The following is a 288,358-nucleotide window of genomic DNA, read 5'->3' on the forward strand; positions in this document are numbered from 1 at the left end:
TTGGATATCATTGAATAACTGCAAATAGTGCTCCTATGGATAGTACAGAGTTGAACTGAGATACTATATACTATGTATAGTGGATTACAATATCAAGAGATGAATTTAATAGCAATAGACCGGTTAATCCCCCAATTCTAAATAAAAAATAAATCCTAGAGCTCTTAACAGTGGTGGGTTGAACTTAAATTTAGTTCTGTATAATGTAGCTAATCATCTGAATGGCTTAATACCTGTTAGTATGGCAATAATTATTGCTGCTGATGTGAAGTATAATCGTGTATCAACATCCATTCCTACTGTAAATATATGATGTGCTCATACAATAAATTATTCCAATTGATAGTATGGCATAAATTATAACTAATGATCCAAATATTCCAGTTTTTCCTCTTTCTTGACACACAACGTGTGAGATAATACCAAGTCTTGGTAGAATTAAAATGTAAACCTCTGGGTGTCCAAAGACTCAAAATAAGTGTTGATATAAAATCGGATTTCCTCCTCCTGCAGGGTCAAAGCTTGATGTGTTTAGGTTTCGGTCTGTAAATAATATGGTAATATCTGCTGCTAAAATGGGCAGTGAAAGAAGAAGAAGAAGAAGAAGAAGAAGGGCTGTAATGGCAACAGATCAAACGAATAAAGGTGTCTGGTTTAGAATTATACTTTTTGATCGTATGTTAATTGCTGTCATAATAAAATTTGCTGCACCAAGAATAGATGAAACACATGCTAAGTGTAATGAGAAAATAGCTGGGTATATTGATGCACCCCCATGAGCAATATCTCCTGCTAGTGGGGGGCAAACTATCCACCCTGTACCAGCACCGTTATCTACTACAGAAGGTGTAAGAAGAAGGGTTAATGAAGGGGGTAATGATAAAAAACTTACATTATTTATTCGGAAAATGCTATATCTCGTGCTCCAGTTACTAATGGCACAAGTCAATTACCAAATCCACCAATTATAATGGGAATTAGTGTAAAGAAAATTATTATAAATGTGTAGGCTGTAACAATAACATTATAAATTTGGTCGTCCCCAATTAGTGATCCTGGTTGACATAGTTCAGCATGAATAAGTATTGTTATTGATGTCCCTACTATTCCTGCTCATGCTCCAAACAGGAAATATCAAGTTCCAATGTCCTTATGGTTTGTTGAAAATAATAATTTCCGTCGTAAGATGGTTAAAGTTCTAGGTGGCAGACTGTAAATCTACCTATGAGATATTTTCTCTATTACCTTAGACCTAAAATGCTGCTTTCTAAGCTGAATCATTACTAAATAACTCGCAAAAACCGCTGTGTGTTATCAGTTTGTTCCATGGACCATCAATAATATATCCTCAGATGAAATAACAACACTCTTATATGTATTATCGACATGTGCACCATATGAACATTTGGAAAGCATCATAGAATACTTTAGATAAGAGAATATTGAATCTAAGGGTGCTCTGTGTCCTACATCATGTTCAGGCCTAAAATGAAATTAATTACTGTCTTCCAGTATATGGTGGTAATTCAGGTTGCATATTTGCTTGTGTGCCTGCCTGCCCAGTATAGCATTTCGGCCAACATGTCTTTCCTGAAGTTATATTCTTTATCGCCTTAGTTTTACTACACTGCCTGGAAGAGGCCTAAACGTGAAGCTTACATGCCTGTTTAGAATTTCCATTTCTAGCTGTGTGTGTTAACGCATGAAAATACCACTGGGGCATTTAATTTGAGAAATCTCAGTGGCGGTAGGGGGTTAGGTTTGGAGCAGTAAGGTGTTGTTACCTAAACAAAAATAGTCCAAGAGTAACAATAAATTTATTAACAGTTTCATAAAAAAAGGAATCCTTTCCAGAGGTCCACGAATTTGTGATCACAAATTTTTAACAAAAAAAAAAAATTATCACCCAGAATAAAACTTAGTTTAAGTTACCTTGTCCACATTTCACCAAATTTTGTGATAATTTGGTTCAAATAAAAAATTTCAAATGGTTAAGCGACACTACAATAATTAATGGCAGCCTAAATTTACACATAACTACCAAACAACACAACCCAAACAACAAAAACTACCATAGACATCACAATAAAAAGAAGGCTTTATAATTGTGGCTCAGGGAGTCTAACACAAGTTTCACTTGTTCCTAATCTGAAATACAAATCAACAAGTGTAACCAACAAATTACCTCAGGTTGGTGATAGCTTAACTCCTAACCAGTATGGATTATGACTTCCTATATTTGACACTCGTGCGAGAGCATTTGACAAGAATTTTAGTAAGACGAACTTTACATTAATTATCTGACTAGAACAAGCCTCGAGCCAACATAACTCACGGTCCAGTTTCCATTAGCGAAGGTGCTTTTAAGAAACTGCTCTTGATCATACACGTAAAGAGACTTTTGATACGTCACACTATATAGGATTTCAGAGACAAGAAAATGCGAGACTAGATGCGAGACTAGACTAATACCTAGCAGTAAGATGACCCAAAAAAACACCCTTTAGAACGCAAACCAAGAACTAAACATCAATGCACTTAAACAGAACATTTCAGCACGCGCTAAATCCGGCCTAACCCAAAATACGAATAAACATGCGTCCACAAGCTTAACATGGTTTCGTTAAAGCACCTAAAAATAGTTAGCAGGTTAAGGTAAGCACTCTAGTGGCAAACCAATATCTAGCCAGAGTGACATACTAATCCTCTTACAGCAAATCCTGTTAAGAAACAGAGCAAGCCCAAGTGTGACACAAAGTTAACTCACTCGACAACTTGAACAGAGAACACAATATAGTTTCTCTTGCCGCAGGCGTTTCCACTCTGGTGTGAACCCCAGCTGTTTACAAACTCATTCAGTTCCCAGTGCCATAACTTGCTTACGAACAAGCCACAGCAAGGCTCCAAACTTAGTAACATGGTTACACATACAACTGAAGAAACTCAAACATAAACAAAATCAAGTTACACAATGGTAAATCACAACATACAACACAAATTTGCTGAAACAAGTAGTAAGTTGCGCTTAGACTCTAGTGGCCATCTAATACACAACAGGATCAGCAATATAATTTCGAACAGAAGATTCCTAGTCCACAGTGGACATCCGTACTCGCCACAGTTGCTCAAAATTCTGTATCCAGTAAAGTTCGTTGGCAGCGCCATTTAAACAGAAGACGCCAACCTCACACCCACAAGAGCTTTCTGTCAATAATAGAGTACAACCACAGCAACACTTATGAAATCCGGTTTCGTAGGACAGAGCGGATCAGGTTGTGGATAGGGGCCAAAGTCAATTACTGTTAGTTTTACAAGAGTAGACACAACTTTATTGCTCAAACCAATGCACAGTTTTCTCTCTAAAACAACGAAGATCAATTCACGGCTGAGGGCCCAAGTGACTTCCCCAGAATAAGTTTAAATGATTGCTTTTAAAACACCAGGATTTAGAGTAACGGCTGAAGGCCTTACTTAAGTAAAATTACAATATCTTCTCGGCTATAGGCTGAAATAATATTTCAGATTGATAAGGAAATTCTTTAAAAGCCAAGAATTTACAAATTCCGGCTAAAGGCCATATCAAGGAAAATTCAAGTTAATTCTTCGGCTGAAAGCCCAATTAAAAAGTTTCTTTACACAATAAAAGAGAGACTTTAAAGATTAGCCTATACACAGTACAACATAAAAACATCTTAAGAAAACTTGAAGTATCTTGTCGGCTGAAGGCCCAAGTAATTTCTCAAGAATAATTATAGAGGAACTTAAGATAACCATTTACAGAACACGGCTGAAGGCGTTTAAAGAATTCGAAATAATTAAGGAGAAACCTTACACAATAGGATTTACATGTGATTCTTCAGTTTTCTCCCTGCGTATTTCTTGCTCTAACAGTCCACAGGTATACTACCAGTCCATAGTGTCCAACGGGCACAATATTTCGGCGATCAAACATGTCACCATCGTCAGGTGCGCTTACGAACTGAGCTCCTCAGGGTAGGCGGCGGTCTTAAATCCCTTCCCCTCGCGAGGCGTTCTCTCCACGGTCCGCGCCCGGGCGTCAGCGGTCGGTGAGACGCTGGTTCAAATGGTTTAAATGGCTCTGAGCACTATGGGACTTAACTTCTAAGGTTATCAGTCCCCTAGAACTTAGAACTACTTAAACCTAACTAACCTAAGGACATCACACACATCCATGCCCGTAGCGGTCGCGCGGTTCCAGACTGTAGCGCCTAGAACAGCTCGGCCACACCGGCCGTCTGAGACGCTGGTGTGGGCGTCTGTGGTGACGTCGGTGTAATTCCTCGTCCGCCCTAGTCGCCCGTTCGTTTCCTTTGCTGAGTGTATTTTTAATTAGTTTCAGTGCTGGTTCCCATGCCCTGCTGAGGTTGTAGCCGCAATCTCGGTTGATGAGTCCGTCCCTGGTACGAATTTCAATAGCCTCTCTAACGACGCTGTCCCAGTATTTAGATGTCTGTGCCATGACCCTAGTACGTTGGTAGTCCATTTCGTAATTTTCGGACAAACAGTGCTACGCGACCGCCGACTTGTTGGGGTGGCCAAGTGTACCTCTGATGTTCCCGGCAACGATCTTCGGTGGTGCGCACTGTCTGTCTAATATAAGTCTTCCCATATTGACATGGAATCTGGTACATGACGGCCTTCCTCAAACCGTGATCGCCTTTGACACTTCCCAGTAATGCTCGCGTTTTATTTCGTGGGCAAACGACAGTTCCTACTGAGTGCTTCCCCAATATTTGTCCTATTTCCACTGATAGTGCGCCAGTATACGGTATACAGGCTGTGGCTATCTCTTTCTCCGTGACTTCTTCAGTCTCCTCATGCTGTTCTGCAGAGATGGGGCGGAGATCGCGTCTGATCCGCCATTGCGAGTACCCGTTTTTCTGGAATACAGCTTTGAGGTGTTCCAGCTATTGGGGCAGACTCTCTGCGTCAGAGATGGTGCACGCCCAGTGCACCAGCGTTTTTAGCACCCCATTTCTCTACACATCGTGGTGGCAGCCATCCGCTCGCAAATACAGGTCGGTGTGCGTTTCGTCCGTTATTTCCCGTGGCCCAGGGTGCCATCCGCTCTTCTTTTGACCATGACGTCCAGGAATGGTAATCTTCCTTCGCTTCGGTCTCCATAGTGAATTTCATGTTCGGATGTAAGGAGTAATGAGTTCAGGTGTGTAAGGAAGTCTAGGAACTTGTCCCTTCCATGGGGCCAGATCACGAACGTGTCATCCACATAACGTAGAAAACAAGTCGCTTTCCAAAAGGATGATGCCAAAGCTTACTCCCGAAGTACTCTATATAGAAATTTGCGACCACTGGCGTGAGAAGGCTCCCCATTGCGACTCCTCCTGTTTCTTCATAGTATTCTCCATTAAAGAGAAAATACGTGGAGGTCAGAACGTGCTTGAGAAGGTCGGTATTCTTCTCATCAATGTTCTGTGCAATAAACTCAGCTGAATCTCGATGAGGCAGCCTTGTGAATAATGAATTAACGTCAAAACTCACCAGGATATCTGAGCCTTTCAGCTTGAAGTTGTCGAGAAGTTTTACGAAATCCCCAGAATTATGAACGTGATGAGGTCATTTGCCCACTTAGTAATTCTACGAGGTATTTGGCCAACAAATATGTAGGTGCCCTAATGATGCTAACGATTGGGCGTAACGGCACCCCTTCTTTGTGGACTTTAGGGAGTCCATAAAGTCTAGGCGGTACAGGTCCTTGAGGTGTCAATTTCTTGGCGACACCCCCTGCTAAATCTGCGTCCTTGAGAAGAGCTCTGGTCTTGTTCTTCCTTCCGCCGGAAAGTACGTGTGTGTCGGCAGCGGTCGGCGAGTACTGGCTGGCTGGCGCTCCATTCCCTACTCAACTCCGTGTCCGACTTACTTCCAGACACAGAACGACCCAGAAATACTATTGGTCGCTCCAGAGATAGTACGACAGAGCACGTATCGATAAGCGCTGCTGCTGCCACTCACGGGCAGGTAAGGCAGGAAGTTAGTTAAGGCAGTAAATGGTACAAGAAAACGAGCCGGCAATACGGTAAGAGAAGATGACAAACAATAAACGGAATGAACACGAGCCACGCACGGCTCAACGTATACAAAACCCAATTAATAAACAAGATAAACACATAACTCAGTCACTACAGAAGAATGCTGAAGATTAGATGGGTATATCACATAACTAATGAGGAGGTATTGAATAGAATTGGGAAGAAGAGGAGCTTGTGGCACAACTTGACTAGAAGAAGGGATCGGTTGGTAGAACATGTTCTGAGGCATCAAGGGATCACCAATTTAGTACTGGAGGGCAGCGTGGAGGGTAAAAATCGTAGATGGAGACCAAGAGATGAATACACTGATTCAGAAGGATGTAGGCTGCAGTATGTACTGGGAGATGAAGAAGCTTGCACAGGATAAAGTAGCATGGAGAGCTGCATCAAACCAGTCTCTGGACTGAAGACCACAACAACAACAACAGTCACTTGCTGATCTCCTCAAAACACTCAGCAAAGTAAAGGAATTACAACTGCCTCCTGACTTGGCAAACCATCTACCGAGTCATATGACCGCAGGAAACTTTAAATAACATGCTCACTCGAGGTACAGTAGAATCACATGCAGAATCTGCAAAGTACAAGAAAATAATTACATAGCCACTAGCCGTTTAACTCAGAACACTCATAGGAACGCGGGAGGTACCCCAGATGGCCGCATAACTTGCCAAACAAATTGCTCAAGGCACATGACCATGAAAAGATACGAATAAGGAACAGGAAAAATACCAATTAAACAGAAATATGGTATTGACAAGCTAGTTCTAAAAGTACGTTTAGCACAACAGAGTAAGCACAGATTCAAGAAATGACGAGGTTAGCAATTCGTAACCAAAGGCCAAAGTCATCAACGAAAATTAAGTGGTTAGGCTATTAGTAATGTAATAAATCTAGCTCTTCCTGATAAATCCGGTGCATGTAGCCACACGCCATAGCTCCTTCGATGACCAACAGCTCCTGCTTCCAATGGTAACTGCCAATGGCAATGTTCAAGCTTCCGTACCAGGGTGAACCTTGCCCATTGATAACAGGCACATACAGGTGTCCTCGTGGCGTTAACACTTGGCTCACTTGGGCACAAGTCCCCCACTCCAGCGCACTCACGTCTTAGACATACTTTCTCATTGGCTTTCTTGCATTCAGCAGGTGCCACGGCTCGCCAGAGATAAGCTCATGATCAAACAGGAGTCGACAATATGCCACACACTAGCTGCATTGGCATCATGTTTTAGAAACCAGTTTTGACAGTCACAAACGTGTGAACTCTAGATGTCTGATGTGAATGCTGAACCTGCTGTGAATTTTGCACAGTCAGATATTAATCATAGATTTGTGTGCATGCCATATGATGGCGGATTACACATTAGTGTATTTCAAGATTTAAATTATTTATTAGGTAAGATATCAGAAACTGCAGAACATGGAAAATGCACTGAATGAATGGGGGATGCATGACTCCTCATAGTAGCAACTCTGACTAGCTTTGCACTTAGATGACCTTGAAAAGTGCAAGTGGACTAGAATGATCATAGCTGCGCTACCAATTATGTCACAGGCCCTTCTGAAGGTGGTAGGCCTACTTCTGGCAGTGTTCCTTCTACTTGGGGCAAGTGGATCTGGCCATATCAGCAAAATTTCATCCAGTAGAGGCTTTTCCAGTTAATACTCAACGGGTGGGGGTATCACATCTGATGCTAGCACTGGTTGTGAGAGATTGTTAAAGAGCGGTACTTCAAATAGTAACTGTCCAAAGTCCTACACGGAATATTGAAATCCAAGGAAGTTTTTCTGACAATGCACCTCTCCATGACTGCCACTATAGCGACATTTATTATTTCTGTACAAGTCTCTGCCGGTCTTCTTTTTATAATTGTGAACAATTTTGAATCTGTAACAAAACATTTTAGAATTAATTGGTCCACATACAGGGAGTTCCAAAACTGTTCGTTCATATTAACATAGGACGTACAGAATATCAAAGCAAATATATTTATTGTGGTATGCCTTATGGCAGCTTCTGATGTTAGGGACAATTTACACTGAAGGTAGTTCACATGCTAACTGCAACAGTGGTGTTCACAGGAACTGCTCGAAAAGCGACAACTGGCCAGTATGCGCACAGTACGTTTGAAGATTCACCGCATGTTCACAATGGCACCAACAGCGATGAGGTCTTCTTCTGTTGCTACAATGGTATCAATCACCAGTTGCTTCACATGTCTCCGAAGGAGGAAATCCAGACACGTGGGGTCACAGGACCACCTTGTGCGATGATGGAATCCCGAAGGTGGCTCAGACGATTCCTCACAGCAATGCTGAAATGGGGTAGTGTCCCATCACGCTCAAATACATCATTGTGTAACCATGAGAGGTACATCCTATAGCAGTTCAGGCAACACATATTCCACGATGACGTGATATCTTCATCTGTTTAGGCAGAAGGGAAGAATGTAAGGTCCAGTCAATCTTCACTGAGAAAGCTGGCCAGTCATTAACACCGATTCGCTGTTGGTGAGTATGAGGTCGAGTGCCTTATGGATTCACAGGTGCTGAAACATGGAAATTTTCGATAATTAAGCAGCCTTCACAGGTGAATAAAACCTCTTCTGTGTACAGGACCACGGCTAAAAATAAAGGGTGCAGGGCAGCCTGTTGTAAAAACAATTGTGTAAACTGCACACAATGGAGAAAATCTTCAGATGGTAGTGCTGCCAAGCGCTGAAGAGGGAAAGGATGGATCTACTGGACATATGACACATTCCAGGCTACATCTGACACAAAAGATGTGTACAATAGTTTACCTGGAGTGTCTTCATTTTGTCGTAAAATTATATCTTCTACTTCGGGAGTTTGGGCTGTTGGCCTCCGGTATGTATCACGCATACTTGCACGAAAAGTGCCCGTTTCACTTAACTGGCGATGCAGGTACCAGAATGTCGATACTCTCTGGCTGCAGCTCGTCCATTTCCATTCACACACCCTTATATCAGATGCATATCAACCAATTAAGATATATAAACTGTTCCATGTGCACTGTTGTCGTCACACAGCGGTAATGACTGTGATTGAATTGGTGTGTTTACAAGTATGCATGTGAGCTAGCTTACTGATCTGCATCTGCCTGTTAGAGTGCCCTCGTGATTGGTTTGTTCAGTCCACCAATAATACACTCCTGGAAATTGAAATAAGAACACCGTGAATTCATTGTCCCAGGAAGGGGAAACTTTATTGACACATTCCTGGGGTCAGATACATCACATGATCACACTGACAGAACCACAGGCACATAGACACAGGCAACAGAGCATGCACAATGTCGGCACCAGTACAGTGTATATCCACCATTCGCAGCAATGCAGGCTGCTATTCTCCCATGGAGACGATCGTAGAGATGCTGGATGTAGTCCTGTGGAACGGCTTGCCATGCCATTTCCACCTGGCGCCTCAGTTGGACCAGCGTTCGTGCTGGACGTGCAGACCGCGTGAGACGACGCTTCATCCAGTCCCAAACATGCTCAATGGGGGACAGATCCGGAGATCTTGCTGGACAGGGTAGTTGACTTACACCTTCTAGAGCACGTTGGGTGGCACGGGATACATGCGGACGTGCATTGTCCTGTTGGAACAGCAAGTTCCCTTGCCGGTCTAGGAATGGTAGAACGATGGGTTCGATGACGGTTTCGATGTATCGTGCACTATTCAGTGTCCCCTCGACGATCACCAGTGGTGTACGGCCAGTGTAGGAGATCGCTCCCCACACCATGATGCCGGGTGTTGGCCCTGTGTGCCTCAGTCGTATGCAGTCCTGATTGTGGCGCTCACCTGCACGGCGCCAAACACGCATACGACCATCATTGGCACCAAGGCAGAAGCGACTCTCATCGCTGAAGACGACACGTCTCCATTCGTCCCTCCATTCACGCCTGTCGCGACACCACTGGAGGCGGGCTGCACGATGTTGGGGCGTGAGCGGAAGAAGGCCTAACGGTGTACGGGACCGTAGCCCAGCTTCATGGAGACGGTTGCGAATGGTCCTCGCCGATACCCCAGGAGCAACAGTGTCCCTAATTTGCTGGGAAGTGGCGGTGCGGTCCCCTACGGCACTGCGTAGGATCCTACGGTCTTGGCGTGCATCCGTGCGTCGCTGCGGTCCGGTCCCAGGTCGACGGGCACGTGCACCTTCCGCCGACCACTGGCGACAACACCGATGTACTGTGGAGACCTCACGCCCCACGTGTTGAGCAATTCGGCGGTACGTCCACCCGGCCTCCCGCATGCCCACTATACGCCCTCGCTCAAAGTCCGTCAACTGCACATACGATTCACGTCCACGCTGTCGCGGCATGCTACCAGTGTTAAAGACTGCGATGGAGCTCCGTATGCCACGCAAACTGGCTGACACTGACGGCGGCGGTGCACAAATGCTGCGCAGCTAGCGCCATTCGACGGCCAACACCGCGGTTCCTGGTGTGTCCGCTGTGCCGTGCATGTGATCATTGCTTGTACAGCCCTCTCGCAGTGTCCGGAGCAAGTATGGTGGGTCTGACACACCGGTGTCAATGAGTTCTTTTTTCCATTTCCAGGAGTGTACATCAAATTTAATGAAGTCTTCAACTAAGCTTTTAATGTAAATTTAGAGTTATTGAAATCATAACTGGGAAAATATCTCCGTGGATAAAATCATCAATATATCTGGAACTCTGCATAAACATTTCAACAGTTAATATAAGTAATGGAAGTAGAGCCCTTGGCGCAAATGGTAATAGATGAATAACATGCTTCCGACACTCTGTCACGATCTTGCCTGCTCCCTATCATGCTCCAGCATGATAATGATAGAACGTGTGCTGGAATGGCCATAAATTCCAAATAGTGAAACACAACAGTGAACTACTGAATAACAGCTTAGATTAAGAAACAAACCTTGGAAGTAAACAGTGCTTAAGAAATTGTCAACCAACAAGCCGTCAACACCAGTAGCACAGACCCGTAATGCTAAAAAATACTGATGCAGAACAGATCATTTTCCAGAGGCTATATACAGGGTGTCCTAGGAGGAATGGTCAATATTCGGGGATATGACAGCGATGTTCCTTCGAAGCAAAACAGTCTGCAAAAAGTGGACTCGAAAGTGCTTACCTTAAGAGCTATGAGTACTTTTTGGCCAGGAGAAATGTGCTTCACAGTAGCGAAGATGAAGAAGTGCTCACAGCCTTAAAGTATGTATTTAGAGCCCATGTTTCGTGGATAGTTTTGCTTCTAATGGTCATTCCTGTCATATACCTGGATATTTACCATGCCTTGTGGGACATTCTGTATGGGCTGACACTGAACATTAACATAATCAATTCAAAAGATAAGCACACTATGCAAAAAAGAACTAACTAACCATTTTTTCGTAAGGGAGGTTGACCTGAATCTGTGAGGTTTAAGTTGGAGTAATAAAGAAATAGATCAGGAAAACATCCTGAAACCCAAAAAGTAATACGCAGACATAACTAAAATTAAATACAGAACTTAATGTACCAAAGACGACGAATAGTAGGCGTTAAATGGTCCAAATCTACTGCAACCTGCCACCCCTCTAAGAGGTGTAATGAGGTTTAAAAGAACTGTAAGTGGTTACTAACTGATCATCAGTTCCTTCATAAATGGGAGTACTTTGTTTCGGAAATTCCTGGCAGAATAACAGTGTGATACACCGGATCTCGAAGTCGGAAAGTTGCTCTTAGCAAGCAAGGCTGTAAGCGACGACTATGCACGCACGAGTCAGGACTTCCGCTCGCAGCTTCAAAAGTGGCACTGCATCTCGCCAAACTTCGACCTACACAGAAAGTCTCCTGCGTACCTCACACACCGATAACTTTTGAAAGGATACCAAGGAGAAATGTACTGTGTGATGAACAGTATCCGGACACCCCCATAAACATACGATTCTCACATTAGGAGCATTCTGATGCCACCTACTGCCAGGTACTCCATATCAGCGACCTCAATAGTCATTAGACATTATGAGGAACCAGAATGGGGCGCTCCGCGAACTGACGAACTTCGAACATCGCCAGGTGATTGGGTGTCACTTGTGTCGTACGTCTGTACTCCTAAACATCCATAGGTCACTGTTTACGATGTGATAGTGAAGTGGAAACGTGAAGGAACACGTACAGCACAAAAGCTTGCAGGCCAACCTCGTTTCTTGACTGACAGAGACCGTTGACATTTGAAGAGGGTCGTAATGTGTAATTAGCCGACATCTATCAAGACCACCACACAGGAATTCCAAACTGCCTCACGATCCACTGCAAGTACTATGACAGTTAGGCGGGAGGCGAAAAATTGGATTTCATGGTCGAGCGGCTGCTCATAAGCCATGCACCACGCCCGTAAATGCCAAACGACGACTCGCCTGGCGTAAGGAGCGTAAACATTACAAGATTTTACAGTGAAAAAATGTTGTGTGGAGTGACGAATCACGGTACACTATATGGCGATCCGATGGCAGGGTGTGAGTACGGCGAATGCCCGGTGAACGTCTTTTGTGCCAACAGTAATATTCGGAGGCGGTGGTGTTATGGTGTGGTCGTGTTTTCCATGGGGGGGGGGGGGGGCTTGCATCCTTTCTTGTTTGGTGTGGCACTATCACAGCACACGCCTACATTTGATGTTTTAAGCACCTCCTTCCTTCCTACTGTTGAAGAGCAATTTGGGGATGGCGATTGCATCTTTCAAAACGATCGAGCACTTATTCATAATGCACGGCCTGTGGCGGAGTGGTTACACGACAATAACAATCCTGTAATGGACTACCCTGCACAGAGTCCTGACCTGAATCCTATAAAACGCCATTGGGATGTTTCCAGAATGAGATTTTCACTCTGCAGCGGAGTGTGCGCTGATATGAAACTTCCTGGCAGATTAAAACTGTGTGCCCGACCGAGACTCGAACTCGGGACCTTTGCCTTTCGCGGGCAAGTGCTCTACCAACTGAGCTACCGAAGCACGACTCACGCCCGGTACTCACAGCTTTACTTCTGCCAGTACCTCGTCTCCTGCCTTCCAAACTTTACAGAAGCTCTCCTGCGAACCTTGCAGAACTAGCACTCCTGAAAGAAAGGATATTGCGGAGACATGGCTTAGCCACAGCCTGGGGGATGTTTCCAGAATGAGATTTTCACTCTGCAGCGGAGTGTGCGCTGATATGAAACTTCCTGGCAGATTAAAACTGTGTGCCCGACCGAGACTCGAACTCGGGACCTTTGCCTTTCGCGGGCAAGTGCTCTACCAACTGAGCTACCGAAGCACGACTCACGCCCTTTACTTCTGCCAGTACCTCGTCTCCTGCCTTCCAAACTTTACAGCTCTCCTGCAAGGTTCGCAGGAGAGCTTCTGTAAAGTTTGGAAGGCAGTAGACGAGGTACTGGCAGAAGTAAAGCTGTGAGTACCGGGCGTGAGTCGTCCTTCGGTAGCTCAGTTGGTAGAGCACTTGCCCGCGAAAGGCAAAGGTCCCGAGTTCGAGTCTCGGTCGGGCACACAGTTTTAATCTGCCAGGAAGTTTCAGGATTGGGATGTTTTGGAACGCGGACTTCGTGCCAGGATTCATCGACCGACATCATACCTCTCCTCAGTGCAGCACTCCTTGAAAACTGGGCTGCCATTCCCCAAGAAACCTCCAGCACCTGATTGCACGTATGCCTGCGAGTGTGGAAGCTGTCATCGAGGCTAAGGGTGGGCCAACTCCATATAGAATTCTAGCATTACTGATGGTGGGAGCCACGAACTTTTAAGTCATTTTCAGGTAGGTGTCCGGACACGTTTGATCACATTGTGTAGCAAAGGGACAGTCCACAACGAATCATCCAACCGGCAGTGGAGTGTGTCCTAGGATGAAGTCTTCCTTGGGGATAAGAATAGTGCGCTCAGCTGGTATTTGAAGCCAGAACCTCGCCTTTTGCAAACAAAGTTCTTACCGAGTGAGCTACCGTACATGGCTCTTTACCTGTCCCCATAGCTAAGTTCTGGTAATTCCTTTACCCCAGTTACATAACTTCATAGAATTTTTTCTGTATAGTCTACTTTCCTGGGCTATGTTTCTAGAAGGAGAAATGCAAGAGAGAAAAGCAGAGCTGAAGCACTGGCAGTGGGAAAGGATTATGATAATAAGAGCAAGGGTCATGGTTCGAGCCTCGGCAGGCAATCGCATTTACAATTATCCTATGTGCAAAAAGTGGTAATTTTTACGTGGTTGGTGGGCATCTGCATTCTCTGCCGTAACTTACCACTTAAAGCAAAACCGAGAAGCACACTTGCACTATACCGATCGTTCACCTTCATGTATCAATCGTCTCCAAATATGTCAGCTAAGAAAACGAGCAATAGTGGGAATACCAATAAAACTCCCCGACTGAAGTTCTAAGGTCGCTCAGTGATATTTTCTGAGCATTTTCGTGTACACCGAGGTGACAAAAACAATGGGATAGCGGTATGCACATGTACAGATGGTGGTGTTTTGGCGTACTGAAGCTGTACATTGGCAGCGCACTGGCGAAGCTATCGTTTGTTCTTATATGATTATGGCCACACGACGAGAATTAACACGGTTTCAGCGTGTAGTTGTAGTTGGGGCTAAACACATGGGCCATTCCAGTTTCAAAATCTTAAGGGAATTGAGTACAGATAAATAGTTTCAAGAGTGTGCTGAGAATACCAAACTTCTAGCGGTACCTCTCACCACGGACAACCTTATGGCAGACAGCCTTCACTTAACGACCGAGAGCAGCGGCATTTGCTTAGTCAGTGCTAACAGACAAGCAACACAGCGTGAAATAGCTGCAGAAATCAATGTGGGGCATACGACGAACTTATCCGTTATGACAGTGCGCCGAATTTCGACGTTGATGAGCTATGGCAGTAGACGGCCGAAGCGAGTGCCTTCGCTAACAGCACCACATCGGCTACACAACTACTCCTGGGTTCGTGACCGTATCGGTTGGGCTCTAGCAGACTGGAAATCCATGGCCTGGTCAGATGGTTCGCGACTTTCGTTGGTAAGAGCCGATGGTATGTTTCGAATGAAGCGCGGACCTCACAAAGCCATGGAACCAAGTTGTCAACAAGACATTATGACAGGAGGTGGTGGCTCCATACTGATGTGGGCAGTGCTTACATGGAATGGACTGGGTCCTCTGGTCCAACTGAATCGATCATTTAATGAAAATGGTTACGTACCACTACTTGGAGACTATTTGCAGCAATTAATGGACTTCATGTTCCAAAACAAGGATGGAATTTTTGTAGACGACAATGAGGCATGTCACTGGTCCTCAGCTGTTCGCGATTGGTCTGAAGAACGCTCTGGGCATTTTGACCAAATAATTTGGGCACGCAAACCACCCGACATGAATCCTAACGAACACGTGTGGAACATAAGCCAGAGGTCATTTCCTGCGCAAAATACTGCACTTACAACACTATCGCTACTATGCACCGCTATAGAGGGAACATGGCTGACGATATCTGCAGAGGCTTCCAACGACTTCTTGCGTCCATGTCACGTCGAGTTGCTGCACTACGTCGAGCAAAGGAAAGTCCAACACGATATCAGAAGGTAGCCCATGAATTTTGTCACCTTAGTGTAAGTGAGCCATGGTCCTCAGTGCCTTGTTACAGGGAAATAATGTGATTACGTTTCATTCGGTTTGTTACCCAAAATACCAATGCACAGCGAAAACAGTGAAAACAGATTCTTGTTAGAGAAACAGACACAAAAGTACTGTGACGTGATTGCCGTTGCTGCGGGAGCAACTCAGCATACCGTTGTTGTTCCCTTCTTTCATTGCATCACTGAACCCATTCTCAATGTGAATATTAGCCAATGCTTCATCAATAAACGTATTCATATTGTTTTGTATCGCTTCTACGTAACAGCCGAAGAAACTAATCTGAGACATGACCGGAAAGTACTGAATAGAAGCTGGGGAGCGAGGAGTAATCCGGGCGTTACTGTTGTTAAGGGAGGATACCGTGACCACTGAATGGAGAAAGGTACTCTGTAAACAAGACGCATAGCAGATACCTTCAACATTTGCCCTGTTCTGTCGATACTTTCAGTGCAATAAAGATACAGAGGTTAATAGGAGTGAGCAACTGCAATTACTCTGCAATGAGCCGCCAGAGGGCAACATTTCCTTCTATCCATACTGTCTGAAAATATGTCTCAACAACCTCTGATACATTGCCTGTATAGCAAGCGGAAGTTGAAAACGTTACACAACGTAGTACGCTATTAAAGAAACAATATAAAAAGACTATTTTCAGTTAAGGAAACATACATATTCCCTTACAATGTTGGATTACTTTTTCAACTAGCGCTAAGTAGCTGAGAGCGGTGCACGTTTACGCACGGAGCACGTTTACGCAGAGCACTTTTCTCAGGAAACATTCTTGCCAGAAAGCTACCGACAATGTGAGATTAGTACTGCTATCTACCGCAGGCCCCCATCAACTTCACGGCACCAGCCGAGTGAACATCTAAAACCTGTCCGAAAGAACAGATACCATCGCTCACCAGGCAGCTCTCTTAAAATGAAATGATAATTAAATCAAGACCCTAAGCTGTCGACAGGCGTTGGTATACATCAACGGGGACAGTTGGAAATATGTGCCCTGACCGGGACTCGAACCCACGATCTCCTGCTTCCATGGCAGACGCTCTATCCATGTATTTTTTTTTATTTTGTAATTTCATTTTGTCCTTTATCGTTCGTTCCATTTGTTCGGTGCGGACGTCCCATGACACCCGTCGCAATTCGTCGTTGACTCAGTCACTCAGTTTTTTACTACAGAGGGTAGCTAACCCTCTGACAGAAAGCGCTGAGCTACCGCGCTGGGATCGAGCTGAGCTACCGAGGGCACAGACGATAGTGCGACTGCAAGGATTTATCCCTTGCACAATCCCCGTGAGACCCACATTCCCAGCTTAATGTCCACACACTACATTCGTACTGCCCCTGCCCATTACACTCATTACTCGCGGCAAACAATGTTACCGAGTTCCGTACGAGTTCGGGCAATGCATGTGCATACAGCACAGAAGAAGAAGGTCAATGACCGGTTAGCCTTAACTATATGAAGATGGTACCTGTTCTTTCGGACATTAAGTTGGGAATGTGGGTCTCACGGGGAGCGTGCAAGGGATAAATCGTTGCAGTCGCAATATCCCCTATTTGTTCGGTGGCCCAGTTGGATAGAGCGTCTGCGGTGTAACCAGGAGATTCCGGGTTCGAGTCCCGGTCGGGGCACAGATTTTCCACTGTCCCCGTTGACATGTGTCAACGCCTGTCGACAGCTTAGGGTCTTGATTTAATTACCATTTCATTTTAATAATGGTTGTTGGCTGCTAAGATTAAAAATAATTTTTATTACTTAACTCCTTTCTGACCATGATCTTCCAAGTCAAGAATGTAGGGAGGAAGTCAAATCAAACTATGACAAAGAAGATTTATAAATTTCTACCGTTCCAGCCCCAAATCTAATGAATTCTTTTATTTTCACCTTCTCTTTCCTGCAGATTGTTCGAAATGAGTTGATCTTTTTGATGACCGACTCTTTTATTGCATCTCCTCGTACTTGCAAACCAGAGTGGCGCATGCGTTGTTTTCCTTGTCTCGACTGCTGTAATCCTTTGAGTATACTTGCTAGAGGTAAGGAAAAGTTTGGTACAGCTGTATGCAGTCCGTCCAGTGTCGCAAGTCTCCCATTTTCTTTCGCCACTACACGCATAAAATGACAGCCGGAAGTTCTGGTCTCACAGAGAGTAGGCTGGCAACAGAGCTAGGTTTGAGCGATAAGACTGACGGGCGTCTACATGCACAGACTGGTCGACTGTCTTTGCACGTACACAAAGCTAGAGCCCATCACTCTTTTGCGACTTTGCCAGACGCCGGCCGCGGTGGTCTCGTGGTTCTAGGCGCGCAGTCCGGAACCGCGCGACTGCTACGGTCGCAGGTTCGAATCCTGCCTCGGGCATGGATGTGTGTGATGTCCTTAGGTTAGTTAGGTTGAAGTAGTTCTAAGTTCTAGGGGACTGATGACCACAGCTGTTAAGTCCCATAGTGCTCAGAGCCATTTGAACCATTTTTGAACTTTGCCAAACTTCGTTCAGTTCAAGCAATACAGTCAAACTTCCTTCCACACAGAACGTTGTATTTGAAAAATCTGGAATTATCATGCAAGACCGACGACGAAACGTTGCAAGTAGCCTGTGCTAAAGGGTAAAGAAATATATTTGTGTTCTTTTGCAAGCCAGATAAACTTTGTTACAGAAAGATAGAAGTTCCTATGGAGCATAATCTGTACATTTTTGAACTGTAATAGGATAAACATGTGTTCAATTACTGGAAACTATTCTACTTTACGAGGTACATTCGTATAATTATAAAGTTTGACAGTTATACAGCAGTTTAGAAACTGATTCAGACATAGCGAGGGGGGCAAGTTTACGCCGATCTGTTGGGGTACGTTTACCACTGTTTTGCATTGCCATCCCAGCTGACGCCCCAGCCGAGGAAATTTTAACACAGCAGCAGTTGGAAACACAGTCAGGAAAAATGAAGGCCCACGAGAACAAAAAGCAGAAATTGCCAAAAAAGGTATTTGAACGTAATGGATCTCTAACACAATTAATTCTATGAAAGCAAGGACTGCTAATCGGTCTCGCAAAGTGACATTCTGCCAGGAGAGCGGCGTGCTGACCATACCCGCATCCGGTGACGCCTGTGGTCTGAGGATGACACAGCGGCCAGTCGGTACCGTTGGGCCTTCTTGGCCTCTTCGAGCGCAGTTTAGTGTGCCATAATGGCGAGAAAATGATAAAAGCAAGGGAAATGAAATACGTGGAAGAGTAGTACTTCTGATGTTATCATTAGTGGTCTGCTCAAAGGCAGGTTTTTCACTTGATAATTGTCCATGCTCTCCTGTTTCGAGCCATGCTCTTCAGATCCACGTAAGTCCCTCTTCTCTTTATGCCGACTCAACTTTTATCTCTTCCTTCTTCCTACCTGTCAACCTCTTCTCACAGACTAGTGTTGAGAAACCGTGAGTGTGAGGACAGCGCTCTCTAGAAGGAGCCACCGGCGGAGTGGGGAGAGGGGGTGGGGGGGAACGAGAAGCGAGCACAAATGGCCCACAGCACGATGCATAATACCGCACGAAGCAATTAGTTGTGACTCACAGGACCTGTGAAGGATCGCGCTGGAAGGAATTGTTGTGAAAGACGTTCTATTATTCGGCGCAATTGCCCCTAAGATAAAATCCTGTGTTCGATCATTATTAATTGAGAGTTTGCGATACCTGACTGTTCGGTTCTTGTAGCTACACTATGTGATCAAAATTATCCGGACACCTGGATGAAAATGGCTTACAAGTTCGTGGCGCCCCCCATCGGTAATGCTAGTATTCAGTATGGTTTTGGCCCACCCCTAGCCTTAACGACAGCTTACACTCTCGCAGGCAAACGTTTAGTTAGGTGCTGGAAGGTTTCTTGGGGAATGGAGGCCCATTCTTCACGGAGTGCAGCACTGAGGAGAAGTGTCGACGTCGGTCGGTGAGGCCTGGCACGAAATCGCTGTTCCAAAACATCTCAAAAGTGTTCTGTAGAATTCAGGTCAGGACTCTGTGCAGGCCAGTCCTTTACAGGGATGTTATTGTCGTGTAACCACTCCGCCACTTTTTTTTGATAAAGGATGGGGCCCCTCCATGCCCACACCAACGTGGTGACCAAACCAAAAGTTCTACTGTCACCTCCGTAAACATGTTAGTTTTTGAATCAGGCGTCACAGCATGCAGGCTGTGATGTTACCCATGCGTCTGGGTAAGATTACTCATTAACATGGTCAATCAGGAGATAGAAGTAGTCGGAAACGATTGAAGAGTAGCGGTTGTAAGGGCAGAGGAAAAAAAGTGCCAAGGCCAGCGCCAAGGGAAAAAAATCTCTGCGACAGTAGGACGGGTAGTAAGGGCAGTAGCGGCTTGCTAGCTGCGACAGAGCATGCAAGGTGAGGCAAGGTTAACGTGAGGTACCGTGCATCGTTACCTGTGTGCTGCGTGTTCGTTAGCTGGCTCAGTCCGGGTGCTGCGGCTGGGCTCGCTTGTAGTCTCCTGGGCCGGCCGCAGTGGCTTCCTCCCTGTAACATAAGAGTTCGGCGCGGCAACGCATGCGTTGCTGTTAGGCCCTCTGCTGCGCCTTGTCGTCAGTGACTTGGTGCAGCTTCATCAGGCTGGTGCAGAACGGCGGCGATCGGCTACCGTTCAGCGTCCTCCTCTACTGCACGGCGCAGACCTTCTGCAGTGTAGCTTAGAGCAGCTCCGTTTGTTCAGAGAGCTGCGCCGCTTCAGCGTCGGAGAAATGCAGGCCGTTCGCTCGCGCTCGTGCGATGAAGGCTGCCTTTTTGTCTTCTCGGTCCCTTGGAGGGGTCCACTCCCGCAGCGGTCGACGTCGCCACCGGTTCCGCTGAGGCGACGGTTTTCTTCTTTGCACCTTTCACCTGCGGTGCTACTGGGACAGCCGCTGGGATAGGCGCGCGAACGTCCTTCTGCGAGGTCGCAGGAGTGTTCGCAGGTACGACTGCGCTGAGGCCTTGGGCGAAGACTGCTCGCAGTTGCCTCAAGGCCTCTTCCTTCTCTGCAGCCACGGCGGTTGCGAAGGCAGCCCTCTCTGCCGCCATGACGACTTTGAGGGCTGCAGTGGCCTCTTTCACGGCGGTGCCGAGTTCGAGGTCACATTTCTTCTCGGGAGCGCGAGCTGCGTCCTGGCTGCCCGTTTCCGAGCGGTCGTCCCTGCCCCTGGCAGGTGGATCTGCTACTGCGACGTCCCTCAGCTGCACCGGGCTGTTCTGCGCCCTACGCCGTTTCCGACGTCGTCTTCGCTTCTGCCGCTGCGTCGGTGCGGCCGCGGACGCCTCGCCGCCCCCGGCACGGCTGCGGCTTGAGAAAGCTGCACAACCGCGCCAACTGGCGACGTGCGGGCCGCCACACCGGACACAAGTCGGCAGAGCGTTGCTGCCGCGGTCGCAGGCGCGGCTGTCGTGCTCGCTTCAGCACTTGACGCACCGCGCCGCGTTGCGGCAATACTTCGCAACATGGCCCTCGCCCTGGCACCTGAAGCACTGGGGCTGAGGGTCCGTGGCGGTCGTAACCGGGAAGCCCAGCAACCTCCGCAAGTCGAAGATGTCGCTCCCGCCGTCGGCCGTTTGCACGGTCACGGCATAGAGCGGCGCCCTCTTCCGGTTGGTCCGGTTGTGCAACCTTGCGGTTGTATTACCAAACCCGGCTCGCAGCACCCCTTCCCGAACCGCTGCCTCATCACAGCACCAAGGTAACCCCCCGAGGAGTGCCTCGGTCGTCTTCATCCTTCCTACGGAAGGTGCCTTCTCACGCGCCGAGGGCGCGTCGACGATGTGGTCGGCCACTGCGACCTCGATCGCCCTGTGGTCGGCCACGTTTGCGGCTCGAACGCAGATCGGCGAGTCTGTATCGACAGACTCGTAGACCACGTCGTTCCGAGCGCAGTTCGTAATGGTATCGAACAGCGCTGTCCACCCGCCTTTGCACTTGGCGTACAAAGGGGGGACAGGCCGCGACTCGTCTTCTCGGGAGTTCCTTGCTTGGTCGGCAGACTCAGTGAGTTGCACAACCGAAGGACCCTTCGTAGCGGCAGGTTTCCTCTGCGCACCCTTCTTTCCCATGCTGCGAGGCGCGGAACACGACAATCTGCACGCGTTATGAAAACAACGCACGACAATCTGCTCTCCGCGGCGCCCACAGCACAGAAAACCTCTTCTCGAGCTCTCAACGGCCGAGTAAGCGAAGCGCGCAACGGCAGCGATGCGCTCGCCTCGCCAGCTCAGGCCGCTCTCCGCCACAGGTCGTGCATTATGAATAGGTGCTCGATCGTGCTGAAGATGCAATCGCCATCCGCGAATTGCTTTTCAACAGTTGAAGCAAGAAGGTGCTTAAAACATCAATGTACGCCTTTGCTGCGATAGTTTACTGTTGGCACTACACACGCTGGCAGATGACGTTCACTGTGCATTCTGCATACCCACACGCTGCCATCGGCTCGCCACATTGTGTACCGTGATTCGTCACTCCACACAACGCTTTCCCACTGTAGAGTCGTCCAATGTTTACGCTCCTTACGGCAATTACCGGCGTGATGTTTGGCTTGTGAGGAGCCGCTCGACCATGAAATCAAAGTTTTCTCACCTCCCGCCTAACTGTCATAGTACTTGCAGTGGATCCTGACGCAGTTTGGAATTCCTGTGTGATGGACTTAATAGATGTCTACCTATTACACATTACGACCTTCTTCAACTGTCGGTGGCCTCTTGTCCGTCAACAGACGTGTCCCTTCATGTTTCCACTTCACTATCACATCGGAAACAATGGACCTAGGGACGTTTAGGAGTGTGGAAATCTCACGTACAGACGTATGACACAAGTGGCACCCAATCACCTGACCACGTTCAAAGTCCGTGGGTTCCGCGGGACGCCCCATTTCGCTCTCTCACGATGTCTAATGACTACTGAGGTCGCTGATATGGAGTACCTTCCAGTAGGTGGCAGCAAAATGAACTTAATATGAAAAACGTATGTTTTTGGAGTTGTCCGGATGCTTTTGATCACATAGTGTATGTCGGAAAGAGTAAATGCTGTTTGAGGAGTATTATTACTCTTGGCCTTCCGGCTGTTCCAACAGCCCCATTCTGGTTGAGCCAGGCCCTGTTCTTGTTCAGCGCTTCTGTCTGTACACAGCAGTACCAAGTGATACATCGGTTTTCCTTTCTTTATGAGTCCTCATTATGCAAGTTTTTTTGCTCCCTCTTGTCTTTAAAACGCGTATTTCATATAGTTACTCTGGTTTTTTTTTCTCTATCTCTTACTTATTTAATTTTGTTATCTTACACTGGTTCCTTATGTTGTAATGTTTGTTGGCTGTTAAATACGCTGTGGTACTTTGATGCAGACAGCAGGCGTCGTTATGACGTCAGACGCTACCACCTCCCTCCCCTCCCTTCTTTGTTTTTGGACGACTCCTATCAGGGTCGATAATTATGGCAGTGCACTTGTGGTAGTTACAAACTACGTGAATATTTTTTTCAGTAAAATACACCAAGCACTCTCTTTTTAAGGTGAAACTGATTCAAATTTCTTTTGGGCTTCTAGCCGTTTTATAACGATTAATAGTCTACGTACTAGTTAATGGTTTGGAAATCATGTCAGATCGAATAAGGCGTAGCGCCCACCTTACGTTTTCTATATTGAAATTCGTTTAACATTTGAAACAGCTTGCCAGCAAATATTTTCTTACTTTTTTGCGTTAATTGTTTATAATAATTTGTCATTTAAACTGGCCAGTACTCGACTTCCATTTGCTGACATTTGTATTAACTGTTTTTTATCAACCGTGATTTAAAGAGGCTAGTACCCACTTATTTCTTCTATATTGAATTTTATCCGCCCGGAATTTATTTGCTGATTTTTCTGCATTAACTGTTTTTAATCACTAATCATGCGAAGGGGCTAGTGCCCACTTATTTTTTTAATTGAAGTTTGTTTAACATTTGAAGGGGCTAGTGCCCGACACCTATTTGCTGATTTTGTACTGATTATTTTCAGACACTAATCGTTGAAAGGGTCCAGTTCCGCTTTATCTATTATGTAGTGAAAATTATTTAATATTTGAAGGGACTAGGGTCCGACGTCTATATTTAAATTTTCGTAACATCTTGCAGGGACTAGTGTCTGTTCACTTTGCCACATCCAAATCATTTTGACATTTTCAAGGGCTAATTTCTGACCTTTATTATTACAGTTTCTGTTATGGATTTCAATGTGAGGAAGGGTTTATTGTCGTAACTTGTCTTAGGTAATCTTACTGTAATCGCGTGTGTCAATTCAGTAAATAAACAAGATGAGACTTTGGGAATTAACTCTCAGTATTGTAAATAGTTTAAGTGGAAAGAGTTGTTTGCCAGTTGCTAAAGCTGTATATTGGTCAAGTAGTCATGTACATTGTTGTTGTTGTTTAGTAATTGTGTTTAAATATTAAAAATTAGTTCATCGTCCATCCGCTTGCCACACCAGGATCCATATATCCTAGCTATCAAGCTAAAAAAGAGGGTGCATGTAAGCGTATCAATCAAAAAGCAGTCAAGAATGGTTCCGGTGCCTTAGATGTAAAAGGTGGGCTCACGACGATTGTGACACAGGAAACACCATTTTTTTTGGCACAAAATGCAGCACTGTCAACGATGATCATTCAATATTCTGTGTAGGCCATATTATGTAAACAGGTGAAATTTGTTTAATGTAGGTAAGAAATTTGCATTTTACCACGTAAATTGTTGCAAGTAAACCTGCAATTTTGTTTACTACAAATGGTTCCATTTCTTAAAAAAATTTTATTAGTGTGTTTTGTTTCGTCATTTTTGTGTTCTGTGATATGCATAAACTTGCCTCATACCTGGGACATGTTTACGCACTCGACTTAAGCCTAAACAAAATTATTTTGATCTCTCAAATGCAATCTTCAATTAGAAGCGTATACACCAAGTTTACTTGTTTCGAACATTTTTATGATAAAAGTTTTATCTCCATTTACAAGTAGTGAGTCATCTCGCAATTTTTTTATTAAACTCGAGGAAAATTCTCAAAGTAGAAATTCATACAAAGAAGAAGTAATTTGGCCAAAGAAGAAGTAATTTGGCCAATAGCTGTTACGTATCTACAAAGGGTCGTCGACAACAGCGCACATAAAATATCGCTTTCGTACTGTATTACGGTAGCCTTTTGACGCAACGCTATTGAGTTCACACCGGCCCCTGCGGCTTGTAATAGTGGGTCACGTCATCCTAGCATCAAAGCGATATTACTGCTGCTCTGGGCGTATATTATCCTGCTTGAGCATAACAAGCAGACAGGCTGAAACGGAGAGAGGATTAATCCTGGCAGTAAGCGGCCAGCGTGGCCCACACGCCAGAGGCCCACCCGACAGCATACGTAATTAGCACAACCGCTGTGCATTTAGATACTGCTTAGCCAGGGCAAGGGAATACCACTGTGCGTGCAGATACTGTGGACATGAGTAAAGACTACAGGGGGAAAGGGGTGCGTCCGTGGTCGTCCACTTTGAAGCAATGATGTCCGTATATGGAAAGTAAAGTGTCAATTATCACTTCGACAACCTCGTTGTTGTGATCTTCAGTCCGAAGACGGGTTCATGCAGCTCTCCTCGTTGGTCTGTCCCGCCAAAGTCTCTTCATAATTACTACAAACTACGTCCTTTTGAGCCTACTTTATGTATTCGCGTCTTGGTATCCCTATACATGTCTTACCAGCCACACTCTCTCCAATTAACAGACTGATGAGTTCTTCAGGCCTCAGGTTGTATTCTGCCGACCAAATCCTTCTTTTAGTCAGGTTGAGGCATAAATTGGTTTATTCTCCAATTCGATTCAGTACCTCCTTATTAGTTACTCGATCTACTTATCTTCAACATTCCTCCGTAGCATCATGTTTCAAACTCTTTTATTCTCTTCTCAGTTGAGTTTAGCAGGGGAGAGTGCTGTACCTAGAGTACAGTACACCAACGAACGCTTCAGTATAGTGATTGGTTTTAGAACCATATGAAATAATGCGCACTACAGACCGGTATAAGTATTTTACGCCATTTTTATACAGTTTTATTGTTGTACGTCGTAAGGTTGTGTATTTCTAAAAATTTCTATTCTTACACATGTAAGTGCCATGTAACGTGTTATTTTCGATATATTGTCCATTCTTCAGGTACAGAGTTTTATGCTGAATAAAATGCTAGATGTTTGTAGAACCATTCGTGTAACATGTTGGTAGTTAAGCCATACTTCTTCGGTCGTTCATCATCTTCTACCTTCAAACAGAAGAAGTCCTTTTCTCAAGTAACGTGTGAGACTTGCAAATGAAGAAGGTTTCTTTAATATTGTAACAGATTTACCTTTCTCGGAAACGGAAATTGGTTTTAGTTTCCAAAGCTTCTTTTTCATAACGCAAATAAGTTGTAACTGGTTTCTTATAATACTTCTGCTGAATTTGATTTCAATTACTGATTGTTCGTATCTAGAAGAATAACAGTGTATCAGATGCTTAAAGACAATATCAACAAGATTATCTCGACTGTAACAGAATTTTTCTTAGTTATACAATAATGCAGTACCTTGCAACAATTTTTTTACATTGGGAAAAATCTTTAATTTTCCTGAGAAATTTTTGTAATTTCTGAACAAGCTGAACCACAAATGTCATCGTTTGAAAGCTGGATAAGAAAATATATTAAACTCCTATTAGAGTGCTCGCTAGAGGAGAAAGTCTGAATGGTGACCAAGATACAACCCCAACTCCCCAACTGGAATAAATTTTTTGCTTGTTTGTTTTCGCCATCCTCGCACACCATGAAATTCCAGTATCAGAATATCTTTGTACGCTGGTGCAGAAGACAAAACAAAATACCAGAGCCTACGGATGAAATGGAGCACGTGCGTAAGTTAGTTTCTCCATTTTAAGTATAATAATGTCAGCAAATATTCGTTCTAAAGTGGTAGAAGTATAGGGAACAATGTATTATATATAACGGTGGTTAGGAGTTCTACACGCTTCTTGTGTGTTCGAAAAATCAGAATAACAAATACTGACGTGGCAGAAAGCAGAATCATGGTGTTGGGAGTATATGTGCAAATATTTCCATTGATGACTAAGGACTGTGTACTAAGTACCATTACAACAGTATTTACTTTATTTGCAGATTAATAATTATAGCTATTTCGACTAGTAGGTTTTTACGTAACCACAAGCGCTGGAACGAAGACGAAGAACGCAAGACCTAGGAAAACGGTGAAACAATATCGGCCAACGGTGCGCTGACTAGGACCGCGCCACGATAGGAGCGACACCTGCAACAAGTGAATATAAGCGCCGCTCCTGCCAGCCGCTCAGATAGGCTCAGTGTACTGCCATTAGTGGAACGTGATCGCGGAGTATTAGCACTGCCGAGCAGAGAGTGCTACGCTGTCAGATAGTAGTGATCCATACCCGTTGCTTAGTTGAACAACGTGTATAGCAACAAATTTACTGTTTGCACGTCGCCTATCGCTTGCGACATATTTTGTAAATACAAGTTAAGTATTGTCAGTCTGTTTTATTGAAATAAAACTACTTATGTTATTTGCTTGACTTGTTATATAGCATTCCGAGAACGTAGCATCTCTTAGACACCCTATACGAGACCAGTGGGCAAGACCCAACAACTGGCGACGAGAATCCGACGACCACGGAAAATTGTGTGTTTTTTGTTGCTGGCGACTTAATTTTCGTTTGTCTTTACTTTGCAGGGGCGCTCGCTTTGCTTTAGCTGTTTCTTGTCGTTTTTGATAATCAGTGTTTTCAGGTGGCTGTTGTTGTTGTTGTTGTTGTTGTTGTCTTCAGTCCTGAGACTGGTTTGATGCAGCTCTCCATGCTTCTCTATTCTGTGCAAGCTGCTTCATCTCCCAGTACCTACTGCAACCTACATCCTTCTGAATCTGCTTAGTGTATTCATCTCTTGGTCTCCCTCTACGATTTTTACCCTCCACGCTGCCCTCCAATACTAAATTAGTGATCCCTTGATGCCTCAGAACATGTCCTACCAACCGATACCTTCTACTAGTCAAGTTGTCCCACAAATTTCTCTTCTCCCCAATCCTATTCAATACCTCCTCATTAGTTATGTGATCTACCCATCTAATCTTCAGCATTCTTCTGTAGCACCACATTTAAAAAGCTTCTATTCTCTTCTTGTCCAAACTATTTATCGTCCATGTTTCACTTCCATACATGGCTACACTCCATACAAATACCTTCAGAACCAACTTCCTGACATTTAAATCTATACTCGACGTTAACAAATTTCTATCCTTCAGAAACGCTTTCCTTGCCATTGCCAGTCTACATTTTATATCCTCTCTACTTCGACCATCATCAGTTATTTTGCTCCCCAAATAGCAAAACTCCTTTACTACTTTAAGTGTCTCATTTCCTAATCTAATTCCCTCAGCATCACCCGACTTTATTCGACTACATTCCATTATCCTCGTTTTACTTTTGTTGATGTTCATCTTATATCCTCCTTTCAAGACACTGTCCATTCCGTTCAACTGCTCTTCCAAGTCCATTTCTGTCTCTGACAGAATTACAATGTCATCGGCGAACCTCAATGTTTTTATTTCTTCTCCATGGATTTTAATACCTACTCCGAATTTTTCTTTTGTTTCCTTCACTGCTTGCTCAATATACAGATTGAATAACATCGGGGACAGGCTACAACCCTGTCTCACTTCCTTCCCAACCACTGCTTCCCTTTCATGTCCTTCGACTCTTATAACTGCCATGTGGTTTCTGTAAAAGTTGTAAATAGCCTTTCGATCCCTGTATTTTACCCCTACCACCTTTAGAATTTGAAAGAGAGTATTCCAGTCAACATTGTCAAAAGCTTTCTCTAAGTCTACAAATGCTAGAAACGTAGGTTTGCCTTTCCTTAATCTAGCTTCTAAGATAAGTCGTAGGGTCAATATTGCCTCACGTTTTCCTATATTTCTACGGAAGCCAAACTGATCTTCCCCGAGGTCGGATTCTACTAGTTTTTCCATTCGTCTGTAAAGAATTCGTGTTAGTATTTTGCAGCCGTGACTTATTAAACTGATAGTTCAGTAATTTTCACATCTGTCAACACCTGCTTTCTTTGGGATTGGAATTATTATATTCTTCTTGAAGTCTGAGGGTATTTCGCCTGTCTCATATAACTTTCTCACCAGATGGTAGAGTTTTGTCAGGACTGGCTTTCCCAAGGCTGTCAGTAGTTCTAATGGAATGTTGTCTACTCCCGGGGCCTTGTTTCGACTCAGGTCTCTCAGTGCTCTGTCAAACTCTTCACGCAGTATCATATGTCCCATTTCATCTTCATCTACATCCTCTTCATTTTCCATAATATTGTCCTCAAGTACATCGCCCTTGTATAGACCCTCTATATACTCCTTCCACCTTTCTGATTTCCCTTCTTTGCTTAGAACTGGGTTTCCATCTGAGCTCTTGATATTCATACAAGTCGTTCTCTTTTCTCCAAAGGTCTCTTTAATTTTCCTGTAGGCAGTATCTATCTTACCCCTGGTGAGACAAGCCTCTACATCCTTACATTTGTCCCCTAGCCATCCCTGTTTAGCCATTTTGCGCTTCCTGTCGATCTCATTTTTGAGACGTTTGTATTCCTTTTTGCCTGCTTCATTTACTGCATTTTTATATTTTCTACTTTGATCAATTAAGTTCAATATTTCTTCTGTTACCCAAGGAGTTCTACTAGCCCTCGTCTTTTTACCTATTTGATCCTCTGCTGCCTTCACTACTTCATCCCTCAAAGCTACCCATTCTTCTTCTACTGTATTTATTTCCCACATTCCTGTCAATTGTTCCCTTATGCTCTCCTTGAAACTCTGTACAAGCTCTGGTTCTTTCAGTTTATCCAGGTCCCATCTCCTTAAATTCCCACCTTTTTGCAGTTTCTTCAGTTTTAATCTACAGTTCATAACCAATAGATTGTGGTCAGAGTCCACATCTGCCCCTGGAAACGTCTTACAATTTAAAACCTGGTTCCTAAATCTCTGTCTTACCATTATATAATCTATCTGAAACCTGTCAGTATCTCCAGGCTTCTTCCATGTATACAACCTTCTTTTATGATTCTTGAACCAAGTGTTAGCTATCATTAAGTTGTGCTCTGTGCAAAATTCTACCAGACGGCTTCCTCTTTCATTTCTTCCCCCCAATCCATATTCACCTACTACGTTTCCTTCTCTTCCTTTTCCTACTACCGAATTCCAGTCACCCATGACTATTAAATTTTCGTCTCCCTTCTCTATCTGAATAATTTCTTTTATTTCATAATGCATTTCTTCAATTTCTTCGTCATCTGCAGAGCTAGTTGGCGTGGGCTTCGTGTCTATCTTGGCCACAATAATGCGTTCACTATGCTGTTTGTAGTAGCTTACCCGCACTCCTATTTTTTTATTCATTATTAAACCTACTCCAGCATTCCCCCGTTTTGATTTCGTATTTATAACCCTGTATTCGCCTGACCAAAAGTCTTGTTCCTGCTGCCACCTAACTTCACTAATTCCCACTATATCTAACTTTAACCTATCCATTTCCCTTTTAAAATTTTCTAACCTACCTGCCCGATTAAGGGATCTGACATTCCACGCTCCGATCCGTAGAACGCTAGTTTTCTTTCTCCTGATAACGACGTCCTCCTGAGTAGTCCCCGCCCGGAGATCCGAATGGGGGACTATTTTACCTCCGGAATATTTTACCCAAGAGGACGCCATCATCATTTAACCATACAGTAAAGCTGCATGCCCTCGGGAAAAATTACGGCTGTAGTTTCCCCTTGCTTTCAGCCGTTCGCAGTACCAGCACAGCAAGGCCGTTTTGGTTAGTGTTACAAGGCCAGATCAGTCAATCATCCAGACTGTTGCCCCTGCAACTACTGAAAAGGCTGCTGCCCCTCTTCAGGAACCACACGTTTGTCTGGCCTCTCAACAGATACCCCTCCGTTGTGGTCGCACCTACGGTACGGCTATCTGTATCGCTGAGGCACGAAAGCCTCCCCACCAACGGCAAGGTCCATGGTTCATGGGGGGGGGGGGGGGTATTGCTGAAAATTTCTATGATTCTGTCTTTATTTACATTGCTTGCCTTGTCTACTTTTTGCATTTGTGTCTTCCCACAAATCCTGTTCCGCCACCTACTCAGACGCCATAGCTGCAAGCGTTAGATGCCACACAGCTAATGCAGATGTTTCAGTTTCAGACGCAGCAAATTTCTGCACTACTCAACGTCATGCAGCAGCTACTGGCCAACGCTGCGCGCCCGACAGAATAAGCACCGCCTGGTACAGCTGCTATACCACTTTTTCGAAAGTTTTGTCTCCAAGAAGACAAATGGTTCAAGGGTTTAGCAAGGTTCGAATCACATCTCATCGCCCGCAAGGTACCATGTACTGTGAAACTTCCGTATCTATTGGCTCTGAACACTAGAACTACTTAAACCTAACTAACCTAATCACATCACACACTCCCATGCCCGAGGCAGGACCGTAGCGGTCGCGCGGTTCCGGACTGTAGCGCCTAGAATCTCTCGGCCACCCCGTCCGGTTCCGAATCTATTATCAACGGTAGGAAGAGCAGCGTCTAGATTAATTCTAAACTCTTTCATAACACCACTTCTGGTGAACTTGCGTATGACAGTGTTATTTCTTCGCTGATTGACTACTATGTCAAACAAGTGAATGTGGTAGCAGCTAGTGGTCAATTCTTTAATAGCAAAAGATGGTCAGAACAAACTTACTGGATATGACAAGGAAATGCAAATTCAAATGTGCCTGCGTAACTATATTCAGATGTGCGTTGCGTTATGCGATCGTGTACAATGTTCCTGATGTCAAACTCGGAACAAATTTAGAAACGGTCCAGTTCATCATTTCAGCTGATAGTGCAAATACTAGATCAGTACGATTCCGGTGCCTTGTCCGCTCATACATCTGAGCAGCGAACTATTTGTCAGGTTCAGTCCCTCAGTTGCGATTGCCCCATTCCGCACCGGCGGCGTGCGCTAGGCACGTGGAGTAAGCAACGTTCCATGCCGCAGAAGGAGTTCGCTAAACAGGAGTCTGCACAAGTGAATAGAATTCTTTCTTGTCCTAGGTGTTCCACATGGCACAAACGCCAAGACTGCCTCTCCCGACTAGGTCAGTGTTATGCTTAAGGTAGGAAAGGACATGTGCAATCCGTATGTTTGAAACTGAACAAATATAAGAATTCGGCCCAATCACAAAAATCTAGTCACAAGCTCCATGTAACTACTGCAGTTTATTACAGGTCTGCAGCAGGCAGTAGCAGACCTAACAAGTGTGAAGTTTCTTCAGTGGTACACCACTTTTGTTCATTTACTTATCTGTGGAAAACGTGTGAAATTTCAGTTGGACACTGGTGCCTCTGCCACACATATGAACACTTAGCTCCCCACGTCAGTCTAAAACTAGCACGCAACTTACGGTTTATAATGGACAAGGCATTGCCGTTCTCGGAACATGTATTTTACCTGCTTTGTACCGCCCGCATACACGAACAGTGACTTTTTCAGTGCTAAAATCACACGATTGTGAGAACATATTTGGTCTTGACTCTTTTGATTTGTTTGGCTTTAACATTCAGGACAATGCGTTGTCAGTGTCTGCATTCAATGCAAAAGATAATGTAGCTACACTAGGTGATCAAAAGTATCCGGACACCTGGCTGAAAACGACGCACAAATTCGTGGCGGCCGCCATCGGTAATGTTGGAATTCAGTGTGGCGTTGGACCACCCTTAGCCTTACGACAGCTTCCACTCTCGCAGGCGTACGTTCAGTAACGTGCTGAAAGGTTTCTTGAAGAATGGCGGCCCATTTTTCACGGAGTCCTGAACTGAGGTGTATCGATGCCAGTCGGTGAGGTCTGGCACGAACTCGGCTTTCCAAAACATCCCTAAGGAGTTCTGTACGATTCAGGTCAGGACTCTGCAGGCCAGTCCATTACAGGGATGTTATTGTCGTGTAGCCACTCCGCCACAGGCCGTGCACTATTAACAGGTGCTCGATCACATTGAAAGATGCAGACGCCATCCCTGAATTGCTCTTAAACAATTGGGAAGCAAGATGGTGCTTAAAACATCAACGTAGGCCTCTGCTGTGATAGTGCCACGCTAAACAACGAGTGCAAGCCTTCTTCATGAAAAACACGAGCAAATTACAGCCTCCGAATTTTACTGTTGGCACTACACACGCTGGCAGATGACGTTCACCGGGCATTCGCCATACCCACACGCTGCCATCGGATCGCCACAATGTGAACCGTGATTCGTCACTCCACACAACATTTTTCCAATTTGCAATCGTCCAATATTTACGCTTCTTACACCAAGCGAGGTGTCGTTTGGTATTTACCGGTGTGTTGTGTGGCTTATGAGCAGCCGATCGAACATAAAATCCAAGTTTTCTCACCTCCCGCCTAACTGCCATAGTACTGGCAGTGGATCCTGATGCGGTTTGGAATTCCTGTGTGATGGTCTGGATAGATGTCTGCGTACTACACTCTACGACCTCAACTGACGGCAGTCTCTGTCAGTCAAGAGAGAGGTCAGCCTGTACGATTATGTGCTGTACGTGTCAGTTCACATTTTTACTTCAGTATTAATCGGAAAACGGTGGACTTTGGGATGCTTAGGAGCGTGGAAATCACTCGTACAGACGTGTGAAACTAGTGGCAGCCAATCACCTGACCACGTTCGAAGTCCGTGAGTTCCGCGGAGCGCCCCATTCTGCTCTCACGATGTGCAATGACTGCTGAGGTCGCTGATACGGAGTACCTGGCAGTAGGTGGCAGCAAAATGCAGCTAATATGAAAAACATTTTTTTTTTTTTGGGTGTCCGGATATTTTGATCACATAGTGTAGCTTGCGAAAAGGATTCCCGGAAATATTTGTTGAAGATTTACTAAACGCTAACAATTTTCTTGCACATATTACACTGAAAGCCAAATTTTGCCGGGCCAGAGCTGTTTCCATTGCATTACAGGTCTAAGTTGATGAACTTAAAGAATAGCAAGACAGCGGAGTTATTGCCCCCATACCAGCTATTCATTGGGCAAGTCCATGGTTTTCTCCCCAAACCTTCAAGTCGCAATCGCCTCTGTGTTGATTTTAAGTCTACAGTCAGCCCACAAACTGTCATTAATACTTATCAAGTGCCACACCCAGAGAATCTCATGGACAAATTAGGCGCTGGACGCTACTTTTCAGAAATTGATTTGCAGGAGACGTATCTTCAAATACCGCTGAATGAAGAATCTGAAATAGTGTGTGTAGTACATACTCATTCTGGCTTGTCTAAATATTTGCGTTTGCCTTTTGGAAGTGCTTCCGGACCCGCCATTTTCCAACGGTATTTGAAACAGCTGACTGTGCAAGTGCCAAACTGTTCAAATTATTTGGACGATGTTGTAGTAGCAGGTCATACACCTGAAGAGCATACTCCAAATTTACCTGCTTTGTTTCGTGTGTTGCCTGATGAAGGACTAAAGTGCGGACTGGACATGTGTGATTTTTTTTTTTTTTTTTAACTTGAGTAGCAGTATCTGGTCATGTCATAAACATCCTATTCACTCACATTTGTTAGCCATACGAGATTTGCCAGTTCCTCGCATTGTCACTGAATTGCAGTCAGTTTTAGGGAAAATGAACTATTATATTCGGTTCATACCGAATGCTGCACAAATCGTAGCTCCATTGCATCGCTTGCGTCGCAAGAATATCCGCTTTGTTGGGACAGATGAGTGTCAAGTAGCTTCTCTTAAACTTAGAGGTATTGCTCAGTCATCGATGTTTAGTTCACTTTGATCCCGACGAACCAGTAGTATTGCAAGTTGACGCTTCCTCTTACGGAGTCGGTGCCGAGCTTTCACACAGAATTGGTGATAAAGACAGAGCTCTTGCTTTCGCATCAAAAGTGTTGTCCAAATCCCAATGTAACTATTCACAAACTGAAAAAGAGGCATTGGCTACTGTGCATGGTGTCACCAAATTCCACAATTATTTGTATGGCAGAAAATTCTACTTAGTAATGGATCACCAGCCTTTGCAGTCCATGTTTCATCCGACTAAACTGATTCCGGTAAGAACTGCCCAAAAACTGCGAAGATGGGCTTTGCTTTTGTCTCAATACCAGTATGAGATCGTGTATCGTCCGGCAGCTCAACATGGTAATGCGGATGCACATTGTCTTCCGACTGGCCCTGATACAGACTGACGCTTCTGCTGCATTCTGTTGTCACATCGATGCTCAGGACTCTGAATTGCTTCAGTCTTTTCCGCTGAACTATCTGCAAAATTGCACAGGCTACGGAAACTGATTCGGATTGAACATTTTGCTGGAATACATTCGAACATCTTGGCCTCACTCATTGAATAGCAAACAGAACTCGTCAGTGCGCCGATACATAGCACTTCGGCATAGCCTCGCTGACCAGAAAGGCGTAAATCTTCTTCAAAATTATAGTAGACAGCCACGTGTGTTGATCCCTGGAGCTTTGCGAAAGCAGGTGTTCACCAAGGACACGGGTATTGTGCGTACGAAACAGTTAGCGCGTCGACACCGTACGTGGCAGGGTATGGACACCCAAATAGAACAGATGACGTCATAGTACGCTTCGCCACAAAAATTCTCTGCTTGGCCTAAGTCACAATCGCCACGGCAACGTGTACACACAGAATTTGCGGGACCTTTTTTGGAACACTCGCTGGTTGATTGTGGTTGACTCGTATAGCAAGTTCACTTTTGCTGTGCCAATGAACTCGACAACGTTTCGTAGCACGATTCAGGTGTTGTCATCAATTTTTTGGCTATAAGGTTTACCTGAAGTAAAAGTGTCGGCAACGGACCTCAGTTCACGACAAACGAATTTGAAACATTCTGTGAACGCAGTGGCATACAGCATCTAAGTAGTGCACCGATCCGCCCACAGTCAAACGGCGAAGAGGAACGTTTTGTCAGAACCTTCAAGCAGCAGATCGCCAAATTTCGCTCTGCACACACCAGGGATCAAGCACTGCAACTGTTTCTCGGCTCATATAGCTCGCATCCACGTAGATGGACCATCGCCGGGGAATTGCTTCACGACCGCTGCCATCAGACACTGCTCCACCTCATTCACCCTCCTCAGCAACCGGCGCCGAAGGAGAGCCATTCATGTGTCCAGAGGACAGCGTGGCCGCAGCAGCCATCAAAGGGTATCATCACAACACCGAGGGACGACCCCATGGAGTCAGAGACTTCACCTCCCCGTTACCTCTGGAGCTGGACCCGCACACACCGCAGCAGTCGCCACCTTCGCCAACGTAATCAGGTGGTAGGGTGTCACTTGTGTCATACGTCTGTACGCGAGATTTCCAGGCTCCTAAACACCCCTAGGCCCACTGCTTCCGATGTGATAGTGAAGTGGAAACGTGAAGGGAACGGTAGAGCACAAAAGCGTACAGGCCGACCTCGCCTGTTGACTGACAGAGACTGCTGTCAGTTGAATAGGGTCGTAATGTGTAATAGGCAGACATCTATCCAGACCATCACACAGGAATTGCAAACTGCATCAGGATCCACGGCAAATACTATGCCAGTTAGGCGGCAGTTGAGAAAACTTAGAGTTCATGGTCGAGCGGCTGCCACACATCACGCCGGTGAATGCCAAACGACGCCTCGTTTGGTGTAAGGAGCGTAAACATTGAACGATTGAACAGTGGAAAAAACGTTGCGTGGAGTGACGAATCACGGTTCACAATGTGGCGATCCGATGGCAGGTGTGGGTATGGCGAATGCCCGGTGAACGTCATCTGCCATCGTGTGTAGTGCCAACAATAAAATTCGGAGGCGGTGATGTTATGGTGTGGTCGTATTTTTCATGGAGGGAACTTGCACCCTTTGTTTTTTTGCGTGGCACCATCACAGCACAGGCCTACACTGATGTTTTATCAACCTTCTTACTTCCCACTATTGAAGAGCAATTCGGGGATGGCGATCGCATCTTCCAACACTATCGAGCACCTGTTCATAATGCACGGCCTGTGGCGGAGTGGTTACACGCACTCCGTGAAGAATGGGCTGCCATTCCCCAAGAAACCTTTCGGCACCTGATTGAACGTATGCCTGGAGAGTGGAAGCTGTCTTCAAGGCTAAGGGTGGTCCAACACCATATTGAATTCCAGTGTTACCAATGGAGGACTCCACGAACTTGTAAGTTATTTTCAGCGAGGTGTCAGGATACTTTTGATCACATAGTGTATGTGCTAATCTTGTGTACTCAGTACTGTAATCGTTCCATTCAACAGGTCCTGTAGCTCCTCCACACTTTCATTGAGGATAGCAGTGCCATTAGTTAATCTTACTCGTATATCAGTTCAACTTTTCCGGATAATTTTCTTTTTAATTTCTTCATTTTTTCTTCAGGTTAAAGAGTAGAAACGAAAATCTAAAACAACACGTCACACTTTTCTCAATCCAAGCATATCACGCTTGCTCTTCCAGTCTTGCAGTTTACTCCTGGTTTTTACACGTACGCACCATATACTTTTCCTGCAGCGTATTCTTAATGCCTCACGATTTCAAATACATTGCCCCACTTTACGTTACGTATGCTTTTTACAGGTTAATAGACCAAACGCAGGTGTCTTGATTTGTCTTACAATACATAGCTTGAATCTTACATAGAAGATCACGGCAACCAGGTACCTTTTAAATAGCTATTTATGTATCTAAACAGCGCCATTGCCGGTTTCGACCCGACAAGTTTATCTTCAGACAGCTAGTTCACGTCTTACATTAGCTTTCGCCTTTTGTTTGCCCAGGTGACGAAATTTCCTTGGCATGGTGACGCCCTACAACCAAAACAAGATGTGAGACAATATCTTTTTGACTGTAATTGTGCCTCACAACGATTTTAAGTGATGCAAACAAATTATTAAAGGTAAGATGTTTCGCTTACTTACCATTAAGAATTCGCGCCATTATATTACAGTGCAGGTTCCTTATGATCTTTTTTTTTATGTATATGTAAAAACATAATGTAAAGCACCACTCACACACTAAGACGTTTCGACATATGGACGTATGTATACAAAGATGACGACGTAAATCTGCCCTGCTTAATACCAACAATACCTTTGAAAAAAAAATTCTCCACTAAGAATACATATGAATGCACTGACAAAATTGAAGATGTTTTCAATCCACCGACAGCTAGATTTGCGACACTTGACATAGCAAACCGTACTACTAACATCCCTAGAGAGGACACCATAAACATGATCAAAAACAATCTGCTCAAACATAAGAAACTAAGCATGGCAGCGAGCTGTGAGTTCATTGAGTTACTCACTTTTTTATTGTAATACAATTACTTCAGTTTTAATAACAAAATATACAAAAAGAAAGATGGATTCAGAATGGGTAGCAGCCTACCTGGAATGTTAGCTGATATTTACATAAATCACTTAGTACAGACGTTTTTTGAAGCCACAATCACACCAACAGCAAATTCATAAACTACAAAAGATATGCTGATGACACAATTATACTTTTTGATGAGACCAGTGAGGAAATAGTCACATTAGAATGAAATCTGAGTAGCATGCACAAAAACATTAAATTCATGAACATGAGACCAACAACAGCTCAGTTTCCTAGATGTAAGAATCACCACCGAATACCATAAACATCATTTTGATATTTATAGAAAACCAACATCCACCGTTGTATCTATCAGTAGCTCATTTTGTCATCCAGGCCAGCATAAGGTGGCATATTTTAAATCCTTGTTAAATCGCATACACGAAATTCCACTTCAACAAGTTCAAAAAGAAAAAGAAATCAGGGTCATGAAGACCATAGCTTTAAACAATGGACACAGCCCTCTCATGATAGACAAACTAACACAAAAAACCCAATAACCATCAGCCATCAAAGTTGCACAGCAGACAACCACGCAGCATACACAAGACAGAGTAGAAAACAGCATAAAATGTATAGCATTACCTTTCTTAGGGAGCATATCCTATAAAATAAGCAATCTATTTAAAAACACATACATTAAAATAAACTTCCACGCAAACAACAAACTCCAGCAGTTACCAGTTCAAGACTTAAATGATATAAACCCCATACAAAAAAACTGGCATATACAAACTCAGCTGTCAAAGTTGCCTCCCTTACTATATAGGACAAACTGGAAGAAGCATGCACATCCATCCCAAACCATTTGCTGTGCTTTCAGTGTATGCTGTCGTTTGTCCACAGCTGCAATATTGTCACGTAGGAGAAGGTGTAATTAGCGGAATGACGAACACTAACTTCACTTAACGAAGGTTTATTCAGCACTTGCACATACAAGAGCGCTGAATGAAATGTCTCCGGCCAGACCATATGCAGTATATATACAGCTACAAAACATTCTGGTACAATGGTTCTTGACATTTGTGGATACTTCTAGAATGTACTAGAATCGAATATAGCAATTAAAATTGCACAATCTAGGGGAGTATTGAACTCACGACTCTCCATGCAACAGTTTTGTATCATAACCACTACACCACGGTTCTGCTCAGCTTTTTCTGCCACATTGCTCCCTCCTTAAGGGAGCAGCGTCTCGGCGTTCCGACTTCCTAGTCCGGGAGCGAGTCATCGGTCCTGCATACTCCGACTCCCTATGACTGATGCTCGCACTGGCGGTGATCTTCTTAGAACTTCTTTGCAGCTACGCTCTTCGTCACCTTTCCTCTTGTTGCCTGTCGCTGGAGCTTGGAACGTACCCTGGGTTGCGGGATCCTTGTAGGGCTTTATTCGAAGGACATGGACTGTATCTCTGATCTTTCGTCGTCTTGTGTCGGGGTCGAAATCTTCAACTTCATAAGTAACGACAGACAACTGTCTTATAACCTTAAAGGGTCCAAAGTAGCGCCTGAGGAGCTTTTCAGAGAGACCAACCTTCCGAACAGAAGTGAAGATCCAGACGTGGCAACCAGACTTGTAGAAAACAGGGCGGTGGCTCGCGCCATACCTTCTGCGATCGTTTTCTTGAGCCAGTAACGTGCGGAGTCGAACTAACTGCCGAGTTTCCTCAGCTCTGGTTAACACCTGGACGATGTAGTCGCCGTCCACGTCATCAGGATGTAACGGAATCACATTGTACATCGTCGTAGTCGCCTCACGCCCATGCACCAGGAAAAATGGCGTTAATTCTGTGGTGTTTTATTTGGCGGTGTTGTAGGCAAACGTCACGAAAGGTAGCACCTCATCCCCGTTGCTCTGCACAACACTGAAGAACACTGATAGCATGTCGCCCAAGGTCTTATTAAGGCGCTCAGTAAGCCCGTTACTTTGCGGATGGTAGGCAGTCGTCATGTGATGAATAATGTTGCACCGACGGTTTATCGCTGTCACAAGATTGTATTGAAAAATTTTCCCTCGATCCGTAATTAACGACCTTGGGGCACAGTGTTTTAATCCAATGCCTTCCACGATGAATTTGGCTACTTCGGGTGCTTCGGCTGTTTTCACGGCTTTTGTAATGACATAGCGTGTCAGATAATCAGTGCTAACAATAATCCACCTATTGCCACTAGCAGACGTTGGAAATCGTCCGAGAAGGTCAATCCCAACACGCTGGAAAGGCGTTTCGGCTGGTGGAATTGGTATGAGTCGGCCAGGTGCTTTCTGAGGAACTGGCACTCTCGACAGGGCAACACATAGTGGCGGACACTCCTAAATAAACCTGGCCAGAAAAATCTCTTGCCGATTCTATCGTATGTCTTAATAAACCCTAAATGTCCGGCTTCAGGTGTGTCATGGAATTTCTGTAGAACATATAAGCGCATGTGTTCAGGAATCACTGGTAGCCACCTCTTCCCAAACGGATCAAAGTGTTTCTTGCAAAGTAATGCATTAACTTACCTTAAATTGTCCTTTCACATCCTCTGACCGATTTAAGGCAAGCATAATTTGAGATATGTTGGCGTCCTTCTTCTGCTCAGCAGAGAGATCCCGGTCTCCAGCGAGACAGTCACTATCTTCATCAATGTCTTGATGGGCTTGCACAGGGCTTTTTGAGAGACAGTCGGCATTTACGTGTTTTCTTCCACTGTTGTACACTGTGGTAATGCCATAGTCTTGAAGACGTAGTGCCTATCTGGTGAGTCGCCCTGTTGGATCCTTAAGACATGTCAACCAACAATGTGAATGATGGTCTGTGACAACTGTGAAAGGCCTTCCATGGGGATACTGTCGAAATATGCACATGGCCCAGATCACAGAAAGATATTCTCTTTCTGTAGTTGAGTAGTTTCTCTCGGCTTTCGTAAGTGTCCTGGAAGCATAGGCTATAACCTTCTCTTTTCCATCCGAAATCTGCACCAGAACAGCACCGATCAGACAGGGCAAGTACAAGGTACGTTGTCAGAGCTTTTCGCAGCACATCGAAAGAAACTTGTTCAGCACCACCCCAGATAAATGTCGCATCAGCTTTTAACAACTCTTGAAGTGGCCTGGCTTTGGTACTAGAGTCTTTGATAAAACGACGGTAATAAGGACATAATCCGAGGAAGCCTCTCACATCTCTAATACTTTAAGGAAGAGGAAATTCCGTTATAGCTCTCACCTTTTTGAGTCTGGCCGCACACTTTCGTGTGACACAAGGTGTCCAAGTATTTTGATTCATTTTGCTTCAAAGAGACACTTTCTTGGATTAAGCTTCAGTCCAGCTTGTTGGAGACACTTAAGAACGGCCCTCAGTCTTTTTGTGTGTTCGTCAAATGTCTCTGAGAACACTATAATGTGATCTAAATAAAAAAGACACATCGTCCACTTCAGGTGCCTTAGAAGATTATCCACCATTCGTTCAAAAGTTACTGGTGCATTACACCAACCCAACGGCATTACCTTAAACTCATAGAGGCCCTCAGGGGTGATAAATGAAGTTTTCTCAAGATCAGCCTCATCTCCATCTATTTGCCAGTATCTCGAGTACATGTTCATGGTTGAGAAAAACTTATCCCCTTCAGACAATCTAGTGTATCGTCAATTCGTGGAAGAGGGTGAACGTACTTTTTAGTTATCTTATTAAGCTTTCTATAATCGACACACAAGCGCCACCTGTCATCCTGACGAGGACCTCTGGTAACAACCATGAGCTCTGCGAAGGCTAAATGTTAACATTTTTCATCATTTTCTCTACCTCGTCGCGAATTATTCGACGTTCCGTTGCTGACACACGGTATGCTCTCTGGCTTACTGGTTGATGGTCTCCCGTGATAATCCTGTGTTCAGTCTGGAACCGTGCGACCGCTACGGTCGCAGGTTCGAATCCTGCCTCGGGCATGAATGTGTGTGATGTCCATAGGTTAGTTAGGTTTAAGTAGTTCTAAGTTCTAGGGGACTGATGATCTCAGATGTTACGTCCCATAGTGTTCAGACCCATTTGAACCATTTTTAATCCTGCGCTTCACCGTCGATTTGTCTAATTTTCACTTCACCTGTGGATTAAAGCATTCAGAGAACTCTTGAAGAATGTTATGTAGCTTCTTCTGTTGTTCCTTAGTGAGAGTTGGTGATAGTAGAACTAGAAGATCTTGTCTCGTAGTGGTAGCGCTAATCTCGCCCAAAGACTCTGCATGGGGGGTTTCTGTGACGCTCAGCCGTTCTGCGGCTCTCGGCGACAGTTAACTATATACAATTCACCGAATCCGTTCTTAAACGAGACGACAGAGGCTGGGATGACCAAATTATTCTCCAGTGATATGCTTCTCCTATATTCCACAACAAGATCCAGGGTTGATGAATGCCGTGCGGGATTAGCCGAGCAGTCTCAGGCGCTGCCGTCATGGACTGTGCGGCTGATCCCGGCGGAGGTTCGAGTCCTCCCTCGGACATGGGTGCGTGTGTTTGTCCTTAGGATAATTTAGGTTAAGTAGTGCGTAAGCTTAGGGAATGATGACCTTAGCAGTTAAGTCCCATAAGACGGTTCTGGCGCTGCAGTCCGGAACCGCGGGACTGCTACGGTCGCAGGTTCGAGTCCTGTCTCGGGCATGGGTGTGTGTGATGTCCTTAGGTTAGTTAGGTTTAAGTAGTTCTAAGTTCTAGGGGACTGATGACATCAGATGTTAAGTCCCATAGTGCTCAGAGCCATTTGAACCATTTTCCCGTAAGATTTCACACACATTTGAACATTTTGTTGATGCATGGCATGACACATGACAGTTACCTTTCTAGCGCTGACCGCAGGAATGATCACTTCATCCAGCACATATAGTCTCCACACACTCGGATGCGCATCTACCTGCCCACAGCATCTCATCTCGTCTAGCATAAACTTCGAGTGACAACAATCTATAATTGCCTGAGAAGCTTTCAGAAAGTCCCATCCGAGAATGACGTCATGACTACACTCTTGTAAGACAGTTAATTCTAAGGGCCGTGTATAGCCACTTACACCCGTACGAATAGTACAGCTTCCCGTACGTTTTACACATTTCCCATTAGCCATCTTTGACAGAGATGTTTTGCTGTCGACGAATACGGTTTTCTGCAACTGGCGACGGTACTTGTACGAAATGACTGAATATGATGCTCCAGAGTCCACAAGAGCTTGGGCTGGTCGGCCATACACGAGGATATCGACGTAGTTTCCTTTCACTTTTGTATTGGTCGACGGCGAGAGAGTTTTCTCTTCGGCGACCTCACCTCCAAGGAAGGCCGCCCCTTTAGCTTTCCAGGTTGTGGTGGCTAGGTGATCGGCTGGAGTTTCTAAACGGCTATGTAGACCTCGATCGGCGTGTTGGGGAGCGTCCTCTCCAGCAGCCAGCTTGCGGCGATGGTGACCTGCGTCGTCCTGCACCAACATCATCTTGTTCATCTTCGTCGTCCCGGAGTTGGCGTCGGCTAAGATCGGTCTGCTGTCCTCTGGCTCATCAAATATCCGCCGCCTTTCTCGACAATAGCGCACCACATGCCCCGGTCGTCCACAGTGGAAACATACTGGTTGGTTATCCTGGACGCTCCAGACATCAGTCTTCCTTGGTGCCCAAACAGGTTCCTCATGCAGCATTGTGGGAACGTAACTCCGCCTGGGTCTCGAATATTTCACCGTCTTAAAGGGAAATGAAGGACGAGAGATGGGGTTCGATGTCTGTTCCACTTTCTCCATTATGATCTCTTGAAGCGTCTCGGTTTCTTGCTCGCCGTGCAATTCCAGTGCCTTCTGAAGTTCCTCTCTCACTATCTGACGAAGCACACTTGTGAAATCAATAGCTTGCTCCATCACAGACATCGATACATTCGGAAGCCATTCAAACTTGTTGCGTGTAATACTTTTTTGATGTATTGTCTCGATACACTGGCACCATTTTATGAAGTCGTGTGCTGTCGAAACCACCTTCAGGAGTAGGGAGGGCTTGATACATGTCCTCAGCAACACCCTTCATGAGATGTGCAACCTTATCTTCCTCCTTCATTCGGGGATGCACTATCCTACACACATGTCTTGAATGTAGGATGCTGTAGTTTCTCCTGGGCGCTGTGCCTTGCACTTTAATTTATCTTCTGCTTTGCACTTCTGTAGTTGTGTAGCGCCGAAATACTTGCGCAGTTCTGCCTAGAATACTTCCCTGTTTGTGAACTTCTCCTCGTTGTTCTCATAACATTGCTTGGCAGTGCCGTCCAAGTAGAAAAATACGTTACCCAAACGCACGGTTCCATCCCATTTTTAAATTTGGCTACGCCCTCATATACTTTCAGCCACCTGTTTGGATCTTGGCCATCGTCACCAGAGAGCCCGGAAGGACGTCTCATGTGGTGGCACACAGTTGCTATCAACGTAACGTCCTCTTCTGCTTCTGTCTCCCGTAGATTGCGATCTGTTGAATATGGCTCGAACTCGGGTTTCTTTCTAGGTAAACGACGGCTCTGTCGTGGTCTGATGGGAGCCACTGTGTCGTCGATAATCCGCGGCATCACAAGTTCCAACACCCAACGTCGCCCCCAGAATAATGTCACGTAGAGGAAGGTGTAAGTAGATGAATGACGAACAGTCACTTCACTTAACAAAGGTTTATTCAGCACTTGCCCATACAAGAGCGCGAAGTGCACTGACTCCGGCCAGAACACACACAGTATATATACAGCTACAGAACATTCCAGTACAATGGTTCTTGACATTTGGGATTACTTCTAGAATGTACTAGAACCGATTCTAGAAATTAAAATTGCTGAATCCTGGTGAATTTTGAACTCAGGACCCTCCATGCTACAGTTTAGTATCATAACCACAACACCACGGTTCTATTCAACTTCTTCTGCGTCAATATTTACTTATGTACATCTGGCCCTTATCATTTACTTTGGTTCCAATGTACACCATATGGTTTACGTAATAACACTGCAGCAACACTTTATAACTGACTGCTTTATTTTTTATCTTCATTTTAATCAATTCTCTTTCAATGTAAATAGTAAGTAATGTAAAATAAGCGATTTATAAATTTCTAATGTCAAATACATGTACATTGCGAAATATCTCTGAGAGGTGAAGTCTTTGGTATTGTTATGGTCGTAATGTCGCCAACTTTGTATACATACTCCATATGTTGAAACCTCTTAGTCTTTGAATGGTGCTCATAAAAACATAAAAAATATCATAAGCAGTCTGCACTGGAACATAATGGTGCGAATTCTTCATAGCAAGTAAGCGAAACATCTTCCCTTTAATAATTTTTTTTATATCACTTAATATCGGTGCAAGGCAGGATTATAGTCAAAAAGACATTGTCTCACACCTTTTTTTGGTTGCAGGGTATCACTACCCCTAGGAAAGTTCGTCACTTGGGCAAACAAAATGCGAAAGCTAATGTAAGGCGTGAACTAACCCTCTGAAGATGAATCTATCGGGCCGAAGCCGGTAATGGCGCTGTTTAGATACATAAATAGCAATTTAAAAAGTGGCTGGTTGCTGTAATCTTCTATGTAAGAGTCAACCTATATTTTGTACAGATCCACAGGCTCAAAATGTTAGTTTTTGACTAAATGGTATTTTTCATACAACTTGTATCGATTATACAGGGTGTTCCTTTTGGTATAACTAAATAACTCGAATATATGCATCCTTTGAAAAAATGTTACAGATAAAAAGTTAATATTTTAAAAGTGAACATCTGTCTATGATAAATCTGGCTACATCCTAAGTGTCCTCCCTCAACTGGAGGTCAGCTTCTTATTTTAAAGTGAGCACTTCTCTTCTTTATTGCAGATTAGGATTCTACGTCAAGAAATATCTATGGATGATCGATAACACTTTATCAAATCGTGCTAAATGACACTGCAATCGACAAAATTCCATTTTTTCATGTTTTTGCAATTAGGAATCAACAAAACGGATTGTACATTACGTTTACGAAAAACACAGTAACTCTGTTTTTCTTAATAGCTGATATTATTGTTAAAATTTTAGTTTAGTTTTGCAAATTTGGTTGCAACGTTAGACTTTTGTGTTTAGACGTTTAAAAGCCGGGAAAATACCCATTTCCCGTCAGTAACCTGTGATGTATTAGATGTCAAGCTGACAGGCCGATAGTGGTCACATTTGTATGCTTTAGGTATTTTAGGGATTTATGGATGAGACTCTTCCGAAAGTCTGATGATATGTCTCTGGTGTTACAAATTCTACACACTAACTTGAATAATCGGTTGATTGCCACTTCTTCCATTCATTTTACAAATTCCGAATATTAGCGATGTTCTTTTTCCTACTTTTGATCATAAGTCTTCCAGAGATTTGTCAAAAAGTGACTCAAACACATGATCTCCTATTTGTATAAAGTGACACTCATTTCTTCTTCTATCACATCATTAAACAGTTCCGCCACTTCATACAAGTTACTATAGTCTAAGTCCCCATATTCTGTATCACATCCACGGAGGTATGTACGTGCACTGTATTAATTCTACATCTGCCCATACCTTCTACGTGGATAGCTGTTTATGAGCGAATGTATTTTCTGTCCGATTGCTGCGTGCAATTACTAGTTCACATCGACCCGTTTTTCACTTTTTATATGAAAATGGGTCCAGCATTTAAAATAAATTTATGTGAAGCATGCTCCAAAAACCTAGAAAACTGTGTATTACAAGTAGCACCACAGAAACAAACCCAATCGGGTATATCAAGATAGTACTGTGAAATTAAAATATTTCAAAATTTGTATCTTTATTCTAATACACTTTGTGACAACACGGTATAACGCTGTAACTGTTTTTAGATCTTTCCTTTTTAAATTTTTCAACATAAAAGAGGCAACATAGCATTTAAAAACAATACTTTCATTGAGTGAACGTGAGAAAAATTTGTAGCTCCAGGAGTCGCTAATGCAGACCTAACTAAGTTCCTCTGTAGTTGACATTTTATTTACTGTAAAATCTATATTAATATTTTTCAGATATTTTGAATTTTCTGTATTATGTTTGTATCACACTTCTCTTATGATAGTGTAGCATGTAGAGCTGTAACCAGAATTCGTAATTTAGGGGTTCTGTAATTACGAAATATTTCTATAAGTTTGTGTATGAAAGATGTAAAACTATAATGCAATACTTAGTATTTGGTAGTAACTGAACTCTGTTTAACTACTGAATACCTCTACTCAAACATCAACTTCGGCCACTCCAAAGCTACTTAACATTTCTCTCAGCAACTGACAGTCAGAAGGCACATAGGAAAATGACGTTTCCTGGAACTAGTATTGTACAAAACACAAAACAGATTCAGCATACTTTTTATCATTAACATGTATAATAGGTAATCACAAAAATTTAACTTCTCACACTTTATAGGAAAGAAAAGGTGAAATGTGATCTTATTTCCACAAATTCATTTTTACAGAAAGAAAAAGGAATGCATTTATTATTCTTATGTTAGTTATTGTGTATTCATTTATTGTTGTTTATTCCTCATCGAAGATATTTCAGTAAATTCTAAATTATTAATCTGGGAATTTCAAATTAATATAACACAGTTTCCTTACTTAGACTAGTCACACTATATTCAGAAATTTTACAATTAAACTACAAAAAGTGGGAGGGCTATCTCATATAACAGTAACGCTAAACTTTTTCCTGTTGGAATTATTTAAAATTCATTTCCCATAATTTGTAAAGCAAATATAATTACACCTTCCTACACTCATATCTCACATATAGAAACCATACTTCATATCAGTTTATGAACAATAATGTTAATTGATTACATTTTTATTCGTCATCTCTTTTCTCACCCTATCTACTTGGCTCAGCCCCTTTGACTTCTTCATGTAGAGTCGACTGCCAGTTCTTTTTTCTGAAGCCACCATCAACCGTCGATCGCTTGAAATCCCCCAACTAGTCGAACTCATCCTTCAGCTGCTGCTGACCATCACTAACTTCTAGAGAACTTAGTGTTCCCTGTCAGTGCGTTTCACGAAGGACATATTTAAGTAGTTGTCAGAAACTTTATTAAAAGTTTATTACTTTCGTTATATACATGAGCCATATTCTATCGCTGGTCAAAGAAATTTGTTGTGGTATTTTGACTTCTGATTCATTACATATAGCTGCTGTAATATTAAGTCAGTTAGGAAAACATTATTGTTGCTAGCAATAAAATACAGATGCATCCATGTATCAAAAGTGAATGACTTGTAACAAGACTGATGCTTGCCTATTTAACTTAATATTAAGGTAACTATAAGTTATGAATCACAATGTTGAATCATAAAACGAATTTTGGGACCAGTGACAAAGTATGGCCCTTGTAACGAAGTTAATAGCTTCCTAATAAAGTGGTTAACAGCAGGTCACGCTGTAGCTATTTAAAAATATCTCTCATCTGTAATTTCATTTACAGGAAGTTACGCCAAGCTTATGTTGGCACCATGCATTTTTTGCAACAGCTTAAGGACGAAAAAAGTCTTTTATAGCGAGTGGATAATAGACTTCGTTGGTGTGGCAGAGACTGTGGTTGTGACTGAGAGTGGGTGTCCTGCAAGATCGATCCTGAACGTGATGTTTTGCGTTCGGATTAAACGAATGTCTCAGAACGTCTAGTTTCACTTGTTCCATGTATCACGGATGCTATTTGTCACTGACAACGAACTACTCCTATAGCAGATATATAACTATGCAGAACTTAGATTGTATGCAGACACCGTTTCAATGTCTATAACATCTTGTATCTAGAGTACAGTGATTGAAACTTTATTCCAAATTTATGTATTCTGCTTTACTGAAATGAGTGCGTGTAAAATCTTATCCAGCAGTCATTACCCGTTTGATAATAGTTAATAAAGACCCCAGTTTGGAATAAGAGAAGATCGTCTTGCTAAACGAAGATAAAGCTAGTTAAAATGCTCATTCAAATGTAATGTGCTATAGAAGTAGAACCCCAAATCGTGAAAGCAGAGGGTGCTGCAAGATCAGTTCCTTCAAATGAATGTAGACTGTTGTGTTATAAAAATGTAATTTCTCAGGTAGTATCTAAAACAGTAATGGTACGTCAATGTTTATGGAGAGATCTGATTAGAATTTATCAGTTCATTCTGCTATGTAATTACAGTTTCGTAGTTCAATAGACTATCATGGCTTTACTTATTGACAGTTAATGAATGTTAAATTACTAAAGCTTTTGTTGCTACTAAATACATATTTTGTGGGACGATTTCTGGTCAAAGAAATGACTAACATTAATGGATGTCACAAAGCCATGATATTATTTACATGCTGTTAAACTTTGTTTTTGTACGTCCTCTGTTGACTGTTATAAAACATGGTTTTCTATGTCGTCTGTTTTCTGCTGTTAAACTTAGTTTTCATGTCCTATCTGGTGTGTGCTTCTATGAGTGTGAATGTTGTAGCAAATGTTCTCAGTACAGTGACGATACGCTCTCGTACGTCACCTACAGCACTAGTGTATTTCATATGTAACTAATTTATTCCATTTAATTAAACACTAATTCCCTGTACAAAATGAAATACGTAAGTTATTATTTAATAAGCTTTTATTGTCGGAACAGTAGCGAGGCTTTACATATACATCACGCAAATGTCAACTCTTTAGATGGCAGTGATGGATATATCGTTCTTTAGCTTGCAGGTTCTCATTTAGTTCAACCTATACATCTTTCCACCACATTCTGTAACCTGTATCAAACGAATGACGAGTTTTCAGTTCGGCAGGTGTACAATTCCCTTAGTGAAGCGGGGATGTAATGGATATTTCTCCGAAGAATCGATTTAAAAATAAATCATTTTCTTGATCTACAGAGTGTAAGATACGTTGCCTGTGAATTTTATCGTTGTAGCAGATTTAGAAATGCCTTTAAATAAGTTATGCTGATTAGCTTTGTACTGGTGGGCACTCCCATCTTTCACGACATGTGGGAAACTGTTTGTTTCAGCGAAATTATTGTCAGGGTGAAGGCTATTTTCTTTCGATATGTTTGGCTGACATTTATATCTCTGGCTGACATCTATACCTTCGCCTGAAAACTTTCTTGCATGTGGTTTATTTACGTTTTGACAATACTAACACATATTACTAGGTGGAAGGTTGAATTCGCAAACCTTTACCTGGAAGTCAAGATTTATGCATAATGGGTGGTGTAAAAACTGTGTTTCGGAAACAGATGTTTCATGGAAGTCCGTTTACCAACAAAAAAGAGGAGGCAGCTCGAAATGAAGAACATAAGCTCTCAGCTTCAGTATGGAAACTTGGGACAGGAGAATTGTACTCGTGCGTCAATGATGTTGACATGGATTCCACTGGATTCAGACCTATTGATTTAGAGCTTCTCTGCCAGGCTATAAAGTTTTCATGTTCATGTGTTAGCTGTAAAAATAGGGAAAGCATGATTTTTGTTGAAGAAAGAAGAGTGGGAATAGCTTGTGATTTTAAATTAATTTGTATTTCATGTGGCTATGAATTTTCATTTTCCTCCAACAAGAAAACTGACACTGGTAGCTATGAAAGCAATTTTAGGTTAGCATATGCTCTGAGATGCCTTGGACATGGCAGGGAAGGAGGTAATTTACTGTGTGGTTCCTTGATCGTGCCTCCACCATGTGCAAGTTTTGCAAAAAATATCTGATGCTGTATGCAATGCTGCCAAAGTTTCTATGAAGAAAGCAGTGGAGGAATTGGTGGAAATAAATTAAAACGAAATAGATCCTGGGGTAGATATTCATGAGAGTGAATCTCCTACAAATGTTACTGACCTGTATGGGTCTCTAATAGGGACCTGGATGAAAAGGGGTCACACATCTCTATATGGAATTGCATCTGTTATTGGTGTTGACACAGGTAAAATTTTAGATGTAGAAATAGTGTTTAAATACTACCACCAGTGTGCAACAATGAAAATATCCAACAATGAAGACAGTGAGAAACTGTGGCCAGAAAAGCATGCAGTAGCACTCTCTAAAAATTATAGTGGATCAGGTGGGGGCTTGGAGGCTGCCGCAGGTGTGAGGATGTTCTCCAGATCTGAGATGGAGGTGCTAGATATACTAAATACTTTGGTAATGGGGACTCCCCTTCGTTCAAAGCTGTAACAGATAAAAATCCGTACACTACAACAATAGAAAAGCTGGAATGTGTTGGTCACATCCAAAAGAGGCTTGATGGTAGGCTTAATCGCTTGCTGAAAGAGAAGAAAGGTGAAGTGCTTGAGAATGGAAATCCACTAGGAGGAAAAGGTAGGCTTACTCTGAAAGAAACTGATTCTCTTTATTTATTTTATGGGAGAGCTATCAGGAAAAACACACAGAATTTAGGGGCAATGAGGGGTGCTGTGTGGGAAATTTTTTTCCACGAACTATCCACTGACCAATCACCAGTGCACAATCTGCGTCCGAAAGACGATTGGTGTAAGTCCAACAACAGAAATGAGACATATTCACATTAACAAGCAGACTAGCACAGGCAAAAATGGTATTTCTGGGCAAGAGAAGCCTACTGCTATGAAAAACAGAAAAAAATTTCTGAGAATGTACGTTTGGAGCATAGCATTGAATGTTACTGAAAAATGGACTGTTGATAAACCAGAGCAGATGAGACAGGTAGTATTTGAGATGCAGTCCTATAGAAAAATGTTGAAAATTACATGGACTAATAAGGTAAATAACGAGGGTTTTCCCAGAGAATCGGCGACGAAAAGAATATATGGCAAACACTGCCAAGAAGAATGGACAGGAGGTAGGGAATCTGTGAAGACGTTGGGGAACGCCTTCCTTGGTACCAGAGGAAGCTGCAGACGGCAAGAAATGTAAGCACAGGTAATGGAATGCATCCAGAAAATAACTGAGACCATAGATTGAAAAAAAAAAGAGGAAACTATGATAGCAGCACTCTCTCCATAAAACATTGGTAATAAGCATCTTTCAGTTCATCCCTCTCACTTTATTTCTTCCCCCATCTCTCTCTCTCTCTTCACCCCTCTCAAACTTCATCTTTCCATCTGCCCCTCGCTTCTCTCTGTCCATCTCTTTCTCCCTTCCTCTCTGCTCATCTTCTCCTCCTCCTCCTCCTCTTCCTCCTCCATATCTCTCAGTCCATCTCCTCCATCTTCCTCTATATTTCAGTCACTTCCTTCCTCCTTCCATCTATTTGTCTATCTCCTCCTGGCCCTATCCCTTTCCATCTCTTAGTCTCTCCCCTGTTTTTCCATCTCCTCCCCTCCCCCCCCTCTCTGTCTATCTACTCCTCTCCATTCTATCTCTGTCCAACACCTACTCCTTTCTGTGTCTCTTCTGTCCCTCTGTCTGTCCATCTCCTCCTCCCCAATTCTCTGTCCATCACCCCCCCCCCTTTACCTCTCTTTCTGTCTCACCATGCCACCTCTCTCTCTCTCTCTCTCTCTCTCTCCATCTCCTTCTCTCCACCTCCTTCTCCCCCTCTCTGTCTCACCATCTGCTTCTAGCCTTTGTGACAGTCTCCACCACCCCCTTTCTCGGCTGTCTCCTCCTCGCCCCTTTATCTGTCCATCTTCCTTCCCATCTTTCTCTGCTCAGTCATATGCATGTGCGCTTGTAGCTATTGGAATGTATTCTGATACTACCAGCACCATATAGCAGTCATGTAGCAGCCTAAATTTCAGTCATTTCCAGTTCTATTTCACCCCCATCCCCACACAAATCAGATTTAGGTGGTACTACTGCCAAAGTATTTTTTTCTAGACAGTAAGCAGTACTGAAGGGTGGCAAGTACTTTGAGCTCACCTGTCTTTCATCTTCTTAACCACAATTACAGACCCTAAGCAAACTGAGGCATACATATCTCATTAAGGAGGAACATTGACCATACCGAAGATTAGTATAGACGATTAACAGTGATTGGGCTCAGTGTTGATTTTAAAGTAATGTAATGTAGCAGCACGCTGAAGTGAAGGAATTGTGCTCATGTTGGGAGTGTTTCTTCCTCATGGACAGCTAGGGCTGCTCTTGCGCAAGGTGACAGTCCCTGGCATAGTTAGCAAAACTGCCATTTTATTGCAGGCAATTTAGAGAGTGCGAAGGACTGAGCTTAGATATATGGGGTGAAGGACCAGGAGTCTTGGTCGCCGCTTCGTCGTTGCATGAGAAGCGGTGGCGGACGGAGTCTTAAAGCAGCAGGGTTTTGCCAGCGACCCTCAAGCTCGCACATTTAACAGGACATTGGGCCTGAGCTTCCGCTGCCAAATCGCTGTGGAAAGGTACGTTAGTAATTAATCCCTGCACCTGCCTGGTTAATCATGCTTTCTAGCGCACTGCTTTTCGCGCAGGAAAGTGTGCCGGTTCCCGGCACGAGTACCCGCGGCAGTTTACTGTCGAGGTCCCGTGTGCCGGCCAGTCTGTGGATGGTTTCTAACGCGGTTGTCCATCTGCCTCGGCGAATGCGGGCTGGTTTCCCTTACTCCGCCTCAGTTACATTACGTCGGCGATTGCTGCGTAAACACTGTCTCCACGTACCCGTACACCATAATTACTCTACCACGCAAACATTTGGGATTACACTCGTCTGGTGTGAGACGTTCCCGGCCGGTCCACTGGGGGCCGAACCGCGCAATAACCCTGGATTCAATGTGGGGCGGCGGTGGGGTGAGTGGACTGCTGTAGCCTGTTGTTGGGTTCTGTGTACCACTGAGGGCTACGGCAGGGACGAAGCCTCTCCCTCGTTTCTAGATCCCCAGTTACATACAATACAGTTAATCTCTGCAGATGATAGAGCGTGACTCGGCTTTCCTGAGAACACCGTACCGGCATGTAAAGAAACGTTTCATTTCGGTCGCCGTAAAAGTTCGCGGCTCATTTGCGTTCTTAGAACCGTCACATTCTTTATGGGTCACATCGGCTTCCGCACCTTGTTCTTGCACGTGTTCTCGCACAAATGATGAATCAATATCTTGATTTGTGAGCTGACTGTGATCTAAGTGCGTAATGGAGAGCGCCTTTTTGATGCCACTGTGGAGAGGCCATTGGTGGAAAACTATCTAACCTTCGGTTGAAAGGATGCAGCACCTTGCACTAAAAAATCTCCGACTGGAAAAAAGCACAACTCACGCTCTGCCATTGGTGGATTGTGCTTTATGAAGGAACTTCACATGAAGTGTTGGTGTTCTGAAAGCGCAGTGAGTCGATGGAGAACGGAGAGGGGAGATGGTCGTGACCAGACTGGCGGAGTTAGAGTCGTTATCAAGCGGCCGTGTAAGTGTTGTGTGGTAGTCGCAAGGCCCATCATACATTTTGTGTTAGGTACCAGGGCATTGTGTACGATTTTCCGTTTCTTCCTGCAATGCAAATCTGAGCGAAATTTCTTCCTGTTGTAAGTAAGCCGTTTATGTTTTTATGCTGGTAATGCCATGTAGCGCTCTATATGAAAATCACTGGTTGTGCTTTGTGAAGTCTGTGGCTGGTTTGCATTGTTGGAATTTGCTATTGTGGTGTTGGGCCGTTGGATGTGAGCAGCGCATAGCGTTGCGCAGTTGGAGGTGAGCCACCAGCAGTGGTGAATGAGGGAAGAGAGATGGCGGAGTTTTGAGAGCGGATGATCTGGATGTGTGTCCATCAGAGACAGTAAATTTGTAAGACTGGATGTCATGAACTGATATATATATATTATGACTTTTGAACACTATTAAGGTAAATACATTGTTTGTTCACTATCAAAAACTTTCATTTGCTAACTATGCCTATCAGTAGTTAGTGCTTTCAGTAGTTAGAATATTTTATTTAGCTGGCAGTATTGGCGCACGCTGTATTGCAGTAGTTTGAGTAACGAAGATTTTTGTGAGGTAAGTGATTCATGAAAGGTATAGGTTATTGTTAGTCAGGGCCATTCTTTTGCAGGGATTTTTGAAAGTCAGACTGCGTTGCGCTAAAAATATTTTGTGTCAGCTTAAGCACAGTCGATTATAATTTTTCTAAGGGGACGTTCCACTGTGTCCGGTTTGAAGACACAGTTGCGGACCCTGTATCGAGGAGTGGAGGTTGTGATACTTCCGTCGAGTCACTGCACCGGCGCTCAGTTCAACGAATTGCAGACTTCCGGTGGTACACGGAAGCACTCTATTCTCCGGCTTAACACAGATGATGTACGTGAATTTGTAGCCATGTATGGTGATCAGCTCTTCAGACAACTGCACTTGTAGCGCAACATGTTACGGCCCACTGGCGCGTATTTTGCCTTTTGCAGTCTCTGTCAGTTCAGTCAGTTGTAGTCAGCTGTTCACATTCTAAGACGAACCTCGTTGTAAGGACGCCAACCTTTATCGACTGCACTGTATTATTGTATAACAATAAATCTCCAATAACGCTGATCATCTACCATTTGAATAGAGATCAGTCCCTACGAACACTGTAAATTAAATTAAATTTCGAATATGGATCATCATTAGAATATAAAGGTTTTTACGTACATCTAAATGAAACGTAGAATCAGATGCGTTGGTTCTTAATTGTAAAAACAGGCACACTTTATATTTGTCAATTACAGCGCCATCTACCATGAATGGGGAACAATACTTTGAGTAAACGTAGTCGGCCACTGTGGCCGAGCGGTTCTAGGCGCTTCAGTCCGAAACCGCGCTGCTGCTACGGTCGCAGGTCGAATCCTACCTCGGGCATGGATGTGTGTGATGTCCTTAGGTTACCTAGGTTTAAGTAGTTATAAGTCTAGGGACTGATGCCCCCAGATGTTAAGTCGCATAGTGATTACAGTCATTTGAACCACTTTAAAGTAAAGGTATCTTTCTTTTTTTTTTGTATGTGCGTAGAATCTGAATTCGCAATAAAAAGGGGGAGGAGGGGCTCATATTTGCAAATATAAAGCTGGCCTCGTCCATGTAGGACGGGTGCTTAGCAATTGACCAATTTGAGCACAAATAGATGTCCGCTCTACTGATATTATCTTTTCACCTAGATGATTTTCTTTTTTGTTGTACGATGTATAGTTTTCGAGATACTGAGTTGCATCAGTTTAAAACAAACATCCTGTATGTTACGACCGTCAATAATTTATGCAAATAAATACCAAAAAAATATCTCCTGCCACTGACAACGTAACATGTAGGCAACCCAAGATATCGATCGTAGACAAGGAGGAAGACCACTCACTGTAACAGATTTTGTCTCTGGGCATTCACTGCATTCCTCCTATGATACTTCTCGTCAGTCGAGCTAACGTATTCTCGATCAGTTACTACATTTGTGACCAGGACTTCTCATTTTCAATAAGATGTCTCTTTCCGAAATAGTCTTCTATGCTGCTTTCGTGTTCATCGCGAGAGCAATTTGTCATTGACAATGCACTACAGTTATTGCAGATAATATATTACAATGGTAAAAACAGAAATTATGGCAGTCAGTATCCTGACGAGAAATTAATTTATCAAATTGTTCTGGTGCTTGCTTACGGTGTGTTTGGTTACGGTTATCCTGGCAAACCATCAAAAGAATAAATACGTAAATGCGTACAGAAACATGCAGATGTTGACGAAATGGAAGACACTAGAGACGCCATGGTGGTCAGCACGTTCCATGGCAATATATTTCTAACATAAATGCAAGGAACGTCATCGTGCTAAATCCAAGTGTTTTCAGGGATTACAAGGAGTATATGGAGACAAGGATAGAAGAAATTCCAAGTTGCAAAACTACCATTTCGTCAGGAGCAGACAGAAGAAAAATATTACCAAACGAGTTTTGGATATATATTGTTTCAATGTGCTTCATTGTACACGCTCTGTACAAAAAGGTGGCAAAGGAAAAATTAGATCTGATTCGCTCTTCGTCTCGGGGAACAGTGGTGGTATCCTCTGCACAACGAGGAGTATGAGCTGGACACGCATCTCGAATACCCGTTACGTCTGTTAGTAGATATTTACGTAAAAGCTCGCCATTTAGTGCATTAGTGACAATAATGGGGAGTCGTATTCGTCTAACACAGTTACAGAGGATTTGTTTCCTTCTTTGTGAAGCTGGCCAAACTGTCAACATCGTCTGAAGTATATAATCTCCTTCAGCTTGTTAACTCCTTCATGTGCGCTGTATTGTACACATACGTATTTGTCACTGATATATTGTGCATGAAGATGCTATTGAATTCAGCGTTATAGTGACGTCTTATTTGACTGTTACATTAATTGTTTGGTGACTTGGTAACATAATACTTAGCAGTGAAATGGTCAAACGTAAATCTAGCTATACAGCACAGCTGGTGTAGCTGTACGGCACAGCTGGTGAAGAAACTGTTTCTGATAGAATCACCAGACAACGATAGCTGCAGAGTGTAATTGTAGATTTATTGATTGGCAACTCCATAGAGTGCTGTGTGCGCAACGACCACTCGTATACGTGAAATTAGAAGGAGGGTCAGCGTTGGCCGTAATACTGATGGTTTATTGACAGCAAAATCGATTTTCAATCACATAGTGATCATCTTGAGTTATTGTGATAGTTTCATAGCTTTGGTTACTGATAATAACTTGACACCAGTGCCTATGAGTTTATTTTGTACACCACAGCACTGAAGATGATCACTATGTGACTGAAAATCGATTTGCTGTCAATAAACCATCAATATTACGGCCAACGGTGGCCCTCCTTCTAATTTAAGGAACTGTATATGTTCGCCCAGCAGCTGGCTGGCGGGCCAGAGGACGACTGTGCAACCGGGCTCTCCTCGCTATATCTGTCGATGGTGCAGCCAGCTGTGGCAACCATCGCCATCAATCTGGTCACACTCGTCCAGTCTGGGCTGCCGGATACCAGCACGAAATCGAACTGTCGGTGACGAAGTTACTACTTCGAAGGTACACACAACAGAGGAAGTTGTAACAAGAGTGTCACCTTCCGTGAATTTTCAATTCATCTAATGGTTAATTAACCCTTAAGTATATATACCTACACAAACATACAATATTTTCACTTTCGTTATTTGACATTTTCTTCTTTTGTAATAAACTGTATTTCCACCAGAAAGTTTGATACACTGATTTCTGTGTTCTCCTAGGTGAATTAATTATACTGAGACTTAATAGTTGTTCACGATTCTAAAAATAAATTAGCGCAATAAACTATAAGGCAGGTTAATGTATCTGGCTAGAGCTTTGAGAAAACATTTAACTATTTTATATTAAAGTAACCCTGGAACTGCGATAATGGCAAAAATTAAATTCATGTACAGATCTGTAGCGACTTATGGGGAAAGAAACTCAATGCTCGAAATATCATCTCAGATGCTAGAACTTCAACATGGGTGTGTCGTCAGTTACTGGTCAGCTAGTGTTAAGATATAATTTCACAATCTAAGTTGAGTGGTCAATAAATTTCACATACTCTCACATCTTCATGCACCAGTGAGAATTCAAAGTAAGCGCAGTATATGTAAAGTAATATTATCACTGAAACACGTAGGAGACATCTGTAACAGCAACGCAGAAATTTTCTACATTGACAGCAAGGGTCGATGGCTTTTTAATACACCTTACTGCAATCACTCGTCAGTCTGACCCTCTGTGATTTGATTTATTTTCTTCCTCGTTAGAGACGCTGTTCTTTAGCGTTTTATTTTCCCAGTTAAAGTTACGTTGTGCAAGACGCGACAGTTGGCTGCGACTGCGACGCTGCCCCCTCCTCTTTTCCCACCCTGGCAGACGGCGACGCGGCCGCAACACGACTGGAGTCGTCGCCGTTTCCCAAGCTCCGGTCGGCGGCGGCGGATTCAAGTACATAAGAAAAATAAGAATTCCGATTTTCTTGCTGTAAAAAATACTGTATGTTAATGCAACAAAGTTACATCGGCTCCCAGAGTTAGTTTTTCGATACAGATTCTCCTTTTACTTTAAAAAATTGAAAAGTATCTCTTCCGGTTTTGCGTGTTTTTTTCGATGTATATTACTTCTCAATCAATTGTGAGGAAAGTAAAAGGCACATAAAATTGATGTTTGCGTATCTTACAGTTTCACATCACAGCTTGATAATGAGGTGTCTATTTTTCCGATATTCGTCACAGTTATCCCGATACTTAATTTACAAGTAACCTACTGCATAAAATTTGAATTGTGTACAGTGAAAAATGTGGTCGCTGGCTACTTTACGTATGGTTCACGTTAGGTCATACATCGTTGCCGATGAAAAGAAGCTAACATATCGAAATTATTTTTTAAGTTGAGATCAGATTGATATCGATCTCCGTTTCCGAGATTTGGGCTCATATATCTCCGGGAGCGTCGCGACTAGCCGCCAGTTCTGTCGACGCGCAACGAGAATCGTGTGGTCATCACACGATAGAGAATGCATTTGTTTTGTTTCGCTGACACATTTGGACCTAATGAAACCATTTTATCTCATATTCCTCCGGTATGAGTTACTAATATTTCTCCACATGCTCTTGACAATTTCATTTAAAATGCCACGAAACGTAGGTTTCTTAAAGCCAAGTGATCAAGCAGAACCCATTTTCTTGGTTTTGCTGAGGCATCTGAACCTGTTCCAAGCTTTCTTTCTCGTTTATTTCTCTGATACGAGTCCCGAATATTCCTCCATCTGTTTTTGCACATTTCACCTAAAATTCCAATGAAAGATAAGTTTATTAACAATAAGCGCACGCTAGCTTCATTGCATTGTTTCAAGTTCTTGACAACAAGATAGGGTTACACCTTAAACATCTCTAGAATTTTGATTCTGAACGTCTACAGTATACACTGGCAGAAATGTGGAAGAAATAATGTCCATGCTTGTTCACAAAATTTCCCCAAATTATACTTGTCAGTTTCTCCCATGCAGAAACTTTTGGAACAAGCTAAGGCAACTTTCATAGCCGACTGAATCTTTATTCCCATCGAAATGAACTTCCATATTCTTGTATTGTGACAGCATACATCGTTATGGATGACATCAACATTTAATCTTGCCAAGCTGCACTCAAAAGATGACTCCAGGATTTACAAAAGACGAATTTCAATTGTGAACTGTGTCAGACCAGAAGGGCCTTGTAAAACAGTAGTGCACTTTTGGCACAAGTTTTTTGAGCACTATCTTCTACCAATGAATTGAAGTGAATGTGACAAATTACTTATTGCAGCATACTGTTTGCGCAATCTGTTGAGAAACGCCTTCCTCAAAAACGAACATCTATTGATTACAGAAAGCTGTACAGCAATCTGGTGGTGGTTTTTCACAACTAGAAGGTATCATCAAGACACCAATCTACCATTTACTTTCAAAGTGAAGGTATTGTAAAATGTAACTTTCTCGTTGTACTTTAGATTGTTCATTTTATAATGTATTTGCCGTTTTCAATTTTTATCGTCACAAAAAAGAGTAATGCGAAAATTGACCTTCAAGTTCATTTTCATCATTCTAATTCTACATCTGCATTGATTATACTGATTTTCATAACAGGCCTGAAAAATTTGCATTAAAGGGAAAATATTATATATTTCACTCACCTGCCAGTTTCAACTGTGCACCAATTTCTTCCTAAATTCTGTCTCTGAACATAGTGTCTCTATATTTAGGGTTCTTCAAATCGTAAAGGCAAGGCTGTTGCCAGACCAGCTCACAGAGCATCACATCCTGTGGGTGGCTCATTTCAGTTTTCCTTGACTGGCTCGACATCTTTCTCGCAGCCGTACGCCTTTGTGTCGTGCGACTTCCGTCGCAACACTGCTCACTGGTGCAGTGCTGCGACAGCTGCCGCAACAGTCGCGCGTCGCATCCCAAACTCGAACTGCGCATGCGCCAGCCGACAACTTCTGACGTCACGTAGCGACCCGTCGCAGTCGCTAGTGTGCGTCGCGTCTTGGACAACGTACCTTAAGACTCAACGTGCGATTTGTGTTCCTACTATTTGACACTTCAAATTTAATTTTAATTTAATTGCTTTACACTATTTCTCTCGTAATTTTTAGCTTTTTTCGTTGTGTCTCCTGGAACGTGTAAACGGATCACATATATACTTTACGTTCTCTTTCAGTTGTTATCATCCCCTTCTTTATTTAACTTTCATGAGAGTCGTTTGATGCAACCGATCACTTCTCCCTTTAATCGCACATTTGATGATACTACTTCTCATTCTGATCTACTTTTACTTGTGGAATTTGCATTACCGGATGTTAATCATCACAGCTCTCATCTTCTGTTTCATACATAAAACTAGGACATTCTTGATTTATTCTACATGTTTATCGCAGAAAGAATATTATAAACGGATTTTCATTGATTACATGCACTCATACTTCCTACAAACGATATTCTCAAAGAGTAGAACACTCTCGGTTGTGATATGAAAATGTTGCTGCAGAGCCTCGTTGATGAAAAGGGGAAAGCTATTCCAGCTCGGGTGTTTATTACTACAGTGTTACAACATTAGGAGTGGTATCTGTACCGAGGTCTGAAGGTTTGATACAATATACAAGCTATTAACGTAGTGCGCGGTGAGGCACCGCCAACACAAACGTACACACAATTTCAGGCACAGTACCAAGCTGCAAAGTACGTCAATTAAGTGACAGTATATAGGTCTCTAGAGAAATAGGGAATAAATTTAAATGGCCCAGAAGTTATTTATGAAAGAGAGGCCAAGTAATATTCCGAACTCATGGTCGCTGATGAATAAATCATTTCTACTCTGTACATTGCAATTTCACGCACGAGTGGCCTCAGTTCGAGGTGAAATCCCATCAAAACACACACAAACAGACAGACACACAGACACACACACACACACACACACACACACACACACACACACACACACGTGAATAATTTCGCGTCTCCGTGTCTGTACTACCTGCGAACTACTGTAGAATCAACCTGAAAAAGTAACTGACCTGAAAACGTAATTGAGTCGATCACTACTGTCACAGAGAAAAATTAACTGCCCCTTAATTTAATTCTGCCAGCGAGATCAAATCATACTCCAAAATCAGAAATTAGTCACGGATAGTACATTTGGACTGTGCAATGTAGTCCTTATGTGATGCTACACTACACGGTGCACTCACACAGGGTCGGTAAGAGAATTTAACCCTGTAATACTATGATAGGTGAAGATTGTTACTACGTGTTTGACTCCAACCTCAATATATAACTATTATGAATTCGTTACTAAAGCCCTGAAAATATTCCCCTTCTTGTAAAAAGTATGACCGATGAACGAACGAAAACGTTATCTGATTTCTGTAAATAATTATTGGGTAGTAAGCACAAGTTCATTGGGCAACGGAACACATGAAGGTGTCTCTAAGACTAATTAAGGGAATACAAAATTTTGAACAAGATGTTCAATCAATCCTAGATAAATTCTCCTGTAGAGAACACGAGTACCACGCAGATGTAAACTCCACTGTGTATAGCCTAACACATCATTGCAGGAAGTATGAATCGCAAAAGAAGCAACTCGTGATCCATTCAGAACTGCAGCAAGTGTCTTGAAGTTTCCTATAGTTTCATCCTACCATATAGTGGCTGAAATTTGCATGCAAAGGACGAAAAAATACCTCGTCTGCCGTAAGTAGTTTATCACGCTGTTAATTTCGCGGAACCCAGATTGCTTTCAGTGAGCTGCGCTCCCATCACCTACGAACGTGGACAGAGGATAGATAGGCATCTGTGGATTAAGTATAAAATTCGTGAAGTTTAGAAGTGACGAAAATAACACTTGAGATCAATTACTATCACTATTCAATAACTAAGTAAGAATGCTCACAAGTAATAAATACATACGTCCTCCAAGTGACCATGTGGAAATAGGGTGCCACTTATTCTCGAAGTACATCATGTAATCTTAAAACCTGAAATACTGTTAAATGAGTGGGAAAGTAAAGTGAAACGCCACGTATATCCACGGGCTACTTGGAAGAAGACCGATGTTGCTCCTTGTAACAGATGCGGCTGTTAAACGGACAGTTTTGAAATTTCCACCAGCAACACAATTTATTCACTGCGTTATAAAAGAAATACAAGATTCATTTACAATACCTGCATTTTCAAAAGTCAGTCACTTTAAAATAACATCATACAGGTGGCTGACATCTTCCTTCACACGTATTTCAAATCTACTGCGGACATTACGTTTTGCAGGACTGGCACTGGAATTCGATTAACTTCCTCCCGAGCTTGATTCTTCAGTTGCTGGATGGGTGTGTGGTGCGTCACATCGGAAAATCTGAAATTTCTAGTGACCTCAAAGAAAGAAACTACACATTGAAGGATTGGGGGGCCATGAAATGGCCCTGTTCTTCGAGATGAGATGACCAGGAAAGAAGTACAGTAGTACTTCGATGGAATCCTGCTAGGTATGGAATATGGCCCTTCTTACTGGAAGAATGTTTTTGCAGTTACAGGAAGATCAGTAAACGAGGAAATGCATCTACATGTGAAAATGACGTTAAGTGTGAAATAGTAAAAGACATATTTCTAGCACACATAAAGTGTCTTTACGACCTGGTGTACGAAAATTTTCACATTAAAACTGATTTTATTGTTCACTGAAGTAATAAAAATAATTTAATAACAATTCAACATGAATACGTGTAGTGATTTTTATTATTTCTATATTTGGGATATACATTTCCCAGCATAGTGTTCCCGGGTTGTGTGCAAAAGTATACTGCAGCATCAATAACAGTTCCTTCAACAAGATATTAAGGAAAATAATGGTATAGTCTACTCTATCTGTAATTAAATAATGTTCCGCAACCACAGATCCATAAGCCCCTCGTATTTCCTTCCATTCTTCTTCCTTATCAGTAGAGTCATCCTTATTGGTTCAAATGGCTCTGAGCACTATGGGACTTAACACCCGAGGTCATCAGTCCCCCCTAGAACTTAGAACTACCTAAACCTAACTAACCTAAGGACATCACACACATCCATGCCCGAGGCAGGATTCGAACCTGCGACCGCAACAGTCGCGCGGTTCCAGAATGAAGCACCTAGAACCGCTCGGCCACAGTGGACGGCAGTCATCCTCATTGCTGTGATAGTAAGGATTTCACTTTAGTACACTATAAAGTTTTGTATCAAATATTTTCGATTATATCTATATGTTGTCATACACAAATTGCCTGATTTAAAAGAAATAATTCAACAGTTTTGCTGAATAACAAGGGCCGAAACTCATAATTTTTCTAGATTACAAAAGTTATATCTCGAATGAATAAATATTTGTAAATTAAAATAATCGCATTAACTGACTTCTTCACCAGAACCTCGAATCCCATGGAGACATTGAAGAAAGTTTCTTTTCCCTATTTACATTCTATTATTTCCTATTCTGCCGGATTACAAGTTACTCTCCGTATTCACAATGAATATTCTAGCCCGCTGAGTTGTAAAGGTTGAGAAAAATTCTAAAATCGTCAGGCATCTGGGAAACCTTTTTCTAAGACCAAACGAATATCAAAAATGGAGATGATAGTATTAAAGTATTAGTTTGTCGCTGCCACAGAATTCGCAGTCAGATCCCATCTTCCCCTTCTAATAGCCCAGCCAACCCCGCGTAATATCAGTAACTGAAAATTTGTTGAGATGTATAGTAGAATGTGGATAACCTTCCTACAAAAAGATGGACGTACCTTATGCAGGTGTGTCCAAATGGAGGTATAGAGTAAAAAATGGAAACATTTCGTCTGCTGAGGTCCAAATTGAATTTGGCTGTGAACTGTGGATGAGAGTAGCCGACCATGGTAGCCTAAATAGCTGGATGTTTCTACTACACCAGATTCAAACACGTCATTCGAGAGTCATTAAAAGATGGAATAAGTCAATTAAAGGAAAACACACTGACCTTACGCTAGTAGTAGTACGGGGTTTCAATAATTTTCCTGACAATATTGCAGGCATTGAAGTCTTGAGCAGTTAGCTCGACAACCAACACGAAATATAAATATTTTGGACGTTGTAGCTGCAAACAGACCTACCCTTATCGACAGCATCAGAATAGGGACAGAGATTATTGATCATGATCTCATCACAGCGACGAAGTTTTCGAAAGTTAATAAATCCTTCATGAAGGCTAGGAGAATATTTATGCTGGAAGGAACGGATAAGCTATTGTTAGCATCTTACTTAGACGGTGAACAGATGCTATTGATTACCACTACGGTGCAGATAGATGAATTATGGGCAAAGTTTAAAGTGACTGCAAATCGTGCCAAGTAAGTGGATTAAGGACGAAAAACGCCCATTGTGGTTTAACAAAAAAAATCGGGACATGCTGAGGAAGGAGAGATTGCTGCGCTCTATGATCATAAAAGAACGTGGAAATGTCGAGCAGTAAAAGTTAGTAGAAATTCGTGCGTCTGTAAAAGATCGAAGAGCGGAACATACAACAACTTGCATCATCATATTTTAGCGACGGATCTTCTCGCGAACCCGAGAAAATTCTGCTCCTTGACGGGTGGGAGGTTTCTGCCCAGCCACTCTTTGACCAGTGTGGTGTGGCAACAGTATACAGCACAAAGAAAACTAAAGTTTTGAGTTTTCCTCTAAAAAATCATTGACGCAGAAGGTTCGTACAAGCATGTCATCCTTTGACCATCAGACAGGCTTCCGTAAAGAGGACACAATAATAGACATCCCTGCAGTTGTTAAGCGGGTGAAAGAATTGAAAATAAATAATTCGCGAACTCCGAACGAAATCACAAATCGGGTGTACAGAGAATACGTTACGGTACTGTCCGGTAACTTAACTTGGGCTTCCATTTGTAGAGAATCCCTTGCCCAGCGCCAAGTATAAAGCGACAGGAAAAACTCATATGCTACACGTGGTAATGGGTAAAGAGGGTAACAAATTTTTATTTTATTCTACCTCCGTCGATTTAACTTAGCCAGGCAGCACCGAGAGAGGTGGCGCAGTGGTTAGCACACTGGACTTGCATTCGGGAGGACGACGGTTCAATCCCGCATCCGGCCATCCTGATTAAGGTTTTCCATGATTTTCCTAAATCGCTCCAGGCAAGTGCCTGGATGGTTCCTTTGAAAGGGCACGGCCGACTTCCTTCCCTCTCCTTCCATAATCCAATGAGACCCATCACCTTGCTGTCCTCCAAACAAGCCAACTCTAACCCCGCCCCCTCAGGCAGTGGCGTCAGCAGTTGTGTAAACTACTCTGCAGCACTTGTAGCTGGCTCCTATATTATTAGGCTGAGCTAGGGACGTCACCACGGTAGTGCTGAGTGAGAGACACCAACATTCTGCCACAAACCTGCCACTGGGAGGACCGGGTGCCGTCAGGTGAGGCACGGAGGAGGGTCGTCGAAGTAGAAGGCGCAACAACGGGTCGCTCTCTTGCCTACCAGCTTCCTTACCCTCTGGACGTGTCCACCAGTCTTTCCTACTGAGAGCGAAATGCCCACTCCGTACCATGTGAGGTTCACTCTGCGGCTGTAGACAGTTTTCATGAATGTTGTATCCCTTCTTGTGAATAAAACCAATTTTTCCCCAAGAAGAACGTGCCAGCAGGCAACAACAAAAAACAATAATCTATCAAACAGGAGTACTACTCCACGGGGAAACGAGCTTGGTGCAGGCTCTGCCACACATCCTCACCCCCAATGAAATACATGAACCCTAAAAAAAGGAGAGAACCCACTGAGGTAGCAAATTTAGTTTTAAAGGGGAAGCTGAGTGGGAAGACAGTCAAAATTCTTGTACATTATGGAGCTTAGATTTGTGTTCTTTTTGTTTCTAAAAGTGAAAAGCGTGTTCTAAAACCGCTATGCTGCAATATAAGTAGACTTGGAGACGAAATGATTATTTCTACAGACGCTTGTACAACAGACCTGTGCATTGAAAGGAAAATTTATGTCTTTGTTATGGAAGTAGGAGGAATGCAGACGGTATTTTCATATCGTCCTGGGGAACGATTTCCTAACATGCTATCAGGGTGAGATAGATTATAGGACGCGCACTGGTACATACCATTGTCAGATTCAAATTTTCAAATGTGTGTGAAATCTTATGGGACTTAACTGCTATGGTCATCGGTCTATAAGCTTACACACTACATAACCTAAATTATCCTAAGGACAAACACACACACCCATGCCCGAGGAAGGACTCGAACCTCCACCAGGACCAGCCACACAGTCCATTACTGTAGCGCCCTAGACCGTTCGGCTAATCCCGTGCGGCCATACCACTGTCCAGACTGTAAGTGCGTCTCATTCGCGAGGAACCTGCGTAGGGAGGCCTGCCTAAGAGGCTCCAACTAAACAGCGTAAGTGGGCGTTGAAAGTTATCACATCTGCAACAATTAGCGAAGGAACGGGAAAATTTCTTTGGATTGAAGTCAAAGGCCAGGACGGCCGAGATGACTTTCAGGTCGACCTGCTCACCTAGAATGACTTTCTCGACACACTGTAAATCCATGTTAAGAGAGGTCTAAGTAGATCCGAAGTAAAAGGGAACCGGTTTCAAATACCAGTGTGTGTTGAGAATTGTGGTCAACGGGATGTAGAAATCCCACATGGCATAATGCTAGCCAGTGGTGAAGAAGCTATGAAAATGGAAGTTTCGAATCGGAAACAGTGTCGAAAGAAAAGACGTAAGCAGTTACCTGTGAGGAAGGTTTGCGCTTTAGAATCTTCGTTAAGAATTCAGTTGAAAGAGAAGTTTGCACATTTGCTGGAGTCAGAGCAAACTCGTTTGCATCCAGTTTTAGAGGAATATGCGTGTTTATTCGAGAAAAGGCAATACTTGCAGGCTACTGACCTCATACAACACGAAATTACCTCGGGAGACGCTAGACCACTCACACAGAAGCTCTATCGTTTACCGCACCAATTAATCTATCGTTGAAGATATGATTCAACTGCAGTTAGCTACAGGGCTAACTCAACCCTATGCAAGCCCCAGGGCGAGGCCAATTGTAATCATGCCAAGAAAATCAATCAATGGGGAGAAAAAATGATAATTAATTGACATCCTCACCTGCCGACAGGTGTTGTTGTCATACCTTGATGGGGGACAGCTGAAAATCTGTTCCCCGACCGGGACTCGAACGCGGGATCTCTTGCTTCCATGGCAGAGGCTCCATCCATCTGAGCCACCGAGGACACAGATGAATAGCGCGACTCCAGGGACTTATCTGTTGCACGCTTCCCGTGAGACCCACGTTCCCAACTGTCCACAATCTACATACGTAATGTTCCTAATAGATACTTTACCCATCACACGTATGTTTCTGCACTAACCGAAGTGTACCGGAAGATTAGTCACCTTTATAAAAAAACTCACGGTATCTCAACTTGGGAAAGAATTATTGAAATGTAAAGTTACAACATTAATTCCGTTATGAAATAAACGATTTCGCACTTGCCTAACGGTTAAACTAAGAAAAATATTAGCCGGCCGCTGGTGGCCGAGCGTTTCTAGGCGTTACAGTCTGGGACCCTTTTCAGTAGTTGCAGGGGCAACAGTCTGGATGATTGACTGATCTGGCCTTGTAACATTAACCAAAACGGCCTTGCTGTGCTGGTACTGCGAACGGCTGAAAGCAAGGGGAAACTACAGCCGTAATTTTTCCCGAGGACATGCAGCTTTACTGTATGATTAAATGATGATGGCGTCCTCTTGGGTAAAGTATTCCGGAGGTAAAATAGTCCCCCATTCGGATCTCCGGGCGGGGACTACTCAAGAGGACGTCGTTATCAGAAGAAAGAAAACTGGCGTTCTACGGATCGGAGCGTGGAATGTCAGATCCCTTAATCGGGCAGGTAGGTTAGAAAATTTAAAAAGGGAAATGGATAGGTTAAAGTTAGATATAGTGGGAATTAGTGAAGTTCGGTGGCAGGAGGAACAAGACTTTTGGTCAGGTGATTACAGGGTTATAAATACAAAATCAAATAGGGGTAATGCAGGAGTAGGTTTAATAATGAATAAAAAAATAGGAGTGCGGGTTAGCTACTACAAACAGCATAGTGAACGCATTATTGTGGCCAAGATAGACACAAAGCCCATGCCTACTACAGTAGTACAAGTTTATATGCCAACTAGCTCTGCAGATGATGAAGAAATTGATGAAATGTATGACGAGATAAAAGAAATTATTCAGGTAGAGAAGGGAGACGAAAATTTAATAGTCATGGGTGACTGGAATTCGTCAGTAGGAAAAGGGAGAGAAGGAAACATAGTAGGTGAATATGGATTGGGGGGAAGAAATGAAAGAGGAAGCCGCCTTGTAGAATTTTGCACAGAGCATAACTTAATCATAGCTAACACTTGGTTCAAGAATCATAAAAGAAGGTTGTATACCTGGAAGAATCCTGGGGATAGTAAAAGGTATCAGATAGATTATATAATGGTAAGACAGAGATTTAGGAACCAGGTTTTAAACTGTAAGACATTTCCAGGGGCAGATGTGGATTCTGACCACAATATATTGGTTATGAACTGCAGATTGAAACTGAAGAAACTGCAAAAAGGTGGGAATTTAAGGAGATGGGACCTGGATAAACTGAAAGAACCAGAGGTTGTACAGAGTTTCAAGGAGAGCATAAGGGAACAATTGACAGGAATGGGGGAAAGAAACACAGTAGAAGAAGAATGGGTAGGTCTGAGGGATGAAGTAGTGAAGGCAGCAGAGGATCAAGTAGGTAAAAAGACGAGGGCTAATAGAAATCCTTGGGTAACAGAAGAAATATTGAATTTAATTGATGAAAGGAGAAAATATAAAAATGCAGTAAATGAAGCAGGCAAAAAGGAATACAAACGTCTCAAAAATGAGATCGACAGGAAGTGCAAAATGGCTAAGCAGGGATGGCTAGAGGACAAATGTAAGGATGTAGAGGCTTGTCTCACTAGAGGTCAGATAGATACTGCCTACAGGAAAATTAAAGAGACCTTTGGAGAGAGGAGAACCACTTGTATGAATATCAAGAGCTCAGATGGAAACCCAGTTCTAAGCAAAGAAGGGAAGGCAGAAAGGTGGAAGGAGTATATAGAGGGTTTATACAAGGGCGATGTACTTGAGGACAATATTATGGAAGAGGATGTAGATGAAGATGAAATGGGAGATATGATACTGCGTGAAGAGTTTGGCAGAGCACTGAAAGACCTGAGTCGAAACAAAGCCCCGGGAGTAGACAACATTCCATTAGAACTACTGATGGCCTTGGGAGAGCCAGTCATGACAAAACTCTACCATCTGGTGAGCAAGATGTATGAGACAGGCGAAATACCCACAGACTTCAAGAAGAATATAATAATTCCAATCCCAAAGAAAGCAGGTGTTGACAGATGTGAAAATTACCGAACTATCAGTTTAATAAGTCACAGCTGCAAAATACTAACGCGAATTCTTTACAGACGAATGGAAAAACTAGTAGAAGCGGACCTCGGGGAAGATCAGTTTGGATTCCGTAGAAATGTTGGAACACGTGAGGCAATACTAACCTTACGACTTATCTTAGAAGAAAGATTAAGAAAAGGCAAACCTACGTTTCTAGCATTTGTAGACTTAGAGAAAGCTCTTGACAACGTTAACTGGAATACTCTCTTTCAAATTCTGAAGGTGGCAGGGGTAAAATACAGGGAGCGAAAGGCTATTTACAATTTGTACAGAAACCAGATGGCAGTTATAAGAGTCGAGGGGCATGAAAGGGAAGCAGTGGTTGGGAAAGGAGTGAGACAGGGTTGTAGCCTCTCCCCGATGTTATTCAATCTGTATATTGAGCAAGCAGTAAAGGAAACAAAAGAAAAATTCGGAGTAGGTATTAAAATTCATGGAGAAGAAGTAAAAACTTTGAGGTTTGCCGATGACATTGTAATTCTGTCAGAGACAGCAAAGGACTTGGAAGAGCAGTTGAACGGAATGGACAGTGTCTTGAAAGGAGGATATAAGATGAACATCAACAAAAGCAAAACGAGGATAATGGAATGTAGTCAAATTAAATCGGGTGATGCTGAGGGGATTAGATTAGGTAACGAGACACTTAAAGTAGTAAAGGAGTTTTGCTATTTGGGGAGCAAAATAACTGATGATGGTCGAAGTAGAGAGGATATAAAATGTAGACTGGCAATGGCAAGGAAATCGTTTCTGAAGAAGAGAAATTTGCTAACATCGAGTATAGATTTAATTGTCAGGAAGTCGTTTCTGAAAGTATTTGTATGGAGTGTAGCCATGTATGGAAGTGAAACATGGACGATAACCAGTTTGGACAAGAAGAGAATAGAAGCTTTCGAAATGTGGTGCTACAGAAGAATGCTGAAGATAAGGTGGGTAGATCACGTAACTAATGAGGAGGTATTGAATAGGATTGGGGAGAAGAGAAGTTTGTGGCACAACTTGACTAGAAGAAGGGATCGGTTGGTAGGACATGTTTTGAGGCATCAAGGGATCACAAATTTAGCATTGGAGGGCAGCGTGGAGGGTAAAAATCGTAGAGGGAGACCAAGAGATCAATACACTAAGCAGATTCAGAAGGATGTAGGTTGCAGTAGGTACTGGGAGATGAAGAAGCTTGCACAGGATAGAGTAGCATGGAGAGCTGCATCAAACCAGTCTCAGGACTGAAGACCACAACAACAACACAGTCTGGGACCGCGTGACCGCTACGGTCGCAGGTTCGAATCCTGCCTCGGGCATGGATGTGTGTGTTGTCCTTAGGCTGGTTAGATTTAAGTAGTTCTAAGGTCTAGGGGACTTATGACCTCAGCAGTTGAGTCCCATAGTGCTCAGAGCCATTTGAACCATTTTTTGAAGAAAAATATTAGATTGCTCAGGGCTCACCTGAAACCATTCTGCACAATCTACCATATCGGTCCCAGCATGCAGGTTAATGCTAATAGCTTTCATTGGATAAAGGAAAATCCTTCCAGTTTCTCACTCAACGTGTCACCCTTGTATGACTGAAGAAGCAGAACCATAATGTATGCAGTTTTCAGTAAACAAAAGTCTACCAGCCTCGTTAGAAATTTCAGTTAACACTTCCTGCAGATTGAGCCTTCTTATCTGTCAGTGTAGTAAGGGTGATTAACAGAGATCCACATTTTAGTAAGAGCACCCTCTACGATATGCATTTTCGTGGAAATCCTGGCTACATGAGAGAGACAATATAGTACACCAGTATGGTCAAATCCTAAAAGAGATTTCAGACTGGAGAAAAGAGGGTATATTAAGATACAAATACCGCGAAGTTCTACTCAGTATACCATGTAAGTAATACCAGTTATCGATTCTGTTCGATAATGCTTGACTAAAATTAGGGAGAGAATTGCCATCTATTTTGTAACTGCAGTGACAGTGTGGAGACTTCAGCAACTGAAAGTGACTAAGAGTAACCAGCTTATCAATCTGCAGTATTTCCATTCCTATGCTTACGTCACAAAACGTAGTTGAAGTGAATTGCTTGCTTTGCATACGATAACAGAAAACCATCGAGTATTTCCTGTCGATACTGATTCTATGACTGTGCCGACGAGCCAGATACATTTTCCAACGTTTCTCAGCCGTGTGAACGTTGTTTCGTCATAAAGACAGCGGACAAGCAGCACGCGCTCTAGAGATATGCTAGCTACCAACGCGACACGGTAGCCTAGGCTCGCTTGGTTACAACATCCAGCACCTTTACATAATAGTTAGAAGACTTTGGAATACAGCCACAATCTGTCCTTCGCTCATCAAAATAAAGTATTGATTTTACCGAACACAGTTATACGTGCCCTCACAAAACACATTAAAAGAAAAAAAACAGACTTTGAGCTACATTTTATGATTTACGAAGCCGACTTGAAGTTTTCAGACTTAAGGTAAGTTCATCGCTGGAAAATCAACTATCTCCGTCTGTGTGAATCTTGGATGCAGCATAACAATTCATAGGATATTGCAGATAGGTTGACTAAATCACCGCAAGGGCCATCAATGAGACTTACAGTATTGAAGAATGCAAACACAAAGAAACAAAACACGTAATGATACAAGATCCTCAATCAATGTATCACCTAGCATTAAAGCATTGTTAAGAAGATCGTGTCTTCGAAACATGCAGAAGTAGTATGAGAATTCATGACGCATCCTAAGGTATAGGAAGAACTGTTAGGCGCACATTGCTGAATATTTTCACGTGAAATATACCAACCAATAAGCAGAAGTAAATGACAGTATAGATAACGAGAGGAAAGTTATCTCAACAGCCCCTGCTCTAGTTACTACTCAAAAATATATATGTGAAAATGTTTATTGTGTTTAGCGTAAGATTTTGGAGCTTCGCCTACATGTCTCTGTATTTCATCCCGTTCTTATGTATTTTATCTGCCAGTCTACCTCTCTCTCTCTGAGCTTGCCTCCCACTTTGAAGTGTATTTTTATTTTATTATGTCATGTATGAAAATGTTTAGTGCAATTAGAGGATGCTCAAACTGAGCTATGTGGAAACACCTAATATAGGTCCTCCATATTACTGTAACTTCGTTCATTTGAAAATAGCAATTGAGGGTAACATTCCAAAGACGAAGCTATACCTCATTATCTAAATATTGTAAATAATTATTCGCACTTTGCATAACAAATACTTTCATGCTGAATCCAAGCACAGTGTGCGCACCATGACATATATTACCACTATAATTTAGGTGCAGTAGCAGTCCCCAATAGAAATGGAGGTAGGAAAAGATTAGCCTATGAGAACTGGTAGTAGTTACCTGCACTAGCATATATTCAGAATCATTGTCATTAACGGCGACGCCTCGAGCTCTATCTAATATGCCAAAATAAGGCACACCGACTTGCGAAGAACACACTCAGTGGCCATGCCACTGCGGCCGCAGGTAAACGGAAGCCCCGAAACGCGTAATCTATCGATTGACGCGAGACTAGACACCTATTGATTTCTACGGTAGAGCGAGTAAGCTTGGATCGATTCTGACGGCGCGGTTATTTACGCTACTGAAGGGACACTGTGAAGGTCCGTCCGTTCTGCTAGTGTTGCCTGTGGGCGCCCATGACCGCAACCTGCTTCAGTTAATTTATTTACCCTCCCGCTTTCATTACTTACCCTATCGCCATGTTGTCAGTCCTACTCTGTATTTCTTTCTTCTGTTGATGAGGAGCTAGCCAGATTAATCGGGATCAAGCCCTCCAAAAACACCAAAACATCCGTTTCCAGCCACATTATATCGAGATATCGCTCCTCTCTTGTTGCAGTGATACATCTCGCTTTCTCAGGTTTTGCTGTAACGCGTCAACAGTGTCCTAATTAATTAACCAAGTGTATCACTAACATACCACAAAGTATAACTTTACAAAGACATCGAACACTTTGTGTATTGGTAACGCATGCCTAACCTTAAGTGATAGAAATACAATTTTGCTGTTTGTCGGTTGCCAGGAAACTGTGTTCCTTTTTACTCCGTTTGCTACCGCGCAAATTGCTGAATGGCATACTGATAATTATTCTAATCATGTGTTCATTTAAAGTGTTACGTCTGTGCCTGTGGCTTTACTGGTCATTGCCATCATTGTATGGATTTTGTACAAATATGGCTACTGTAAATCCCGCGAGCCACCACCACAGGTTGTACCAGATCCCCAGCCAGACGGTGGATACCGTGAGTAGCGTCTGATGAGCCACACTGCTTCACATGCATGGCCCTCCCAATAAGTTCAGCTATGGAGTTTTGTGTAACTGTGTTCTCAAGTTACACTCCTGGAAATTGAAATAAGAACACCGTGAATTCATTGTCCCAGGAAGGGGAAACTTTATTGACACATTCCTGGGGTCAGATACATCACATGATCACACTGACAGAACCACAGGCACATAGACACAGGCAACAGAGCATGCACAATGTCGGCACTAGTACAGTGTATATCCACCTTTCGCAGCAATGCAGGCTGCTATTCTCCCATGGAGACGATCGTAGAGATGCTGGATGTAGTCCTGTGGAACGGCTTGCCATGCCATTTCCACCTGGCGCCTCAGTTGGACCAGCGTTCGTGCTGGACGTGCAGACCGCGTGAGACGACGCTTCATCCAGTCCCAAACATGCTCGATGGGGGACAGATCCGGAGATCTTGCTGGCCAGGGTAGTTGACTTACACCTTCTAGAGCACGTTGGGTGGCACGGGATACATGCGGACGTGCATTGTCCTGTTGGAACAGCAAGTTCCCTTGCCGGTCTAGGAATGGTAGAACGATGGGTTCGATGTCGGTTTGGATGTACCGTGCACTATTCAGTGTCCGCTCGACGATCACCAGTGGTGTACGGCCAGTGTAGGAGATCGCTCCCCACACCATGATGCCAGGTGTTGGCCCTGTGTGCCTCGGTCGTATGCAGTCCTGATTGTGGCGCTCACCTGCACGGCGCCAAACACGCATACGACCATCATTGGCACCAAGGCAGAAGCGCCTATTGCTGAAGACGACACGTCTCCATTCGTCACTCCATTCACGCCTGTCGCGACGCCACTGGAGGCGGGCTGCACGATGTTGGGGCGTGAGCGGAAGACGGCCTAACGGTGTGCGGGACCGTAGCGCAGCTTCATGGAGACGGTTGCGAATGGTCCTCGCCGATACCCCAGGAGCAACAGTGTCCCTAATTTGCTGGGAAGTGGCGGTGCGGTCCCCTACGGCACTGCGTAGGATCCTACGGTCTTGGCGTGCATCCGTGCGTCGCTGCGGTCCGGTCCCAGGTCGACGGGCACGTGCACCTTCCGCCGACCACTGGCGACAACATCGATGTACTGTGGAGACCTCACGCCCCACGTGTTGAGCAATTCGGCGGTACGTCCACCCGGCCTCCCGCATGCCCACTATACGCCCTCGCTCAAAGTCCGTCAACTGCACATACGGTTCACGTCCACGCTGTCGCGGCATGCTATCAGTGTTAAAGACTGCGATGGAGCTCCGTATGCCACGGCAAACTGGCTGACACTGACGGCGGCGGTGCACAAATGCTGCGCAGCTAGCGCCATTCGACGGCCAACACCGCGGTTCCTGGTGTGTCCGCTGTGCCGTGCGTGTGATCATTGCTTGTACAGCCCTCTCGCAGTGTCCGGAGCAAGTATGGTGGGTCTGACACACCGGTGTCAATGTGTTCTTTTTTCCATTTCCAGGAGTGTATATGCAAATTTGTTAAAAACAATTTTATGGGAAAAGTAGTTTTCAGACACCAAGAGTAAAATCAAACTATTTGTAATGATAACGTTTGATACTTGGTTTCTTCAGTTGCCGATTACGCCTCTTACAGGCTCATCTGTATTTGTACTTATCACTTACTGTTAGTTTACCGCCTATTTATTGTGAGTCACTTGAGCCTTCATTGACACGATTCCCGCCTACAAATGTTGCAGTCGCTGGTACTCGACACGCTGTCATTCGGCCAGCCAGCCCTCTAACCATCTCGACTCCGATTCCGTATTACGGCGCCCGAGCGACAATGCACTTCGGCTCGGCTGCAGTCCAGCTCGCCGCCTTCACTGCGCCCACCACAAACTTTGTACCCCATGCCCCTGTTGCATATTTCGTGATCAATTTTTTAAAATGAGAATTCATCCCTCCATTAGTTTTAGGTCCGCCAATGCCAAAAGGAAAACTTTTTGTGTTTTGTATTGGTCGTTAAGAGTGATTAACGTCAAGTTTTGTAACAATCACACACCCGTAACCGGCTCACATAGAAAGGGGAAGGAATTGTACACGGTAACGGATAAAAAGGGTAGAAAAAATTATTGTATTCTATTTCCGTCATTTTCACTTACCCTGAGGCAGAGGCGTGAGCAGTTAACGTAAACTACTCCGCACTATTTGTGGCTGGCTCCTGCGTTAGTAGGTTGAGCTAGGGACGCCATCACGGTATTGCTGATTGAGAGACGCCAACTTCCTGCCACAATCCCGCCAATGGGAGGACCGGGTGACGTCACATGACGCACGGAGGAGGGTCGGCGAAGTAGAAGCCGGAACAGCGGGTCGCTGTCTTGCCTGCCAGCTTCCTTACCCTCTGGACATGTCCACCAGTCCTTCCTATTGAGGTCGAAATGCTCTTTCCGTACCATGTACGGTTCACTCTGCGGTCATAGGCCGTTTTAATCAAGGTTGTATCCCTTAGTGTTAGTGTTTGGGCATAAAAGCCCATTTTTCCCTGATTCCTGGTATTTATCATTTTATGTGTAAGAGAAACACCCCTGCTGCCCACTTGCTATCACTCTGACATGTACAGTGTATAAGAAGAGTAAGAAAACGACACCCATATCCTTATCATCACTATACAGCAGAATTCTTGAATATACTCTACTTTCAGAAAGTTATACATTCTTTAGTACTCTTATGCATATAATTCTTGTCAGAAGACCGGATGTATCAGCTGTTAAGGTGACTGTGCGACAGTTCTCCTACTTATCTTCACTTGCTGCCTTCAAAAATGAGTGGAAGATATTTTTCCGATTGGCTGATGGTACGCCGCCAGTCCCATATATTCTACACACGTCAACTGGAATAGTCGTTTGGTCGCTACTTCCCCCAAATATTTTAGAAATTCCAGTGGAATTTTATCTATCTCTTTTGCCTTATTTGATCTCAAGTCTTATAACTCTGTTTCAATTCTGACTATGATGTCTTTCGTAATGACTCCAATTTCTTCTTCTGTCTCATCAGACAAGTCCTCCCCCTTATAGGGGACTTTAAAATTCTCTTTCCGACCATTCGCCTTCTCCTCTGCATTTGACCGTGGAATTTCGATTCCACCCTTAATGTACCATCCTCGCTTTTAATTTCATCGAAGTTTGTTTTGTACTGAGTCAGCCCCATCGACGTTCATTTTCTTTTTTTTCGATTTCTCCAAATTATTCCCACAGCCACTTCAAATTGGATCCACTGCACTTCCTATTTATTTCAATAACAAGCAATTTATGCGACTGAATTTCTGTCTTTCCCTGAACATTTTTGTACTTCCTTCTTTAGTAGATTGACCGGAGTTACACAAGGCGTCTTCGCAGTCACTTTCCTTGTTCCTATTCTAGCGGTCACGCCTCTTCTTGAAGATTGTAGGCGTGGAGGCTAGGTGGCTGAGGTGATGGCGCTACAGGTTCAGGATACCGAGCTCGGGAAGGTGGTGAAAGAGGCTGTCATGCGTGTGAAGGTGTTAGTTGAACCGTGTTTTTTGGAAACATACTTATTATTCACAATTTGGACCTGGACTTCCTTCTCCGGCGTGATGGAAGGCCTGCTGAACGGCACAACGTGGTGCAACATGGCATTTGGGCGCAACATTCGAGGCTGGGAGAGTTGTTCAGGTCGGCAGGCACAAGCCTACAGCGCCTCATCAACAGCAAGGGTGGCACGCCTCAGCGCTCTCGAAGACATGCGTGCTTAGGTGTGTACCAATGGCATACCATGGTTGACACCTCTCATGATAGTGAAAGCCCAGGACACCTATCAGAAACGCAGCGTACAGCCAGGGAGGTGGTACTCAGGTGCCTCGCCCGACAGGTTGAAGACAGCACCTTGCAGTCACTTGATACGGCTCTTCACCCGAGGAAGGCCCAACTCGTGTGCATCTCATATCAGTCATGAATGACACTAAACAGAAGCGGCAGGTTGCAGCAGCTTCCTCCACCACAGCTGACTGGCTCTGACATCGTTCTTCGCACAGGTAGCACATCACGAGACTCTCATTCCATCAGGCTCAGAGTAGCAGACGGGATGAATACCTTGAGACTGAGGCTTCTGAAATGGAGTACTGAAGTTGGACGTAACGTCATCAGAGCGTGCGATACGGTCATTTGCCATCATTAACCAGAGGTGTCGGCAGTCTCATTCCCCTGCTATATGTAAGTTATTGTGTTTTACCTGCCTTCGTACTTTCCAACAGTGTTAGCCGTGGAGCGGCTGAGCTACACTGTTATATCTTATTACTCTGTACTGCATAGCTTAAAGAATGATGTTTTGGGAGCTGTCAAATTACGCCGTCTACGCTCCTTGCCTACACCAGGGATCGGTATGATAATGCCTTGCGAGCAGCGTTCTGTCTTCTGTGACATTGGCACTCTTTGCCTGCCCCCGATTCCGATTGGGACACATGGTATGAACCGAACTTGGTTCTCTGTCGTCTGCTCCAAATAATAATTTTGAAAATGTATATGTGCAACCAGATACTGAATCTGCTGTGCAACGTTATGTTTGTCTGTTCAACATCTGTGATTACACACTCTGGGGATGTCCACTCCTCTTCAGCTCAACTGCCTACTCTTGTATCCCTTTTTACAGTATTCACATTCTTAGAGAATTTCAAATGTGTCGATCTCTTATCAGTACTTTAGTATCCCACTATGATCTACACTGATTCTTCTGAACGATTCTCTTAAACTTCAGTTTACTCTTTATCACTATAAAACTGTGATACGAGTTTATAACTCCTTCTGTAAGTTCTTTACAATCAAATATATTATTTAGAATTCTGTACCTGACCATGATACAAGGCAGCTGTAATCTTCCCATGTGTATACCTCTTCCTCTCGTCATTCTTTAGCAGAGTATTCGCTTTTACCATCTGAAATTTATTACAGAACTAAATTAGTCCTACGTTGCTTCACTCCTTCTGTCTTGCCCATATTCTCCCGTAATCCTTTCTTCTATACTTGCCCTACAAAAGTGTTCCAATCCCCCGTGATTATTAGATTTTCATCTACTTTTATATACATAATTAATTATTCAGTTTCCCCATATTGTTTCTCTATCTCTTTATCTTCTGCTTGTGACGCTGGAATGTATATATGAACTGCTGATATCGGCATTGGATTGCTGCCGAATCTGATGGGAACAAACACATCATTGTTCTGTTCACAGTAGCTCACTCTCAGCCCTACTTTCCTATTCGTAGTGAAGCCTACTCCCATTGTAACATATTCTCCTGCTTTTGATATAACCCTTTTTTGTCTCACCAGAAATCATTATTACCATTTCACTTCATTGACCCACAGCATTTCTAGACTAAGTATTTGCATTTCTCTTTACTGAATTTCTAGCCTTGCTACTACTTACAAACTTCTGGCATTGCAACCTCCGACTCCTAGAATGTTATCCCCCGTTGATTATTCCATCTTTTTCTCATTGTCAACCGCCTCACTGAGATGTGAATGGGGGACTAAACAGAACATTTGCCAATGGAGTGATCATCATGAAACTTTCTCAATTACATGCCACAGGTCCAGTACATATTCATTATGTGTCTTTAATGTAATGGTTTCCATTGCCTTCAGAATTCTCAAGCTGTTGATCATTGCTGACTCTTAACCAGCTTTGATTCCACAAGGACCTTTTGTGCGTTATTATAACGAACACTACAATCAGAAGTAATTCCACCGATTTTTATTCTTGTTTCTCCATATTTCAGCCATAAATAGCCATCTTCAGTGCAACATACAAGTAAACTACTAAACCAGAAATTATTTACATCAAACAGTGAATAAAACCCCCTTTTATCCAATAGAAATGACCTATTTGAGTGAGCTATAATCCAACAAATGCGCAGCAGAACCTGTCACCATACGACTTTAATCATGTATCAGCAGAATAAAACTGGAGTTGTTGTTTACAATAAGTACAGCAGCCGCAGTTAGCGTCATACAGTATAAGTAACACCCTCTATATTACGAACTAACTAACCTTGTTTCTCTCCAAAGTAGTAATTAAAAGAAACACACACAAACACACACACACAGTCAGTGCAATGTTTACAAATGCGGACTTGGCAGATGCCCATTTGATGTATGGATTATCACGGGGCAATAGCCGTGGCGCCGTACGTTTGTATCGAGACAGATTTCTAGAACGAAGGTGTCCCGAAAGGAAGATGTTCGAAGGAATTGATCGGCGTCTTAGGGAGCACGGAACATTCCAGTCTATGACTCGCGACTGGGGAAGACCTAGAACGACGAGGACACCTGCAATGGACGAGGCAATTCTTCGTGCAGTTGACGATAACCCTAATGCCAGCGTCAGAGAAGTTGCTGCTGTACAAGATAACATTGAGCGCGTCACTGTATGGAGAGTGCTACGGGACTGCATCAGCGTATCAGGGATTCCATGCGACGGAGGGTTGATGCATGTATCCTCGCTAACGGAGGACATTTTGAACATTTCCTGTAACAAAGTGTTTGAAGTCACGCTGGTACGTTCTGTTGCTGTGTGTTTCCATTCCATGATTAATGTGAGCTGAAGAGAATTAATAAAAAGAGCTCTAACATGGAAAGTAGGCATTTCCGGACACATGTCCACATAACATATTTTCTTTCTTTGTGTGTCAGGAATGTTTCCTAAAAGTTTTGCTGTACCTTTTTGTAACACCCTGTATATACACTCCTGGAAATGGAAAAAAGAACACATTGACACCGGTGTGTCAGACCCACCATACTTGCTACGGACACTGCGAGAGCGCTGTACAAGCAATGATCACACGCACGGCACAGCGGACACACCAGGAACCGCGGTGTTGGCCGTCGAATGGCGCTAGCTGCGCAGCATTTGTGCACCGCCGCCGTCAGTGTCAGCCAGTTTGCCGTGGCATACGGAGCTCCATCGCAGTCTTTAACACTGGTAGCATGCCGCGACAGCGTGGACGTGAACCGTATGTGCAGTTGACGGACTTTGAGCGAGGGCGTAAAGTGGGCATGCGGGAGGCCGGGTGGACGTACCGCCGAATTGCTCAACACGTGGGGCGTGAGGTCTCCACAGTACATCGATGTTGTCGCCAGTGGTCGGCGGAAGGTGCACGTGCCCGTCGACCTGGGACCGGACCGCAGCGACGCACGGATGCCCGCCAAGACCGTAGGATCCTACGCAGTGCCGTAGGGGACAGCACCGCCACTTCCCAGCAAATTAGGGACACTGTTGCTCCTGGGGTATCGGCGAGGACCATTCGCAACCGTCTCCATGAAGCTGGGCTACGGTCCCGCACACCGTTAGGCCGTCTTCCGCTCACGCCCCAACATCGTGCAGCCCGCCTCCAGTGGTGTCGCGACAGGCGTGAATGGAGGGACGAATGGAGACGTGTCGTCTTCAGCGATGAGAGTCGCTTCTGCCTTGGTGCCAATGATGGTCGTATGCGTGTTTGGCGCCGTGCAGGTGAGCGCCACAATCAGGACTGCATACGACCGAGGCACACAGGGCCAACACCCGGCATCATGGTGTGGGGAGCGATCTCCTACACTGGCCGTACACCACTGGTGATCGTCGAGGGGACACTGAATAGTGCACGGTACATCCAAACCGTCATCGAACCCATCGTTCTACCATTCCTAGACTGGCAAGGGAACATGCTGTTCCAACAGGACAATGCACGTCCGCATGTATCCCGTGCCACCCAACGTGCTCTAGAAGGTGTAAGTCAACTACCCTGGCCAGCAAGATCTCCGGATCTGTCCCCCATTGAGCATGTTTGGGACTGGATGAAGCGTCGTCTCACGCGGTCTGCACGTCCAGCACGAACGCTGGTCCAACTGAGGCGCCAGGTGGAAATGGCATGGCAAGCCGTTCCACAGGACTACATCCAGCATCTCTACGATCGTCTCCATGGGAGAATAGCAGCCTGCATTGCTGCGAAAGGTGGATATACACTGTACTAGTGCCGACATTGTGCATGCTCTGTTGCCTGTGTCTATGTGCCTGTGGTTCTGTCAGTGTGATCATGTGATGTATCTGACCCCAGGAATGTGTCAATAAAGTTTCCCCTTCCTGGGACAATGAATTCACGGTGTTCTTATTTCAATTTCCAGGAGTGTATATTAATAGGAATGTACTAATATGACTGCTGTGTTCATATGCGAATGTAGATGGTGACCTTTGCTCACAGCTCCAGGTGCTGTTGGCTTCAGTCACGCAATATGAGGCTGCTGCCAATACGAATCATAACACCACTGTGGGGGCCTGGACAGAGCTATCTGAGGGATGTCCAACAGCACCCATGTGTCCTACCATCGGTCCACTACTGTGGCCACCCCAGGTACTGCTCACACTGAGGGTTCATCCCTCTCCCATAGCCGGCCGAAGTGGCCGTGCGGTTAAAGGCACTGCAGCCTGGAACCGCAAGACCGCTACGGTCGTAGGTTCGAATCCTGCCTCGGGTATGGATGTTTGTGATGTCCTTAGGTTAGTTAGGTTTAATTAGTTCTAAGTTCTAGGGGACTAATGACTTCAGCAGTTGAGTCCCATAGTGCTCAGAGCCATTTGAACCTCTCCCATAGTCGAATGGGTAGTTGTTCCAAGATGTTGCCGGTAACGAAAGACTTTCCGAGGGCCTAATCGGAGGGCTTCACCAGTTCATCTCACAAACAGGTTTTGGACACTATCCTTAGCTGATGAAGGCCATGAGCCTGATGAAATTCCTCGCACTGTGCCAAAGGAATCATCTCGGTCTGGGAATTCACAGAGGGTAGGATTCCTTGTAGTCGTATTATCACTACATATGGATCCAATATGTCTACTTCTCTTAAAGAAATAGCGGTCGTAGACAACATTAACCTCATACTTAATGATGACGATGCTATCGCTACGAAATCAGGTAAAAGGAACTCGCTGGTGATAGTACATAATCATGAATACATCGCCAAGATAAAAAAGTTTTTCAACGATAACAAGATTACATGGACAGATAGCGATCTAACACTTAAAGCACATAAAAACTAAAGGATATGTTAGAACCTGTGAGTGGTGCATAATATCCTTGACTCTGAGTTCAGTTTTATCTGTGGCTGACTTGCTGGTCAGCCAGCTGAGAAGCGCTAGGACATTCTTATTTGAAGCATAGTAGTGGTCTAGAGGCAGTCGGCCTTTGGTTGTGGTTAGTCGTGCACGCCTTGTTTGCGTCTCTCCTGTTGTACTGCTTCCGAGCGATCGTTTGTTTACTTCCACTTAGCGGCTTGTCTCAGAGTCAGACTTCATTGACCACTGACTTTTCCATTACATCACGAACAACCGAGGGTATATAAAGTTGAACGTTTTATACGGTATGAAATGCGTCTCCCGCCACAAGACGTTCTCGAAATACATTTGTCGGTCCTCAGTATTACTGCGTACGAGTACATAAAGCTGGCGAATGACGAGCTGTGCGCCGACGTTTTGCGACGCCTCGCTAACTATCTCAAGAAATAGGAGGCGCTTTCAACTGCACCGAGGCACCTAAAGGTCAACTAGCACGTCTCCCTGCGCGGTGCTAGCGACAATTCTGCAGCACCTCAGTTTAGTGGATTCTTGTGAGCATGTTCATAGCGATCGTCCTGGGTTACGCACTTCACTAGCCATTTTACCAGCCGACTCCATCGTGTTTACATCTCCCGCGGTATTGTCAGTGGCGCACAGGCTACTGAAATCTAGCCCACTGCGTTATCTGACCGTGACGCATGTGTCTGCGCCATTAGTCTCTACCTCCGAAGGGTGTAGCGCGGCCGTGGACGATGGAAACTGAACACGCCCCACCTTGCTTCACCCGACTGCCGGCAGCTCATCGAGACCAAGTGGGCAGCTTTTCGTCAACACCATAATGCCTGTCAGTGTGCCCCTGTCATGGTGGGTGCTCTGTGTAAAGCCTGCTCTGTGGAAGCCCTTGATTGGTTACGGAAGGATGGCTGTGGCGTGGTGACGACGGACCCGGGAATGTACTATGATGCCGTGTTCGCCAGAGCGCCAGGTGATGGGGAATTGTGTCAAGGTGCAACTCACGTCCCTCTCTCGCCGCCACCTTGAAAGAGCTGTGGTCAGGGCGCACATACACGGTGGGTTAGCGCAAGAGCGTCCATTTATGTGACATGTCATAGCGGAACGACGTCCTTCACTGAGGAATTTGATTAATGTTCTTATGACTGATGATGAGCAGCGTTTTGATACCCAGTGGGATGTCAGGTCTACCCATGATGCACATTATGTTACGCTGTGGTCTGAACAAAGATCTTCATCCGGCTGCCCGCTCTCTCCATTATTATGTGTATTCGCCATGGACTTCCGTCAACGCTTCCCTGGTATATCTCTCGGTAACCACGTATTCAGCTGCCCTGCATATGCAGACGATGTCGTCTTCGTTCTTCCTAGCGGTGCTGAGGTCACGGAGCCACTGGCATGGGCTACCACTATTGCGAAGCTTCTGGTAGCTGCTCCATTGACAAAGGTGCGGTACTTCCTCCAGAGAGTGCTGCTCCTTTGAGTGCAGCTTTTACTCTCCGATGCTTAGGACTCGATTTCTCATATGATCATTTGCCCTCAACTGCCGACGTCTTCTTTCCCAACTACGAGCACTTGATCTTCTGCAACGCACACAATACGTAAATGTATATTTGGCGTCATGTAACCCCCACGTGGCACAGACAGTTTCTATTCCGCCATCCATGGCCCACCGCATGCTAGCGGCATTGGGTTCGTTTGTTTGCAACGGCTTGCTGTTCAAGATAAGCTATGAAACCCTGACCCTCCCGCGGTACAGGGACGGTTTATGTCTGTATCATGTGCCTGACAGAGCCGTAGCCTTTTTCATTGGCTCTGACATGACGTTGTGGCGCCGTAGTCCTACGTGCCTTACCAGCCTATTGCTGGAGGCCCTGCACCACACACTCTCTCTCAGCACCTATCAAGCTTTCGGAAGTCCCACCGTTCTTCTTTTACTTCCTCCACTTTTTCCTTGGTCTGCGCTTCGTTCTTACTGTGATACTGCCGCCTCAATTGACATCGACGAAGTCAAAATATGCTTTCCTCCAGCAACACAGGTCACCGTATGTGGTTGACGGGAAGCTTCCCCACGTCGATTGGCGTGCCGTTTGGTGATCGCCATGCGCTTCTTATCTTGACACTGACGTCCAGTCTGCAACGTACCTTACTGTCACTGGGAAGCAAATATGCCGGTCACGCCTTCACAGGATTCACCTCGCAGACACCCCGTTGTGAGTCGACTGTGATGTTATGGTCACAGACGAGCACCTGGGTACTGGGTGTCTGTGTTGTCCTCATCATTTCATCATCATCGTCATTTATGACAGTGGCTAGGTTGGACTGCGAAAAAAATTGGATTGTATGAAAATTGGTACTTTTTACGACCACTGATGTCCGCGTAGCTGAGTGCCCCACAAATCAACCACCATCATCATAATCACAGACGAGTACAGTCTGGTGTGCAGATCGGCAAGAGGTGTCTGTTTGTTGGTCAGACATATGTTGTCTCTAATTACCTGTGTGACTTCTCGTCAGATACCAAGCAACTGCTCCTCTTTCCGGACGCGGGATACCCCCGCAAGCGTAGACGAACTCTGTGAAGTGGATTCGTTGACAAGTAGCACACTACTAGTTTGCTACAAGGAAAGTATCCTTCAGTTTTGAGAGTTCCTTAATGAAGGCCATTGTGAAGTTGCTCGCAATCCAAAATTACTCCAATTTCCACTGCAGTGTCCTCCTTAACTCACCCCAGAGTGGTCCTGTAGTGAAGAGTTGATCCCAGCTTCTTGCAGACATAGAATCGATGTATTCGCTGGTCATCAAATTGTTCTTTCCAGAAAAACTATACGTTGTTGGTCTCAATTAGTTTTGCGTCTTACTGCGCCCTCTTCTTCGCGTGACGCCGATTTCCTGATCTGCCACTACCCCGTCTATTGGGCGCCGGGGAGTTTCCTTTCAAAAAAACAAAAAACAAAAGAGGTTGCGTCTTTGATCAGAATCAGAACGTTCTCGATCCAGGGTTTGAAACCCTCATTCTGCCAACGGCTTTGTCATAGAGGACGGAGGAGTGGACAGAGTTTCAGGGCACCCTCTTGTCTTTAGGGTGAGAAACTACCCCTAAAGGCGGAAGAATCAGCAATGATCAACGGCATGAGGATGCAGAAGGCAATGAAAACCACTGAATTAAACGCACGTAACGTGTATCCACAGGACATGTGGCCTGTAATTGAAGAAGTGTCATGATGATCTCTCCATTGGCAAAAGATTCCGGAATAGTCCCCCATTCGGATCTCCGGGATGGGACTGCCAAGGGGGAGGGGACCATAAGGAAATGATTGAATAATCAAAGAAAGGATACCGTTATACAAGTAGCGGTGTCGAACGTCAGAAGCTTGAATGTGGTAGGGAAGGTAGAATATCTGAAAAGGGAAATACAAAGGCTCGATCTAGAGTCAGTAGAGGGAGATGGAAAGAAGACAAGGATTTCTCGTCAGATGATCAACATCGGCAGAAAATGACATAACGGGAGTTGGATTCGTTATGAATAGGAGAGTAGGGCAGAGAGTGTGTTATTGAGAACATTACAGTGATAGGGTTGTTCTTATCAGAATCGACAGCAAACCAACGTCAAAAACGATAGCTCAGATATACGTGCCGACGTCGCAAGCTGAAGATGAAGACATAGGAAAAGTGTATGACGATACTGAAAGGGTAATACAGTACGTAAAGGTAGATGAAAATCTAATAGTCATGGGGGACTGGAACGCAGTTGCAGGAGAAGGAGTAGAAGAAAAGGTTACAGGATAATATGGGTTTCGGACAGGGAATGACCGAGGAGAAAGACTAATTTCCTTCAATAATAAATTTAGATTAGTAATAGCGAATACTCTGTTCAACAACAACTATAGGAGGAGGTATACTTGGAAAAGGCCTGGTGATACGGGAAGATTTAAGATAGATTACATCATGATCAGGCAGGAATTTCGAAATAGGATGGTAAGGCGTACGCACGGGCAGGCACAGGCTCAGATCACAATGAGGTAGTGATGAAGAGTATGCTGAAGTCTAAGAGATTAGTCGGGAAGAATCGTGCCCGAAGAAATCGGATATAGAAGTACTAAGGAACGAAGAGATATGCTTGAAGTTCTCTAAGGCTATAAACACAGCAATAAGTAACAGCTAAGTATGCAGTAGAGTTGAAATGGAATGGACATCTCTAAAACGGACTGTCACAGGAAAAACATACGTACAAAGATGGTAACCGCGAAGAAGACGTACTTCAGTTGACCGCTGAAAGAAGGAAGTACAGAAATGTTCATGGAAATTCACGAATACAGAAATACAAGTCGCTGAGAAATGAAATGAATAGTCAGTGCAGGGAAGCAAAGACGAAACGGTTGCATGAAAAAAGTGAAAAATCGTAAAAGAAATGATTGTCGGAAAGACTGTCTCAACATACGGGAAAGTCAAAACAACCTTCGGTGTAATTAAAAACAAGAGTAATAACATGAGGAGTGCAACGGTAATTCCACTGCTAAATGCAGAGGGCAAAGTGGCTAGGTGGAAAGATTGCGTCGAAGGCCTCTATGAGGGGAAGATTTCTCTGATGTGATAGAAGAAGAAACAGGAGACGATTAAGAAGAGACAGGGGATCCAGTATTAGAATCAGAATTTAAGAAAGCTATGGAGGACTTGAATGCAATTAAGGCAGAAGGGATAGATAACACTCCCGTCAGAATTTCTTAAATCATTGGGGGATGTGGCAACAAAACGACTAATCACGCTGGAGTGTAGAATGCATGAGTCTGGAGACATAACCTCTGACTTTCGGAAAAATATCACCCAGGCAAATCCGAAGAGCGCAAGATCTGGCAAGTGCGAGAATTATCGCACAATCTGCTCAACAGCTCACGCATGCAAGTTGCTTACAAGAATAACGTACAGAAGAATGGTAAATAAAACTGAAAATGTGTTAGATTTCGATCAGTTTGGCTTTCGGAAAGGTAAAGGCACCGGAGAGGCAATTTTATCATTGTGGGTGATAATGGAAGCAAGACTAAAAAAGGTCAAGCCACATTCATACAATTTGTCCACCTGTAAAAAGTGTTAGGCAATGTAAAATTGCGCCGGATGCTCGAAAAATAGTGATACGCTATGGGGTAAAATACACTCCTGGACATGGAAAAAAGAACACATTGACACCGGTGTGTCAGACCCACCATACTTGCTCCGGTCACTGCGAGAGGGCTGTACAAGCAATGATCACACGCACGGCACAGCGGATACACCAGGAACCGCGGTGTTGGCCGTCGAATGGCGCTAGCTGCGCAGCATTTGTGCACCGCCGCCGTCAGTGTCAGCCAGTTTGCCGTGGCATACGGAGCTCCATCGCAGTCTTTAACACTGGTAGCATGCCGCGACAGCGTGGACGTGAACCGTATGTGCAGTTGATGGACTTTGAGCGAGGGCGTATAGTGGGCATGCGGGAGGCCGGGTGGACGTACCGCCGAATTGCTCAACACGTGGGGCGTGAAGTCTCCACAGTACATCGATGTTGTCGCCAGTGGTCGGCGGAAGGTGCACGTGCCCGTCGACCTGGGACCGGGCCACAGCGACGCACGGATGCACGCCAAGACCGTAGGATCCTACGCAGTGCCGTAGGGGACCGCACCGCCACTTCCCAGCAAATTAGGGACACTGTTGCTCCTGGGGTATCGGCGAGGACCATTCGCAACCGTCTCCATGAAGCTGCGCTACGGTCCCGCACACCGTTAGGCCGTCTTCCGCTCACGCCCCAACATCGTGCAGCCCGCCTCCAGTGGTGTCGCGACAGGCGTGAATGGAGGGACGAATGGAGACGTGTCGTCTTCAGAGATGAGAGTCGCTTCTGCCTTGGTGCCAATGATGGTCGTATGCGTGATTGGCACCGTGCAGGTGAGCGCCACAATCAGGACTGCATACGACCGAGGCACACAGGGCCAACACCCGGCATCATGGTGTGGGGAGCGATCTCCTACACTGGCCGTACACCACTGGTGATCGTCGAGGGGACACTGAATAGTGCACGGTACATCCAAACCGTCATCGAACCCATCGTTCTACCATTCCTAGACCGTCAAGGGAACTTGCTGTTCCAACAGGACAATGCACGTCCGCATGTATCCCGTGCCACCCAACGTGCTCTAGAAGGTGTAAGTCAACTACCCTGGCCAGCAAGATCTCCGGATCTGTCCCCCATTGAGCATGTTTGGGACTGGATGAAGCGTCGTCTCACGCGGTCTGCACGTCCAGCACGAACGCTGGTCCAACTGAGGCGCCAGGTGGAAATGGCATGGCAAGCCGTTCCACAGGACTACATCCAGCATCTCTACGATCGTCTCCATGGGAGAATAGCAGCCCGCATTGCTGCGAAAGGTGGATATACACCGTACTAGCGCCGACATTATGCATGCTCTGTTGCCTGTGTCTATGTGCCTGTGGTTCTGTCAGTGTGATCATGTGATGTATCTGACCCCAGGAATGTGTCAATAAAGTTTCCCCTTCCTGGGACAATGAATTCACGGTGTTCTTATTTCAATTTCCAGGAGTGTACAATATGTAAAGGAGCCAAAATGGAATAATAAGAGTGGACGACCAAGAACACAGTACTCGGGTTAAAAAGGACGTAAGACAAGGTTGTAGCCTCTCGCAGCTACTGTTCTATCTGAACATCGAAGATGCTAATACGGAAATAAAAGAACGGTTCAGGGGTGAAATTAAAATACAAGGTGAAAGTATATCAATGGTACGATTCGCTGATGACATTGCTAACCTGAGTGAAAGTGACGAAGAATTACATGATCTACTGAATGGAATGATTAAATAATGAGTACAGAATATGGATTAAGAGTGAATAGAAGAAAGATAAAAGCAATGAGAAGTATCATAAATGAGAACAGTGGTAGTCTTAACATCAGAATTGGTGGTCACGAAGTAAATGAAGTTAAGGAATTCTGCTACCTAGGCAGCAAAATAACCAAGGACAGACAGAGCAAGAAGGACAACAAAAGCAGACTAGAACTGGCAAAACGGCATTCCTTGGCAAGATAAATCTACTAGTATCAAACATTGGCCTTAATTTGAGGAAGTAATTTCTTTGAATATGCCTTTGAAGCACGGCATAGATAGTAGTGAAGCATGGTCTGTGAGGAAACTGGAACAAAAGAGAATCGAAGCATTTGAGATGTGGTGCTACAGACGAATGTTGAATATTGGGTGGACTGATAAGGTAAGGAATGAGGAGCTTAATAACATTCAAGTTTAGTGTTAATTCGATCTCCTTGTTTACAGTATGTCGCAAATAATGCAATTGGTTGAAATGTTTGTAATTTTTGTAATGAGAGAATTCTGTAATTGTTACAGTTTTCTTATGTTCTACAGTTCTTTTTCCCAATAACGAGAGTTTAATTTTTGAACAACGATTTTCTTTACAGTAAAATCCACCATGATTCTTAGTACAGTTCCGAATATTTTGTCGTGTTTAAATTGCACCTTACGCCACACGAAATAGCAGATTGTTTATGACAAGCAAAAACAATTTAGAGTAGATTATTTTTCTTTAGCTGCTGCATCTGCCGATTTCAATTTTCTTTCGAGCAAGTCCGTACATCAGACACAATACAGCATTGTGAACAAGAGTAAGTCACTTTTACTTCAGAGCTAATGTCACCTTGCATTCTTGAGTCGACAGTCTGCAGTGACAACTATTAGCCGTTGTGCTAGCAAACAGATAAATTTACAACGATAAGTGTCGGTAATGCCAAACAGTTATTCTCGTCCGTGTAGAGCAGTAATTTATTTTTGTTGATATTCAAGCGAAACATTGCACTTCGTATCACGCAAGGTTCATGATGTACTTCGGTACTGAGTTTTAGTTATATAGTTTCTAGTGAACACGCAGTTAGTTTCTTTTGGGCATTTAATTAGGTCCGTTTTCTTTATTTCAAATATTGCATGTAATGAAGTTTAGTTTTATTTCAAGATACTGCGCAAGACATGGCCAACCAACAGTCCGTTTTGCTCAGCAACTGTATACGATGTCTGAAGTACGAGTACACGAGAAGAAAATGTTTGAAATCAATATATTCAGTTTTCTCACATGCAATTTTTCTATAGGAAGCTTACACGTGAACATTGTTCTGACTTTGACTGATACTTGCAACGTATTTTGGACACTGCATAGGCGCCGTTGGTGGCCAGATTTAATAGTACAATCAGCAGGATTGTCTAACGTCGGCATTTATGTTCAGACATGCATAACTCTGCTTGTATCCATATTTTTATCCAATTCCTGTATATCCTATTAACCTGTTATATTGTCTAATTTTTATTTTCAACAGTTTTCTTTTCTCGCCGATTCTACACAGATCCTGCTCATTTATTATTTCAGCACTTCACCCAATTTTCAACGTCAATCTAGGTAACAACGTATCAAACGCTTCGCTTGCCTTCATTACCGTTTTCCACATAGTTCACTATTCGCTTCGGTAGAATGCTGTGCTCTTTACGTACATTCCTGGTCAATTTTTTATCAGATATGGCCTCTGTTTGACATTAGTAAGCTTGTTTAACTCTGTTCCTACATTCATCTATTGTACATTATTTTGCGGTCTGGGTAACAGAATTGCTTCCCTTCGATTACTATGTTGTTTTCCACACAAATCTTAATGAGGCATTCGGCAGATGTTTGCTCCTCTTCAATATTTTTGTTTTTGTTGATTTGCAGTTTATTAGTAAAGCTTGTGTTACATCCGAATGACAAATTTGCCATCCACCCCCCACCCCCCCCCCCTCTCTCTCTCTCTCTCTCTCTCTCTCACACACACACACACACACACACACACACACACACACACACACACTACACTGCCTAATGTTTTACAGTAGTCCTAAGTTGTCGCAGTGGTTAGAAATTTCTAGTCAGTCTTTTGCCACGTTTCCGAAGCAGAAATATTATCCTGAGCTGGAAACGAAGACAGGTGGAAATCAAGAAAGAGATACGAGTAGCTTTAATGGAGACTCCAAATGCGCATTCATCATAATCGATTTAAAGAAACCTTACTTGGGCTGAAGTTAGTGGCTCTCGGTCATACTTTGAAGTTAAATCCTGCTGGACTGAAGAAAACCTTCAGAACATTAGCTCGATCTGTAATATGCTACCACGATCCCTAACGAGTTACTTCTTTCGCCCTCACTGTTAACCTCATTTTCTTCATATTGCTCACCACAACTGCACACCTTTGGCATCAAGATTGCAATTTCAGTGCTATTAGGACATCTTGCTAGTCACCTGACACACACAGAACTAGTTTCAATTGATAGGACCTGTTTCAAGCCTGAAGATAGAAATAAAATTATGGTTGATGACCGCATTGTAACTCCCTTACATTTACGCTTGAAAAAGAGTCTGTAGAAACTGTGTATGTACGAAGTGACCAACATACTGCCCTAATAAGATTAAAGTTGCAGTGCTGATGGAAAAACATCGGTATCATTGAACAGTAAATTACCAAACTGTTTGCATATGATCTTAGGAACGTATTTTATACGTGAAATTGTTAGCTTGTAATGAGTGCTCTATTGGACTATGAATTTTAATGGCTCGCCAATAGGGCAACTCATAATCACTGCATTCTGTTACATGACTGCGCTGTTAAGAACATACAAGCTACCGATGTTGGTGCACATGCTATTTATTGAAACCTTGAGGAGAAAGTTTATTTCCTATTGATTTTGAATCATTTAACTTCTCTCTATATAAAGAAGGATTTCTACAAATATAAAGAAACATACGTAATTAATTTGAATATAGTATAACGAACATTGTTCGGTTTTCAGCTTTTTTCTGTGCCAGTGTTAATGAGCATTAAACATATTAAATGTAAATATTACATGTTATCGTTGCTTATGATACCCAAGAGACAGAAACTTATGTACTCCTTAGTTTCCTAGTCATTTATAAGCCAGAAATGTTCCTTCAATCTTCAGTGATATAAACCTTTCCATGTTGAAAAAGGTGATGGAAAACTTTTATTCAGAGGAGTCTGTAGCGGCTCTGGGCGTGTACGGTTACTTTTCCGTCAGAGGCTTAGCCGGGTGCGAATACCACATTGAGAAATGTGAGAGCGTCTTCATATTTTCCTTATAACTTTTGAAAACAAGGGCCGATATTTTCTGCTGTTAGGTTGGGATGAACAGAAAAAAGCAGAACGTGTTGGAGAAATATTTCCTTCACGCGTCGAGGTTATAAAGCCGCCTCCAAAGAGTTGCAGCAGCTCACATCGACTGATCAGCTGTTACATAGGTCTCTTAGTTCAATATGTTTTCGTGTGGTTCCATTTTGTACCGTTGATAGTACAACTCAATCGTTTCTACATACAGGGTATTCAAAATTTCTGTGATCAAACTAACAGATGTGATGCTGGGGACAGAAACAAATATATTTCGTCAAGTAATCGTTTGTGGGAAACGCATACTGTTGGAGAAGCTAGTATGTATGAGGTTATTGTGTGTGACTGACAATAACATCGTGTTTAAAATTTTCCATTGTTCTATTGTTCTGATCGCTGTAACGTTACAATAAACGTTCAGAACGAGCATTATTAACCTCGGCGCAGAGACGGTATCGACGTAACATTAAGTCCCGTGGTCGCTGGAAAATGCATGACGTGTTACGCATTTGTGTGACTGTTGCAGGAATTCTTGGAACCAGTTCCACCACCGAGTGAACTGGGGTAGAACAAACTTGGGCTCTCCTGTGGCCTCTGGAAAAAGAAGTCAAAAGGGGTTAAGTCCAGGGATCTTTCAGGTCAATACATAGGTCCTCCCCAGCTGATCCACCAGTTGTCAAAATCACTAGTTATAACTCTTCGACTGGTTCTGCAAAATACACTAGGGCTCCACCATTCTGAAACCACATCCTTCTTCAGAATTCCAGGGGCACCTCCTCCAAAAATGTCTACAGGTAAATCTCCAAGATCACTCTGGAAATTGGCCACTCGAGTCGAGCAGGCAAAGCGCAAGGACCAAGTATGTAATCGCCCACGTTTACTGTAAAACGTCTCTCATGACTTCCCACAAACTTAATATGAAGATTTTCATCCGATCATATATTTCCTTCAGGTGCACCATAAACAATGTGAACGTCTTAGAGTTCTCCCCTTGTATAGCACTCTACGTTGACGCAACAGCTGTCATGCAGGCACGAGCGCTACCCGCTGTTTACTGATAAAGTGTGGAAGAACATGACATCATAACATTATTATGAAAAGGAAGGTTGTCACTCATCACATAGCGGAGATGCTGAGCCGCAGATAGGCATAACAAAAAGATTTTCACACTTGGAGCTTTCGGCCAATGGCCTTCGTCAACAATAGACACACATACGCACACACACATTCACGCAAACGCAACTCACACAAACGACTGCAAGTCTCAGGCAACTGAAGCTGGTTTCAGTTGCCTGAGACTGTAGTCGTTCGTGTGAGTTGCGTTTGCGTGAATGTGTGTGTGCGTATGTGTGTCTATTGTTGACAAAGGCCATTGGCTGAAATCTTCAAGTTTGCAAATCTTTTTGTTGTTCCTATCTGCGACTCAGCATCTTCGCTATATGATGAGTGGCAACTTTTCTTCTCATAATATTGTTACATTCCTGCATCGATTTTCCATTGTTTGACATCATAACATGCTACACGTCTCAAATGAGTATTTGGTGTAACAACTTTTGTCTGGTCCGCTCGTCTACTACCTACACACGCTCATTGCTCAAGCAATATGTATTTCTGTTCTCCTATGTCATCCCTGTTAGTTTGGTCACCGAATTTGTGAACAACTTGCATATTTTCAATCTGGATGAACCACAGCTTGTAGCTACGAAAAGATTCGTGTTGTATTGTGCCATTGTTTGTAGTCTTTATCGTATAGTCATGACCTTAGTCATCGAAATGAATTCAGGGTCTTGCTGCTAGGACCGTAGGTGGTCAGTATAGCCCATAGGACAGTTTAGCAGAAATGTTCCTCACAATTAAATGGAAATCCTTGGAGGGAAGATGACATAGTTTCTCGAGATGGGTAAATTAGCGAACCTGTAAGCGAAGGAAACTTCAAGCGCTTGCGCCAATTTGTTGGCTGACTCGTTTTGTGTAGTATTAATTCAGTAACCTTTGATTCGATATAAGTACATGGGTATATTAGAAATAACAGAAACAATTGCAATCTTGAAAGTAGGTAGCACGCTTATCCTGCCCGTATCTGTGTAGTTTATTGTAAGCTAACTCTATGGCAATGTACACTCCTGGAAATGGAAAAAAGAACACATTGACACCGGTGTGTCAGACCCACCATACTTGCTCCGGACACTGCGAGAGGGCTGTACAAGCAATGATCACACGCACGGCACAGCGGACACACCAGGAACCGCGGTGTTGGCCGTCGAATGGCGCTAGCTGCGCAGCATTTGTGCACCGCCGCCGTCAGTGTCAGCCAGTTTGCCGTGACATACGGAGCTCCATCGCAGTCTTTAACACTGGTAGCATGCCGCGACAGCGTGGACGTGAACCGTATGTGCAGTTGACGGACTTTGAGCGAGGGCGTATACTGGGCATGCGGGAGGCCGGGTGGACGTACCGCCGAATTGCTCAACACGTGGGGCGTGAGGTCTCCACAGTACATCGATGTTGTCGCCAGTGGTCAGCAGAAGGTGCACGTGCCCGTCGACCTGGGACCGGACCGCAGCGACTCACGGATGCATGCCAAGACCGTAGGATCCTACGCAGTGCCGTAGGGGACCGCACGGCCACTTCCCAGCAAATTAGGGACACTGTTGCTCCTGGGGTATCGGCGAGGACCATTCGCAACCGTCTCCATGAAGCTGGGCTACGGTCCCGCACACCGTTAGGCCGTCTTCCGCTCACGCCCCAACATCGTGCAGCCCGCCTCCAGTGGTGTCGCGACAGGCGTGAATGGAGGGACGAATGGAGACGTGTCGTCTTCAGCGATGAGAGTCGCTTCTGCCTTGGTGCCAATGATGGTCGTATGCGTGTTTGGCGCCGTGCAGGTGAGCGCCACAATCAGGACTGCATACGACCGAGGCACACAGGGCCAACACCCGGCATCATGGTGTGGGGAGCGATCTCCTACACTGGCCGTACACCACTGGTGATCGTCGAGGGGACACTGAATAGTGCACGGTACATCCAAACCTTCATCGAACCCATCGTTCTACCATTCCTAGACCGGCAAGGGAACTTGCTGTTCCAACAGGACGATGCACGTCCGCATGTATCCCGTGCCACCCAACGTGCTCTAGAAGGTGTAAGTCAACTACCCTGGCCAGCAAGATCTCCGGATCTGTCCCCCATTGAGCATGTTTGGGACTGGATGAAGCGTCGTCTCACGCGGTCTGCACGTCCAGCACGAACGCTGGTCCAACTGAGGCGCCAGGTGGAAATGGCATGGCAAGCCGTTCCACAGGACTACATCCAGCATCTCTACGATCGTCTCCATGGGAAAATAGCAGCCTGCATTACTGCGAAAGGTGGATATACACTGTACTAGTGCCGACATTGTGCATGCTCTGTTGCCTGTGTCTATGTGCCTGTGGTTCTGTCAGTGTGATCATGTGATGTATCTGACCCCAGGAATGTGTCAATAAAGTTTCCCCTTCCTGGGACAATGAATTCACGGTGTTCTTATTTCAATTTCCAGGAGTGTATGATCAGTTTCGAAAACCCATCAAGTAGGGTGTGGAAGCTGACGACTCTACCTTTGGTTTAGTCAGTCAGATTTTTCTCCGGCAGGAGTATTTCAGACGGCTATTTTCTCTGTGGTGCTGACGCTGGTACTCGACTGGTCACGTAGGACGGCTGACCATTAGGATTTTCCCGTGCTAGAATGGGAGGCAGCTCTGCCAAGATAAAAGAATTTGCTCTGAACACTATGGGACTTAACATCTATGGTCATCAGTCCCCTAGAACTTAGAACTACTTAAACCTAACTAACCTAAGGACATCACACAACACCCAGCCATCACGAGGCAGAGAAAATCCCTGACCCCGCCGGGAATCGAACCCGGGAACCCGGGCGTGGGAAGCGAGAACGCTACCGCACGACCACCAGATGCGGGCAGATAAAAGAAATTAGGACTCTTGGGTCGAACTGGGTAGGATCCAGCCAGAGCAAGGTTGGTAAGTTTCCGTGTCCCACCGGATGTTCATTCAGACACAACTACATCTGCATACATACACCGCAATCCACAGCACGGTACACGGCGAAAGGTGCACTACATCACTACTAGACATTTCATGTCCTATTTAACTCTTAAAGAGAGCGTGGGAAAAACGACTATGTATATGCCGCCGTATTGTAGGCACCCCGGTGGTCCCGGTCGTCTACAGTGGACTCGATGGCCGAGCGGTGACCTCTCCAGTAGTCAGGATGCTAGGAAATGGCTGTAGAAGCGTCAGAAACGCCAAAGAAACATTATTAACTCATAACATCTTTATTCCTCCCGAGTACAATGTGGCTTGGTGATATCAACGACCTTCCCCGAGTCCTCGCTGACTCGTAGCGATGACACCAGATCAGGGCCGCGCAGTCTTGCTAGCACAGCGCCGCGTGCTGTGACGTAGCGGAGGGATATCCTTACTTCGGCCGCGCGTGGCTGGCGGCACCCAGCTGGGCGGCGGCTCGGCTGCGGACAGCAGGCCGTTGCGCTTAGATGGCTCAGGGTTGGAGTCCCCGGCGCTGTCGGCACCAGAAGCGTTCTCGTAGTGCGGAGTGTACTCTATCCCACCCCGTCTTCTTCCCTGCTCCTCCTGGTGGCTCGTCCGCGGTGGACGGGCAGAACGGGCTGCAGTCCCCCAGCGTCATCGGCTCACCCGGTTGTGACAGCGGATGCACAGGGCCTAGGCCCCGCACGATCTCGACGACGTCTCACTGATGTGGTCAGCATTGGCGGCGAGCAAGTCTACCGCGATGTCTGCTAATCCTGGGTTGATGATTGACAGCGGTAGCAGAGAGGACCAGAGCTGGTACTGTCCCATCACGTCTGCTGCTGGATGGGCCGCCCTTACTGCAACATCTCCTTAATAAAGATTAACATGTCGATCACCGAGCTGAGCGCTACGCAGCGACCCAGTACACATCTAACTGCAGGTCTAGCTGCGAGTGCGAGTGCCTTGTTGCTATCAAAGCTGGCGTATTTAAAGGAAGCACGAGCGACATCCTGACGTCATGCTCGTTTGTAATGACCGCATTCGTTCCACTTATACTGCTCATTCATCTCTTTTACTCGCCCCTTAGGTGTTCTTGCGACAGAGTTCCGTGTTGTTGCGCCAGACTTACGCGAAGTTGTGAAAAGCAGTACAGCTGACGCTGTACCCCTGTCCTGCACTCTACGAAAGTCTCCGTCTAACACAAACCCGCGTGCTAAGCAATTCTCTTCGCCTGCTGTGTGTAACCAGGCCATTGCCCCTGCGTGACGACACATTCCGATATATGCGCAATCCTCTTAGCTCTTGGCTAACTTACTGCCTCTGGCTCTCGGCATAGGCGACGAAACTTAGACAATATTCCGCGACACTACAGTATGAGCTCCAATATCGCCTACCTTTTCTTCGTGGTCCTTACGCGAAATGCATGTTGTCGGCAGTAGAAACATTCAGTAGTCAGCTTCAAACCCCAAACATCTGAGTGTTGTTCAAAGCTCACAGTAACAGGTATAGCAGCCCACCTCTGAATTACTTTGATGTCTTCCTTTAATCCGACCTGGTGCGGATGACAAACAAGCTATACTCAAGAATAAGTCCCACCAAAGTCCTATATGCGGTCTCCTTTACACATGAACCACTCTTTCCCAAAATTCTCCCGAATAACCGAAGTCAATCATTCACCTTCCTTACTACAATCTGCACATGCTTGTTCCATTTCATATCACTTTGCAACGTTACGTCCCGATATTTAAACGACGTGTCTTTGTCAAGCATGACAGCACTAATCCTGTATCCGAGTATCAAGGCTTTGTTTTTCCTACTCATCCGCATTAGCTGACAATTTTCTACACTTAGAGCTAGCAACCATTCATCATACCAACTATAAATTTATCATCATATATTCTCCTACACTCACTCAGCTTCAACAATTTCCCGCAGTGGTAGATTTCCAAAGCTATTTTTCATTTTATGCCATTTATTTGTGCTTCGATCTAAACTTCTGGTAATTGGTCAATTGATTTTTGGCTAACATGTTGATGTGTCTTTCTGTTCTTGCCTCCTGGCGGTCGGAAGCACTTTCGGAGTTGAGTTTGTCAATTTCAGCAGTATTATTTGAGTACTTTATACTCGAAGTTTTTCGTTGAATTAATAATAGCTGTTCATTTTTGTTTAATCCGCGGTCTAAAAACTTTGCTCAGTATCCAATTTTTCTTTCTATTGGGTGTGCCCGAGCGTGCGATTGGATGAAGTAACGTTTAATAGTAGTTTAAATATACCATATTGATTTTTTTTCATTTACGTGGTTCTTTCATGGCATGCGTAAGTTTCTCGACCTAATCGTTTACGCAAATTTTCTTAATTGAGAGTTGTTTTCGTTGTGATACTCACCAGTGGCCTGTAATCCCTAGAACATCTCCGTAATTTTCCACACCAATGCTTGTTATTAAGGTGATTATTATTCTACTTTAATTTATTTTTAGAGATCTCCATGCTTTTATTTAATTTGACATATTTCCTATGTACATCCGAAACCAGTAGACTAAGAGGCACTGTAATTGACAACTGTTCAGATGTTGTTGTGGTATTCAGTCCTGAGACTGGTTTCATGCAGCTCTCCATGCTACTCTATCCTGTGCAAGCTTTTTCATCTCCCAGTACCTACTGCAACCAACATCCTTCTGAATCTGCTTAGTGTATTCATCTCTTGGTCTCCCTCTACGATTTTTACCCACCACGCTGCCCTCCAACACTAAATTGGTGACCCCTTGATGCCTCAGAACATGTCCTACCAACCGATCCCTTCTTCTGGTCAAGTTGTGCCACAAACTTCTCTTCTCCCCAATCCTATTCAATACTTCCTCATTAGTTATGTGATCTACCCATCTAATCTTCAGCATTCTTCTGTAGCACCACATTTCGAAAGCTTCTATTCTCTTCTTGTCCAAACTATTTATCGTCCATGTTTCACTTCCATACATGGCTACACACCATACAAATGCTTTCAGAAATGACTTCCTGACACTTAAATCTATACTCGATGTTAACAAATTTCTCTTCTTCAGAAACGCTTTCCTTGCCATTGCCAGTCTACATTTTATATCCTCTCTACTTCGACCATCATCAGTTATATTGCTCCCCAAATAGCAAAACTCCTTTACTCCTTTACTACTTTAAGTGTCTCATTTCCTAATCTAATTCCCTCAGCATCACCCGACTTAATTAGACTACATTCCATTATCCTTGTTTTGCTTTTGTTGATGTTCATCTTACATCCTCCTTTCAAGGCACTGTCCATTCCATTCAACTGCTCTTCCAAGTCCTTTGCTGTCTCTGACAGAATTACAATGTCATCGGCGAACCTCAAAGTTTTTATTTCTTCTCCATGAATTTTAATACCTACTCCGAATTTTTCTTTTGTTTCCTTTACTGCTTGCTCAATATACAGATTGAACAACATCGGGGAGAGGCTACAACCCTGTCTTACTCCACTCCCAACCACTGCTTCCCTTTCATGTCCCTCGACTCTTATAACTGCCATCTGCTTTCTGTACAAATTGTAAATAGCCTTTCGCTCCCTGTATTTTACCCCTGCCACCTTTAGAATTTGAAAGAGAGTATTCCATTCAACATTGTCAAAAGCTTTCTCCAGGTCTACAAATGCTAGAAACGTAGGTTTGCCTTTCCTTAATCTTTCTTCTAAGATAAGTCGTAAGGTCAGTATTGCCTCACGTGTTCCAATGTTTCTACGGAATCCAAACTGATCTTCCCGAGGTTGGCTTCTACTAGTTTTTCCATTCGTCTGTAAATAATTCGTGTTAGTATTTTGCAGCTGTGACTTATTAAACTGATATTTCTGTAATTTTCACATCTGTCAACACCTGCTTTCTTTGGGATTGAAATTATTATATTCTTCTTGACGTCTGAGGGTATTTCGCCTGTTTGATACATCTTGCACACCAGATGGTAGAGTTTTGTCAGGACTGGCTCTCCCAAGGCCGTCAGTAGTTCCAATGGAATGTTGTCTACTCCAGGGGCCTTGTTTCGACTCAGGTCTTTCAGTGCTCTGTCAAACTCTTCACGCAGTATCATATCTCCCATTTCATCTTCATCTGCATCCTCTTCCATTTCCATAATATTGTCCTCAAGTACATCGCCCTTGTATAGACCCTCTATATACTCCTTCCACCTTTCTGCTTTCCCTTCTTTGCTTAGAACTGGGTTTCCATCTGAGCTCTTGATATTCATACAAGTCGTTCCCTTATCTCCAAAGGTCCCTTTAATTTTCCTGTAGGCAGTATCTATCTTACCCTTAGTGAGATAGGCCTCTACATCCTTACATTTGTCCTCTAGCCATGCCTGCTTAGCCATTTGGACTTCCTGTCGATCTCATTTTTGAGACGTTTGTATTCCTTCTTGCCTGCTTCATTTACTGCATTTTTATATTTTCTCCTTTCATCAATTAAATTCAATATATCTTCTGTTACCCAAGGATTTCTACTAGCCCTCGTCTTTTTACCTACTTGATCCTCTGCTGCCTTCGCTACCTCATCCCTCAAAGCTAACCATTCTTTTTTTACTGTATTTCTTTCCCCCATTCCTGTCAATTGTTCCCTTATGCTCTCCCTGAAACTCTCTACAACTTCTGGTTCTTTCAGTTTATCCAGGTACCATCTCCTCAAATTCCCACCTTTTTGCAGTTTCTTCAGTTTTAGTCTACAGGTCATAACCAACAGATTATGGTCAGAGTCCACATATGCCCCTGGAAATGTCTTACAATTTAAAACCTGGTTCCTAAATCACTGTCTTACCATTATACAGGGTTATTACAAATGATTGAAGCGATTTCACAGCTCAACAATAACTTCATTATTTGATATATTTTCACAATACTTTGCACACACATACAAAAACTCAAAAGGTTTTTTTAGGCATTCACAAATGTTCGATATGTGCCCCTTTAGTGATTCGCCAGACATCAAGCCGATAATCAAGTTCCTCCCACACTCGGCGCAGCATGTCCCCATCAATGAGTTTGAAAGCATCGTTGATGTGAGCTCGCAGTTCTGGCACGTTTCTTGGTAGAGGAGGTTTAAACACTGAATCTTTCACACACCCCACAGTTAGAAATCACATGGGGTTAAGTCGAGAGAGTGTGGAAGCCATGACATGAATTGCTGATCATGATCTCCACCACGACCGATCCATCGGTTTTCCAATCTCCTGTTTAAGAAATGCCGAACATCATGATGAAAGTGCGGTGGAGCACCATCCTGTTGAAAGATGAAGTCGGCGCTGTCGGTCTCCAGTTGTTGCATGAGCCAATTTTCCAGCATGTCCAGATACACGTGTCCTGTAACGTTTTTTGCGCAGAAGAAAAAGGGGCCGTAAACTTTAAACCGTGAGATTGCACAAAACACGTTAACTTTTGGTGAACTGCAAATTTGCTGCACGAATGCGTGCGGATTCTCTACCGCCCATATTCGCACATTGTGTCTGTTCACTTCACCATTAAGAAAAAATGTTGCTTCATCACTGAAAACAAGTTTTGCACTGAACGCATCCTCTTCCATGAGCTGTTGCAACCGCGCCGAAAATTCAAAGCGTTTGACTTTGTCATCGGGTGTCAGGGTTTGTAGCAATTATAAACGGTAAGGCTTCTGCTTTAGCCTTTTCCGTAAGATTTTCCAAACCGTCGGCTGTGGTACGTTTACATCCCTGCTTGCTTTATTAGTCGACTTCCGTGGGCTAGGCGTGAAACTTGCCCGGAGGCGTTTAACCGTTTCTTCGCTCACTGCGGGCCGACCCGTTGATTTCCCCTTACAGAGGCATCCAGAAGCTTTAAACTGCGCATACCATCACCGAATGGAGTTAGCAGTTGGTGTATCTTTGTTGAACTTCGTCCTGAAGTGTCGTTGCACTGTTATGAATGACTGATGTGAGTGCATTTCCAGCACGACATACGCTTTCTCGGCTCCTGTCGCCATTTTGTCTCACTGCGCTCTCGAGCGCTCTGGCGGCAGAAACCTGAAGTGCGGCTTCAGCCGAACAAAACTTTATGAGTTTTTCTACGTATCTGTAGTGTGTCGTGACCATATGTCAATGAATGGAGCTACAGTGAATTTATGAAATCGCTTCAATCATTTGTAATAGCCCTGTATAATCTATCTGATACCTTTTAGTATCTTCAGGGTTCTTCCATGTATACAACCTTCTTTCATGATTCTTGAACCAAGTGTTAGCTATGATTAAGTTGTGCTCTGTGCAAAATTCTACAAGACGGCTTCCTCTTTCATTTCTTAGCCCCAATCCATATTCACCTACTACGTTTCCTTCTCTCCCTTTTCCTACACTCGAATTCCAGTCACCCATGACTATTAAATTTTCGTCTCCCTTCACAATCTGAATAATTTCTTTTATTTCATCATACATTTCTTCAATTTCTTCGTCATCTGCAGAGCTAGTTGGCATATAAACTTGTACTACTGTAGTAGGTGTGGGCTTCGTATCTATCTTGGCCACAATAATGCGTTCACTATGCTGTTTGTAGTAGCTTACCCGCATTCCTATTTTCCTATTCATTATTAAACCTACTCCTGCATTACCCCTATTTGATTTTGTGTTTATAACCCTGTATTCACCTGACCAAAAGTCTTGTTCCTCCTGCCACCGAACTTCACTAATTCCCTCTATATCTAACTTCAACCTATCCATTTCCCTTTTTAAATTTTCTAACCTACCTGGCTGAGTAAGGGATCTGACATTCCACGCTCCGATCCGTAGAACGCCAGTTTTCTTTCTCCTGATAACGACATCTTCTTGAGTAGTCCTCGCTCGGAGATCCGAATGGGGGACTATTTTACCTCCGGAATATTTTACCCAAGAGGACGCCATCATCATTTAATCATACAGTAAAGCTGCATGCCCTCGGGAAAAATTACGGCTGTAGTTTCCCCTTGCTTTCAGCCGTCCGCAGTACCAGCACAGCAAGGCCGTTTTGGTTATTGATACAAGGCCAGATCAGTCAATCATCCAGACTGTTGCCCCTGCAACTACTGAAAAGGCTGCTGCCCCTCTTCAGGAACCACACGTTTGTCTGGCCTCTCAACAGATACCCCTCCGTTGTGGTTGCACCTACGGAACGGCTATCTGTATCGCTGAGGCACGCAAGCCTCACAACAACGGCAAGGTCCATGGTTCATGGCGGGAGGGGGGTGTTCAGATACTGAGGCGTTAAAACGCGAGTTTTTCTAACTTCTTTCTGAAGTTATAAAAGGTTGATTACATGAGATGTAACATGCCTTTTTCGTGACAGTATTTAGTTTTGTAGCCACTTGCAGTGGCTGGACGCAGGTTCTTGCTCAGACAATTGCCAGTAACACATGCTTAATCACATTAGCGTAGGTATCCAATTCTCACAGCCTAGTCGATGCAGTTACGTCTGTAATTTAAGAATGCGAGCATAAGCCAGTTAATCAACGGTCCCTCTCTATCCGTTCTCTTCTGCAAATCACCAATGATTATTTCAGACAGATCTACGCCCCAAAGATTTTTTTGATTTCAGTGACATTGCAACGTAAATCTCATGTTACTAAGAAAGGGGACATTAGTTCGGCTTCCTTCCTCATTAAAGTAGTAATCAGTAAACGTTTCTGCCTAATGTTATCAAATGATGATAATACGCTCCGCATCCATTATTTATGCAAGAGAGCCAGTAAAGAAAAATCCATTGCGCAAATTAACTTTCATGACGAACAAAGGTTGGCAAAAATGTGGAAACACCGCGGGAAATACATGCTTGAATGTAAATGCAGATAGATACTAGCGAAGCGTGCAGGTTGCACTATTGTAATTAGGGCATCTGCGCAATGTCCTAAATATTTTGCATGTGTTAGTCGTGGACGGAACAGTTTTTTGTGTAGTTGTGCGTACATGACGTCAGAGTTAAGTGTATTTGAACTTGTGGAAAAGTTTTGGTCCTATAGTGGTGGGTGCTTCTTTTAAGAAGATGATCAAATTTTTGGTGTTCCAAGAGGCACCGTGTCGAAGAGTTATACCGCATACAGGGAAAGCGGAAGAAACAGAATCCGCTAAGTCACAACGTAGACGACATTGCGTATTCAGTGATCGTAACGGACGCTCATAGGAGAGAACTGTGATGAGCTCTACAAGCTCTGTAGGAATGGAATGCAGAATCACTCATCGGTGGATGCAAATGCACATAAGAGGAAAACTTGGTGCCAAAGTCATAAAAGCTAGAATATGGAGCAATGGAAGGAAATTGTGTGGTCATATGAGTCTTGTTTCACAGTTTCCAGCTTATGGCCAAGTTTACGTTCCAAAATAGAAACATGCCGGGTCTTCAGTGATAATTTGGGCAGCCATATCGTCGTACTCCATGGGGCCTATGGTTCTACATCTACATCTACATCCATACTTCCCAAGCCTCCTGACGGTGTGTGGCGAAGGGTACCTTGAGTACTTCTATCGGTTCTCCCTTCTATTCCAGTCTCGTATTGTTCGTGAAAAGAAGGATTGTCGGTATGCTTCTGTGTGGGCTCTAATCTCTCTTATTTTATCCTCATGGTCTCATCGAGAGATATACGTAGGATGGAGCAATATACTGCTTGACTCTTCGGTGAAGGTATATTCTTGAAACTTCAACAAAAGCCCGTACCGAGCTACTGAGCGTCTGTCCTGCAGAGTCTTCCACTGGAGTTTATCTGTCATCTCCGTAACGCTTTCGCGATTGCTAAATGATCCTGTAACGAAGAGCGCTGCTCTCCGTTGGATCTTCTCTATCTCTTCTATCAACCCTATCTGCTACGGATCCCACACTGCCGAGCAGTGTTCAAGCACTGGCCGAACAACCGTACTGTAACCTACTTCCTTTGTTTTCGGATTGCATTTCCTTGGGATTCTTCCAATGACTCTCAGTCTGGCATCTGCTTTACCAACGATCAACTTTATATGATCATTCCATTTTAAATCACTCTTAATGCTTACTCCCAGATAATTTATGGAATTAACTGCTTCCAGTTGCTGACCTGCTATTTTGTAGCTAAGTGGTAAGGGATCTATCTTTCTATGTATTCTCAGCACATTACACTTGTCTACATTGAGATTCAATTGCCGTTCTCTGCACCATGCGTCAATTCGCTGCAGATCCTCCTCCACATCTCGGATGAGACCCCGCGGCAAGCAGAGTGAACACTGGCCATCTTCCCCGACCTTTCCGTTATTTCCCTAAGGGGCTCCATCACCCGCCTAACGTTGGAGCTCCCAATAACTAATAAACCCCTCCCCCCGTGTGCCTGCTCAGACCTTGCTGAAGGAGCGGCCACATTGTCCACTCACAGGCAGAGCGGGCGATGCCACACGGCCAGCCTCCCCATTGACCCTCCGCCTCGTGCGCAGCGAACGCCGCTGAACCCTCCACTCCCCTTGGAGAGAGGTTGGCCCAACCGCGCCCGGTACCAGCGAAGATGTCTCGACAGAGCGCTCTGCAAAATCACATTGTTTGCAAGATTGAAGTGGTCATTTTGACTGATGAGATCCCTGCATACCAGAATCTGTTCTCCACTGCGATGCCGTGTTCCAAGAAGGCAGGCCCTTGTCCAGTCACGTAGCATCGTCCAGGATTGGTTTGTGAGCATGAGTATCAGTTGGTGTACCTCCTCTGGCCACTGCAGTTACCATGTGTCAATATTACTGGCTTTGCGGTCTACTTTGAAGAGAAGAGTGCGCGATCGCTGTCCACCTTCGTCATCGTTTGCTGAACTTGCCACTATTTTGCAAGAATGCAGGTATAACATTCCCTTGAAAACCGTATATGAAAGCTGTTTTGAAGGTCATCAAGTTTCCTACATCGTATTAGATATGGTAATGTGCTGTTTCTTCGGTGTTTCCATTGCTTTCTACAACCTATACTTTAACAATAGGGAGCGCTCTGGCTACGGACGGTCCAACCGGCACCAGGCACATGACCACGATTCGAGCTCAAAAGAGCAGCGTCTTGCAAACTGTGCGCACATTATGCTCACAGGGAGAGTAAAAATGAGAGAAACTATGCTACATTCAGATGCATATCGAAACATTTACTCTTTCTCCCTAACCGAATTGAATGGAAAAGAAAATACACACATCAAAAAAGTTTTGCATGACCCCGGTTCCCAGAGCTTCTGAAGATACGTTGACTATGGATATAGTATCATAGCAACACTCCTTTCACTGTTCAGAGATGTCACTAAACCAGCCCAATGATGTAAACATCCATTCTTGAGTAGCGCCTATTAGACGGAGGGGACCCGACAGCCGATCAGTTTCACTCATTCCCGTAGGAAGGAGGTACACGGATCGTATTGTCTGAAGTTCAACTATGCCTAGACGGTCAATACCGTGGTTAGATCCCGTCCGCATTGTTACCTTGTGCCAGGAAGGGATCTCAACAAGGGAAGTAAACAGGCGTCTCAGAGTGAATCAAAGCGATGTTGTTCGGGCATGGAGGTAGATACAGACACAGGAACTGTCAGTGACATGCAGTGGACGACCACTACCTACGGATTACGGCTCGGAGGAACCCTGACAGCAACGCCAACATGTTGAATAATGCTTTTCGTGCAACCACAGGACGTCGTGTTACCATTCAAACTGTGCGCAATAGGCTGCATGATACGCAACTTAACTCCCGACGTCCATAGCGAGGTCCGTCTTTGCCACCATGACACAATGCAGCGCGGTATAGATGGGCCCAACAGTATGCCGGATGGACCACTCAGGATTGGTTCAAATGGTTCAAATGGCTCTGAGCACTATGGGACTTAACATCTTAGGTCATCAGTCCCCTAGAACTTGGAACTACTTAAACCTAACTAACCTAAGGACATCACACACATCCATGCCCGAGGCAGGATTCGAACCTGCGACCGCAGCAGTCCCGCGGTTCCGGACTGCAGCGCCTAGAACCGCACGGCCACCGCGGCCGGCCACTCAGGATTGGCATCGCGTTCTCTTCACCGAGTGTCGCATATGCCTTCAACCAGACAATCGTGGGAGACGTGATTGGAGGCAACCCGATCAGGCTGAACGCCTTAGACACACTGTCCAGCGAGTGTAGCAAGGTGGAGGTTCCCTGCTGTTTTGGGATGGCATTATGTGGGGCCGACGTACGCCGCTGGTGGTAATGGAGGGCACCATAATGGCTGTACGATGCGTGAGTGCCATCCTTGGACAGATAGTGCAACCATATCTGCAGCATATTGGCATTCGTCTTTATGGATGACAATTCGCGCTTCCATCGTCCACATCTTGTGAATGACTTCCTTAAGGATAACGACATTGCTTGACAAGAGTGGCCAGCATGTTCTCCAGACATGAATCCTATGTAACATGCCTGTGACAGAATGAAAAAGGCTTTTTATGGACGAGGTGACCCACCTACCCATCTGAGGGATCTACGCCGAATCGCCATTGAGGAATGAGACAATCTGGACCAACAGTGCCTTGATGAACCTGTGGATAGTACGCCACGACGAATACAGGCATGTATCAATGCAAGAGGACGTGCTACTGGGTATTAGATGTACTGATACGTACAGCAATGTGGACCATCACCTCCGAAAGTCTCGCTGTATGGTAGTAAAACATGCAATGTGTGGTTTTCATGCGCAATAAAAAGGGCGGAATTGATGTTTATGTTTACCTCTATTCCAGTTTTCTGTACAGGTTCCGGAACTCTCGAAACCGAGGTGATGCAAAACTTTTTTTGATGTGTGTAGATATCATTGGTACGTTGTACGCACCATCATTGATCACGCTGTTTCTTTTTTTCTTTCAAGATGTTTGCTGCGCTACTTTAGTCTCATATACTGTGTTCCGGCACTGTGACTATACCCACAATGGGTAGTAAATTTCCATTCTAAATAAAGAATTTCATACTTTGAACGTGGGAACGTGAAGTTTACACTTGCAGTGGATGTTACAAGCAGACATATTTCCAAACTAAGAGAGAAAATGTAGTTCAGAAAACTATAAAGTGTTATAGCAGTGAAAAGGTTTTGTTAAAAGCTGGAAATTAAAAGTTAAAACGTACGTTAAGAAATAAGTGAAATGCAAGAACCCTTTAAACATTATTTTCGCATTCCTTCTGAAGACATGTTTGTGTAGCGTTCCAGAAAAAAATCTCGATGAATATTAAGAAGCGAAAAATAAAAGGCTAAAAATTAAAAAGAATTCAAAATTGTTTTCATAAAATATTTCAGGCTGTCATTTATGACGTAAGTAGGCTGTTTAGGTTTTTTTATTGGTAATGCCAACTCTGTATGAAAATCACTGGCTGTGCTGTGTGCAGCCTGTGGCTGCTTTGCATTGTTGTAATACTCCCCATTGTAGTGTTAGGCAGCTGGCTGTGAACAGCGCATAGCGTTACACAGTTGGAGGTGAGCCGCCAGCAGTGGTGGATGTGGTGAGAGAGATGGCGGAGTTTTGAAATTTGTCATGAACTGCTATATTTATATATGATGATATCAAGGTAAATACATTGTTTGTTCTCTATTACTATCTTTCATTTGCTAACTATCCCTATCAGTAGTCAGTGCCTTCCATAGTTTGAATCTTTTATTTAGCTGGCAGTAGTGGCGCTCGCTGTATTGCAGTAGCTTGAGCAGCGAAGATTTTTGTGAGGTAAGTGATTTGTGAAAGGTATAGTTTAATGTTAGTCAGGGCCATTCTTTTGTAGGGAATTTTGAAAGTCAGATTGCGTTGCGCTAACAAAATATTGTGTGTCAGTTTAAGCACAGTCATGTATAATTGTTAAAAAGGGGACGTTTCATATGGCGACCCTGCCAGGATACCTCACTGGAATCTTCTGATTTTTTTCTTGTAGTTTGTGTAATTAGTGTAGCTATTGTTTATTGCTAGCGCATAATTATAGAGAGAATTTCCTTTGTAGTTGTAGTTTTTCATTGTTGTACAGTAAAACAGGTGTGGCATGCATGTAGATTTGCACCAAGTATTTCGCAGCTGCAATTAACTAGATATTATTTTCAGTGCTATGTTAATGTGTTCTCTTATTTTTGATCTTCAAATTGTGTTTTTCTGTGTTGTCGTGTGAAATACTGTGACAATAATGGCGTGTGAAAAACGTAATACTAGGCTCCAAAGTAAACTGAGAAATGACAGTGAAAATGAAAGCAGTGTGTTAGCGCCACCGCGTAATGAATTAACTGATGTTCAAAGTAGTAATTTGGTAATTGTGCATAGGGAAATGGAGCGGGCTGCAAACAATGGTGTAGACAGTGAAACAGGTAGTGAACAGGGAAGCATTATCGATCGATCGGTCGGCAACAGATCGCCTCAGGAATCCGAAATAACAGGACACAATTTCGCAAATACTGTAGATTCAGGTTTTGGGTCATCACCGTTTTCTCAAATAAGTTAAGACACATTTTCTGCTTGTCAAAATGTGAATGTTGCCGGTGCAACTTCACTGCCGAAAAGCACTGAGGAACATGTTTCAGACACCAATGCATTGTTATTACAATTAATACAACAAATGGGACAAACACAGCAAAAGCTTCAAAAGTTAGACACAGTGGAACAAAATCTTAAAAAGTTAGACACACTGGAACAAAATCAGAGACAAACACAGCAACAGCTTCAAAAGTTAGACTCATTGGAACAAACTCTTGAACAAACGCGTGAAGATTTAACTACTGAGTTACATAACATTGAATCAAAATGTCAAAAAGTCTGTAATGACGTAAAAACTCAAATTTGTGAGCATTTCCAACCGATTTTTTCGCGTCATGAAAATGCATTACAGAATCACGAAGCAGCCATAAAAGAACTGCAAACTATTGTTCATGAAAATCACAACACCTTGCAAGCTAAAATTGACGCAGTTGCATCTACCGATTCGGTTACGCAACTTGCAAAAAGTCAAGAAAACTTAAAGGACACAGTAGATACGATTTCAACACAAATGGACACTCTGAAACTTGGTTCAGAAAAACACACTGAGGAAATGTGTTCACTATCGGAGAAAGTAGCCGAACTTTCGGATCAGGTCACTAACTTATCTACAAAGGTAGATGATGATCTGAATGACACAAGACCTGTAGCCTTCACTGACACAGAAGAGTATGAACAAATTAGAAAATTCAAACATAATCAAAATCAAATCAATACACAGTACAAAAGAGAAATCCGGGAAGTACAAGATCAGCTGACACAGGTAATACAAGAATTACGTATTTCAGAGGATACTCGCGCCCCAATACGGGAAGAGGGACACAGAAATACGGAACAGCCACAAAATAATAACACAGGGCATATCGGAAGTTATGAAAGAAATTGGCAATGTGCACCGAATTTTGAGATGGAACGGCCAACACGACCTAACAATGACCGATATGCGACTCGCCGACACGATGATTTTGACTATAAGCTGTTCATTACTACACGTACATTCAAAACATTTAAGAATTCTGGCAACGACATTCATCCACAAGTATGGCTCCATCAATTCTCGCATTGTTTTCCTCCCAACTGGTCGTTAGAACACAGATTAGAATTTATGTGTGGCTACTTAGAGAATGAACCAGCTGTAAGAATGCGATCGGTCATTCACGATTGCCACAGTGAAGGAGAATTTTACCATGGCTTCCTCTCAGCATATTGGTCTCAAGCCACACAAGACCGAGTAAAACATGGTATCATAATGATGAAACATTTCGAACAATCTGAATTCTCCAGTCTTGTGAAATATTTTGAAGACATGTTGCACAAGAATCAGTACCTGTCAAACCCATACAGCCCCTCAGAACTCATCCGCATTTGCTTAATCAAATTACCTGAACATTTACGGCATATTATTTTAGCAGGACGTTGCAAAGACGACATTGAAGCTTTTCAGGGACTGTTACAAGAACTAGAAATTGACACTGATAATCGCGGAACGCGAAAACAAGGACACAACAATTACAGGTCACATCCGTCACAATTCCGTGACGACAGAAACAATAACCGGACACGACTGGTCTATTCTTACAACGCAAATCGTGACCAAAATAGACACCACCCGTACGACAACCGTTGGCAGAGTAGTAATAGTTACAGGGAAAGATCACCTTTCCGCGGTAGTGACTATCACAGAGACAATCAGAGAAACAGACAATATGGGAACCAAAACAATTATTATCAAGGGAGACAGAATAACTTTAGACGCAACGGTCCAGCGCGCAGTTACGACTCAGGGAGAAATTCTCAACCATGTGACCGACAAGAAAGAAACTATGGAATCTACCGACATGACGACAGACGATATGATCGTAACGACAGACCTGAATTGCATCAGAACTGGCGGGATTCAAACAGAGCAGGGCCCTCTCGTCACGGTGAATTTGTAGAAGTTAGGTCTCCAAATCCCAATAACGACGCGCGCCAACAAAGAGACAATAGGCAATGACTCACACCGCTGGCAGCAACAAAACGTACTTATGAAACTGATGACGCAGCTGCCGTAGCTAGTAATTACGTAAAAATGGAAGACATTAGGGACATCTTACTCCAGGAACACGACGTAAAACTTAACAACATTGCATATCCTGTGATTCACATTACTGTAAATGACGTAAAATTTATGGCAGTACTTGACTCTGGCAGTCCCATCTCAGTAATCAGTGAAACAGCCTTTAGCAAATGCAACAAATCGAACGATTGCCCCACACTTCCGTTACGTAAGATTAAATTACAAGGTGCAATCTTTGGAAAAAGTGTAGAGGTACGCCAACAAACCAACTTAGAATTCTTTTGTCAAAGCCACAGCTTCTCTACGAACTTTCTTATTGTTCCATTATTGTCGACGGAAATTATATTGGGAGTAGACTTCTTGAATGAATTCAAAGCAATCTTAAACTTTCACGATGCTGAAATAAGTTTAGAGAAGGGAGGTAAGTCAATAGCTTTGAAATTTGAAGATTGGCTCTCAAACCATGACGAAGAAATCAATCGGCTTTACCTTCTGTTGGACAACAGTTCGGAATTTTCTACGGAACTAGACACTAACAATCACTCTGCAAGAACTGACAGGGATGATATCGACGGCATATTTGAAATTAATGAGTTAATTCAGAATAAAATTCAAACAATTGAGAATTGTAATGACACTGATAGGCAGGACCTTTTTGAGATTTTACAAGCACATTCCACAGTTTTTACTCACAAAACAGGAACAATCAAGGGATTTCAATACCAATTTCGTGTTCGTGAGCATACTAAATTTTGTGTTAGACCACACGTAATTCCAGCACATTATAGGGACCGTGTTAGAACAGAAATACAATCTATGCTTGACGAGGGCATTATTGAGCCTGCAGTAAGCTCATACAACAATCCGTTACATGTTGTTGAGAAGAAAAATGGATCGATCAGGCTTGTCTTAGATTCGAGACAAATCAATACTATCATTATTCCTGAAACAGACAGGCCGCAGACGATGGAAGAACTTCTTCAAAATTTTAATGGTGTAAAAGTGTTGCCTTCCATTGATCTCAGATCCAGCTTTTATCAGATCGAACTTCATCCAGAATGTAGAAAATACACAGCTTTCCTTTGTTTCGGCGTTTGTTATCAGTTTCGGAAACTTCCCTTTGGTTTGAACATTTCTTCAGCAGCATTCATTCGCGGGCTAAATTCCATATTACCTGAGTTCTTAAAACGTCACATCACCTTATATGTGGACGATATTCTAATAGCAGAAGCTTCATGGGAACTACATAATCGCATCCTCAACAGTTTGTTACGTATTTTTGCAGAATCTGGAATTACAGTTAACTTGGAAAAGTCTGAATTCGGTAGGACAAAGGTGAAGTTTTTGGGAAATATTATTTCTTCTGAAGGCATTCAGCCGGATCCTGAAAAGCTAGAAGCAATCAGAGCCATTCCAGTTCCATCCACAAAAAGACAAGTCCGCAGTTTTCTAGGTCTCGTAAATTTTTACCGTCGTTTTCTGAATATGCAAATTCTTGTTACACCAAAACTTTGTTCTCTCACTGGAAAAAATACTATTTGGAACTGGGACGAACAAGCACAATTGGAATTCAATTCTTTGAAAGAAGCGTTACTTCACGCGCCAATCTTAGCTCATCCAGATCTGTCACAAGATTTCTGCCTTAGCACGGATTCTTCTAAAGTCGGTCTTGGTGCCCATTTATTTCAAGAAGCCATAGAAAATGACACTACCATTCAGAAAACCATTGCTTTTGCTAGCCGAGTGCTAACAAAATCTGAAAAAAATTATTCCGTTACTGAATTAGAAGCTTTAGCTATCGTTTGGGCATTTAACAAATTCCATTTCTTTCTTTCTGGTAAGCACGTAAAAGTATACAGTGATCATCGTGCATTACAATTTCTTATGTCTTCAAAATTAAATCAGACAGGTTAAAACGTTGGGCATTGTTTCTGCAAGAATTCCGCTTCACAATAGTCTACATTCCCGGCAAGGAGAACATCGTTGCGGACGCACTGTCACGCGCACCGGCTGGACTTGAGAAAAGTACCACAGAAGGCAACCTCGAGAAAAATTTCAGTATTCTTTACATTCAGAAAGTCGCCTTTGAAAACTTCATCACCACATCTTTAAAGGACATTGCTCATGAACAAGATAAAGATCCGATTTGGAAAGACATCAAGAGCAAATGGCATGAAAAGACACACACACAGATTCGGCATTATTATCTGGTTAGAAACAACATACTGTTCAAATGCTGCACTGTTGATGACAAGCTATGGGTACTTTGCATTCCTGACGATTTTGTTAATAAGCTCATTTGGTACATTCATTTCAGCTACGCACATTTTGGTCCACGAAAATGTTATCATATTCTTCGAACGACTTGTTATTTTAACAATATGGAAAAAAGAATTCGAAGAGTCTTGTCTATTTGTAAACTTTGTCAAAAGGCGAAACCATCTACTGTCTCACATCGTGCTCCGTTGTTTCCTATTATTCCTTCTAAATTAAAAGAATTTGCTGCTGTTGATCTCTTGGGACCGCTTGTCAGAACATCCCATGGATTTTCGTACGTTCTAGTCCCTGTCGAACTTACTTCAAAATTTGTTTCTTTCACTCCGTTACGTAAAGCCACTGGACGATCTGTATCCAACGCCTTTGTTAAAAATTTCTTACGTGAAGTTGGCCACGTTGCTAAAGTCATTTCAGATAACGGACCGCAATTTAGATCTGCTGTTTGGTCACGCACGCTTCGGAATCATAAAATCAAACCTGTTTTTATTTCATTGTACTCACCACATTGCAACCCGTCTGAACGGATTATGAAAGAAATCAATAAGCTTTGCAGACTTTATTGTCACAGAAAGCATCAGCATTGGGACAGATATCTACAATTATTTCAAAATGTGCTGAATGAAATGCCTCATGATTCCACTGCTTTACCACCTACTCTTGTACTGAAGAATGAAGAACCACCGAACAGAATCAGAGAGCTTGTACCTTTCCCGAATACACGTAAACTTCGACACAAAGACATAATTGATTTGGTTCTTAAAAATTAAAAATCTGCAGCAGACAAAAGGAGAGAACTACACGGTAAAGCAAATGCAAAGAAATTATATATTGGTCAGAAAGTTCTCATTAAAGCTCATTCATTGTCACATAAGAAGAAACACTTGAGTCACAAATTCTTTCTAGTTTACAATGGACCTTACAGAATCCGACGTATACCACATGATAATTGCGTTGAAGTTGAAACTCTGCGTACTAGGAAGAGTAAAGGTTTACACCACATTTCACATGTAAAACCGTTTATTGAAAGATAATCTGCTTTTTAACTTTGTCATTGCCATAAAACTTTTCACTTTACATTACTTGTATGCTTGTCAGACTTAGAATCTGTTAACATGCAACAATGTTTGAAGTTAAATATCCAGTCAAGAACCAAGAGAACTTATTGAAACAGAAATGACGAATGCATTGTTATAGTGAACAGACGTCACAGTGTTATTGTGTGTGTACATTCTTGCTTGTTAGTTGCACGATTATGGAACGACTATAAGGCTTACATACTTAGAACATTTACCAGTACTGCTAATGAGATTTTAATGCAACATTTTGGTTTACTTGAAAATATATTCTGGATTTAAAGTACTTTCAGTGAGATACCAGATGGCACAGTGGTTAGTTTATGTGACAGCTACACGATTTTATCACGACACTACTAATGAGTGACAATTTACAATGTTGCTTTTGCGGCGTTTCTGTTTTATATCTGCACAGTTTTTCTGAATTATTCTGGAAAGTAAAACATGTTTTAGTAGTAACTTTTGTGGTATAGCTACAATGAGACTGCCTTTTCCGTAGGACAACAATACGTTACAGCACAGTACTTTCCTCATCACGGCAATAAGCGTAATAACTAAGACATTTATACGCAAAGCATTTCACTTTTGTGTATTATGAGGTAAGTACATTGACTTCTGCAGAACTTAGCTTTCGGAGGACGATAACTACGACACATCCACACAGATTATGTTGGAACAAGACGCACATTTAGCGCTACAGTACACGTATTTGAGTGATTAATTTTGTACTTAAAACATTTATTTTTAAAGATTTTTGAATTACAAAGAAAGTTTTCCGTGATACATTTCATTCCATTGCTGTAATCTGTTATGCTCTGTGATGACCTACCTACCAATATTCTTCAAAACTTTGACTGACTCTGCTGTGGGTTTGCTCTGTTGTGGCCCATTACCTGTCTGCATGTCAAGAGTCAGCAATGTCTTTCCGTTGGAAGGACAACACTACTTCTTTAAGACAGCATGGAAATCCACTACTTCTGTGTGCATTTTCTTTTACAGCTCAGACTTTGTGCATAAAATTGTAATTAATACTGTGATCAATGATCAGGACTGTCTTTATGGACTGTGAGAAAATTTTAGCTTTTGACCAACATTGTATCAATAAGTGTGTGCCTTTGATTTCTTTGTTATTGTAATTATGAAAAAATTTTTCAAATCTGTATTGGCCACTGCCCAAAAAAATTTGTAAAATTTTTTGTGGGGAGCATGGGGGCTATGTAAGTAGGCTGTTTAGGTTTCTTTATTGGTAACGCCACCTCTGTATGAAAATCACTGGCTGTGCTGTGTGCAGTCTGTGGTTGCTTTGCATTGTTGTAATACTCCCCATAGTAGTGGTAGGCAGCTGGCGGTGAACAGCGCGTAGCGTTGCGCAGTTGGAGGTGAGCCGCCAGCAGTGGTGGATGTGGGGAGAGAGATGGCGGAGTTTTGAAATTTGTCATGAACTTCTATATTTATATATGATGATATCAAGGTAAATACATTGTTTGTTTTCTATTAATATCTTTCATTTGCTAACTATCCCTATCAGTAGTTAGTGCCTTCCATAGTTTGAATCTTTTATTTAGCTGGCAGTAGTGGCGCTCGCTGCATTGCAGTAGCTTGAGCAGCGAAGATTTTTGTGAGGTAAGTGATTTGTGAAAGGTATAGTTTAATGTTAGTCAGGGCCATTCTTTTGTAGGGAATTTTGAAAGTCAGATTGCGTTGCGCTAAAAATATTTTATGTCAGGTTAAGCACAGTCATGTATAAATTGTTCAAAGGGGAAGTTTCATATGAATAAGTGTGTGCATTTGATTTCTTTGTTATTGTAATTATGAAAAATTTTTTCAAATCTGTATTGGCCACTGCCCAAACCAATTTGTAAAAATTTTTTGTGGGGAGCATGGGGGCTATGTAAGTAGGCTGTTTAGGTTCTTTTATTGGTAACGCCAACTCTGTATGAAAATCACTGGCTGTGCTGTGTGCAGTCTGTGGCTGCTTTGCATTGTTGTAATACTCCCCATTGTAGTGTTAGGCAGCTGGCTGTGAACAGCGCATAGCGTTGCGCAGTTGGAGGTGAGCCGCCAGCAGTGGTGGATGTGGTGAGAGAGATGGCGGAGTTTTGAAATTTGTCATGAACTGCTATATTTATATGTGATGATATCAAGGTAAATACATTGTTTGTTCTCTATTACTATCTTTCATTTGCTAACTATCCCTATCAGTAGTTAGTGCCTTCCATAGTTTGAATCTTTTATTTAGCTGGCAGTAGTGGCGCTCGCTGTATTGCAGTAGCTTGAGCAGCGAAGATTTTTGTGAGGTAAGTGATTTGTGAAAGGTATAGTTTAATGTTAGTCAGGGCCATTCTTTTGTAGGGAATTTTGAAAGTCAGATTGCGTTGCGCTAACAAAATATTGTGTGTCAGTTTAAGCACAGTCATGTATAATTGTTAAAAATGGGACGTTTCAATGAACTATGTCATGATCCACGTAACACTGTGGACTACATGAAATTTTATAATCACCTGAACTCCCAGATATTCATGGTAACTGATTTTAAGCTGACAACACTACGTGTGTTTGTATTCCAAGACATTCGCTGTTCTATTTTTAATCTACTGCACTGTGTATTCTAATACACTTCAAATGGTAGTATACATTTAGTAACATAGCAGGATAACTTTCGTTTTTCTGTGTATTATTCATTTTTGATTCAACTTCTGTACGTCTGAAGATGGACCATGATGGCCGAAGCTGGTAATCGCTTATTATAAATCGCCACTGTGACTGAAATAATCAGTTATAGCTACGTAAAAATTAACGGTGGAGAGGGATGGCTATAGTTCACTAAGTATTCATTCTTAAGCTCATTACAGATGACAGTCACGGCAATAGCCAAAAATAATCCTACAGTCTACATGGAATGAAGCCTGGACCTTAGATCAGGTATATGTCGCTTCCCCGCTAAGTCAATAAGGTATACATTGATAAAGCAGTGAGTTTGTAAGCTCCTTTAGAAGGTGAAACTCGTAATGGAGTTTTATATTCACTGAATAGCTTTCCGTTCAGCGCGAGACATTAATAAATCCATGAGGGCGTTAATCTGGTAACTGTCAGGGTAATTAACGCAGCGCCACTCCTCATGCCATGCGCTCTGTCAAAGTTCCCACAAAATTAAAAATTTAATTATGCGCTGCCAATTCCTCTGGTCACTGCTGATGTACAGGAACGTGGGCGTAGAAATATCGTATGACAGTGTCACCTTGCGGTTACTGCAATCATGGCTCCGACTGTTCGACCGCTGTTTGAACTGACCTGGTCTTTCCCTCCGTGAGTTATGTAACCAACATTCGGAAAGATAAAAAAAATACACTTTATAAGGCCCATGACAACAAGAAAGAAGATGAAATCCTTTAGTCGTATGTACTTATTAGGTGGTCATTACCTTACAAATAAACGACATTGTAAAACTCAACATAATGAAAGATTCTAATTTGCTCTGGTATCACTTCTTTTCTGCAGTATAAAGTCACACGACAGTTACTTAGTAAATAGCAAAATAGCTTCATAGGCTTTTGATTCAAAATATAGTTTGTTTTATTCTGATTCCAATGTGTGCCTTGTATTGCCAAGGAATTGTTATTTCTGAGAAAAACTTGATATTTAAAATTTCGTAGTACTATCCGGTTTAATCATTTTACCACAGTAATAAATTATTTGTGGAACTTTAAACTACGTTAATTTCAAATACGTACTTTCCTGACTGTTGAAATGTGGTTTTTTTTTACGTAATTACAATAATTTGACAGTTACTTTTATTTTTTATATAAAAGAATCATTATCTAAAAACTTAAAACTGAATATTGGTTAAAGCGTAGGAATTAATGAAATTAATTTTAATATGTGTGTAACTAAAATATGCTAGCATTAACAGTATGAACTTGGCCTATTTAAATAATGTTTTGTGTACTTTCTAGGAACAGCCCGTTATGTAGTTTCAATAAAAAACTTCAAACTCTTCGCGGTTCTCATTGTACTACTGAAAACAACTTCTCCACGTATTTTGTTAAGGTTATGTAAGATGGTATTTCATGTGGCAGTTAAATAAAATGTTGAAAGTATATGTTCACTCACATCTAAGTCCAGGACTATCACACACACTTCCTCCAGTACATTTTTAAAGCAATGTTGCGCCTGCTGTCCTGTCTTTATTATCTTCAGTTTAATAGTTTGATGAAAGTCTGTTTTCGCACGATTCAGCAACAATGGTGGTGGCTGTATGATAATTTCTGAGTGGCTGATTTCACTCACATTGTGATGAACTACAGCGTGGTAGACTCTTTGCTCCTAGCTACATTCTGTCGTTCTTTTAAGGCCATTGGTCCTCTGGGCGAGATGTTGGTAGCTATCTCGTTAATCAGAAACTAGAAATGAAATAAAACTTCTTCGTTACTCCAACTTGGATGTTCCTTCATATGGCGGCGAGATGTGGGAACACGTAATGTATCCAGGAACATTGCCGAACATGAACGTTTTGGTGGTCCATGTGTTGTGGTGTGGGGAGGTATAATGTTTGATGGGCGTACTGACCACCAAATCTTTGAATGTAGTACAAGTCAACGTTTCAGGGACAATGTACTCCTTCTTCATGTCCACTGCCCATCCTTTCAGGGGTGCATCCGTCTCGACTTCATTTTTATGGATGACAATGTGCTACAGCATCAAACAGCGCAGACGGAGGATATCTTGGAATGAGACAATATCCGGCGGATGGGTTATCCTGTCCGTTTTTCTGACTTAAAACCTAACGGAAACGTGTGAGGTGCGTAGGAGAGATGTATTGTGGCATGCCCACATGCACCAGTAACCATTTGTCAACCGCTCTGGTGGAGGAATGAAACCCTTTACCACAAGAAATCCTTACTATTCTTGTGCCCAGCATGGAAGCACGTTGCAGAGCATGGACTGGTGTCCTTCGTGATCACACACAAGCAATTAAGAACCATGTTATGCCGTTGGTAACGAATCACGGTGACTTTAGGGTAAATACTGTCTTTGAACAAAAGTGTCATTTCTTTTCGTTCCATTGCGCATCTGTTTTAGTTGTCTTCTGTACTATTCTGTCGCATTTGTTTAGCTGTATGGTTCAAGTTTCATCAAGCTATATTAGTTGGCTATGATACATCACGCAAAAGTTACTCTCAGCTTTAAGTTTTGCACACCAGCGAATATCGAAATGCATATAGCATAAAGTAACAATGTATTCTCAGAACCAGTGAATGAATTTTACAGTAACTGTAAGTTTTCGATCACTACGCACTACATACTTATGGGAGTGAGGTATGGACTTTTAAGACTAGAAATCAGTCAAAAAGTGAGAGTATCTCAGCGACTAACTTAAACACACAAGTTGGGACAAAATAACAGAGACAGGAAAATAACAAATGGACTATGAATTACATACGATACGATACTGCGTCAAGAGTTTGACAGAGTACTGAAAGACCTGAGTCGAAACAAGGCCCCGGGAGTAGACAACATTCCGTTGGAACTACTGACGGCCTTGGGAGAGCCAGTCCTGACAAAACTCTACCATCTGGTGAGCAAGATGTATGAGACAGGCGAAATACCCTCAGACTTCAAGAAGAATATAATAATTCCAATTCCAAAGAAAGCAGGTGTTGACAGATGTGAAAATTACCGAACTATTAGTTTAATCAGTCACAGCTGCAAAATACTAAATCGAATTCTTTACAGACGAATGGAAAACCGGTAGATGTCGACCTTGGCGAAGATCAGTTTGGATTCCGCAGAAATATTGGAACACGTGAGGCAATATAGACCCTACGACTTATCTTAGAAGCTAGATTAAGGAAAGGCAAACCTACATTTCTAGCATTTGTAGACTTAGAGAAAGCTTTTGACAATGTTGACTGGAATACTCTCTTTCAAATTCTAAAGGTGGCAGGGGTAAAATACAGGGAGCGAAAGGCTATTTACAATTTGTACAGAAAACCGATTTCAGTTATAAGAGTCGAGGGGCATGAAAGGGAAGCAGTGGTAGGGAAGGGAGTGAGACAGGGTTTTAGCCTATCCCCGATGTTATTCAATCTGTATATTGAGCAAGCAATAAAAGAAACAAAAGAAAAATTCGGAGTAGGTATTAAAATCCATGGAGAAGAAATAAAAACGTTGAGGTTCGCCGATTACATTGCAATTCTGTCAGAGACAGCAAAGGACTTGGAAGAGCAGTTGAACGGAATGGACAGTGTCTTGAAAGAAGGATACAAGATGAACACCAACAAAAGCAAAATGAGGATAATGGAATGTAGTGGAATGAAGTCGGGTGATGCTGAGGGAATTAGATTAGGAAATGAGACACTTAAAGTAGTAAAGGTGTTTTGCTATTTGGGGAGCAAAATAACTGATGATGGTCGAAGTACAGAGGAGGATATAAAATGTAGACTGGCAATGGCAAGGAAAGCGTTTCTGAATAAGAGAAATTTGTTATTATCGAGTATAGATTTAAGTGTCAGGAAGTCGTTTCTGAGAGTATTTGTATGGAGTGTAGCCATGTATGGAAGTGAAACATGGACGATAAATAGTTTGGACAAGAAGAGAATAGAAGCTTTCGAAACGTGGTGCTACAGAAGAATGGGTAGATCAGATAACTAATGATGAGGTATTGAATAGGATTGGGGAGAAGAGGAGTTTGTGGCACAACTTGACAAGAAGAAGGGACCGGTTGGTAGGACATGTTCAGAGGCATCAAGGGATCACAAATTTAGCATTGGAGGGTGGCGTGGAGGGTAAAAATCGTAGAGGGAGACCAAGAGATGAATACACTAACCAGATTCAGAAGGATGTAGGTTGCAGTAAGTATTGGGAGATGAAGAAGCTTGCACAGGATAGAGTAGGATGGAGAGCTGCATAAAACCAGTCTCAGGACTGAAGACAACAACAACAACAACAACAACATTAATTAGGCTAGACTGCACGACGTAATTACGACCGGAATGAAAATAAAGGGTGAATGGGATATGGTAGGTGAACCAGTTAAGATGTCTGCTTGATTCTAAGGAGATAAGCAAGGAGCTATACGAAAAATTAAAAGAATCAGTGTGAAAAATAATTGATTTCATGAGTTTTTCCAGTAAAACAAAAAGTAATTATAAATCTGATGATATGTTTTATTCATTAAACTATTGTCTTTCAAAAATCATTTTTATATCCTTGTCGGATACTCCTCGTAACCGCTGGAAGCACACCTTGCTGCCAGAACACTGGTCGTCGGCGAGAATTCCCGAAGCGCTCCTAGTGGACTTACAAGAAAATACTTCTATATGAGACATTTTCTATATATTTTCTGTAAGCTCACATACTATAATTTGAAAAATTTAAAGTTGTAACCAAACGGTGACGTGCTGAACAAATGTAATTTTCTTCTCCCACAAAATCGCAATAAAAGCGTGCACCGACAGTAGACTTGTGAAGATATCGCAAAACTGTCACGTACGCTGGTAGAGAATTTCATTTAGAATGTCGACATTAAATTCCTATCAAAACCATACGTACCGTTGTTAAGTTATGTTTCCCGCCAGTTTGAAAAACATAGTTTCGAGAAAAGCGCGTTTAAAGTTTTGGGTTACATTTAATGCACGTCAGTGCTGTAATCCCTGGACCCTACAGCAGTCCTTCGAGATCCAAAAGAAGATCCTCCATCTTGTTCGTGGCCATATCGGTCCTGTGATCCTCTTTGGTAGCTTCTGTCATTTGCAGCTCTACTTGCTAGGGACGCTTTTTCTTCTGCTTTTCTGCAAAAGGCTGGTCCGACCTCATATTCGAGTACATTCATAACTTCCGTAATACCTTTTAGTTTGTAGTCCAAATTACTCGCTGCCACACTAGTTGCGATGTCGAGTATATTTTCCCCGCTGTGAATGGCTTACAGAGATACTTGTTCACAAGTCGCCTTGTAACGGAGTTTCTGGGTAACTTGGGATGAACACTACAGTACAGTGGACATCCCACACAACATTTTAAGCCAACAAAATCGATTTTTTAAAATTGTCAGAGATGTCTGGCCCCTTAATGGGAGCTGGTTAATTACATTGGAAGTAGTACATTGTCTTTACACAGCTGTGGAGATCAGATTAGTAGATGATGGTGCTGGCGATGATGATGATGTTGAGAAAATGAAGACAGGTTGAAAAAATTTAAAAAGTAATATGGGTTATTCATTAGCGACAGCAAAAATAGGTACCTAAAAATTAACTTCCTATGCTGCATTATAAGTACATTGTGGAAAGACTGAGAGTTAAAATGGATAACTGCAAGGATTCCGTCCCAGCACAGTGAGATAATTTCGACGAAGCAGTTCGCTGCAAGAAGAGATGGTGTGAATTGTGAATGGAGTTGGCTGTTTATGTGCCAGAGGTAGATGTCCTCGTTTGATCACCTCAAGGTTCAGTACACAGGATAACAATATGTATTGGTTCCAAAGGTAAGGACAGGGCTGAAACTGAGTGCCAGTTGTAGAAACCTCTGCAGATAGTGTCATGGTCAAATATACAAAACAATTTGATGTAATGTTACTAGACCGTAAATCTTATAGAATTGCCGCAATGTCATAAACTTGTATAACGAAGCATTTACACTGAGGTGAGAAAAGTCATGGAATATCTCTTAATATCGTGTAGGACCTCCTTTTGGCCGGCACTGAGTAGCAACTCGACGTGGCATGGACTCGTCTTTGGAAGTCCCCTGCAGAAAGATTGAGCCACGCTTCCTCTATAGCCGTCCGTAATTGCGAAAGTCTGGCCAGTACAGGATTTTGTGCACTAACTGAAGCCTAGGTTATATCACACAAACGCTCGGTGTAATTCATGACGGGCGATCTGGGAGGCCAAACCATTCTCTCGAATTGTCCAGAACGTTCTTCAAACCAACCGCGAACAACTCTGGCCAGGTGACAAGACGGATTGTCATCCATAAAAAAATCCCTCGTAGTTTCCCGAAGTCCATGAATGGCTGAAAATGCTCTCCAAGCAACCGGACTTAACCATTTCCAGTCAGTGATTGGTTCAGATGGATCCACAGCATTCTGGAGCCACCACCAGCTTGCAAGTGCTTTCTTGACAACTTGGGTCCAAGGCTTAGTGGTCTCTGCGCCGCACTCGAAACCTACCATCAGCTTTTACTAACTGAAATCGGGACTCATCTGACCAGGCCACGGTTTTCCAATCGTTAAGGTCTAATGGATATGGTCGCCAGCTCAGGAGAAGCACCGAGCGAGGTGGCGCAGTGGTTAGCACACTGGACACGGCCATTCTGATTTAGGATTTCCGTGATTTCCCTAAATCACTCCAGGCAAATGCCGGGATGGTTCCTTTGAAAGGGCACGTCTGACCTCCTTTCCCATCCTTACCTAATCTGATGAGACCGATGACCTCGCTGTCTGGTCTCCTCCTCCAAACAACCCGACCCAACCCTCAGGAGAAGCGCCGTTAGCAAAGGCACTCGCTGTTATCCGCTGCCTTGACTAACGGATTTGTTCGTCGTACGTCCCACACTGAGTTGTGCTGTTATTTAACGCAGTATTGCTTGTCTGTTAGCACTGACAACTCTATGCAAACGCCGCTGCTCTCTGTCCTTAAGTGAAGGCCGCCAGCAACTGTGTTGCCCGTGGTGAGAAATAATGCCTGAAATCTGGCCTTTCACGGCAGATTATTGACACTGTACATCTAGGATTATTGAATTTCCTAATGATTTCCGAATTGGACTGCCCATGCGCCTAGCTCCAGCTACGATTTCACGTTCAAAGTCTGTTAATTCCCATCGTGCGATAATAACCAGGTCAGAAACCTATTCAATGAACCATCTGAGTACAAATGACATCTCCGTCAGCGCACTACCCTTTCACACCTTTGTACGCAATACTACCGTCATCTGAATATGTGTCTATCACCATTCCATGACTATTGTCACATCAGTGTACTGACACGTTATTATAACATGCCTGGTCGATACCTCAATCGGATTTCATTTACAATCATGGATGTAACACGACCTGTTACAGTACCTAGGCAGCAGGCCATAACTTAAAGCCAGAAAATAAAAGGATAAGCAAATAAATAAATATAAAACCCTTAGCATCGTTTAGAGTCAGGAAATAAGGTATCTTCTTCTACAGGTTTCATAAAGGAGGTATGAAAGCTATGAAAACAGTACTTGTGAAGCGAGTAGATTTTTGACGTTTATGGGATGAGAAGAAGATTCATTCACACTTATCTTCGAGTGCAATGCTCACAAAAAGACGCCGTAACTCTTTTTAACTACATGGTGACAAAGCAGAAAGCAGCTGTAAGGAAGCGATGGCTCCCTGTACCACCGTAAAACTTCTTCTAAATCTACGGAGCGGGAGGTGCCATTCTTCCTGATAACACAGTAACGCAAAAAACCGCGCTGCATCTTAGAAGCCCGTTGTGGTAAGATCTCGCCGTGGAGGCCGTTACACTGGTGGCTAGGAAATTAAAAACTATAAATTTTTCCGGCGGGCGTCGCATTATGCGGAGCTGCACGCAATAAACACGCGAACTAAATCACAGCAAGAAAACAATTTCGCGGCAATTCACCGGAAGGCAGCGTGCTGACCGTGTTCTTTGTTCATTGTGAAAATGTTAAGAGGTGGTGAGGCTTGGTGGACGACAATGGCAAGAGTAGCCATCTACGATGTCTAGTAACGTATTTAAGTGATTAAAATTGACATATCACGGATTAGAATTTGTTTCCTTCTTTCAGAATAACGCTATGCCTAGGTCCCTCTCAGTTTCCTTGTGTATGCGCCGCGCGGGATTAACCGAGCGGTCTTGGGCGCTGCAGTCATGGACTGTGCGGCTGCTCCTGGCGGAGGTTCGAGTCCTCCCTCGGGCATAGCTGTGTCTCTTTGTCCTTAGGATAATTTAGGTTCAGTAGTGTGTATGCTTAGAGACTGATGACCTCAGCAGTTAAGCCCCATAAGATTTCACAAACATTTTCCTTGTGTATGTATAAGAACAGACGAATGCTTGCCATTCTATAGCTGCGATCTGGTTTCGCAGGATAGAGCAGATCAGGCTATGGTTGTGGAGGGAGGCCGAATCAGTTACTGATAGTTGCACAAAACGCACAAACTCTTATTTTCCTAACAATGACTTAATTACACAATGCGCTAAAGGACCAAATTAAAAAATTAAGGCTGAAGGCCTAGTTAAGAAAACTTTGCAATACCTCCAGGGCCGAAGGCTCAAAACCACACCAAAAACAAGAACGGCTGAAGGCCTGAATAGAAGTTATAAAATTACTTTACAGAATTCACGCGGCTGAAAGCCGCACTTAAAGAAAATATTTCACGTAAATACTCGGCTGAAGGCCACAAACATGACATTGAACAACTCAGGGCTTAGGGCGTGGATAACAAGAATTTCAGGTAGAATAAACTTTAAAAATTTTAGTTATTAAACCAATCAATCTTCAACTTTAATTTAAGACGGCTGAAGGCCTCATCTTAAAAATATTTCACGTAAAAGCTCAGCTGAAGGCCACACACTGGACATTGAACAACTCAGGGCTTAAGGCCTGGATAACAAGAATTTCAGATAGAAAAAACACACTGCCAGAAAACTACGCTAACGACCAGTGCAGGTAACTGGGGCGTTAACGGCCACAAGGCAGAAAATACAGCAGGTGCACTTCACTGATAGGTAACAACCAATTTAATAGTTAGAGACGGCTGCAAAATTTCGCCGACTCCAACACACCATACGCTGCTGCCATCCGGAACGGCCCAGGAAGCAACAACCGGCAATGAATGAAGGGATGGCAAAGCAGTTGACGTTTCATTACAGGTTAACTGATCACTCAACTTCGGTGTCCAGGTTCGGTGGGCAAGAAACTTTGTAGCTCTCGCAGCTAGCGCCTCACAATTCGACTGCACGTTGTAAGTACGCTGTTTAGGTTTTTATATTGGTAACGCCACGTAGCGCTCTGTATGAAAATCACTGGCGGTGCTGTGTGCTGTCTGTGGCTGGGTGGCATTGTTGTAATATCCGCTACTGTAGTGTTGGGCTGTCGGCTGTTAACAGCGCGTTGCGTTGCGCAGTTGGAGGTGAGCCGCCAGCAGTGGTGGATGTGGGGAGAGAAATGGCGGAGTTTTGAAATTTGTAAGACTGGATTCATGAACTGCTATGTATATTGTGATTTTTCATCACTATTAAGGTAAATACATTGTTTTTTCTCTATTAAAATCTTTCATTTGCTAACTATGCCTATCAGTAGTTAATGCCTTCCGCAGTTTGAATCTTTTATTTAGCTGGCAGTAGTGGCGCTCGCTGTATTGCAGTAGTTCGAGTAATGAAGATTTTTGTGAGGTAAGTGATTTGTGAAAGGTATAGGTTAATGTTAGTCAGGGCCATTCTTTTGTAGGGATTATTGAAAGTCAGATTGCGTTGCGCTAAAAAAAATATTGTGTGTCAGTTTAAGCACAGTCATGTATAATTGATCAAAGGGGACGTTCCATATATGGACATGACTGTGCTTAAACTGACACACAATATTTTTTTTAGCGCAACGCAATCTGACTGTATAATTGATCAAAGGGGACGTTCCATATATGGACATGACTGTGCTTAAACTGACACACAATATTTTTTTTAGCGCAACGCAATCTGACTTTCAATAATCCCTACAAAAGAATGGCCCTGACTAACATTAACCTATATCTTTCACAAATCACTTACCTCACAAAAATCTTCGTTACTCGAACTACTGCAATACAGCGAGCGCCACTACTGCCAGCTAAATAAAAGATTCAAACTACGGAAGGCACTAACTACTGATAGGCATAGTTAGCAAATGAAAGATTTTAATAGAGAACAAACAATGTATTTACCTTAATAGTGTTGAAAAATCATAATATACATAGCAGTTCATCTTACAAATTTCAAAACTCCGTCATTTCTCTCCCCACATCCACCACTGCTGGCGGCTCACCTCCAACTGCGCAACGCAACGCGCTGTTAACAGCCGACAGCCCAACACTACAATAGCGAATATTACAACAATGCCACCCAGCCACAGACTGCACACAGCACAGCCAGTGATTTTCATACAGAGCGCGCTACGTGGCGTTACCAATATAAAAACCTAAACAGCGTACTTACATAGCCCCCATGCTCCCCACAAAAAATTTTACAAATTGTTTTGGGCACTGGCCAATAATGATTTGATAAAATTTTTCATAATTACAATAACAAAGATATCAAATGCACACACTTATTAATACAATGTTGGTCAAAAGCTAAAATTTTCTCACAATCCATAAAGACAGTCCTGATCATTCATCACAGTAAAACTGCAGTGTTTTTCTCAAAGTCTGAGCAGTAAAAGAAAATGCACATGGGAGTAGTGGATTTCCATGCAGTCTTGAAGAAGTAGTCCTTCCAACGGAAAGACAGTGCTGACTCTCTACGTGCAGACAAGTAATGGGTCACAACAGAGCAAACCCACAGCAGAGTCATTCGAAGTTTTGAAGAATATTGGTAGGCAGGTCATCACAGAGTAGACCCCCTGTAGTCCTGCTAGAGGTTACGGTATTGGTGGGCCACCACAGGTGCAGACCCACTGTAGTCCTGGTAGAGATTGTGGTATTGGTGGGCCACCAGAGGTGCAGACCCACTGCAGTCCTTGTAGAAATAATAGTACTGGTGAGTCAGCAAAGGTGTAGACCCACTGTAGTCCTTGTAGAAATAATGGTATTGGTGGGTCATCAAAGATGCAGACCCACTGTAGTCCTTGTAGAGATAATGGTACTGGTGGGCCATCAAAGATTCAGACCCACTGTAGTGCTTGTAGAGACGGCCAGCAGCCATCTGCTGCGACTGTGCAGGTGCACAATCATCATCGAAGAGTCTTGCGGACAATATAGCAAGTCCACGAACCAGACTTCCTCGCTGCTCTGTCCCGCCGGCCGCGGTGGTCTAGCGGTTCTAGGCGCTCAGTCCGGAACCGCGGGTCTGCTACGGTCACAGGTTCGAATCCTGCCTCGGGCATGGATGTGTGTGATGTCCTTAGGTTAGTTAGGTTTAAGTAGTTCTAAGTTCTAGGGGACTGATGACGACAGATGTTAAGTCCCATAGTGCTCAGAGCCATTTGAACCATTTTTTTTGCTCTGTCCCAACCAACCGACTGCCACACATACCATCAGATGGAAATATAGCGGTCACACCAAAGATGGTACAGCAGTACTAGTATCGATAAGCACTGCTGCTACCACTGGTGGAGGCAAGTCAGCAACTCATTATGGTAGTAAATCATTGAGAAATAAGACGCCACTCGATTGCGACAAAATGGCAAAGAACAAACGGCATCAACGCGAGCCTGCCACGGCTCAATAGCCTGTGAAAAGGCACCAAAAAATAATTAATCTGTACTATTCGTAAAGTAAAACGTTCGAAGTTTCGGACATATTACAGTGACGGGAAAAAATATCAACACCAAATATTAATTAATGCAGAATAATGAAATTTCGGGAATACATTTGTCTAGGTAACATACTCAAGTTATTAGAATGGCAAGACCACAGGTTAATGTAACCGTGAGGTAACTTATTGCAAATCTGAGATTCTGATACATTAATAACCACTATAACTGCCAGAATGTTGAATGCAAGGGTGGAAGCATGCATGCATTGTGTTGTATAGGACCAAATGTCAGTTTGCGGGATGGAGTTTCCTGCCTGTTGCACTTGGTCGGTCAATACAGGGACGGTTAATGTTGGTTGTGGATGACGCTGGAGTTGTCCGATAACCTCCCATATGTTCTCGATTGGAGACTGATGTGGTGATCGAGCAGGCCAAGGAAACATGTCTACACTGTGTAGAAAATTCTGGGCTACAACAACAGTATGTGCCAGAGCGTTATCCTGTTGGGATGCTGTTCATGAATGGTAGCACAACAGGTCGAATCGCCAGATTTACGTACAAATTTGCAGCCAGGGCGCGTGGGATAACCACGAAAGTGTTCCTGCTGTCGTACAGAATCGCACCCCAGACCATAACTCCAGGTATAGGTCTCCGGTGTCTCTATCATGCAGACAGGTTGGTTTCAGGCCCTTAACTGACCGTTTTCTAACCAATACACGGCCGCCACTGGCCGCGAGGCAGAACCAGCTTTCTTCATAAAACAGCCCTCCATTCTGCCCTCCACTGACCGCTCACTTGACATCACACAAGCAGCGAATGGTGGTGGTTTGCGCTCAGTGGAATGCACGCTACAGATTGTCTGGCTCGGAGTTGTCCTTGAAGTAACCGATTGGCACCAGTTCGTTGTGCCACTGTGGGGCCAACTGCCACTCAGATTGCTGTTGCAGATGCAGTACGATGAGAAAAAGCCATGCGCTGAACTCGATGGACTTATTTCCCGGTAGTGTGACGTGACCGTCCGAAGCCCGATCTCCTTGCGGCCGTATATTCTTGTAACCATCTGGGTGTTGTGTGATGTCCTTAGGTTGGTTAGGTTTAAGTAGTTCTAAGTTCTAGGGGACTGATGACCATAGATGTTAAGTCCCATAGTGCTCAGAGCCATTTGAACCATTTTTTGTAACCATCGCTGCCAGGAGTCATGTACACTGGCTACATTGCTACAAAGTCTTTTTACAGTATCGCAGAACGAACACCTATTTTCTCGTAGCCCTAATACATGGCTAACTCAATGAAATGGTGATGATGGTTTTTTGTCGCCTTAATGACAGTCTTGATTAACATCAACTCACTGCAGAATAGAACTGACATTTATACGGAACTGCCGAGGGTTCGTAATTATTTATAGAAAGATGGTCATACAGAAAATCAACTCACCACGTCCAGTCTCAAAGGTAACCACCGCTCACGATCGTTGCAGCCTATATTTAAAGCAAACCTGCTTTGCATCCTCGAATTGATGCTACTAGTACCTCTCTTATCCGACTGACGCGAAATCGGAAACAGACATCATCTGTCAGATGTAGAAACACACCTTACAACTTTCGAGGCCGGCCGTTGTGGCCGAGCGGTTCTAGGCGCTTCAGTCTAGAACCACGCGACAGCTACGGCCGCAGGTTCGAATCCTGCCTCGGGCATGGCTGTTTGTGATGTCCTTAGGTTAGTTATGTTTAAGTAGCTCTAAGTTATAGCGGACTGATGACCTCAGATGTTAAGTCCCATAGTGCTCAGAGCCATTTTTGAACAACTTTCGTTGATGTCGCACAACTACTTCTTGGTGTTGCGATTATCTTTTTGTGGCACTGTAGTACCGTGAATCGTCCTTGAATCAGATTATACTGTAATATGTCACAATATGATTATGAAGAAAACAGAAAACCAGGACTTAATTTGATAACCACATTTCATCAATTAAGAAAACAGATGATACGGCAACTAGCCATAGAAAGAAAACTGCGCAAGTACTCCCAGACATAAGTACAACAAAAATTCCAATGTCATCACGGGAATAAATCTAGGTAAGGTGTTTAATGCTTTTGCGATTTGTAGGTAGTAAAGGTGCCAGGAAACGATATATTAATATCAATAGATAAAGCTGGAGGAAAGACAAGACGAAAGAAACTTGCAAATTATTTACAAAATTTTTAGTTGCAATGGAGGTAACAACCGAAATAAATTTTATTAATGTCCTACAAACGGCTGCCATTTCTAGCACTGAAATATCTTTTTATTTAATATTTTTCAGTACCGCATAGGTTCGGCTGTGTAGCCATGGTATAGGTAGTACAATGGAAAGTAGCTAGTGGAGAAACACCTGGCACCATGGTGTTTATTGTAACGTCCGTCGATTCAACGGCATTTTATCAGTCTGTGACCAACACAATTTACGACTGAAGGTCAATTATGTACTTAAGGATTGTTGATGAGGAACACATGCAGCCACGAATACTTTGAGGGAGTTTTAATGCCATAATGGCTTCTTAAAATTATTTATGGCTGTATGGGGTCTCTATCAACAACTCTTAATTTGATAACAGTCACGAATTTAACTAAATAAGCGTGATTAAAACAGGATTCAATTTTTCTGCTACTATGACTGTAAAGAAAATCTTCTTAAAAGATTTTTGGCTGATTATGTTCTTCGTCAACAATCCTTAAGTGAATAATAATCACGAACAGGGCCAGCTAATACTGATACGTCGATATCCCAGCGTGGATCGACCACGTAGCCGAAGATTCATTGTGTAGATCTCTTTGCTGTCGATCATTATCTTTGGTGCTTTTGTAAGCGTGGTTTAAAACGACGGAACGGGAAATGTATCTTCAGTCTGTCTGCTCACTCAAAGATGTCCAAAAGGCTTGCGGCTGAAATATTACAACAAGAAGAAAGAAAGTTTATTCGGCCGCACTTTCGAAATTTGGTGGATATACATGAAACTACGTTGACAGGTGAAACTATATACTTGACTATGGTTACACAGCCGAAACTAAGCAGTTGCGAAAAATGTTAAGTAGGATGGTAGTTTAATTCAAGTATCAGCAGTCAGCGCTGCAGATTATAGTTTTTCACGATGTTTAGAAAGTAGCCAGAGTGAAATAATGTTTCCCTTATGATACAATATCTTTACTGCACAATAATGTTCCTAAGCCAAACTGGTTGTTGATAGTACGTTGCTCCTCCAAAATATCATCGGAATTCGGACCAAGGGGATTATTGGCCAATGGTTTCGCTTTCAACTTATTACAGAAAGCGATTTCACTTCACGGTTCGACACTCTAACTGCACTCAAAAATGATAAATCCAAGTATCGTCACAAGTTAAACCCTCTTCAAGACGATATTTTAGCTCGGTGAGGATGCGAAATCCTGTTCTTTGTTATGAACGGTAAGCTTTCTGTGAATCCAAATTTCCAAAGTCTTCTGGTAGTGCAAGTAGTTTTAATCAACGGAATGAATTGTGCCAAAACTTATTCGGCATTTTTCAGCAATTTGTTCTTCTGCAAATCGTCCATGTTCTTGGATAAGTGAATCAATGCGAGCTTGCATCGCCGAGGTCGATACTGCTACCGGACGCCCGGAACGGTGCTCGTCAGTTACGCCTTTGCGTCTACTTTTAAAGTTTTCCTTCCAAGCGTACAGGTTCACACGGTTCTTACAACTGCCGACGTATTTTTCCTTCATCCGGAAGAATATTTCTGATCGCAGTACTCTTTCCGAAAATAAAAATCGGGTCACTGACCGCTGTTCTTCAAATGTACTTAGTTCGAGTGGACATTTCATCTTAACTAAGACCTCACACGTTATGTTTACGTAAACATTAATCACACAAATGAGTCAAATTGTTCGCAAGGTTGTCAACTCTGTATATAGTGTGGCTGCAAAATATGGAGGCAGAGAAGACGCAACATATTATGGTGCTTGATAGGGTGTAGGAAACCAGTTGACCTTGAAAACGGTCTCGAAATGGAGAACTACAGGTTCTGTGTTATTTCCAAGGGAATCTTGTACCGTTCTTTCTGAAAAACAGCAGCAAGTTTAAGTACCGATGATGGATGTGGATAGTGACCATGTATCCTTTCTCCAAAGTCGACCCAAAAGCCCCAATAATGTTGAGCACTAGTGACTTGGTGGCCAGTTGAGATACAATAATTCATTCTCGTGCTCACAAAACTAGTCTTGGACGATGTGAATTGTATGAACAGGGGCCCTGACCTCTTGAAATACAGCATCACGGATGGGGATCATTCAACCATGGGATGGACCTGATCAGGGACAATGGTCACATGGACCTTGGCAGTATTGTGACCTTATAGTGTAAGCATAGGACACATGGAATAACACGACATGGCTACCCAAATCATTACCGACGCCACACCCCCATGTTTCACTCTTGGGACCTAAACCCAGCCAGAACACGGAAACAGTTTGGAACAAGATATAGCAGACAAAATAACATTCATTCATTTTTCCATAGTTCATGTTTTATGGCTTCGGCACCACGTTTCCCTGTTACGAGCATTTGCATCACTGATGAGTGGATTTAGAATTCTAGCTCGCCTCGTAATTCCCAACTTCTGGAATTCCCTTCGATTCACGAGTGCAACATTAAATTCTGAAGAAACTTTTGCAGCGGTCGTAATCTTATATTTCGTTACGCGCCCCTTCAATGACCGTCTGTCACGACTTACATCTATATGATTTCTCTGCTTCTCACAATAAAGTGCCTGGCAGAGGGTTCAATGAACCACGTTCAAGCTGTCTCTCTATCGTTCAACTCTCGAACAGCGCGCTGTAAAAACGAGCACTTAAATTTTTCGGTGCGAGTCCTGATATCTCTTATTTTATCGTGATGATCATTTCTCCCCATGTAGGTGGGTGCCAACAGAATGTTTTTACAATCTGAGTAGACAAACTGGTGATTGAAACTTCATGAGAAGATCCCGTCGCCACGAAAAACGCCTTTGTTTTAATGATTGCCACTCCAATTCACGTATCATGTCTGTGACACTATTTCCCCTATTTCGCGATAGTACACAACGAGCCGCCCTACTTTGAACTTTTTCGATGCCATCCGTCAGTCCCACCTGATGCGGATCCCGTAACGCACAGCAATACCCCAGAACAAGGTGGACAGGCGTGATGTAAGCAATCTCTTTAGTAGACCTGTTGCAACTTCTAAGTGTTCTACCAATGAATCGCAATCTTTGGTTTGCTCTGCCCACAACAATATCTATGTGATCGTTCCAATATAGGTTATTTGTAATTGTGATACCTAAGTACTTAGTTGAATTTACAGCCTTAACATTTGAGTAACTTCTAGCGTAATGAAAATTTATCGGATTTCTTTTAGTACTCATGTGAATAACTTCACACTTTTCTTTATTCAGGGTCAACTGTCACTTTTCACACCATACGGATAGCTTATCTAATTCATTTTGCAGTTCGTTTTGGTCATTTGAGGACTTTACAAGACGGTAAATGATAGCATCATCTGCAAATAATCTAAGACGGCTACTCAGACTGTCTCCTATGTCGTTAATACAGATTAGGAACAATAGAGGGTCTATAACACTTCCTTGGGGAACGCCGGATATTACTTCTATTTTACTCCATGACTTTCCTTCTATTAATACGAACTGTGACTTTTCTGAAAGAAAATCAAGAATCCAGTCGCACAACTGAGGCGATATTCCATAGACACGCAGCTTGGTTAGAAGACGCTTGTGAGGAACGGTGCCGAAACCTTCTGGAAATCTAAAAATGTGGAATTAATTTGACATCCCCTGTCGACAGCACTCATTACTTCATGAGCATAAACAGCTATTTGCGTTTCGCAAGAACGATGTTTTCGGAATCCATGCTGACTATGTATCAATAGATCGTTTTCTTCGTGGTAATTCATAATGTTCGAACACAGTATATGTTACAAAACCCTACTGCAAAACGACGTTAGTCATATGGGCCTGTAGTTCATCGTTTTTGGGTATTGGTGTAGTCTGAGAAATTTTCCAGTCTTTAAGTATGGAGCTTTCTGTGAGCAAGCGGTTGTTTATAATTACTAAATATGGAGCTATTGTATTAGCATACTCTGAAAGTAATCTGATTGGTATACAATCTGGACCGGAGACCTTGCCTTCATTAAGTGATGTAAGATGGTTTGTTACACCGAGGATATCTACTTCTATGTTTCTCATCTTGGCAGTTGTTCTTAATTGGAATTCAGGAATATTTACTTCGTCTTCTTTGGTGAAGGAGTTTCGGAAAACCGTCTTTAATAACTCTGCTTTAGTGGCACTGTCATCAGTGACTTCACGTTGTTATCGCGAAGTTGCGTCTTGCCACTGATGTGCTTTATGTATGACCCGAATCTCATTTTTTTTTTTTTTTTGCCAGATTCCGAGACACTTTGTGAAAGTTATTGAGTGTGTCTCGCATTGAAGTTCGCCCTATATATCGAACTCTGCAAAATTTGCCAATCTTGGGGGATTTTATGTTGTTTTAAATCTGGCATGCTACTTTTCGTTGCTTCTGCAACAGCGATCTGACCCATCTTGTGTACCGTGGAGGGTCAGTACCATCACTTATTAATTTATGTGGCATATATATCTCAATTACCCGTCTGGCTGGCCGAGAGCGCTAATGCACTGCTTCCCAGGCTCGGGTAGGCGCGCCAGCCCCGGATCGAATCTGCCTGGCTGATTAACGACGAGGCCAGCCTGGATGTGGTTTTTAGGTAGTTTTCCACCAACCGCTAGGTGAATACTGGGCTGGTCCCCACGCTCTGCCTCAGTTACAAGACTCGCAAACATTTGAAAAAGTTCGCACTATTCCATGGCTTACACTAGGCGTAGGCATCTGGAGTACACTAATTCCATCCCAAGGGGTTTGGGGTGGCGGCAGTAAGGGCATCTGGCCACCCTCTGTAACTAACACTGCCAAATTAATAGTAGCACGGCCGACCCCGTGTGAAGCGGTACCAAGGCCCCAAGAAAGAAAGAAACAATATCTCCCAATTGCCGTCGACACTATCTCTTTGACGGCATGTGTGGCCGAGCGGTTCTAGGTGCTTCGGTCTGGAGCCGCGTGACAGCTGCGGTCGCAGGTTCGAATCCTGCCTCGGGCAAGAATGTGTGTAATGTCCGTAGGTTAGTTAGGTTTAAGTAGTTCTAAGTTCTAGGGGACTGATGACCTCAGATATTAAGTCCCATATTGCTGAGACCCAATTGAACTATCTCTTTGAAATCATTCCTAATCTTTTCTACGCTTACGTGATCATATCGGAAGGACCTCAGACTGTCTCTTAAAAAGGCGTTAAGAGCAATTTTATCAGCTTTCTTAAATAGATATACTTTGTGTTTCTTTTTGATGTTAGTAGGTGTTACGGCATTCAGCGTAGCAGCAATTGCCTTGTGGTCGCTAATCCCTGCATTCGTCATGATACTCCCTATTTGTCCAGGATTATTTGTTGCTACTCGCACCCTATCTTCCTGGGGCTTGTGCAAAATGTTAGTCGGCGGCAGTAGAATTGTACTGTAGTCAGCGTCACATGTAGGTTCTTTAAATTTTCTCAATAGCGTTCCTCGAATAGAACGTTGCGTGTTCAAGCATACATTTCTTACGGTGTTTCCAAATTTCTCTCCAAATCCCGTACATTATATTTGTTTGGTACTGGATTAAACTCTCATCTCTTCCTTAATCCACACAAGGCTTTTTTCCACTTAATTCGAACCAGAAAATCGCCATTAGTTACTCTGTCTACGTATGAAATCTTCAGTTTTCTTTTGTATCTACTCTTTCAGAAACGAGAAGAAGCTACTTATTTTGGAGACTCTGATAAACTTTCGACTGTGGTTCTCACTCGAAATTCGGACTACTTTCCTGTTATAATACGCATTACGTATTTCCTGCGGTATTGCGGTAAGTACAGCGAGAAGACGATTAGGTTTGAATTATATAACCGATGAATAGCGCAAACCGATTTCCCGTAATAGCTAAAGGTACATGCAAGAACACAAAGCCTGTACACCCATCTCTGTAAGAGTTGTGTTGGAACAAATTATCAGACTTCTACCTGTATGTCACCTCTCAAATGAATTACGTTTTACGAGGTAATGTAAGCATATGTGACGAGCAATTTGGTAACCGAAATTAATAGGCAGCTGAGAAATAAAAGTTTTGCAACAGTATGTCACATATACGTTATTTACATGCCGTTTGTTGTTAGTATTTGGATCTTTTAACGAGGACACGGTCCACAGAGCGTAACGGTATCTGAATGGGAATTCTTGATCCTGTACTGCTTCCATGTAAGGATTCACGCTCAGATATAGCGAGTGTTCTCCCCGTGGAACATTTCTCTCAGGCTACGTCCTCCTGAAGACAGTCTGGGCAGAAGCTACGACGTGGGTGGGCTCCGGCTTAAGGGCTGGTCGCAGAGGGCACATCCTCGTAAATCTCGGGGAAGCCAACAGCAGCTGTGACACAGCACCAACCTCTTGAAGGGCCGGGACAAGATTTACTTTCCTCTCAGATCTCTAGCTCACGTGCAGTCTTATCAGCACGCAGTGCTTGTAAATAATTCTCCGAAGCCCAGAACTATCTTCTCCATAGTTGAAACGTGAAAGGAGGTTAGCGTACCGAAGCAAGAGGTTAAAATTATGTATTCCATTGAAAAACGTGGATTTTATCTGCCATCTTCTGTGTCTGGCCTTTACAGACGCGTCCGTTCCTCTTGAACTGAACTGTCCATTGTGATATTCATTATCGAATTAACTACAGCATTAGATGAATTCAAACACGTATCATCATTTCTCAGTACCTCAGTATCGTTCTTTTCCCATTCTGCATCATTACTAAGTTATGGTCTGAGTCATATCTGCTCCTGGATAGTTCTTACAATCCAATATCGAATTTCGGAATAATTCTCTGATCACGATGTATTCCAGCTCGTATCTCCCCGTTTCCCAGTCTTTTCCGGTGTACCTCCTGCTCTTGTGATTCATGAACAGTGTATTCGCTATTACTAGCTGAAGTTCGTTGCAGAACTCTACTATACAGTCCTCTTTCAGTCCTACTATCGAGCTAGTAATCTCTCGTACCTCCATCTTCAATATCTTTCTCTACCACAGCGTTCCAATCGCCCACAGCTAATAGATTACTACCTGTTTTTATATACTGAAATGCTGGTTCAATGCCGACATATACGCTTGTACTTTCGTCCTCTCTCTGTGACACTGGCTTGTATACCTGAATTATTTTTGTCGGCTGGCGTTGGTTTGCTGATGATTCTCATGAGAATAATCTTATCATTGAATTGTTCTACGTAATTCATTCAGTGTCCTACCTTTCAGTTCATAACGATTCCCGTTCTGGTTACACGATTTTCGGGTCCTGTTGATATTTACCTACATTCGTACATTCTTCCAACCAGAAATCCGTATCTTCATTCCACTTCACTTCACTGACTCCTATTACACCTATATTAGACTTTTCAGGTTTTATAGCTTCCCTACCACGCTCACACTTCAAACATTCCATCTTCTGAATGGCAGAATTTTACGCTTTTGTTGATTAATCATTTCTTTCGTGTTACCTCCCTTTTGGTAATGCCCCTCGCCCAGAGATATAGGTGGGGGATTCTTTTGAGAATGGAGATATCATCATGACCCATTTTCACTTACAGGCCGTATATCGTTTGTATACATGTGTCTTCATTGCCTTCAGCATCTTCAAGCCACTGAGAATTGCTCATTCTGCCATCTTTTAGCTGCAATAACCCACCTCAAGGGCAAGAGCACGTTCTGACATGGCTATTGGCAGAACAAGGGTGAGTCCTTAAGCCGGAATTTTCTAAACATTTCGCTGAAGAATTTTGTTCATAATTTGAGCAGCGGCTGAGATCGAATCCGATACTCAGGACGTTTTGATTGCTAGTCAGTGGCACTATCTCAAGACTAAAAATTGGACAGAAAATTAACTACTGAACAGCTGATCCGGCAGAAAATAGCTTTGCCTGCCGGGAGGAAAAGAGTCTGCTCTGGGAGAATGTATGTAATGTGGGCACGAACAAAATTCCTTTTGTTGTACTCTGCGGGATACAGATATCAAGATATTTTGATGATGCGACGCTTAGGCCAATATGTATAGTGCAGGTTGGAGTATCCCTTCTCACTACCATTACAAGAAGCGGAAATACGCAGTGTCGTTCATACAGTTAAAGCAGTTGGCCATATGAGTGGTTATTGAGGAAATGGTCATATGTTGGAACTTCAAGTGAATTCACCGTTAAGTGTTAGTGCTGGCTCCATTTTTAGTAACTGTCGTGTTCTTTCTTAGCAGCATAATAGATCGTTGCTAAATTATAAGCAATCACAGTGTAAGGTGCTTTCTATCACTGTTATGCACTGAAGATTAATTCCTTATCACCATATTCACAGTCGAAAAAGAAGAGGAATTCAAATGTGATAAGTGAAAGATTTTCCACTCCCATCCATAGCCTGAAACAACTGACCCGCACACGTCACAGTAAGAGTAAGCCATGCTGTAGTTTGCAAGCTCTTCTACGGAGAGTCGCTTCTCTCCAATCTTTTTGTCGACAGCAGGTGTATACTACCTGACAGATCTTTTAATTGCACACATTTCAAAATCACTTTGAAGCTCCATTTCCGCTGTTTCTCTTTTAGCTATTGATATCGTATATGACTCTTGTAAGGCATACCTGGTGATGTTCAATTTTGCGTCTGTCATTATGGTAATTTTTATCTCAATGTATCGTTCGCCGTCTTAAAAGTTTCTGATGCTCTGTTATTCTCGATTTCGTAAGTATCCTCCTGTCATTTGTTAGTTGTAGTATTGGGAAGGAAGCTTAGGGCTTAAGGTCGCGTCTTCATCGATGTCATTAGAGACAGAGTAGACGCTCGAATTCTTTCAAGAATAGCGAGGGAAATTGACCGTACCCTTTCAAAGGAGCCATCCCAGCATGTGCCTGGAGTGATAGGAAGTCACAGAAAACGTAAATCAGGATCGCCGGGTGCGGACTGAAACGGTCTTGCTCCTGAATACGAATCTGGTGTGCTAACCACGGCATCACATCGTTCGGTAATTCTAGTACAGTAATTTTTGATGGCTGTTTCCGCCTTCCAATCAATTTCATAGCTCTCTGTGCGTTCTTCTTCTATATCTTTCCCTAATTAGTCCAATTAGCCATCCAATTTAATCCCAAAATGGATTTTACAAATACATCAGATACAACGATGCCTCGACTGTGCACATTGCCCCACTCATCATTAGATTTAACAGCATATCTTGGGATAACTACCAGTACAAGCTGTCATCACCCCCACTGAAAAGCATGGGATGGACTCTTCAGTTTCATCGCATAATCGCTAAAATATGCGCAGACAACGCTGCATGAACCTAGAAGAGTTTCTGATGGCAAGTCGTTTATTTTAGCCTCCACATCTACTAACAATAGTGCTCTTCCGATTTCCTTGCCTAATAAATTTTTGTAGGGAAACAGGTGAGACGAAACAAACTTTTACTGCAGGTCACTGTGTTTCTAGCAATTCGCTGGGCTGCACGCGGCTTGATAAGCGCTGGATAAACGCTGTTGTTCTAGCATGAGCTCTGAATGACCAGGGAATTTTTGTCTCCAGACCGTGAACGAAACAACATCTCGACAGTTTACCAGCAAGCTAACCTTGTCTGCAAGCTGGTAGAATGTCCTAGACACAGACTTCGTCATCGGCGAATCCCTCATAAGCCTTTATCGCCTGCAGGGTCCAGTAACAATTTTTTTTGACTGCAATGCTACATTTGCTGCAAAACATGACTAGCGAATCAAAGGTCCCAATTCAATATGACACAATCAATTCGTATGCATATTATGATCCTTAATTCAGGACTACTAGAAACAATCTGATATCCACCACGTGTTATGATAGTTAAATTTGTAACTAAATAGTTGCACTACACATAATGTAGAAACTGACAATGACTAACTAATAACTGTGTTGCTGTGCTAGCTAATTAGGTATTGTCGTTATCTGTACGCAGTTCAGTTTATTGTTGTTTTTGGGTTGCTAACTGATGGACGCATCTGGAAAGGATCTTACACGGCTGAGATAAATGTGTTAATCAACACTATTCTAACGTTGTCTGATCTTCATCAGCCTAGTACTTGCACAGTTTATAACATTTTCAGTGGTTTATAATGTTTAACACAAAGCATATTCGTTAAAAGGTGGTCTGGTCAACATTTGCACGCCATGATATGACAAACTTGCAAGCTGCACTGCACAGTACGTCTGTCAAAGTGGCCTGCAGTCTGAAGCTGACTCACATCATATCGCCCTATTTTGCTACACCTAATAACAAGGCTATAATGAAATACCCGAAGCAGTTGGGAACATCATAGGTCAATCTAGGACTCAATGAACAAGATCTATGGTGTAAATAGCTCCAATTCCTACAAGTTATGTTATAAGGTCTCATTATTTCCCAATCTTCTTCGTAATAAACCACTCAAACTTATTTATTTTTCATAACATGAAAACTTTAATTCTTTTCAGGAAGCTTAACATTAACGAGTCATACATTTTGTACTCCTTCAGCACATGGGGTGTTTTATGGCCTAACTTTGAGAGACAGTAGATCGAAAGCGACTATTACTCATTGTTAGATAACATATTCTTTTCAACCTTTCATTTGTGAACTATGTAAATCAGTGTGTGTCGGTGGTCATGGCAAACAACGCAACGTAATCAAGTCTTAGTTTGTAGTTACTCCTCGAAGCCTTCACTGTGCCTTACCACCTGTTTTTTCATTTCACGTAGGGGTGTAGACCCATTAAAAGACTGGTTTCATTCTTCTGGCGTAGCTATGTGTGGCTGCGAAGCAAAGAGTAATGGGAGAAACTCATAGTGAAAACCTTCAGCTGCCGTTTATATTCCACGATGCTACTAGTTTCGATCACAAACCATTTTCGAGCTTTACCGTAAAGAGGAACTACAAAACGTTAGAAACTGCACAATTTCAAAAGCTTAGTTTAAGCTTATCAACATCGTACCTACCGGGACAAAATCGCTGTAATGTTGTACCATGACGTAAACCATAACAAGCTGAGGTTGCAGGCCAACTGTAGTCAGCAAAATTGTCAGAAATACAACAATAACTGTCTAGAGCAATTGTCAACAGAAGGCTTACTTACACTGAAAGTCAATAACAAACTAGGGGACGAAACCAAGTCAACCACTACATAGAAAGTAGCCAAAGGTAATACCATGTTGAAGACAAAAACAGTACAGCATATGCTAACAAGTGGAACTTTAAACTAACAACGAAAGTGGTACAATGTACCCTCACACCTCTAACCGCCCTTTCCCTTCTTTGCTTTCGTCCGTCCTTCCAAACCCTCATTCTCTCTCCGGGCACCAACAGCCCATTACCTTGGTACTACGCTGCTCCTTCCCTTTACTTTCTCCTATTTGATAAATAGACGTTTGCTACACTTTTATACTCTTTTATGAAAGGCGATGATAGTGTAGTAAAGTTTTTCCCATATGATCTCAGTGGGCCATTTGGTATCGTGTAGATATTATGCTATATTGTTTATGGAATATTGTAGATGCTCTCTGTGCATCAAAGATGGTTTCTCAATAGTTTCTTGATACACAGAAAGATCTTTAAAACAAGTATATTTGTAAATAAATTTTGTAAAGTTTCACGGGAGGTATGTGTGGTTTCAATTTTATCCTTCTGATACATTTTCGGCAAATTCATTATTCTGCTAGAGTTAGATGTAAAAATGCAATAAACTAAAACGTGGTAGTTTCTCTCGCATGTCAGTGTCTGACATTATATCTGGTTGGTTGGTTGGTTTGGGGGAGGGGACCAGCCAGCGAGTTCATCGATCCCGTCAGATTAGGGAAGGATCGGGAAGGAAATCGTCTCGTATCCTTTCAAAGGAAACATCCTGGCATTTGCCTGAAGCGAGTTAGGGAAATCACGGAAAACCTAAATCAGGACGGCCAGACCCGTCGTCCTCCATAATGCGAGTCCAGCGAGCTAACCTCTGCGACGCCTCGCTCAATGTCACTGTATCTCCTGAAGTACGCTTCGTAAAATGATATATTTTTTGTAGGTACATCCAGCGGCATATGTGGATGCTGCCTGCGAACGTGTTTCGAATAATCAGTAGCGTAGACGTAATAAAGTAAAACATCATGTATTAAGCGGCAATTTTTCCTCACATCGCAGTATTTGACGTCAGATTTCCTGAAATATGTATCGTACAATAATACATCCAGCGGCAAATGTGGATACAGTCTACAAAATGTGTCACGAATACAGTTAGCAATAAAGAAGTAATAAATTTAGATGTCATATAGCTAGTGGCAATTTTACTGCATGTACAGCGAAATGTACGAGTAGTAAGCGACAAACTTTTTTCCTTTCATCATTTTTGTGGGAATCGTCAGCGAGAAAAGATTTCGTAAAGGTCTGAAATTATGTGTAAGGTTTGTTACAAGTCTCGAAGTGCTCTCATTCTCAAATAATGGGCAGCTAAATTTTGGATATTCCTTTCCCAGGGGCTACACTGCTTTTTCACCCCCTACCACCACCCCTTTGATAGGTAGATGGTTCTTACTCCACAGTGATGCTTTCCAGACACGTTCATGTAACTTAGTTCATTTAGTGCAGCATGTTTATAGAGTAGTGCTGATTTCCTGTTGATGTTACTGACCACATTTCTTTCAAAGATTACTGCATTGCTGGAATTTTACCCTTCGATAGTTTTCTTAACCTTACTTTATTTCTGTTGTGTTTAACACGAGACAGATTCTTGTGTATCAGCCATTAAGAATGGTTCAAATGGCTCTGAGCACTATGGGCCTTAACATCTGAGGTCATCAGTCCCCTAGAACTTAGAACTACTTAAACATAACCAAGGACATCACACACATCCATGCCAGAGGCAGGATTCGAACCTGCGACCGTAGCGGTCGCGCGATTCCAGACTGAAGCGCCTAGAACCGCTCGGCCACACCGGCCGGCCATTAAGCATAATTTTATTTTATTTTATTACTGGTATTTTTTTAAATCAACTATATTTTTGGTGTACAGAGAATTTTATTTTTGTACTTAAGTTGTAGTGACTACTAAAATATATTAGTGCCCCTACATATTTGGTATACAGAAAATTTTATTTTTGTACTTTAATTGCAGTGACTGCTAAAATATATTAGTGCCCCTACAACCCTCAATCGCTTCACCCCGTAGTCCATAGCTGCCGCAACAGGTTACTGTATCAAGGTAAAGAAGCGGAAAATATCGTCATCCATTACGTCCTATGAATTATGCTCCATACTGCACACCACACCAATGATTAGAATATACACTATGTGATCAAAAGTATCCGGATAGCTGGCTGAAAATAACAGACAAGTTCGTGGCGGACTCCACCGATAATCTTATAATTCAATATGGTGCTGGCTCACCCTTAGCCTCGATGACAGCTTCCACTCTCGGACACATGCGTTCAGTCAGGTGCTGGAATGTTTCTTGGGGAATGGCAGCCCATTCCTCACGGAGTTCTGCACTGAGGAGAGGTATCGATGTCGGTTGGTGAGGCCTGGCACGAAGACGGCGTTCCAAAACATCCCAGAGGTGTTTTATAGAATTCAGGTCAGTACTGTGTGCTGGCCAGTCCATTACAGGGATGTTATTGTCGTGTAACCACTCCGCCACAGGCCGTGCATTATCAACAGGTGCTCGATCGTGTTGAGAGATGCAATCGCCATCCACGAATTGCTCTTCAACAGTGGGAAGCAAGAAGGTGCTTAAAACATCAATATAGGCCTGTGCTGTGATAGTGCCATGCAAAACAACAAGGGGTGCAAGCCCCCTACATGAAAAGCACGACCACACCATAACACCACCGCCCCCGAATTTTACTGTTGGCACTACACATGCTGGCAGATGACGTTCACCAGACATTCGTCATACCCACATCCTGCCATCGGATCGCCAATTTCCGTATCGTGATTCGTCACTCCACACAACGTTTTTCCACTGTTCAATCGTCCAGTGTTTACGCACCTTACACAAAGCGAAATCCCAGTTTTCTCGCCGCCCGCCTAACTGTCATAGTACTTCCAGTGGATTCTGATGCAGTTTGGAATTCCTGTGTGATGGTCTGGCTAGATGTCTGCCTATTACACATTACGACCCTCTTCAACTGCCGGTGGTCCCTATGAGTCAACAGACGAGGTCGGCCGGTACGATTTTGTGCTGTGCGTGTCTCTTCACGTTTCCACTCCACTATCACTTCGTGAACAGAAGACCTACGGATGTTTAGTAGTGTGGAAAACTGGCATACAGACGTGTGGCACAAGTGACACCCAATCACCTCACCACGTTCGAAGTCCGTGAGTTCCGCAGAGCGCCCCATTCCGCTCTCTCACGATGTCTAATGACTGCTGAGGTCACTGATATGGCATTAGGTGACAGCACAATGCACCTAATATGAAAAACGTATGTTTTGGGGGTGTCCGGATACTTTTGATCACATAATGTATATTCCACCATACTTTATGCAGTCTCGGTTCTACCAGTGCATAAATATTTAATAGCAGTCATATGGAGGCGAACTTCATAAATTAAACTTTCAAACATCACATTCCTTTACGTGACTTGAAAGACAAACAGTTACAACATATGTAATGAACCAGAAATGCCATATGTAATGTTAATTGTAGACAGAGGACGAACAAGGACGAATCTCGGCATCCAAAATAAGACGTCAGTTATACTGCAGAGAAATACACTAAGATCGGCAGTTCAACAAAGCACGAGCTCATGGTACGAGACAATATTAAACTGGCAAAATGCATGACACAAACATGACAGAAAACAAAACTATAAAGGACAATATTCGTAATGAATTACAGTGACGGCGTAATACAATGTCCTTCAGACACCTATGAACCACAACGACTGGCAAATATCATCACTCAAATACTGATCAATGACATAGTCAACCAAAGAACGTAGCTCGAACGCAGATGAACCACACTTCACGTGCTCGTCACACTGCTGTACCATCCCACAGCAGTAAAGAGAAAGAAGACTAAATAGCCTCTATAGCATGGTAAACTGACAACAAATTCAGCTCCAGCGATCAGTGATGTGGCAGATATTTATCCTTCCTGCAAGCACAGCTGAGAACCACACCAACATAACTGCGTCCCTACCGCATCCACCCTTATCGGAATGTCACAGGCATAGCATCCACCAGGGCGCCTCACTCAGTACAAAGCAGCGAGAAGGGGAAATAGACAACAAAATGGTTCAAATGGCTCTGAGCACTATGGGACTTAACAACTGAGGTCATCAGTCCCCTAGAACTTAGAACTACTTAAACCTAACTAACCTAAGGACATCACACACATCCATGCCCGAGGCAGGATTCGAAGACGCGACCGTAGCGGTCGCGCAGTTCCGAACTTAAGCGCCTAGAACCGCTCGGCCACAACGGCCGGCCGGGAAATAGACAGAGAGCCTGCACGCGTTGCCTGTAGCTCGGTACCGCCCTCGTCACTCAGTAGTCGTACCTCCGTAACTGCAGTGCACTGACTTTACTGCTCTCCGACCCAATCCAGCAGACAGTCTGTTCATTCGCTCGACCTCATACAGACTCTTTCAATTTTCCGCAGTATCCGATGGTGCTTCCTTGGCCAAAGAGAACGCCAGACAGACAGTAGTCACGGCAAGCCTTTTGTGACATCGACAGGATGAGACGTTCCTAGAATAGCTCAAATGCAACAGACACTTTCAGCCACTACATAAAATTACTTGAAAATATTCCTCCCCTCCCATTTCGATCTCTTAATTTACACTTACTTTATCAGTTTGCTTCGTGTAGTTAAAGGTTTGGTATTTTGTTTCCATTGTAGAAATTACCCCCACTTTCAGTAGCATGTAACAGAATTCCCAGTGACATTTTTTTTTTCTGTGGAATCCTACAACCCCTGATATGAGAGCACTTCTCATCTTAATTTTGATTCTTATTTTGAAAATGTATTTTGAAGCAATTTACGTCCTGCAACCGAAGCGAGTAATCAAAATACCTCGATTTTTATAATTAATTTTACTTAGAAGACGATGTTTTAATTACAGTTAATTGATTAAAACATCGATAACGTCCGTAATACTTTACCTGGTCAGAATCTAGTTCCATTTTCGTAATCTTCTGATCAAAAGCAGCCATTTAATTCTCATCATGATAACATTGTGCTTGATTTCTATTTTGACGTTTTTCTAGTGATTGTAGTTTTGGTATATTTTTAGCCCTTACGTCAGCTATAGACCACATTCAGTCAATAGATTTGTCTGCAGACAGAACCGGTGATTACTGAGGGACTCCCAGTGTCTTTTGGATACACTGAAATATCTGTATAATTAACCCACAACGTAACTTAAATGCACATGATTCATAAGACACATCACAGTTCTGACGTAGCGCTTGAATGACGTCACTATCCATTAGATTAAAGCACAAGCCTCCACATAAGCAGGGTGTGGTGATGGGGTGGGGTGGGGTGGAGGGAGACCACTTGGGGTGACAATCTTGACACGATATTGAAGACTGTAGACGGCCTGACAGCTACAGAGAAGCGTATGCTTCCAAGATGGCGGTGTATTGTTGATGGGTTGCTTTGTCGAGGTGGTTACACTGAGACAGCAACATATCTTATCTCATCATACTCGTGTTAGTGTTTTTCTACTGAACAAACGTTAGTAGAAGCTTTTTTCGTTGTTCATAAAGTTAAGATCACGTCAGATACACAGTAGAACTATGGACCTGCAATACTGGACAACAAACGACTACAGGATAAGTAGGGGAAAGCTGAGTAAAGTTAACAGCGTAAAGAAGGTGTTGTTTCTTCTGACATCATGTCATAGATAACCATATGAAATGTATCTGTTTGAAGTATCCATTCTGTAACTGTAAAACAATTGTACTGTTATTCAAATTCTTCTTTTGTAGTAGAAAAGGGAGCTCAAGTGAAAGTTTACATATTGGTCAGTTTGCCTGGTAGATAGGACAAAGTGGCCAGACACAGAGAAAAGGAAAAATAAGACTCGGATGAAGTGAAATGAGGTTCCCTAAGCCTTATGTCTCTTCCTAAACTGTGTCATTCAGTCCTTGCCTGCCATCTTTTCCTCTTAGCTGAATGAACGTGGTAAAACATCCCGCTCAGCAAGCTGAAATGCGAAGTGGCATATGTCAGTTAATGACATGCCAAAATATCTTCGTTGCTTTTGGTTGAATACATATCTGAACTGTCCAAGAATCTTCTTGACGTCAGAGGCATCACAGGTTTGTGTATCATTTTTCTTTTGAGCGTTTCTTGTTTTTTTTTTTTTTTGCCGTTGATCTGGGCTGAATTCACCCAACATCTGTGTTACTCCAGACGTGATCGACGACAGTGATACCGAGATCATACATTTTGCATTGTTTGAAATGGTCGAGCGATCTGGGCGACGTCGGCCGTCGCTGGAATCGCCCGTTGTCGGCTGCACTGTAACTGTGCGCTTAACTATGGCGCGCAGTGGAAGACTTGTGATACTTTCTCAAGAGCAAATTTAATGAAGAGTTTTTGTTGGAGTTATGGATACGTATTAGCAAGGAATTCCCAATGCTGAGCCAAAATATAATGAATGTCCTGTTTTCTTACACAACAACATACCTTTGAGAGACTAGCTTTTCAGCTTTGGCACTTATGAAGACGAACTACCGTTCAAAGCTAAATGTTGGGAATGATCTTCGAGTGGCTGTTTCTGCTATTACACCACATCTTGGAAAACTTTTTTCTTAAGAGCAAGCTCATCCATCACATTGAATTTCAATTTAAATTTTTAATGTTCCTGTAATTCTTCTTTGCTGAATCGAAAACGTTGATCTTTTCATAGCTTTTGAATAAATGAAAATGTGATAAAGATAAGCAATTTGTTCAGTATTTTCGCTATAGTTATTCATCTAGCTTTGGTTTCCATTGATATAATCGTATTAAACTGAAATTTGTAAAACGAATAATAAGTCACACGTAACAAAAAACAGACTATTTTTGTTAATGAAGTAGGCTGGGGGTGGGGGGGTACCACTGTTTTCCTCATGAAGAGTTCCAGAGGAAAAAAAGTTTAATAACCACTGTCTTCACATGCACCTGAAATAAGAGAACACAGCTATTGACCACTACACTGATGCCCCAGTATACTTATTTCCTTAAATACTCTTGTGTTATTGTTAATGCAGTTGTCTGGAAACAAGGCAAATGCATTAAAATGTGTATGGCCACTGGAACCCCTCCCCTCCCCCCCTTTGACGACTGGGCATTATACTCGACTCGACGAAATTACACCAAATGCTGTCTGAATATGAACTAAGTAACCTTTTTTTTTCTTTATTTCTTTTTTATCCAGTGCCTTCTCCTTCTCGGTGTTTTCCTTTCCTCTCCCACTTTGCACAGAACCTTCTCACTCCTTACCTTACCGGTCCACTTAATTTTCAACATTTGCCTCTAGCACCACATCTCAGATGCGCCGATTTTTTCCGTTCCGGTTTTCCCACAGTCCTTGTTTCATTACCATAGAATGCTGCGCTCCAGACGTACATTATCAGAATTTCTCCCTCACGTCAAGGCCTTTGTTTGATACTAGTGGACCTCGTGGATAGGAATGCCCTTTTTGACAGGGCTAGACTGCTCCTTATGTCGTCCTTGCTCCGTCCGTCATTGACTATTTTGTTGCCTAGGTAGCAGATCGTTCGTTCCATTCAGCATATCGTGTAATTCTTCTTCACTTTCACTCAGGATAGCAATGTCATCAGCGAATCTTGTCACTCATATCTTTTCACTTTGAATTTTAATTCGATTGAGCAGTAGGGGCGAAAGACTACATCCTTGTCTTACACCCTTTTTAATCCGAGTGCTTCATTTTTGGACGTCCACTCTTATTATTCCGTTTGGCTCTTGCACACATTGCATATTACCCGTCTCTCCTTATAGCTTAGCCCTATTTTTCTCAGAATTTCGAACATCTTACACCTTTTTACATTGTCGACAGCTTTCTCCAGGTCGACAGATCCTATGAACGTGTCTTGATTTTTCTTTGGTCTTACTTATTATCAACCGGAGGTCAGAATTGCCTCTCCGGTGCCTTTGCCTTGCCTGAAGCCAAACTGATCGTCATCTAGCACATCTTCAATTTTCTTTTCCATTCTTCTGCGTGTTATTCTTGTCAGCAACTTGGATGCATGAGCTGTTAAGCATATTGTGCGATAATTCTCGCACTTGTCAGCTCATGCAGTCTTCGAAATTGTGTGGATGATATTTTTCCGAAATGCAGATGGTACGCCGCCAGACTCATACATTCTACACACCAATGTGAATAGTCGTTTAACAAAACGACATTTCTCTTCCCCCAATGATTCTAGAATTTCTAATGGAATGTCATCCATCCCTTCTTCCTTATTTGATCTTAAGTTCTCCAAAGTTCCCTTAAATTCTGATTCTAGTACCGGATCCCGTATGTCTTCTAAATCGATTCCTGTTTCTTTTTCCATCACATAAGACAAATCTTCCCTTTCATAGAGGCCTTCAGTGTACTCTTTCCACCTATCCGCTCTTTCCTCTTCATTTAACGGTGGAATTGCCGTTGCACTCTGAATGTCACCGAACGTTGTTTTGACTTTCCTGTATACTGAGTCTGTCCTCCCAACAATCATTTCTTTTTCGAGTTCTACACATTTTTCATGCAGCCATTCCGTCTTAACTTCTCTGCACTTCCTATTCATTTAATTCCTCAGCGACTTGTATTTCTGTATTCCAAAATGTCTCTGAACATTTTTGTACTTTCTTGTTTCATGGATCAGCGGAAGTATTTCTTCTGTTATCAGCAGTTTCTTCACAGTTATCTTCTTGGTACCTATATTTTTCTTTCCAGCTTCTGGGAATACTCTTTTTAGAGATGTCCAATCCTCTTTGACTGTGCCTACTGAGCTATTCCCTATTGCTCTATCTACAGCCTCCGAGAACGTCAAGCGTGTCTTGCCATCCCTTGCTACTTTTGTATCCCACTTCTTTGCACACTGATTCTTCTTCACTAATCTCCTGAACTTCAGCCTACGCTTCATCACTACTAAAATGTGATCTGAGTATTACACATATCCACACTAACGATGCCAGTCGTCGGGGTTCCGAAGAAATCTTGGGTCCTTTCGACGGCTGGCTAAATTGGCGAAGGCGGCCTCCATCTATCGAGCGAGGAGTGGAAGCCAAGCTGACGAGCTGCAGCCCAGAGTTGACTGGGGTCCTCTGGTTTGGAGTCGAGAGGAGAATCTAAACCAGAGGCTACGTCGACTCTGTCACAAAAATGGTTGTAGATTCCTCGACCTGCGTTGTAGGGTGGTAGGTCGTAGGACGTTCCTCGATAGATCAGGGGTGCACTACACACAGGAAGCAGCTACATAGGTAGCATAGCACTTGTGGCGTGCACATGGCGGTTTTTAAGACTAGGTTCCTCTCCACGGGAAGCAAACCGTTGGCCAGAAAAATTACCAGTTCATGACGCTTATGTGAGTGTGCCAACTGTAAAAATTGTTAGTTCGCCTAAGTAGGTTATTCCAAATGATTTAAATATGCTAAAACTCATGTTAGTAAATTGTCGATGTGTCAATAGCAAGATCCCCGAGTTACTCTCCGAAATAAACTATTAGTAATGCCAATTTTGTATTACGTACAGAAATCTGGTTGAGCCAAACATAAATAGCAGTGAAATTTTGAAGTCGGACTGGACAACGTTTAAGAAGGATAGGACTGATGATGTGGTGTATTCATTGCAGTTAAAGCTGTTTCAACGCAGTTGAGATCGATACTGGGTCGGACTTTGAAATAGTCTGGATAAAGCTATCAATCGAAACAAGGAGTAACCATTGTATTAGGCTGTTTTATAGACCACCAGAATGCGCAATAAATGTCGCAGAACGTTTCAGGGAAAGTCTTGAGTACATAGGAAATAAATATCCAGATTATCCATTGGTTATATGTGAAGACTTAAATCTGTCGTCCATTGACTGGAAAAATTACATGTTTATCACAGGGCGCAGGTGAAAAGACTCGTATGAAGTTACTCTAGGAACGCTCTCAACATACAACCTTGAGCAATTGGTTAGAAAACCAACTCGAGATGGGAACATATTAGATATCTTGGCAACAAACAGATTTGACCTTTTTGAGGAAGCTAATCTGTAAGAAGATATTAGCGACCAAAATGTCCTTACGGATTCTACGTCAGTGGAAGTTGCAAAAAAACCAAAGGAACAGCGTAGAGTTTTCTTGTTTGGGAAAGCAAATAAAAGTGTCATCAATAAATTTTTTCATAGTCAACTCCAAGCATACACCGCCGTACACAAAGATATTGAGCATCTTTGGTCGGGATTTACAGGTATTGTCCATCACGTGCTAGAGAAGTATGTGCCTCGCAATAATATAGGGGAGCGAAAGAATCCACCTTGGTTCAACAAACATATTAGGAAGTTGCTGAGAAAGCATAGAATTTTGCACAGTCGTTTTAAACGTAGTCACTGCCCGGCTGACAAACAGAAATTATGTAGAAGGAAAGCAACTGTCAAAAGGTCAATAAGAGATTCTTCTAACGAATTTGAAAGCAATATTTTATCTGCAGATTCTAAAAATAATCCCAAAAAATTTTGGTAGTACGTAAAATCTATGAACCCTACAAGTAATTCAACACCTTCTCTTGCTGACAGTACGCGTAGTGTAACGAATGATGATAACAGAAAGCCGAAATTCTGAACCTAGCTTTCAAAAACTTGTTTACGGTAGAGGACTGCAGCACCATTCCCCCTTTCAACTATCGAACAAACGCAAGGATGATTGACATAGTATTTAGTGTATCTGGGATTGTAAGACAGTTAAGACCTTGAGACGCCGCCCAGGTCATAGCAATCTATAAGAACGGTAGGAAATCGGATGCACATATTTACCAGCCAATTTCACTGACATCAGTTTGTTGTAGAATCATGGAACATATTTTGTGTTCAGACATAATGAACTTTCTAGACTCTGAGAAGCGGACATGCGAGACACAGCTGGCACTCTTTGCGAATGATATACAACAGGCTCTAGGTACCGCTTCCAGGCTGAAGCCATATTCCTCGACTTTCGAGAGACGTTCGACTCAGTTCCGCACTGTCGCTTGCTCCAAAAAGTGCGCGCTTACGGTTCATCCGATGGCATAAGTGGTTGGATAGAAAGTTTTCTCACTGACAGAGAGCAGTATGACGTCCTGAATGGGGAGACTTCAACAGAAACAAGCGTAACATCAGGTGTGCCCCAGGGCAGCGTAATAGGTCCGCTGTTTTTTACGATTTACCTAAAAGATCTGGTTGATGGTACTGACAGCGGCATTAGACTGTTTGTCGATTATGCTGTAGTCTACAGGAAAGTAGTACCACATGAAAGTTGTGAACAAATCAATGATGATTGGCAGAAATTAAATGCTTGGTGTAATGACTGCCACTTATCTCTCAATATATAGCAAGTGTAACCTACTGTGTATAACAAAGCGAAAATCTCCATTAGTGTAAGAGTACAAAACAAATTCCCAGTCCTTGGAAGCGGTTACATCCGTCAGGTATCAGGGTGTGACTATTCGAAATGAAGTTCAAATGTGTGTGAAATCTTATGGGACTTAACTGCTAAGGTCATCTGTCCCTAAGCTTACACACTACTTAACCTAAATTATCCTAAGGACAAACACACACCCATGCCCGAGGGAGGACTCGAACCTCCGCCGGGACCAGCAGCACAGTCCATGACTGTAGCGCCTAAGACCGCTCGGCTAATCCCGTGCGGCAACTATTCGAAATGATCTCAAATGGAAATATCAGATTACACAAGTAACGGGTAAGGCGAAATCTAGATTGGGGTTTATTGGTAGAATCCTGAAGCGATGCAGTTCTTCAACAAAGGAAATTACTTACAGTACTTTAGTTCGTCCAGTCTTATTGTTAGTCTGTATGGGACCCTTACCAGTTGGGTCTGATTCAAGAGATTGAGAAGGTCCTAAAAAGAGCGGCAAGATTCGTGACTGGTACATTTAGTCATCGCGAGAGCGTTACAAATCTCATAGAAAGTTTGAAGTGGGACACACTTGCAGATAGACGACGCGCTAAACGGAAGGGGCTGCTCACTAAATTCCAAAATCCGATCTTCGCTGAGGATGTAGAGCATATATTATTTATTACCACCAACTTTCAAATCGTGCAATGATCACCATTCAAAGATAAGAGAAATTAGAGCTCGTACTGAGGAGTTCAGATAGTCGTTTTTCCCTTGCGCGATCCGCCAGTGGAACAGGGGGGGCGGGGGGCAGAAATGACTTTGGTGCGAATAGGCGAATAGTGCCCTCCGCCATACACCGCTTGGTGGCTAACGGAGCATATATTTAGATGTAGATATATCTTCCCCTAGCTACGCCTTACAATCCATTATCTGATTTCGGAATCTCTGTCTGATCATGATGTAATCTAACTGAAATCTTCCCGTATCACCCGTTCTTTTCCAAGTGTACCTACTCCTCTCGTGATTTCTGATCGGAGTATTGGCTATTACTAGTTGAAATTTATTACGGAACTCAGTCTTTCCCCTCTCTCATTCCTTGTCCCAAGCCCATATTACCCTGTAACATTGTCTTCCTCTCCTTCCCCTTCAACTGCAATCCAGTCCGCTATGGCTATTACATTTTCATCTTCCTTTATAAACTGTATTGTCCTTTCAATAGCCTCATATACTTTCACTATCGCTTCACCTTCAACTTGCGATGTCGGCATGTATACCTGAACTATCGTTGTCGGTATTTTGTGCCTTTGCATTTCCCTTTTCAGATTTTGTAGCTTCCCTACCACATTCAAACTTCTTATATTCCACGCCCCGACTCGTATCACGTTATCCTTTCGCTGATTATTCAATCTTTTTCTAACGGTCACCTCCTCCATGGCAGTTCCCTACTGGAGATCCGAATGGGGGACTATTACGGAATCTTTTAACAATGAAGAGATCATCATGGCACTTTTCAATTACAGGCCACATTTCCTGTGGATACACGTTATGTTTCTTTGATGGAGTGGTTTCCCTTGCCTTCTGCATCCTCATGCCGTTGATCATTGATGATCTTTTCACCTTTAGGGGCAGTTTCCCATCCCAAGTACAAGGACATGAGAGTGTCCACTCCTCCGCCCTTTTTGACAAGGCCGCTGGTAGAGTGAGATTGACTTCTTATGCCCGAAGTCTTCGGCAGCAAATGCTGATTTCTTATCAAAATTTAAGCGGTGTCGGGTTTCGAACCCAGCCCCTAGGACGCTTTGATTACTAATCAAAGACGCTATTCCTTTTTGCATTTTGTTCGTAATTGTTCCTTTATTTGGTCGTAGCGCACGTCAGATGACATCCGTTGAAGTTCATTGCTGACCCCTTCGATCAGCCCCTAGACCAGCTACGCAGTTCATAAACATGTGATTTTGAAGATCAATATCTAACTTTTTACCAATTTTGTAGCAATTAACTGTCACAATACACATACAAGTTCTAATACGTGCCAATTTGTAACTTTCCTTTATCTGTCGTAAGGAAAAGATGTCAATAATTCAAGGCAGAGGACTGCGTGCACATATTGCCACTAAACTTTGTGATAAATCGAAAGAAGTCTCTTTAGTTTTAAATGTTCGCCACAAAGCTGCAGCAGTCTCCAAGGGAATAAAATGAAGTGGCCGCTTTAAGCGTGGATTGCAGAATTTATTAGTAGAGGCTCGAATTAATGCCATTTCAAATAACCTACAAGTAGATCTCTATATTGTTTATCTTGTCAGCATCATACAACATAAAACACAAATATATACAATGTGTTGTTGTTTTCCCCATCAGAGAAGAAGTTGGTTTGATGCAACTCTCCATTCCTGTCGCTTGCGAGCTGCCCATTTCAGCATAGCTGCTGTAAGCTACATCATCGTCGATCTGCCTTACGTATTCGTATCCAGGTCTCCCTTGCTCTTTCCCTGCACTAGCCTTTCAAGTGGTTGTCAGCTACGACTCATGTGTCCAACCATTATATCTCTTAGTTTCATTCAGTTCTTTATTAGACTTCCTTTTTCTCGTTGTCTTGTTCCAGAAGGTATTCGTTCCTTTCTAGATCAACCTCTCTGATCTTCAGTAATCTTCTTTAACTTCTCACCAAGCAACCCAGCGCAGTGATAACACGCTGATGATGGCGTCCGAATTCAAATCCAGCCATCCATGTTTACGTTTTACGCTATTTGTCTATATAGCTTAGGCTAAGATCAAAATTACTCCTTTCGCACAGACAAGGTCGATTTCCTTTCCCGTGATAACCCTATCTGAGCTTATGCTCCAACAGTGATGACCCCGTTGTCGACAGGACGTTAAATCTCAAGTTGTCTTCCTTTCCCGTAACAACTAAGGACAACATACACGGTCCAGACGCATTAATGTGGTCACCGCCTATGTTCGACGTCAACGTGCAATAGTCACTCAGAGACGGGATGTGGCAACACAGGTAGTGGAGGCTATATAAAGTGTGTCGGGGTAGGAGGGGTTGAGGTGGCGGGGAGGGGGGGGGCGACGAGGGGAACAATGCAGTCATTGTAATGCAGGAACGAAAACATTTATCTGACGTCCAAAAGGACAAGATCATTGTCCTTCGGGCCAAGGGTGGAAGCATCTCCGAAATGTCTGAATCTGCAAATTGTTCACGTGTCGTCGTGGTTAATGAATACCGTGCTTGTAATAATCTCCGTTATCCAAAACTGGAGCTGAGGCAACTGTGGTACACCACCCGCCGTGTATGGCACGGGTGAACGACGGCTGCGGGGATGTGTACGGGCGAATAGACACGCAACTGTTGAGCAATTGACAAACCACATGCACCAAGGGGCTGCTAACACTATCTCCTCGATGACCATTCAGCGAACATTGTTGTTTGTAAACCTCTGTAGCAGGCTCCTGTTTCACGCACCCATGCTGACTGCAGTTTATCGGCGACGAAGGCTGGAATTTGGACGCCATTACTTCCTCTGATTGGTGACAGGTGACTTCTTCAGATGAATCACGTTTTATGCTCCATTGGTCAGTTGCCCTTTTGCGTGTAGGGCCCTGCAACGACTGTTGGAAGGGTCCGGACAGGAGGATGGAGCGTTATGGTCTGGGGAATGTTTTCGTGACATTCCCTGGATGATTACATCATTGTGGCAGGCGCAATGGATCAACACACGTATGCATCTATCCTTGAGAACCATGTCTAATCCTACATGCAATTTGTTTTTCCTCGACAAGATGACATGTTCCAGCAGGACACTGCAACGTCCGCACAGCTAGCACTGTATGTGAGTGGTCTGAACAGCACCAGCTTGAGTCTACCGTAGTCCCCGGGCCACTAAACTCCCCGGGTTTAAACCGAACCGACAATCTGTGGAACCACCCTTGATAGGGCAGTTGGCGCCACCTATTCTCAACCGAGAAACCTAGCTCAACTGACCACATCATTGTCGTCGACATGGTTCCGCATCCCCGTCGGTACCTTCCAGTCACATTGACTCTTCCTGTACGTCTCGTAGGCATCCGTGCTGCAAGAAGTGGTTATTCAGGCTTTCGACTGATGGTCACATTAATGTATTAATGTGACTGTACCGTGTAAATCTCCATATTCCAGAATTCGATAGTAAAATCTTGAGAATTTCATCTAAGAATCCTACCATGTTTGAGGAACGTGGATAGTCATCACTCCGAATATAACGATCTTGTATTGAAGCAGCGACTAATTCTTTTAATTTACTGTATCACCCCTACAAAAACATAAGTTTGTTTCTTAGAGAAAATAACTCAAATTATGCATGTAAGTTGTAAGTTACAGGTTATCACAGCAACTGAAACACAGTCCATTGTGAATGACGAGATGATCTTCATAATATTTCGGTAATGTTCCGAAAGAACTAGAATTCCTAAACCGATATTTTTTTTTTTTTTTTTTTTTTTTGCCGCCTTAGGTATAATATTTCAAAATTTTTCATCTCGTCCTATCTATGTGTATTGCAATCTACTGTAGCATTTTTTTTCTTTATTTCTGTGTTAAGTTATAAGACAAACTATCAAAAATTTGTCATTGACAGCTTTAGCAGAGAACAAGGAATGCCTGAAACTTTCCAGTAGATTACAACTCTTACCTTGTCCAGTATTCATGTCTAGGAGAGCTGCACTTGCGACTCAGCTATCTGAACACGACTAGCAGTCCACCATACCAGATTCACTTTCGCAGAAGGTGCAAGGTGTCAGTCACATTCCTGCACAGAGTTTTAACCTGCCACGATGGTTAAAATTCATGCTAGTACGAAATCTCTCTTTTTTTTAGCGTTTTAGGTTTGAGCATCACTATTCTCTTCACACTGTAATACATTACATATGACGAACTACGTCAGTGAACTTCCGTATAGTGAAAGTTCACTTAGAATCTCACGTATTGGAAGTGGTCCCAACAAGATAATGGTGGCTGAGTGACACATTATTCCCTCTGCTCTTTTTATCAGTTCTTCTTGAGTTGTGAGCTAGCCTGTAAATTTATACAACAGATCATTAATAAACCGTAATATGCAAAATATACTACTAACGTATTGGCTTTTTCTTTCCCCAAACTAGTAATTATGGCAAGAGTAAACATTGATGAACTAAGCTGCGAGAAAAGTCTAACGGTATATTTCTTCCACTTTAAAGTTTCGTTAAATTATATACATCATAAAATTTGGTGCTTTCTACCCTATTCACTGACTCCTGTTCACGTGGTACATTTACTGTAAAATTCTGTTTCGTTGTTCTATGTTTCTTAGGAAATATAGAAGAGTTACTTTTTAGATAACCATTAATTAACTCTCGGAAAAACTTCAGTAATTGATGAAAAACATTCTGTAGCCAAGATTACATAAAGTATACTTCATTTTTGTCAGCCGGTTTTGACAGATATAACTGTGATCTGGTCTTCAAAAATGTTTTGCTACACAACGCGTTCATAGTCAGTTAGAGAGTCATGCCATTGTCATAATTAGGGATAAAATGTAGCACATTATTCAAAGGTTTGTCACAAATGAAACATTTACAATTTAAAAGCATTTTTTGCACAAGGCCATGTGCATATACGCAGCGCTCGCTGCTGATTGTTAAGTCTTAAAAATCACAATATACGGTAAAATGTACATTTAGATATCTGTTTACATTTGCCTGACATGTTTCATACATTGATGAACAACCGTAGACGGGGTATATTGTGCAACTCATATCTATGAGCGCTACGAATACGGACATAGCCCGGTGCACAGGATGCTTTTATATCCTTTATTTCTAACAAACCTCTGTATTATGTCTTACTTTTTACCCACCATAATGACAACATGGCATGAGGACCTCTCAAGTTTTTGATAACCAGAAGATATTTATATCTGTAGAAACCAGTAGTCATAAATAAAGAAAAATTTATGAGATTTTAATGAAAGAAAGAATTTTTCTACCAAGTAAAACAGATAGCTCTTTCTAGTTTCTCTACATGAGAAAATTCTACTTCAATAACTGTAAGGCTAAGTCATCTGCAAAAAGAGCAAACACACTTTGATTTATGTTAAGATTTGGATATTCAAGGAAGAGAATTGAGTCCAGAATCGTATCTTTAGGACATTAAGTAATTCACTAGGGGGTTTTACTCTTCCAGAATTGTTAAAAACCAGTTTTAAGATGCTTTTCTTACTAAGATCAAAACCGGTCTTAACACCATAATACTATGAACTCCATACGGCCCTAATGTCTCTAAGAGAGTGCCATGATGCATGGAATAAATTGTGCTAGCCAGATGGCAAAAAAAGTAGGCTGGGTAATATTTCGTTCTTTAAGGCATGTGACTTCATGAATAAATGCGTAATCATCATTTTCACTTGAACAATCCTTCAGGACTCCAAACATGTACTAAGTAAATTGTTTCTTCTTAAATCTGGTGGTATTCTTACGTACTTCCTCTTCCGGAATATTAAATGCTTTTACTGACGGTAGTTATTTTAATTTCCCCTTCCACTTTTTATAAACAAACAATAGCGCAATGTAATACGTCCTTCTGATATAGTCATTTACGTAACTGTTACATCTGTATTATATTCATGTCAACGGATGACACGTGATTTATTGAAATGAGGGCTGGTATGTGATGTGGCGATGGCTTGCGCCTGGTTGATAGGCAGCCCACCGTGGTTATGAGCCGCGCAGCTGAGCAGAGGCAGCAGGCGCTGGCTGGCTGGCATGTGAGATACACGGGCGCTTCGCGGCGCAGCCTGGTAAATCCCTCACGTAGAGGGCGGCTTTCAGCAGACGCCTCGGCCGCCCGACGCTCGGCGCCCCGACGCCTGACGTCGCCTTCACAGGATTGGGCGCGCCGCAGCGCACCGCACTGCCTTATCTCCGGGCACCGCCGTCAGACAACATTCGCGCGCCGTCTCTGATGCTTTGCTTTTGTTCACGTTTTGACGTTTACGCAACGTCAAGCTTATGAAAACCTAATCCTACTTCGCAGCTGTATTTTAGAGTACCCGATACCTTACCCTCGTGTTTTATTCGAATTTATGAAGTGAATACAGGCCATACTGATTGACCCAATAAGACACCAGCTGTGAAAACTGGGTTCGTACTGGAAAATAAATTATTGAAAATTCAGTTATCGAAAAAAACTAGAAATTTCTTCGTTTTGTAGCAAAGTAGAGTGACAAAGATAAATCTGTATACAAATTTCCGACACAGTATTGCTATTCATTTTTTATAACCTGACGACGTAAGCTTTGCAAATATGACGGATCATTGTTTGGAAGGTATAATTTACGCTTCATCAGTTTTTTATATCGTTGCGGACTTCGAGGCTGCACTATCATTTTTCGCATTTTTCTGTAGTCTTCATGATCCTCACTGGTTTTCCAGTCTTGGACGGTGTATTCTTAGTGTAATACGTTGCTTTATGAGTGATTTTCAAGTTCTTCTGAAGAGACTTTCCATTTTTTTCAATTTTCTCGCATGGAACTGATTTCTGCTGAAGTTCTGGTAACATAAGCATGGTATGGAGAAACATCTGGAGTGTTGTATAAAACAGTCTATACTCAGCTATCTTTCTTTCGTTTATAAGTACGTCTTAGTTGTCCAAGTGTGTCAATGGCCGCTTTAAGACCTGCATTTCTGTCATCTCTTTTGTTAGTTTGGCTTTGGAGATCAATCTTGCTCATACGTTTGAAAGTTTTGTTTTGCTTGCGGACTTAACTGATCAACGCAGTGTTATTCGTAAAATTAAATGAACTATGTAATTCTTTGATGGTTATTTACTAGTCAGTTCTGCGTATTCCGTATAGTTCCTAATAGCATCACTTCTTTTTGAGCAGCTGCTATCCCAAATCCTGCTACATTCTCAGTGAACGGGTGGGATCAATTGCAATTCATTCTTTAAAGAAGCGGACGTAGCTGCGTGCGTTCTTCAAGACATTGTTTACGTATTTGTGACAGATCTTTGTGTGTATAAGGCCTTAGAACCTTCGCTATCAGAATCATTATTCATATCATCTTCACATTGTGACAGCGGGCTTTCATTATCACAGGCATTTAAAGTAGGTACTGTCTCAACATCGTTTAATGATTTGTTCGCGACAGTGGGTGTTCAAGAAATAAATTACAACGCTACAACAGACGAAAAACCCGCGGAACATTCTACCAGCGGAATTACATGTAATCAGTAGTGAAAAATACGTTAATTATTGACAATATGTCGATTATTATGCAAAATTAAATGCTTGCTAACTAAAATGGCCGTTGATCCAACACAAGACGATAAATTACAAATTATTTCCGTTTGGAATCACATTTCTAAGAACATTTCGTACTTAAGAATTGCCATTTGCGACCAGTATTATTTTGATAATAAAATATTTTTGAGTAACGTAGTGCTCTTTCATTTATAGACAAAGTCAGTGACTTCACAGACATATGTCATTTTAGAAAAAAAATATAGTAATGAAAGAATACTTTCGGGTCATATAGAACCCATCAGAATAGCAGGGTTAGAGACCCACATTGTATTTAACACTTCCAAAGATTCCCTAGTACACCAATATTATTCTCAGAAAGCTAAAACCGATCGTAACTAATTGTGTGACGTACTAGCCCATTTACAAATCTCTGCCCTGTCTTAGAGATTGGCGTTGTGTTACAGCGTATATAGGAGCTATGCAGTTTTGCCTCTACTGCGTAAAAGTAACTTCGGACGTACCCCAAATGAGTTTAGCAGAGCCGTTACTGTTCTCAATATATGCAAATGACGCAGCTGATAATGTCTGAAGGTCCGTGATGGTGTTCGCGGTTGATACTGTCGTACACACGGAAATCACATTTCCAAGAAAATTGTGCGAAATGCAGGAAGACCAGCGGAAGATATATACTTGATGCAGAGATCAGCAGTTGACCGTGAACGTAGATAAATGTAATTTACCGCCCATAAATAGGCAGAAAGGCCCACTTCACAGGAGCACACTATTGACAAGGAATGACTGGGAACAGTAACATCCATTAAATATCTGGGAATATGTGTATGGACAAGTTTAATGTGAAACGACTAAATACAAAAATAATATAGGGGAAAGTCAGATAGTAGACTGAGATTCAACAGAAGAATTTTCAAGAAGTACAGTCCACCCGCGATAGAGGTAGCACGCAAAAACACTCTCTTGTACAACACGTAAATATCGCTTCTGAGTCTTGCACGCGTTCGAGATAGGACTGGTAGAGGAAATAGAGAAGAATCAACGATGATCAGTTCACACCATCACAGATTTGTTTCGCAAGTGGCAAAGTGTCATGGAGACGTCATCCAATTCCAGTGGCAGACCCTGTAAGAGAGATGACGTGCATCAGCCGAACATCCGTAACTGAGGAACATATTGACAGATTAAAACTGCTCCTCAGTTGCCAGTAATTTCTTATTTAATGCACGAGCAGTTTCATAGCTTACAGATTCATCTTAAGATGCTATCAAATAATTATGGAGTTCGTAATATATACATAAAAAATGGTTCAAATGGCTCTGAGCACTATGGGACTCAACTGCTGAGGTCATTAGTCCCCTAGAACTTAGAACTAGTTAAAACTAACTAACCTAAGGACATCACAAACATCCATGCCCGAGGCAGGATTCGAACCTGCGACCGTAGCGGTCTTGCGGTTCCAGACTGCAGCGCCTTTAACCGCACGGCCACTTCGGCCGGCGAATATATACATAAAGAAGGTGCAATGGGTATAAGTATTTTTATATGTGGTACCATCAGTCTGTGGGTTGATTCTTCTATGTGTCAGAGAGTCTTCCAAAAAACACGTCACATAATTTACTACCTAATGTTTTCAGGATGGCAGTAACTGCATCACTAACAAGAGGAGGCCACGACTTTGGGATCACAGATACACTTCAAACTAAAGGCCATTAAAACAATATAATGGGCAAGTAGTAAGGCGCACCACTCTTGTACTTCCGAGAAAATCGCAAGAGAAGTTTTACGTGTCTGTTATGTAACTGATGTATCTGTGTGTAGATGCCAGATCTTAGAGTTCATGGTCGTCAACTGGGCAGCCGGCGCGGTAGCACAGTGTGTTCGGCCAGAGGGTTAGCTGCCCTCAGTAATAAAAAAATAAATAAAGACAGAAACTGAGTGAATGAATCAACGATGAACTTGAACGGGTGTCATGGGACATTCGCCCCGACGCCCCGAACAATTGCAACGAACAGTAACTAATAAAATGAGATGCAAAAAAAAAAAGAGTGGTTAGCGTTCCAAATAGGTAAAACGAACATCTATGAGACGACGGTTCAACTCCCGCTCAAACATAATTTCTAATTTTTAATGTTTACTTTTTTATCGCAAGTCACATTATGTAATTTATATGACATCTGATAGATAACATAATTCAAAAAACTACGTGATTTGCATGTAGTTCTAGTGAATTTCATGTCATTTAACTACCTATTTTTAAACTAAATTTACTTATTAGAACAAACATATTTACAGCTAGCGACAATTAAATGAAGAGACGCATAGAGTTTTACTGAAGATGTATGTCGGTCGTGATTTGTGAGATTCTTTATACATGCAGTCTGGTAAGTTACCCAGAGCTACTTTTCAGCTCAATGCTTCGAGATGCAGACAAAGATGGACGCTCCTTTTGTCAGTTAACCTGCGTAGAGGTGAGACGTAGATAATGTATCAAAAAGGGGGATTGTAGCCGCAAATTTTTACATTTGTACTACAAAAACGGAGGTTCGAACGGGTGTCGAACTGTCGTTTTATACACAGTCGTCAACGAAGCTCGAACGCTAACTGCTTGACCACCATAAGCTCTAACGTCCAGCATCTACGCACGGATACATCAGTTACATAACGACGAGTAAACCTCTTGTGGTTTTCTCGGAAGTACAAGAGTAGTGCGCCTTTTACCAAAGAAACTAGTATACGCATGCGTACTCAATTACATATGTAAACAGGCAGAATACGGCGCAGCGGTCGGCAATGCCTATATAAGACAAGGGTCTGGCGCAGTTGTTAGATCGGTTACTGCTGCTCCAGTGCCAGGATATCAAGATCTAAGTGAGTTTAAACGTGGTGTTAAAGTCGGCGCACGAGTGACGGGGCACGGCATCACCGAGGTAGCAACGAACTGGGGATTTTCCCTTACGACCATTTCACTAGAGTACGGCCAACATCAGGAATACAGTAAAACATCTCTGACATCGCTGCGGTCCGACAACATACTGCAAGGACGGGACCAACGGCGACTGAAGAGAATTGTTCAACGTGACAGGAGTGCAACCCTTCCACATATTTCTGCAGATTTCAATGCTGGGTCTTCAATAAGTGTCAGCGTGCGAAGCATTCAACGAAACATCTTCGATATGGGCTTTCTGAGCCGAAGGCGCACAAGCGTACGCTTGATGACCGCACGGCACAAAGCATTACCCCTCGCCTGGGCCCTTCAACACCGAAATTGGACTGTTGATGACAGGAAACATGTTCTGTATTTGGACGAGTCTCGTTTCAAATTTTATGTAGCGGATGGAGGTGTACGGGTAAGGAGACAACATCATGAACCCTTGGACCCCTCACGTAAACAGGAAACTGTTCAGACTGGTGGAGCGTCTGTAATGGTGTGGGGCGTGTGCAGTTGGAGTGATAGGGGACCGATGATACGTCCTAGATACCACTCTGACAGATGACGCGTGCGTAAGCATCCATTCTAGTCATCTGCATCCATTCATGTCCATTGTGCGTTCTGACGGGCAATTCCAGCAGGACAACGCGACACCCCACACATCGAGAAGTGCTACAGAGTGTATCCAGGAACACTCTTCTGAGTTTAAACACTTCCGCTGGCCACCAGATTCCTCAGACATTGGTCCACAGCTCGTGGTCGTGCGGTAGCGTCTTCGTTTACCACGCCCAGTTTCCCGGGTTCGATTCCCGGCGGGGTCAGGGATTTTCTCTGCCTCGAGATGACTGGGTGTTGTATGATGTCCTTAGGTTAGTTAGGTTTAAGTAGTTCTAAGTTCTATGGGACTGTTGACCACAGATATTAAGTCCCATAGTGCTCAGAACCATTTGAACCAATCCTCAGACATTGAGATATTAATTATATCTAAGACGCCTTGCAACGTGCTGTTCGGAAGTGATCTCCACCCCCTCGTACTCTTACGGACTTATGGACAGCCCTGCAGGATTCATGGTGTCAGTTCCCTCCAGCACTACTTAAGATAGTAGTCGAGTCCAACCCACGTCGTGTTACGGCCCTTCTGGGTGCTCGCTGGGGCTGTAGACGATATTAGGCAGGTGTACCAGTTTCTTTGGCTCTTCTGTGACACGGTAAATGTATATAAGCAGAGAAGACTCGGATGCGGGTTCAGCTTAGCGAAGGTATGGTTTGCAAATAGGGAAATCAATTGAGATAAGTGACTTTGACAAAGAGCAGATTACTATTACGCAGAGTCTGTGAACGAGTATCTCGAAAACGGTGAAGTTGGTCGAATGTTCAAGCGCTACTGTCGTGATCATCTACAGTGGTAGTATGACGGTGAAACTATTGCGCTAAATGGTTGGACGGCCACAACTCTTCACAGAACATGGAACTCGGAAGCTTGTCTGCTGTGTAAAATAGTACAGCTTGGGATTTATGACATCTCTGTCAAAACAGCACAGTGCTTGAGCCCTCACAAGTGTTTCGGAGCCCATCGTTCAAAAATGGTTCAAATGGCTCTGAGCACTATGGGACTTAACATCTGAAGTCATCAGTCCCCTAGAACTTAGAACTACTCAAACCTAACTAACCTAAGGACATCACACACAGCCATGCCCGAGGCAGGATTCGAACCTGCGACCGTAGCCGTCGCGCGGTTCCAGGCTGAAGCGCCTAGAACCGCTCGGCCACACAGGCCGGCGCCCATCGTTCGTCGTACATTGTTGAACATAGAGCTCTGCAGCAGATCACCCTTAAGAGATCACGTGTCGATCCAACGACATCGTCAATTACGATTTCAGAACGCGCGGGGCCATCGAGATTGACCGTCGATCAGTGCCTCTTGGTGTGAATCACATTTTTGGTACAATAGGTGGATGGTTGTCTCCACAAACGCCGTCATCGAAGTAAACGGCAACTCGAAACGTGCAGCGCGGCACGAACGCAGGCTGGTGGGGACAGGATTATGCTACGGGAGACATTCTCCTGCGCTTGCATGGGACCTGTGGTAGTAATGGAAGACACACTGACAGCTGCAAAACAACTGCTTCACTTCATGCTTGATGTTTTCCCTGACGGCAATGTCATTTTTCAGCAGTATAATTGTCCGTGTTTCGGAGCCGGAACCGCGCTACAGTGGTTTGAGGAGCATTATAGTGATCTCAGCTTGATGTCTCGGCGGCTAAATTCGCTTGATGTAAATCCTATGGAACCCATCTGCTTCGCCATCAGATGCCATCACGGCATATGCAAATGAGTTGCCCGTTATTTAAGCTAATTATATGACACGTGTGTAGATATCTACCTACCAACCTCCACAAACTTACCAACAAACTTTCGGATCCCTGATACATAGAATCAGTGATGTATTTCTTTCAAAAAACGGATAAACAAGTTATTAAACAGGTGGTCAAAATGTGCGCGTGTGTGCGTGTGTGCGCGTGTGTGCGCGTGTGTGTGCGTGTGTGTGTGTGTGTGTGTGCGTGTGTGTGCGTGTGTGTGCGTGTGTGTGAGTGTGTGTGCGCGCGCGTGTGTGTGTGCGTGTGTGTGTGTGTGTGTGCGTGTGTGTGTGTGCGTGTGTGCGTGTGCATGTGTGTGCGTGTGTGTGCGTGTGTGTGCGTGTATGTGTGTGTGTGTGTGACGGCCCACTTAAACGTTTCAACGCATATATATGTGGAACAGATATAGATATGAAAACCGACCTTCACGGGTATTAATGTAAGGCAGGGGGTCATGAAAATTATTACTACGAGACATTCTAAAACATAAGCGAATCATATATCAATTACATATCGAGGAATTGCAAACTGAAGTTGCCTGAAACAAAAGAAGCGAGCGGCTATTGCACATTCCGACATGCATGCGTGAAACCCACGTTTCTCATAATCTGAACGTGATTGAAGTGCTAATATGCAACAAACCCTGCACTTATTGTTATTTACACAGTTACTAAGTGGAATGCAAACAATACAGATGTCCAGTGAAATATAATGAAAAGTAACGAAAGAATTTACTTGCTCGTGCTTTTTTATCTTTACTACAGTACTAGAATGGACATAAAGGCAACGAAAAGCCGAAAATCGCCGGCCAGGATAAGCATAATTAATTGCTGATCAAGGATCTAATAGAGGTTTACATGGTGGTTATGCGTCGTTGTGGGACTGGACTTCTGTATTGTGTCCACTTCTCTTAATATTGTAAATAGCAATAAGTACAGGGATTGTTGCATCGTATCACGTAAGTCACATCGCGATTACGAGCAACGTTGAGTTTATGCTTGCAATGCGGATGTGCAATAGCGGCGCGTTTCGTTTATTTCAAGCGTCAACTTCACTTCGCGGTTTCTTGGGGTGAAACAGACGCATTGCGATGCTGCCGGCGCCTTTCTTTTTTAATGACTTTTCGTGTTATTGGTTGCGAAAGAAATAACACTGTACGTCAGTTTTAGAAAACATAAGTTTGTGTGAAAATAATATTTTCTTGCATTTTAAAATGTCTCATAGTGTTCACTTTATGCACTTCAGTCGTTTTTCAATATCTGTTGCTGGACCAGAGATATTTGTGCTGGAACGTTTAAGTGCAACACACATCTGTTTGAACGTAGACGTACACCATCTAAGCTTGCTACCGACATAGCCGGCCGCTGTGGACGATCGATTATAGGAGCTTCAGTCCGGAATTACTCTGCTGCTACGGTCGCAGTTTCGAATCCTGCCTCGGGCATGGATGTGTGTGATGTCCTTAGGTTAGTTAGGTTTAAGTAGTTGTAAGTCTGGGGGACTGATGACCTCAGATGTTAAGTCCTATAGTGCTCAGAGCCATTTGAATCATTTTGCTACAGATATGAATACCGGACCATTTTGCTGCTTCCGGTACGCTGCGTCAATCACGCAGCCTAAACAAACAAGGAGAACACGACATATTTTCAGAGGAAGTTTCATTCGTCACTGCAATCTACTGTGGCATTTTTTGAACACATGGACACATGGTCATAAGACATTTTTTCCTTTGTTTCCAGTCAGGAATCTGTCCCTGCATTGTGTTGGTTTCATTAATTTTCACTACAGGTCATTTTAATTTTGGTCACGCATTATAAAATAGTCTAATCAATTTCTAATACGTCTTAAAAGTCTCTATTCCACTATAATGTTGTACGATTGGAATTTATACCGCAGAGACAGGCTGGACTGGGAATGGGGAGGCGTGTTTATAGCGATAAAAAGTGCAATAGTATCGAAGGAAATTGACGGAGATCCGAAATGTGAAACAATTTGGGTGAAGGTCACGATTGAAGCAGGCTCAGACATGGTAATTGGATGTCTCTACAGGCCCCCTGGCTCAGCAGCTGTTGCGGCAGAACACCTGAAGGAAAATTTTGGAAATATTTCGAATAGATTTCCCGACCATGTTATAGTTTTCGGTGGAGATTTTAACTTACCGGATACAGACTGGGAGACTCAAACGTTTATAACAGGTGACAGAGACAAAGAATCCAATGAAATTTTTTTAAGTGCATTATCTGAAAACTACCTGGAGCAGTTAAATAGAGAACCGACTTGTGGCTATAACATATTACACATTCTGGTGACAAACAGACCTGAACTAAATAAAACAGTTAACGCAGAACAGGGAATCAGTAATCATCAAGCGGTTACAAGTGATTTCAGGCATAAATAGAAATATTAAAAAAGGTAGGAAGATTTTTCTGTTTAGCAAAAGTGACGAAAAGCAGATTACAGAGAACTTGACGGCTCAACACAAAAGTTTTACCTCAAGTACAGATAGTGTTGTGGATCAGTGGACAAAGTTCAGAACCACCGTACAATATGCGTTAGATGAGTATGTGCCAAGCAAGATCGTAAGAGATGGAAAAGAGCCACCGTGGTACAACAACCGAGTTAGAAAGCTAGAAAACTGCTACGGAGGCAAAGGGAACTTCACAGCAAACATAAACATAGCCAAAGCCGTGCAGACAAACAAAAATTATACGAAACGAAATGTAGTGTGAGGAGGGCTATGCGAGAGGCGTTCAACGGATTCGAAAGTAAAGTTCTTGGCAGAAAGTCCTAAGAAATTTTTGTCTTATGTCAAAGCGGTAGGTGGATCAAAACAAAATGTCCAGACACTCTGTGCCCAAAATGGTACTGAAACAGAGGATGACAGACTAAAGGCCAAAATACTAAATGTCTTTTCCCAAAGCTGTCTCACAGAGGAAGACTGCACTGTAGTTCCCTCTCTAGATTGTCGCACAGATGACAAAAAGGTAGATATCGAAATAGACGACAGAGGCATGGAGAAACAATTAAAACCGCTCAAAAGAGGAAAGGCCGCTGGACCTGACGGGATACCAGTTCGATTTTACACAGAGTACGCGAAGGAACTTGCCCCCCTTCTTGCAGCGGTGTACCGTAAGTCTCTAGAAGGGCGTAGCGTTCCAAAAGATTGGAAAACTGCACACGTCATCCCCGTTTTCAACAGGGGACGTCTAATAGATGTGCAGCACTATAGACATATATCTCTAACGTCAGTTGCAGAATTTTGGAACACGTTTTATGCAAGAGTATTATGACTTTTCTGGAGACTAGAAATCTACTCTGTAGGAATCAGCATGGGTTTCAAAAAAGACGATCGTGTGAAACCCAGCTCACGCTATTCGTCCAAGGGACTCAGAGGGCCATACACACGGGTTCCCAGGTAGATGCCGTGTTTCTTGACTTCCGCAAGGCGTTTGATACAGTTCCCCAAAGTCGTTTAATGAACAAAGTAAGAGCATATGGACTATCAGACCAATTGTGTGGTTGGATTGAAGAGTTCCTAGATAACAGAACGCAGCATGTCATTCTCAATGGTGAGAAATCTTCCGAAGTAAGAGTGATTTCAGGTGTGCCGCAGGGGAGTGTCGTAGGACCGCCGCTATTCACAATATATATAAATGGCCTTGTGGATAACAACGGAAGTCCACTGAGGCTTTTTGCGGATGATGCTGTAGTATATTGAGAGGCTGTAACAATGGAAAATTGTACTGAAATGCTGGAGGATCTGCAACGAATTGACGCATGGTGCAGGGAATGGCAACTGAATCTCAATGTAGACAAGTGTAATGTACTGCGAATACATAGAAAGAAAGATCCTTTATCTTTTAGCTGCAATATAGCAGGTCAGCAACTGGAAGCAGTTAATACCATAAACTACCTGGGAGTAGGCATTAGGAGTGATTTAAAATGGAATGACCATTGGTAGAATCCTAAGGAAATACAGTCCGAAAACAAAGGAAGTAGGTTACAGTACACTTGTTCGCTCACTGCTTGAATACTGCTCACCGGTGTGGGATCCGTACCAGATAGGGTTGGCAGAAGAGAGAGAGAAGATCCAACGGAGAGCAGCACGCTTCGTTACAGCATCATTTATTAATCGCGAAAGCGTTACGGAGATGATAGACAAAGCCCAGTGGAAGCCTCTGCAAGAGAGACGCTCAGTAGTTCGGTACGGACATTTGTTGAAGTTTCGAGAACATACCTTCGCCGAGGAGTCGAGCAATATATTGCTCACTCCTATGTACATCTCGCATCCAACGGCCTTGCCGCAGTGGATACACCGGTTCCCGTGAGATCAACGAAGTTAAGCGCTGTTGGGCGTGGTCGGCATATGGATGGGTGACTATTCAGCCGCCATGCGTTGTTGCTATTTTTCGTAGTGCACTCAGCCTCGTGATGCCAAATGAGGAGCTACTCGACCGAATAGTAGCGACTTCGGTCAAGAATACCATCATAACGACAGGGAGAGCGGTATGCTGACCCCACGCCCCTCCTATCCGCATCCTCCTCTGAGGATGACACGGCGGTCGGATGGTCCCGGTAGGCCACTCGTGGCCTGAAGACTGAGTGCTTTTTTACGTATATCTCGCGAAGATACCATGAGGATAAAATCAGAGAGATTAGAGCCCACACAGAGGCATACCGACAATCTTTCTTTCCACGAACAATACGAGATTGGAATAGAAGGGAGAACCGTTAGAGGTACTCAAGGTACTCTCCCACACTTACCGTCAAGTGGCTTGCGGAGCATGGATGTAGATGTAGATGTAGATACGAAACGAGGCCGTGGACAAGGAACATCGTAATTGAGCGCTATAGTAATCGGCTAACTCCTCGACTCGCTCGATTTTGCGCCGAATGAGCAACAGCAAGAAATACGAGGAGGGTTTCCAGCTGGGGCCCGCTCCTGCTGACGTGGCGGCTGCGGCTGCGGTCCCACGATAACTGCGACCTGCCGCCCTGATTAATGTGGTCGTCGTCGGCGCCCCGAATTGAACTCTCGCTCTCGGAGGCGACGCGTGGATAATGGGGTCCTGCACTGTTAAATTCTCACGCGCCGCATCGCCAGCAGAAAGCGGACCCAGCCCCTGGCGGGCTGTGGTGCGGTGTGTGGCGCTCCCCAGCTACCCAGCTACCTGCTGCGCGGGGGAACGACCTGAGTCACTTGCTATTTTACGTCTTACTACACCGGAGCTTCCCAGAAGCTTACCTGCAGTTAATTACGTCCCAGCAGCAACAGCAGATCTCCCAAAACCCAGGAGCCGGCGTGCAGGAAACCTACGTGCTCCGAACACACCTTGTGTCTCAGGGGGGTGGGGGGGGGGGGTGAGGGAGGGGGAGACGTACTCGAAACCGACAAAAATTGTGAAAAAATTTGTATTGGCTCTTCATTTACTACCCGGTATTGAAATTCTAATTAAATTCCTAAGTGTGATAAAAATAATAATTAACAAAAGCTTGGACTAGGCCACACCCCTCTGTTGTTTTGTATTTCCTCATGTTATTTATTCCTGAGGTGTTTTCTTCCAGTTTTATGCAGTAACAATGTGGGGAAAATTTCGGTGTTTAATTCCAATCCCAAAGAAAGCAGCTGTTAACAGAAGTGAAAATTACTGAACTATCAGTTTAATAAGTCACAGCTGCAAAATACTAACACTAATTCTTTACAGACGAATGGAAAAACTGGTAGAAGCCAACCTCGGGGAAGATCAGTTTGGATTCCGTAGAAATATTGGAACACATGAAGCAATACTGACCTTACGACTTATCTTAGAAGAAAGATTAAGGAAAGGCAAACCTACGTTTCTAGCATTTGTAGACTTAGAGAAAGCTTTTGACAATATTGACTGGAATATTCTCTTTCAAATTCTGAAGGTAGCAGGGGTAAAATACAGGGAGCGAAAGGCTATTTACAATTTGTACAGAAACCAGATGGCAGTTATAAGAGTCAAGGAGCATTAAAGGGAAGCAGTGGTTGGGAAGGGTGTGAGACAGGGTTGTAGCCTCTCACCGATGTTATTCAATCTGAATATTGAGCAAGCAGTAAAGGAAACAAAAGAAAAATTCGGAGTAGATATTAAAATCCGTGGAGAAGAAATAAAAACTTTGAGGTTTGCCGATGACATTGTAATTCTGTCAGAGACGGCAAAGAACTTGGAAGAGCAGTTGAACGGAATGGACAGTGTCTTGAAAGAAGGATATAAGATGAACATCAACAAAAGTAAAACGAGGATAATTGAATGTAGTCGAATTAAGTCGGGTGATGCTGAGGGAATTAGATTAGGAAATGAGACACTTAAAGTAGTAAAGGAGTTTTGCTATTTGGGGTGCAAAATAACTGAGGATGGTCGAAGTAGAGAGGACATAAAATGTAGACTGACAATGGCAAGGAAAGCATTTCTGAAGATGAGAAATTTATTAACATCGAGTATAGCTTTAAGTGCCAGGAAGTCGTTTCTGAAAGTATTTGTATGGAGTGTAGCCATGTATGGAAGTGAAACATGGACGATAAATAGTTTGGACAGAAAGAGAATAGAAGCTTTCGAAATGTGGTGCTACAGAAGAATGCTGAAGATTAGATGGGTAGATCACATAACTAATGAGGAGGTGTTGAATAGAATTGGGGAGAAGAGGAGTTTGTGGTACGACTTGACAAGAAGAAGGGACCGGTTGGTAGGACATGTTCTGAGGCATCAAGGGATCACAAAGTTAGCATTGGAGGGCAGCGTGGAGGGTAAAAATCGTAGACGAAGACCAAGAGATGAATACACTAAGCAGATTCAGAAGGATGTAGGTTGCAGTAAATCCTAATGAAAGTTACAACTCTCTAATAGGAAAAGCATACCCCAAGACAACATTTGTTACCACAACCGCTGATGACGTTGCTGCGTGTGATGCTTGTTTAGTTTTTAACTGTGCTATCTTGGCAGACTACGAGGTCTACACAGTCAATGATTTAAGTCAGAAATTTCACACTGTCGACGTTGAAGGAAATCGTTTACAGAAGAGCTGATGCAGCTGGCGTTATTTTACTCAATTTTGAAAACCAAGTTAACCTAACAGGACAAGAAATAAAAGACTACTTAAAGATGAAGAGCGGGATGCATATGGTTTGCAGTAGTTCACCCAGATAAGTTGAGGCCTAATACAAACATTGTCAAATCTTTCACTCAGGTTTCCTGTAACTTCCATTTTGGAAACTTTATGTAGCTTCTAATCACAAACCATTGACATTACAGTACTTAAATTTGACATAAATTAGTCAGTACTATAGTGAAACAATCTGCGGAAGTAATTTCCATTTACTGCAATAGTAGACATCTATGTAACAACAGAAAGCCCTTAGGTTTGGTTTTTCTTTCACACAAATTTGGAGAGCTGCGAAAATCTAGAAGAAGATATTAATATTCTGTTCCACAGATATTTGTAATAATTGAATTCAAACAAAAATACAATAATTTCGTTCTGACATATTTTTCAAAAAAGGAACATTAGTAGTCACCTTGTTGAAAAAGGTTCAGTTGTCCATAATTAAAAACGTATAACTTCAATAAGGATGAAATAAAAGAAAGGTTCAGGAGTGGAATTAAAATACAAGGTGAAAGGATATCAATGATTCGATTCGCTGATGACATTGCTATCCTGAGTGAAAGTGAAGAAGAATTAAATGATCTGCTGAACGGAATGAACAGTCTAATGAGTACACAGTATGGTCTGAGAGTAAATCGGAGAAAGACGAAGGTAATGAGAACAGCGAGAAACTTAACATCTGCATTGATGGTCACGAAGTCAATGGAGTTAAGGAATTCTGCTACCTAAGCAGTAAAATAACCAATGACGCACGGAGCAAGGAGGACATCAAAAGCAGACTCGCTATGGCAAAAAAAGGCATTTCTGGCCAAGAGAAGTCTACTAATATCAAATACCGGCCTTAATTTGAGGAAGAAATTTCTGAGGATGTACGTCTGGAGTACAGCATTGTATGGTAGTGAGACATGGACTGTGGGAAAACCGGAACAGAAGAGAATCGAAGCATTTGAGATGTGGTGCTACAGACGAATGTTGAAAATTAGGTGGACTGATTAGGTAAGGAATGAGGAGGTTCTATGCAGAATCGGAGAGGAAAGGAATATGTGGAAAACACTGATAAGGAGAAGGGACAGGATGATAGCACATCTGCTAAGACATGATGGAATGACTTCCATGGTACTAGAGGGAGCTGTAGAGGGCAAAAACTGTAGAGGAAGACAGAGATTGGAATACATCAAGCAAATAATTGAGGACGTACGTTGCAAGTGCTACTCTGACATGAAGAGGTTAGCACAGGAAGGGAAAAAAAAAGAAACTTAAACGCTTTGGATTTTATTACGTTTTTTTCGAAGTTTTGTTCTTCGCGTACGTCCCCTCTTTCAGACTGAGGGTATTATGCTGTAATGTCACTACTAATTAAACAGAACGTATACAACTTTTTGGTGTATTTTTAATTTTGTTTCACCTTGTAACACGTTGCATCGCGGCTACCACGTTATGTAGTAATGTATAAATCTACCCTCCTCTCTTTTTCTTTTTGAATGTTACGCAATAACAGTAATTGATAAAGGCTTCACTAAAATTTAAATACAAGATTTTCACACCAGCCATATGGTGGCATGAGATAAATTGTTTACTTTGTTCCCTTGAAATGACAATAGGGAGGCGGGTGACTGAATGACTGAATGGAAAGCGGCAAATTGTTTAGAGCGAGAAGGTGAGACTGAAGTAGCCGGAATTTATATGGGCATGGCGTTTGCATGGGAACACAGAAAACGACTCGATTATCCTAGAAGGACCGCGTAAGTAGACCTTCCCCTCGGCTTAAAAGCGCGCGGAACCCTTCAGGTTAAGAACATTTATTTTAATCGTGAAGAAGGCAATTTAGGACAATATCTATTTGGTTAAGTTCCTCTAGTTCAGTTCATATGTTTTCATTCATTTTCAAAAGGGGATAAAGCTACTGTGGTTCATGATTGCGGAAGTATACGTTCAGTGGAGGGGGCAACAGCTAAGGTGCTGGCGCGTTCGAAACAAGAAGTCGCTAACGGGCTGCCTGGAGGGTATGTCACGTAGGCGAACGCACGGCAGAAATGTCCATTTCTGATGTAATGTAGTATCTTCAGAGTACTATTGCATTCGGACACTGCTCTAAGTGTGTGAAACAGCATCCGAGTAGAGACAGGTTATTCCGCAAATATTACACGCAGTCACATATACGAGCACGGAGCGAACTTGAATGTGCGTACTAAGTATCATGGCCAACTACGACGATTATTATAACGATGACAGTGCGGCGTTCTCAAGTCTGTATGCTGTTCCAGCATGATGGGTGAGTGATTTCGGTGGGTGGCTTGGGTTTGCGAGATTTCTGAATGCTGTGTATTCAAGGTTTAACGACACAGGTGGCCGACTGGTCGCGTGACGAAAGTACTGAATTCCGATCCTTTATTCCGTTTATTATGCACAGATGAGCAAGAGTATAGTTTAGAATCGTTAAAGACCTGCATGTCAGTGAAAAATTGGTTAGTGCAAGGGAAGGTTCCTTTACTTTTCAGTGTTGTATCTTTAGTAAACTACCAAGCATGAAGATAGTAACTGTTCTCGAAAGAAACCCTCCGTCAGGGCACACATTTTCAGCTGTCCGCATCAAGGTATGTAAACAACACCTGTCGGCAGCTGAGGGTTTCAACTAATTATCATTTATTCTGGTCCGCCCCCGATAGCTGAGTGGTCAGCGCGACAGACTGTCAATCCTAAGGGCCCGGGTTCGATTCCCGGATGGGTCGGAGATTTTCTCCGTTGAGGGTCTGGGTGTTGTGTTGTCCTAATCATCCTCATTTCATCGCCATCGACGCGCAAGTCGCCAAAGTGGCGTCAAATCGAAAGACTTGCACCAGGCGAGCGGTCTACCCGACGGGAGGCCCTCGTCACACGCCATTATTATTATCATTTATTCTAGAGAAGCTGCACGGTCATCAGTGGTATCTGTAATTTCGAGAACAGTTACTGTCTTCATATATAGTTAAATGGCTACCCGGCCACTGACCTTCGTCTGTGCGAATGCGCATAGGTTGCCCGAACTCTTACAGGAATCGTAACCTTAGTGGGCACGTGTAATAAGTGGATGGTCTAAGTATCTGTTAGGAACATTTACGTTTATAGATTGTGGACAGCTGGGAATGTGGCTCTCACGGGAAGCGTGCAAGGCATAAGTCCCTGCAGTCGCGCTATTCATCTGTGTCCTCGGCTCAGACGGACGCCGGCACGGTAGCTCAGGGAGTAAAGAAAACAAAATGAGATTTTTAAAAAAAGAGAGAGACAGAGAGATGGATAGAGCGTCTGCCATGTAAGCAGGAGATCCCGGGTTCGAGTCCCAGTCGGGGCACACATTTTCAGCTGTCCCCATCAAGCTATGTCAACAACACCTGTCAGCAGCTGAGGGATTCCATTAATCATCATTTAAAGTACCAAGTGCTAGAAATTGATTTCTGGAGTCCTGGAAATGTCTAACGTGAGTAAACTTCTCTTTGTAGTGACCTCTTGATTAAAGAGAGGAATCATATTTGACATGACTGATGGAAGTATCATATAAGGCGCGTGAGGTGAACGTTGGTCTTAGACGGCTGTCTTTCGTGTGCTCTAGTCTTATACAATATGTGCCAAACATAACTGTAACTATCAATCCCACGCGATGTAACTGCCGTTTATTGGAGGACAGTGCACCTCGCACTAAAATATGAAGATTTATTGCAGTTTTCTGTTATTTATTCGTGGCAAGCAAATCCTTCTTCCCATGCCACTACAATTTACAGTGTGTATCTACGGCTGTCCTTGAGCGCCTTTTCGACGAAATGGTAAAATACCGGGATTTTTGACGCTCGCGGCATTTCACGAACGCGATATGGCCGTTGAAATGCTGCCCGCCCTGGTAAATGAAGATGGTGGCACCTGGGAATTCACGTAACTGGTCTCTGGCATCCAACCGATAGTAATAAGATACATTTGAATTTTGGTTTCGAAATTAAAATTAGCATTACCGAGATAGCCAGATGGGATTGAATAATACCATTTGCAAATGCCATGCCTGTTAAGCACCTATGTGTATATAATATCAACTAAACAAGAAGTTGACCGAACACAATGTTAGACAGACCCTTAAAAGAACACACTGGTCGCTTTGGAGCGCAGCAGTTAATGCAGAACAGTAGTGGCCAAGAATGCAGCTCTCATGCCGTGCCCTGGCACAAGTGCAATAGCGTTCAACCTGGCTAGCATATTCCCAACCCCCCTCCCCATGAAGTCTGAGCGTGAGGTGAGGAGGATACTGTTGCAGCGAATTTAAATGGCAATGCAGACACACTATGTGCGACTTGGTTTTAGATCTCACATTTCTGAACTACACAGATGAACATCGAAACCAAATTTCAGTATTATTGAATTGCCCGCCCGGTTAGATGTATGGTCTAACACACGACTTTCGGGATGGGGAAGGAGCGCCTGGTCCCCGGCACGAATCTGCCCTGCGGACTTCTGTTGAGGGCCGGTGAGCCAGCCAGTCTGTGGATGGTTTTTAGGCGGTTTTCCATCTGCCTTGGCGAATGCGGGCTGGTTCCCCTTATTCCGCCTCAGTTACATTATGTCGGCGATTGCTGTGCAAACAAGTTCTCCGCGTACGCGTACACCACCATTACTCTACCATGCAAATATAGGGGTTACACTCGTCTGGTGTGAGACGTTCGCTGGGGACGTCCACCCGGGGCCGAACCGCACAATAATCCTGAAAGAGCGGTTCGGTGTGGGGCGGTGCAGGGGTGAAGTGGACTGCGGTATTCGTCGTGGGGTTGTGGACCACCGCGGCTGCGGCGTGGACGGAGACTACCCGTCGTTTCTATGCCCCCGGTTAACATACAATACAATTATTGAATTACTTTTGACGCGCTGAAAAAGACATACAAGTTGTATTTGGTACAAATTGTCGGTATATGGACAGATGCAAACAACTTCAAAGATTTTCGTGCACAGGTTGACACATAATTGTGACTTACTTAATTCCAAAATGGAAAAAACGTCTTCTACACGCATATGTCAGTCGAAATATCGTAGCACTACTGCAACCTCTTTATGGTGACTGAGGAAAGCAATGTAGACGTCCTGGACAGTTTTTTTAAAAGGAATTTGTCTTTAAAACGGAAAATACCTGATCAACCAGTTACATACGGGCATTCATAGAGCACGCTCTCAGCTAAAACAGCAAACGATCTCGAAAAGCCGGCCGGGGTGGCCGAGCGGTTCTAGACGCTACAGTCTGGAACCGCGCGACCGCTATGGTTGCAGGTTCGAATCCTGCCTCGGGCATTGATGTGTGTGATGTCCTTAGGTTAGTTAGGTTTAAGTGGTTCTAAGTTCTAGGGGTCTGATGACCTCAGATGTTAAGTCCCATAGTGCTCAGAGCCATTTGAACCATTATTTTGATCTCGAAAACAGATGTATGCTTGCTATCGTCGTCAATATGTTTAGGAAACTATCCTTGTAATTCTTTCAGCGCCACAATGAATTCTTCGAGTATCGTGTGCGCTCTAGTGCCAGTAAGCTTAGGAAATCGGAATGTGTTTGTCGGAATGTATCCCTTTTACAACGCGATTTTCTTTTTAAATGCATCCCCATCGAATCAGAAAGAAGTTGTTTCGCACCTTGCAATGTCTCACTGTGGACAGTGTGCACTCACCTCCCCTTAAAATTCAAGGTTTTGCAATCCATTCCGGATGTTCTAATTTTAGTTCCTCTACTCATTTTTCCTACATAAATTCAGCTATAGTGAGTTTTACATCGAAAAATCGTTCCAGGCATGCCTTTTGACTTAACCTATGTCTTTTGCAGTAATATATAAAGTCTGTGTACTCTTCCTTCAGCTGCAACTGACAGTGAAACAGTAAGTGCGGCTTCAGAAATGTTATTGGTTGTACTACCAATTTTTTCACGCGCTCCATATCTGAAAATTTAGCACACAGTGCATCTTGATGTACAGAACAATGTATGCCATCTGTCGATCGCTGTTAAGTTTTTGCTTTTTCATAGCCAACTAAATCTTTAAGCAACAGCGCTGACATCATGACTCTTCCGAACTGAAGCGAGTTGTACCGACCGAAAAATGTCACAGAGGTAATACTAAATGAAGTATCGCGCTGTACCGAATACTTCCGGGAAGGAACGAGAAAAGTCGAGACGGGCCGAGGCCTGGCTCGCCGTGACCCGTACTGGTCATCATGTGCCCTTCATTTCTCACGTACACCATGGCTGTGATATGGTGTGTGTGTGTGTGTGTGCGTGTGTGGGCGCCAGCGCGCGCCTTTCGGTTGTACGGAACTGGCGCAGCAAGATGAGACGATGTGAAGAAACGTGACAGAATAGAGAAACGAGCTATTATGTTTCGATGTGTCCATGACCGCATAGCGCAACAACTTCCCTGATTTGTTGGTGTATCAATGCGGACTGTCAATCGTGTGCGCCACTTGCAGCCATGAACACGGCGTATCAACTGTGGTCGTAAGATGATGCTAATCGTGACGGACCAGAGTCGAGTGTCATAACCTGTCAGTAACAGAACATTTCAAACTCGATAGGTACTGCTACTCTCAGTGAATGAAGTCGAGTGGGTGCAGTGGACAGCTGAGCTCACAAAACCGCATTGCTCACGACGTCACATGAAGCTACACAGAAACTGGACCAGTAGCTGTAGATGGAGACGTGTAGTGTAGTCGCACTGTCCACTGTCGCACTGTCCACTGTTCATGCGCCCTGTTCATGGCTGCAAGTAGTGCACACGATGGACAGTGTCGCGAGTTTGACTCTTCCCAAATAATAGGAGGCGCCCAGTGCACTGATGGCTTACGTTTGATTCGCATTGTGTGAATAATGTACCACAGGCCAGAAGTGGTGCACTGATGTTTCGGGTCGCGTTTTCTGTACCACGATTTGAGCCATCTTATTTACGTTACCACGAACATTAACCAGGAGTAAAGGACATTTTCAAATTTTCCATCGCGGATGTTTTTCTCAAGTATTCAATTTATTGTACCTTGAACGAGTTGCCAACTTTGGCCTTACAGGTCATTTTCAACCATTTCCATCGGCAGTAGGTGTCGATGTTTTGTACAATCATCCCGTTAATAAATGGCGGCGTATCCGATCTGAAAATGAGCACATACCGAGTAAGCTTCAGAATTAAAACCATAAAGCTAACTGCTTGCACTAACAGTCATCTTTATAACTAATGCTATGTTACGTTCCCTTTCGTTGTTGACTACCGACTGTCGACAGCCGAGGTGGAAACTTCTTCAAAATGTCCTTTGACAAATATACGGCTGTGGTGCCCCACATGAAGAAAATGATTAATATTTTTTTCATAATGCAGGGCCACAGTCATAATACATTTCTTTAAAGTCAGTACCGCCATTAGACTGTTGTATATTTAAAGTGTTACATTTACACTTACACAATCATCATTTCGGCTTCAAAGTGCCATTATCAAATGTTTTCTGAAACCAGATTAGACAATAACAGTGAAATACGTAACAAGTGATATAACCATGTAAGAATCCGTATTTATGATGCTTACTTACAAGTGTTATACATTGCCTAAGATGGCATACTATAGTATTAAAAGACACTATTACACACATTGTCTAAGAGTCGATATTTCTGGCAGACCCTACTGCTTTGTTTCATCACTGAGTATACCATCTTGACTGAATGACAGCTGGCTAAGTGTCAAATTGTCTTGGTCAGAGAAATTCCTGTTACAAGCAGGTGACTTTTTCTTTTAATCTTTGTACTCAGTGTCCGGTAGGATAGAGAAGGTTATGAGCAGTTTATTTTGTTTGGTAGTTGTTACATCTTTGCAGTACCTGCTTATCTTAGTATACAATGAAGTTGCCTGCTCATAAACATAAGTATAACAAATCTCTCGATAATATTCGCTGCATCCATAAATATAACAGTCCAATTAATCATTGACAAGTTTAAAGTAGACTTTAGTAGGTAAATATACGGCTTTGTACGTGAAATTAACACTTGGCCAACTGTAAGTTGTTTAATTTTGCCTCAATTCAGAATTAATACAACACAGTGCAATTACTTATTCTACTCACTCATTAATTAACCAGTGAGGTTTGAAGCGATATTTATGGTGTACGTATCATCAGGCATTTAAATCCTGTTATATGTAGTCGAACATTACTTAGGAATAAGTGGAAATAACACAGGTATGTGGAACATGTCTTGTACATAAACGTATCCAAGCAAATAAAAGATTCAAACGATTTCATGTTAAACAGCACATTTAAATTTAACATAATATAAAGAGTAGGGATATCCTAGTATATGTTAATGGTTGTTAAGATACAATTACAAACGTGAGTGCACCATGGTATTGATACATATGGCTGCACCTTGGTGCTATAAATCTTATTTTCATGTTGTAGTTGTGACATCTTACTTATATGATGTAAAGATGACATAGTAATGTTAACAACTTAATCAGCTACCACATATGAAAGCCCCAAGTGGGTTAATTCTTATTTCTTAACAACAAAGATAAATGTAACATCATTGATCATAGTTACTTCTTAGAGAGGTAATAACCAATTGAGAAGAAACACAAGGCAAGAATACTATGAATCAAATGGCTGGCTCTGAGCACTATAGGACTTAACATCTTTGGTCATCAGTCCCCTAGAACTTAGAACTACTTAAACCTAACTAACCTAAGGACAGCACATAACACCCAGTCATCACGAGGCAGAGAAAATCCCCGACCCCGCCGGGAATCGAACCCGGGAACCCGGGCGTGGGATACTATGAATCATTCATTGAAAACTGTAGGCACATGGAGTGTAAGTGTAAAGGGGTGGGGGGTGTAGAAGGATAGACGGGGTGAGGGGGCTACAAAATGACTAATGAAATGAAGAAGAAGTTATTATAGTGGTGGGAGGGGACAAAAGGGTAACTAATAAAGGAATAAGAATAAAAATGTGAAAGTGGTTATATCACTTGCTATGTATTTCACTGTTATTGTCTAATCTGCTCTCAGAAATCATTATTGTGTAAGTGTAAATGTAACACTGTAAACAAACAACAGTCTAATGGTGGTACTGACTTTAAAGAAAATGATTAAGTAAGATGTTTATTTCAAAATTCTCAGTGGCTACCACACTTTCAGGACGACTGTGCTCTGCATAGTCATGTCTTGACAACAACTGTATTCGCTGGGCTGCATGCATGTTCCTGGATTGAGATCACACAGATACCTTACTGGCCCGGTAAATCACCCGATCTTAATATCATAGAAAATGCCTGGAACTATTTAGATGCGTGTGTATGAAACGTATCAGTTGACATCCACACAGTTTCGAAACTCCGGGACATAATCATCAGTGACTGGTCTCAGCTGATTCAAAAAAACTTATGGGCTCTCATCACTGCCAACCTGCAGCGCTGTTCAAGGATAGAGACGGTGATACACGTTATTAGCGTGATGTTTACTGGTAGTGACTACTTTTTAATCCAGTTTGCATACTTGGTAATAAACTCTTAAAGTCGGGTACTGAATTGCTTCCTAAATAACTATTGAATTAAGTATAACGAAATGAATATACTGTGAAAGTATAATATTGCTTAATGATAAAATGTAATAACAGTAACGTTAAATGAAGGAAGCTGAAGTAACGTGAAATGTGAAATATGAATACAACCAGTTATGGTTAATTAAAATTAACTCATGATTTAAAAATCTGGTCGAGTACGCCGCAGCCAACGTGTTGGATGGTGAATACTTGCTAGACAGAGCCAGAAAAATGGACATATCTTCGGACACCACGAAAAAATTTCCAAATAAAGTGCTTTTTCCAGAAATACCGATATTAACCGCAGCATACACTATGTGATCTAAAGTATACGGACACCCCGAAAACATACGTGTTTCATACTGGGTGCATTGTGCTGCCACCTACTGCCAGGTACTCCATATCAGCAACCTCAGTAAGACATCGTGATAGAGCAAAATGGGCGCTCCGCGGAACTCACGGTCTTCGAACGTGGTCAGGTGTTTGGATGTCACTTGTGTCATACGTCTGTACGCGAGATTTCCACACTCCTAAACATCCCTAGGTCCACTGATTCTAATTTGATAGTGAAGTGGAAACGCGAAGGGACACGTATAGCACAAAAGCGTACAGGCCGACCTCGTCTGCTCACTGACAGAGACCGCCGATAGTTGAAGAGCGTCGTAATGTGTAACAGGCAGACATTTACACAGACCACCACACACGAATCCCAAACTGCATCAGAATTCACTGCAAGTAATGTGACAGTTAGGTGTCAGGTGAAAAACGGATTTCATGGTCGAGCGGCTGCTCATAAGCCACACATCACGCCGACAAATGTCAATCGACGCCTCGCTTGGTGTAGGAGCGTAAACATTGGAAGACTGAACAGTGGAAAAACGTTGTATGGAGAGACGATTCACGGTACACAATATGGTGATCCGATGGCAGAGTGTGAGTATGGCGAATGTCCGGTGAACGTCATCTGCCAGTGTGTGGAGTGCCTATAGTAAAATTCGGAGGCGGTGGTGTTACGGTGTGGTCGTGTTTTTCGTGGAGGGGGCTTGCACTCCTTGTTGTTTTGCATGGCACCATCACCGCACAGGGCTACTTTGATATTTTAAGCATCTTCTTTCTTCCCGCTATTGAAGAGCAATTCGGGGATGGCGATTGCTTCTTACAACACGATCGTGTACCTGTTTATAATGCACGGTGAGTGGCGGAGCGGTTACGCGACAATAACATCCCTGTAATGGACTGGCCCACACAGAGTCCTGACCTGAATCTTATAGAAAACCTTTCGGATGTTTTGAAAGGTCGACTTCGTGCTAGGCCTCACCGACCGACATCGATACCTCGCCCCAGTGCAGCACTCCGTGAATACTGGGCCGCCATTCCTCAAGAAACCTTCCAGCACTTGATTGACCGTATGCCTGCGAGAGTAGAAGCTGTCATCAAGGCTAAGGGAGGGCCAACACCATACTGAATTCCAGTATTACCGATGGAGGGTGCCATGTGTCCGGATACTTTTGATGACATAATGTATCTATTACACAAAAAAGTATCCATATGTGTCTCATCGTCCCAGGGAGAAATTTTCTAGCGAAATGTAACGAAAGAAGATGTTACAGAATATAGTGCGTCGAAATCGCGAAAGCGGAATCTACAATCGCCACAGTAATTAGGTCCTAGACAGAAAAGATAAAAGACTGAATATATTTAATACCAGAGTGCTATGACAGTTTTCGAATAATGAATCATTCAAAATAGACGAAAGACATCATCTACTTAAAACGAAAAATGAGAATCCCCTCGTATTCGAACATAAAAGTGTAGAGGAAATGGTCGCACGACGAGGATTTAAGGAATATGACACACATGTAGAGCAGATATATTCCAATTTGACAATTTTCCAACAGGGCAAACGGATAACTAATCCCAAGCAGCAATTTAAAATCCGTGCTAAACATAACGAATTCATTAGAACTGATGAAAGACATCAGGCTTAAACGACAAGAACAATACATGAGAAGAACACTGTTTAAGAAGAACTCTGTTTAAGTGTCTATACGTAATCCCCTGGATCAGTGAACCTCTCTGATAACTTCGAGTCTCATTAACTAGACGGAGAGCCACAAGCGGGCTTATCTTTAATTGAAAATTAAGAATGGTTTTTCTTTTATTGAAAAAATGGAAAAAAGACCTACCCACGTGATTCTAATCTATTTACATTTGTCATCACACATTTGGAGCTATACTGAAAAGCTTTAAACATTCACAGTTAAATTCACCTCAGATAATGAAATACTATCAGTTCTAAGGTTCAGAAATCTCCAAAATTCCATTGTCGTCTCTGTCGTCAATTGAGCCGATAAAGTTATTTGTATAGAGAATGTAGGTAGTTCAACCTCTGGGCAGAGGCACGATTAATTCTTCATCTTTGCACGATGTCTGGAAATACCTTTTAGACTTTTAAATTCGTAACAAATGCATGCTACTTCCTCTATAAAAGTGAGACGAAACTGAGCTTTATGCTTAATTAATCAAGAGAAAATCTCTGCATTATGTCACCGTCGTATTGCAATGAAAATATCACCGAGAGGTTTTTTGGATTCATTATTTTTTATTCATATATAACTTCCGTTATTGCCTTTAAATTAACCCACTCTTAGAGTACTAACCCAAATCATATCAATACATACGGCACTCCCCACCTGAAAAACTGCAATTTCAGCTGCATATCTGATACAGTATTAGCTTCCTTTATGCCAGTGCGCACCGTCTGCGAAATAAAGTAAGGTAGCATTTTACAGGAAATGAAACAGAGCAAAGTCTATTACATTGCTAACAGGTCACTCAGCAAATGCACGCAAGCATCGCTACTTTCCCGTGGTGTTTATTCTCTCTGTTTACGTATATGATGTCTCAAGATTTGGCAGATTTTTATTTTGTTATTTAATTTCGTGGTTAGATGCCCTTCCTGACGCAACAGTTGTCAAGGTAATCTAAGAGAGTGAATTCATTCAGGCCTTTTATGACGACGATAACACACTGGTGTACTAAACATAAGGACGGAAGCAACTCGCTTGATGTGCCACTACCAAGTAACATATCTGGATGAAACTTGGACCACACAGAGGAAAAAATTTGGAAATTTGTGGTAAGGTCTTATGCGACCACACTACTTAGGTCATCGGTCCCTAAGCCTACACACTACTTAATCCAACTTGAATTAATTACGCTAAGGACAACACACACATCGATGCCCGAGGGAGGACTCGAACCTCCGACGAGGAGAGCCGCATTGACCGTGATAAGGCGCCCTTAGACCGCGCGGCCATACGGAGAAAGACCATTATAATACTGTATAGTACGTGGCCCCACCTCTCGTTATATAAGAACACGTAATGCACCCAGGAACATTGTCGAACATGATCGTTATAGTGGTCCAGGTGTTATGATGTGGGGAGTCACAGTGTTGCATGTGTGTACTGACCTCCAAACACTTGAACACGATACACTCACTACTTAACAGTATTTCGATGCTATACTCCTTCTCCACGTGCGTCTTACGGGGGTGTATTCGACTCTGACTTCATTTTCATGGATACTAGTGACCGACCGCATTGAACTGCGCCGGTGAAGGAGGACCTGGAACGTGAGGGTATTCAGCAAATGGACTGGCCCTCCTGTTCCGCCGACTTAAACCCCGTCGAGGACATCTGGGAGAGTCCTGCAGCACATCCACATGTACCAACGACATTCCGGCAGCTGTCAGCCGCGGTGGTGGAGGAATGGAACACCGCATCACAAGAAGTCCTTTCCAAATCTGTGTCCAGTATAGCGACACGTTGCAGAGCGTGCTTCACACGCCCTACTAAGAACCAGTGATCTACCATACATCGCAGTGGCTTAGTGTAATTATTGTCTTCGAATAAAGGCATCATTTCCGTTCATCACATTTCTTTTAGCTGCCTTCTGGACTACACTGTTCCAGTTCTTTCTGCTCTTGGTCGAAGTCTCATCGAGCTATGTGACTTGACGGTGTATAACACCAATAATTGATAGATTTAAGTATATTCCGTAAAGTTCTCTTCTAACACTAGTGTGTCTGCATAGTCAACATCTTTGGTTCAGTAAATATGTAATAATTATGCTAACTATTTTGGCGTTTCAATAAATCACATTATAACCGTGTCTCCGGTTTGGTATGTAATGCTCTATGAATGAAATGATTTCTAAAAACTCTATATATTTTACTGGTCCTTAAGTAGGGAAGCTAGGTGTAAAACCTGCGCCGGCCGAAGTGGCCGTGCGGTTAAAGGCGCTGCAGTCTGGAACCGCAAGACCGCTACGGTCGCAGGTTCGAATCCTGCCTTGGGCATGGATGTTTGTGATGTCCTTAGGTTAGTTAGGTTTAACTAGTTCTAAGTTCTAGGGGACTAATGACCTCAGCAGTTGAGTCCCATAGTGCTCAGAGCCATTTGAACCATTTTTGTAAAACCTGCAGTAAAGCCCCGCTGCTACCGAAATAGTTTTTAGGGGCTTTAAAAGGTGAACTTGGCGTGCAAGGTACCTGATTTCATTGTGGCTAGTGGGATAGTCAAGTTCTGACTATGACAATGAGTGGTCAGTGTGTAACACTATAATCAGTATTGTTAATAATTTGTACTGGTTAATTCTGCACAATGTCAAATGTATATTCTTTACTATGTGATGTCTTGGATTTAATGTCAATAAGTGGAAAGGTAGTGTGACATGTTTACTCTTAGCAAGTTAAGTTCTTTGTATTATTTGGAGGGAAATGATATTTAATGATGTATATTTGTGTTGACTTCTTAATATGTTTAAATAATGAGATTTTTAAACATATTTTTGCTGGCAACAATGTAATAACTGCTTCATACATAGGTACTTTGTATTGTGTAAAGAGAAACCCAGAGTAGTTATCCTCTGCAACGAAAGTGCGTTGGCGCGTTAGGAAAAGATGGATGTGGCGCTCAGTCAAGTGAGAGAACGGTAGTCACTCGGTAGCAAGTAACTGACGAGTAAACAGCGCAGGTGCCGAGTGAGGCTTACAGTATTGCAATTGGAATGGAATGACCTCGGATTTAATATGAGGCTGTAAAATGCTGCTCTCGATTTGGGAAAAGCTCTAAAAATTATATTAACAACGCCAAGAAGCAGTAAACAGAGCTAATTGTTGCCAATGGAAAGACCACCTAGCCGCCACATGCTCGCCACCACGACTGCGCAACCACTGCGTCACACATACGTAAGGTCAGAATTGTATTACTGTATAAGCCAGTAATGATGTGTTTGGTTCTGTGAAAATATAATACTAATATTCAAAAAGCGTTTGAACAATGTGTCCATCCTACGCATTTATCCAAGTAGAATCCGCTCCTTTAAGTGATGAAATCCGAGAGTGTCCTTTGCATTAAAAAGCATTAACAGTTTTACAGAGTACATTTTTGATGTGTGGCAAACTTTTATGCCAGTACACTTAATGTGCTGCACAAGAATTACTTATTTGTCATACATATAACAGACACTATCTACGTTTCAATGTTTTGAAACTTAACTAAAGAATGAACTGAAATATCAGTTTAGGAAAGAGTATTATTTGGAAAAGAGTGTTCCAATGTTTACTGCTTTGAAGTCGTTTTCAAAAACTACTTGCTTCAGAAGTGGTATCATAAAACACTTAGTTGTGAGGATGTTTGAAGTAAAATTTTACTGGAGATTGTCTCTGATTTTGTAGAAGCTTTGTCAGGACAAAGAGTGTAAAAATAGTACAAAGGTAATGGTCTCAAATGGAAGAGTAATCCAATTCTATTTTAATGATACATACTTTTGAAATTGTGTATAGTTTTGTTGTTACAATGAAAGGGATAGTTTGTAGGACCACATTTCTTTTCCATCATGACAAAAAAGATAAATCAGATTAGTAGGTTGCTGGCTAATGAATCTTGAAGTGATTACTGAGAAGTAAAGGTATAAGATTTGTATACTGTTTTTCCTTATTGCTTTTCTATAGTAAACTTGTGTATTAAGTGTACTTGACTATTATCATGTGCTAACTGGTCTTGTGTGGGTAGTGAATGGTACGTTTAAGCTATATTAGTGAAAGGCAAAAGTAATGATTAAAGTAAACAAGAAAAAAGGCTCATTTGCAAATCTTGTGACTGCTTAACTGCTAAAGTGACAACCGCTGCTAACCACTGTGTAATTTTTCCATTAGGGCGTGTTCATTGCACTTCACGGAACAGTATTTAATGAAAGTTCGTTTTGAATTAGTAAAAATAGGTTCTTTATAAATAAAGCTGTTACATTATTATGCCTAATTAGGCTGGCGACCGTATATCCATTTCATTTAACAGTAATTAGTTATTGTTGCTTCTTGCCAAATTATTTCTTTCTGCTATCTACCTACAACTATTATTACGAAATTAAGGTTCGATACCAATTTTCCGTTAGGTAAACTCGGTTAAAATTACAACTCCTCTGAGAGGGTAACATTTACTGCAAATGTAGGCCATATTTGCCAAATATACTACCGCAGTAGTCTTATACGTGGCTGCCTTGTGACAGAAATAAACCTTGTTGTCACTAGGTAAACTGCATGCCGGTATAACAAGCGGAGTGGTAGAGTTACAAGTGGTAGTTTTGGTTAGCTACTGTGATTAATTTGGATACATAAATCGAGACAGGAAGAGCTTGCGAGCATGTAAGATAACCTCAGATGGAATGTAAAGTGGCCTTAACATTATTGGCCCTTTTTGGTGTTATTTACGATATCAAGAAGAGTTACACCAGGGCGTGGCTAACATCAAGAGCCATGGTTCCTTTAACGCCAATTTTAAAGCCACTGCAATGTGCCACAAGTGCTACCACCTTCAGCAGAATTGTTACCTACACATGTACATCCAATGGATCAGGTATTATGTATTGAATAATAAACGTATGGGGAACTCACAACTTACATGTGGACACCAGTGACTATCCCCCGTCACATCCCTAGACAGGATTCTTTTGAAGTGAATTAAGTCCGAGAATCCAGTTTTCATTAAACTGACAATTTTGGCAGTAAAAGATTTTGCAGTTTTGTTGATACTGTGGAGTGTGAAATTTGGTTAGTTCTTATAAATAATAGCTGTACTGGCCATTTGTATAGAGTAGCTTCGTGTGTACGTTTCTGAAGTCCACAGTAATGAGTACCATTTCAAATTATGATTTTTTGTGATGGTTGATTAATATAATATGAAATTGCCAGTCAGACTTTGTTAGTAGGTTCATATGTCCGTCTGCATTTGTCCATTATACTGCACCGTAGGTTTTCCAAAAATCGCGAAAATGTAAAGTGCTTACAGCTGTCTGTAAATAAAAGTCATAAAAAGACAGCAGTATTATTTCACCTTTAACAGGTTTGCCAACTGGTAATTGTTTGTTTCTTTGCCTACGATGTTTTAAAGAAGTTTTTCAGGTTTGGTAGCCATTTACAAGGCCCCTTTGGCTTGGAGTCTAATGACAGACTAGTTGTTACGTTCCCTTGTTAACTGTTGAACTAATTTTCGTTATTAATTACACTTAAAATTGTTGCTAAAGGTATTTGCTATTTTCTTAATTTTGTGTGTTACAATTTATAACTGATGATGGTTCTTCAAACCATACTAGTTTAAGAAACCCATAAGCTACTTAACTTATGTGACAAATGAAAGTAAATGCTCTTTCTGAGCAAGTGTAACAACAAGTTCAGTCATTTATTCTTCCCCTAAATGTTTCTTATAAATAATAGCTGTACTGACCATTTGTATAGAGTAGCTTCGTGTGTAAGTTTCTGAAGTCCACATTAATGAGTACCGTTTCAAATCATGATTTTTTGTGATGGTTGATTAATATAATATGAAATTGCCAGTCAGCCTTTGTTAGTAGGTTCCTATGTCCGTCTGCATTTGTCCATTATACTGCACCGTAAGTTTTCCAAGTAGTAAGATTTATTATGAGACGGTGTGTACCGCTGCATTTATTGGCCATCCTATGTTCTCCATAAGGCTTAGCTGGAAATTTGTGATAAGGTCTTATAGGAGCAAATTGCTAAGGTCGTCGGTCCCTAAGCCTACACACTACTCAATCTAACTTAAAGTAACTTACACTAAGGACAACACACACACACCCATGCCCGAGGGAGGACTCGAACCTCCGACGGGGGCAGCTGCCCGGACCGCGAAAAAGCGCGAGGCTTAGCTGTTGTATTATTTGTTAGGGCAACTTATTCTATGGTATTGAGAATGAGTGTTAGAGGAGATTAGTTAGGGTATCAACTGAGTTTATTTCCGCTTTACCATAAATCTTTATAGCGCATTGTCTGATTAGGCTGGCGACCGCATGTATACATATGGGGCGACAATTATTGAACTATATGAAAAAAAAACGTATATTAGTTACAAACTACGGCGTGCTCACACTTTATTCAACATGTAAACGTCACTACAGATATTCGTATCTAGGTTATGATTTGTTCGATATGCTTACCACCATTGGCAATGATACGGCGCAGAGGAACAGCGAAATTCTGCATGACCCGCTGAAGTGTCGGAACGTCGATACTGTCGATGAAATCCTAAATGGCTGTCTTCAGCTCAGCAGTGGTTTTGGGGTTGGCTTTATTATAGCTTCACAAAAAGGAGACTCACGTGTTCAGATCCGGATACTATGGCGGCTATTCGATGCCCATGATTCAGTAGGCTCTAGGTACCCTGAGCCAGAATGCGGTCCCCAAAGTGCTCCTCCAGGACATCAAACACTCTCCTGGTTCGGTAGGATCGAGCTCCATCTTGCATGAACGAAGTCTTGTCGAAATCAGGTTCACTTAGGATAATGAGGATGAAATCATCTTCCAAAACCTTCACGTTCCTTTCGGTAGACACGTGCCATCAAGGAGTATCGCATCAATTATTGCGTGACTGGACGCCACACAGTCACCCGCTGAGGGTGAAGAGACTTTTCGACCACGGAATGAGGATTCTCAGTCCCCCAAATGCGCCAATTTAGCCTATTGAGGAACGCATCCAAATCTAATTCCCATCATGCCCAGCGACCAACCGTGCAGTGTGAACCGTTCAGAAGTTATGACAATTTTATTTCATATATTTCAATAAATGTCACCCTGTAATTACAGTTTACTTTCGTGTTAGTAGAACGTCACTTCAAACCCCGTTTGCTTTGCTGTTGTTAATGTTTCACTTTCTTCGCAATTACGAAAAGGCTAAAACACTTCACAGAAGGTTAACATTATCGGCGATTGCTAATCCGGTAAGGGCCGGTAGTATTACTGAAACGTCCCCTTAGAAAAATTTATGAATGACTGTGCTGATAATCCTCTTACATTATTTGCTTTTCAAACAGCTGATCAAAACTGAGCGTACTCAGACATTACTCTCTTTACCTATTCTGATCAACACTAAACTGTCACACAATATTTTTAGCGCTACGCAATCTGACTTTTAATAATCCCTACAAAAGAATGGCCCTGACTAACATTAACCTATACCTTTCACAAATCACTTACGTCACAAAAATCTACATTGCTCGAAATACTGCAATACAGCGAGCGCCACTGCCGCCAGCTAAATAAAAGATTCTAACTACTGAAGTCACTAACTACTGATAGGCGTAGTTAGCAAATGAAATATTTTGATAAAGAATGAACAATGTATTTACCTTAATAGTGTTCAAAGGTCATTATATATATATATATATATATATATATATATATATATATATATATATATATATATATATATATCAGTTCATGACATCCAGTCTTACAAATTTACTGTCTCTGATGGACACAAGTCCATATCATCCACTCTCAAAACTCCGCCATCTCTCTCCCCACATCCACCACTGCTGGCGGCTCACCTCCAACTGCGCAACGCTACGCGCTGTTAGCATCCAGCTGCCCAACACTACAATAGCAAACAACAATGCAAACCAGCCACAGACTGCACACAGCACAGCCAGTGATTTTCATACTGAGCGCTACGTGGCGTTACCAATAAAAATACCTAAACAGCCTACTTACATTACAAGTGATACATCATGTTAAAAATTAATATGTCCTTAAGTTTTGCATACCATTGTATTATCATTCTCCCCGCTGACAAGGGCTGTGCATCAGTAGTTATGAATGTCGCCCATTGTCACAGTAAGATTAAGGATTATTAGATCTGCAGACATATAGGAAGCTCAGTAAAGACCTCACTGACAAAGTCCTTAGAACTGTTAAACAGTTAATAAAGAGTTCTTTTGTCTTCAGAAACGCTAGCAATGAGGCTCTATAGGTTGCCGAAAATTCATAAAAAATACATTCCGCTCATACCTCTGGAAGTGCCATTGGTTTGCACACTTATCTGATTGCCAAGTTCCTGACAACATTATTACGACCACATGCTGGCTGATCAGACTATTACATCAAGAACTGTCATATTTTATTAAAATATTAAATGGCATAGAGGTCCTGCCAGAGTTCACATTAGAAGTTTTGATTCGATGTCGTTGACATCCACGGTTCCGCTTAATGAGGTGCTGAAACATTTGAATCGAATTTTTCCTGCCAACATACTTCGAGTAGAACAATAGGTTTTATAAGCAAATGCCTGGCATGGCTATTTGGAATCCCTTAAGCCCGGTGACAGTAAATTTCCTTATGGAAAAATTCGAAGAACAACCACTGCGAACTGCTAACAAAAGGCCAAATATATGGTTCCGTTACGTACGCAGTATGTTTGTGTGTGCCGGCCGGAGTGGCCGTGCGGTTCTGGCGCTACAGTCTGGAACCGCGGGACCGCTACGGTCGCAGGTTCGAATCCTGCCTCGGACATGGATGTGCGTGATGTCCTTAGGTTAGTTAGGTTTAAGTAATTCTAAGTTCTAGGGGACTGATGACCTTAGAAGTTGAGCCCCATAGTGCGCACAGCCATTTGAGCCAGTATGTTTGTGTTGCGAAGACATGGCAGTGAGAAATTAGGCTATTTTAATGAGCATGTCAAGGAGGTTAAGTGGAGGTTATGGTTGATAATATGCATCCCTGAAGTATACAAATTATGCCTGCAAAAGGATTTTTGGTTGCGAAAGTATTTTTAAAGTTACGGCGTGCTAAATGGAACTATGCGGCGACCGAAATATAGGCAACTGTTGGTATCTGATTAATTAATTCGAGAATATATTTGACAATACACGAATTTCTGTCCAATAAAGATTTGCTTCAAAGCTGCAACGATTCCAATATGCAAAATGAGAACGAGAACTTCAGTGCGTGTGTTTGGAAACTGGTCCACAAACATGTTGTTTATGGTGCAAAAATTGTTGAAATAGAAACATATATAGCTGCAGGTACATTCAACGAAGATTATCCATCTACTCAGAAGAACATGAATGTGCTAACAATCGTCATAGGGATGAACAGGAAAAACTTCGAGGAGTTATCAGACAGGAGACGCGTAGCTGCTGCGGAGAAATGAATGTGTCTGTGATCAAAGAAACCGGATTGAAAAAATACAGCACCAAATTCAGAACCAGAGCACAAACGAGGAAGAGGAAGGCTGCCTCTATGGTCCTGGTACCGCAGATTAACCGTCAAGTTTTGAAACACCATATTTTTTGTTGCCTCAAACTTTAAATTCGTTCTCCTCGAAACATCATTTTTCAATCTGCGAAACACTCCAGAGCGTTGACTGGTTAACCGATTTGTTTGATTTTGTAAAATGAAAGATAAATTTATGTGTCTTAGTGAGAGCTTTTTTTTATTCGAATTTTAAATATTTTTTAAACATTTGAAAACATGGAAAGGAACTGACTTTTTTTTTCAAATAGCTGCCTTTTGTAGGGTATTTTTCCAATCCCATCGTAATTCCCCTCCATATTCTGTTTTTATAAGTTTCAAAAATAGCCACAAGTCCGTACGACGCATTAGCAAACCAGGATGCGCCGCGAGGCACATATTTGACAAGGGTAGCAGCTGCAATTTTTTGTTTGTTATGAGATAAAAAATATTTTCAGGCACGAATGTTTAATGAAGTCGTAAAACTACCATTATCATATAAATAGTCCTTGTATGAAAAAAAGAATTCAAAGCTTCACTCATTTTTCGTGTCTCTTGACCAGAACCTTCTCTTAATCCGAAGATTTCAATTCACTGTGGAATTGTGTGTAGACGGCAGATTCCTTTTCCTTGGTGGTCTAGTCTTCATGAAAGAAGATGGGAGCTTCAGCCACACGGTGTACCTAAAACACACGGGCATGAACCATTACCTACATGGAGATTCACATCACCAGCCACGACAAGAGCGAGAGGTTATAAAAACGTAGCGGGTGGAGCGAGGAACATTCATGAACCGGAGCGCCTCGACGGGGAATTGAAATATCTCACCAATGCGTTGCTGAAGAATGGATATACTTTCTCTGAGGGAAGAAGACAGTTAAGACAGCCACAGAAAGATCACAAACACGTACAGACCTCTGCTAAATCCAAGATTATTCTCCCGTTTATGGAAAACGTTACTGAACAAATAGGGAAGACCTTGACGAAATGAAATATCTCTGTAAGCTACAGACTTACCAAGATGATATTGGAATACCTAAAGTCGGCCAAGGATGGTCTCAAATCGCTGGAAAAAGCAGGAATTTACAGCATACCTAGTATCTAAGAAGACCTGTAGGTAGATACTACTAAAAGAGCGGTCGCACAACGACCAGAAGGATACAAGTGAGCAGACTGGGAGAAGCTGACAGATCAGCGGTTGGGGAACATGCTTTGCAAATAAAGGATCACTGTGTTCGATTTGATGAGACTCAGGTAGTGGCAGCCACGAGTGGACACTGTGAAAGGCTTTTTATGGAGGCCACAGAGATTAGTAAACACAGAATAATTTCAGTCGGAAGGAGGAGTGTGTGAAAGTAAATGATATCTGGAATATGGTGCTGAAGAATATGTGTACCAGTCATACAGCGTGGAGTGATAGCAATAGCGGATGACAGAAGCCGCCAAAGATCATTTGCGCTCAAGTTTTAAAAATATATGACGTCAGTCCACTGCTCGGGATCACAAGGAAAAGGAATTTTTCTTCAGTTAGTAGCGACTGAAAGTGTGCATCAAACATTCCCAATAGTTACAACCCCTCTTTAAGATGTTTTCCGCAGATGGAGAAGAAACGTTGGATTTCAACAAGAAATCCATCCAACCACGCTATAATGTATTTTAATAATGTTCCGTATGTGCCAACCGAGCTTAGTTTGACTACACACCCAGAGAAGTTGGCAGTGGTCCTGTGTACTAAAGTTCGTACCGTGTGTGGCCCCAAATCACCTTCAATATTTTTAAATGAACACACCGCCATTTCATTGCATATTTAATTACGATCCAGATTTGGCCTTTTATGCCATTTTCAAGTGGCGTTAAAGTCATAAGGGCATGAAAGGTCGAAACGTGGGTCATAATTAAATAAACAGGAATTGATCAAATGGCGGTGTGCTCATTTGAAAATTATTGTATGACTGTTGCTCAGCAACATCAAAAACCTACAACTTTGATTATGTATTATTCCTATAAAACTGTATACTGACAATAAGTACGTTCCGTCACCTTCTGATGTTCCTGGTGTTGAAATTGGATTGGTTAAGAGTGTGCATACCTGTCAAACAAGAAACAGATGAAAAGCTGAATACTTTGTGCAACCTACAAGATGCAGTGAATCTCTGCAGGGTCAACATCTCAGCTTTCCAAACATGCTACATTTATCGTTACTTCTTTGTGTTGCCTTAGCTTTATTTGCAGCTTTTTAAGCTCTTAATCACTAATGGTTGCAAGTAAGAGTTATATAACAATACTCAATTATAATACATACCGTCAGTTTTTGTGGCTCGAAGCTCATTTGCAAATGCTATCACGTACATGATTTAAATGGGTTCCCAAGGACTTAATTGTGCTAAAACAAACACTAAATACCTTTAATTCCATCTTTATACTTCATCGCGTCACATTTTCTAGAAAACCGGCTTCACACAATACTTACTTTCAACAAATGACACAGGGCAACATACATCTTACACATCACGTAACAAACATTTCATGCATCTAAAAGCTATGAGACAACAGACACATGGTTTTCGCGCCTGAAATATGCATCACGAGCTCTTTACACATTGCTCACTTGAAAACAATGAAATAACTGCCTAAACAGGTCTCGGTTTACTTGCTGCGTCAGATTTGGATAAAATCCCGAGCTTTCGATGACTTACTCAGTCTTACCCCTGATGAAGATGACGGAGGTAGTCATCGAAAGCTCAGGATTTTATCCAAATTGGACGCGGCAAGTAAACCGAGAACTTTCTATGCAAATTATGTTACATAAAATCCGTCTTGATTGCAAATATTTTTTTATTCATATGACCGGTTTCGGTTCACTCAAAACCATCTTCAGATCTGATATTTCAGTTACAGGAGTAACCCGTCCAAATCCAGCAACTTTCACATGCTGTGTCACATGATGTGACTCGCGGAAGACTTGATAGTCATTGAACAAACTGACATACAGTTGGCGTCAGCCTTCATTAACACTCCGTGTGGGGAGAGATCGCCGGCCGGGGTGGCCGAGCGGTTCTAGGGGCTACAGTCTGGAATTGCGCGACCGCAACGGTCGCAGGTTCGAATCTTGCCTCGGGGATTGATGTGTGTGATGTCCTTAGGTTAGTTAGGTTTAAGTAGTTCTCAGTTCTAGGGGACTGATGACCTCAGAAATTAAGTCCCATAGTGCTCAGAGCCATTTGAACCATTTAGGGAGAGATCATTGAAGAAGTAGAGGTTTTTCGAATGTCTGACTCACTGCGAAAGAGAAGTGAAGTACAGTTAATCTGTATATTCTTCAGAGCTACAATTTAAATGCAACAAAAGAGTCGTATTTATATTTTAATTTAAATTCTTTTTCGTAATACAATGTTCTGGAAATAATTAATTCTGTTTACGATTGTGTATTCAAGGTTATTAATTTAACGAAACTATTTCCGGTGAATCTACCAACGTTATTCGAATGAGTATAAGCCCATACGTATCTCATAATTCGCCTGCAAATATTTATCTGGAACTACAAATCCGAAACTGTACCACATGTTATAATTTGGGCTTCGTACCGCTCTCTTCCCAGTGTTAATCTGGCCTATTCCTTGTTGACCTATTAAAGCAACCTCTGTGCTTCTCTTATTTTCTTTATACTTCATTTTTATTCCTACGACGAGGACGGTGGATTGGACGTCTGAGCTCGGAGCAACGAAACTGCGCGCTGCAGCCGTTCTTGGGAAGAGGGTCGAGATTTAAGCGGAAGGCATACAGCAGAAGGAGCAGCCATCCTGCCGTAAAAGTGCGCTACCAGCTCCCGATGCACAGGGCACAGCGCTCGGCCGACACGTCTGCAGCTGTAGCTGTCAACGATACTGCAGGCGCCGCTCAGCTTTTACAGCGACCCCTAAACTCCCCGACAGCCCTAGTCGGCCGGTGAGCCGTGTCTAGCGCCGCCATATTTCTTTTTACGACCAGGCACTTTATGTCCGCCCGTCTCAGGTGGCAGACGGGAGGCGGTAGGCGATCTTATCGCCGTAGCGATGCTCCTCATTCTACCACGAAACCAGCCGCCCACGTTTCTACACTGTCGGAAACAAAAATTAACACACCCTTGTAGAGGTTTCCAATTCAGTCAAGGTTTATTGTTGCAACAGTGCATATGAGAGTACATAAAAAGATTACATTTACAGATCGGCAGTACAAACGGTTCTGAGGTACCAGCTATCGACCCATGCTACAACACCAGTGTTAAGGTGTGGGGGAGTCTCCACAGGCGGTAATGGTGGCGCTGACTTTGCAATTGCCACGCCTGCTCGACCTGTTCGTGTAGTTTCGTAAGAGTTGTTGAGACGAGTCACTGCTTATCCCGTCTACATGCTTGATTGGAGACAAGTTTGGAGATCGTGCTGACCTGGGAATTGCTGCACACCTTGCAGAGCACACTGAGTTTCACCGGCAGTGGGTGGAAGAGCGTTACCCTGTTGGAACAACACATCTCCTTGTTGCAAGAATGGCAAAAGAACGGGTCTAACAACGGCTTGCGAATACCGAGCGCTCGTTAGCGTTCCTTCCAGAAACACCAAAGGTGAACGAGAGTTGTAGCTAATCACAGCCCACACCATAAGGCCTGGGGTGAGACCAACGTGCCTTGGACGAACGCACTCCACCATACAGTGCTCACCACGTCTATGTGGTACGTGCAGACCACCATCACTTGGTGATATATTGGACATAAAATTGGCAGCCAGCGCTGTACAATCGCAATAAAGGCGTGAAGTGTTCGCTTGACTCCTTCATTAGAATATGTTACGCGTTTCGGGATTACACCCATCTTCAGACATCACAGTATCCAATAGCATATGACTATAACTGCGACCCAAGCAGTCTCGAAGATCTGCTTCGGGATTGCTTAGGTCGCAGTTATAGTCATATGTTACCGGACACTTCCTTTGAGTTGTCAAGGCTGTGCACCTGGTTGGTTAGGAAGGAGTTCAAGTTAGTGATGTCTGAAGATGGGTGTAATCCCGAAACGCGTAACATGTTCTATTAATGAGTCAATTGAACATCTAATGACTTTATTGCGATTGTATAGCATTCGTTGCCATTAATTACCATCACTTGGAGCCATGCAGAATCTCATCGCTAAAGTCCACAGCTCCGCCATTCTGTCTTCCAAGCGATCCTCTGACGGCACCAGTCGAGACGTGCACGTCGATGCTGTGGCATGATTGGAAGACGGGCTAGAGGTGTGGGTGCCAGTATTCCCATTGCTATCAACCAGTTCGCAACACTTCATGTTCACACGTCTGGGATCTCAAGCCCTCTTATCTGTGCTGTTGTAGCTGTACAATCTGTGGCTGCCCTTACAAAACTGCGATCATGGCGAACGTCTATGCTGCGTGTACGTGCAGAACCTCTTTCATGGTGTGAGAATGTTCACGTGACCACTGGTACCAACATCACCGCACATCTGACACGGCACTTCCAACTTGTGTGGCAGTTCTCCGAAAGGACCGTCCCTCCACTCGGAAGGCGACAATTTGACCCCTTTCAAATTAGCTCAGTTGGCTGTAGGAAGCAAGACTGGGTCTTCGTGGCATAGCTGCCTGCTTGCTTCAAACGTTTGCACCACACCGAGCCTTCTGGCAGTGAGCATTACCTGTTAAAGAACAGACACAGACGGCGCTCTGGTTGCTAAGCCACTACGTTCTCTTTTAGTGGACGAAGTTCAAACCATTATCAGTACATCTGCTATCCCCCAGTTGGAATACGCCTCCATCCGCTGAAAATCGAGGCAACGGCCTTGACGCAGTGGATACACCGGTTCCCGTCAGATCACCGAAGTTAAGCGCTGTCTGGCGTGGTCGGCACTTGATGAGACACCATCCGGGCCGTCATGCGCTGTCGCCATTTTTCGGGGTGCACTCAGCCTCGTGAAGCAAATTGAGGAGCTACTCAACCGAATAGTAGCGGCTCCGGTCAAAGAAAACCATCATAACGACAGGGAGAGCGGTGTGCTGACCACACGCCCCTCCTATCCGCATCCTCGGCCGAGGATGACACGGAGGTCGGATGGTCCCGAAGGGCCGCTTGTGGCCTGCAGACGGAGTGAGTGCGATGAAAATTGACGTAGTCTTTCCGGGTGTCCTATTTTTTCCTGGCAGTGTAGGACTGGCTCATGGAACCTAATGGGACAATTTTTTCCGTGAGAAAGCTTAACAAAACCTCTTGTAATTATTTGAGTGGTGGAGTAGTTATTATAGCGAGTAACCTTTCCAATCAGGCTAGGTGGTAATTTGCACCACACTTGATATTGTAGGCCTTGTTCACATTAGACGCTAACGGACGTTAAATAGCATTGCTACTGGATAGATGCTCTTTTGCAAAATATACTAAACTTCAATGGAACAGATGTAACAGTACCTTTGTGTCAGTTTTATGATATAACTGTCGATATGGGATTGTAATTGAACACTACGATTTGGGACTGGTGGAGTAACCGATACCGGGTGTATTTTTTGGTACTTACATCATTTTTCTCATAGTAAGTGATTCATTCTCTTACACTGATAAGGGGAGGCCGCCAATTGTGAAATTCAGATTCGATTCATACTGCGCATAATAAAAGCTCATGGCCAGAGGTGTAATGTGTCAAAGCACCAAGATGCACTTCTCAGCTGTTGTCGAGAAAATCGACAGTTAAAAGAAACCGTTGCGGTGAAATACTCTCTACGATAAGTAATTTTCTACAGCGTCGTGGCGCAGCGGTAAGCACTCGGGTTCCTAATCCGAAGGTCGTCGGATCGAGTCTCGCACCATCCAACTTTTTTTTCTAATATTTGTTTTTTGTAATTCAAATATATATATAATTCCCGGAAGTCAGTTGCAACAATTATGCATATATTAAGTTGTTGAAAGTCGTTTGTCGTGGAAAAATAATACTTGAAATAAAACACAATACCACAAATAATATTAAGTGGATCCAATTATTGAAAAGTTCGGTATACACTCGCACATAATTAAGAATTAGTGACCAGAGGTAGCTGGAACCAGAGTGATAGTTATCATAGAAACATGGAAAGCAGAAAACAGCACGACATCGAGCACATCTGATAAAGCGATGCGTTTTTAAAAGAACAATTGTTTTTTAAATTATCTGTTGGGAAACTCACCTGATTGACATTCTGAAAAATTGTTCTATCGTTCGTCAGCTTTGATGCATACCACGCGTATCGTATCATATCGGCAAAAATAGGAGAAGACAATTGGTGGTGGACGATGGATTGGATTTTTATACGATCGTCTCTGGAGTTGATGTCACGGTTCCGCTCGATTAAAAAAGTACAATTTTGAAGGCGCTTGATCAAATTTTTTACCTGCCGTTAAAAATACACGTCACACGGTTGGACGAGAGGAGTGCACTTTGGAGGAATGACTTTTATAGTGCACGTTGGTAACTTCTTATCGTCCTGGAACATCTCATCGTATAATGCCGGGTTCGTTTGCCCACCCCAAGAGTCGATCAGAAGGAGAAATTCTTTCTTTTGTACGTATGGTTGCAAAGCATTACGCAAGAAGTCCATGAACAAACCCGTTGTTAGTTTACCGGATTTGGAGGATGTAATAACAACGTTGGTATACTTCTTGGCGTACTCGTCGACTGTCTTCTGTACTCTGGGTCCAAACGTTCCTGTGGACTCTTGGAGGCATACGAAAACAAGAGGAAAGACTCGTTCAGACGTCGTGATTGAATATTGTGCCGTATACGAATGCATCACCTTGTTCATGTCGTGTCGTGTTACCAGGACAGCCTTTGACCCTTTTTCGGCGAGAGTTCTGTTGAACGTGGACTGATACTGGCACCCTGACAAACAAAATATAAAAATTTCGTTTATATAAGAAATATACGAAATCTGTGTTGTCTATCATATATCAGATTATCATAATCTATCATCATGTCATATGACATTTGTGAACAGCTCTTTACGTACCTGTTTGATCAGTATTAATTATGAAATCTTTGTCGAAGTTAGTTATCAACGTTCGCGTCTGGACCCGAAATGTGTCCGCTGCGGCCATAATTTCGTCTTGGGTAGCCGTCTCTTTCCGGGATACAAATTTTGTGATTTTCCGTTGCCGAATCCCATGCTTCTTTTTAAATTCGGTGGCCCATGTTTTTGAACCTTTGAAGTTGAAATCTGGGAACTGACTTGCAGCTCCCAAGGCCCACTGCTGCAGGTTTCTGGTAGTAACTTGCTGGAAGTTTTATCGAGCTTCTACGAAGCGATCATGCACCCATGAATCGTTGGTATAATATTTATCAAATTTGCTACAGCCACGTTTTATTTGCTCTTCCCACCTGGATAAATAGCCCATATTTGTCATACAAGAGCATCCCTTTTTTGTAGAGTTTTGAGACTCCAGTCTGGATGTTCTTTGGCCAGATTGACAGCTCTAATTTTGTAATCCAGAGAAATATAGTCGTACCCTTTTTTTTTTCTTCTCGTCCGGCTCGTATTCGTCTGATGTTTCGTTGGCAATGGGACTCGTTTCAGCGTCTTCGTAGGCATTATCATCGTCGATTTCATTAATGTCTATCAGTTCCTCATCATGAACGAGGGTTTTTTCGGCGAGCATTTGCAACGTATTCTGGAACATTTCTTCCCCAATTACCATGGCTTCTTCGTTGATTGATGATGACGGTTCTGCTGCGATGCGGTTACTTTTACGAAGGACGCTTTCAAAACACACCAACGCACCTTTCAATTGTTGTTTCGCCACTTCACTGTGTATGGAATCTTCTTCGATCACATCACTTTCATGCGAAGGGCCCGGATCGCTCTCCAATTGTACCGCCTCCATTTTTACGTTTGTTTAACAGGGTGTACCAAAGCTCTCACGTACGCACTGATTTTCGACGATGTTATAAGTTGCGCTAGGGACCGCATCTACCTTCTTTCGAAGTTAGCAGGCAACTACGCTGTTATGCGGCGGCTCATTTCGGCCCATTCAACATCTGTCCTTCAAGTGTAACGTGCGAGTAACGTCGTGGGGTCTCTATTCTAATTCGAACGTTTGACTTACACTATACGTATTCGTTTCGGAATATCGTTTCTAAGTCTTCCGTTAACTATACGTGGTAAACATTATGAAGACAATTAATAACATTTGTGAACTACAACTTTGTTTGCGGAAAACATAATGATGTTCGAAGTCGCCAGTTTTTGCACGAAAACGGCTTTCAACAACTTATTATATGCATATTTGTTGCAACTGATTGCCGGGAATTATATATATATTTATATATATATAATAGCATTGGCAATGTGTGTGTGTGTGTGTGTGTATGTGTGTGTGTGTGTATACATTTGAATTACAAAAAACAAATACTAAAAAAAAGGTTGCATGGCGCGAGATTCGATCTGGCGAACTTCAGATTACGACCCCGAGCGCATACCGATGCACCACGACGCTGTAGAAAATTATTAATCGTAGAGAGTATTTCACCGCAACGGTTTCTTTTAACTGTCGATTTTCTCGACAACAGCTGAGACGTGCATCTTGGTGCTTTGACACATTACACATGAGCTTTTATTATGCGCAGTATGAATCGAATCTGAATTTCACAATTGGCGGCCTCCCCTTGTGAGTTATATTTAAATATAATCTGTATGCTTTTGTAGTTGGTTTGTTTAATTTCAATTTCTGCAACACGCTACGTTCCTGTATATAAGGTAAGCGGGTGCTGAACTGATAGTTTCATTTAGACTGTATAGCATATCGACGAGGTGGCTGCTCTTCGTCGTCAGGAGCTATTGCGCCGCTACAGCGTCTGAAGATGACGGGTTTTCGGGTTATTACTTCTGGATACGGCCCATGTTCCGTTTAAATAATAGTAGAAGATACACAGTGAATCAAGAGATTTTGAGCGAATTTTAGGAACAGTAGAAACATGTTGAGCAAATCAAATTTTCGGGAACGTAAAGAATGGCGTATAGACCTTGTGAAATGCCAATAATAAATGATTTACATTAAATTATCAATACGAAAAACGAATTTGCAAATTTATTTTTGGAAGTACAGAAGCAGTTGCACTTTCGAACATTTAGACAAAAATTAAATCACACAAAATTCTTCTAAATGTTTTTAACATTTCCTGCAGTAATTGCTTCAATTGTAACTTGTCACGTACCAATGACATATGCTATTCTAATACATTATTAAATTTTTTGTAGACATTTAATGCACATGTTTTTTTTCAGCTATTGTCACTTCTATGTTGATCTCTTGTGAACTTTTTGCCGGCCGCTGTGACCGAGCGGTTCTAGGCGCTTCAGTCCGGAATCGCGCTGCTGCTACTGTTGGAGGTTCGAAGCCTGCCTCGGTCATGGATGTGTGTGACGTCCTTATCTTAGTTAGGTTTAAGTAGTTCTAGGTCTAGGGGACTGATGAACTCCGATGTTAAGTCCCATGGTGGTTAGAGCCATTTGAACAATGTTGTGAAGTTTTTGAAAAGATCTGTAGGCTACTTACAGAGGGTGTTTGTTTTAACTAGTGACAACTAAATATCTCTAAAACAACGCATAACGCGAAAAAAACTTCCTACATGAAAAGTTAATATTAGGAAAGGAGACGTATGTCTGTGCTACAACTGGACGTCTCCTAACTGCCGTTCCTGCGCGGGAGGGGTCAACTTCGTATTTCCAAACATGAATCCTCTGCTTTTACTGCATATTCAAATTTTACGCCAAAAAAATAGATACCGTTTACTCAAACCATTGTTTCCCATTCGTTGGTAGCTGGTGCCGAACAACGGTAGAGGGGGTCCGTTAATAGGTCCTGCAAGATCACCCTACCTTACGTGCCGGAATTTTTCTCGTGGGATTATTGGAAGGACCAAGGGTATGCAGAAGTGTCAGCTACTCGACAGGACATACGATACAGTATCAGAATTGCTTGCACAAGCTTTCCACCAGAGATGCTTTTAAGTTGTGTACATGCATTCCACGCATGAATAAATAAATATATCGTTTTGGAAGGTCGTCAGTTTGAAAATTTATTGATAATTACAGTTATGGTGAGAAGCAAGGTGACTCACAGAAATCAAGCGTCCCGGTGGTGAGAGGTAACGGCGCTCACCGATATTAAGCTTTCCGATGGGGAGAGAAAACTATTACACTCACGTAGTTCCTCCTGGATCACTCTAAACGTTGTCTCTAAACAGAAATTGAAACGACTTATCATATAATACTGCACAATAAAGTATGCAACACAAAAGGAAGTATCGAACATTAAGATCAACCGTTAGAGCACAAAGGTTTACATTTACAATGTAAATGAATCATAGAATCAAATGTGTCGCTACTAAATTGCAAAAACAGGCACACTTGATATTTATTGATTACTACGCCATTTGAAGCGAATGGGAAACACCTGTTTGAGTAAAATGTACGACTTTTGGGCGTAGAATCTTAATATGCAATGAAAGTGGGGGGGGGGGGGGGCATCTCCCATTTGGAAATACGAAGTTGACCCTATCCACGTATGAGGCGTGGTTAGGAGGTGGCCAGCTGGAAATAAAACAGAAGTTCCATTTATTAATATTAACTCTCACTTAGAATATTCGTATGATTCGCCGTTTTTCAGGCACACACATCAAAAAACTTTTGCATCACCTCGGTTCCGGAACCTGTAGAGAAAATTGGAATAGAGATCTATAAAAACGTCATTTCCGCCATTTTTCTTGCTCATGAAAGCCACACATTGCATGTTGTACCACCATACAGCGAGACCTTCAGAGGTGGTGGTGCAGATTGGTGTAAACACCGGTACCTCTAACACCCAGTAGCACGTCCTCTTGCATCGATGCATGCCTGTATTCGTCGTGGCATACCACCCACAAGTTCATCAAGGCACTGTTGGTCCAGATTGTCTCGCCCCTCAATGGCGATTCGGCGTATATCCCTCAGAGTGGTTCGTTGGTCACATCGTCCATAAACAGCCCTGTCCGCTGGCCACTCTAGTCGAGCGATGTCGTTATCCTGAAGGAAGTCATTCACAGGATGTGCAAGAGGGGATCACGAATTGTCGTCTGTAAGGACGAATGCCTCGCCAACATGCAGTCGATAAGGTTGCACTGTCGGTCGGCGGATGGCATTCATGTATCGTACAGCCGTTACGGCGCCTCCCATGACTCCCAGCGGCGTACATCGGCCCCGTATAATGCCACCCCTAAACAGCAGGGAACCTCCACCTTGCTGCACTCGTTGGACAGTGTGTCTAACGTTCAGCCTGACCGGGTTGCCTCCAAACACGTCTCCGACGATTCTCTGGTTGTAGGGATATGCGACACTCATCGGTGAAGAGAACGTGATGCCAATCCTCAGCGTTCCATTCGGCATGTTGTTGGGTCCATCTTTACCGCGCTGCATTGTGTCATTGTTGTAAAGATGGACCTTGCCAGGGAAGTCAGGATTGAAGTTACGCATCATGCAGCCTATTGCGCACAGTTTGAGTCGTAACACGACGTATGTGGCTGCCCGAAAAGCATTATTCAACATGGTGGGGTTGCTGTCAGGGTTCCTCCGAGCCATAATCCGTACGTAACGGTCATCCACGGCAGTAGTAGCCCGTGGGCGGCCTGAACGAGGCATGCCAACGAGGCATGTCACCGACAGTTCTTGTCTCTCTGTATCTTCTCCATGTTCGAACAACATCGCTTTGGTTCACTCCGAGACGCCTTGACGCTTCCCTTGTTGAGAGCCATTCCTGGCACAATGCGGACGCGATCGAACAGCGATATTGACCCTCTACGCATGGTTGAACTACAGACAATACGAGCCATGCACCTCCTCCCTGTTGGAATGACTGGAACTGGTCGGCCGTCGGACACCCTCCGTCTAAAAGGCACTGCTCATGTATGGTTGTTTACATCTCTATGTGTGTTTAGTGACATCACTGAACACTCAAAGAGACTGTGTCTGTGATGCAATATCCACAGTCAACATCTGTCTTCAGGAGTTCTGGGAACCGGGGTGACGCAAAACCTTTTTTTTTTTAATGTGTGTATTTAGCTGCCTCAAGTTAAAACAAACACCTCGCATATAATTTAAAGTCACCACCCCCGCCCCCGTCCCGTGTTTTTCTGTCTGTACCTGAAGGCTAATTTCAGGATCAACTGTGCGGATTTTGATACAGTTTTCACTACTAGATGTTCTGTTTCACGAAGATTTACCGCTACAACCAAGCGAGGTGCCGCAGTGATTAGTACACTGGACGCGCATTCGGGAGGACGACGGTTCAAACCCGCGTCCTGCCATCCAGATTTAGGTTTTCTGTGATTTCTCTATGTCACTCCAGACAAATGCAGGGATGGTTCTCTTGAAAGAGCACGGCCGATTTCCTTCCCCATCCTTGACACCATCTGAGCTCGCGCTACATTTGTAATTACCTCGATGCTGACGGGACGTTGAACCCAATCTTGTTTCACTTTTTTCGCCGCTACGCCAGAGAGGTCGTCCGGCTGCAGATACTGTGTGCTATCCTCGTGCGTGAAGGGGGTGGGGGTGGGGATTGCTAATTTAGTTTATTATAATTATGAAGAGAATTGAAACAGAAAGTTATTTGTCCGTCTCTAGTCGTGCACTACAACCGAAAATGCATACTCAGAATGAGCTACATTATGGACGCAGTTTCTGTGTAGTGTTTTTAATGTTCCACTATGAAAACATTACATTAGGATCTGCATTAATGAAGCTAACACGTGCTCTGGTTTGAAAATTATTAACCTGCAAAATAAGTATAGAGCAAGAGTAGGCACGCTGTAGGGTTCAGTAACATGGGTACCAAGGTTCTTCCTTTAATGACGGCAGTTTACCTAACAGAACCACCACTTGTGGACGTTTCTGGGAGCGTCCATCACCGATTATACTATAATGAATATACTATACTATATAATGAATATACTATATAATGAATATACTATAATGAATACTATAACGAATTGGCTAGAAAAAGAGGTGGTTAGCCACTGAGATTATCAAATAAGATACTTTATACCAGCGAGATACTCAACCCACTATACATAAGTAATGGATTGTTACATGGATTTTGTCAGTATCGGCATGTTCGTCCAAACTAAGATAGCACCCGGAAAAATTTGACTTCAAGGAACCCTCCTACCAAATTCACATTTATAAGACAGCGATTGACCACGTTTCAACATTAGCGTATGCATCGTACTCACAAGAGGGGAGTGGCCGGGGGGGCGGGGGGGGGGGGGGGGGGGGGGACGGAGGTTAAGTGTTATCCGGAAAAGTCATAAGACAAAAAAGAGATGTAGCCACTCAATAAAATAGAAATGCCTTGTGACTAGGGCCTGGTTCAAGTCTTTCGAGTTGACGCCACTTCGGCGGCTTGCTTGTCGATGGGGATGAAATGTTATAATAAGGACAACACAACACCCAGTCTCTGAGCAGAGAAAATCCCCAACTCAGCTGGGAATCCAACTCGGACCGTTAGGTATGACATTCCGTCGCACTGGCCACGCAGCTACCACGGACGGACACTACTCAATGATTTTATTTAAAATAGAACTTAAAAGTAAGTGCATTGTGGGACTTTCTGTCATCATAACAAAACGGAAGATGTGTGTTTTACCTAGGGCTTCAGTTCACCAGCGTATTCTAGATTAAAAAGGGTGTAAGACAGGGATGCAGTCTTTCGCCCCTACTGTTCAATCTATACATCTAAGAAGCAACAATTGAAATAAAAGAAAATTTCAGGAGTGGAATTAAAATTCAATGCGAAAGGGCATCTATGAAAGGATTCGCTGATGACATTGCTATCCTGAATGAAAGTGGAGAAGAATGACATGATATGCTGAATGGAGTGGACAGTGTAATGAGTACAGAATATGGACTGAGAGTACATCGAAGAAAGACGAAAGTAATGAGAACTGGCAGAAATGAGAACAGCGAGAAACTTAAGATCAGGATTGATTGTCAAGAAGTAGATGAAGTTAAGGAATTCTGCTACCTAGGCAGCAAAATAATCAATGATGGACGGAGCAAGGACAACATCAAAAGCAGTCTAGCTATGGCAAAAAGTGCATTCCTGGCCAAGAGAAGTCTACTAGTTTCAAACACAGGCCTTAATTTGAGGAAGAAATATCTGAGGATATACGTTTGGAACACAGCTTCATGTGTTAATGAAACATGTACTATGCGAAGAGAAGAACAGAAAAAAATCGAAGCATTTGAGATGTGGTGCTAAAGGCAAATGTGGAAAATTAGGTTGACTGATAAGGTAAGGAATGAGGAGGTTCTGCGCATAATTAAAGGGGTAAGGAATATGTGAATAACACTGACAAGGAGAAGCGACAGTATTATAGGACATGTATTAAGACATCAGGGAGCTGTAGAGGGCAAAAACTGTAGAGGAAAACAGAAATGTATACTTCCACCATGTAACTGAGGACGTAGGTTGCAAGTGCTACCCTGAGATGAAGAGGTTGGCACAGGAGAGAAATTGGTGGCATCAAACCAGTCAGGAGACTGATGATCCAATAAAAGAAAAAAAACATCATCACGAAACCGGGACGCTACCAGCGTGTGCAAAAGCTAAAAATCATCGAAACTTACTAATCTGAAGCTAAGTGCAACGATAACTTGCCCATCTCGTAGCAGCATCGTTATTATTTTAAAAGTAAACTGCCATTATCCTTAATATCTGTACAGTTGAAAATAGGAGTACACAGTGTGATAATTATTCAACTATAGGGAAAAAAATGTAAATTAGTTACAAACTACGGCGTGCACATACTTTATTCAACATGTAAACGTCACCAGAGATATTCGGATTTAGGTTATGATATGTTCGATACACCCGCCATCACTGGCGCAGACGAATAGCGAATTCTGCATGACCCGCTGAAGTGTCGGAACATCGATACTGTCAATGACCTCCTGAATGGCTGTTTTCAGCTCAGCAGTGGTTTTGGGGTTATTGAGGTACATCTTGTCTCTGATATAGCCCCAAAGAAAGGAGTCGTATGTGTTGATATCCTGAGAATAAGGCGGGAAATCGAGGCATATACCAGTGGCATCTGAGTACCACAGAGCCAGAATGCGGTCTCCAGAGTGCTCCTCCAGGACGTCAAACACTCTCCTACTTTGATATGGTCGAGCTCCGTCTTGCATGAACCGCATCTCTTCGGAATCAGGGTCATTTTGGATAAAGGAAATGAAATCATCTTCCATAACCTTCACGTACCGTTCGGTAGTCACCGTGCCATCAAGGAATATCGTATCGATTATTCCGTGACTACATACTGCATACCATATAGTCGCCCGTTGAGGGTTGAAGAGACTACTCGATAGTGAAATGCGGATTCTGAGTCCCCCAAACGCACCAATTTTGCTTAGTGACGAACCCATCCAAATGAAAATGGGTTTCGCCGCTAAACCAAACCATGCGCATGCGCATACTAATTCCCATCGTGCCCCGCGGCCAACCGTGCAGTTTGAACGTCATAATGAAAACCGTTCAGAAGTTATGACGATTTTAGTTCATATAGTTCACCCTGTACTTACTCGGTATAACAAGCCTCTAGACTTACCAAAATATTCACCAGTATTTAACAGGCCAACACAGTTACGATGCGATCGGAAGGCTGGGTTCAGTTGTAACCAAATTCATACGATAAACCGTTAGACAACTATATTACAAGACAAACCTCTCAAAGAAACTTAGTCTGTTAACAAACGCAAACGATTTAAAACTGACTGCATAAAAATAATAAATCACTTGAACTTGGATTAGACGGCCCTCACAGTATCTGCTAAATTTTAAGATTAGCAAAATTTGGGGAGGGGGGGGGGGGGATCAAGTTAACCGGTGCCAGAAAGAATCTCGAAAAGAGAACACCAAGACATAAAGAGGGAAAGACCACAGCAATACTATACGTGAGGTGGCTAGTACCTCTCACTCTATACATCACGGACAGCCAAGAATTCAGCATGCGAGCAGGGCTCTGGCTAGTGTGCCACAACTTTCTCATCTCGCTACGCATTTCCCCTACCGCCACCCTACCCTAACTGAGTGACAGGAGGGGGAAGAGGGCGAAACTGTAAAAGCACTGCATTTAAATTTCAGTGTAGTAGCATTGCATGCGACTTAGTTTCATAGTATCTTTCGTCTCTCAGCAACACAGATTACAAACAAAATAAATTTTCAGGGCTATTCAGTTGTTTTTGGCACGCTGAGGACATAATTTTTATTCAGCAGAAACTGTCGGCATGTAGACAGATACAGACAGTTTCACAGATTTTCGCACTCAGGCTGCCATGTAATTGTATTTTATTTATTTTCAGCCTCTCACACACACATGTTGATCGAAACATTGTACGACGTTTGCATTCTCGTTATGGAAAAGTGGAAACTCTTCGACAGTAACAACCTGGACCCCCTGGACTGTTTTAAGATAACGTGAATTATATTGCAGATCAGACAGTTCCATCTGCACATGTTAAGGCTTGCGTTCTCCTGAACCAGCAAACGCTCTCAGAAACTTCTCCAAAACAGATTTAAGATTGGAATTGTCCTCGAAACGTTCCTAAAACTATCTTTGTATTTTTTTCTGGGTCAAAATGACTACTTGAAGTCTCACGTTTTCTGTAACGCCAGTGAACCTAATGAAATTGACAGACTTTTTGGTCAAAACTTGTTCCTACCGCAATGCGATTTTCTTTTTAAATGTATCCTCATCAAATCAAAAATAAGTTGTTTCTCACCTAGCTGTTTCTTACTGTGGGCAGTGTGCAGTCAACCCCACTTACAGTTCGACTTTTCCAATCTATTCTGATTGTTACAGTTTTCATTCCTGCTCTTCTTCCTCCTTCATAAATTCTACAACAGCCGGTTTTAAATCGAAAAAAAAGTTACACTCATGTCCCTTCACTTAACCAACCTATCTTGCGGCAGTATATTAAGTTTTCATACTTTACATTCAATTCCATCGAAAACTGTTGAAACTGACAGTGAAATAATGCGTGAATCTTCATAAAATTTACGATTTGTACCACCAGCTTTATCATGTTCTCCATGCCTGCAACTATAGCACAGAGTACTTCTTGATGAGCAGAGTAGTGAATCGGCGGCGGGGGTGGCCGAGCGGCTCTAGGCGCTACAGTCTGGAACCGCGCGACCGCTACGGTCGCAGGTTCGAATCCTGCCTCGGGCATGGATGTGTGTGATGTCCTTAGGTTAGTAAGGTTTAAGTAGTTCTAAGTTCAAGGGGACTGATGACCTTAGAAGTTAAGTCTCATAGTCCTCAGAGCCATTTTGAACCATTTTTAGAATAGTGAATCATGTCAGTCGATCACTGTGATTTTTTGCTCTTTCATCGTCAACTAAATATTCAAACTCTTTCTTCATGGTATTGTAATGTCGTTCAATAGTAATCTGCGTATACCCACCGATTATTCGACTTTATGTCAAATAATAGACAGTGACAGCTCTTTTCCTTCTATTACTCTAATTAATTTTTAAAGGCTTGTGATGATAGACTACTAATCTGCCTGTTTTCGTGCAGACAGCCACTGGATTTGTGAACTTTTTTTTTTTTACAACGGGCAAACAGAGAGTACTAATCTGCGCCTACAGCACGATTCTACCACACTGAAGAAAGTAGTGTCGGCCGAAAAACACCTCACCGCAATGCTAAACGAAATGTCGCAATGTACCGAGTACTTCCGAGCAGTACCGAATGAAACCGAGAGAGACCGAGCTCAGGTTCACACGCCGACGCTGCCACACCATAGCTATACCATAGCACTCCATAAGAAAATGGTTCAAATGGCTCTGAGCACTATGGGACTTAACTGCTGAGGTCATCAGTCCCCTAGAACTTAGAACTACTTAAACTTATCCAACCTAAGGACATCACACACATCCATGCCCGAGGCAGGATTCCAACCTGCGACCGCAGTGGTCGCGCGGTCTTAGACTGAAGCGCCTAGAATCGCTCGGCCACCGCGGGCCGGCATGGCTTTGACATTGGACCTGACTTGATGAGTTTCTTGGCGAACCTTTCCAGACCCCCTGTGAAGATTGAACCACCATCCCAACATCATAACCATAGACCCACGTCTCATCACCAGTTATGATTCTCTTCAGGACTCACTGGGACAGTCAGTCTTCGATTGGCACTTACAATTTCGTTGAGGTTTCAGGACATGAGCATCGTGGGTAGACATTGAATGGTGTCCTGATCGAGGGTCACTTTTAACTTTAACACCTTTTAACGTCCGGCAGTTTTTAAATCCTGTAAACCATTCGTAACACCGAGTATGGCTTAAGCACTCATCACCATAGGCTTCCTGCATCCAGACGATTTGATCCTCTGTATCTGCCACCTCGAAATTCGCAAACTGTAACGATACAACGTTCTACTCAGTACAGCACTGAGCAATAACTAACAGACACACAACAATGAAACATACGGTAGTTACATATTAAACTCAGGTTTGGCAGGGATGCCAATCGCATTTCGCTCCAGTACACCATCGACGTGAAATTACGAATTTTGTGGAATTTTTGAACAGACCTACTATTTGTCTCATTTGTGGCAATAATATTTCGAATAGTGATGTCCACGTAAATGGTCGCAGATTTAAACTGACTTACGAAATGCGATGTCAGGTGTTGCGCCACAGGTGTTACTCTCCATTAGACTCCCCTCCTCACCGCCCTGTGCCAGTAGTGGACGTACCGTGCTCGCCTCGCTCCGTGCTAGAGCCCTGTTGCTCACTGCCTGTTCCACGAGGGCGTTTCTTGTGAAGCCCTGCCCCAGACCAGGAGTTTCTCAGGCCAGAAACACGCTCGCTCTATAGCCAGCACACCGCCGTCCATTACTCAAGGAAAAGACAGTGCCCTCTTCCCACCTCACAGACACCACCCAACTACAGATGGCGGTTTGAAGTCAACGGGCCGTCATTGATACTTTGTGCGCCGAATAATGGCGCCTCATCCCACGCAAAATAGTGGGGAACTGGGTGGAGAGGGGGGAGCAGCATTCCTAAAAGTCAAGATTGACACAAAAATAATTACACAGTGTTAAATAACTGCTAAAGCACTCAATGTAAAGGATTAATTATAATAAAAAACAAACTGTCAAGAAATTTAAGCAGCAAAACGGAACGTTCTGATCAAATTTATTAATAATTTAAACATGAATATTGAAAACAATAACAACCCATCGTCCCAAATAGTCCCTGGTTTGAGACAGATACACCCTTTACCATTCTCTTTCTGGATCCCTGATGAGGATGGTCACTGAGATAACAAATTTCATGACATCCGCTGAGTCCCCAAACAGGGGCAGGAAATAATCCGTGACACTGTCAGCACCCATGCTAGTGCCATGAAAGCTGCAAATTTAAATCTTATCCCCCAAGATGCCTTCTCTGTTTAATAGCATGGCTGACTGTTTGCTTTCGTATGTACCACTTTCTTATCAGCTCAGTCGTCAAGATGCCGCCACGCAGTATGGTACATCGCGTGAACCACTGGCGTCCAAGCATCTACAAAAGAGTTATAGATGCCGAGACGTTGATTCATCTAAGTTGATCGATGTGTTGCAGGGACAGAGTGTACGCCATGGTGGCATTACCTGATACCGATGTGAAACTTGGCTTATGTTAATATACAGGGTGGTCCATGGATCGCGACCGGACCAAATATCTCACGAAATAAGTGTCAAACGAAAAAACTACATAGAACGAAACTTGTCTAGCTTGAAGGGGGGAACCAGATGACGCTATGGTTGGCCCGCTAGATGGTGCTGCCACAGGTCAAACGGATATCAACTGCATTTTTTTAAATAGCAGCCCTCATTTTTTATTACATATTCATGTAGTACGTACAGAAATATGAATGTTTTAGCTGGACCACTTTTTTCGATTTGTGATAGATGGCGCTGTAATAGTCGCAAACATATGGCTCACAATTTTAGACGAACAGTTGGTAACAGGTAGGTTTTTTAAATTAAAATGCAGTGTCGGTTGGTCACAGCCAGTGTGCTCCCTGCCGCCGTTGGATAAGCAGCTGCCAGCAGCAAGTCGTATACTCCTAGCTCACTTATTTGTTACATAGTTTAATTCTTAATTTCTTTGCGTGTTTTTGGGCACTTGCATTGTTTAATTCATAAATTTCGGCCGTATTATAGTATTTGAGAGATGTAGCATCGCGTTTTAGTACCTGAATAGTGTAAATTCGCGTAGTCTTTTGTCTTCTGTTTTTGTTTTGAACGGCCAGTGTCGGTTGGTCACAGCCAGTGTGCTCCCTGCCACCGTTGGATAAGCAGCTGCCGGCAGCAAGTCGTATACTCCTAGCTCACTTATTTGTTACGTAGTTTCGTATAGGAGGCGTAATTTCGAGTTTTAGTTACTGTAATCGTAAATTCAGGCAGATTGTAGCACAGTCGTTAGGCATTAGTACAGGTTAGTTCATGCATTCTTTGCGTGTTTCCCTTGCGTTATTTAGGCACGGACTCGTGTTTCAGTAACTGTTGTTCGACATCGATTAGAATGGACTGGGACTGTTATTGCTGTGTTCGGATGAGGGCTGAGTTGGCATCCCTTCGCTCACAGCTGCAGGCGGCGCTGACTTTGGTCGCGCAGCTTGAGACTGTTGCCAATGGGCACCACTGTGGGGAGCCGGACTTGGGTATCACGGAGACGTCAACCTCGTCCCGTCTGTCCCAAGATCGGTCTGCCGCTGTGGTTGCCCCGGTTGCTGCCCGCAGTGGGGCTGAGCCCTCGCCTATGGTTGATTGGGAGGTCGTTCCAAGGCGTGGCAGGCAGCGAAAGACGTCCCCGGAGGCTGATCAGAAAGCCTCCTCTGTGCGTCTGACAAACAGGTTTCAGGTATTGTCTCTGGCTGAGCCAGATGCAGCTGCCTGCCCTGTTCCAGAGGATGATTCTCAGCCTTCAAGATCCGGGCAGTCGCAGAGGGTGGGTAGTTGGGAGCTCCAATGTTAGGCGCGTAATGGGGCCCCTTAGGGATATGGCGGCTAAAGAGGGGAAGAAATCCAGTGTGCACTCCGTATGCATTCCGGGTGGAGTCATTCCTGATGTGGAAAGGGTCCTTCCGGATGCCATGAGGTGCACAGGGTGTAGCCAGCTGCAGGTGGTGGCACTTGTCGGCACTAATGACGTGTGTCGCTTCGGATCTGAGGAAATTCTCTCTGGATTCCAGCGGCTATCTGATTTGGTGAAGGCTGCCGGTCTTGCTTACGAGATGAAGGCAGAGCTCACCATCTGCAGTATCGTTGACAGAACCGACTGCAGATCTTTGGTGCAGAGCCGGGTGGAGGGTCTGAATCAGAGGCTTAGATGGTTTTGCGACCGTTTTGGCTGCAGATTCCTTGACTTGCACCATAGGGTGGTGGGGTTTCCGGTTCCGCTGAGTAGGTCAGGAGTTCACTACACTCAGCTGGCGGTTACACGGGTAGCGGAGGCTGTGTGGCGTGGACTGGGCGGTTTTTTATGTTAGATGGCCTCGGGAAAGTACGGGGTGGGCTGCAATCTCAAAGGGTGAATGGCAAATACAGGACGTGCTCGGATCAAGGAACAGTCGGAATTGTAGTTGTAAATTGTTGTAGTTGTGCTGGGAAAGTCCCTGAGCTTCAAGCACTAATAGGAAACACAGAAGCTGAAATCGTTATAGGTACAGAAAGCTGGCTAAAGCCTGAAATAAGTTCTGCATAAATTTTTACGAAGTTCAAACGATGTTCAGAAAAGACAGATTAGGCAGAATTGGTGGTGGAGTGTTTCTGTCTGTTGGTAGTGGTTTATCTTGTAGTGAAGTCGAAGTAGATACTCCGTGCGAATTGGTATGGGTGGAGGTTATACTTAACAGTGGAATTAAGTTACTAATTGGCTCCTTCTACCGACCCCAGACTCCGATGATATAGTTGCTGAACATTTCGGAGAAAATTTGAGTCTCGTAACAAATAAATACCCCACTCATACGGTTATAGTTGGTGGGGACTTCAACCTTCCCTCGATATACTTGTTCAAAACCGGTGGTAGGCAGAAAACATCTTCCGAGATTGTCCTAAATGCTTTCTCCGAAAATTATTTCGAGCAGTTAGTTCACGAACCCACACGAATTGTGAATGGTTGCGAAAACACCCTTGACCTCTTAGCCAGTGTCAGTAAGGTCGCAGTTCGTAGTAACAGACGGCAAATCATCGAGTAAAACTGAAGTGATATCAGGTGTTCCCCAGGGAAGCGTCCTGGGACCTCTGCTGTTTCTGATCTATATAAATGACCTGAGTGACAATCTGAACAGTTCTCTTAGGTTGTTCGCAGATGATGCTGTAATCTACCGTCTAGTAAGGTCATCCGAAGAACAGTATCAGTTGCAAAGCGATTTAGAAAAGATTCCTGTATGGTGTGGCAGGTGGCAGTTGACGCTAAATAACGAAAAGTGTGAGGTGATCCACATGAGTTCCAAAAGAAATCCGTTGGAATTCGATTACTCGATAAATAGTACAATTCCATAGGCTGTCAACTCAACTAAGTACTTGGGTGTAAAAATTACGAACAACTTCAGTTGGAAAGACCACATAGATAATATTGCGGGGAAGGCGAGCCAAAGGTTGCGTTTCATTGGCAGGACGCGTAGAAGATGCAACAAGTCCACTAAAGAGACAGCTTACACTACACTCGTTCGTCCTCTGGTAGACTATTGCTGCGCGGTGTGGGATCCTTACCAGGTGGGATTGACGGAGGACATCGAAAGGGTGCAAAAAAGGCAGCTCGTTTTGTATTATCACGTAATAGGGGAGAGAGTGTGGCAGATATGATACGCGAGTTGGGATGGAAGTCATTAAAGCAAAGACTTTTCGTTGCGGCGAGATCTATTTACGAAATTTCAGTCACCAACTTTCTCTTCCGAATGCGAAAATATTTTATTGAGCCCAACCTCCATAGGTAGGAATGATCATCAAAATAAAATAAGAGAAATCAGAGCTCGAACAGAAAGGTTTAGGTGTTCGTTTTTCCCTCGTGCTGTTCGGGAGTGGAATGGTAGGGAGATAGTATGATTGTGGTTCGATGAACCCTCTGCCAAGCACTTAAATGTGAATTGCAGAGTAATCATGTAGATGTAGATTTAGAACGTAGGTACGTTTTAACATTTTATTTCGGTCGTTCTATTGTGATACATGTATCTTTGTGAACTTATTATTTCTGAGAACGCATGCTGTTACAGAGTGATTACCTGTAAATAGCACATTAATGAAATAAATGCTCAAAATGATGTCCGTCAACCTCAGTGCATTTGGCAGTACGTGTAACGACATTCCTCTCAACAGCGAGTAGTTCGCCTTCCGTAATGTTCGCACATGCATTGACAATGCGCTGACGCATGTTGTCAGGCGTTATCGGTGTATCACGATAGAAAATATCCTTCAACTTTCTCCACAGAAAGAAATCCGGAGACGTCATATCCGGGGAACGTGCGGGCCATGGTATGGTGCTTCGACAACCAATCCACCTGTCATGAAATATGCTATTCAATACCGCTTCAACCGCAGGCGAGCTATGTACCGGACATCCATCGTGTTGGAAGCACGTCGCCATTCTGTCATGCAGTGAAACATCTTGTAGTAACATCGGTAGAACATTACGTAGGAAATCAGTATACATTGCACCATTTAGATTGCCATCGATAAAATGGGGGGCAGTTATCCTTCCTCCCATAATGTCGCACCATACATTAACCCTGGCGGAATGTTACTTATACGTTTGTGGCTATTACAGCGCGATCTATCACAAAGCGAAAATAGTGGTCCAACTAAAACATTCATATTTCTTTACGTACTACACGAATATATAATAAAAAATGGGAGTTCCTGTTTTAAAAAAATCGTAGTTGATATCCGTTTCACCTATGGCAGCGCCATCTAGGGGGTCAACCACAGCGCCATCTGGGTTCCCCCTTCAAGCTAGACGAGTTTCGTTCTTGGTAGTTTTTCCCTTTGATGCTTATTTCGTGAGATATTTGGCCTGGTCACTATCAATGGACCACCCCGTATATGTAATACATATGACACTTCCAGGCATTACTGCGCAGCGTCCGTGTTGGTTGGCCCATGTAAGACATGCAGCTTTACGCACTGTTCTGAGCAATAGCCTTTTCTGAAGTTTCAATAATCCCCTTCGTAATGTGTGCTCAGAAACTAATTGAGATGAGCCTGCATTCACTAACGGTAGCAACTGCTGTCATACTTGTACCCGACTGTGACTGGAGGATGTAATAAACCCTCCCTTCTTGTAACTTTCGCGTTTTAACCGAAATATTCGGTTCCTTATAAATTTTGTCCTGGTTTGGGTTAATTTTCTTACTTAAATTATACATTTCTCATCTGCAGATACTTATTAACCTATCTGATTACCAAAAAACTATTTTTCTGATAATATATTTTTATTATTCATGTCGATCCATTTCGTAGTATCGACCTTGTACCATGTAAATTAGTAAAGACAACTGTCAACTCAATTGATCTGGAAGCGAATTTACAGTAAATATAATACTGTTATGCTTCAGTTTTCAAGTAAAACAAAATTTCTAATTTTACTATTGTTAATGAAGGAGATTTTATAAATTAACAGGGAGCTTCTATTTATCATACTGTCTAAATTTGCATAATTTGTTATTAAGCATTAGGCCTGTAAGTCTTCACATAAATAATTATTTGCAGAAAACACTATATTAACTACATCTGTCATTTAAGAGAGTCATATGAACACTAATTTGGACTACATCCTGTTCTAGAAGGTATTGAAAGCTGGGCACGTAATATACACTCCTGGAAATTGAAATAAAAACACCGTGAATTCATTGTCCCAGGAAGGGGAAACTTTATTGACACATTCCTGGGGTCAGATACATCACATGATCACACTGACAGAACCACAGGCACATAGACACAGGCAACAGAGCATGCACAATGTCGGCACTAGTACAGTGTATATCCACCTTTCGCAGCAATGCAGGCTGCTATTCTCCCATGGAGACGATCGTAGAGATGCTGGATGTAGTCCTGTGGAACGGCTTGCCATGCCATTTCCACCTGGCGCCTCAGTTGGACCAGCGTTCGTGCTGGACGTGCAGACCGCGTGAGACGACGCTTCATCCAGTCCCAAACATGCTCAATGGGTGACAGATCCGGAGATCTTGCTGGCCAGGGTGGTTGACTTACACCTTCTAGAGCACGTTGGGTGGCACGGGAACCATGCGGACGTGCATTGTCCTGTTGGAACAGCAAGTTCCCTTGCCGGTCTAGGAATGGTAGAACGATGGGTTCGATGACGGTTTGGATGTACCGTGCACTATTCAGTGTCCCCTCGACGATCACCAGTGGTGTACGGCCAGTGTAGGAGATCGCTCCCCACACCATGATGCCGGGTGTTGGCCCTGTGTGCCTCGGTCGTATGCAGTCCTGATTGTGGCGCCCACCTGCACGGCGCCAAACACGCATACGACCATCATTGGCACCAAGGCAGAAGCGACTCTCATCGCTGAAGACGACACGTCTCCATTCGTCCTTCCATACACGCCTGTCGCGACACCACTGGAGGCGGGCTGCACGATGTTGGGGCGTGAGCGGAACACGGCCTAACGGTGTGCGGGACCGCAGCCCAGCTTCATGGAGACGGTTGCGAATGGTCCTCGCCGATACCCAAGGAGCAACAGTGTCCCTAATTTGCTGGGAAGTGGCGGTGCGGTCCCCTACGGCACTGCGTAGGGTCTTACGGTCTTGGCGTGCATCCGTGCGTCGCTGCGGTCCGGTCCCAGGTCGACGGGCACGTGCACCTTCCGCCGACCACTGGCGACAACATCGATGTACTGTGGAGACCTCACGCCCCACGTGTTGAGCAATTCGGCGGTACGTCCACCCGGCCTCCCGCATGCCCACTATACGCCCTCGCTCAAAGTCCGTCAACTGCACATACGGTTCTCGTCCACGCTGTCGCGGCATGCTACCAATGTTAAAGACTGCGATGGAGCTCCGTATGCCACGGCAAACTGGCTGACACTGACGGCGGCGGTGCACAAATGCTGCGCAGCTAGCGCCATTCGACGGCCAACACCGCAGTTCCTGGTGTGTCCGCTGTGCCGTGCGTGTGATCATTGCTTGTACAGCCCTCTCGCAGTGTCCGGAGCAAGTATGGTGGGTCTGACACACCGGTGTCAATGTGTTCTTTTTTCCATTTCCAGGAGTGTATAACTTATTATTGGCGCCATGCGCGTCCGTGTTAATTCAGATTGTTTAGATAGCTTAAGAGTGATTTTCGCAGCTGCTGTTTCTCTCCGAACGACTATCTTCTTTGTCTAGCCCAAGAAAGTATCAGAATGTGTATTTGAGGAGTGTTGTTGCACATGCAGTCATGGACTGTGCGGCTGGTCCCGGCGGACGTTCGAGTCCTCCCTCGGGCATGGGTGTGTTTGTTTGTCCTTAGGATAATTTAGGTTAAGTAGTGTGTAAGCTTAGGGACTGATGACCTTAGCAGTTAAGTCCCATACGATTTCACACACATTTGAACATTTCTGTTGTTGCACAATGTTTGCCAAGAACAGGCAAATAAAAAAAGAACATTGTTAAAAGGAACATAATGTTCCAGCTACTTGTCATTTAAACAGCCCTGGACAAAATCTTAGTAGTTTACGTAGGAACAAGGGAACCAGCCCGAGCACTGAGACCGGCTTCTAAAATCTGAAGATAAGAACTGTTTATCTCCAAATATAATGCTTCTCTTCTTACTAAATAATATAAACAATGTTTATCATATGAAATAGTAAGTACAACGCAGAAATTTTGCTTCGTTACATATAGACAATAAGTACGGGAGGGCATTTTAAAGGTCACACGATCGTCTGGTACCAGTGCTACATAATCAAATCCCCTTCCAGCCATATCGATTTGCGTTTTCTGTGATTTGACTTAATGACTCCTGGAAAATGTCGGTTTCGTTCCTTTTAGTGGTCAGGCCGACTTCATTCGCCATCCCTAACAAAACAATCTGAGCTTGTGCTCCGTCTCTAATGACTACGTCGTCGACGGCACATTACACACGACTCTTCCTTTCTTTCATCTACACCATCAACATCCTTCCAAAGCAATGCGTGTGATCTTAGTCCGGTGACCCTACTACATCATTTGCGAAGTAACAGAAATCAGTGTTTCTGCTGCAACACTATATAGCCTTGAGCTACCACTCTGATTAGCTCCGTAGTTGCAGCCGAAATAGGACATTGGGCGGAGAGGTCGTCACGCCCAATAAAGCAGTGTTCATCGATCAAAAAACTTAGTCACTACATGTCATTACAGTCTTTGCAGTAAAGGAAACTACAAGGTTTGAGGACTTGCAGTTTCAGCTGAGATGGCGCGTGAACAGGACGAGGTGCAGGAGACGGCAAAATTTCCGTTGAGAGAGAGAAATAGGCCCAGCGGTGGCGCCAAACTTTCCGAGCAATCGGAAGATGGATCCAGTTTTCGACTGCGCTGTGGTCGCCACACACCTGGGCGTTCCCTCCCTGGAGGCCCATAATTCATTGAGCAGCCACCGGAACTGCCAATACGGCGCGAGAGACTTACCCAGCAGAGACAGTGAACGAAGCAGCAGGGGGCCAAGCGCACTTTGTCCTCTTCATTCTCCGCCTATTGGTAATTTTTTTTTTTAAGATGATAGCTCTTTGTAATATGTCCATGTTGCATAATCATTACCATGTCTACTGTTGTTTTCTGAAATCTTCATTTTTCGTTGTATGCTTGATGACTTTTCTTGCGACTCCGTGCTTGAACCTTTAAGAATTAGACGTTCCTCTCCTCTGACCACAACTGACAAACAAATGTAATATCCACATCACCTGTGTAGTCTAATTAGTGCACTGCCAGTGAATGTTAACTTAGGCGAAGTCAAAAGCACTGCACCAGGCACTGGGGGAAATTTTACCTTGGGAGAGGTTAGGCAGGAAACATGGAACAATGAATGTGTTAAGCGCCCTTAGTATCACCTATAAAGCTGCGGTACACGATGATCAAAGCAACTGATTGTCGGTGCCCATATATTGCCATTTTCACAATGCGTGGGTGTTGCTTGTTCGTCGTACTTAAGTTGGAAGTACCAAATGAATAATGCACTCATGTTCAGAATATAAACAGAACACCTTGAACGACTGCAGATAGGATGTTCGTATTCTTAGGACACTTATATTAGTATGTTCTGCAGAAATGTTTATCTTTTCACTCGCCTCTGTTCAGTGCCTAGCAGGCATAGGGTCCAACATGTGGCTCAGATAACTTGTTCCATGCGTGATGGCATCGAGTTACATAAGGCGCAAATGGCATCCTGTGGTACAGCTATCCATGCTGTATTTACGTGGTTCCAAAGTTCAACTGTGGTGGGTGGCATTGGGTCACAGCACTGCACCTTTCGTTTCAGCAAATCCCTCACATTTTCGGTTAGCGACAAATTTGATGATCTGGCAGGCCAGGGCGAACGGCTGACATCCTGTGAAACCAATAAGGCACGTGTTCGTGCCGCAGTATGTGCTCGTGCATTGTCTTGCTGAAAAATGGCGTCTGGGCTGTTGTGAAGAAAGGTTACGGATACGGGCTATAGGATATCATTCATGTAGGTCACACAGGTCACAGTGCCCTGGACATGCACCAACTGGTGGCATCCAATAGCACCTCACACCATACGGCCTTGAATTGGCGCTGTAGGTCTTGTGCAAATGCAGTCACTGTGATGCCGCTCCCCCTATCTGCAGCGAACGAAAAGGTGGCCATCATTTTGAAGTGAACAGATCGTGGATTCGTCCGAAAACACTATCTGATGCTATTCCTGTCGCCAGTGACGTCGTTCCGTACACCTTTGCCGTGTAGCATGTTTCTGCACATTCATCAAGGTAGGCGGGGAAGTGGGCGACGCGCACATAAAACACGCCGGTCCCTCACCCATCATAGTAAATGATGTGTTAGACCCACTGTTGCGCCAGGGCCGAGGAGGACGCAGATTTGTCCTGCTATGCCGTTCGCATGAGGAGTCGATCTTCTCTGAGGGTGGTCTGGGTGGTGCGATCTGAACCAGCTCGTCGTGTTCCACTGCCCTCCATCAACCATTCTGCACACACCCGTTCCACTGATAAAACACTTCGTCCCACATGAGCAATAATTTCCCGGATGGATGCATCACATTATTTCATGCTAATAATGTGCTGTGAATATGAACGTCCTTTCTCTAATCCTTCAAAGGTGTTCTGTTTGTCCTAAACATGAGTGCATTTAATGATGGAAAATTGCAGAAAGTATCCAATAAGATGAACATTATTTAATTTGGAAATTTCTGCTAAAGGGAACTTCGAGTATTAACAGTATTAAATGAAGTTAACCTTGTGGAAATGCTCACTATCAGTGGCTGTAGAATGCGTGTCGAGGACGTGTTCATGCCTAATGTATTTCGCTGGACGCAACAAGGAAATCTTCCAAATAATTTCTGTAATTAGGTCCTAATAAAGTCCTAACTTCAAAGAGCGGCGGGTTTCCTTGTACCTCAGTCTACCAGCCAATGACAATGCAGTTGCAAAATAATAAGCGGAAGATAAAAGCGCTACACTGCCTGCTATAATTTACCGCTTATCAGGAGAGACAGTACCCTATCCATTCGTCGTTCTGTTCACTTGCTAACAATGTTCTTAGTACTCATTTCATTCAAAATGTATGTCATTTTTTTGGAAAGGGAGAGGATGATTATAAATGAGAAATGTAATCACAACTTATTTTCCCAAAATCGCATATCTGACATTTAAACGCTTTTTAATGAAATCACTATTCTTTTTAACTCTATCACAGACACCAAGCTTTACTGGAGTACAAAAAATAGCTATCAGTTTTACTTTTAAATTATTAAAAAATCTGTAGTTAACTAACAGAAGTGGATGGAACTTGCTAACACCTTGGACATACGACTGATAAATCGTCTCCTTTGCCTAATACTCGAAATCAATGAAGAATGAAAATTAACAAACTACAGTAATCACTAAATGCACGCAAAGCAAAGCGACGAATACCTTTTGATTGCTGGTCGTGTCTGCGTCAAAATCATATTCCAAACGTATTAGCTCCAATAATAATCAGTTCTTCACTTCTCAAAATTTCTCTTCTTGGTGTGACCAAGAGCTCCTTAGCTAAGCCAAACGATCAGCGTTATCTCGTCCAAGACTCGACTACGACCTGTTCTCCCCGCTACTATGTTGTGCTTATCGCACGCTATTTTGCTCAACAATGCTTTCCTTAATACTCAAAGACAATGTATCCTTTCATGCGTTCAAGTTTCACAAATTTATCTGTAGAAACTAAAGTCTTTGAAATCGATCTGTTACACAAATGACTGATAAACCTGTACTACAGAAAATTATGTCTCAGTAAATCGATACATTACAAATACGATCGACAAAATATTTTTGTGGATAAAACTTTCCCATGATATAAGTGGCAGACAATGAGTTTCTCTAAGATTCTTCAATAATACGAGTCATACTGACCTTCAAAATGTTCCAGTATCATCCAAAGCAGGTGGTGTCCTCTTGCACGAACCTTTCAATGTGCTATATGCCTCAGCTGTCATTTCTGTATTTTGTTCATATTATGTAGGGGTATTTACGGATTCTTGTATAATTCCAGGGTTGCTGCGTAATGTGACACAGCAACACATTTTACATTGTGATGCAAAAAGAAACTGCCAGAGCTGCAACTAATATGGATGTTTACTTGGTCGGTGACCAGTTTCGGGCTATGGCCATTCTCAAACCAAGCAATGTTTGCCAAATAAAATGTCCATCCAAAATAGCAGTACCGGTATATAAAGTGGTTGCATATGTGTATGCTCCCAACTATAGTTCTTTATGAATTTTTACTGATGCTGTTATTTCGTACGGCCGGCCCGAGTGGCCGTGCGGTTCTAGGCGCTACAGTCTGGAACCGAGCGACCGCTGCGGTCGCAGGTTCGAATCCTGCCTCGGGCATGGATGTGTGTGATGTCCTTAGGTTAGTTAGGTTTAATTAGTTCTAAGTCCTAGGCGACTGATGACCTCAGAAGTTAAGTCGCATAGTGCTCAGAGCCATTTTATTTCGTACGCTGTAATTTGTCAGTAATTACTCATGTAACAGGCAATTTGTCTCATTGTACGCTAATGCCACCCAATGGCCTTTTCCAGAGTATCATTTTCCACCTTCTTTAAAAAACTGATACGCGTTATATTAAAAATAGTTTTGCAAATGATTGAAAAGTGACTTGCAGGAATATTTTTACTGATGATGTTGTTTGATACTATTTAACGATGGAAAACTTAGTTCTGAAAACCAAACGCATCACGTACCTTGCAGTGAGCACTACCTAGCGTTTAGCCACTGGGTTTCTAGTCTGTTGCTTGGTAGCAGTTTGCACTTTTCTCTTGATACGACCTTCTGAAGAATTTTCTATGAGTGATGAAACACTGATAAGCTAAAAAACCATATCTGCTCACGACACCACGTCTTATCACTGGTGAAATGTAACACACTTTCATATCTTTAGACACCAGCTTTGTTTTGAATTTTATAGCCTATGAAGCTATTTCGAATCGCTTAAGGCGAATTTGGAAATATTAAAAAATATGGCAAAGGCATTTGAAATTTATTAATGTCATATTACTTTCTTTCTTTGTAGATAAATACCCGCAGTCCTGATGTACACGGAAATAGCTTCGCAACTATATCGTAGCACGTCATTAGTGCAGCCAAAACGACGCTCATCCTCTATACTGCACCAGTCTGTTTTGGATGCTCTAAACGGGTGCTACTGTCTGTGGAGAAGGAGTGAAGATATGAAAGTGTAAACATACGAACAATTAAAAGAGGTGCCTGGTACTGAGACGTAGCGTGATGGGGTTTCTTGGACACGTTACGTTCACTGGGCAGTGTTGCTTAATAAAAAGGGCTATAGAATTTAACGTGAAATCTGGAATACCTGCCTAATATAACTGTAATTAATATAGCCCACTACAACTCTCCTAATAACGCACCCTCTTTCAGCACATCAATTGGATTTTGGTTTAGTGGCACTTAGACAGGCAGGTTAATTTTCCGTGATTTAAAGAACGATAAGTAATTAATCTCTGTATATATCTGTCGCACGAGCAATGGTCATCCCGGATCAGAGAAGAAATTAATCCCTAGCATGAGTCTAAGTCATCAAACAACACACATTGGTAATGGACCGTACGACGACATGATTCAAGTTTCGTTATTTTCTTTACAAGTATTACGGAATTCTTAAAAAGTGCTTTGCTATCTCTCATACGTTAACTATCTATTGTGGGGTGGTATGATCATTAAGAAGGAGGTTTCATAGGCAAACACCGAATTGTGAATACGAATAATCAAAATAACTAGTTGTTGGAATTCACCTTATCATCTCACAGTTTAACCTGATCTAATTGGTACGACAGACATCTCTCTCGGTAAGGAATCAGGTAAAACGATTAGACAGGACAAAGGAGAGTATGTGCAGGAACTTGACCGTTGAAGAAAGGGAATTAAGGAAGTGATTTTGAGGAACTGTGAATAATAAGCATGAAAAATTATATCGATAGGAGAATTCGCTACAAGCCGATTAAAAGAACAAAGTTGTCTCCCATCCGCATTTTAGGCAACTTTAAGGAAAATTCTTCACACTATTCTCCTATAATTGGGAATCAAAATTACTACTAGTATTGCATACACAGATATTTGTCGGTGAACTCCATTAAGCGTTGAATCAGTCATTCGCCGCGTGGTTTCGAGATCGCGCACAAAGCAACAAGATTCTGTCTCTTGATAAATTACTCATTCGGAAATATTCATTTATCACACGAGTTAAAAAACAGGGAGGAAAATTACTAGACACAAAACTGGTAAAAATAAGCGCGTAAGGCGTTACTTACAAGATAAACTCCCCACCGCACCCTCCTCAGATTTAGTGGTAAGAGGGTCCAGTGGACATCCCGTCAAAAACTGAACACAGATCAAGAGTGGAAACAGGAAGAAGGTGTGCTGAACAGTGAAAAAAGAAGCAAAATAGAAACAGTGAACGATCCAAGCAAAAGATGTGCAACACCGAGGGACCTGCAAAAACCGCGGTGTCGTCGTTGTATGATCACGTTGTTGGGTTGCAAAGCGGGAAACCCGTGTACGAAACTTATTCGTTCTCTGATTTATTTATTTTTTCCCAAAATTATGAACTTTCTGTCCGATCATTGACGTGTCTGTTTTCCTTCCGTAGCGTTCTCGTGTTATTCATTGGTTATAGAATATGAATCATTAGGTAAGAATATATGAGTACACTGCGCCAAAGAAACTGGTATAGGCACGCGTATTCAAATACACAATATGTAAACAGGCAGAATACGGCGCTGCGGTCGGCAACGCCTGTTTAAGACAACAAGGGGCTGGCGCAGTTGTTAGATCAGTTACTGCTGCTACAATGGCAGGTTATTAAAATTTAAATGAGTTTGAACGTGGTGTTACAGTCGGCGCAAGAGCGATGGGACATAGTATCTCCGAGATAACGATGAAGCGCGGATTTTCCCGTACGAGTATTTCACGAGTGTACCGTGAATATAAGGAATCCGATAAAAAAAATCAAAGTTCCGACATCGCTGCGGCCGGAAAAAGATCCTCCAAGAACGGGACCAACGGCGACTGAAGAGAATCGTTCAACGTTACAGAAGTGCAAGTAGCTGCAGATTTCAGTGGGCCATCAACAAGTGTCAGCGTGCGAACCTTTCAACGAAACTTCATCGATATGGGCTTTCTGAGCCGAAGGCCCACTCGTGTACCCTTGATGACTGCACGACACAAAGTTTTACACCTCGCCTGGGCCCGTCAACACCGACACTGGACTTTTGATGACCGGAAACATGTTGTCTGGTCGGACGAGTCTCATTTTAGATTGTATCGAGTGAACGGCCGTGTACGGGTGTGGAGAAAACGTCATCAAGTCATGGACCCTGCATGACAGCAGGGGACTGTTCCAACTGGTGGAGACTCTGTAATGATGTGCGGCGTGTGCAAACGGAGTGATATGGCAACCCTGATACGTCTAGATACGACTCTGTCAGACGACAAGTACGTAAGCATCCTGTCTGATCACCTGCATCCATTCATGTCCATTGCGCATTCCGACAGACTTGGGCAATTCCAGCAGGACATTGCGACACCGACGGCCGATGTGGCCGTGCGGTTCTAGGCGCGTCAGTCTGGAACCGCGTGACCGCTACGGTCGCAGGTTCGAATCCTGCCTCGGGCATGGATGTGTGTGATGTCCTTAGGTTAGTTAGGTTTAAGTAGTTCTAAGTTCTAGGGGACTGATGACCTCATATATTAAGTCCCATAGTGCTCAGAGCCATTTGCACTGTTTCCATTTCCTTCTTTTCTTCACAGTGTGCCGTATCGGCACTGGTGGCGCTTGCAGCCCCCGAATTCCCCTCCGGCGGGCATCGGGTTCGTGTCCGACGCCGACAGAGGTAGCGGCTGTTCGCTGCCAGGAGTCTCGCTGGAGGGCGAAGCATGCAACGAGGCGAGGAGGTCGTTGAGACGGTACACCTCGACCTCGGTGACGGCGGCGCCTTTGACGAACTCGGACTGTTCATGTTGAAACGTCCCCTTCAAAAAGCTATGAATGACAGTGCTGGTAAACTTCTACATTATTTGATTTCCAAACAGCTGAGCAAAACTGACCGTACTCAACAGTTCTCTCTTTACTTATTCTGATCATCACTAAACTGACACACAATATTTTTAGCGCAACGCAATCTGACTTTCAATAATCCCTGGCTAACAATAACCTATACCTTTCATGAATCACTTACTTCACAAAAATCTTCGTTACTCGAACTACTGCAATACAGCGAGCTCCAATACTGCCAGCTAAATGAAAGATTCTAACTACTGAAGCCACTAAATACTGATAGGCAATGTTAGCAAATAAAGATTTTGATACAGAGCAAACAATGTATTTACCTTAATAGCGTTCAAAAGTCATTATATATTACAAAGAACGAAACTCGTCTTGCTTGAAGGGGGAAACCAGAAGGCGCTATGGTTCACCCATTAAATGGCGCTGTCATGGGTCAAACAGACATCAACTGCATTTTTTTAAAAATAGGAACCCCCATTTTTATTACATATTCCTGTAGTACGTAAAGAAATACGAATGTTTTAGTGGGACCATTTTTTTCGCTTTGTGATAGATGGCTCTGTAATAGTCACAAACATATGGCTCACAATTTTAGACGAACAGTTGGTAACAGGTAGGTTTTTTAAATTAAAATACAGAAAGTAGGTAAGTTTGAACATTTTATTTCGGTTGTTCCCTGTGATACATGTGCCTTTGTGAACTTATCATTTCTGAGAACGCATCCTGTTACAGCGTGATTACCTGTAAATACTACATTAATGCAATGATTGCTCAAAATGTTGTCCGTCAACCTCAATGCATTTGGCAATACGTGAAACGACATTCCTCTCAACAGCGAGTATTTCGCCTTCCGTAATGTACGCACATGCACTGACAATGCGCTGACGCATGTTGTCAGGCGTTGTCGGTGGATCAGGATAGCATCTATCCTTCAACTTTCCCCACAGAAAGGTATCAGGGGACGTCAGATCCGGTGAACGTGCGGGCCGTGGTGTGGTGCGTCGACGACCAATCGACCTGTCATGAAATATGCTATTTAATACCGCTTCAACCGCACGCGAGCTCTGTGCCGCACATCCATCATGTTGAAAGTACATCGCCAGTCCGTCATGCAGTGAAACATCTTGCAGTAACATCGGTAGAACGTCACTTAGGAAATCGGCATACATTGCCCCATTTAGGTTGCCATCGATAAAATGGGGCGAATTATCCACGTAAGAAATCGGCATACATTGCACCATTTAGGTTGCCATCAATAAAATGGGACCCAATTATCCTTCCTCTTATAATGCCGCACCATACATTAATCCGCCAAGGTCGCTGATGACAAAATAAACCACAAAATACAAAAACAAGCAGCACATTACCATGAAACACACACACATACAAACACAACTCATCACGCAACAAATCAGCAGACAGTAAGCAACAAATGGCACATAATGACTTACAACAACAAAATCACACACAGGGTGGGTAATATACTAAAGAAACAAGGACTCAACATAGCATACAGAACCAACAACACAATACAGAGCAGACTCGGAAGAATTACCACCAACACTGACAAATACAGCCAGTCTGGCATCTACCAACTTAAATGCAACTGCTGTCAATCTGTACATGTGGCCAAACATGCAGGACCTTCAGAACCAGATATAATGAACACCTCAGAGCACTGAAAAGCAATAGCACACACTCAACATTTGCAGACCACCTGATAGCACACAACCACCACCCAACAAACATTGAAACTGACCTTCACATCCTAAAAACTAGCAGCAGCCTATACCAAAAATTAACTATAGAAGAAAACTACCACATCCAAAAATCAATAGCCCAAGGAAAGAAAAAAAAATGGCTCTGAGCACTATGGGACTCAACTGCTGAGGTCATTAGTCCCCTAGAACTTAGAACTAGTTAAACCTAACTAACCAAAGGACATCACAAACATCCATGCCCGAAGCAGGATTCGAACCTGCGACCGTAGCGGTCTTGCGGTTCCAGACTGCAGCGCCTCAAGGAAAGAAAGTACTCAATGAATACACATCACTGTGCAACAAAACTCTCTTCGCCACAATAGAAGAACTATACAAGTAACACGCACACACACACACACACACACACACACACACACACACACACACACACACACAAACAAATCCTCTCTCTCTCTTTTATTTCTCTCTCTCTCTCTCTCTCTCTCTCTCTCTCTCACTCTCTCTGCCCTAGTACTCATCACACACACGCAAACCCACATAAACCACACACCACTAACACCAAATACAAAGTCGCGTGCCTCACCCAGCAGAACACGCTACGAAACAAATGAACGCCACACAGCTACAACAACACGTAATGGCAGCGAAAACTCCACCTATGTTTTGAGTAATCGAAAAGCTGCATTGCCATGCGAACACAGGCAAAGAAATAGGCCTATTTACTTCGCCAACAACACAGGAAAACGTACCACAACTTCAAAACTGTAAGTTATAGAAAGAAAACGTGATACAGTCTTATTTCCGTTCGTAAATGCATAACAAACAGAAGATAAATTACGTTTTGCTGTTTGCAGATGACAAGTTGTATATTGGGTAGCATAACAGCTACCAAAACAAGAGGACAATAACATAATGTAAGGTATGTTACTTTTCGCCAATTAAGTTATAAATGCAAGTTTTACATAATGTTGTAAACGACGCAAATTTTAATATGTTAACAACAAATTTACAGTTAAAAATAAAAATAGAACCCACTGCCGATAGCACAAAAGTGCTGAAACATGTATGGGTGAAACAATAGAAAAAAGGTGTCTTGCATAAGGCGGAACTTCTCATCCCATTTTCTTAGCAAACACGGAGACAACAAGAAGAACTGCACCACAAGATGATTATCATAGAAATATGGTACGGGTGCAATCGATGTTGATGCAGCATTCTCAACACCGACGTTTTTGAGATTCCCGATTCTCGCGCGATTTGTCTGATACTGATGTGCGGATTAGCCGTGACAGCAGCTAAAACATGAGCATCATCATTTGTTGCAGTTCGTGGTTGACGTTTCACATGTGGCTGAACTCTTCCTGTTTCCTTAAATAACATAACTATCCGGACACTTGGATGATGTCGTCCAGGCTACCGATCAGTATACATCGCACACGCCCGTTGAGCATTTTGATCAGAATAGCCATACATCAACACAATATCGACCTTTTCCACAATTGGTTAACGGTTCATTTTAACACGGGTAATGTATCACGAAGCAAATAGCGTCCGCATTGGCGGAATATTACGTGATACCATGTACTTATACGTTTGTGACTATTACGGTGCCATCTATCACAAAGCGAAAAAAGTGGTCCAACTAAAACATTCATATTTCTTTACGTACTACACGAGTATGTAATAAAACTGGGGGTTCCTATTTTTAAAAAACGCTGTTGATATCAGTTTGGCTATGGCAGCGCCATCTAGCGGGCCAACCATAGCGCCATCTGGTTCCCCCCCTCAAGCTAGACGAGTTTCGTTCTTTGTGGTTTTTTTCGTTTGATGCTTATTTCGTGAGTTATTCACTATTGCATATGGAAGCTGTTCGTTCCTCACGATCTGTACTGTCATTACGTTTGATTATACAGAAGTCGCCAACTCATTTCAGGGAGAACCTTGTGTACATTTTCTTATAGGCAGCTGGTGATCTTTCATGAAATAAGCAGTTTATACTTAATAGTTGGAAAATTTTCTCATTTAAAATTTTCGTATGTTGAGGAGCCTTGGGCTGCAAGTCTATTGTTCAATAGAAATGTGTTTACAGTTATATTTTCTAAAATTATGGATAACTTTTGTTAATGAATGACTTCAGACACTATTACATGTTTAATTTTTATTAATTTGTGGAGTGTCTTTGTTTTTTTAGTTAAATATATGTGAAGAGTAAAGATTCCCTAACGTTCAATCAATCGTTCCGCCCCTTGACTTCCAACTTTCTGTTACAACAGTACGGTACACTTTCTTCCTATTTTCATGGTTGATACGTGTTAAGTTTTTGACGGATCATCCAATGGGCCATCTTATCACTAAATCTGAGTTGAGTGCGACGGGGAGTTTCCTCTGATAGCGTGAGTATCCAGTGAATATACGAGTATGAAAACTGAATGACTGACAAACCACAAGCACAAAGTTTTAAGCGGTTCAAAACTAAGTGAATTTCACACGGAATAAGTAGAAAAATACGCAAAGAAGTTAAAGGCGGATTAGAAAGCACTGATGCTTTCAAGTTTACTGATTTTATAACTCAAACGCATCGCGAGTTAATCTAATTTCGTGTCCACGAGGAATATACATGTTTACCAACCAAGAGCTAGAACACGACACCTCGACACAAGGTCAACCTCTGTTCAGAGAGGAAGACGCAGTTTTTAGGAATGGGAAGTGGCGCCCTCTCCACTAGTTATTGAGGATGGGCAGAAAAGTTGTGAGAGCTACATTATGCTTTATCAGTCGTGCTGATCATGGCGGGAAGGCCTTTGATTCGCTGAAGCTGGTTCAGGGAGACCTCTTTGCGACACAAAAAATACGTAAAAAGCAAAATTCTAAAGGCTGGTACTGCTAATTGGGACAGATTTCTGCGGCCCTTAGAAAGCATTCAAACCACTCACCCATGCTTTCAAACCAAACGGTCAGGGCGGGAAGAGAAAACATTTTCGTTACATGGATACGAACTGCAGAGTTTAAGGAAAAATAAAACAAAATATTTTGCTCCTATCCTGATCAACCATCAGTGGGATTTTCTGACAAGAAGTTAAGAGCAAGAAGGTCATACCATCGCAATATTAAAAATTGGTAACTTTCTGGTAGAACTCATGCACTGACCTATTCCTGGAATGAAGGATCTAGACAATTTTCCCTCTGTCGTGTGATATAATTACAAAATAACAGATTTCGGATTTTTCCATTTGATTTTAGTGTGAAACCTTGCTGCTCGGCAAATTTTATGATTATACGTGAAAGGAAAGTAACAGCCAAACATTGTTTAGATTTCCCACAGTTTCTTTCTCTGCAGTCAGAAATTCAATGACAGCACGTTGCTTGTAACGTACACTCGACAGCAAGAAAAGTGGGTCACGCCTGAATTCCAACGTGTAGGCTGCACCTGAATGTATGCAACCAACATAGCTTATCTGTGTTGCACATTGTCGGAACCCTCCACAGTACAGTCGTTGTAAGATACACAATGGGTACTGCTAGAGACTACTAGAGAACACCGGTCTTTATGACAGTCCGTCCAGATGCAAAATAACACCACGATAGTACAGAAGAGATCCGACAGTTCTTAACGTTTCTAAACAACACTTAATTACAATAAGTGACATTTCAAACGTTGTGGGACAATTAATTTTGTCACATAAATTGTTCAGTAATCCTTAGGCACAATTAAATGTTTGAGACGATATATAGATTTATAAAGTTGTATGGCAATTGGAAACAAGTTCTTTGCTGTCTAAAAGGTTTACCCGACACATGCTGAACGTCGTTCAACATTCAACGGGGAGTGGTTTCACATCAACTTTATGTAATACTAAGCAGTTAAAAGAAAACGTGATTAACGGCGGCAACCACCCTACCGAAATCCCAACATTAACAGCGAATCACAAGTAATATCATTGTTCACATTACTCATCAACAGTTACTTGTACACAAAGTTGTACTTTAAATGACATGACCAACGTCTTCGTTCTGGTTCCGGATGCAAACACAGAACATAAAGCCATTGTTAACCAAACAAAGCTTTTTGTTTTATCGAGACTCGATCACTAGGCAGAAAGATACGTCAAATATTGACATTTGCACCAGTATCAGTTATAAATTCTCAACATGAACGTAAATGACGATAATGTTTGTATGACATCAGGAACCCTAACATGACAATTACCTTCTTGGTAATTAACCTCGAAAGACTTTGTATATTGTTGCATTCTGAAGGAACAAAGGATGCCCATGTTTAAAATTGAAATGCCATCATGTAATGCTGGTAATAAGGATGCGAACCCTGCACCTAATCGGATTGTTGAATAAGTACGTAAAATCAGAATGTAGATATCACAGTTTGTCACCAGTAGTGAGGTTGGAGCCTTAAAAAATGACGACTGAAGTTCTATTGCCTGACCGGTATTCGAACCCGGTGCCTACCGCCGTCGTTGTCTAACCAGGAACAGATGAGAAATGTCCAATGTTGGTCCACTATTAGCGAGATGTGCGCATGTTTAACTAGAAATAAGGTAACGAAAACGTCTATGCTGACTGAGAGTCGAACGCCGGACACATGGTTATGAAGACACGTTAATAATCAAATTCTTGTTTAGTAGTAGCTAGGAGTAGCATGTTTAGTTGCAAACCTTAAGGCCTTTCTCATCCCTAGTAACGTGTTGCCTAATATCTGCAATATCATGGCTTTAATGTACAAGTGGATTGACTGCTGTAAAGAGCAATGTTCCCTAGTAGTCGTGTATCATTGAGATGTAAATAAAGTGCCTCAGCAGAAAGTAATTTCCGTCGTGCATCACATATTGTTTCAGAGACACTGCGTACATGTTATAAGTGCACAAAACGTGTATTATATACTACGTATACACTATTATTTGGAGAAGCTGCCGCAAAACCTGTTCACTTTTACATTCCGCTTAGTTGTCGTGGTTGAACACACGTTTTCTTAAGGCTACATCAAATGCAGACCGCTTACAAGAAAGAATCGTTTTCTGCGTCATGATATTACTAGCTAGGTGAAATACTTTGTGGTAGCTATGTTTAAAATGAATGTTTTTTGAACGTATTGTTCGTCAAATATTTAAATGAATCGTCAACTGTAGGTGTGCCTGCACATGTTATAGCATAATAGCTGTAGCTGCGTGAGTTTATACTACAGACTTGGGTAGGTTAGGTGTAACTTTTGATCCTTCAAGGGGTGATCGTGGCCTTGCGGCCCGGGTCTGTACTCGCCGATGCTCGCGAGCTACGGGCCAGCCAGGCAGGCCGAGGCGAGACGGAAGCGAGCGGAGTTGGCGGTGACGTTGGTGGGCCAACAGCACGGGACGAGCCAGCACGGCTGCGCCGAATGCCTCTGCCTCTGCCACTGCGTTTGACGTAAATATGTTTACCTCCTCTCCTGGCATCAGTATAAGAGCGGCAAGCAGAGATACGCATCAGGCTGTCTGCCGTAATGGCTCACTGGGAGAGGTCTATCCGAGATAGAGTCGTCGCTCTCATTGAAGAAGGAGGATGTTCCATCAGAGAAGCTGGCAGACGGTATGGCGTACCACATACCACTGCCACGAGATGGTGGAGGATCTGCCTTCAAAGAGGCACCACCAAAAGGGCTCCTGGCTCAGGTAGGAAGAGACTAAGCTCACAGCAGGAAGACAGGGATCTAGTGTCTAGGAGCAGAGAAAATCCCTTTCTGAACACAAAGCAGTTGCGGCGGGAGACCAACTTCCTGGGCTCCAGTGACACGACTTGCCGAAGGCTGAGGGACACTGGAGTGCATGACGACGATCCGTCGTGAAACAAGAGCTCAGCGATGACAACGTTTTATACCGGCTATCATTTTCGGAGCTCCATCTGAGGGCGTCGTGGGACAACGTCATTTTCACTGATGAGAAGGTGTTTTCCACCAGTAACGACGGACCACGAATCGTTTACAGGCCGCAAGGGACTCGCCATCGACGCAAATATGTAACCACGACGAGAAGAAGTGGCCGGCTATCTGCTGCGGGGGTTGGATTTCTGCGAGAGGGGCGGGAATCTTTCACAGGATAGAAGGAACTCTGGACAGCGTGCAGTATGCCCACATATTGGAAAATGCGATGCTTCCGTCAGTGCGAATGCTGTACGCAGAAGGGGACGTCACATTGCACGAGGACTATTCTACCATTCACAAGTCTGCATTTGTTCAGCAGCGGTTCTTCAAGACTGGCGTCAACGTCATTGACTGGCCGCCACAGGCGGCGATATGAACCACATGGAAAGGTCGCCAGAACACTAACAGAGAACTGACCACGAAACCAACCAACTACTGCGGACGCTCTTTGGGACTGCGTCCTGGAAGCCTGGGAGGTAGTTGCTTCTTCAGGCTGTTACGTCCGACGGCTTATACATTCTATGCCAAGACGTATGATAGAAGTACAAAATAATGAAGGATTCTGGATAAAATATTAGAGTTCTTAAAATGTTTTGTTATGTCTTCTTTTTCGTCATTTTTCCTCATTGGGAGCTAGTGGAAGATCGCGTGACAACAGAAAAGATACAATATGGGTTAGTTTTCCTTTGAGTTGCCTTTTTAATTCAAGTGGGTTTCTTTTGAATATACAGTTTGTTAAATATTCTATTTTGATTTCATTTATGCCCTGTCTAGATACTTACAAACTGATCAGAGTAGATGGACTCTGTCACAGTAGTTTTTGTTATTTCAAATACATCTCTCTCTTCCCCTCCATCCATGAATACACCCTCCGTCCTCCACACAATACGCAAACGATTTCCTATTATGTTTACTCGTTGTTAATATCTATTCTCTCTCACCCTCTCTCTCTGACACTATCGCCACAAGTGCCCTTCTATTCCATTCCTCCAAAACTTCATAAACAAATCTAGCGGTTTCCATTGACGCTACATTTTCTCTTTTACTTGCTGCTGTCTTTACTCTCTATCATTCCTCTCAACACTTATGAAACCGTATTCTTTGATCTCCCCTTCCCTATAACCCATTCTTCGTTCTGAAAGCTGTCCTTCCTTATCTCTCGGTCCTAAGATAAAACGAACTGTGGCACACATCTAATTAAGCAATACTTCGCAAGCATTTTACGCTTTTATTTTGCACTTCTGCACTTCTATCCATTCCCAGATCCCGCCCTCCTTCCTGTTACCCGTCCCTTGACATCTGCATCTACATCTAAATGAATACTCTGCAATTCATAATTATGTGCTTGGCAGGGGGTTCTGTGGTCTGGTGCATTAATCTTGTATTGATGTGTAAAACGTGTAGGTTCACATCTCACGTCAGGCGTAGATTTTTAACACACACAAGTAACTCTCCTTCACCCCTAGTAACGGCAAGTGCAGAACGCCAGTAAGCTCCGTAGTTCAGTATCCGCAGTAAAGATCCCTTCGCTGCCGATTGGGGCAGAGCGGCATTCGTTTGAGCTGTGACATATGGAGAAACCCCGGAAGGCAGAGACTCTGTCAGCAGCAAGCCGTCGTAAACTAGAAAACGTATTTCATTTAATGAACCAATGGCCATGTAAGTTCACAAGGCTCTTATTTTATTTGAAACTGAGACGTTGAAAATTGTGGTGCTGGACTGGGATTCGAATTCGATTTCACTGTGTTCCCCAAAATTGCAAACTCTTCTATGCACCTATCTGGTTTCGAATCTTGATCAGCTCAAAATATTCATTATTTAATTTCAAGCCCTAGCATGTGCACTCCGAACTACTAGTGAAAAATAGTTGCATTTTCAACGTCTATTCGTGCGTTGTCAGCTGTAACGTGTTCGTTTCAACTCACAGCCACATGATGAGCTTTTCATCACAACAGCACAAGATCAAACGTTTCCTTACATCTTTTCAAGTTCAAACATTCCTCTCCATCCTACTGGCGAAAAAGGATTTGGGTTTGACGTTGTGTTTGTTGTGATTACCAACGACAATATGTTGTGGTTGGGTCGTTGGGGGGGGGGGGGGAGGAGACCAGACAGCGAGGTCATCGTTCTGATTGGATTAGGGAAGGACGGGGAAGGAAGTCGGCCGTGCCCTTTCAAAGGAACCATCCCGGCATTTGCCTGGAGCTATTTGGAAAACCTAAATCAGGATGGCTGGACGCGGGATTGAACCGTCGTCCTCCCGAATGCGAGTCCAGTGTGCTAACCACTGCGCCACCTCGCACGGTGATATGTTGTGGATTCAACTTCTAGCCAGCAGAGTATTTTCCATCACATCATTCGGAGTACAAACATGTCACTCCTAGCTATTATTGGAAAAGAATTTGATAGTTAAAGTGTCTTCATGACCACGTGTGCGGGGTTCGAATTCCATTCAGCACAGAACTTTTCGTCGCCTGATGTCTAGCTAAAAATGCGCACATCTCGCTACTGGAGAACCAACAATAGCTATTCATCATCTGTTCCTGGGTAGAAAACGACGGCGCTAGATGCTGGGTTCGAATCCCAGTCAGGAAAAAACAATTCTATCGTCATTTAAGGTTCCAACATCTCGCTATTGGTAAAAACATTTTATATTTAACTTCTAATTTTACATACTTCGTTAACAATCCGATTAGGTGCTGGGTTTGCATCTCTGTTACAAGCTTTACATGATGGCATTTCAATTTTAAACATGAGCATATCTTGTTCCTTGTGAATGACACCATATTAAACGTCGTTGGGGGTAGTCCCCAGGAAGGTAACAGTTATGACAGGATTCCCAGTTCAGCACAAACATTTTCGTCATTTATTTTCAAGATGTGAATTGATAACTGATACTGATGCAAACGTCTATACTCTTTGTCTCTTTATGCCTAGTGATCGAGTCTCAATAAGGCACAAACAAAGCTTAGCTTAGTTAGCAATGGCCATAGGTGTTGGGTTTGAATCTAGGTCCAGAACGACGACGTTGGTCATGTCATTTAAAGTTCAAATTTGTGTACACGTAGCTGTTGAAGTGTTATGAGAACAATGATATTACTGGTGATTAGCTGTTAATGTTGAGATTACCTTAGAGTGCTTGTTGCCATTAATCGCATTTTTTACTGGTTCGTCCAATATCCAGTTTCCAGAGCCATTCGCCGTTGAGCGACGTTCAGCACGTGGATGGAAAACCATTTCGAGAGTGAAAAACTCTTCTCCTAACTGCCGTACAGCTTTGTAACTCCATATATTGTCTCAAGTATTTAATTTTGACTAAGCATTACTGTACGATATACGTAAAATAATCCGTTTTCTCAGAACTTTTGGAATATCACTTGTTGTAATTAAGGTTAGTTTATGAGTGTTATGAGGTGTCTCACCACTAATAACGTGTTTTCTAATATGTTTTGTATGACGATATTAGTTGACACTTAGACTGACTGCCACAAAGACCTTTGGTCTCTAGTAGTCTCTTGCGGTTCCCATTGTGTGTAGTCAAACGACTGTACCCCACGGGGTTTTGGTGTTTAGAGGACCTGCAACACAACTACGTTATGTTGTCTGTATTCCGTAGTGACCCACTTTTTTTGCTGTCAAGTGTACATCATCTACAGACGCGATTTTGAAACTGCCCTGCAGCTTCGCTATCTGTCGGAAGTGACTTTGCTAGCTCTCTCCGGAGACTTCAAATAATATATATGTACTGTTTCACATTCGTAGCATTGTTTTTGGCTGAGAAAAAAAAGTGGTGCATTACTTTCCAGGTTTCCGTCACTTCCGACAGGTAGCGTGGCAGCACGGCAGTTTCAAAACGACGTCTGCAGGTGAGCTAATTACAAGCAACGTGCCGTCATTGAATTTCTGACTGCAGAGAAAGAAACTGTGGGAAATCTAGACAATATTTGGCTGTTATCGACATTGAAGCGGGCTTGTGCAAAGTCTATGGAGCATCTGCTATCGACAGAAGTACAGTTACTGGCTGGGCACGGAGGGTGAGGCCATCAGGAAGGGTCACCAGAAGGCAGTTCGGCGGAGTCCACGATTTGCCGGGCAGTCACAACTGGCCTGTTACAGCGAGCTGATGTCTGTCATTCACTAGGACAGACGCATTACGGCTCGGCAGTTGGGTCAGCATCTGTCAATCAGCAAAGAAAGTTCACACAGTGAAGCACTGGCTCGTCCACCAGAACAAGGATTGGTACCGACAGGGTATACGCGCCCTTTTTTCGCGTTGGAGGAACGCCATAGAACGGGATGGAGATCAAGTGGAAAAACAGGGTGTGCACATAAAACACTAGTCAATTTTCATTGTGTTCAATAAAGAATTGAAGAAAAATAATCGATGCATTACTTTCTGGGCAACCCTCGTAAATGGATATTTATTTATTCCAATCACATAGAAGCTTTACTTCTTTCCTTCGTCGAGGGACCGTTAACCGTAAAATATGACATAAATTTCAACTTGATACATCAACCCGTTCCTGAGAAATAAGTTTTTGAACAGTCGTACAGTTAAACAGGCAGACAACAAAGTGACCCTATAAGGGTTTTTAAAAGCTGATGAACCATAAAAATGATATTAACTGTGAAAGGAGTCCGATACAAGCGCACACCTTTCATAATTAATTACATCAGTTTGTCTTATCTAGGTGATAAAAACTTTATGTCCACCCCACACCGAGCGAGGTGGCGCAGTGGTTAGACACTGGACTCGCATTCGGGAGGACGACGGTTCAATCCCGCGTCCGGCCATCCTGATTTAGGTTTTCCGTGATTTCCCTAAATCGCTCCAGGCAAATGCCGCGATGGTTCCTTTCAAAGGGCACGGCCGACTTTCTTCCCCGTCCTTCCCTAATCCGATGAGACCGATGACCTCGCTGTCTGGTCTCCTTCCCCCAAAAACCACCACCACAACCACCCCACATATAATGATGGATAGCGACAGTTTGCATTCCTTTCATATGTGGCAACATCTATAGTTATTCATACAAATAAAAGACGAAAATAAAAGTTTGGAGGACTGTGTTACAAGCGTGTGGAGTTGTATACGTTGACTCAGGAAGAAAATGAAGAATGACGACACGTAACCAGTACTCAAACCTACTAGTGGTTTATGGGACGGTAGTACCAGTGTACGATGGGCATGCCACTTTCGATATTTGTAAGTTATTGGCATGCACATCAGAGAAAGAGCAAGCTGTATTACTGTGATACAATCGTAGGTCTTGTTGTGGCACAGGCTCTGCCTCTGGGAAGTCTGCTCTGTTCTTAGTTAAAGTTAGGTAGGTGATGGACGTATTCAGTACTGCTGTGTCGACTTGTGATTGTATCTGGTAAATGAAGAAAGGTTAATTGCAAAGTACAGAAAGGATGAACATGTTCTGAAGAGAAGAAGTTTGAGGTAAGACTGCAGCACTGCGCTGCTAATTCGTTACAGTAACTATTGTCAGCCAGTTAACTTGCTCAGTGCTGAGAGAAAGACCATCCCACATCTCTGCGTCAAGCATTCAGATATCAATTGATTAAGCTGTTCAATTTTTAAAGAAATTCTCTGTTAACATTGTTCCCTTTCCAAATCATTATTCACTTTGTTAAGCGTAGTATTGTTCAGACCAGTATTATGTGTGAAGATCAAGCGAAATTTTACTATGTCCTTCGGAATACATACTTCATTCTAAAATCGTCATCTCAGAATACAATTCATAGGAATGGTTACTCTCCCCATTCCACTGCTTGAAAAAGGTTTCTCATTACTCATTACGTCCGCACCCGGTAGCTGAATGGTCAGCGTGACAGAATGTCAATCCTAAGGGCACGGGTTCGATTCCCGGTTGGATAGGAGATTTTCTTCGCTCAGGGACTGGGTGTTGTGTTGTCCCAATCATTATCATTTCTTCCCCATCAACGCGCAAGTCGCCGAAGTGGCGTCAAATCGAAAGACTTGCACCCGGTGAACGGTCTACCCGACGGGAGACCCACGTCACACGACATTTTTTTATTACTCATTACCACACTGCACCATTTGATATGCTATAGTTTAAATATAGTTTGGAAATTTTGTCTAAAAATAAAAATCTAGCTTAGGCACTGCCTGATTGCTGTTTGCTGGTGTGTTTGCGAGAAATCTGCAATAATGTTGTTAAGAAGCGAGGTAAGTGGAAATTTAGATTAGGGCCAGATAGCGATTTTACTTAAATTGCGCATTTAATATAAATACAAGCTGTATACAGACCAGTTACAATTGAATTCAAATTTGGCTCTGTTTAGTCAGTAGGCTAACATTTTGTAGGTACATAGTTTCGGCAATACGTAATCTCTTTATAGACTGGGAGGTAAAATTGAGCTAAATTTCATAGAGAAACACGGAGTGGTGATGGTACAGTTGGTTCTCTTAGAACGGCGAGGGGCAGCCAGATGCGAGTAATACCGACCGAACTACTGTGCAGCACCGGCCCGAACCGCCAATGCAAAGCAGGCGGTACTGCTGCGCAAACGTAACGACATTCCTCTGGTCGTTTGATGCGGGGACCGTCTGTGTGACTCAGCGCCGGGGCGCCTATTTGGTACTCTGATCAAAGCTTTGTGGTAGAGCTGGTCTCTTGTGCACTGCGAAACTTAATGAGCCCTTATCGCGCGCTATAATTCCCACGAGCATTCGGTAGTGCAGTTTTCCCGCTACACAAAACGAGCCACTATTGTTCGCTTAATTATCTCGCGCGCCTAAAGGACTCGCGTGTTCAAAGCGGTAGCCCTGCTGACCGACTAATACTCCGATAATGCGGCGCGTGCGAGTCCTGGGTACATCGAGCTGGCCGTGTGCGGACTCTGCACCTGCTCAGCTCCATCCAGCACTGGCTAATGCCTCAGCTTCTGCTTGTACTACTTTCAAAAATGTGAATTTTTATTGGCTTAAAAAGTACTTTGAACCTTCTGAAATATGAAACAAATGTCTAATGCTAAAAATCAAATAAAAAACAGTCTCCATCGCGTTTTCAGATTTTTATTCGTCAATAGCAACCGCTTTAGGGCCTTTCCTCAGACTATCTTCATTACGACTGCTGGTGGCGGCAGACTGGGCGAGATCCATTGACGTAAGTATGTCGCTGCTGTGAAGCCTGAAAATGGTCTGAGGAAAGGACCGAAACCCGTTGCTAACGAATAAAATCTGGAAACGTGATCGAGACTGTTTTTATTTGATTTTTAGCATTTTATACCGATCGGTGCTTTGTACCAATTACAGAATGCTTTCTAAAATTTTGAAGAGTCTAATTCCTGAAAAAAATGGTTCTATGAAATTACGAGTTCCTCCTCTACCGCCTCGGATGGTCCTAAACGGCCCAACTGCGCCAACTCAGTACTCTCTGTAGTATCTCGGTATGTTTGGAAGAATTTCAAAACAATAATGCGTTAGCTTGGCGGTAAAAACCGTCATTACGTATACGAAAAAGATATTTCTTTCGCTTCTAATCTTGATTTTTGTGTGCTGTATCGACTTTTGATAGTTTATGTATGATATTATAGCGCAAAGGTTTGTTTTTCAAGGAAGAATGAGCGATAAGAAAGTGTACTCGGGAAGAAAGGTAGGAAAACATGGTATTAAACGCGGCGTTCAAGAAATGTGTCATCGAAACCTCCAAAAAAGAGATATGAGGGTGAGAGCAGTTCGGTAGGAGTCAGTGTGTCTTCTAAGAAATTGAAAGACACATAGATTTTGATGTGAGTTACTGATTGAGGTACACGATTATAGATTTTCTTGTCGTTTTTTCTGTTACTTCTCAACACGTGAAATCTAAAACGTGCAATGTAGACTTCACGTTACAAGAGAAAAGTCACCTAGGCTTAGGCTCGTACAAACTGCCCAAAGTTGTTATACCAAAGAGTAAGTTTATACGGGACGCATACAATATCGACCGTCCAATAGTCTTAGCAACCGCCTGCTTGGAGAAGGGCTCAACGGAATAATAAAGTGTTATGCGTTCATGAAATTGCCACGACCGATAATTCAATCGTTCTGTGATAAACTAGTGAACGTAAATTCGATCGTAACGCCAACAGTAAGACAGGCCAGTCTGGGAATGGCAGATTAATGGTAAGAGATTTATAACAGTAGAATGTCTATAATACATTTCAAAACTTCAAACGCGTATTTCTCGGAGAAAGATTTTTCGAAATGGCACGCAGCATAACTCCAAAATTTTCAATCCTTTTATTTGAAAATTTAACCACAACTTTGATATTACATTTCAAAGTGAACCACATAGGGTACTTTCGATTAGTTGATTTAAACAATGTTTATTAACAGATGACTGTCCTTTTCTGGTGAAAATTCAACGACTTTATTCAAACAATTTCCAGTTACGCAAAAATCAGTAATGCAAAAATACCCTATGTGGTTCACTAGCTACTCATGTAGATTACATAGTTTTTTTCCAGATTTAAACAGGCACCAGTTATAGTCACCTCAAATTCATCATGCCCCGGGAGAATTGCTGCAGTGTCGCCATTTTGGAATATTTTCCAAGAAAAGGTTTTTGTAACAGACTTAAACATATCGTCAACTAGCTTAGTGCCAGCTACTTTGCTCGCATAGACTATATGGCCTGCATAAATTATTTGTTTTTATTTAATCGAATTTTTATGTTGTTCACAAATTGCAACTCTTTCTAAGCTTTTCATGCTGATGAAGGCCATACAAGCATGGTCTTTTCTGAATGTACTTCTGACGAAAAAGCTATTCTGATGGCTGCAGTCCAAAGTTTTTGTTAATTATTCCATTTGTATTCTTGTGATGATATTTTCATAGTAACTTTCTTCCCCTAACCAGTATTTCTTTATATCTAACCGAGAAATGGAATACCAGAGCTCATAAATTTAGCTTTAAATTTTTTTGAGGTAACACTATATTTTCTCAAAAGTGTTCATCACCTATTGCACTCCCTATGAGTTGAATTTTGAGAAAGACAAACACCTACTTTTTTATTTCTAACCAAGACGCCAAATACTATTCATCGTAAATGTAACCTTAACAGTCATTTAGTGGTTCTTTACTAATTCTTTATATTCAAAAAATTTCACCCACTATTTTACCCCTTAGTGGTTGAATTTCCAAAAATGCTGAAACACTCTTTTTTTATTTTTGACTGAGAAACCAAGTACCAGCCTAAAAATTTCCTTAATAGCGACATACTTTCAAAAAGCCTTTCATCCATTATTTCATCTTCTTAGGAGTGGAATTTCGGACAATCCCTTCTTAAGCGATGCTTACAGTATGAGACCCACACACTCTCCAAACATCAAGTTTCTATCCTTAGCGGTTTGGGCTGGGCGATGATGAGTCATTGAATCAGTCTGACCCTGCTTCACCTCCTCTGGGGTTAAATTTCAAAAACCCGTGAAACATATTTTTTCATTTCCAACCGAGAAGCCAAACACCAATCTTCAAAGATATAGTCTTAAAAATGTTTTCGCAATGAAATATTTTCATAAAACGTTTCACCCTCTATTTCACCCCCTTTGGGGTTTAATTTTCAAAAACAGTGATATCCATATATTTTATTTCCATCAGATAAGCCAGATACAAATTTTCGTTTATTCTGCTTTTTAAAATACATGCACATTGAAATATTTCCGTGATATCACCCGTCCCCTTTTCAACCCCATAAGGGTTGAATTTCAAAAAACAATTAAACATGTATTCTTTTTATTTCTAACTGAGAAGCCAAATTTAAATTTTCATAGATTTAGCTTCAAAAATTCTTTCACAATAAAATATTTTCATAAAAAATGTCATCCCTTATTACACCCCATAAGGGGTTCAGTTCCAAAAACACTGAAACACGTATTTTTTGTTTGTAACCGAGAGTTCAAATACCAATGTTCATAGATTTAGCTTTAAAATACTGTAGCAGTACTTTAATAACGATTTATTTTCAATAAAGCTTTTACCCACTATTTCACCCCCATAGGGTTAAATTTCCAAAAATGCTGAATCATATATTTCTTCATTATTCACCGAGAAACTAAATACTAATTTTCATAGTTCTAGCTCCAATGCTGCCTTAACAGCAACAGTTTTCAAAAAGAAACTTCATCCCCTATTCCACCCCCTTAGCGTTGAAATTTCGAAAAAATCCCTTCTCCAAATTTCAGGTGTCCGTTGTTAGCGGTTTGGACTGGGCAATGATCAGTCACTCAGGAGATTGTCTTTTCTACATAGAGACAACTACCGCACGTATTATTTCTGTCACCTTTCCTTCCACTAAGAAAACACTGTCAAGAAACCGCTTCTTTTAGGTTGTCGCTTAACTAGCCTCCTCTTAAATTAAATAATCTTGTTTTTTGTGTGTATTGTAAGAACGAAATAGTACACGAGTCGTCATTTATATCGGTTCTTAGCGGTCTGCTTGAACTGGAAAGAGGGAACGTGAGGTTAGAACGCGTTTTCATGAACACCTACTTACCAGAAGGAGGTCTGTGAAGAACATTTCTCTGTTTGCGGAGTATTTAAAGGTTAGTGGGTACGCCGAACCAACAATAGATTCTTTACAGATCCTTCACGTGGCAACTAAGACTAAAAAGTTATCTCTACAAGAGAAGTTCCAAATAACAAAATTTTTTAGGCAGTCGGAAGATTTGTGTCTCAGTGAGCAACTTGTGACTAAGAACAAAATTTTTGTGGCACTAGGATGACAGCTTTACAAAACCCGATCCTCCTAGGATTACGTAACCACCAGGAAGCTTATCGTTTTTCACTCGTCACTATGACCTCATCTTCATACTTCTATTAACTGTTTTCAGGTAATATTTAATTGTCACTAATTCATTTAAAGTTTGTACTTCTGCCAGTACCTTACACAAATATTCAATATGATAGACACGTGCCAGGAACAACAAGCGCCTCCGCTTGGCACTTAATCTCTTCAGATCAGCAGGCGGCTTGCTGTTGAAGTCAACACATTGCAAAGCGCGGTTACTGTTAAATATTGTGCGATGTGCCTGTACACCGCAAGCCCATCCACACGCTTGTTATCTCCATAATTTCATGCGTGTGTCAGTCTAATAACTCCTTGTTAGGTCTTTGGTGCCCACCGATACGCAAAGGCCTTCCTAGTTGTTACCTGTTTTAGAAGGAATTTTTAAAAAAATTCGTTTACCTTTTCTGACTTTCGGTTTTATATTTGCCGATTGCAGTTACGCTCCACTCAGAGTTTATTTTTTGGCTAGAGCCGTTTACGCTGTTCAAACCAAGTTCTTTTTATAAGTCACTTAAGTCAATAGTTATGTAGCAAGGGTTGGATACGTTCATGGTCACAACTTTATATAATACATACGTTATTATTAATTTACAGAAATTCTGAAGATGACCCAAAAAATGGTTCAAATGGCTCTGAGCACTATGGGACTCAACTTCTGAGGTCATCAGTGCCCTAGAACTTAGAACTACTGAAACGTAACTAACCTAGGGACATCACACACAACATGCCCGAGGCAGGATTCAAACTTGCGACCGTAGCGGTCGCGCGGTTCCAGACTCTGGCCGGCGAAGATGACCCACCCTCGCGAAAAGTATCAATTTTAAAATACATACCTGCAACAGAGACTGCTTTTTCAGTTGAAAACAGGATGACTGCTGCTGAATGAGACTGGAACTGGAGTTGGAGGAACATGTTTAATCTACTTGAAGGTTTCATTGATTCAATGACTACATAGAACGATATGGAAGTGTTCACAATTCATTTTCTCGGAATAAGACTGTGAAATTTTCAGTAATTTTACCCTTAGAATCAGACTGAAACATTGGCTTTTTAATCGCCTCAAGGAACTTCAGTGCTCTGCTCAGTGTGTGAATGGGTATAATGACAGGATTGCAAAGAGCTAGTGGAAATCTCTCTAAATATAAAATGGAGTTGCGTGCTCGCTTCCTTCTATAGAGATCTCGCGGAACTCATTTGAATTAACTGCCACCTAGCGTTACAGCCGCCACAACTCTATAGAGCAGCAGAGACTCGAGAGCGCGGAAAAGCTTGACTAAGTTTCGTACCCAGCTTGGTGACCTAGCTGTAAGGTATCTACACGGGAAGTGAAGGATTGAGGCATCGAATCCCAGCCATAACGTTATTTTTTCTAAAGCTGCCTCTTAAACTCAATGATGTAGAGATTTGTCAGAAAAGAAACGAGTTTCAGGTTTCATGTTTCGCTTCTCCAGTTGGATCACTGGTTACAGACACGAAAGCGCCAAATTGACGTCCCGTTGGTTGCAGTCGTATCAGAACAATTACTTAACGAAAAAACATGCACATATTAAATCTGTGGTTTTGAGTTTTTATGCAAAAAATACAAAGTTTCAGAAAAACTACTGTAGCAGGCGATGTAACTTTGCTACCTTCACGTAACGAAGGGTTTTTAGCGTCACAGCAAATGACCAGCTTTCAGCAGTCTGATTTCCGTGAGTCAAACATAGGACTGAACACTATTTCTTGCGTGGTTAGGTGACAAAGTCTGCCATAAAAGATCCACGAGAAAGAAATGCGACAAAGGGTCTCAACAATGAATCAGTGCAAACTAAGCTTTAGAACAATAGTGGCGTCACGGGATACATATTTACGTCAAGCGCTTTCTATTTTTATATTTTTTTTTAGGCACGGTCCACTCAGCCGACTCCGATACGTTATATGCTACAAGTAAAAATACACTACTGGCCATTAAAATTGCTACACCATGAAGATGACTCGCTACAGACGCGAAACTTAACCGACAGGAAGAAGATGCTGTGACATGCAAACAATTAGCTTTTCAGAGCATTCACACAAGGTTGGCGCCGGTGGCGACACCTACAACGCGCTGACATGAGGAAAGCTTCCAACCGATTTGTCATACACAAACAGCAGTTGACCGGCGTTGCCTGGTGAAACGTTGTTGTGATGCCTCGTCTAAGGATGAGAAATGCGTGCCATCACGTTTCCGACTTAGATAAGGGTCGTTTTGTAGCACATCGCGAATGCGGTTTATCGTATCGCGACATTGCTGCTCGCGTTGGTCGAGATCCAGTTACTGTTAGCAGAATATGGAATCGGTGGGTTCAGGAGGGTAATACGGAACGCCGTGCTGGATCCCAACGGCCTCGTATCACGAGCAGTCGAAATGACAGGCACCTTATCCGCATGGCTGTAACGGACGTGCAGCCACGTCTCGATCCATGATTCAACAGATGAGAACGTTTGTAAGACAACAACCATCTGCACAAATAGTTCGACGACGTTAGCAGCATCATGGAATATCAGCTCGGAGACCATGGCTGCGGTTACCCTTGACGCTGCATCGCAGAGAGGAGCGCCTGCGACGGTGTACTCAACGACGAACCTGGGTGCACGAATGGCAAAACGTCATTTTTTCGGATGAATCCAGGTTCTGTTTACAGCATCATGATGGTCGCATCCGTGTTTGGCGACATCACGGTGAATGCACATTGGAAGCGTGTATTCATCATCGCCATACTGGCGTATCACCCGCCGTGATGGTATGGGGTGCCGTTGGTTACACGTCTCGGTCACCTCTTGTTCGCATTGATGGCGATTTGAACGGTGAACGTTGCATTTCAGATGTGATACGACGCGTGGCTCTACCCTTCATTCAATCCCTGCGAAACCCTACATTTCAGCAGGATAATGCACGACCACATGTTGCATGTCCTGTACGGGCCTTTCTGGATCCAGAAAATGTTCCACTGCTGCCCTGGCCAGCACATTCTCCAGATCTCTCACCAATTGAAAACGTCTGGTCAATGGTGGCCAAGCCACTGGCTCGTCACTATACGCCAGTCACTACTCTTGATGAACTGTGTTATCGTGTTGAAGCTGCATGGGCAGCTGTACCTGTACACGCCATCCAAGCTCTGTTTGACACAATGCCCAGGCGTATCAACTTCGTTATTACGGCCAGAGATGGTTGTTCTGGGTACTGATTCCTCGGGATCTATGCACCCAAATTGCGTGAAAATGTAATCACATGTCAGTTCTAGTAAACAATGCCCCGGGAGTAGACAACATTCCATTAGAATTACCGACGGCTTTGGGAGAGCCAGTCCTGACAAAACTCTACCATCTGGTGAGCAAGATGTATGAGACAGGCGAAATACCCTCAGACTTAAAGAAGAATATAATAATTCCAATCCCAAAGAAAGCAGGTGTTGACAGATGTGAAAATTACCGAACTATCAATTTAATAAGTCACGGCTGCAAAATACTAAGGCGAATTCTGTACAGACGAATGGAAAAACTAGTAGAAGCCGACCTAGGGGAAGACCAGTTTGTATTCCGTAGAAATATTGGAACACGTGAGGCAATAGATTAAGGAAAGGCAAACCTACGTTTCTAGCATTTGTGGACTTAGAGAAAGCTTTTGACAATGTTGACTGGAATACTCTCTTTCAAATTCTGAAGGTGGCAGGAGTAAAACAAAGGGAGCGAAAGGCTATTTACAATTTGTATAGAAATTAAGTTCCAGTTATAAGAGTTGAGTGGCATGAAAGGGAACCAGTGGTTGGGAAGGGTGTGAGACAGGGTTGTAGCCCGTCCCCGATGTTATTCAATCTGTATATTGAGCAAGCAGTGAAGGAAGCAAAAGGAAAATTCGGAGTAGGTATTAAAATCCATGGAAAAGAAATAAAAACTTTGAGGTTCGCCGATGACATTGTAATTCTGTCAGAGATAGCCAAGGACTTGGAAGAGCAGTTGAACGGAATGGAGAGTGTCCTGAAAGGGGGATATAAGATGAACATCAACCAAAGCAAAACAAGGATAATGGAATGTAGTTGAATTAAGTCGGGTGATGATGAGAGAATTAGATTAGGAAATGATACACCTAAAGTAGTAAAGGAGTTTTGCTATTTGGGAAGCAAAATAACTGATGATGGTCGAAGTAGAGAGGATATAAAATGTAGACTGGCACTGGCAAGGGAAGCGTCAATCAAGAAGAGAAATTTGTTAACATCGAGTATAGATTTAAAAGTCAGGAAGTCGTTTCTGAAAGTATTTGTATGGAGTGTAGCCATGTATGGATGTGAAACTCGGACGATAAATAGTTTAGACAAGAAGAGAATAGAAGCTTTCGAAATGTGGTGCTAGAGAAGAATGCTGAAGATTAGATGGGTAGATCACATAACTAATGAGGATTGGGGAGAAGAGAAGTTTGTGGCACAACTTGACTAGAAGAAGGGATCGGTTGGTAGGACATGTTCGGAGGTTCAAGGGATCACCAATTTAGTATTGGAGGGCAGCGTAGAGGGTAAAAATCGTAGAGGGAGACCAAGAGATGAATACACCAAGTAGATTCAGAAGGAAGTAGATTGCAGTAGGTACTGGGAGATGAAGAAGCTTGCACAGGATAGAGTAGCATGGAGAGCTGCATCAAACCAGTCTCAGGACTGAAGACCACAACAACAACAACAACAACATATTTGTTCAATGAATACCCGTTTATCATCTGCATTTCTTCTTGGTGTAGCAATTTTAATGGCCAGTAGTGTATACATCCCTCACACACTTATACCCATGATTCCCATAGAATAGGTACACAGGTAGTAAAGAGATTAATTACATCTTGATGTGCTCCCATAATTGCCACGATACTTCACACCAATCTCAAATAAAATATGGCGTGCTCTAATGAAATCGTTTAAGTTACATGAAAGGCATGATTCTCCGTTAAGCTCCGTTATCCGTTGGATTTCGTGCATAGCTCTACGAAATGTCTCGTAAATAAAATTACCGCTACGCCAGACGAGTCTTTTGCCCATAGATACTGTGTGCTACTCTTGTAAAGCCGGGGTGCGACGCTAGTATGAATATAAATTATGATCAAATGTGCCGTGACTACGGGGAGCAGCCAGTTCCGCCCAACTCGGCAGTTGATTCCAGGGCTGCTGCCGTGGCGCTGGCGCGCAGAGCTCCAAAGCAACCGCCACACTGTCACTTTCCGATAGTAGTGATTTCTGTGACTACTACTTTCCGGTAATTTCGATTTACAGTTGCGAATTGTCGCAGTTTAAAATCACGGTTAACGAATTCACAGCTTGTATCCCTCCGCACTCAATCAATGCTATTTCTGCGACTTACACGATTTCAGCGACTTCTGTTACTTTTGCATATGAAACTTACACTTAGCAACAGAGAAAATTTCGTCTCAATAAAACTGTCAGTAGTAAATATGTTATACGTTTGTTCCTCTTTGGCTTTAATTTTGTTTTAACGGCAACAAGTGTGAAAATATTAATAGTGTGACGCTGGGAATAATAACACAAATTGCCACACAGTAGAGTAAGAGTTCGTGGTCAGCTTATGGGTTCTAACCGCTTTATTATGTTTACAGGTATCTGAGTAATATTTTCAATCACTCGCTATAGTGATTATTCAAAACATTTACAGCAGAACTGGAGAAGATGCCACAGTGTCTTCACGCCATCATCACCAGAAGAAAGGATCCTCTTCATGTAATCTTCCCATATTCTTATACATAGTCGTATACTGTTACCTAAATGGATAGTTCTTTATCAGCAGTACTTTAAAGCTAGATGATTGTTCAACAATCTCGTGGAAGCTTGTGAAACCTGGCGGCAATCGTGAAAGAGCATCGGCAACTATGTTGTCTTTTGCCTCACCTGAACTACACTCCTGGAAATGGAAAAAACAACACATTGACACCGGTGTGTCAGACCCACCATACTTGCTCCGGACACTGCGAGAGGGCTGTACAAGCAATGATCATACGCACGGCACAGCGGACACACCAGGAAACGCGGTGTTGGCCGTCGAATGGCGCTAGCTGCGCAGCATTTGTGCACCGCCGCCGTCAGTGTCAGCCAGTTTGCCGTGGCATACGGAGCTCCATCGCAGTCTTTAACACTGGTAGCATGCCGCGACAGCGTGGACGTGAACCGTATGTGCAGTTGACGGACTTTGAGCGAGGGCGTATAGTGGGCATGCGGGAGGCCGGGTGGACGTACCGCCGAATTGCTCAACACGTGGGGCGTGAGGTCTCCACAGTACATCGATGTTGTCGCCAGTGGTCGGCGGAAGGTGCACGTGCCCGTCGACCTGGGACCGGACCGCAGCGACGCACGGATGCACGCCAAGACCGTAGGATCCTACGCAGTGCCGTAGGGGACCGCACCGCCACTTCCCAGCAAATTAGGGACACTGTTGCTCCTGGGGTATCGGCGAGGACCATTCGCAACCGTCTCCATGAAGCTGGGCTACGGTCCCGCACACCGTTAGGCCGTCTTCCGCTCACGCCCCAACATCGTGCAGCCCGCCTCCAGTGGTGTCGCGACAGGCGTGAATGGAGGGACGAATGGAGACGTGTCGTCTTCAGCGATGAGAGTCGCTTCTGCCTTGGTGCCAATGATGTTCGTATGCGTGTTTGGCGCCGTGCAGGTGAGCGCCACAATCAGGACTGCATACTACCGAGGCACACAGGGCCAACACCCGGCATCATGGTGTGGGGAGCGATCTCCTACACTGGCCGTACACCACTGGTGATCGTCGAGGGGACACTGAATAGTGCACGGTACATCCAAACCGTCATCGAACCTATCGTTCTACCATTCCTAGACCGGCAAGGGAACTTGCTGTTCCAACAGGACAATGCACGTCCGCATGTATCCCGTGCCACCCAACGTGCTCTACAAGGTGTAAGTCAACTACCGTGGCCAGCAAGATCTCCGGATCTGTCCCCCATTGAGCCTGTTTGGGACTGGATGAAGCGTCGTCTCACGCAGTCTGCACGTCCAGCACGAACGCTGGTACAACTGAGGCGCCAGGTGGAAATGGCATGGCAAGCCGTTCCACAGGACTACATCCAGCATCTCTACGATCGTCTCCATGGGAGAATAGCAGCCTGCATTGCTGCGAAAGGTGGATACACACTGTACTAGTGCCGACATTGTGCATGCTCTGTTGCCTGTGTCTATGTGCCTGTGGTTCTGTCAGTGTGATCATGTGATGTATCTGACCCCAGGAATGTGTCAATAAAGTTTCCTCTTCCTGGGACAATGAATTCACGGTGTTCTTATTTCAATTTCCAGGAGTGTATTTCCATATAGTAATTTTCTAAAACTAGAACCCAACAGACAAGTCTCGCATGAAACAATCTACAAGATAACAGAAAACTTACAGATTGGTTATCACAATATACCTTTACGTGCTTTCCGTAGATAAAGTAATAAAATTTTTCCAGTGCCCATTTTACGCCAAGCACTTCTAATCTGTTACTGTATAATTTCTCTTGCAGTCGGAAAGTATTCGGGTGGCGAAACTGATAACCCTAATTTCCTGTTGTTCGTCCACTGTTACTACTTGAAACAGTAATGCACCCAGACCAGTGATGTGGTAACTGCGACCAAAAATAAAATCCACATTCATATCTGGATGACATAGTATATTATAAATAACCGGAGTAGTCTTCATTTGTTCATGAGTCTCGGCACACAATGGCGTCCAATGTCATGGCGTGTTCTTTCTCAACAGATGTAATAAATGATCATTATTTAATAACTGATTAAACGAATTTTCTAAAAACACGAGGCGAGGCCAAGAAACGGCCCTAATTGTCTTTTATGAGTGGGACGTGAAAAATTCCTGGTTGCCTCTTGTTTCTTGGGGTCAAGTTCTATCCCCAAAGCTGATAAGATATGACCCAGCAATTCCATTCGATTCTTACTGAACTCTGAATTCATTAGGTTCACAGTAACACAATATTTTTCTAATTTTTTAAATACGCTCTCAAGCAACTCTACGTGCTCATTCCATGTTTCTGTGGCTATTGGTAAATCATCCACGTAAAAAAATGGTTCAAATTGCTCTAAGCACTATGGGACTTAACATCTGAGGTCATAAGTCCCCTAGACTTAGGACTACTTAAACCTAACTAACCTAAGGACATCACATACATCCATGCCCGAGGCAGGATTCGAATCTGCGTCCGTAGCAGCAGCGCGGTTCCAGACTGAAGCGCCTAGAACCGCTCTTCCACAGCGGCCGGCTCATCCACATAGAGAGTAACCTTATCTAGCAGTTCTTGTACAGTGCTGTAGCAGATACACCTCCACTCACATTCAATCCGAAAGGCATAACCTTAAATTGACAACTTCTTCCAGAGAAGGTAAAAGCTAAGTACTCGCTAGATGCTTTATCTCATATAATCTGCCAGAAAGAATATTTTGAATCCCCGGAAGTCAAGAATTTTATATCACAAAATTTTGTAACCATTCCTCTAGATTTTTCTGGGCGCGTACGAACGTGCACAATGGTCCTGTTTATATCCCGCCCATCCAGAACTAAGCGAATTCTTCCGTCTGCCTCAGCTACGTCAAACAGCGGACTACTATGTGAAGAATTTGATGGTTCTATGATCTGCCAGTCTAACATTTTGCTGATTCCTTTGGTTACCACCTCTCTTTTTGACCAAGGGACAGAGTAATAGGCTCTACAAAATATCTTATGAGGATAAACATCCGTAGTAAGCACAATACTTTATGACACCAGATTTGTCGTCGTAAGCATTAATGCACTTAGAAAACAATTGTTGTAGTTTCTCTTATTGTTCATCTATGAGATATTCCGAGTCAGCTACTTTTATTCTAATTGGATCACTTCTTTCTATTCTCTTTTCTCGATCTGGGTTCTCAGAACAAAAAAATCAGCTGCGATGAGTGGCAACTTGGGACCAACACATCTCATATTAATACGCTGACAATATTTATTATGGAACTCCTGAGACTGCACTGCGTCCAGCTTTACACTACTGACGTTGCTTTCTAAATGTAACACTCCTGCCTCTATTAAAGTTTTCTTCTAGCATGGGAAATCCCATCTCCAAACACAGGACACCGACTACTCATTTAAGACCAAGAAGGTGCTTTTAAATACTTTCTTCTCGACGATTAAATCGACTTCTGTCAGAAACTTTACAGTCTGTGACTTTGCCCCAGAAGTCCCATAATATTACACCTCTGTACCGGAAAAACCTAAAGTCTTGTTATTCGTACTAATTGCTTTGTAGAAACTCATACACATCACGGATGTCGTAGCACCAGTATCTATAATTACATTTACTGGTACCTCATTTATTGACACTTTAATCATGTCTTGTATTAACTTACTTTTGCCACATTTACATTCCCTCGTTTCACTATCTCCCACCCTGAATTTTAATTTAGTTATTATAGTGTATCATAAACACATTACTTGGGACAGTGCCTTAGAAGGCTAAGATTGGTCGGCCTAGTTTGACGAATTGGAAGGTCGAATTCGTGACTCATCAGGGACTTAAACATATTCGTCTTTTTTTTTGTTTTGTTTTTTAGTCATTAGTCTTCTGATGGGTTTGATGCGAACTGCTGCTAATTCCTCTCCTATGTCAGCCTCTTCATCTCGGAGTAGCACATCATCAATTATTTGCTGGATCTACGAGAATCGTCCACAAAGTAAGTTTCCTTTCTCTAATGAATTCTTCTCGGGTTATCAGCCGAGTGGTGGCGTCGTCTTGTCGCAACATTTCAATGAGTTTCATACCCATCATATTCTGGCGAAGTGTCAGGATGCTGTGTTCAGCATATCATATAGCTGCTTGGCCATCGTCTGCTACTGTAGACCGGCCAATCATGTTCCTCTGGAAGGGGGTACCGCGTCGGTGGTGGGGGGGGATGGGGGAGTGGGGGGGGGGGGGCGCAGCGCGGACCGGCGCCAAGACCCGGTGGCTATCCAATCTGTCTGCAGACGCTTCTGCCTTCAGATCGGAGCGCTCCTGACGTACTTTGTCAATTGTGGGATTCCACGCTGCACTGAGCTGAAAACCACTATCCCTGTTTACAAAATTGTTGTGCAGGCGTATCTCCACTGTGTCTTTGAAGATCAAATCCCAGAAACCGTTGGCCCTGCACACCTTCTTCGTTTTTTCGAACTCGAAAATTCAATATTGAGTATCATTCCGAGGAGCGCACAGGCTCCCGCTACGGGTTCCCACTACAAGAGCATCCTCGGAACGACTTCCCTCCACGCAAAAAGTGAAAGGGTATATCATTCGCTGTCTTTCCCTCACTCCTCCGGCTCATTGTGCCAGAAATAGCCCACCAATCAGCATTACTCTTTCAAACGGGAGAATGGCTAAGCCAACCAATCCGGAAATATATAGGATCTGCGTTAGGCATTTACTGTCTACTTGTGAGAACTCTGAAACTGCTCACTAGGTCCATCAAAGAAATGTGTATGCTGGGGCTCTCCCAAACAATATAGCAGGTTTCGCTTTTAAGGTGAACACACAGGCCATTATCCCTTTTCTCTGGCAAAAACTGTTATGGTCCATGGATGGTTGGCCGGCTGGTGCAGCTCCGTGCTAACCCACCCTCCAACGGACTTTCCAGTGGGCCGGTTGCCTCCACCAAACAAAAATTTCTGTGGCCATCATGTCTTGAATGTTTGTGTATGCCAGCCTCCGCTTTTTAATCTCGGTGCGCACTTGCGATTTATTTATTAGATTTGTTCAAAAATGGTTCAAATGGCTCTGAGCACTATGGGACTCAACTGCTGAGGTCATTAGTCCCCTAGAACTTAGAACTAGTTAAACCTAACTAACCTAAGGACATCACAAACATCCATGCCCGAGGCAGGATTCGAACCTGCGACCGTAGCGTATTAGATTTGTACATCTATTAAATGGGAATATGTAAAATTGACTCTACCCAATCGAGTTTGGGCTCGAATGACAGGTCTCGATACGCAGAATACGATGGCGAGGTCGTAATATGTAAGAAATTAAGGTCAGGAGACTACGCCACCTTACATTGTTAATGAAAAACAGATTTAGAAAACTTTGCTCACATTGGGTACCCAAAATTCTTACTGAACAACACAAAAAACAACGGATGGGCTGTGCATTTCAGTTTTTTACACGCTGCAGTGAAGAAGGCGACGGTTTTCTTTCTCAGATAGTCACAGGGCATGAAACTTGGGTATCATACGAGGCCCCTGAAACAAAATGGCAGTCGATGCAATGGAGGCACACTTCATCCCCAACATAGGTTAAGCCTAAGCAAATCTTGACACCTTAAAAAGTCATGTGCAACGTTTTTTTGGACAGAAAAGGAATTTTGCTGATTGATTTCTTACCACGAGGCCAAACAATCAATGCACATGGCTACTGCGAGACCATTAAGAAATTGCGCCGTGCGATACAGAACAAGAGCCAAGGATTACTGTCAAAAGGTGATGTTTTTTTTCCACGATAATGTCCGACCTCACACGGTGTATGTCACCTAACAACTCTTACCGATATTTCACTGGGACGCATTTGATCCCCCTCCATGCAGCCCGGACCTCGCTCCTAGCGACTTTCATCTCTTCTTACACCTAATAACTTTGGTGGTCAACACTTCAATGATGATGACGAGCTGAAAGAACATATTACCACATGATCGAATACACAGGCGGCAAGCTTCTATGAAGAAAGCATACAAAAACTTGTGCCACCCTATGACAAGTGCCTGCAAAATTTCGGAAGCTATTTAGAAAAGTAGTTTAACAACTGTAGATTTTTGTGCAATAAATATTTTTTTTCTGTGTCTGTACACGTTTGTTTCATATAACGAAACGGAACTTACTTTTTGCACGACCCTCGTATTCCAATCTCTGTCTTCCTCTATAATTTTTACTCTCTGCAGCTCCCTCTAGTATCATGGAGTTGCCATCCTGTCTCATTTTCTTGTCAGTGTTCTCCATACATTCATTTCCTCACCGATTCTGCGGAGAACCTCATTCCTTTCTTTATCAATCCACACAATTTTCAACATTTTTCTGTAGCACCACATCTCAAATGCTTAGAGTCTCTTCTTTTCCGGTTCTCTCACAGTCCATGTTTCACTAACATACAATGCTGTGCTCCAAACGTACATTCTCAGATATTTCTTCAGAAAATTAGGTTTTATGTCTGATGCTAGTAGTCTTTTCTTGGCCAGCGCTAAAATCTGTTTCTTATGTCCTCCTTGTTCCGTTTTCAATGGTTATTTTCTGCCTACATAGCAGAATTCCTTAACTTCTTTTACTTTCTGATCACCAATCCCTATGTTTAGTTTGTCGCTGTGCCCATTTCTGATACTTCTTATTAATTTTGTCTTCGATTACCTCTCAATCCATATTTTTTACTCATTAGACAGTACATTCCATTCAGCAGATCCTGTAAGTCTTCCTCACTTTCACTGAAGATAGCAAAATGATCAGCGCATCATATCACTGGTATCCTTTCATGATCAATTTAAATTCTAGTCTTACACCTTTCTCTTGCTTCGGTCAATGCTTCTTCAACGTATAAATTATACTGTAGGCGTGAAAGGCTACAGCCCTGTGTTACAGCCTTTTTAATCCGAGCACTTCGTACTTAGTCTCCCTCTCTATTTTCTCTCGGCTCCTCTCCATATTGTATATTTCCCGTCGTTCCCTATAGATTATCCCTATTTTTCTCAGAATTTCAAACACCGCACCATTTGACATTGTCGAATGCTTTTTCCACATCGACAAATCCAATAAACGTGCCTTGATTTTTCCTTAGTCTCGCTTCCATTGTCAACCGCACCGTTAGAATGGCATCCCTGGTGCCTTTACCGTTCTTAAAGCCAAATTGATCGTCATCTAACATATCATCGAACCTCTTATCCATTCTTCTTTGTACTATTATTCTTGTCAGCAGCTTGCATACACGAGTTCTAAAGCTGATTGTGTGATAATTCCCACAGTCTTCGGTATTGCATGGATGATATTTTTTCGAAAGTCAGATCGTATATCGCCAGACTCATACATTCTGTAAACCAACATGTATAGTCATTTTGTTGTCAGTCCCCAAAAGATGTTAGAAATTCTCATGGATCCCCTATCTTTTCTATAAGGACTCCTGTTTTTTCTTCTACCACAACAGACAAATTTTCCCCCTCATAGAGCCTTCAATATACTCTTTCCACTTACCCGCTCTCTCCTCTGCATTTAACAGTGGAATTCCCGTTGCTCTCATAACGTTACCACCCTTGCTTTCAGTTTCACCGAAGGTTGTTTTGACTTTCGTATATGCTGAGTCAGACTTTCTGACAATCATATCTTTATCGATTTCTTCACAATTTTCATGCAGCCATTTTTTCTTAGCTCCCCTGCGCTTCCTATTTATTTCGTTCCCAAGTTACTTGTATTTCTGCATTCCTGAATTTCCTTGAATATTTTTGTACTTGCTTCTTTCATCGGTCAACTGAAGTATTTCCTCTGTTACCTATGGTTTCTTTGCAGTTACGTCCTTTGTACCGACGGCTTTCTTTTCAACTTGTCTGACTGTCCTTTTTAGCGACGCCCATTCATCTCCAACTGAACTGCCTATTAAGCTATTTCTTATAGCAGTATCTATAACCTCAGACAGCCTCAAGTGTACCTCGCCACTTCTCAGTACTTCTGTATCCCACTTATTTGCGCACTGATTCTTCCTGACTTTCTCAGACTTCAATTTGCTCTTAATCACTACTAAATTGTGATCTGAGTCTATATCTGCTTCTGGGTAGGCCTTAGGATTCAATATCTGATTTCAGAATCTCTGCCGCTGTTCATATTACCCTGTACTCATCTGACCAGATATCCTTGTCTGCTTTCCATTTCATTGATTGACACCCACTATTTTTAGACTGAGCTTTAGAATTTCCATTTTCAGATTTTCATGCTTCCCTACCACCTTCAAACTTCTGACATCCCACGCCCCGACTGGTAGAACGTTATCCTTTCGTTAACCAACCCATCGGACATCCCCCTTGGCAGTTTCGAATGGGGACTATTCTTTTGCTAATGGAGAGATCATCATGAGACTTTTTCAGTTACAGACCACATGTCCTGTGGATACACATTATGTATCTTTAATGGAGTGGTTTTAATTGCCTTCTGCATCCCATGCCGTTGATCACTGATGATTCTTCCGCCAACAGAATGATTTCAACCTCTGTCCGCTCCTCCGCCCTCTTTGACAAGGCTGTTGGCTGAGTGACAGGTGACTTCTTACTCCGGAAGTATTCGGTCGGCACTGCTGATGGTTTTTACTCAAAATTTATGTGGTGGTAGGATTCTAACCAAGGACCGAGGACGTTCTAATTAAGAATCTAGACCCTTGTACAGGTTGTGAATTGTTAGCATTATTATTGACTTGGTTCTGCAGCTGCAAATTTTACACAATTGCTATTGCAGCAACAGAAGACTGGCACGAACCTGAATTGTTATTACACCACTGGCTATTAAAATTCCTTTTATTGCTACCATCTTTTCCTGTTTGCACTGTGCTGCATAACATTATTGTTATTCTGATTGTTATATGGACGGAAATTCTGGTTAGAATGTTCAGAAGGGGATGAGAATATACAATATTTCCATTTCCATTGCCATACGGACTGTCATATCCATTCCTATTACGATTCTCATTATTACTACCCTATTAGGATGGTACCCATTACTACGCTTCCTCCATTACATTTGTTATTTCCATTGCCGTTAAGTCGTTTCAAAGTTTCTTGAATTAACTCTAATGAATCTACTATGGTGTAGAAGTGTTCCAGATTCGCATCTGACACACAAATCAGTTTTCTCTACGGTTATGTGGGATTCAATAAATCGTATTTTATGGTATTCACTCCACGAGCTAGAAAAAATATTCTTAAAACTTATAGTGAATATTACGGGGACGAGTAAGTTGGAAATATTCTGTTCTTTATTACGCTCTGCCCCAGTTTCAATAACGAAAGCGACGGAACATTGTTTCACGTACTGTCGTCGACTGGATGAGAATACGTGCTAAACATGGTTTGTTCATTGCCTTGTCTGGTGTTTGTTTTAAGTCTACGCGGACGCCTTCTTCTCTTTCTTATTTCCAGTCAGACTTTCAGATTCGATTAATCCGAACTTACGGTGTACTTCGCATTGCCATTTAGGAGTCTCGAAAACGACACTGTCTTTGATTTGTTTAAACTTATCTTTAAATTGCTTCATGATTTCATGAGTATTAAATCCGGACTCTTAGTACCACTTTGCACTGTTGACGTTACCTCAGAAGTCACGCGTATTTATTTCAGAATTTTTAGTCTCTATCAATTCTGACATATCGCTCTGCCACTTTTGGATTACTTCACTAAATATTCGTCAAGCTGTTTCTTATTTTCTACTTCCACATTTCCCATTTTCTAAGTAAGAGATTCTACTGCATTTTCTACTTTACTTTGCGATGCTTTAAAATATTTAACGTCAGTATTTCGTCAGTTACAAGCACAAGTGGATTTCCATATTTTTGGTTTACTTCAGCTAAATTATTGCGAATCTGTTCCAAATCAGCATATATTTTCCGGTCTATTTCAGCCAATTTTCTATCTCTTCCGCTTCGAGTTCTACCATCTTCAATCTCGTGTGGCTTCAAGCTCAACTTGCTTCCTATCTCTTTCCTTATCCCTTTCCTATAATTTCATCAACAGCATGGTAAATGGATCGAAAGTTCCATTCCAAATCGGCATATTATTTGATTTTTTGGCAATGTCCTCAGTTTCATTCTGTAATGTACGCAAAATACACTCGAAACCTGGATCGCTATGCTACAGCCAATGCAGTCGCCAAGGCTCGATGTTTCATTGACAGTTACTTTATTTTATGTAACAGATGATAGTCAGCACAATGTAACTGCAACGACAAAATTAATTGCTGTGTTGCCTCATTTAATGCAAACTATTCTATACTCCGTAGTAACAGATCATGTTAAAGTACGACAAGAGGCAATATGTCCAATTACTAACGCCCTAACCTAGAATAGACGTGGCCAGATAAGCTTCAGTTTGATCCTCACTAAGTGAAATACATTTAGTGATAACTGACAGCGTTTGTGTTACAGAAAAAGCGAAGGAAACAATGGCAATGAGAGAGAACGAGACGGACACAATGGCAATGGTACATAGTGACAGCGATAGAACAGCCTCAGGAAAAGAGTGAAAGGAGACAGTGCCAGAAATGGAGGAATAAAGAGAAAGAAAAAATGGAAGTGGGTAAAAGCCAGAGATAATGACAGAGTGTGTGGCAATGCCCAATGACAACGAGGAAGAGAGAAATAGCGACAGTCAGAAAGGACAGCAGCAGTAGGAAGAAACGAATGAGATATTAGCAGTAAGAGAGAGCAAGAGGGGAACAGTGACAGAGGAGACTGTAGTGGAAGGACAGAACGAAGGAGACTATGGCTGTGACACAGGAGACAATGATAATGAACTAGGCTAAATTAGAGAGCGAGAAGGACAGATGGGAGTGGACGGATATGACCGACTTACAGCACGATGGACTAGTTGGTGTGAATGGATTACAGTTATGGAATCTTCTGAGTGTTTGAGGTGAGTGGCATTTTAAAAATGCGCTAATATGTTCGCATGCTAAGACTTTTGCGAAAAATTTTAAGGTGCTGAGGAAGGTAGAATGAGGTAGCTGGTAATCCAGTTTTCAGTTAGTCTTCTAACTAAACAGGAACACATACTTTTTTTATTCTGCTCCGGTAGCAGCCTTTATCCGTTGGCAAAAGAAAGGGTGATTTTTCCCTATCGTCATAAAGTGTAGTGTAGGAGAGATACACAGAATTTAGTGTTCGGAACATAATAAGCTTCTTTAATACCTTCTCGTGACTTCAGTATTTTATCAGCATTATACTTGGAAATAAACTTGCGAAGAGTCCTGGCAGGAAGTGGTGATTTCCAGTGTAGTGCTCTTAGCTGCAGATAAATTGCACTCTTGTTTCCGACTGACTGTAAGTCCTGTATGTTTACACAGTGTCTGGAGAACTAGGACTCGGCCGACAGACCTCTGGCGTGTAAAACGCGTGACCTGCGTCCGATGAAGAAGAGGCCTTGTTTGAAAATGTTGCATGTTTCAAGGGAGGAGTTGATAATCCTCAAGCCGGCCGGAGTGGCCGTGCGGTTCTAGGCCCTACAGTCTGGAGCCGAGCGACCGCTACGGTGGCAGGTTCGAATCCTGCCTCGGGCATGGATGTGTGTGATGTCCTTAGGTTAGTTAGGTTTAATTAGTTCTAAGTTCTAGGCGACTGACTGCCTCAGAAGTTAAGTCGCATAGTGCTCAGAGCCATTTGAACCATTTGATAATCCTCAGCGATAGATGAGGCTAATACAGAGGGCTTAAAATATCTCGCAGCTGCGTTTCCGTGCGTCAGCTTGCATTCTAATTATTCATTTCTGGTTTCATAGGCAATGGAAATGGAAATGCCGTGGGCTAGGGCCTCCTGTCGGGTAGACAGTTCGCTTGGTGCAAGTCGTTAGAGTTGACGCCATTGCGGCGACTTGCGCGTCGATGGGGATGAAATGACGATGATAAGGACAACACAACACACAGTCCCTGAGCGGAGAAAATCTCCGACCCAGCAGGGAATCCAACCCGGGCCGTTAGGTGACATTCCATCGCGCTGACCACTCAGCTACCAGGGGCGGACTTCTCACAGGCGAATGTTGCGGTTTAGTGCTTGTGCACATGACTGGTCGAAACATGTTTCATAACATATTGTGGAGTTGGTAGCTAGTTTTGGTTGGTATTTGATGGAAGAAACGGGTACAGCGAGGACAAGACTAATATATGGCAACTGTTTTTATGGAATCTTGAAGTATTGTTATTTTGAAGATTATTACCAACTGCGTAGTTTCGAATTGTTGTCCTGTTCTGTTTCCATGTAAATCTCCAAAAAATCAGATCGGCGGCGGTGTATAATCTGTCCAGTGCTCTGATCACAAAGCTTTTTGATATAGTTTGATTGCTACAAACTATTTATTATTGACATTATAGGAGCGATAGTTCCTCTTATTTCTCACGGTGTAGAGCAAGGCTAGCGGCCTTCATTATGACAGTTTCAAATGTGTAGCACCAGAGTCCGTCGATAAGCTTCCCATCTGAATTATCACTGCACACATTATTTGTCTTGACTGCCTTACACCCACTATCAGTGTGTGAAATCCAGCAGCAAATTGTAATCTGGCACGGGGCCAAGGAATTTCCGATCTCGAGTTAAAGGAAGGTTGTGTGATGACGCACGTAAAAACATCCAAAACCAAGAAAAATTATTGCTGATACACGAAAACACTCCAGACAAAAGACGTTGTGATACAAGAAGTAGACGTAATGTGAGGTGGCGTTACGTGACGTGAGGCTGACACGAATGAGAATTTTGCATGAGGAATAAACGTGTGAGGAAAACCAGTACTAACGTTCGCAGACAACTTCTTCAATAGCAGCTGTTGAACGTATAAGGAATAGAAATCTTATCAGCGGACAGTCTTAATGATTACAAACCTGTAGGTAGAAAGCCGTCTACTATAGGCATCTTCCAAACTATGTATTCATATGCGTACTTGCATGTCTCAAAGAACATATAGTCATTCTTCCGTAGCTTCACCTTCGCTTGAGAGCAGCGAAGGAATCCCTTATGCACACTACTTAATCTCTGAGATCAGCCAGTAGTACTGCTTGACGTTGAGATCGGATAGCAGGATCCAGCACTGCCTGTGGGGAAAGAAGCACTTTTAGTTTACGTTTGCTGTCGTGAACACGGTGTAGGCTACTATTTTGCTTGTTGGATGTGCTACTCTGTTCATTATAGACGTTTGTCCTGTGATACTGAAATGGGCACACTTAAGTGTCGTCATCCAAATCGGTGGTGAGATGCTGACTTGCTTGCGTGACCTGTGCATGATTGTAGGATACGATTTTTTTTTCCAACTGTATCAAGCGTGATAAATTTTAAATTAAACTGCGTTTTCATGTGGACAATGCTAGTGTCTTTGTTCGGTTTCACAAACTCGCTGTAACATGTGGAAATCGATATCCGTTCTCTGTTCGTTCATACGTGTCTACGAGAGTTTTCACCATAGCCTTTACTATGAATATAAGTTTGTCTGGCTTTTGTAAATGTGTAGTGATACAATTTACGCGGTCCGTCTACGGCCAGTTGCATGTAAGACATGAGAGTTTGTATTTGCGTTTTGTGCAAAATATAAATGTTAGTTTTCACATAATCACATCAGTCCAATTGGAACAACGGCTGCTCTTTTTTTTCAGAATGAGATTTTCACTCTGCAGCGAAGTGTGCGCTGATATGAATCCCGCCTGACAGATTAAAACTGTGTGCAAAGGTCCCGAGTTCGAGTCTCGGCCCAGCACATAGTTTTAATCTGCCAGGAAGTTTCATATCAGCGCCCAATCCGCTGCAGAGAGAAAATCTCATTCTGGAAACATCCCCCAGGCTGTGGCTAAGCCATGTCTCCGCAATATCCTTTCTGCCAGGAGTGCCAGTTGTGCAAGGTTCGCAGAAGAGCTTTTGTGAAGTTTGGAAGGTAGGAGACGAGGTACTGGCAGAAGTAAATCGGTGAGGACGGGTCATGAGTCGTGCTTGGCTAGCTCAGCTGGACGTCGGCACGGTAGCTCAGCGTGCTCGGCCATAGGGTTTACTACCCTCTGAAATAAAAAACTGAGTGAACGGACCAACCAAGAACCTGAACGGGTGTCATCGGACGTCTGCCCCGAAAAAATCAACTAACGGTATAGAACAAAATGTGATAAAAAAAAAAAAAGTTGGTAGAGCGCTTGCCCGCACAAGGCAAAGGTCCCGAGTTCGCGTCTCGTTCCGGCACACAGTTTTAATCTGCGAGGAAGTTTCCTTTCTTTTTTTTCTGACACATTTGATGCGACCCCCGCCACGAATTCCACACATGTGCCAACCTCTTCGCCTCAGACTAGCACTTGCAACCTAGGTCGCCAGTTATTTACTGGATGCATTCCACTCTGTCTTCCTCTACAGTTTTTGCCCCCTACAGCTCCCTCTTGTATCATGACTGATGTCCTATCGTTCTGTCCCTTCTCCTTATCAGTGTTTTCCACATATTCCTTTCCTCTTCGAGTCTGCGCAGAACCTCCTCATTCCTTACCTTATTAGTCCACCTAATTATCAACATTCATCTGTAGCGCCACATCTCAAACGCTTCGATTCATCCTCCATTCCGGTTTTCCCACAGTCCATATTTCAGTACCATGTGCTCCAAACGTACATCCTCAGGAACTTCTTCCTCAAATTAAGGCCATTGTCTGATACTAGTAGACTTCTCTTGGCCAGGATCCATCCAGCGGATCATGTAAGTCTTCTTCACTCCCACTCAGGATAGCATTGTCTTCAGCGAACCTTCCATTTATTTCCATCATTGCTTCTTCGATGTGTAAATTGAATAGTAGCGGCGAAAGACTACAACATTAGGGGCGAAAGACTGCATTATTGTCTTACACCCTTTTTAATCCGAGTACATCGTTCTTGGTCCTCCAATATTATTATTCCCTCTTGACACTATTACATATTGTATATTACCCGTCTCTCCCTATAGCTTATCCCTAGTTTCGTCAGAATTGGGAACATCTTTCACCGTTTGATACCGTCGATCGCTTTTTCCAAGGCGACAAATCTTGTGAACGTGTCTTGATTTTTCTTCAGTCTTGCTTGCATTATCAACTGCAACTTCAGAACTGCCTTTCTGGTGCCTTCACCTTTCCTAAAGCCAAATTGATCGCCACCTAACACATCCTCGGCTGCAGTTGCCGCAGCACCTGTTCCTTTGGAGATGCACGCATGTCTAAAGGAACTTTCTACTGCAGTCAGAATCACATAGGCACTGCAGTATCGTACTTCTCTGCCGATTCCGGGCAAGCGACTTTAAAGTAAAACGTCTGACCTGTGGGAGGACATACAGAATGGGTGTTTGATTGCAACGCTTAGTTAACGACATATGAAGGGCTTATGTCAATAGTGGTACAAGTCCTTTTTGTTCATTCTGAGATATAGCGTCCTAAAGTTAAACGAGCGCTGAAAAATCTGCAGTTGAGATACCAGAAATATTCAAGCATATACACTTGAGTATTTCTGGTATCTCAAATGCAGATTTTTCAGCGCTCATTTAATTTTGGGACTCTGCATCTCAGAATGAACAAAAATGGACTTGTACCACTATTGAAATAAGCCCTTCATATGGAGGTTTGCGTCTGGCCGTGAGTCGTGCACGGATAGCCAAATTGTAACGAGACCGCTCGCGATATCTGGGAAATCCGGATTCGAGTCCCGGTCCGGCACAAATTTTCATTGTTGCCATTCCAATTTACGGATGATGGTTGTCCTTATTAGCAATTGCGAATACATTTAATGTAAAGGGCTTCAGTCGCCGCTGTGCCTGTTCCTTTGGACATGCGTACATGTTTTGCACCATAAACAAAATAACACAGGAACTGCATTATACTACTGTAGTTAGGTCTGTCGATTCTGATGAGAAAAGCCTTATCACTGAACTGTTCACAATGACACACTCTCTGCTCTACGTCCCTCTTCATAACTATTCCTACTCCCGCTATACCATCTTCTGATGCTGTCGACATTACCCTATACTCGTCTGGCCATTAAAATTTCGATAACTGGTTAGCATGTGTTGTATTCTATAACATGCTTCGATATGCAGATTGGTAGGTAAGCAACGCAACTGCGGAAAATAGTTAGGAATAAAGCAATGTAAGTGGTGACTCGACAGTCCGTTAACCTTTGTAAATTCAATACTTCATGGAATAATTGAGGTAGTGGGGTAAAAACTGACACATGTTGTTGAAAAGGCATGGGATTTCGTTGAAAAAAAAACAAAAGTGGACTAAATGGCCAAAAGATGGAGCTTCATATGATACGAAAGCAATAATTAACATAACAATTGATTTTTAGAAAAGAATATGTTGTTTATAACAAATGTTCATGATGTCGATTGCCATTCATCAATAATATTTGTCGAGGGAGAGTACGGTGAACAGCACTGTTGACTATGTCAGTAGGTATGGATACTTCCGCCGGATGTTACCTTTCAGCATCCCTAATGAAATCGAACGATCGCAGTAGACTTCAGGTAGCAAACAACCAATAATCACTCGGATTGCGGTGTGGAGACCAGGAAGGCCTAGCATGACGGAAGTGGTGGCTCAGCACGCAATCCCCACCGAACGATGAGATCTTTTACCCCTGTAGCTACATCGGGTGCAGCGCCGCCCTGTATAAACGTTGCCTCCCAGCAAGTGTTTAACAGACAGGCTAGCGATGAAGCGATTCTTAAACAGATCCGCGTATCTCGCACCCATCATACTGACAGTCTGAAAAGTAGCACACAGCATTTCCTCGAAAAAAAAAGCGTCCTACTGATGTGGTGAATCCACACCACACCGTGACTTTTTCGTCAAGCAATGGGGTTTCCACGACAATTCTAGAATGTTTGGTAGCCCAAACTCAGCTCATTATATACACGATTCCTATTCTGCATCACTGAAATGTTACTGTCCAACGCCATCTACTGGCCGGCCTTTTTCCATTCAGTTTTGGCTTCAATAAAGCCCTACGTCATGGGTGTGAACATTTACCGCTCTGCCTGCATTATTACTTAGTACATTTTCAAATGTTATCGTGCTTTTGGACCACCCTGTATATTCTGTAAATAAGGAGATATTATACGGCTGGTTTCTCTTTCAGATAGATGTATGCGAGAAGCTCGTATTATGCTTCGAAAGCAGGTATCGGAATTCGAGAGCCAGACGATAGTGTCCTAGTGAGACTGTGGTTTATCGCTTCGCTGTATTGTGTTCGCGTTGGTCGCGATCTCTCTATTGTTACGCTAATGGTATCCATGGTCTCCAGAAGGGCCATACATAAAGCCCTTCAGGACATCAGATGACCCAGGTGACAAGCGTCCCAAAGGGCTGGCATATTACTCGCTTCGCTGTGCAGAATCGCAGGGTCATTTCACGTATGTTGAGTGAGGAAACAGGTTTTTTGTAGCAAGGCAAGTGTTCGACAACGTCTCCTTGTTCGAACTCCAGGAAGGCGAACGTCTCCTATTGACTGTGACCACCTGATCCTCTTTAACAGTCTATTCAGCTGATCTTTCACGAAGCTCTCGGACAATCTCTTTGTTCAGCTTTTCCCCACAGGTTTTACTTTGGCAAAACCGCCATCTTTGGTTAGTCTCTCACCTATCTGTATTCCACATATTAAACTTCGTGCTCTTAGACAGTGCAGAAAAGAAAAGGGAAATGTGCACATTATAATAAGGCCACATTTCGTGAGTTCTAAGCGAAGAAAATTCACTTTGTACCACCGGAATCTCCTGCAGTGGATCTACTGACGCTCAAATAATACTGGCAACTAAGGGTTAAATGGAGCATACTGACTGTACGCTTCAAGAAGAATGCTGAAAATCAGGTGTACTGATAGGGAATCAGGAGCGCCTTAGCACAATCGACGATGAAAGGAACATATGGAAAACATTGACAAGATAAATGGAGGATAATAAGACATGTGTTACGGCATCAGGGGTTAGCCTCCATTCTACTAAAGGAAACTGTAGAGAGTAGTAACTGTAGTGGAAGACAGTTACTGGAATATATCCACCATGTAAATGAGGACGAGGCTGAAAGTGCTACTCTGAGATGAACAGGTTTGCGCAGGAGAAAAATTCGTGGCGGATCACATCAAACCAGTCAGAAGAAAGTTGACTAAAAACTGAACCTGTTATACTGTATGCAATACAGATAAATAAAAATAGTGTTCCACTTTCAGCACACCTCTTTAAAAAAAGGCGTCAGTTTCCAGCTTTTAACCATTAATTACACTACCATGTCCATTAGGAGTTCAATCTCTTGTTTGAGAATCACATTTACATCGTATAATACATCAATACAAATAAAGATGCAATGTAAGTTATTATACAGTTTAATCACTTTCCCTCAATTTCCCCAAAAGTGTGTCAGCTGACTTACAAAAATATACAATTAGGGCTATTCCTGTATGAACGTTGCCAAATAACATCCATCGTCGTCATACGGGTCGGGCATATCACGTGATGGCATAACCAGCCGTCTGGGTAGCTGCTCTTAAATTTCTAACGTGTTGAGGACGGTGAGGTCTCCAATACGTAGTCTTTCAACAAGATAACGCAAGACCGCATGATGCCGTCCTCTCCTGGGCTACGTCGATACTGAGAGTATTCCACTCTTGACTTGGACAGCATGCTCTCCAGATACCTCACCAACTGAAAACATCTGATCGTGGGTGGCCGAGGAGCTGATACTCATCTGCCACCGGCCGCAGTGACCGAGCGGTTCTAGGTAGTCCGGAACCTCGCGACTGCTACGGTCGCAGGTTCGGATCCTGCCTCGGGCATGTATGTGTGTGATGTTCTTAGGTTAGTTAGGTTTAAATAGTTCTAAGTTCTAGGGGACTGATGACCTCAAGTGTTAGGTCCCATAGTGCTCAGAGCGATTTGAAATATTTTTTTGAACTCATCTGCCACAAGTATATACGAATTCTAGCGTACAGGTGAAGCAGCTTGGATTGACGTAATACCGTCATCGAAACTCAGTTCGACTCGGTGCTCAGCTGGGCTTTGTCCATTGCTGCTGCCACATGTGGCAATATTGTGTACTACATTTCATCCTCTGTATACCCTCAAATAAACTACAAACCTAGTCGTGTCTTCTTCCTATCATACTGTATACGCACAATATTAAAATTTTGTTATTGACTGTCTTTCCTGGCCTTGCAGTTTTAATTGTCAGCAATGCACTTGCTTCACAACTTTTGCTCTCTCTTGTCTTCTGCATTGTATTGGTTTTGTTTACGGCGGCTTCTCCGAAGTCTTTGGTATGTAACCTGTAAAAGTAAATGGTTTAAACCACAGTTGCAAAGTATTGGTTTTCCAACTATAGGGAGATTCCGAATAGAATATTTTCAGTAACTGGCACTATGTTAATCACTGCGCCAATTTTTGTCATTGCCTTCTACTCTCATTTCGTCAGTATACAACTACAGTACTGATTAGCCATAATGGGACACTTTCGGAAGCCTCTTATAAAATTCAATACTTCTCCGCGTAAGGTGCCAAAACGCCCATATTAAGTGCCAAACGTTGTCATATTTATATTCAATGGCAACTTCCTTGGTTGCTACTATACATTCATTACAGTTTAGGAACATCAAAATTAATCGTTTATAATCGAGGACTAGACAGGTAATATCTTTCTTTAAAAGCAAAACATTATGCACCTTATGGGGCTCTTTGTAGATCAACTCCGCATCCATTTAATATACCAAGCGAGTGAACAGTGGATATCTAAATATAACTACAGTCCCATACCATACGATATGTCCAATCTCATACCATTTAAAATGAAGTGTTTTACATTCTGGGCACCCGCAGCTGTTGAAGGGCATGATGGTAAAATTATTTCCGCTGACAGCTGGTAAAATCGTTGTCTTATTGATATACATCCGCTTTCGCGGCCTAAATCAGCATTATCATGTGCAACCCACATGATCACGACTAACATACTACAACTCAATTCTGTGGATTATTAAAATTAATGAAGGTAATCTCTAAAATAAACCCAGCATATTAAGTGGTCATGGGAATTCACATCCTTCGCAGTCGAGATACGAGGGCTATTCAGAAAGTAAGGAACGGTAGGTCGCGAAATGGAAACCACAGTGAAAATCAAAACTGTTTTATTTGTAACGGTTAGCTACACCTTCCAGCTACTTCTCTACACAGTCGCCGCTCAGACTTAGACATCTGTCGTAGCGTTGTACCAACTATTCAATAATAGAAGACAGCCGCCAGTGCTCTTCTACAATTTTCTACTCTTTACTGCAGCTCGTTGTCTGTGTCAAAATATTGTCTTCGTAGCCAGTGGTTCATTTGAGCAGAGATGAACCTCACGGGTAGCCAATTATGCGCTGCATTGTGGATGATCAAACACTTCCCATCGAAAACGCCGAAGATGCATCTTCATTGCCCCTGCAGAGTGCGGCCGAGAATTGTCATGTAGAATGAATCGCATGACCGTTATATTATGTGGATTGTATAGCTTCAGGAGAAATCTTTCGCCAGGCCCTCATACTTGATGGGAGACTCTAATTTCTAGCCATCACTATGAGATCAGAACTGAAAAGAGAGACATGATGCGATCGATGGGCGTCTAGACACCGTGCCGAACGCATCTCTGCAAAACTTCATCAGTTTTTCACTGTATTTTCCATTCCGCGACCGATCGTTCCATACTTTCAGAATAACCCTCGTGTATCACTCACTGAATACTGTCTACATTAAAATGGCGAACGAGGTATGAGAGAAACGATGCATTTATTTATTTAAAATGGCTGGTGGGTGGATCATGTAGTTATATAGCCTAGTTATAAGATATGCAACCATCTAAAAAGAAGAAAAAATACTTTACATTGAGAGGACGATAACGAATTTTTTTAAAAAAGCAGTATTTTCTATAGAATAGGCAACTATTAACATGATTTAGTTGGCATATTACTGTGTGGAATCTATAATGTGGCACTTTCTTACTTGCGTGTCAGCAGGGATACCCGCTGTTCGGCAAAGTAGAAGCAGCCCGCACAAGCGACTAAGACAGACTGACAGGCTCGTGGAACTGACCTGTCTTGTGGGCTGTGTGACGTCATGTACTCATGACCTGGAGCGTTGAGTCGCTCCCTTTACACGCCAGTTTAAACAGAATTTTATTACTTACTAATATTTAATCGTATAAATAATCAAAATTTTCCAGAATGCTATGGTGCCTTAATTCTAATTGAGCATTCAACGTGGACTGTGCATTTTCTTTTTTTACGCCTGAAAATTTCTACTTCCTGTAATATATTCTAAGTTGGCTATTTATTTGCTACGGAGTATTGCTTCCAGTGAAAGATCACGTCTTTGTCATCCTTCGTTCGCCGTTATAATGTAGAAAATATTCACTGAATAATATATCTCCACTAGGAGCGATGGGTATTTTAGATATTACCATTACTAACACAGAGTTGAAACACAACCTATTACTATTTACCATCCATTTACCATGTAGGTTGCAGCCAATGATGCAGCTTGAGGCTGAAAAACCGATTTTGTATCAACAAAACAAGAAATGTACCAGCTGTCATCGAAATTCTTCTTAAAACCACGTATTTATAGTGAGCTGTAAAGTAGTAGTTCTGGAATAATTCAAAACAACCTTGATAAAATACTAACCAAACGATGGTTTCTCCAATATTACAGGCAATTGTATAATACATTGCGAAGAGTCCTCTGCTGTAAGCAGTTTTTGAGCATGTTGCTTACATTATCCGGATTCTGATTTCAGGCGTTCACGTTCTTGTACCAACACCTCACAGTTCAGTATTATAGAAATTCTTGAAACTGGTTTCATGCACTTCTGGGTGGCCGGTGTGCAATTAACAGTCATTAATTCGCCGCATTAATTCACCTAACCATCACGCCTCGCAAACTACTGCACTACACATTAAGCTAAATGAACATATCTGCCTTATACATCGCGTAGTTGCCAATAATTGTAAGCTTTATTTCTGTAACTTCGAAACAATCACTTGACCACTGATGATGAAGGCGCTATACTTCGTATGAAGGCTTTTAGTATGACTTTCTGAATATGGACTACAACCGAGACGTGTCAGATATAACTTTTTTGAACAGAAAGTGACAATATCGTTTCAAGCGGCCCATTCAACACTAACATAAGAAGTGTTAACGCCACTGCACCAGTTTAAAACATGAATTAAGAGGAAAGACAGCTATTATCGTACTGATGTCTGTATGCGGAAACTCACTGCTTTGATTATTTACAGTATAACAGTCTGCGTTCCATTGACAAGGGAAAGTGAAAAGCTATCTTAACAGTGTCAACATCGCTTGACATAGCAACACGTTTGTGTTTCCACGTTCACATGTTTTCAGTTGCAAATCTCCCAGAATAATTTACTCCAGTAAAGTGTACCACTCCACCGCCGTATATGACCATAAGTGCACTGTAAACGCGAATATGGAGACTTTGCTGAGATATATCTGTTAACAACTGATTGCTTAAAGTCCCTAATCTATGGAAGATCTTGTTACCGTGATAAAGCAGGAGAACTATTATTACAGAAGTAGCAACTTCTAGTGGATGTGAAGTTGAATGAAATATCTCCATCAAATAGCTTCTCTGAGCATCATAATTGGAGAAAAATAAAGAGTGACGTATTTCAATCGAATTTGCCTTATACGTTCACATGTTTACTCCTCCATCTTCCTTTTCTATCTTTCACTTATTATCGATGAGGGCAGAGCAGATTGTGGCAGAACTTCATACTTTTTAGACCCAGCCCAGTAAGATGAAGTGGGTAAATGGGGCATTAAACATTTGGTAGGCGATTTCTAGTTACCACATTCGCTTGATGGTCACAGCTGAGTTGCAAACTCTACGTCGTTCAACAATGAAAATTTCCAGAAAATCTAGGTTGAAACAAGTAGATTAAAACTAATTTATTTCTAAGACAACGTTGTCCACAATCCCGGATAAAAACTGAAACATATGTATGTGAACACAGCTACGTGTTGCCGTGATGTTAGATGCAGGGTTTTGTGTTTGATTCGCGTGCTTCAGTGTTAGGTGCACATCCCCCTAAGTATCACTACAAATCCGACATTTCAAAATGGTTACAGCCTAGTGCGGGCGGTGAATACCATTTTAACATTTAATTTCGAACTCACTTTGCGTACATACTTGCCTGCAACATAGCTAAACGCCATGTTTCTCTTGAAATGCTAATTACGGATATGCTGACAATCATTCTCGAAGGCGAAATATATTGGCTGTCTTTATAAAATCAACTAATATACACTGTACGATGAAAGTACACCCATCAGTTATACTCAGACGTAATACGTACCTGCATACTATTATAATGGTTTTGAGAATAGTATGTGCTTTTTTGTTTTTGGTGAATCTTGACAATCGAAAGTACTTGTATGTTTCTATTCGGAACGAAAATAAATGGTGACAGGCGACTGATACGAAAACAGAGCAAGGAAGTTTTCTTTTTTCATAGAACATTCCCTCAAATGTTCAGCATTCTATTGTAGTTTTCCAAACAGATCTCACTGAAAATCTTGCCTAGCGTTCAGAATTAGATAAATGCTATAAAATTTGATTTCTTGCCTAGCGTTCAGAATTAGATAAATGCTATAAAATTTGATTTCTTGCCTAGCGTTCAGAATTAGATAAATGCTATAAAATTTGATTTCCAACATTTTTGCACGGATGAGTAGAAACATTGACCAACTGCTTAATCTTGTTCGTGCGTCTTTGGAACGAAATTTGTCGCTGATTCTGCCAGTCAGGGGTCCGACAGTTTATTGATAGGTTTTTGGAGCTGCATTGCACCCGATAGCTATGCAGATGGGTTTCATAGGATTTACCTCAGGCGCATTTGGTCGCTGAACCAACATCGTGAGTTCACTATAATGACCCTCAAACCATTGTAGCACGGTTCTGGCTCCGAGACACGGTCAATAATACGGCTGAAAGATGACATCGCCGTCGGGGAAGATATCAAGCATGAAGGGATGCAGGCGGTTCGCAGCTGTCAGCGTGTATTCTATTACTATCACAGGTCCCATGCAAGCGCAGGACAACGTCCCCCGTAGCATAATATTGCTCCGACCATCCTGCGTCCTTGAAGAGCTGCACGTTTCGAGCCGCCGTTCACCTCAATGACGGCGTTTGTTTAGACGACCGTTGATCTACTGTAGCAAAAATGTGGTTTACCAGAAGAGCCTACACGTTTCCATTGATCGACAGTCGAATCACGATGGTCCCGTTCCCACTGCAATAGTACCTGAGGATGTCTTTGGGTCAACATGTGAACAAGTATGGCTGGTCTGCTGCGGAGCTCGATGTTCAACAGTGTACGATGAACGGTGTGCTCCGAAACACTTCTGGGCGCACCAACATTGTGCTCTTCTGGCAGAGATGTAACAGATCACCATCTGTCCTACTTTACAGACCTCACATGCTTCGGAATCCCACATTCCGTGAACAGTCGTGGGCGTCCAACTATTTAATGCCTAGTGGTACTTTCACTGTCCTATCTCTGTCCGCAGACGCTCACGACCGAACATTAGACCACCTTTGTCGTTTTCAAAACACTCATTCACACGCTCAGCGTAATAATAAGCTGCCCTTTGTCCAAGTCACTTATCTCAATGGATTTCCCCATTTGTAGCCCATACCTTCGCTAGTGTGATCCTCCGTCCGCGTCTGTACGGTACCACGTCACGTGCCCGCAACGCCACCAGGCGGCATCCAACGTCGCGATGGCCTGTGGTCATAATGTTTCGGCTCGTCACTCTATATGAAGACACATACCTAGTCGTCTAAGTCCTTCACTGCGCGTCATACAGAATTAAGTCATCTGTATATTATGCTTCTAATGTTTTTAAAAATGACTTTTCGTAAAAATTCAAACTTCATAGCATTTAGTAATAATTTCTACTGATTATTCCCAGTAATCTGTTAATGTTGTGTGTTTTTGAGACTGCTTACTTCTCCTTCCTCCTTCAGGGCGTAGTCACGTGATCTACCTAGGACACGGTCGTATCGTTTCTGGAATGTCACAAAAACCGTCAGGCGCCGACTCCACACTGCAACACACGGCCGTCGGGCTGGTTGCCAGCTCAGCCCCTGCGACTACACGAAGTTGCGGCTCCGCTATTTGCAGCGTGACCAGCAGAGAGCCTTCGCGTACACCGGTCCAAAACACAGAGGACGTTAAATCAGCAAAGAAGTCGTTCTTGCCACGAACCTTTCGCTGCATCCGGCAAATTCAGCTCATCAGGAGGAAGTGCACCAATGGCATGCTGGTATTTAGGACCGCGTCCGCGCCGATCACGGCAGTTATGACGCAGCCAGACAAGAGAAGTCTGCTCCGGATCCAAAGCCGCCTCGACCGCACGGCGCCTTCGCTGCCAAGGGAACTCAGAAACTAGCTCGCAGGCCTGTTGATATTCTATCAGACATTTGGCAAGACTGTAGAATCTGTGAACTCATTGTTGTTGTTGTTGTGGTCTTCAGTCCTGAGACTGGTTTGATGCAGCTCTCCACGCTAATCTATCCTGTGCATGCTCCTTCATCTCCCACTACCCACTGCAACCTACATCCTTCTGAATCTTGGTCTCCCTCTACGATTTTTACCCTCCACGCTGCCCTCCAATGCTACATTTGTGATCCCTTGATGCCTCAGGACATGTCCTACCAACCGATCCCTTCTTCTAGTCAAGTTGTGCCACAAACTTCTCTTCTCCCCAATCATATTCAATACCTCCTCATTAGTTATGTGATCTGCCCACCTACTCTTCAACATTCTTCTGTAGCACCACATTTCGAAAGTTTCTATTCTCTTCTTGTCCAAACTAGTTATCGTCCATGTTTCACTTCCATACATGGCTACACTCCATACAAATACTTTCAGAAACGACTTCCTGACACTTAAATCTATACTCGATGTTAACAAATTTCTCTTCTTGATTAACGCTTTCCTTGCCATTGCCAGTCTACATTTTATATCCTCTCTACTTCGACCATCATCAGTTATTTTGCTCCCCAAATAGAGAAACTCCTTTACTACTTTAAGTGTCTCATTTCCTAATCTAATTCCCTCAGCATCACCCGACTTAATTCGACTACATTTCACTATCCTTGTTTGCTTTTGTTGATGTTCATCTTATATCCTCCTTTCAAGACACTGTCCATTCCGTTCAACTGCTCTTCCAAGTCCTTTGCTGTCTCTGACAGAATTACAATGTCATCGGCGAACCTCAAAGTTTTTATTTCTTCTCCATGGATTTTAATACCTACTCCAAACTCATACAGACCGTAACTTACGTCTTAGTCCGCTCGAATGTGCTCCTCTCAAGGAGAGTGAGGACTTAAACATTTGGTAGTAAACCTAATGGAGATCGAACTCTGACTGTTGTTTCCTCAACCAAGACTTGTATTTCAAGTACTTGCGTATAGTTGTGCCCATTTCTAATTTGGATGTGACCTAAAACCTTACGTTCCAATAAAATTAAAAGTTCTCCACCAGGAAGTAGTTACGAAGTGGATTACGTGTTTTGTGACGGTCCACGAACACCATTCGTTCAAATGGTTCAAATGGCTCTGAGCACTATGGGACTTAACATCTATGGTCATCAGTCCCCTAGAACTTAGAACTACTTAAACCTAACTAACCTAAGAACATCACACAACACCCAGCCATCACGAGGCAGAGAAAATCCCTGACCCCGCCGGGAATCGAACCCGGGAACCCGGGCGTGGGAAGCGAGAACGCTGCCGCACGAGCACGAGATGCGGGCAACACCATTTGTGTTCAGCTTACTGTGTTCTTAAATATAGAAGATGAACTACATGCTCAGGTGTCGTTTGCGGAAGTGTTGGATGTCCAAGACACGCAACGTTTCCTGTGATATGTATTACTATCAAACTACCCTTTACACAGGTTGTATCAAAATTAACAGCGAAAACTGACACGCCTTAAAATATATGACAACAGAAAATACGTGCGACTGAACACTGGTCCGCAAAAGAGCTGATTGCGAGATAACTCCGAATGCGTGGATACCACTCGCACACTTGACTATGACATATTGTCCCAGTTAATATAAATGCATTTCAAACGCTAAGCCGGATACAAGTACACCTAGAGCTGTTCAAGAAATCCTAGCTGTCACCGTCGATTTTGAATGCAATAGTGCCCTCGCCTCTGCAGTGAGTAATCAATTATTTCAGAATAAATAAATCCACTTGTACAACTTGACGGGGCTATGACCACAGAAAACTGAAGTCGAGTTATCCAGGAGGCGAAGGTACAGACCCTTATCGACTAACTGGTCTTGGAAGAAACTGGCGCCCCAAGTTTACTTGAAACGTTTTTGGTTCCATTATCGTGTGCTTACACCCTTGTCGCTTTTCCTTTGTTAATTATGATACACCCTGCATAAATTGTGAAGTTAATAAACCGTTATAGTATGTATGGTTCATTTAAATTCAATTTAACTTCCGCAAACTCCACTTAAACCGTACCGCATTTCCTGAAAATCAGCAAAAATTATGAAACTGCTTCAGTGTCCGTGATAGGAGGAATGAATTTAGGAGATATAGTCTTAGATGACGCATATTTTCGTAGCGATAAAAACTTTAGACAAATTTCGTCCGTTACATTCCTTCATCCTCGTGCACAATGTTTAGTAGTGTATCACACTTCCCTGCCGTGTGTTTCTATCATTTTCGTGATTCATGCAAAATACATTCTCCCACACACATTCTTTACATTGTACCTATGAATTTGCTACTGTGCATCGACGTATCTTTCAGCATGCTGTACATTTCAAATTAATGCCACTAGCACACAAAATTATCAATAATCTTTTAAACCGAAGCGTTTCTAAACGACATCGGACGCCCTGTATCCTTTCCATCACGCCAAGAGCTAAAGTATCACTCTTCATCATTGGGAGTTTGCTATTACATTGTAACTTTCAATATGAAATTGCTGTTTTTACAATTCAACTGCGAGGGAGTGCTAAAATATGCCTCCGAACTTTTTATGTGACTACTCTTAAAGCTTTTTAAGTAAAACATCCGAATTTTTATTCTTCATGTCTACATATTTATTTCTCATGTTAGTCACCGCAGTGACAATACATTTCTCACAACGAGAGTCCATTATTTTGTTACCGACACTGCAGGACGTTTGAATTTGTTGACGGAGCCACGACTTCACCTCTGCATGCATTGCTTCATCACTATCAAACTAGTCCTCAAAGGTCTTCATTAATTTTTGGAAATAGTTGAAACCAAATGGGCCAATTTGTAGGTAACACCACGTTTCTTTCTTTGCAATCACGAGTAACTCAACGTCATTACTGTACACAGCTTTCATTCTTCTACGGATTTCAGTTTTCTGCGGCTGGAAACTTGAGTACAGCTCGCTGTTTCTCACGCACCGAACACAGCTACTTTCCCCACCGCCGTGATACACGCCACAGTTCGGAGCCCTCTAGCGGCAGAGGCTTTGAACTTGCCTCATTGGAGTGGGAAAGCCGACCGAGTGACACGCATGACATGTAATACCTCTACTGATATTGAGAACAGGACAAATAATTCGGAAGCATTACTTTTCAGCACGCCTTCGTATTTTAGCATACTAAAGTGCGCGTCATATATCTTGGCGGCCGAGTTTAGGTTCGTTCTACGCATCTGACGTCACAAAACACAGTCAGCCAATGAACAGAGAACGACGTTGCCAGATCTCGACAGCAGTGCAGAGCACGAACGAGTGTCTTCAGTTTTAGAAACGTTCAGTCATAAATAAAGTAATAGAACAAAAGCAATGTCTTAATAGCAGACTTTCTTTTACAGAAAGTTTGGAAAAAGCATTCTTTATACCAATTGCTTCATATTCTATTAATTAATTAAACCAAACAAGCAATAAGACTTCTAATTCAGGCGATAGCAAGGAAAGGTGTTTTTTTCAATCTCACGAACTGCTTTTTCGCAATAAAGAACAGCGGTAATTGTTTATTTCCTATTGTACTTCGACGAAGCGTGAGTAATTCATAGTCATACCAACAGTGTTTATAAGTAGTTGCGTGAGATGTTAGAGTCCTTATGGAGTCACACTGTTCGATGAGCTGAGGTAGCAGAACGGTTAAGGTGTTGGGCTGCCAAGTGGAAGGTTATGAGTTCAAACCTTGTGCGTTGCTTGATATTTTCTTTATTTAAAAACAATATTGGAGTGCCTTACTTCACGAATTTTATTCGTTTGAATGAAATTTCTAGTGCTTTGCCTCTTCATTAACTTTTTCGCTGCTGCAGACACGTGCTCCCCGCATTCCGCGCTGTGCGCGATTCTGTCATCACTGCACTTCTCGCCTGTGCAGACACATGGTGTTCCCACTGCTTTGGCACACTTATCATTCGATTTCACAAAAACTATTTGGCCACAAAATTTGATTTTTACACGTCTTCTTGCCTGATACCTTCCCCCCATAAATGACTTAATTTTGTTTTGATGTGCAGCATTAAATGTAGTAAACCATTGCACGAAATTTTGACGAGTTTGCAGAGGTAAAAGTCCATGGCGTATACTTTCCGTATGGTCGATTTTAGTTGCCACAATGTTGAGAATGAAATGTGGACAAGATACCTAAATTTCATATAATATTTACTGTATAACAATATCTCATTTAATTTAAGTACCACATAGGTGTCGTATGTAATATTGAGAAATATTCCGTCTTTCGCGACTGTAATAAAAGTTTTATATACACACGGCGCGTTTGGCTTTATTTTAAAGCACTTCCATCGGTGAAAGGTATGGCACATACACAATGGTATTCATGTTCTATTTCTTGTTTTTGTTCCACAGTCGCAGTTTTACCAATGGTATTGAATTATATCCCTTTTCTGCAGCTGTAATAAGCGACTTATTTAGACCAGACGCGTTTCTCTCTTTTGAAGCATCATAAGAGGACAGTATTTTGTGTCCTCCATTGCCAAGTCACCTTTCGTAGTTTTGTGCTGCGGTAGCACAACATTCAACGTTTGTGTTGGCTCATCAGTGTTTTAGCAAATAAATGCTGTTTGTGTGTGCCACACACAAAATTATATTTGACATAGCTCTGAGCACTTCACTGACAGACGGTATATTCAAGTCCTAATGTTTTTGTAAGTCCACAGTTTTGTTTAATGTATTTTGTCTACTTCCTTTTGATTGATTGAAGTGCTTTAAAATATAGCCAAACGTGCCCAGTATAAGTAAAACTTTTGTTACAGTCGCGAAAGGTGGAATATTTCTCA

The sequence above is a fragment of the Schistocerca serialis genome, chromosome 8, assembly GCF_023864345.2.
Source record: "Schistocerca serialis cubense isolate TAMUIC-IGC-003099 chromosome 8, iqSchSeri2.2, whole genome shotgun sequence".
Taxonomy (NCBI): Eukaryota; Metazoa; Arthropoda; class Insecta; order Orthoptera; family Acrididae; genus Schistocerca; species Schistocerca serialis.